We start from the raw sequence: 272,137 nt of genomic DNA, 5'->3' as shown, positions 1-272,137 counted from the left end.
CTTCCCTCCCAGCAAGTCTAGCAGAGGCAATCAGGAGAAAGCTGGCCCCCTTCTTGCCTGGGAAGGTGGCAGATTACTTGAAGAAATGTGAAAGGGAGACTGACAACTCTGCAGAAAAACAGGAGATTTAAACAGTGAAGGAGAGGATGAATGTGAAAAGATCAAACAAATCAATACTATTTAATCCACATTTGTGTCTTAAAGCAGTAGCTTATCTGAAGGGCCTATGTGGTTTTAAAGGATAGAAAGACAAAGGCGAAGGAACTGGGTAATAAGAGACTATCTTATTCCAAAACAGCTTTTTTAAAAAAGTATTGAAGCAGTCTCTCTTCCTTCAGATAGAGATAAATGTCGATGGTGACTACTCCTGGGACACTGCATGCCTTGCTGACCTTTCCTCTGGGAGATTTAAGGAGACATAAAGGAAGCTGATGTGCTGGTGGCTACTAAGTCTTTTGGACTACAAAACAGATACTCAGACATGGGCACAGTTTCAGTATTTAATTATTCATAAAATCACTTCCTGAAAGCAGGCATAGCTTGAACCAACTGCAAATAGAGTTAATAAATTTCAGAGCTGCAGTGGCTCCAGCTGCTCCAGATGTTTGAGGACCTTTGTAAGGTTCATTCCCTGTCAGCTGTGGCAGCCTTGCCAGGTAACACTGCTGAGGATGCATGCGTGGCTTAACTTCTGTGTCATCCAGCAATAACAAAAACCTGATCCCACAAGTACAGATAATTTCCAGTAAACATTGTTTCTATGTTTCCATGGTTACTGGAAAAAGAAAAATATTTGCTTCATGAAACTATACAGAAATGGAACATTTTCCAATCTTTGCAAGGTTAAAATTAAATTGTGAGCAGACAATATACCCATTTTCACTTCATGTGTGCCATCTCTTCACTCTCTTTCTACCCTTTCCATCACTTCTGACCTGCACAAATCCCACCAGCTCCACACCAAAGCTGCTCCTTAGAAATAATCCCAAAGTGGGCAGAGATCAAACTCTTTCCTATGGGGTCCTGGAGACACTTCAGGCATTGTTCATTCAAAAAGAAAAAAAGAAAAAGGAATATTGATCCCAAGGTCTGAAAAGTTTGTTATTTATATAAAAGCAGCTAGAGCAGATGCAGCAGAAGTCGACAGTAACCTCCTGCTCCATTTTCACAAGTCTGTCTACAAGGCACAAATATAATTATTTGTTGAACCTATCAACTATGGGTAGGCTTAGTGTGTAGTATTTAAGGAAACGTCCATTGAAATGTATGTTGTTGCACCTAAAAGGGGGGGGGGGTGGGGGGGGCGGGGAGGGGAGGCAGGGGGTCACTAGTGTGTGCATCAGTTTTCAAGCCCAGGCAATACCTATATCATGTAGGAGAATACAATGATGGGTCCTCAGTTAGCAACCACCCTGTGCTAACATGTTCTTGAAATTCATGCACAGCCATCCAAAGGTACAAGCTCAGGTCTGTGTGGGCTATATGGCCACTTTAGGTGAGTGCACCTGAACACTTAGCCCTGTTGCTCTAAGGAGCGTTACAAAGATACAGTGTAATACTGCTCTGACTATACTTCAAAGGCATCTTGTTCTTTTGGATCTCTTTTAGCGCCTTGCAAAAGCCATATGAAGGAACAAAAACAGATAGCACAACTGTCCCTCCTGGTGCTTTGATGGCTTCAACTTTACATGACAAAAATATCCACCACTTCTTTGGAAAAGTGAACCAGGCAGCTGCCAAGACCTTTCATAGAGACCTTTCTGCTCCACGCTCCATCTTCTGTGGTCTGCTGGAAAAATGTACTTTACTCAAACTACCCACTCATCATATTGCTCTTGTTACTATTTATACAACAGTAGCATGTAAGTGCCTTAGATAATACTATAAAGATTGGAAAGGAACTGCTTGAAGAATTTGAAATACTAAAAACATGCAAAGGTAGAAAGGAAAATTAAAATGCTAAGACATGAAATCACTCGCCTAAGTTCTCAGAAGTCAGGTATCCCACTGCTTGTCTATTTTGTTAGGGCTTTGGTCTTTCTAGTTTGTTTCTGTCAAACATTTTCTTTGCTTCATGAGATTCACACACACACACACAGAGGCACGGCATGAAACACCCCAGGAACAGGATTAGGCATATTTCACCCTGGCATATAGTCCATTGGGAGAAATTAAGATCTTGAAATCAGAAGGCAGTTTTGCCAACATCAGATATACTTTGTCTCCTGCCATGAAAATGCCTGCAGGGTGACCGTAATGAGAAGTGGAAATACCTCACTTCCTCAGCTGCCTTCCAGAGTTTGCTGATCTCAGTCTGGGTTCAGACATTGTGAGTCTGGAAAACAGACTTCAACAGTGCTGCAAATCACAGCAAGTAACATGTAAAGAAGTTACAGAGTTGCTCTTTTATGCCCCCAAATATTGACGTTGTATTGTTTCTTTGCAAATGGTATTTTGCAAAAAGGAAGTTGTTAAATTTCATAATAAATGCAAGGACTGCCAGTGTTTATGTGATGGCAGCTTCAGAATTTATGCCAGGTTGTGGTTTTCCTTCAGCTGTATGAAGTGTCACTGAGCAGCAATGCTGTAAGTTTGAAAGACAAGCAAGTGAAAAATATTCTTCTAACATGTTCCTGTCATGTTCATGGTGGGTGCATTAATTTTTGCTGGAATGAAGAAATACGGAGACCTGTAAAACAACAATATATTTGTAATGGGATTCTGCACATAGCGTCCTGACATACAGTCTCATCTGAGATGTGAAAGGGCCCCACCAGTGTCAGTGTGATAAATACTGTTTTTAGGGACAAGATGAGGGGAAACATTAGCCCACTGAGAGTGCATGTGAGCGTCAAAACATGACAAGCCAGGCTGGAGTGTTTTGCCAGTCAAGGTCAATCTGTGCACACAGGGAATGGTGAAAGGCAGCAGGTGGGAGAAGGGCTGCGCTCCCTCAATGTGTCATGCCACACAGCACTGGTGATGTGCCTGGGCAGCTATGGAGATAGCTGCGGACATGCAACACCCTGTGCTGTGGCTTCCTGGGAATCTGCTGCTGAAAGCATACGGGAAGTTGCCGCTAACAGACCTGCTGCTGCTGTAAATTAAAGTTGGTCAGTGTAATCTCATTTCTAAGCAGTCTCCATGGGTGGGAGAAGAAAGCTGGGGCTCTCTGCAAGCAGGGGTCTGACTGCAGAGCAGAGAGATGCCTCTCCCAACACTGAGTGCCTGGCACCAGGAGAGGTGGCATCCCCATGCCTCTGCCCTGGTCTGCTGATGGGGCAAGAAGGTGAAAAAGGGCCACACCCTGCATCTTCTATCCGGTTACTTTATGAGGCACAGAGAGAAGAGTTTCTTTTGCCTGTGCATTTCATCTGTGAAACTTCTGCCTCATGCTGGTGTTAATGTACATCACTAGAGCAGTTAGTGAGCATCTAACTCACTAACACGCAGCATCCCCCAGCATGGGGCCTTCAGCGCTGCAGGGGCAGGATCTTGGCATGGATCCATTGCTCCCAGTCTGTCTGGTGATGGCTATTTTGGTTGGAAACCAGAAAAGGCTTTTGGGTTTTGCCAAAAATGGCATGTCAGAAGGCAATATTGCAAAAGCACAGCAAGTGGGCCAGAGCCGGTAGAGGGAGGGTGCTGAGATGCACACATGTTTAGTGGTGCCAAGCCACAGGGATGATTTGTTCAATTAACAACACCTAACTAATGAGCAATCAGTGGACTATACATTCAAGTTTGATACCAGCAATCCAGCAGAAAAACCACATTGCTAGACACTTAGCAAATGATAATAAACACCAATAAAATCCTAAACAACCTTCTAACCCCAAAACCTTCTGGTCATCCACACTGACACACATGTGCATGTGGTTGCAGCATGGGCTACATGCACATCATGTCCCCAGAACCAGCTGCTTCTCCAGCGTGCCATGATTCCTCTGCATGGCAGGATGATCACCTGCTGACTCAGCCTCCCTCCCAGCACTACACCACCCACCAGCTCACTGAGGGTGCGCTCTGTGTGGAGCTATTTTCCCAAGGACAGGAGCGTGGCCTTCCTCTGCTGCAAACTGTCCCCTCTCTGCCTAGGTCACTGCTGAGTCTTCTGCTCTTCCTTACCCAGTTTTCAGGAGTCAGTTTAACAGAATAACAGGCTTCCCTTATGTGCCTTCCTGATCTTGGACTTTGGCTAGCTTTATGCCTCTTGGTTTGGGAATCACTGGTGCATTGCTGCAAAAGCAGCCTCCTCCTGTGAAAGCATACAGTTGGTATGCATAGATTTTGCAAAAAATAATCTTTTATTTCCTGGATCTGCTGGCAACTGCTCCTGGGTCAGTCTCAGAAATGCCTCTGTGAAGGCTCACCTCCTTTGAAATGTAACCTTCATTTTCTTGCAGAGTCATGGTGTTCTGCTCCACAGAGAAATGTTCCAGTGTGGCTGCTATGGTGGTGGGCACCCTGCCTATGATGGTGGATGTGGTGCAAGGAAGGTCAGAGGTGCCTACCAACTAGTACCTGAATGCCATTTTACTTGCGATGAGAATGCTGGTGACAGTCATGGCTTTCAGCAGAACCAGTGAACTGGTAACTCTCATGGCCTCAAAGTGAGCCGTGTCTGTCTGGGACTCCAACTTCATCACTTCACTTTGGTCTTTCAAGAAGCATTGTTCTCCCTTGCTGCTAAAGCCACTGTACAAGACAATGCAGTGTACAGCAAAAATGACTTTTCTAACATACTTGCATGGTGATAGCTGTCATGAAGACAATGGTTCCTCTGAGGCAAAACACACTTTCCTCCAGGGACATCCAAAGGATCACAGAGACATGACTGAAGCAGCAGAAATAAACTGCATCCTTCCTAGCTTCCATCACCAATAAGGCCTGCATGGAGAGGGTGAGCAGAAAGGCAAAGCATGGTGAGTTCTTGTTGCTGGATATGGGGTGATACCCAAACACCACATGCACAAACTCCTAATGCAACAGCTGAGGCTGCTCAACACTCCCCACAGGCCCCACCATTAACCCAGAGGACAGTCTTCCTCACTGCACTGAGTGTGACGTGGCTGATTTTTCACAGTCCTCCTGAGCATCTGTGCAAAGAATTAATGTGTGCACATGTAAACAATGTCACCTTTAGCTGTCCATACCCAAACTCAGAGGGAGGCCACAAAATTATTAGAATCATCCTTCTTTACCCAGTCTAGGTACATTTTGGTAAAAAAGACACCTCATCTTTGGTGACGCTTGCTCAAGGCTTAGACTTCAAAGCAAGAGAATAACCTCCCTTTTCCCTCATCCTGGATCTCAAAGAGCTCCCTACCTGTTACTCTCGAAGTCTTACAATGCACCTTATATGCTAAAAAAGAAACATCTTGGTCCAAGCCCTAGGACAAAGATGGCAGAAGATATTGAAGTGTTATTTGAATGCTAAAAGGAGGAAGCTCAGAGCTAAAAGTTCATGGACACTCAATAGTAAGCATTTACAGGTCTGTGTGTCTCCAACTCAGATAGCTTCATTCTCTTACTTTGTCTTTCACGTCTTCTGTGGTCACCTGCAGTTCCTTGCATCAGTAAACGTCTCTCCTCTTTAGCCAAGACAAATTGGTGGCTTCAGCAAGTGCCTTGAACAAAGTAGGAGGTGCAGCCAATTTTGCTGGTGAACGTGGAGGGAATTCTTGGAGGAAAGCTGAAGTGGAAGTCAGAGGTGTGGACCCTAGAACCCAGCCAGCCATCTGAAAGCCAAACAACATGCTGCTATCAGAGACCTTTTAAACATTTATGGTGTTTGTACCTTATGGAAAGCTTGATATTTCTCCCAGAATTCAAGGTGTCCTTACTATCTGGTATTGTACCCAAAGGGCCATAAAGGCATGGTATGGGGTGGACTGTGCATTGCCTCTGCAGGTCAGCTGCTGGATATATGGACCCTTACCAGTCAGTGGACTTGAGAACTACTAATCTGTTTCATTTTAACACAAGGTCGGCAAACCTGCAACTCCTTGCAAACTAGGATTTTCACTTACCAAAATGCAGTGGCACAGACTTTTAACTTTGCAAATAAGCATGAAAAGGCTTTTAGGGAGTAAAGCAGTGTAATAACTCTCATTTCTCTTTTATCATTGTCTATAATACCTGTGCATATGATCTGAAACGTTTGTTTCATCTGTGCAAGAGACCCTACTCACAATATTTGACAATTTCTATGCACAACTGCAAGACAGGAAAATTATGTGGGGTTCCTTCTTATGTCTTTGCTTCTGTGCCACTTCCTCTTAATTGAATTTGGTTTTGTCTGGGTGAGGTTCCACTAACTGTAATGAAAAACTGTCCCACCTATGCAAGGATAAGTATGGCCCCTTCTGGCCAGATATGACCAGCTCTTGCCTCTTTTCTTCATCCAAGACATATGTCTTTTAAACACATTTATCTACTGGCAGCTTTATCATCCAGACTTAAGCTTTCCTTACCCCTAGTAGCTTGTGCCAAAACTTCACTTTGAACAGCAATATTAGGGGATGTGAGACTGCTAGAACTTAGTCCTGTCAACTGCATCCTTTTGCAGATGGATTCAACAATGCCTCGAGTTTTAATAATCTAAGCTGCATATTCTCGTTGGCAGAAGAGTCTGGATATTGTTTCCTCACAGCATGGGGTGATTTACCAGATGACTTAACAGCACTCTCAATCAGAGTTGTACCTCTGAAGAAAAAAAAATATGCCTAAAACAATCTGAAAGGGAGGAAAGTAAAATTCGTCAGCCTCTTAGATAACTGCAATATCACAAAGTCATGTTCTCTATTATGACATTTTGTAGAAATCTGATACTCCCAGGGCCTTATCTCACACAATTTTGTCTTTAAGTTATTTTGGCAATGTTCTTGTTTTGGTAGAAGGAAGGACTTTGAACTGTGAGCAGATCTGCAATTTAATCTCGAAAGAGATTGGTGTTCCCTTCCAGGAATGATCTGCAGCTGGACCCTGATGTGAGCAGCCTGTTCTGCAGCCCTGGTGTGGTGTGCAGTTTACTGCGAGAGGTCGGGTTTCTGGGTCCCTGACGCAGGTATGGCCTGAAAGCCTGGCCTTGTGTGCAGGCTTGATGTAGGTCCTGTGCTGCCAAAAGGCTTGCAGACACTTATTTCAGTCTATGTACAACTTTAATCCTACTTTCTCTGGTTTGTTTTGCATCACTTCTACAGAGACTTCTTTGAGTTGTGCCTGCTTGCCCAAGCTGTGCTTAGCTTTCCACACGGGCCCTCAGACCCAAAGGGACAGTGGCCTTAAACATTGTCCCTGAATCCACCCTGGAAGCGAGGGAGCACTTGCTTTCCCTGGCTCTCTGTGGCTGCTGGATGTGAGGCTCATTGCACAGGAATTCCCGCCCTCTGCGTTGCCTCTGAAAATGTTATTCCCCTGAAATCATACAACAGGCTTAATTCCACTGTAGAAAGTTCCCCAGGACCCTCAGGGGTTGGGAGGGTGCTCCCAAGAGTGAGCTTCCCAGAGGCACCCGGGGACACCATGCACTTAGTGTTTAGCAGAACGTGGGAACTTCAGTCACACCAGAAAATTTAAGTCGATTCCACATAATTTATTGTGTTACATAATTCAAAAAGTGTCCCATCTTATATTCCCCAGCAAGGGAGACGATGGCTGCAGCTGTGGGGAAAGCGCAAAGAGGATGCTGGTAGGAGTGACTTGAGGGGTGACCTTTCCATGAAGGGCACAAGGGGATTCCTGGGGTGTCACTGAGGGTGCGCAGCAGTGCTTGAAGGGTTTCAAACCGCCCACAGTGCTGTGAGCTCCTGCCTCTGGTTTGCTGTGACTTGGGGGGATTCTGCTGGTGATGAGGGTGGTTATGCCTGGTAGCACTGAAACTCATCTTTTTCTTTTCTGGATCTAATTATGCTAGAGCTTTTACTAGTCATATCTGATGACTGTCAGGAGTCGGTTCCTCCAGCAGTCTTTATCCCACAGAGAAACAATGCTGGGTTTCTTGTACAGTGACAGGGCTTAACAGGGTTAAAAAGAAATATGTCAGCAGGCATCTGGATCCATGTATATACACTTCTTACAGAGGCATCAGATGTGACCCAAGTAGGGCATGTGGTAAGATCAAATACCAGATAGTAACATGCTATCAAAAGCATATTAGCAGCTGAGTGTCAAAAGCTGACACAGGCAGCAGTCTGTTCAAACAGTCGTGGGGGGCAGAGACTATTCGGGGTAAGAAGGGTCAGGTCTGTATCTTCTTTCATGTTTTAAAATGCCTTTCTTGGACTTGTTAGAGCACTTCTACAGAGATGCAATCAATGCTGGAAAAGAAGGAAAAAGACCCAGTAACAGCAGTAAAAATCTGTATTAAACTGTACTGTATTGGCAAGTCTTGATGGATGTGGGTGCTCAACTTTTCTGAAAACAGGAATGTATGTGGAGGTGGCAGAATACAGATTCAGGTGTGTCTTTAAGCAACACCAATTTGAACTTTAGCTGAAAAGATCCAGAACTGAGGTGCTTTACAGGTACTTACTTGTTCTTATAATGGCAAAAATATTTTTTCCAACATTCAGCCTTTCTTCCTCTTTTCTGTTAGGGCTGTAACATCTGGTAGCCTACAGGAAGCATCAGCATGCTGCAGTACATCAAGGCTGAGATTCTAATGCATGTGTAAGGGGAAAATGACCTTTGAGTGAGGTAAAGCCTTCAAGTCTGAGAGGAAATGAAGCCTGACCACTGCAGGCTGTAGCTCAAAAGGGCAGTTTCCACACGTTGGCACAGCCTAATTTTAGTACTAAACTAGGGCAATGACCACCTACAATCTGTAAGACTAAATTTTCAGGTTTCCCAAATGACCCTAAGGAAAACAAGCTGAGGAAAGGTAGTGTACCTCCTAGGAAACTTCCATTTGCTTTAAGCATTCCCTGGAATAATCCCGTCTTGGTTGGACATTACATCCCACTGACTTTACTCTTTTTAATGAATCATTTTAACAGTTATGTGCGTGCATGTTGGGGTGTATAATAGCTGAAGGGAAGGTGCAAAGAAGATAGAGCCAGGCTCTTTTCAGACAAGAGGCAGCAGGCACAAAATAAAACACAGGAGGTTCCCTCCGAACATCAGAAAACACTTTCTCACTGTGAAACAGGTTGCCCAGGGAGGTTGTGGAATCTCCTCTGAGAAACCAAAAAGCCATCTGAACACACTCCTGGGCAAGTGGCTGTAGGTGGCCTTGCCTGAGCAGAGGCGTTAGCCTAGATGACCTCCAGATTTCCTTTCCAACCTCAACCATTCTGCGAGTATGTGATTCAGTGAAATAATCACACTTTTGCAGGCGTTTACTGTGTATGTCTCACATTTTTGTTGTCTCTCGGTAAAGATAGAGCAGTAACTCTAATAATGCCTGTACAATAGTCGCAAAATCTGTATACCCAGTGGATACTTGCTGACATCTAAGTCAAGAAGAACACTGAAGGCAAGCATTTTAGATGACCAAACAATGCTTCAGTGATGTGCTTGTGACTAAAAACTTCCTACCTGCTGCTAGACAGGTTGTAATAGATTTTTGTGCAACTAATGTTGACTTCACAGATACAGCCACCAACTCATCAGGGACTGCTCACACTCTCGCATACTGCTTTCTGCACAACACTACTGATCAATACGAAGCTCTGGTTGCCATATGATGTAGTGAAAATCATTGGATAGAAACAGGGCACATGGGCACTGGCAAAAGAATGACTTCCTCTCCACTGGAAAAGGTCTGACCCAATCTTTCCTAGCCCAATGCTAAGATGCTGTTCAGTTAGCCAGTGCCTTGTTCCAGTGTTTTACCCTCTATGTGGAAATTTCTAGCTTTGGAGATTTAGACAGCCTGGCTGGTGCAAGCCATACTCTTGTTATAGTCCAGTTCAGGATTATCCTCCTCAAGACATCTCAGGAATCCTCTTCCCTTGAGCTCCACCTTCACAACAGGGTCCACCAGGGTACTCCTGAGATTCAGAACCAGTTGGCCATCTATGCTGGAGCTGGCCAAATGCACCTCATTCTCAGGCAGCACCAGGTTAATTGCTTTCACTGTTGACACTAAGGAAGATCAGGAGCTAGGTGCCGCTGGGGTCTGAAAGCTGGATTGCAAGGTCAACTTCACCAACTCCACCCCATGACTCCAGGGTTTGTGAGGTTACAGCATGAGGGACAGGTACAGGGTACCCCACAGGGAGAGAGCTCAATGTCCAAGCTATGCCAGAGGGGATAGGAGACATTTATTTGATTGTTAGAAGCACCTAACTAACTGGCAAGCATTCAACTAAACAGTTAGGAATGGTATGGGCAACACAGCAGATAAACCGAGACACTTAGAAAACATTGATAACCACCTAAGTGCCCTTCTACAGCTGATCTCCAAATCTTCTAAGTATGCACACACAAACATACATGGTTACGTGACCCCCTTCCTCTGGGGTGCTGGTTCCCCACCTCATGCAGCTCTCCTTGGGGAGACATGGGCACTCTATGTGCACCATACCCACCAATCCATCCACCGGTGAGAACACACCCCACAAGCCCCGCCCCCCCCGGCCCCTGCAGCACTGCACCCCATTAACATCAGCGTGCAGGCTGCAGGCAGGCTGCTCACACCATCCAGGATCAGTGGGCTGCTGCTGTCACACCAGCCCTGGCTTTGGTGGCTGTTTTTTCGTTTTTCCACTCCCAGGTCTCATCCTCAGTCACAACTTCTCACACTTCCTTGTGATTTCCCTCCAGGCTGATTCTTTCTACTCTCATAATACTCCTGGTAATACCATGTCTACTGTTTAATTCAGCTGGTGGTTGTCTCAAGTAAACTTCACCATCTCTACTTTCCTCATGGTGTTACCAGTATTGGGCAGCCACCTTTCCAGAACGCAGTTTCATGCATTGTGTTTGTGTTCACACTTGCTGTCTACATTCACCTCACCACCACTTTAGCCATTGTTATCTACTACTGTTGGGCATGCTACCAAAAGGGAGCTGTTCGAACTCCCCCACAACAAACTACCTGTGGTCGGTAGTAGATGTGGCTGATATTGCCAGCATAAGCAGTAGTGAGAAGACCACAGCAAGTGCCAGTGAGATCTGAGGACAGCAGGGTCAGGCGAGTGGCCACCACACCACCCTTCTGGGCAGCAAGATCCGGCAGGTCTGGCTGAAGCCAGCAGGGTTTCATTCACCAATGCAGGATGATTGGTAAGATATTATTGTAATGTAGTGTAGTGGAACGATGCTGGGTTAATTAGCATTGATAATATACAACTGTGGGCTGGCTTCAGGGGCGGAGGGTTGGTCAATGTAGATAAGGCACAGGTGTGGCTGGTTAAGTTAAGTGGTTGGGCAGCCAACGAAGAGAGAGCAGCCAAGGAAAAAGCAGAAAGAGGAAGAAGCAAGAGGAGAGAGAAGCAAGAGGAGAGAGAAGCAAGAGGAGAGAGAAGCAAGAGGAGAGAGAATACGTGCCCTGGATGAGGTGAGGAGAAGGTAGGAGAGGGACTGTGTGGAGAATATGCTGGTATAAGATGGTAAAAGACCTTGTTGCAGCCAGCTAGTTTGGAGAGTGCTGCCATGATGTAGGATGCTTTGGTAAACATGGGTGAAGTCAGAGGACTGAGTATGCTCATCCCTTTTTGTCTCCTGAGCTCCTCTTTGTCATATCAGACAGTACTAGGCTAATGGTGGGACTTGATGATGTCAAAGGTCTTTTCCAACCTAAACAATTCTATGATGCTGTGAGCTGAGGTAGACCTCAAATACTGTTGGGCACTTGGACTGAATGGGTGTGCCATGCTCTGACTCACATAGGTGTAGGAAAGGAAGAAAAAGGATGCGGTGTGGGAGAACAAAAAGACATTCTCAGCCAGGGAAGCAGGATGAAGACAGCTATGAGGGCTGCAGTAAGGATCATGTCTCTGGCTGATGCCAGTAGGCATCTGTGCACCACTGATGAGTTGTGAGCCCAGGGTGAAAGCACTGGCACCTGCTCTGCAGAACCTGATTCCAGAGCCAATGTTCTCAGCTGCATATTGAAGAAGAGGGCACATGCTGAGAAATGCTGAAAATTAACTGATCAAGACAGCCAACAGTTTAGGAAACAAGTCACAGCAGCCCATTGAACTTTAAGCCTTTCCTCCTCCATACTAATTAGTCACTTGTTCCAAGGCTGTCAAGATTCTCTTTCACAGCCGCTGCACCCCAACCTTGCTTACAGTGTTTTCAGGTTTTCCTTTTTTAAGGGGAAAAAAAAAAAAGCACATTGAATTAACAGGCTGGCTGCAAACTGTCACTCAGTCTCGATTCTTGGCTGCTGCATCTAGTTCTCTGTGCTTGCCTTGCCATGTTACAAAATAAACTCTTTGGTAAAATAACCATTCAGTGTCCTGGGTTGTAGTAAGAAGGAACAGATTCTCAACTGGGCATAGAATTACCAATAACAAAAATATGATTTTTTTCTTATTTATGTTTGGCTGTTTTCAGCAGCCATTGCCTTGTGCACAAGTTGTGTGGTTATGGTAGGGAAAAATAGCTTATAGCTACTTGCATGAGTGATGATATATCGTCAAGTAAAAAATTATAATTAGAGATAGTATATGAATTGAATGCTAGACTCCCATGGTTTGGTGCTCAGGCACTGTTTTATGCTTTACAAAAATAGCTTACAGCTATGATCTCCATGCTGTCATTACATAAAACCAATATTTCAACTCAATCTGTACATCCACTGAGAATTTTAAGTGCAATCTGAGAATGCAATCATCCAGAAAAGGAGCAAGCATTGGGTTTATGTCAGGTTTGTGCTCCTTCTTTAACTCCAGTTTCTGTCTTTAAGTTAGACCAGCTAAAAATGAGTTGTGCAAATGCTGTTTCTTTGCATTTTGCAATGTATCGGACAAAATGATCTTGGAATGCCATTTCCTGAAGAACAGTATAGTATATTTTTAACAAAGTAAGCTTCAAAAAGTACCAAAGGGAACATGATTATTTTTTCTTGGCCTATGTTGATGTGTGATGTCATTGATTTTGAGCTTTCAATTGATATCAGCCAGAACAGAACCTTTGCCTGAATCATCTACACTTCAGAAGTTACAAATGGAAGGAAAATGGATCCATGCCTCACTGTATTTAATTCTGCAAACAAAAACTTTGCTTCCACAATTTCTTCTCAGTCATTTAAGAAGCTTTATGCAGTCCCACTATGCACTGCCCACATAGTTTTGTACAGGCAGCAGGGAAGACTGTGTCACTGTTTGCTCCTGGTTTCATTTTCTGAGACTCACATGAACACTGGCTTGGATTTGAGCCTCCTCATTCCAGTTTAAAATTTTGAACCTGAAAACTCAAGGGGAAATGAAGGGCCAAGCACTTGAGCTTACAGAGTTGAACTGTGATAAAATGCATTGGTGTGGGGCTCTGTCAACCAGGCCCCAAAGTAGTCAACTTCAGCTGTTGTCACTCTGGTCTGCACAAGGACTGGCTTCCCCAGGGACCTCGATGTTGGAAGGAACCAGAACTGGCAAAGCAGAGGCAAGACCCAGGCTGAGCTTTTGGTTCATCATAGAACTTGGACTGGTCTGCACTTCAAGAAGTATTAATATAAAAGTCATGCACAGATCTTATTTGTATTCTGCTGTTTTCTACCAGTATATGAAAGACCTGCATTTGTACACAAATTCCCTTTGCAAGTTGAGCTGCCTCTGTAGCTCTCCTGATGGTGACATGTGGAAAATGGAGTACCTGCATTTGAATTTTAAATTTCTTGTATTACAGGGGAATTAGGCCATACTGCTTGTGCTTTAAATGCACTAAATGCTAGCACTAGCTTTCTTGAAGTGACACAGCTATGAAGAAACTGTCATGGAAGACTCTTCATACACTCAGCCCCTGTTAATACAGAGGTTTTTACAAAAAACCCTGAATCAGTTTCTTTTTGCCAAGCAGCATCTCTCCATGGAAGAAATAATGTGTAATAAGCACTGTGAGTGGGATGGCCAACCAAAGCTAAATCAATAATTCTTGTTTGGCATTCCCATACAATGAGTGATTCACTTGGCAATCACGAGGTCCAATTATCTTTTAATACTCTTTCTTGGATGTGATGATGATATATTGTGCATACAAGTAGAAAATCAATGCCTTCACTAATAATGTTTTTAATTTTATTAGTGAGTGCATTGCAAAATATAACTTTTTTTCAGCTCTCTGCTAACTTTGAAGATTTTTTTTTTTAATGCCAATATTAGTATTCTCCCTAATCCTGGTATTAAAATTTACCTGTTATTTTAATGTGCTCCATGACATCCACACAGCAGAAAAATACACTGTTCCTACTGCCAGTTGGCTCTCCACCAACTTGTTCTGCAACAGATATCAAGAGCTGTGCCATACAGCCAGACAGGGAAACCAATTTTGTTAGAAGGCACGGAAGTGTAGTTGCCAGGTTTTCATAAGCTAAAATCTCATGACACCTTTTTTTTTGTGAGGCTCAGCATAAGTCAGGCTGACCGTAAATTCAGAACATCCTTTATTCCTTGGCTAATCTCAGCATTTAGTGAGCACATGCAAAAGTAAGAACCAGTTCAAGAATTTATAACTGTACTTGGCAATTGAGGAGGGGTAGGAAATACAGCAGAGCTGGCAAGACTTTAAAGCTCTACCATGATAGATCTTACCTGGAGAAAGTACTGCAAAGCTGTCAATAGCTGCTTGTAAACAGTAGAGCTTGAAATAGGGAAAACATGTTTTTTCTCTGTCAGAATGGCACAAAGCCTTGGCTGAAGCCCTTGCCTGGCCTATCCATCTGGCTGATGTGAGAAATGAGGTATCGATTTTTCTTATACCATACAATCAGAAACTTAGAGGAGCCACAAAGCTAGCAAACAAGACACAGTTTATTACCCTCTAAGTGAGATGTTGGAAAACTTGCAACACGCATCTTTCTATTTACCAAATGCACTTAGTTCACTTTATTAACATTCACATTATTAACCAACACATACTGCTAGATTTGTTTCTGGTGAGAACTGATAGAGTTAGGAACTGGCTGGCATGCTGCAGCTTTCCATGTTACAAATTCTTTGTTCACTAAAAGGAAATAATTCCTTTGTTAAAAATAAGCTGTAAGTCTGCGATTTTTCAGAATCACTCCATTAAATTAGAAACACAGTTGCTACTCATCTCAAGGAAATGTATGCATCTAAATCTATTCTGTATCCTTGAAATTCTCAATCTAAGCACACAGAAAGACCTCTAGTGTACAAGATGAGATAAGAATGGAAAACTTCATATATTATCTATTATGTAATATTTATATTTTAAGAAATTACAAGGTAAAGTCTTACAAGAAATTAAGATCTTAATATACAACAACATAAGATACTTCATTCTTCCCACTCAAAGGCACTTACCTACATGACCCAAAATAGAGAAACATTAATGGGAATGAGAAAGACGTGCTGCTGGCTACAACATTTGGCATCAATAGCAAGTTTGCATTATTTTATCCCTGCTGGAGAGTCACCAAAACTTTCAACTTTCTTAATAAGCAAAAAAGTCCCAGAGGGCTGTGGTTTCCCATAGGTCTTTTGATGACAGACCAGCACTCATGTCCTAAGCATCTGTTCTTCTGACTGCCATTACTTTAAATAGCCACTGTGTTAGCCTGACTGCATTTGAATAAGCAAGGGGATAAATAGGCCTATTTCAATATCAGAAAATGTTACCAGCAAGATGGACAAAACAACAGCAGGACAGCCACAGCAAAAGGCATGGACCCAGGCAGAGCTGCATACCCCAGGCCCACAAACCTTGTCCATCTCATGGGCTGCAGGCTATGAGCTTTGTGACTTTGTGAGGAGTACAAAGGAGAATGTGGTGTTGTCAATGGTGAGCAGCTTTCTGGTGTTTGTTTCAAAGCACACCAGTTCAGAAGTGGCAACGTTCCTCAACATTGCTCCAAAAAAGTGAACAGAAATGCAACATGAACCTGACTCTGCAATCATAATTAAAAGAGATAAAACAAGCAAAACCCAAGCCCAGAAATTAACATAAATAACCCTCATAAACAAGCCTGACCATCTATAGAGTATCTAATGCGAGGAAAATGTAAAAGACAGAGTCCAGCTCTTGACTAGCACTAAGCCGAGCCTGTGGGGGGTGTGAAACCCTCTTCTCCATGCCCCAGAGGTCTTCGGTCAGGCCCATCCTGGGGCCTACGCTGCCTAGTCACGTTCTGTGGGTACCTCTTGGGCACATCCTGCAAAGAGCTTCCCTCCCCTGCAAGGTCATCAGAAAGTCCACCATCCCTTCAAACCCTGTGCCTTTTTGTGTCAGACCCTACAGGTCCAGACTTGATCTGTGCCCTGTGAAGGCAGGTGGGGACTCCCCATGTACTGCCCTGGGAATATCCACTCATCTCCACAGCAGCTCACAGGCATGCATGGAGGCTGAGGTACCTGTTTTTAGCTGAATTGCACAGATGGGTTTTCTTTTTTGGATGTAGGTCCTCCTGTCAAAGCCAAGAACAAGTGGGGGTTTTCCCAGGGAAAGAGAAATAGAGCTGCTCCGGTTTTTATCTGAAATACTATGTCCGAAACACTTGCTGCCTTGATGAACAGCCCTTCTACTCTGTATGGAGAGTATGACTGTTTAGCTATAACCTGTTCTGCCCTGGAAAGCTTCACAGGGCGTGACACTCTTCCTCCTACTGAAGCATTTCCATTCTGCTTTAAACATTCATTACATCAAGGACAGGTACATAAGAACGTCTTCTCTGGCTAATTTTCAGTGCCATTCCTTGTCAATACAGAGTTTATTACAACTGACCTTCAATGAGAGCTCTTTCCTCCAGTATCCCCTACAGCATATAGCCACAATAACTGTGTGAGATCCAGTTGGAAGTCCCTCTGAGACAACAGTCATCTAGTGTGCTCTTCGACAGGGGAGGGTGGGGGGTGTTGGGTTACATGATAAAAGATGCACACACATCCTCAAAGAACACCACAGCTGGGTGAACCCCAACACCCTCCTTACCAGCTCCTCCCGGGACCTCAAAGGGGCCACCACCAGCTCTGCTCTGCCCCCAAGGCTGTCCAAGGGCAGCCCCAGCCCCATGGGCTGGGGGAGACCACGCACCAAGAGTCAGTGGGGAAGCTCTCTGGGTGTCCTCACAGGCTAGGGGCACTGCCCAGGGGTATATAGCTTGTTGTGGGGTGCAGGGAAAAGCATTTTGGGACTGCACAGGCCTTACTGTAGGATGTTTAGGAGGGTAAGGGAAGGGAGAGATCACAATGGGGAGGAGCAAGCATGGGAAAACGGAGGGAGGAGGGGAGAAAAGGAGCGGGTCCTGTGCAAAGAGGCACTGGCCAGGATGCAGTCAGTCCTGACTTCTGTGTAAACTCCCTGTCTAGTGACTTTCCTGTATGCGGGGCTTTCTGGGCTCTGTGCATTTGTATAGGGAGGGCATGAGTGCCAGGAGCGGACCAGGGGGGTGAGCCCATGGTGCCGACACAGGGCACGATGAGGGTGCTCTGTCAGTGCATGGCCCTGGCTAGCACCAAGCTAGACCAGCTGGCAAGTGGGGCACGTGGCCTGGGGGCCAAGGGCAGACATCTCTGGGAGTGGGGCACCTGTATACATGGTCTGGAGCAGGGAGCTGTGGCAGGCTCCCTGCTCCAGGGCTGCCAGATTCAGCATTCCCTAACAGGGAAGACTGACTCCAGCCCTTGCTTCTGAGAGCTGTGCAAAGACGTTTTCCAGCATATAGATCAGGTCAGATATAACTGATGAGATGTTTGTTTTGGCTCCCACCAAGGCTTCAGCAGGAGTTAGATGCTGAGCTGTCTAGCACTTCTAGTCTGACACAAGTTAAATCCAGCTTATTTGTTTGGGAAGTAAGCATGTGTTTGTGTGTCTCAGCTGTACATCCAAAGAGCATACTAAAAAATACATCAGGATGGTGCAGTTTCAAAGGAACACCTCAAACAATGTAAAGAAAGTCAAATGCCTTACATCCCCCATGACCTGTGGTCCAGTGAAGGCATGCCAGGAAGATTTCTTGCTATTTAAGGGAGCCTGTACTCCCCAGTCTGGTGTTGCCCACTTCTGTTGATCTGTGATGACATTTTTTTCTTCTAGCTTTCAGATTCAGGCATTGAAGTGTATTTGTTCAGCTAGGTTTGGGGTCATAAATAATTTAAATGCACTAGGAAGTGGTAGTTTTGGTTGGCTGATTTATATAGTGAGGAGAGTAAAGTGGCTGTGACCTTCTGACTCTATCTTTGACAAGCATGTAATTGGGAGACAAGAAAGAGGCTCAAAAGCATGCCACTACATGGGAAACGAGCCATTCTGGCTTATGAAAACATGAGGTTGCTCTTCCTAACTGCCTCTCATTCATTCATGCAAGGCACAGTCTATATATTCATCTTTTAACAGCCCTGTTGGCTTTTCTAGACATGCTGGATAGTCCTCAGTGTCTTGTTTGGTTAGGTTTGGTTTTAGTAGTCAGAGAATATGAAAGCAATGCAAGCTCAATGAGTGAAGTCATTGTGCATATAGTACCAGGAACCTCAGGAGACAAACCCCAGGAACACAGAAAAGCAAAAGCAGGAAAAGGAAAAGGGAGGAGGAAAAATGCCCAAGCTGAGCCTTTGGTTTGTTTTTCTGTCCCGCTGATGGCCTCAAAGGAAGGTGAGTAGTCCTTCACACAGAAGTGAAGGGAATAAATTCCTTTGGCTTAAACATGGTGCAGAATGAGCTTCTTTCTTGGTCATTTGTGCTGCCTGTGTGATTCAGGCCCTCTTCAGGGTTCACTGGCTTTAATTCTTCCATGTCAACGTAAATCATTGGTGATCAGAACGGGAGGACCAGGTTCCTTACCTGTCTGTTAGTACTTAAACATGGGAGGAACTTTACTTGTAATACAAGCCACTACGATGGCACTATTTCTGCTTATCTGCACTGATCTAATGCTTTCAAATGGTTTATTATTTATGAAGACAATTTTAGGTCTAATGTAAAATATGTTGTTCTTTTTGAAAAATCAAACTACAGTATATTAAGCATGAATTGTATGGAATTTTTTATATTGTTAGTTCTTGATGCATACGAGGAAATGTACTTTGCAGTCTTTGCAGCCTTTAGTTTCCACTCTTTATTAATGCTTCCATTGTAATTCTTTGTTTGTTTCTAGTGTAGATGGGAATAAAATTCAGCTCTCCAGTGACTAATATGACACTTTTGAATTTTCATGGATATTAACAAAAGACTGTGTGGTCCAGTGAGTAAAAGCTATTTAGTAAGTTAGAAATGACACTGAGATTATATCCCATGCAGATAATTTATTAAATTAAAAATCTTTCATTAAAAGCTTGTTATTTTCCTGTAAGACAATATCTCCAAAAAGATTTAGCAGTCCATAAATGAAATGGGTACGTTCATGATCAACTGTCACTGCTATTTGATTAGCTCTAAACGTGTGTGGGTTGTGAGTGCTCACAACCTGTTGTCACTGGGCCCTTGCCTGTAGCTTTCAGCTTTCTGTCTCCTAAGAGGCACTCACTAAAGGACATTTGAAAGTCCCAGCCACAGGGCTTGGGAGGCACATTGGTGGTGGATCCTTCCTCTCACCCACCAAATGCCTTTTAATAAATGGACATCCAGGAATGCAAGTGTCCTGGCCAAAAAAGAGACTGAGCTAAAGACAGCATGGCTAGGCTCAAGGCTACGGCACCCAGCTAGGAGATACGTGGCTTTTTCAATTGGATTAAAAAAGAAACATAGGGAAAAGGTGTGGATGGAACCACAAGGGTCCAAGGAATAATGGCTGGGCACTGGCTTCTTGGGCAAGTGAAGAAGGGAGCAGAGAAGGGCTTTACACTCCAGCCTCCTCAATCCCAGAAGAGTACTGAGACGTGCCACTGCAATACAGCTCCACTGAGTACAACTTTTCTTTAGGTGGTTAATTCTAGCTTGTCCCAACAAGCCCTTGAAATCAAGCATTCACCTGATTCATTACCGCTTTCTGAAGATTTTCAGTGTCAAAGCAAACATTTCAGCAAAAAAAAAATTCTCAACTCCTATTCATTTCTTCAGGCTAAACATTTTCTGATATATACCTTAAAAATTCAGGCCGTGATAAATGGTGTTCTTTCAAACAAGCTTCAGTCTGACATACTATGTCTTTGTCCACATCAAGAACATTGCCAGTTCTAACAATACACATTATTCAGTAAGTTTCTGTATCTTTTTTCGTTAAGGACATTGAAAAAGTGTTTGTTGCTTTAATGGGGTACATATGCAAAACTATGGTATAGGCCAAGTATGAAAGAAATACAGATTTGAGGAACTGCTACTGTGCAGAACTAAAGGCAAAAGTAGTTAAGAAGAAGAAATTGTATTCAGAGTTAAATGGCAGGTTTGACCCAGTATAAATATAAATTACTTTTCTGCTGCTTTAGGTTATTTGTATTTTTTCTGGGTTTGCATCTATTATTCTGACCATAAAGGAGGGAGAGAAATTATACGCAGTCATACAAATAGGATCAAAAAATTGTTCCATTTGAACTTTAGCCTATGAACTAAATAGGACGTGGATTAGCTCAGGCTGCAAATCTGAGCAGAGTTAGGAAATGTCAGCTATGCTAATGAGCAAGCAGACATTTATCAGGGTACTACTTCAAAAGTAATCTTGCCAAGCCATTGAAGATATGCCAACAGGTTGCATCAGTAACTGGGGGCACCAAGGTGCACAGCTGGACAGACCAGACCCCTCTTCACAGCCGTGGTGTTTCAGTCACATGTCTGCAAGTCTTTCTTGTTCTCTATGTCTATAATTTTTTGCATCGCTGCCCCTACTTGTGCACTCTCTGAAAAGCTGCCCTGTATCAAATGGATCCTTTCCTTTCTGATGCCTCAAGGGGCACAGCCAGGGCCTTACTGATGTTACCAACCCAAGCTCCCTCTCAGAAACCAGAGCAGCTTTAAAACAGATTTGGCTATTTTGGGTTTCCCTTGGTCAAATTAAATAGACTAACTTTATTTCTAGTCAACATAATTTTCAAGTTTATATGTATTTATAGCCTCTTTGAACTTCATCCCTGCGGAGAAACTGATGGAAGAGCATGTCTGCGCCATGCCAGATATGATGTATGAGCACTCCAACCTTGCCAAAAACCATGGGTTAACAGCACTCTTTCATTTAGCATGTGCATAATTATTTTATGGCCAGGGTCCTAAGATGAGGGAAAATCTCTGCTGACTTGCCTAGGCCTTGGACCCACACCTTGATGTCTGTTTGGTGTCTCCTTGGCTGAGGTCCTCTCTCCTCAAGACAACGAACGAACAGTTGACAGCCTCTGCCAGCTCTTCCATCGCTGCGAGGTCTACATGAGTTCTTTCAAAACGAGGTTAAGTTAACCTGAACCCGTACTAAGGATATGGCTAGGCAGGCACAAGCAGTGACAATAATACAGATTGACCACCTCCTCAAGACCTTCAGCCACTGTGTGGTAGCTGTTGTTTGCCTGCTCCTAATCCAACATAAGGAGAGCTACAGAGGAGTCAGCAGAGAAGAGATGACACAGCATCCCTAAACTGTTCTTCCATCATCGTCTAACCATGTGGTCAGGTGCCTTTAGTCAGTTGTGCAATGTGTCTAAAGCTCAGCACCAGAAGTTTTTCAGTCCAGGACACTTCTTCATCCTGATGAAGTTTGTTAATAGCTGACCAATGTCTGCACTATTCAGTTGGTGCTGCATCAGGATTTTATGGTATAGAGCAGTACAGTACTCAGTAAATGCACTATAAATACACATCTAAGCTTTCCTCTGATCTCGCTCTCACTAAACCTGGAAAAAAATTTATTACCTAATTCACTTGAAACCATTCTGTATATTTATTTTTGTACATGAAAAGCATTTTGGTTACAGTGAAATCTCTGCTTCTCTATATTGTTACAGATGTCTATGTGTCTTAAGTTTTGATTCACACCATGTAGGCAATGGCTGCAGTTGACCTTGTACTGATTGATTGTTCAGAAATCCAGGTTTATACTTATAAACTAGATTAATGCAAAACTGCAGGAACACAGCTGAAGAACACAATAAAACACAGAAGCTATTCCAAATACTAAATCAAACACAAGTTTGCCTTCACTATTATGTGTACTGGGCCAGATTCATCTCTCTGTAGGATTTGCTTCTGCTGACCAGCTGTACACAAGGATATATTTCATATATGAACTTTTAAGTTCTAATAGCTCAAAAAAGTCAAATGCAACAGCTAGGAAGCTTTATGTGCAAATGGATATTACCCGGAAGAAGCAATTCAAATACATGAAGCATGCAAAAATCATTTGAAAGCTACACAAATGACAAAAAATTGCTACATAAGAAATAAAAAGACCACTTAAATGGACTGTATAAATGTCTGAATATCTATAGCTTTGCTGGAAATTGATGAAGCATTTTAAATTTTGGTGTAAGGTGATTCAAGAATTTAGACCTGTGAGCATAAGGGTGCAAACTGGCCTTCTGGTCTGCAGATTTTGGAAACTGCTTCTACTAAAAAACAAAACAAAAAAACAAACGAAAAAAAAAACCCCAAAAACCAAAAAACCAAAACATCTGGATGCTTAGTTTGCTTTAATCCTCATTCAGAAGAAAACCAAAGATAATTAGGATTTCAGGGACCACTTTCTCAGTCTGGTTCAAGTCCCAGAGCACCAGGAAATAGAGATGAGTCTGAACCGTGAAAATTCAGGCTAAAGTAAGAATCTGACTCCAAATTTATGCAAATTCAGTGGCATTAATTGTACAGCTTCTTAGGAACTTATAAAATGCACAGTGGGAATGTACATATTTTGTTTTTTTAAAAAGGATGTTTAACACTGGTTGAAACCTCTAAAGCAACATGAGTGATCTCTAGCCCAAGGAGTGATAAATTCCACATAAGAAACTTTGAAGACATGGCAGAATAAAATGGTCTCTTCTGGGAACCGTCAGTGCCGTGCTGAGGTAGGCCAGCGCCGAAAGTTATCTGCCTGTTACTGATACAGGTGCCCATAGAGGAGATGGAGGTGGAAGCAGCACATCATTTTCTGAATAAAATAGTAAGCAGAGAGTAATGTAGTTGCCAAACCCAGTATGCTGCCCTTTCCTCAATCTATTTCCAGCCAGAGGAAACTAACCCAATAGCTTTGTGTTGAAGGAGTTAATTTGTTGTGACAAGGATGTTAAAAGCAAGTGCTTTTGCTGCTGAGGCTGCAGGGCACTGGTCTAGGTGTGATGTGTGTTTCTGTGTGAGTGGTGCTGGGGTCGGTGGGACCACAGGTCTGTGGGTTGCATCTCTCCTTCCTTTGAAGGCAGCAGTAGCTGAGCAGCCTCTTAAGTTTACCAAGTGAGGAAAGAATTATTTCTTCCTTGCCTGCTGTACTCTTCACAGGAGTATCAGGGCCCATCAAATGTAATTATTACCCAATGGAAAATTAAAATGGCAAACTACAGTAATTAAAAAAAGATCATTTAAGCAGTATTAATATTACCCACTCACCTTGCCACTGGCAATGTCTGCAAGGCCAAATTTTCACATGATCTGCATTAGCTGGGTTTTGACATCCATTTGTCACCAGCCTGACTTGGCTGGGCAGGGGAAGAGGGGCTACCCTGTCCAGGCTATGCAGGCACTGGCTGCAAAGCGGCATCCACGGGCATCTCCCCAAAAACATCCTGCAGGGGGAAAACTGGCAGCGGGAGGGGGCTTGCTCTCAGCTGACGGGGGTAACTTCTGCAGAGACATATGACCACAGAACACCAAAGCAGTGAGGGGACTGAACTTTTAGGGGTATTTGTGAACATTTTGTCTATGGCCAGTGTGAATGACTCAAACACAGGTTTTTTGCCTTAGAAAGCAAATAAAAGGCCTGGCTTCTTGTCTCTTCCCAGTGAAAATATTTTTCAGACAATAAGAACTTTTTGCTTCGGACAAAGGCAGACCTTACCTTTCCTGGGCTGTGGGCTGCATGTGTTGGGGTGATAGGGGAGCTCCAGGGACAGTCCCACTCCTACCCCTGCATGCCTCTGCACTGTCAAACCACTTGACTTGCAAAATCCATGTACAGCAGCTAAAAGGGGACGTTTTGCCTTGGAAGGCTGCAAGAGGAACCAGTTTGAGTTGGGGCATCCTGGTCACAGCTTAGGGAGGACCCCCAACACATAGCTAATGAAACAGCAGAACTGCACAGACAACTTTAGCCAGGGTGCTGCACTAGCACCCTCTGGACTGGTGCCTGCAGCCTGCCTGGGGGCAGGGAGCTCCAGCTGCGGTGCAGTGCCTGGCTTTGAAGCAGGCCAGTCCCAGCCTTGGGGAAAAACTGCATTGTGATGGTCCTAAGCACTTTCTACATTTTTACCAAAGACACTAAGAAAATAGAGTAAAGGGCTGTGGGCCTCTCAGTCAAATGAAATATCCAAACCCAGCATCAGCCAAGGAGCATCTTCTAAGAACTAATGTAGCCAAGCAAAAGGCTGCATCCCTCTTTTTGTTCAGATCAGCAGTCATTAAAAGAGGGAAAGAACTGAGTTAGCATCTGTGGGATTGTTGGTTGGTTTTCTGTTTTGTTCCCCTCTCCCCTCAATGAAATTGCCCTCCCTCCCCGCCACAAAATTGCACTTGAGTCAGTACTTTGTTTCTGCTGTTCTGTTTAGATGGATGCTCTGCCTGTGGTGACGCATTTCTAGTCATTTTGGTTTTCAAATACAACTCAGTCCTAAAGTAAGCCCTTAAACAATTATATTTTATGGTTCCAACCAATATTGCTGATACATAAATGACATGCTGGGAGCTACATTTGGTCATGGTAAAATGGTAAAATGAGATTACTGATAAAAACAGATTTCAAGATGAAGCATAGTTATTGAGTTTGGCTTTCTTATGGATGAAATACTATATGATCAATAGATTATTATGATTTGTAGTAGTTTAAGTTTCACATTATAGAAATCATCTATGGGCAGATTAGTAGTATATAGGTTTGTAAACCTCCTGTTATATTTGGCACATATATATATGGCATATATCTGGCATTTTACGGACTGTGTAAACTCTGGCAATAAGAAAATAGTGATTAGTGCAGACCTAGATGAGTAATTGATTTTAACAATTGATTTTTTTTTATTTTTATCTTTTTGCGTTAGCAAGCACTGTACTGACAAAAGAAAAAAAGTGAAATACACTGACATGCTAGTGGCCATTCACATGGCTGATGAGCAGCCAGAGAGATCTGAGAAACAGGGTTTTTAACACCATCTTTTTCTTTCCAAGCCCTCTCTAAAGCACTTCTTAAAAATACAGTGGTATGCTTTGCCTTTTCTCCCAGGACACAGATTAGGCCACCATGCTAAAGCAACGAGAAGTTTTACAGTTTTAATTAGAAATTAAAATAGCAACAGAAGAGCTGGCCAGGATTTTGATTTGGAGAAAACAGCTGTGACCCGGACAGAAGACACGACTGCAGGGGCCTTTACCAGTGCACTGAAGAAGAGATGCTTCTCCACAGATCACCCACTCAGGGCATGCCAGAGATGCTCTAGTGTTCTTACTCATATCACTCTGAAACATTTTCTTTATATAGTTGGCAAAAGCTATCACGTGATTTTTCACTGAAATTTTTAACTGGTTTGGGGACAAGTTAAACTGCATTTGCCTGTAAGTAAGTTTCACTATTAAAAAATAATTACCTGAGTCCTACTTTACAGCTACTGCTATTTTTATCTGAGAAATCAAGGGAGTCCCCACCTGTTGAGAGGCACTGTGAGCTAAGCACCGTCACTGGGCTGCACTGGGAGTCTCCCCCACTTTGGAGGAGACCCACAAGTGCTGTCTGGACCACGCAACCTACCCCACCGCTAAGCACTTCCCCACAGCAGGGAACCAGGCAATTCATTCACGGTGAGAGTCACCGTATCCATGGAGGAGGACATGCCCTGCCATACACACCCTACGTTTGCAGTCAGCAGGATCCGAGATCCGGGCTCTGTGGCTCATGCGGCTGTGCTTCTCCAAGGTGTCCCACGGTGCACCTGCCACAGCCCAGAGCAGTTAATGGGAAGATCCTATGCTGGCACTGAAGGAGGGCAGCTTCACAGCACTTCCTGCATAAATATCCACTTTTAGGCATCCTAGAAAAAAGCAATGGCTAGTACTTCAGCTATGACTTAATGACCGTATTTCACCAGCTGCACTGTTAAAGGCAGAGCTCTCCCAGAAGGCAAAGACCTCCTTAGCCATAAGGGGTACTGAGAGAGCCAGCCCCCTGGGCTTGCCCTTGGTGAATCTGTGAGCATCAGAAATTTGCAGCTGCACAGGCAGATCCCTTTTCAACAGTTTACAAGACTGCTGCTTTTTGTCAACTTGATTCACCATAGCATTGTATTGAGCATTGTAACTGAAGACATCTCTGCCTTTATATCTGTAGGTCTATTAACTTAGGGCAATTACTTAGCAGAGAGATGACAATTCCTTTATGGAAGTTATTGAATTCTGGTACCACAAACACTGCAAACAGTGCATCAATAATGAAAGGCCAGTAAGAGAGCACAATGTACCTGCATCATTTAGCAATATAATTTTTTTCATGGACTATATTGTCTGACATAATTCAGCACTGGAAATTAGACATCAATTTTTAATAATATTTAAATTTACTTTTCAAGGAAAATTAAAACATGAGGTGCTAATTACTGGCTTGACTGAACAGGAGGGAGATGGGGAGGAGGGGGTGAAAGGGAATGAAAACAAGGTTCACCAAGATATCTCATTGGACTTTGTTGACCTTTAGAAGAACTCCCAACTGATTAGTAACCTTAAACATTGATAGATTAGATAATATTAATTCAACCCATTCTCATTTTTTATTTAGCAGAGACTTCCAGCTTTGTTCAGCAGTATGACTTTTGCCCTTTACATACATGTAACACTGACTGTCCCTCCAAGGATTTGATTGAATTTTTAGTTATTGCATCATGTCTCAATTCTTGGCTTTTTAGCCTGTATCTTAGTGTATTGCACTGTGTTTCACAAACCTACAATAGCAGAAAGATCCTACAAGACTCAAGTCAGGGCACGTACCAAAAGAAAGAGATGTTTGTCTTCCATCTATACACTGTTATAGATTTGATTAAAAGATGGGATTAAACACCAGTATTACTCTGCCTTTGAGAAAGGATTAAGTAAAAATTTGGAGCTTGTTTTCTTTCCAGCTTTTGTATTTGTTATAGCTCTAAAAGCAGTGTTAGTGGGTGCACTGAACCAAATTGCAGGCAGGGACACTTGCTGCACCTGTAATTTATCTATCCATGGACCCAAAATAGGGATGCTTACAACTGTTCTGTGGATATTCTCTGGGCTCTGGGCTGTGTCAGTTGCACCCCGGGACACCTCGGAGAAGCACAACCGCATGAGCCACAGAGCCTGGATCTTGGATCCTGCTGACTGCAAACGTAGGGTGTGTATGGCAGGGCATGCCCTTCTCCCTACCAGCTCATGGCCTTCCTTCAGAGCTTTCTACAGGCCTTGGCAGAGCCCAAGGATTCTGCCCTTGACAACGTTCGCTCTTTTGAAAAAAAGAAGTCTGGTCTTCATGCGTTTCCTATGTCTGTCTTATACCTATTCTTGAATGAAATTGAAGTGCAATTCTTAAAACAGTTACACCTTCTGCTAAACCTTCTCTCAGAAATAGGTATGCAGCTGCCACTGAAATTCACTGGAGATGTGCCTCTGACTCTGAGAGGAAAACATGAACTCCTGACAATTACTAGCAGGCAAGAAAACACTGTACAGAGAAAGCGGCATCTTTTTCAAGGAGCTAACACTCTTCCTTAAAAGCTTTGACTGCAGCTTGCCAGGAAGTGGACAACACGGTAAAACCCATGAGTACCTGTTATTTATAGACTAGGTGAGGAAAAGGGTTTATTTGGTCTGAAAATCTTCATAACTTCAATGGTTTTATGTAAAATATCAATTTGGGGATCTTTTGCAATTTTTTTTTTCATATTTTTAGTTTCTTGAGTTTGTTTGTATTATTTGCATTCAGTGGGCTAGCATCTCTTCCACTCCCTGCTCCAAAAACATTCAGTACTCAGTAGACGCTAGGGCTCAAGGGAATACCTACCAGATACATGCAATTGCAGGGCATTCCTTTGATTTCCTGCTGAACATGAAACACCATGAAATAACATCTCTTTGAAGGAAAATAATTCTGTTTTGTAAAAAAACATATACATGGACTTCCCTTATAACTTAATAATACACAGGGGTAGTATTCATGGAACTTTTGCCTGTCCAGGTTGCATGACAATGTACTGAACTGGTAAGAGAGATGCTGAATAGCAGCAAGGCACTTTGAATAGAACATGACTACTAAAGCAGTATTTAAAGGGTGATGTCATCTTGGGCAGTTTCCTCCTCTCCTCTTTTGCCTCCACTGCTCGTGATGCATTCCTGACAAATTCGGTCTTTTCAGCCCATAATTTGTGAGCACTGCTTTATTCTGTATTTCTTTTCCAGAATAACATAGCTTTGGTCATGTAGCCTCTTTTATTTATTGTCCCCACAGTACAGTAGTGAAAATAGGGTTTGCGTATTAGAGTGATCTCCATGCATTAAGATACTTTACACAAACAACTAAAACAGCTGTGGAGCTCACAGAAAGACAAACCAACCCATGGTAGCTGGAAAGAGGAGGAGTCTGGAGGCGATCCCCTGTAAATCTGAACAGATTGAAGACACACAGAAATGGTCTGTACCCACCCTGGGTGACAGCATCCCGCTGGGATGTAGAGTCTGATCTTCAGGCACATGAATTTTCTGTTCAATCCACTATAATGACTCACATGCATTAAGATACTTATGTGTTCTCAAAATAACTAAGATAAGACATGATAGGCATAAAGTTGTGCTAGGCAGAAGCTTCCATACGTAGAGGAGCTGAGCAGGCAACACTCCACCTGTATTGCCCACCTGTCTAGGCACGCTGGCAAAGAAGAAGCAAAAATAAAAAGAAACGTGAAAATTACATCCTTGAAAAGGAAAGACATCACAAAGAGAAACTTAAGGTAAGAGAAATATTTATTTAAATTTGCACAATAACGAGCTTATACTGAACAAATTCAATCAAGAAATAATAGTAAGTGCAGTAAAACAAGGAAATATTGATGATTTTTCCCATCAGAAAACATTAAGAAGCCATGCCTGTGCATCACGGTTTTTCTTTTTTGGTTTTTTTTGTTGTTTTTTTGGTTTTTTTGTTTTTACAATAACTTCTACCTTATTTTTTCAGCGCACATACTGTACATATCACATCTTAGCTGCTAGGTTCTTTATTCCTGAAGGCTTCATCCTTTTACTCAAACGCCTGCTGAATTCTGCAGTGAGCAATCAAACACATTTGTGCAGTTCCGAATATGATTAGGTAAAAATTTCTGCATCTGGTCGTGTTGGACTCTCAAAGCTTCGGAAGATCCTGTAAGAGCTCCTAGTTGATTTTGGATCTTGACATCGTTATGTACAGCACTACAATGTGTCACTTTACACTAACCTAAGTATTCTGCACAATGATGTCAGACAGACAAATAGCCAGAAGATTGGGGCCTAACTCATACAAAGGTTTAGACATCTGAGCTTGTCTTCAGTACCATAAATTTCAGTCTGATTCAGATAATTGAGTTCATCACATATCTGCACTTTAGATGGACAAAACCAATATAATTTTAGTTTTAATTTTGAACAAGTTTTGGTCTAAAGGTCTTCTTTTGTGAAGGAAAATTCTTTAACCAGAAACTGCTTGTGAGAGATGGTTGTTGGTGTCACAGTTCCTGAAGGCACTGTGGGTCCACTGAGCAACAGATGTGGCCATTCTAAAGGAAGGAAAAAAAGAAAGGAGAATTGAAACAATGAGTTCCAAGTAAATTTAACAAGCTCAGCCATTTGTCAGCACCCATCCGATTTGAATGTACAGATTTGTAAAACACCAGACATGTAGTTTTCGATCAGATTCATGACATTGTCATCACGTCCTCCCCTTGCCCAAGGAAATGGGCTATTATGATTCCTCTAATTGCTTGGTTTGCTGTGGTCTGTATCCCACAACTACAACAGTCAAACTGAAAGAAGCTGGGATCAGTGGAAAGGAATGCTCCTGACATAAAGGTAACGGGCAGATGCTCAAGTACACAAAGCTGTTGAACAAGACAGGGCACTTGGGAGTTTTATTTAGATCAGGCAGAAGGGACTCTGGGTTTTATTTAGCCCTGAATACTTTAAGTTAATACATCCTGGCTGTAACACCAGCAAACATTAATCCATAAAGCCTTTCCTGATAGTCCAGACATTCTTCTGAGAATATTAGCAATTAAGGGAACAGATTGCCTATGGACGTCATTAAAGTACTGAAGAAATTGTTTTCTGCATCTACTACTACTTACTAAGAGTAAAGAATCTTAAGTCTGATTCTTAAAATGCAAATAAAATGTGTGTATTATTTATAAAGTACTCAAAATACATTCAGCTGACTGAACTGCCAGGATTGATTAAAGACCAATGTCGGAATCATTCAAACATTTTCTTTCACTCCATCTGTTACATGAGGTTAGATTGTCCTACTGTCCACCTTCTTTACTTCTGATTTGAAATGGTTTTGTGGCTAAGACAGCTTTAGCTGATACCCAGGTTTCTGAATTCTTAAAGGATTTGTGTAAACCTATTTTGCTATAGCTTGCTTATAGAGGCTTAGACTGGAGCTTTGACCTTCCATGTGATGCTCTGCAAAAAAAAGAGAAAAGACACAGCACGAATGAGACCGAGAACTATACAAATTGGGCACACCATTAATCTGATCTGGAGGGAGTGAGCTGCTTGCATGCAGAACTACGATATTAAAATGCTGCCAATATGTGCAGATAGTGTATTTCAAAAAGAAAACTGCTCTGTAAATAAAATTGAATAAGATTTGGCTTGCTGAGGGAAAAAATGGTACATCTTCACTGCTATGCAGATTCATATGTAAGCCATAATAAAACTATGGGATTTGGCAGAGTACATGTTTTGATCTTATATAAGTTCACAATGTAGCAATGGATTTTATTAGCCCATTATTTATGTGTATGTGTTTAAACTGGATACAAATTAATTCACACTTAAGGTACATTCTTTGCTGAAGAGAAAAGGGTGGGTGGGAGCAGCACACAGGTGGCCATCAGCCGAACTGATATATGGCTTCTACATTGCCATTGATTAGCAGCAAAACAACGAGAACACGTTTCCCACCACCAAATCTCAAAAGTACTTTAGAGAAGAATCACACATAACTATTTGTTTTACAGATAGGGAAACGGATGCACATAAACCTCAGCAACCTGCCCAAGCAAAAAGTGACTTCTAGCATTGGAGTCGGTGTATGCCACCAAAAGTGTGGGTTTCTGCGTGTAAGCCTGTTTCAATATCCTTTTTTAGGCAGCAGCTGGCTTTCTAACCATGAGCCACTCTGTCAGATCACAGCATTTTCTTCTAACCACCGAGCCGCTCTGACATCAAGACAAATGCCTATGCTTACTTGGTGCGTATCGCTTCCCTTGTGAAAGGACTATGCCTCAACAGCAGCAACTGCTGTGGCACACAGTATTGCGACAGGCAAAGTGCAGGAAGAAGGTGGTGCGAGACAGTTTCTGCTACATGATCAGTTACTCCCCAACTGTCCCAGAAGGAAGTGTTGAAGTTAGATTATTTTTATGAGCACCTTTTCGAAGTAGTTAATTGTACCATGTACTGGAGTTTGGGAAGTATCTTGCTTGGGAAGGACACAGAATAAAGACCAAAATCAACTGTGAATTTCAATAATAATTAAAGATCTATGGATGAATCCTACTGTCTCCCTCTCCTTGACTACTGTGGAAATGCTCATTTTCATTCTTCAGTATTGGATGGTAGAAAACACAATTCACCTCACAGGCTTATTTTCAATGGGAAAATGTATTTTAACCTCCTTTGCTTTTGCATCTTTAAAAAGAGACACCAGAATTTACAGAAGTCCATAGCCATTATTTTTTCTCCTCAGACAATGAATTCCTTTGACCACAGAAACTATAAAATGTTCTAAACTTTATGTTGATTACAGTATTAACTGTAAAGCAAGAAAGCTATGTAACTATATAATGTCATTATCAAAAAGCAATTCAGTCCATTCTGGTAACGCTATAGTATCACACAGAACAGATTCCTTGTGCGAAGTCCAGTCTTACATACGTATTTGTTACTGCATATGTTTTTCCAAGATCGCATGGAGCTATACAGTAAGAACTGTGATCAAACAACTGAGCTGTCCTGGTGGAAAAGCAAAGCCCACTATGTCCACAGCACACTACATCGTGGGCTGTTGTCCTGCTTCTGACACGCTAGCACATTAAAACCATCCTTCTAGCACATGCAAGAGTAAAGTTAACTAAGCTGAACACTTTTACTGTTATGTCCACTGCTTTAAAACAAGTGTAGACTCCAACTACCCACTGACCAGACTCAGTGTATTAATAATTATATGCCACAATAACAAGCTGGGAAAGAAGCATCTCAGCTTAATGGTTATATTCTTTACCTTGCACTGGCAGAGGGTGCACTCTGTGCCGTGCTTAATCCAAGAAGATCCAGTGAAGCGAACGACATTGGTTTCATCCAGACAGGTTTTAGTGATGTCATTGCGAATGGTGTCTGCTTGGCAGGGGTCAGTGACACAGTGTGGGCAGCATTCATTCTCGGGGAGGACACTGAATTCACAATCCACCTCCGGGCATGGCAAGGGCCAGCAGTCAACTTCGCCTTGCTGTTTACAAATATTATGAGAACAAGAGAAGATTATTAGCTCTTATTTTGTTTCATTACCCATTCCTCTGAATCAGCATTATGTTTCTTAGCTGGCTAATTTTATCCATATGGTCCTATTCAGAAGTCAGTGCAGAGCACACAGATATTCACTGCCTGTGGGAAACACAGCAAGCTGGGTGCTTTTTTCTGCATGCTATTCAGAAATTACATTAGATTTAGCCTACTTCAATATACTCTGCATCAAGCTGCAGCTGAAAATTCTCCATAAATGCCACACAATACAGAATACGGATCTGTTCTTGTGAAGTCCTACTTCTGCAAGTGACAGAAGCCGTAACAGGACTGCACTGCAAAAGTGCTTCGAAATCTCCAGTTTTGCCTAGTTCTTACTTCTATTTGGACTGTTCATTTGCCACAGAAAGCCCTCAAATTCAGCTCTGGATGGGCTGCAGTTTATCTTTGCTACAGTTACAAATGCACCAGCAACCCAAGGTAACAGGGAACACCAGCCACTTTCAGTGGAGGACCTCCACCCACTCACCATCCATTCAAGATGTTATGATTAGAATACCTGAACTTCCAAAGTTAATCACACTTTCTGCATGATGGGTTTAGTACAGTTAGGATATGAAAAAGTCAAAGCAGAGACTTGTGTTGGGCTAGAATATTCTCAATGGAAGTTACTGTATGACTGTACACAAAAGATGTCACATCAGTTACCAGAAGTTGGGGTCAGCTTCCCTTCAACTCTGGACAAGGGCCAAGGTTTCAGATCTATTTGTTAAAGACAGACTTCACAGAAGTCATTAATGCATATTTCTTTTGGAGCAGGTCCATCGCTGACCTCCCACTTACTCAACTCATTTGAGCACAGATTGAGTGTGGATTTAAGGGAGGCAAAAAGAAGAGCATTTGGCCCTAGGAAAGAAGTTTATTCACAAAAACTGTATCTAAGGCTTTGAGAATAAGGAGTTCAGTATCTCCAGAGCAAAAGCAGAAAAAAATTCACAGGGATTTGCCATAGCTCCAAATTTACTCCTCTTGTTGCAGAAAGTATTGTGAAGTTATTCTTTTACAAAACTCTCATCTGGGTCAATTTTCCTCTTTTTGAATCACGTGATGTTAAGAATGAAAGCAATCTTTAAAACCAGTCACTGATCTTGATATTTCAATTTGGTGATGGACAGTAGAAGGGGCAGACAAAATTTGTCACCCCACAAAATCCCTGACAACTGAAAGCAAGCAGGCTTTAGTTATAGAAGTAACATCTTGGAAAAAAAAAGACACATCTGTTGAGATCTCTAACTGTAGGTTGTTTTCTTTTTAAGAATTTAATGAAGTATGTATCTGGGAATCTATTTCATTGGATTTTAGCAGTGGCAACACTGAAAGCACAGTGTCTACAGAAATTGGTTTCTGGCTGTTATTCATGAAACCCTGACAAGGCAAAGCTGCTAGATGGACTAGGCTTTACATTTGGAGATAACCTATGATAAAAGCTAGTTGTTTTTATCTTGGGATTTTTTCTGTTATAGAAAATTTCTGAGCAGCATTATGCAGAATAGCTTTTGCTCACAGTCTGAAATACATGCCTAGGAAAAAGTCTACAAAATTTAACAGATTTTTTTCTTCAAACCTAGTTTTACTATTTCAAAAAACGCATCAAGTCTTATTATTTTTTCTGTTACCAAAAATGTCTGAATGAATAAACAAATTTTAGTCTATCAGCATCCTTGACATTATCTACCATGATAATAAACACATATTTAGAATTTCCTTATACAGCTTCATTGAATGAGTAAACACACGAGTGTGTCTGTGTAGGTGCCATATCCAAATGACCTCCATTCTTTGCTAAAACAATCTTCATGATTAAATAATTTCTATTATGTCTATTGTGTCAAAATACATTTTTGACAGGAACCTGACAATATTGAAAAAAATCCATGAAAACCAGATTTTGTTTATACACATACTCCAGGGGAAATGAAATGGATGATAACACATGAAAATTAACTATTTACAGATCAGAATATTTCATATCCTTTTCTCTTCTGTCTCTTCTGCAATGAGGAGCCTTACCAAACATCGACACTGCTGACAGTTCTGTATCCAGGAGTCACCACTGTTATATGAAAGCTCCCCGCTCTGATGTAAACATTGACTGCTGAGCCTTGGGTCACATTCAGGACAGCAAAAGAGGTCAACGGTGGGATTTTCACAGTCACAGACCATTCGCCGGCACATCACATACCCACTCTGTTGTTGGAAGACAGACATGGAGTGATGGCAGAAAACGGCACAACTCCAGCAGTACTTGTACCAAAATCTGAGTTTTTGGCATGATTCTAAGCCACTGGCGGCTAACAAGTTTTTCCACTATACAGTATCTTTGCCAAAACACAATTCGAACAGAGGCAGAAACCACAATACATACTCAGTAACTACCATAAAGTTCCCCTGTTGTCTTATATATGTCCTTCATACAACCAGTCTGCAGGCAGCTCTCTCCTAAGGTGATGAAACCCAAGGGTGTCTTTCTCAAGAGTCAAATTTTAATGGATTGCACTGTTTATGTCATTCTCATATGAATGCTAGTCAAGTCTTGCTTAAAACTTCCAGATTAATCCCTCTCTTCTGTAATTATTCACATAAGGAAGATGATAGGTAATCTGATATTAAATTCATGCTTATGAAATCTGAGCTGTGAAATGCTCAGGACTTTCTCAGTGGTGAACTGGGCCTTCATTTTCTAACAGTATTTAGCTTGAGATCAAGCTTCCCACAGCAAACCCTTGAGAAAGTGAAGCTGAATTACTCTACAGATACAGAACCTACTTCTATTTATAGCCATCTGCTTGATACTGGCGTCAGTCACCAACCCCAATATGCGTCTAGACAGACAGTTTCTTTGCATGAAAATGCTGTTACTCCCACCCAGAAAACACAGGTGGCATCTCTGCTAACAAAATAGTACCACCATCCTTCTCCCAGTACCATATAACAAACCTCCCATGGAAGTTCTGCTTCTGCAGGTTGGAGAGAGCAGCTTTCCCCGAAACCCCATATAAGATATAATCCTGTTTTTTTCTGTAGCACCACACACACACATAAGACAGCAGCTAAACCAGGGATTTCATTTGAATCACGACGCTCTTCCCTTCATCCCTACCACCACCTTGCAGAAGCAGCTACTTCTGTTTCTACTGACCTGGCATGAGCAGACAGAGCATCTGTCATGCTCCAGCACCCATATCTGACCATTGTGCTTGATTTTGTCTTCATGGATACAGTCTCCTGTGCAGTTCTTGCCATGGGGACATCGGCAGTCGTACCCACCATCCAAGTTAAAGCAAACAGTGTCATTGGCACAGCTATGCCTTCCAGTTCCACATTCATCAATGTCTGCAAAAAACATGCCGTGTAATGCTCTTAGACCACATTCAATTAACAAAAATGTTCTTGTGGCAGTCAATATAAATGATTCTTAGCCATTAAAGCCTTCAGCTGCAAATTAATTTGCACTTCTCCAGAATGGGGAGAAATAATTTAGAAATTCACAAAAAATGTTTTGCAAGTCACATAAACTTTTAAAACATGATACTTTGAGTTTTCCTATACATCATTCAAAGTGAATGCTATTACATAAAGTAGTCAAAATGAAGAAAACACAAGAAACACAAGAATAAAAATAGTTCTCAACTCCCTGAAAAGCATTAGTTTGTGGCAACTGTTCATGAGACACGTTCAGTGAAACAAGAAAAGCTGCAGAATCTTGTTTTCAAAACCTTTCACTGGCTCTGTCTAAGCACATTTGAGTTCACTTGCTGAGAAATTAATGTGAAAGGTGACGTCTGACCTGTAACATTTAAGCAAGCACACCATGTTTTCAAGTCACATTGTTAGGGTGTGCAAACTAGAATATTTTAATTATTCAAGTTGCAGTGGCATCTACAGCTTTTGCGTCCAGCATAGAAAATAAAGAAAAAAAATAATTTCTCTAGTGATTAAAGGTAAATTACTTCAAAACAATCATATCCACAGAATTAAAGAGTACCCTCAAAGGCCTACTTCATCAAGGTACACACAATTATTTTGCAAGGGCAAACTAGCAGCACACACTGCCTTCTATTCGAATAGTCTTTATTTAGCTTTTTCTGCTGTCCATATGAAAAAAAGTTATCCAGGAAAAAAGCCTTGAGAAGGCATGAAGTAAACAGCTATATGTAACAAAACATGGAAAACACTAGAAAAGTAAAGACTAGATCTACGGCAATGCACTGAGTTCAACTCTAAATACAGTTTCACGACAGTCTGGCCCAAGCTTTTAATCAGAGCTCATTAAAAAGCAGCGTTGTGACATTTAACTGTCCAACAGATCAGTACAAGACAAAAGAAGCAATATGGTCATGCACGTATCTCTCACCATCAGCAGAAAAACTTAATAAAACGCTCAGCTTTGGGTTCAATAATGGAAATGAAACCTCCAATTCACCTCAAGAACATTCAGTTTAAAGCAAAATAACTCAATTATCATTTCAATTCCAAGTGTGGCTGCAGTCAAAAAAAAAAGTAAACAAGTAGCTAACATGAATATGAATTGGGATGAAGAACAGCAGGGAAATTATTAGAATTCCATTGTATAAGTAAGCAGCGTTGTGGGTTTCCTTCAAATACCGTGTGCAAAAACAGTGGCACTATCTCAGAAAAATGTATTGCAAAATTACTAGGCCTTATGGGAAGGATAAGGAAAATGTCATTTGAGAAGAACTGAAAAGAAATGGATTGTTCATCTCTAAAAGAACATCAGCAAGAAGGGATATAACCAAAAAATAATGAATACTCCAGAGAGACATGTGGAGAGCTTTTGTTCTCTGTATCACATAACACACAAGACAGGGGACAGTGAATGAAACTGAAAGACAACAAATTTAAGCCTAATAAAAGGAAATAACTTCTCATACAATGCATAAACAAAGTACGACATTCACTGCACAGAATGTTAAGAGGAGAAAAACAATTGCATAGCCAAAGCTGTATAAAGCTAGCAAGAATATTCAATTTGCAATGCTAACAGATTTTGGAAGAGAGATTATATTTCATGCATTAGGGTCTATGGTGCCCTTATTTATGTATCAGATAATCCAGAACAGGCAAACCACCTCAGATCTCTACATTTTCTGAAGCATCTGGAGTCAGCTTCTGTTGCAATAGGGCTGAAGATTACTGGGATCATGAACCTAATTCAGTGTGGTTGTTCACATGGACATGACAGCTGAAATGTCCCAGGCACATCTGAGAGGGAAAGCCACCCGAACAGTAAGGATATACAATTAGCAGAACAGACAGCCCTGCGGAGGCTGTCCGGTCTCCAGCCTTGAAGGTTTTTAGACAAATAGCTAAGGGGAATGGTTTGAGTGGTGCTGGTCTGGGCAGAGCAGAGGGATGGAAGAGATGCTCTCTCCTTCCTCTGCCTTCTCTTAAACCCACACTGAAAGTAACACAATTTGGCAATTTAAAACTGAGATCTCCATATAATCAGTCTAATTGGGTTTAAGTTATGCAACAAAGAGAACAAACACAAATCCTATTTAAATATAATGGTCCAGATTAACAGCAGGATTATCTTTCTCGCTGAAGTAATTTTTAATAAATTATTTTCTGACATTTGTGTTTATTTGTTTAAAACACACTTTTGAACAAAGCTTTCACACAGCTGGTGTCATAAACGAATAATGTCACTTCTCAACATCCTAGCCACTTAACTAAAAGCAGCCATATTTAATAAGATACTTGGACGAAGTTCAGCTGTCATGTAAATAAGAACAGTTTCCTTTAAACAACAAATGGTGACCCTATAAACACAAAGTCTACATTTGGCACTTATGTACAAGTGTATTTCACAATTTTCCCATGCAAAAAAGTCTTCTGGGGTTTGTTTTTTCAATATGGTAATGGTCAGTGCACTGTTACTGAAAATAATTGAGGTTTCACCATTGACTCTGGTATTGAGCTGAGCTTATCCAACATTGAGAACTTATGAAAAGCCCCACCTTGTTTTTTTAAGTTGTTTGTTTCATGAAAATAAATGTTATGGATACGGCAATCTAAATATCCCTGGTCAAAGCAGGAGCTATTTATGTTTTGATTCAAACATAATCAGAAACAGCAGTGTGTTTATGATGCAGCAAGAGAAACAGAAAGCTTGCATGCATGAAATTCTCATCTGCATTATTCATCCACATCAAACTTCAGGCATTATCTGCAAAGAACTTGCACACAAATCATCCATAGCAAGGAAAAGTTCCTTCAGCTTTTTTACTTTGGATTTATAATGGATGGTGAATTATGGCACTAACATTTTGTTTACAGCCATAATCAGCTCTCCAATTCCCATAACCATATAGACAGGGTACACTGGCCCCTGCATTTTTGTGTCTGAAAAAGGGAGAGGGGAGGATTACAGGTTGCATATTTCCAGTATATCCAACCACAGAAGCATGTCATTATCACTCTCATATTGTTTTGGAAAAAAACCCAAAACACACAACAAAACAAACAACAAATAATTCCTTCAGGCTATTTACAACACACTGCTGAGGAACAAGCAGCTTGAATGTTAGGACTTTAGAACACTAAGTCTCAAAAGACCTGGAGGTTTGACTCAGAAAAAAAAGTAGTAATAAAATGTAACTAGTTATCTAGTGCTAAACTACCAGTTCTTATTTATCTAACCTACACTAAAAATTGCAGCAGCTTTTGATCTATCACACTGTTAAGGATTTTCCTTTTCTTACCATCATCACTGGGTATAACTTAATGTTGCAATGACAAAGGAGTACTATGGATGAAGTAGCGATACATGTTACAGAAAGCTAGGAGTTAATTGTATCACAAGTAATTTCATGCCTACACAGGAAAAATACCGGACTAAAGCCATACAAAATAGTGATAGTACCTGGAATGACTAAACTCCATTTGTAATATCTGAGAGACTGCAAAGGCAGAAAACTTCATAAAAATGGGAATTGCAATTGCCCCACCAGGCTGTGACCCAGGGCTGTATTTAACAGATTTACTGACTTTTTCTTGGAGCAGCTGGTTTAAGAATCTCAAATGGACAAAGCATCACTCGACTTGGCCCCGAGCAGTGTGCAGGCTCTGATTCAAAATGTCTCTACTGAGCAGCTACTCTGTATTGGTGGCCAACAGCAAACACAATGTATGCACGTTCAACATGCTTCAAGACTTTTAAAAGGCTACAAAACACCTCTGTGGTAATGCTTAGTTTCAAAGAGGGAATTACGTTAAAATGATGATGTTTTAAAGGTGAATTAAAACTGGTGACCAAAAGGATAATGTGTTTTTAGGTAGAAGATTGTTTGAAGATACTGTATTACAGATTCAGAGTAAACATATACTATACTCATTTAAAAGACTTTAAAGGGGAGACACATTCACGAGCTCCCTTGCATAATGGAGCTATGTGCCATGGAATAAAAGAGGTCACTGACTCACAGATTTTAATAGCCCGTTAATTAGTAAGTAATAAAAGGCAGCAACAAATAGTCAGGCTGTCACAATGGAGAGTTTTCCCAGGGAAGTTCCCCAAGAATCTGTGCCAGAATGTGCACTGCCCAATATACCCAGTCACCTGGGGGAATGGATGAACAGTGAGATGAAAAAGACTGTTGATAAGGAAGTATTAAAACCAAAAAATTGACAGTGAAATATAGAAGTATTTTATGATATTGACCGAGTAAACAATAATATGTCAGATGAGATTCAATTGTAAGGTGCATGTGGAAATACCCATTCAAAAATCAAGTCTTTCAGAACTGTTCTGGAAAGACACTTTGGAGCTACTGCGGATAGCTTTAGAAAAAAGCTCAGTAACATTTTGGACAAAACCCCACAAGTACACTATTGATAATGACAGATGAGAAAACTTGCTTAGAAAACTAAACTTCCATGGAACATGAACAAGGCACAATTAGAAAAATACGCACCTGTGTACACCTTGCCTAGGAAGTGACAAAGGGCTGGGACCCATTCTGATATAGCCGATAGACAGTACCAACTTCCCCTCCTCTGATGAGCTACCCAGACTTGCATGTAAGGCATTCACATAAAGCTCCAAAAGGTCTCCCTCAGACACGACTTCCTACCATAATCATTCTGATACTAATTAGAGTGCCATCTAAGTAAAGAGAAGATGAACAACTGTACCACTGAGAAATACGCTGTTGGAAGAGATGGCTTGGGAGGGTAGACAGTTCTGCTCTGAAACAACTGAAGTTTCTCAGTGGTGACCTTAGCTCTATGGAGTAGCATTAGCTCAGCAAGGTGACAACATCAAGATATCTGACTACTTTTTGCTTAAGGCAAAAAAGGAAGGAGTGCATTTGACAGGGAGCCCAAGCTTGTCTGAGTAGTTTGGTTTCTGTTCTGTCCTAAGTAAATCTATTGACTGATGTAAACACTCTTCAAAGAGCAAGTGAATTGTGAATAATTTATTTGTGACTTTATGCAAGCCAGCTGTCAGAGTGCTTAGCAGATGTGGAAGATGAAGAGTTGAGACTTCAGCTACCGGTAACACCAGCTTCACAGAAATGTTGATTCCTGATACAGTAAATATGTTCAAATGACTGTCTTGTAAAATGTAGTGGTCAAGTTTCTCTTTTATTAGTCTTTTATAAAAGATGAGAAACTGCCAATTTTGTATTCTGCCCACACTCCACAATATTTAAATATTAATGTGTCTCCATATCTACCTTCTGTTTGATGATGCTTAAGTTGGGTTCCCAAACTCACAAATCAAGCCTATGTGCCTATAGCTCTGTTTGGGGTGGATGGAAAAAAGTCTCTTTATTTGGTGACCTTTTACGGTCATGAATAAAGGCAAAAGGCTTTCTGTGGAGCTTTGTGAGTGCTAGTAAGATTTCCTGCTGAAGAACAGTGATTCCTTATTTCCTGTCTTCTTAAGTGCTATCAGTAACAAAGCTTCTGTTAAACATTACCAGCACTGCGGAAAAATCTAAGTGTAGGACTCCAAACTGACAGCAGTTTTTCAACTACAAGAAATTTCATGTACTAATTAAAAAACTGGATGTACTGTGAGACAAATTCAGACATCTTGACAGTCAGCAATTCCTCTGCCTTCTGGATCCAGAGACATGGATGCTGAAGGGACCATTTCGGACTTTGTTCATTCATTAAGGCTGGAGAGCATCCTGAGGCTTGTAATATGCCTCCATCCCGCATTATCCTGGATTATGGAAAATATTGTTGAAGTAGAGCCCCAGCCCTCTGTGTTGCCAGGCAGCCTGCTCAATCACATAGAGAAGGAAGTGATTCTACTCCTGGAAGTAGGATGGCAGAAGAAAAACATAACAAGATGTTTCAGAACAGAAATCCTAAACTGTGAGTTCACACACAGACAAACCCTTACAACCAAAAAAGATCCTTTTTAATTGGGCATTATGGATTGATGCTTTCCAGTCCTTTCATTCATACCTGTCTCATCTAAAGAATGTCGTACCTGCTGAGAGTGAAGGTATGTTGAGCTCATATTCTGTATCAACAACAGCTGGTACCTGCCATATAGTCTTGGTAAGTCCTAAGGGGCCGCATTAATTATATGAGGACACAGAAGTATGCAAATTGTCTAACAACAGATGAGGTATAACCTGCACTTTTCTGGTACAAACCAATACAGTTTCTCTCTTCAACTGATTTTTGAAGCTTTTAGACATTGCAGGGGACAAACTCAAAGGAATCTGGATCTTACACAGAACTGCAGAGCAAATATTAACTGGGCCTGAACATTCTTATTCCAGGATTTTGCCCTCAATGGTTCCAGTTTCGAATGCAATGAAGCTTGAGGCTACAATACCTAGTACCTTAGCCAAGCTCTCTTTTACAAAACAGTACATGACAAACAACCTTCAGAGCACCAGTAAGACTGCGTAAAGAAACTACAAAGAAAACTTGGAGGGGGGCAAAGAGGAAAGTACCAGGTAATATAACATGCTGAATGTTCTATCTACATGCATAAAATTTAAGACTTTCTAAAGCCATGCAGTTCTCAAAGACTAAGCAGCTGATCTTTCACCACTTTTCTGGAAATACAAGGATGTATAACATAATTCTATTTCCAACGGAAAAGCAACAAGTGGTGGTAAGAGGTTGAAGCCCTACAGCTGCATTTCCCATAATTTCGGTAATAGTTATAGAGACCACAGGTCTACCCAGGAGTATAATGTGAAGCAAAACTAACAGCAAAGGAATCTCTAAGCCTTCCATTGCCTGTAGGTACAATAAAATGGGATTATGAATTCCTGTGTTCACGTACATTAGTCAAAATACTCAATATTCTCAGTTGTGCCAAAGAAGCAGCAATAGCCAAGGTCAATAAATGGATAAAAAGGCAATTCAGCAACTATTATTTCATTACCAAGCGCTGACAAAGTCTAATGCTACCAAGGAGACCAGCTTAAGCTAGAAATATTTAGTACAATATCCTAATGGGACAATTTCATGCAAAAGGGGCAGGTGAAGTTTTGGTATTGAGTTGAAATCAGATTTTTAACAAAATGCTGCTGCGCCTCTGTGATCTTAGCAGAGGTGTTTCCACCTGAATGTGTATAACTGGAGGCTTTGCTCAAGGAAACAAGTTGCTGATTAACATTGATCACAGAAGTGCTCTCAGTAGTACTATCAGCACACGTCCAGGGGACACAAACAGACCCAGATTTGAAACAAACCATACCGAACAATCCAGAAACAAAATATTTGAACCCACATTTCCTTGGCTTTTAGAGGTTTTCTCCACCAAAGGAGGGAACTTTCCTCAAAGCAACGAAAACTTACAAAAGATGAGTCAAACACAAGCCTATTATGCCCTCTATTAAAACATTACTTTGAAGTAGCCCTCTTAGACAGCAAAATGATCAAGCCCTCAAAGAACATTTCCTAATCCCCCTGAGGTTTAAATTCTTTTTTCCATCATGAAATCAAGGCAGGACCAGTTTCTCTTCTATGCAGTTCTGCACTATTCTTTCTACAGCTCTGGAAGCTGTAGCACTTGCACGAGCCAGAAAGCTGCAGAGGACACTGGTCCTGGATACAGCAAGAAGCTCATACAGTTGAAAGTGAGAAGTGGAGAACTGAGATTTGAAATCTGAGACAGAATAGCCTAGAAGCTCCTCCCTCATTACAGTGAGGATCTAAAAGACCATCTACCAACAGCTCAATGTAATCACATCTAACTAGGGAATACTGAAGAAGTGACAAAAGAAATCCATTTTCTTATGTCTTGAAACCCAGTAGGGGAATCTGTCCCAGTGGAAAGATCTGACAGCAGAGAAGCAAATTGCTTTTGCGCTACTGTGCTTTGCTCCTGGAATTTCAGTTTTCCATACTGCAATGGAATTTAGGCTGTCTTTTCATATCTTGTCAGGTTTTATTTTGTGTTTGAGACACAATGTCACAGACTTTAATCCAATAAAAAGTGATGTAGTAAGACTAATAAAATACCTAACCTTCCTCCCCATCTCAAGTTGCTATGTATTCCAAAATTTGGAGCTGCAATCAATCAAACTGAAAGTGTTCCACTGTTAGCAACCAGAGTTATCAGCAATGAAGATGGTTTCCTGGCATCTGTGATTTAATTCTAATTACTTGTTATCCTCTGTGTATGTTTAATAAAGAGCTGCTAGAGCTTCGTAGAAAAGGTCAAAACATTCTAATAATTCCCACTTCTGCATACTCGTAGCAACCCTTGTATTTCTTTTATCTTGGCTTTTCACTTGCTTAGAAATTGCTGCTTAATTGTTGCTTGTTTGCACACATCTTAACAGAATCACTTTGTATCACATAAATCTCTGGAGATAGCATGTGCCAAACCACTATCTTCAACCCATGAGACAACTGTTATCTTGACATTGAAGATAAAACTTGGGGTATTGAGAATATTTCCATAAATGCTTGGGTACAGTATCACCTGTGCCACGAGGGACAGAAGGGCAACGTTATAATTAGAGGGATCACAACTTCTTCTTTGCACCTTCCTGTCCTAACACCTGGCCAGCTAACTGACATTTAGTTAGTTCCTGACGAAGAAAGCTCAACTTACGAAAGCAGTGGCTGACTCAAATCGCTGATTCCTCCTGGGAATACTGGCTTTCAGCTGTGGTGAAAATGTGTTGAAATAAAGTATTGATGATGAGGATACTGAAAAGGTCATTCTCACTCCTGGAGAACTGTCTGCGTGTCTGCCTTAGTGAAATTAATTCAATTGCTTCCCTTTGGGACCAGCGCAGCCCACCAATGTGAGTTTAAACAGCAAAGAGGCAAGTTCACACGGTGAGCACTATTTCAGCACTCAGAGGCCGAAGGGAGAAAGGGTCCTAATTTTGCCCTAAGTAGTCCATGACAAAACAGCCTGATTTGTTCTCTTATTTAAGAGCAGCAGCATGCAATTTCTTAAATGCTGAATAACTTTTCATGTTAAGAGATCTGCATTTGAAAATTACTGTTCTTTCTAACCTGCTGTTCTCTTTAACATCATTCATAAACAAAGAAAACCTTCCCATCTCCTTGTCCTTCCTGTCACCTTCTCCCCTGCACCTTGCTCCAGCCCTAAGGCCACTGAGCTTCCCAGTTTGTAAGGTTGTTCTTCAAATTGCAGCTTTCTGCAAGCAGTTAGCCTATGCACAGGAGAAGCACCACAGTATTAATCCAGGTATGGGTAAGGGTGTCAGGGCTGCATAATCATTCTTTGCAAGGGGAATTATTTTCATCACAAACTACTTCAGTGTATGAGGAATGAAGTGGAGGAACTGAGGTCTGGATTGAGGCCCATTTCTACATATAAAGAACCTGACATATAAACAGATCACTGTGGAGTGACAGATTACAGTGCATGCTATCAGCCCATGGGAAATCACTTATGCAAGGACGATGCACAGAAGCAGATGTAGGGCTAGGGAAACTGCATTTTAAGCACCATGCCTGACTTCACATATTATCTTAGCAAATTATAGAAATAGCCACTAACGCTCCACCTATATGTTAGGCATATTCATACTTTATCTTCTTTTACTTTTTGTTTATGATACTTACTTAGACAACAATTGCTTTGGGTCAAGGTTTAACTTTCAATGATACAGTGTCCAAGACAATACTTGACCAGTACAGAGTTACTAGAGATTACTGTAATGCGAGGCATAACACCACCCCACATTTTTTAGATACTGACCTTCACAGGACTCTCCACTTGGTGAAAACATCCCATTGTCATGGTAGCCGTCTCCGCATTCACAGTGGTACCAACCAGGCAGGTTAATGCAGTTTGCACGGCTGTCACACTGAACAAAGCCATCCGAGCATTCATCAATATCTGTTTAGTAAGAACAAGAAAGGAGAAAATTCATACAGAGGAACTTGATATATTCATCTGATGGGAGAACAATGTCTCTGGTACCTTTAGGTTTCAGAGAAGGTTTTTTTCATTACTGACACTTGAATTTCCAGAATTATTTGCAGTAAAGTTTTGAATAGTTTCCTTAAAAGTATTTGGTAATGGTGTTGGCCCTGCCAACAATGGAGGTTCTGGTAATCCCAATTTTGTGTCTACATATTTGCAAGTCATTTTGTCACAATACACGGTAGGTAAACTGACATCGGTGTAAATTGCCCACAGTATGAAGAAAGGAATCAGATCCCAGTTCAAATAACCCTCCGAGTTAGTGCAGGCTCCTGATAAACAAAGATTGTTTCTAGGGGCACATCAAAAGATTAAATACTCACTCTCATCCATGCTTATGCTCTTGGTGACAATATGGTGACAGCAAATCTAGGTTAGTAGGGCTTCCATATCTTGTGGAGTTCCTGTTGAATTACACCAGTGCCTCTGACTCTCAACAAAACTGACTGCAGACTCCTCTCTCATCATCAAAGAGAACAGCTGGGATTCCAAACAAATGCTTAGACCCTGAAGTAGAAATCACATTTTCCTCCTCCTGATGATTCCTTTAGGGTGTGTTTCTCACAAGATCAGCTTCCGCTGACTAAACTTTACATAGTAACTCACCACAGAATGGATTTCTGGACACACTTGCTACATCTTAAATCCACCAAAGCATGTCCTGCAGACACCTGAACTCATGGACTTAGAAAAGATGCAGAGAACTTTGTGAGATGTTCTTTTCCAGTGCCTTCAGTTATGCAGTAAGCCGTACTAAAGAACAGGTCCAGAGCCATGAGTGTTGTTAACAGATAGGGAATACCAGGAGTATGGAGTCAAACAGGGATAAAAATGTGTCCTTCCTTATCAGATGCATCGCGTTCATTGTGTTTTATACCAGAGGTAGCGTACCTACCTAAGCAGCAAGCTGACCGAGAGATGCCTTCAGAAACAAAAAGCTCTAAACCCATCTCACCATGAGTTTGAGTAATGAATAAAATGACAATGTACTGGCCATTCTGGCCAAAGTACATTTTCAACCTTTCTTTAAAAGGTTGAATCTTTAAAACTAGGAACTAAAATAACAAATTAAGACTCAAACTCTGAAAAGTACCTCAGCGGTTGATCTACAAACCTCTGGGATGCAGTTATGAAGGAGAGGTGTGATGGGACCACTGAGATATATGTAAAATATGTCAAAATTCTGCTCACAGTCCCCATTAGCTCCCATTTATGTCATCTGTTATTTTCATAGGAGAAAGTGTAAACTAGCTAACAAGATCAATTGTGAGCTGCAATAAAGTAACAAATCTCTTTTCTGAGAATACTAATGTGAGCATAGATGAAGATATACTCACTCCAGTCTCTCATGAAATCTATTTAAACACAAACTACAAAAAACCAGGGCTTCCTTATCCATTCAGAATGCTTTGTTCCACATCTGAGGTTAAGAAAATTATTAGAGTACATGGGGGACGCCTGCATAAACTATGAAGTATCATTCAGTCACATACATTTGGTTTTGAGTTCCATTTTTCATATACATGCCAGGGGGTAGGGGGATGTGTTCTGGGTATTTTATTTACATGCCAAAAAAACCATCTCTTTGGAATGTCTTTGGAATAACCATACAACCATATCATGAATGCATAGGTTTTTAAAAGCTTTACAGATAACCAAAAAAATTTCATAAGAAATTTTCATTATTATGTATGTCTCAGACTGATTTTCTATCAACAGCCTCTCTAACCAGACATGCCTAGTGTACATTACCAGTATTTATGATGATGAAAATTACTAGTACTCCTGCTGGAGTATTACACCAAGCATGTATTTTGCCACTTTGTGTACCACACATTAAGTCATAAGACTCTATGGGTTTAAAAAAAACGTTTTCAACTCCACTATGAATTCCAGGATAATCATCTAAGTAGTCCTGCTGCAGGACTGAGAAATACCAAACCTTTACAATCTTCCACTGTTCAGTGTGTTTCTCTCTAAATCAGTATAAAGTCTGGCCTTTTTCTTGTGAGCAGCCAGGAGCCAGTGGGACCTCAGAGGTGTTTGAGAGATCAGAGGAGATCAATGAAAATTATGTTACTGTAGTGAGAAAAGGTTGGCTTCCAGTCTGTGCCTTATCTACTGCTATTCGCTCACATACCTGAAGATTACTTAAGAAAAAGAAAAGGAAAAGAAGAAAGGACTACAATCTAGAAGTTCCCTCACCACTGGGGAATATGCTGCCTAGACAGCTTGCCTGGCGGAAGAAAATCTAAGTGACCGTACTAAATGCTTGAGATCACCTGGTCAGTACAAGCTAACTTTCCAAGGTTGGCCAAAGCCACAAGCCCCAGAGAATCAATGAAGCATGTAAACTCAGAGGCTGAAAAACAAGAGCTGTTGTTTAGACTCTTTGTTAGCTGTTGTTATGAATCTTCATACTGGCTACTTAATAACGTGCATTAAGACACTGGATGGCATGCATTTTTCTTTGGGAAAGTCAAACGTATTCATTGGTGATGGGGTGGATAAAAGAGTGTTATTTAGGTCAAAGTAACAAATGTGAATTAAAAAAGCCTGTGATCCTCTCTTCAGAACAATTTCTTTGTGAATCTGTAAGCCTTATAATTATAAGCGCAGTATTGCAGGCACAGGCTGAATGCATTCTGATGAACTCACTAATTATTCAGAAAAAAACAAGCCTTGAATGTCACATCAGTATTGGTAAACTGACAACAAAAGCAGTTCTTCTGTATTTATTTGCAAACTAGCTGACAAACCTATATCACAAGAAATATTACTTGGGATGAAGTGCTTTTACAGATGCCAATAAACAAAGAAATACATCCTTCTGATTTTGTTATGGCTGCATGCAAATTTGAGTGGAGCTATGTAAGAAAGCCTACCATAACAAGCATGGATGGAAGCACACTGCTGGTCTTTAAGAAATGTCCTATTCTTGACAGATTGTTAGCCTGAAACCATTGCATTGGAACCATTGCTGCATTGATGCTCAGTAACCCATTACTCCTTACATGATGTTGCAGCAAACAAAAGAAATCCAAAACAGTTCTCCTCACCACTAACTTTTTAGGCGAATGACATATTATGGCATGTGCCAGTGGGTTTCAGAATATATATGATCCTTATGCACAGAATTTTGTTCTAAAACTCCCAGCTAATGCTGATCATTAATTCTAGTAGAGACTTGCTCTGTAATAGGACAAAATACAACTGTCACAATTCTGTTAACCAAGAAAACACAGCAGAAATGTGTCTTGTAGAGCCAAAGCACTGATTTCATGGAAAATTTTCTTGACATTTGGATGAAAGTGTTTCTATTTTCAAATGGGCATAGCATGGCTCAGGAAGTGAAGTATCTACAACTGAAATGATCTTATTAGTATGGGGAAAGCAGCCAGAAATAATTTTTCTCTGTCCTATGGTGAAACCTTCTCCGATGAATCATCTGCAGCTGCTCAGTCAGAGGTGTGAGCTGACAAGAGAAGAAAAATTGATTGAAGTTTTGCTTGGCCAGTGGCTATGGTATAACAGTGGGCTATATGGAACATTAGCAGCATTAATGAAGTCCTGTTTGATGCTGTACTAAAAAGGCATGAAAAAATTAAGTATTACTCTATAGAAGAAAGTTACTGAAAGACTTCCCATTTTCACTTATGAAAAAAAATTTAAAATGTTCAAATAGAAGGAGGGATGCGTATTTTTCAATAGCAAGTGACATTTTTAAGCAAATAGACAAAACAGACATCTTAGGCATCTTTTGAGTATGCAAGTTCCAGTCTTTAACTGGCTATAAGAAGTTGTAGCAAAGTGGGGGAGAAGAAGAAAGGAAAAAAAAAAAAAAAAGAAAAGAAAGCATCCCCATCCCGGAAGTAAAATAGAGTCTCATATGTTTGACAGGCCAGAGAAAATGGTCTCATCCTGGTCCTGCTCCAGTTTATGGCAGAACTCTCACTATTAGCAACATGGCATTTTCTCTATTTTTCTCTTTCCTTTTCAAATAAAGAGCACAACTGCACATAGCAAATCTGCCACCCCACTGATGCAAGTGGCCACTTTTGGAACTGAAAGTAATACCGAAACAGTCACTGGCAGTAACCTTCACCCCAAGCTGGAGAGCAGATACACAGCTGTACCACAGCACGTCAGCACCACCTGCTCTGGCTGTGCTTCCACACTATGGCATTTGCATGGCAGAAGATTTGTGATTTTGGCTCTTGAAGCACTGTGGGTGGAGAATACACACACACACCTGTGAGACTGGTGAGCCCACAAAACAACAGGAATGCAGGGATTCTCTTTATCTTATGTAATCACGGATGCACTCATGGCAATACTGTACATACCCTATTGCCACAAAACAGGGTAACTGATTATTACACACTTACATCACACATGATTTGGTTTTCAAATATTCAGGTTTCCTCCTGTGCATTTCTCTTAAACTGAAATCAGTCAGCCTGCTTATTTCCATATGTTACCATTTTTCAGCTGGAAAAAAAGATACTATTTTTTTTAATTGCTAACTGAAGCCCCACTCCAATAAAAGTAGACACACAGTCACAGACATTTTGAAAGTAAGTACTGTATACACCTAGATCCCCTTAACACGAAAAAAGCCTGTTCTTCCAAATCACCTTCTTTATACTCAGAATCACTCATTTCCTGAACAGTGGCAACAGTTTTAGCTATTACACCCCTTGCTTGTGGGGAGACTAAGAAAACTCGGCTCCCTGAAGAGTAAAATAAGATCATTAGCAAATTATCCACTGGTACAGTAAGAAAAAAGGAAAGCTAGCTGTCTGATTAATATTATTAGAGAATTTCTGTATAATAAGAGCTTTTGAAGATTGGAAGTGGTATAAAATTGGCAATTTGAAAGATAGCAGTGTTCTTTCATCCAGCAATAGGACCAAGCTCTCTAATGTGGTCGAGCTGCACTCAACAAAGAATCATGGCATGGGGGAAGGGGGCGGGGGGAATTCTACCATTTTACATTACTCACTTCAAGACTGAAATATTAATCATCAAATCCTCCTCTCAGAAAAGCCTGTATGCCACCATCAAGCATAAAGTTACAGAGACACAGAGAACAACTTAGTCTGAAAAGTCTTTCTTTCATAAACTAGTTTATCCAGGTCTATACAAACCAAAGCCCCAGTATCCCTCTCCTGTCAAGAAGGCAACACCACAGATTGGCAGCTGTGAATACTTTGAATTTACTTATTTCCATCCTGGAAGTTTTTCTGGGACAGTATAGTACATGACACTCAGCTAAGACTGCCAATTAACAGAGACTCCCAATTGCAATAATCTGTCCCAGTGCTAATTGGGTTATTACCACTGGATATATTTATAGATTAATGAGCAGCCAGTAACTTCCATGATGTTCAGTCACTACTGACTCAGGCTAGATTTGAGATCTCATTTCAAAGGCACAAAAGCTTTTCCAGCGTAATGCTAACCTCCAGAGCCACCCACATCCCAGCCCCATATGCAGTATAAATAAAGTGCAAACACTGAAAGAAAAATACCTTCAGAAACAGATCATGGAAGAAGTGGTTTAGAAAACTATGAAGCTGTTTAAAATGATAAATCTTCCATGGTTGGTTTTTTTCATGGGTACATTTGGAACAGTCAGACTCTGATATGTCTTTGCATATGTCCATACGTTTTCAAAGATGTTATGTCTGCCTTGGACATAAAAGACCATGTCCCAACTATTCAGACATAAGCTCAGATAACAGAATGCCCAGTAGGATTAAGATGATATCTGGGTTATCTGATTTTAGTAAATATGTAAGCAAGGGGGAAAGGCCTTATTCAGTAGGACAAAATGAAAGTTCACTGTACTGCATAACATATCTGCTGTCAAAACTCAATTTTCTGGAGTGGCTTTGAAAAGGGTTCATTATCTCTACTTCAAGGTCTAGAGTCTCATCTCTCACATTTAAGAAGAGAAAAGTGTTTGTGTTGGTTTTCATGTGACAGCAGATTTCTAATATGATGATACTTGAGAAGACCCTGCTGTTCAATCAGACCTTTTGTTCGAGATCTTATGCAAAAACCAGGTCCCAGTGGAGAAATATAAGAGCCTGAAACTGGTTCAATATACAGGAGCTGTCTTGTTGTTAAAATATCAGCTTTTGGGATTTCCATCCTACTACATACCCACATACCACATGCATATAAATGTCATACAGAGGAATAAAAATCCCAAGAATTCCAAAGTTGATACTGCTGAAGGAATCCAGAAAGATATCAGCTATGCCAGAAAACCAAAGTTGTCTGGAATGCCTTTCAAATCTGTTTTGTAAAGTCTGATCAGCTCCTTTTTTCTAACACTGATGCCAATTCCCAAAGGAACTTTCTTCCATGGTCAATAAATGTCCTAGAGCTTGATTTTGTTTACAATCTCACCCCGATTTGTTCAGCCTCCAGTAACTCTCTGAAGATATGATATCCCATCATGAATGCTAGGACGCGCTCTTCACTGTATGGGTTCTCACATCGAAGTCCCTATTAAACCATAGAATATTCTTGGGTTTAATTGCATTTGCATCCCAATATTTCATTCAGTTACAAATTTAAATCATGAAGGGCCAGATTACAGCTGGCCTGTGGGGCACAGCAAAGGGAAGAGTCACCCACAATTTCATCCTAGGATAACATAGTTCCATGAGCAAAAGGACTTTCCCTACACAGCATTAGAAACATCACTTTTCTCAGATACAGACTTCAGAGAAGAGTGAAGACCATGGCTTATCCTCTCCCTGCTCCCCTGGATAATGAATTAGGCCCATGTTGGAAAAAGTGCATTTTGAATGCCTTTGGAGTTGTCGCTTCTATCTCTGCACCTCCCAGATCCACTAGGAATTCTGGCTGTGTTACCTTAAAACCATAATCTGGCTCAAATGGCAGGAAACTAGAGCTGTGGCTATAAATGTGATGTTAGAAATTGCTTCGACAGGTTGAGTCAGTGCTGCAGATATGTTCTTCACTAGAAATTTCCAACTGTCATGTTGTGTGAAAAAATAACTATTGTTAAAACAAGTCTTTTTTTTTCTTCTTTTTTAATCCTAGCAAAAGCATGATTGCATTTCTTAAAGTACCCTGTCCATAGAAAACTAATTTAGTTCCATTAATGAAAAGGAAGCAAAATGTGATTGAGGATGTAATATGGAATTATAGTTCATTAATTCTTCAAGTATGTAATTTTCCAGACTCCTGATCCCCCATTGATTTCTGCACACCCCCATAGGTCCCGCTAAATGCCAGCAAAAAGAAATTCAATCGTGTTATTTCATGTGTGGCAGTGGCAGTGCTCCAAAATGAGATAGAAACGTTATGAAAGAGAATTTTCCACTGACTGCTTTACCATGCAGCTCTGTTAACAACTGTCATCAAAAATCGATCAATCACAGACCCCACCAATAACTGAAACTATGACAGTCTCTCATTACACACCCAGTATCACCAAAGGATGTGGTATTTGTGACAATTGAAGACAGTAATTCCAAACATCTAATTAGCCTTGATGAACTAGGTGCATCGATGAGTAACATTAAAAAAAAAACAATGGTATATTTTTCGGCATGATTCTATGAAACCAATTGTGCCAATTCACATGAGAAAGACTAATGGGTATCGGGCCTCTATTTCTAGTCATTGACAAAGGTGTAGTTTTGCTTTCACTTTGTCCATCACTCTCAGTACAGCACCTCATCTTATCTGTAACACATGCCCCCGTTTCCTCATTAGCCCTGTCTTGAAAAGGAAAATTATTTTCTTCAAAATAGCAAAAGCACTTCTATACCTTGAAATACACTGACAAACCCACTTTAGATACCTGCTAGTGTTTGAAAGTTATGTAGCTCCATTTGCATGTTAGAAATAGGACTAATGCCTTAGTGCTACTCACTAAAGGTGTCAGTTGCTGGTATCTAAGTCCTAAACAAAAGAAAACTAATTTGTCTAAAAAGAGAAGAGCTAGTTTGGCCATCTGTTATCTCTTTTCTAATGGGTGGGAAGGTAGGCTTTACTTGCACAGTGTACTGACCAAAAGATCTTGAGTTTCCTCAAGTGACAAGTCAAGTCAGTCGTCAGTTAAGACTTTTGATATATACATACCAACGATGCAACCAGCACATTCTTAGCTAAGTTTGGGTTCAGCTTTGCAAAAAAAAGTTGTTTCAAATCAGTTCTGGTATGAGCTACAGTAAATTTCCAAGTATTTAGTTCAAAGGCCATCTAAGGAAAGCAAACAAAAGAACCCACAAAGGAACTCAAAAGTTTCGGCTAGCAATTCATTTGACACACTGATTTGAACTTGGCCTTCTGCTGTGATCTTCTAAACTTTGGTCAGGGTATCATGCATATTATACATGTTCTTAAGTTTAAACATTCCTACCTATGTTTTCTTATCAGTGACTTGTTACCATGACTCTCAGTCCATAGACCAGTAACCATTAATTTACGTTGCTGCTCCTGAAGTGTAAAATCATGTAGAGACTGCACAAAATCACTGAAGCACAGAAAAGGACAAAACCAAGCTACTCCTTTGCTTGGACTACAAATATATCATTGGCATATATCTGCAGAGACTGCAGACTCCCTCGTGTTGACAGCAAGAGGAAGGGCTCCATAGGGATACAGGGCAATGATTGGCAGTGTTATAGATTTTAATTCCACTAATAATTGAATGGCTCATAATTCATAAAAGAGAGAACTTACAGTGAGTGATGAAGGTCATCCCTATCTCCCTTATATAACAGAAGGAAATTTTATTATAATGCTGCCCAGCTGCACTATTCACATTCTATTTATAGCCCACTGTATTTTAAGAACCTAACTGAAATTTTAGTTTTTTATGTTTCACAAAGGAGTTTCTTTCCCATAGCAAGTAATAGCTAAGGAGTGGATGCATTTTGATGTTGTTAACAAATAAAAGAAAAATCCTGTCTCCTCAAAGCTCTTTTGTAGCACTCTCTCCTCCCTGGTTTCTCTCTCTTTTTTTTTTTTTTTAAGCTGCTCTATGTAGGCTCATAGTGTTGCAACAAGCTAAACAAAATATAAAGGGAAAAAGGTAAGTATGTGGCTCTTCAGCAAAGAAAAAAATCTTTTGTTATTTAAAACTGACAAGGACTCTGAGCGAGGAAAGAAATAATATGCACCCAAGAAACTGTATCAGGCAAGGAAAATGAAGTGAGAAAAAGACACAGAGGATGAAGCAGCAACATATCTTAAGCTATAAAACTGAAAGTATGAAGCAAGCAGGGTTTGCCTAAATCCAGAATGCTTACTGAACTCTATATGGGCATTTTTTGCTTAATTTCTGTCAAAGACTTACTTTATGAACAAATATAAGTAAAAATGTAAAGCAAAGTGTTTGTTTACTCTCATAGACAACTTTTAGACCTTTTTCTGCAATTTAGTAAGCTAGCCATTTTAGAATATGTCTGCTTTGAATGTCAAAGGAAAAGTATGTTTTTAGGCTTTTTGAATTGGCTGCACTTCCCACTCAGAAAAAATATGATATAAACCCCACCATGCCTTCTCTCCACCACCAACATATTTGAACACAGGAGCAAAGGGAGCAGAAATTAGATGACCTAGATCTTATCTGGACTTTTGCCACTGCCTTCTTATGCAAACCTTGTCACCTACTCAACTTCCCCATGTGTCTTGATTTCCATCCACATCTGTAAAATGGAGAGAAAGTGCTTCTACATGTACTTTTTTGTACATAAACAACTCTGGGTGAAAAAATGTAACAGTGCTGATTTAGTAAATACCCCATGTGATGATGCCAAGGTGTGGTTTGGGGAATAGCAACACAGTGGGAAACAGGAACGACAGAACAGGCCAACATGTTTTGGGGAGAGGTGAGAGGAAGAGCATTGAGCTGTAGAGACGGATGCTGCAGCACTTGTCCTTTCTCCCCCACCTGCTTTATTTGGTAGCACAGACAGATCATAGAAGTCACAAGGACATTCACTGATATTAGTTTAAGTCTTGCATTATTTGTTTCAAACAGATCTCACAATGTAGACCACAAGTGCTGCTTTTTGTAAAACTATAACAGTCTCCTGTACAGTTCTCCTGCACTCTAAGGACCTTAAATTTTTAGGGATCTTTGAAAGACTGGTTGGATATAGCACCAGTACCTGTAATTAACTTCATATTATTATATGAGTTCAGGGAAAACATTCGGAGAACGGGAGGAGCAGGAAGCTATTTTGTACACTAGCACACTGAATTTCAGAATCTCACTTACAGCTTACCTATATCATATAAGTCATGTTTGCAACCCATCTGCTGGCTGCATATGTCTATTTTTTCTGTAGCCTCAATTAGCACTTGAAGCATTGTTAAAATACAGCATTCCTTGCAGGAAAGGCTTGTTCTCCAGGGGTTAGCTGAACACCTCTCTATTGCTGTTTCTGAGACTGCCAATGGTGTTCTTTTTCTGTTTTGAACGTCTTGTAATAGTAAATATGAAGATTTGGCTTTTACTGGCATATAGTTAACTTAATTTTGCTGGAATTATTAATTGTAATAATTCAAATGACTCATTTTTTGCTAGATTTTTATTGGTATTTTGGAAAATGCAGTAATATTTCTCTTCTCAGCAACAGTCCTTTCTGAATCTAAAGTTACTCTTGGACAGTAAACATCACACACTGTAGTTTCCTAAGCTTATTTATGACTAAAATGCTTCCAATCCATTAATGCTTTTCCTGAGGAAAAATCCTCACGCAGAGATTCTTGGAGAAGAGTTTCAGCAGAACCTCTCTGCTAGTTTCTTATTCTCTCTGAAAAGAATCTTCCAAATTCTTTTGGACTTTGGGAGGACGACTAAACTTTAGCCACTTCATAACCTTTATACAAATAAAAAGACAAGACAAAGGGGACAGAGATGTTGTATTGGGTTGGCATGGCAAGGTTTTCATAGCAGGGGGGGCTACAGGAGGAGCTTCTATGAGAAGATGCCAGAAGCTTCCTCCATGTCCAACAGAACTAATGCCAGCTGGCTCCAAGATGGACCCACCACTGGCCAAGGGCAAGCCCATCAGTGACAGTGGTAGCACTGCTGGGATAACGTATTTAAGAAGAGGGGGAAAAACCTGTGCAACTGCAGCAGGCGAGAGGCGTGAGGCTGTGTGAGCGGAGCACCCCTGCAGCCCCCCAGGCCGGTGCAGGCGGAGGGGCAGGGGGGGCTCCAGGCCCGGAGCAGAGGTTCCCCGGCAGCCCCTGGGGAAGCCCCTGGTGAGGCAGGCTGTGCCCCTCAGCCCATGGAGGGTAACGGTGGGGCAGATCCCCACCTGCAGCCCCTGGGGACCCCCCGCCGCAGCAGGGGGTGCCCGAAGGGGGCTGTGACCCCGTGGGCAGCCCGTGCTGGGGCAGGGTCCTGGCAGGGCCTGTGTCCCCGTGGGGAGAGGAGCCCGGGCTGGGGCAGGTTTGCTGGCCGGGCTGGTGACCCCGCGGGGGACCCAGGCTGGAGCCGTCTGTGCCTGAAGGGCTGCGCCCCGTGGGGGGGACCCCGGGCTGGAGCCGGGCAGAGTGTGAGGAGCCTCCCCCTGAGGGGGAAGGGGCGGCAGGGACAGGTGTGAGGGGCTGGGCGCAGCCCCCAGGCCCCGTCCCTGCTGCTGGCGGGGGGAGGGACAGAAATCAGGAGTGAAGTTAAGCTGAGGAAGAAGAGAGGGGAGGAAGGAAGCTGTTCTAAGATTTAGTTATTATTTCTCGTTATCTGAGGATCAGATCACTTACTCTGACTTGAATGGTGATAAATTAAACTAATTTCCCCAAGTCAAGTCTGTTTTGCCCATGACAGTAAATGCTGAGTGATCTCCCTGTCCTTATCTCAACCCATAAGATTTTAATTGTATTTTCTCTCCCCTGCCCAGCTGAGAAGGGGAGAGACAAAGCAGCTTTGCTGGGCACCTGGCGTCTAGCCAGGGTCAACCCACCACAGATGTGATGGCAGCCTAGACAACCTGCATTTGTAACCTAATTCCTACCACAGTATTGCTTAGACTCTTTGTAAAGTTTGTAGTTTACCAGCTTCCCAACTGATTAAGATCCCTATCAAATCTAGGTTTCTCCTGCAGAATGTAATCATTCATGAGCTTTCATCTCACATCTGGATGAATTGTCCCCTTCCTTCAATCTTCAAGTCTTCACTTGGGCATATTTGTTTTAGATGGAGCGAGGGACACGCCCTTTGCCACCTGCAGTACCTGGGAGCAAATCTGCCACTGCATTATGCATGCCACACACTGCTTTCCCCCCTGCCTCCACAGGACTTCAGCATTGAAGGAGATGCCACTTAAAATAGAGCTACAGTCAGGAGAGAGTTAAGACCTTTGCCTCTACTTAGCCTCCTTGTCTGTCTGCCTATGTTCATAAGGGCAACTGAAGCCCAATTAAAAAAGTGGAGATTGCAGTATTTGCCTCTTCAGTGCTCAGTGTTTCTCAAGATGTAACATATCAAATGCTTTGCAGTGACTTTAGACTTAGACAAAGTCAACATATTTTTCATGAACTCATTTAAATAGCTTAGAAATATGCATCACACTTGAGATCCTTCGGGGGGTAAAGCATCTTTTGAAATAAACCCTATCTTGACCTTTTTCAAACTATGGTATGCTGGTATGCCTATTACTTCTAAAGGTACAAGCATTAATAGCAACTTGTTTTATTTTTATGCATGTTGGACCGGGCAGCTATTCACTTAGAATACTAATTTGTTGTAGGGGAGGCAGACGATTTATGAATAAAACTATGAACACATTACATGTTATAGTTCTGTATGCTAGACTCTAACTTAACAGGATTCCTACTCACCAAAGCTTTGACTTCAGAAATATATTAAAAAGTGAGCATTATAACAGACTTCATGGTCCTTATTTTCCTTAGCGTTGGTCAAAGATACCAAAATAGTCTTGACCATCAATGGAAAAGAGTAATTTTTGCATCGGCACAAAGGGACATTTTAGAGTGACTAATTACAACTTACTATTGTTCATTAATAGACATAAACAAGAGGAACTGAATCATATGCAAAGGCAGTTCATTAAAAGCACATAGATGTGCATGCCAGGAGAACTGTATAAATTTTTATCATTTGAATATAAGGCCCAGTTTTGGTAAAATAAAAGCATGAGAAGAAGATCAGCTAGGAAAACAGTTGGGTTTTTATCAGGTTTGTCTAGAAACCAAAACAGATGCAGAGTATGGAAAAAAAAAAAAAAATCTAAAAAATCACTAATTTTGAACTGCTGGAAGATGGTTTAAAAAGATAATACTCTATGTTTTGGCTGACTACAGAGGACCATAACAAAGGAAAATAAACCATTTCATAAGCAGAACTCTACAGAACTTTCAGTACCAGCTGTTCAGTGATACCCATACAGATTCAAGTTGTGAGGTACACAAAAAAATCCCCCCTTGCCCCAGTCAGTCTTGGGGAGCTGAAAATGCATAAATGTCAAGGCCATAATTTGCTTCTTTCTTTTCTTCCTCTGTTTCACTAGATCTATCATACAAACAAAACTTCTGACCAGAACAGAAGCTGTGGAAATGATAGCTCTGCACCTCATGATTTCATGTAAAGTATGTCAACAGGAGTGCAGGAACAAAAATACAGGAACCAAAAGTTACTTTGGATTTTCTGCCCTAAAGCAGCCAAACAAGATTTTTCAGACTTCCTAGGAATTTCAGATTTGACAGTACACATTAGGCCTGTCTACTTGGCACCCTCTATTACTGAGGATATTTCTCCCTACTAATCACCAGTCAAAAGTAGAATACAATATATTAATCCCTAAGCAGTACATCAGAAAACTGTATTTAACTAAACAAAACAATTCAGAAGCATGTAAGCAGTGCAGAGGTTCATGTTCCTAGAATTACTGTTCTCAAAAACTATTTATTTGAAATCAAGGCAAGCCAAAATTAAAAATAAATAAATAAATACTTTCCAAGTACTGAAAGGACTTGGGAACACCACCCAAGGCACTGGTTTAGATGTTTCACTGTGGCACAGTTCAGTATTTGAATCATTGCTCTTAGGCACTATTTGCGTACAGTATCTCAGAAGGTAAAAGTTAATAGCTTTCACCCTGGGCAACAAGAAAATTACATTAAGATGGTCATGCAAATTACTGTGTCAATTTTAGCCTTGTGCTTCCCAGTGCTTGTTCAAATCTCAAAAGTCACCTTGTATTTTGAAAAGATTACAAAATTTTTCAACCACAAGAGCTGAAATGTTGTCGATCGGATGACTCGATATACTGGTATGGCTTTGTAATGATTCATATAGTCATATCCTGCTAACTTCTCCTCAAGTCACTAAAAAAAATTTATGTGAAGGTGTTTGTTTCACATTGCATAATTGTTGTCCAGTGATATCACTGCATAACACAATTTATGTATTTAAAAATTCATTATTAGGTTTCTGTATCATTTTACCAAAACATTATCATAGTGACATATTAGTCTTTTTAAGTAGAATGAACTGTTATGTTTAAAGAAGACAAAGAAGGTGATGCTGTAGGATGCTTCCTGAAAGTTTGCCCATGATTCTACTATTTGATTTTCTACAAGAAGACAGCATTTAAAATGGATAATACAGAGTAAGATGTGGTATTGCTAAACACACTAGTTATATGCATTACCTCAATAAACCAAGCCTAGCTCAAACAACACTGTCCTTGCCTCAGAAATCAGTAGCTGACATGCAAAACGGCCATCTCTGAGAAGGAAGGCAGTAATGCAGACCGCTCATTACCCAGCCTGTGCAAGCCGCATAGTAACTTTATATAGCAGAGATGCAAGTTATAAAGCAGGATGTTGCAGCATCCTCAGCAAAACTGTCACATTATTTTTAGAAGCTGGGTCCTGTCTTTTTCTGCTGAGATGGGAACCACAGAAAGATACTAATTAAATGCAGGTGCGTGAAGTGTTTTTGTTTCAGAGATTCAGCTCCTGAGTATAAAAAGTACAGTTAGCTATTTACTGTTTAAGTTTAAACGGGGTACTGAGAACTCTGTGTCTCCATCTACATCTGAACTATGCCTGGAAAGGCCAAACTTACCAACCCAACATGTCACATACCCAAATTTCCATAGGGCAGGGAGCCGGGACACTTGCCAGGGAAATGGAAAGCACTTGGAAGGACTCAAGAAGGAGAAATGGCAGTGGTTCCCCAAGCCTAGGGCAGCTAAGTTCAGTGACTAGCTGGGCATGTTAGGTCCAGCATTTCTCCTTGCTTGTATTCTCCCACAGCTGAGGCTTTGAGTTACATGGGGACCCCACACCACAGCCTCAGCACTGCTGCACAGCTATAGCATGCAGTCCAGCATGCAAGCTGGATTTCAACTGCTTGCCAGCCACCACAATTCAGCTTCTTTGGGTTTTGTCCTGGGTGATATTTTTTTTCTTTTGCTTGTACCTACAAACTTTGAAAGTTACCGACATTGAAATGCCAGGCTTGAGTGGCTCCAAAAGGTCTGACTTTCATAATATGATGAATTCTTGCTGTACGCTGGGATCTATTAAAATATTTTACACTGCAAATCATGCTCGAGTACTGTTTGTTTGTAAAAATTTTATCCAGGCTCCATAGGTTAATCCAACATTTTCTTATTGCTGTGAATTGAAGCCAGCCCTTTAACATAATTAAAACATTTCCTGCCAAAAGTATCCTGTAACTTAAGTCTCAAACCCAGAAGCCTCCCCAAAAACAGGAGAGTGATTCTCAGGACACCAGGATCCAAGCAAGCCAGATGGGCTATGAAAACTAATCAGCTATGGGAGGCATCCCTTCCTCCTACAGCTATTGATCTGGACAGTTGGTGCCTGCGCTGCCTTCCATGTTTGTTCCACTTTCCTTTTGCTCCCTTCTTTTGTTTCCTCCTTTGTTAAAAAGCCCAGCAATGCCTTAAGAATTTCAGAGGATTAAATGATGAACCCTTATGTGCTTTCTGCCCAAGAAGTTTGTATGTTATTCTCATTTATTCCGGCACACAACTGGCTTCCCTGGTTAGACTATGAACTGTTGAATGGTACTCCTCTTACTCCAGGTTTGTGCAGGACCTTGCATACTTGTACCACAAATTTGAGCCTTTTGGTATTATTGTTGCAAATCCCAATCCAACTATCTGTAATTTAAATCTTCATTGTAAAAATAAAACTGAGAAAATGGCAGATTCGTGAGTTGTTGGGAAAGTTTTGACTGTGATTCTTTCATAGCTTACAGAGATTTTGCATTAGACCGCAGCCAAGAATTTTTAAGAATTCTGCCGAAAGAAATCCCAGTTCTAACAGAACTGGTTCAATGCTCTGTGGGCTTCAAATGCCATTTGTGTCACAGCTTTAGCTTCAGAGCCTACCTGGCCACAAGCTGATTGTGGTTGTTTCAGCTGAACACAAGGGATCAAGAGCTTAAATGGAAGTAGTTCTCTCCTGATGCTAAAAGGACTGAAATATCTCATTTTTACAAAATCAGCAATGTTAACAAGCTTTCTGGTTACTTTGACAAAGCTTTCTATTCCAATATCAGTAAGTTTATTTTCATAATAACTTCGGTATCAGAATTAAAATATTTTCACAAGCTTCCTTTGGAACAGCAGTAATAATAGTCTTCAATAATCTGGAGAGTGCTATTATTATGGTCCGTGTACATGAACAAATTAATTTGGATTTGCTGAAAAAAGCAACAGACATACATGTTAATGATTTAGTTTATATAGAAGAGTGGCACAAACTCTAAGAGATCTGGTCCATAACAATTATTTCCCAAATCACTTGTCTAGATTGTATTTCAGTATTTTGAACCACCAATGTTAAGTAAAAATTTATAAAAATCTGTCTTACTGACATCAAGATTTTTTTCCTACTCCATGAAATACTCGCAACATGTACATTATTTTTGTTTGAGCTTTCCATATATGGAAAAAAAGATAAAAAATACAGAGAAAAGCCAAATAATATATTTTCCTTGGATTTGACTATTTCTGAGAAAGCTCAAATAAGAGATGGTGATCTCACATACCTGATGCTCACCATCTTTTTCATAAATTCAGTTACACATTTAATTAAGCCAACTGTTAGTAATAATGTATAGCTGAATGCATGTAGAATCTGTAAGTTAAACTTTTTCTCAACAGTTCCTTTGAAAGGTAACAGCTTTGTGTGCCAGTTTATTTTCAGCAGTTTGCCATGGATTGTTTAGTAACAGGTGGACATGACTCCCGTGAAATCCAAGGAAAGTTCATTATCAGGAAATGCAAGTTACAGCCAATCATCCATCAAAAAAGCCATACATTTCCAGCCAACCTGTTAAAAAAACTACATCAAAACACTACCAGTAGCAAAACTCTGTTATTTGATCTTATGCATAATTAAAAGTGGTCCAGGGGAATACTCAAAGCACAAAACAAGTGTGGGAACTCAAAAAAGCAGCTGACAAGCAGCAAAAACGCATTAATCTTGTACACATGCACTAGCAGATATGCATATATAGGAGAACAAACCTACTCTTAGAGCTCTTTCATCAGATTAAAGGGGAGTTACAGTAACATCAAGCAGATCTAACAAAGTCAACCTGTGCTGGGTTCTAAACTAAAATACTTTTCTAACACAGTTTAAGACAGCATTTAAAAATGCCCATTGAAGAATTCATAATTTTCCAATCAAAGACAGTATTAAATCAGTTATTTTGACAAAGTTTAACAGGCACAAATATTTTTAGATTTCCTTGGTCGTCTCAGCTTTCTACACTGCGGAAAGCTGCTCTACTATGTTAACTACTACTGTGCCTTGTAAGACCTGAAAATCTTTTAACACAGGGGTCCTCAAACTACGGCGCATGGGCCAGATATGGCCCCCCAGGGTCATCAAACCGGCCCCCAGTATTTACAGAACCCCCCCGCCAGGGGTTGGGGGTGAACCAAGCAGCCGCAGATGACTGCCTGCCACTGCATCCATGCACCAGCCCCCTGGTTAAAAAGTTTGAGGACCCCTGTTTTAACACATAAACCTCACCTCCCTAAGCCAATGAATGCATCCCCGACATTAATGATGTCTCAACCCACATCCTTTAGCAAGAGAAACAGGAATTGTCCCACGTGTAATTTTTATGTTCTATTATCAATAAAAAAATAAAAAAAAGGTGCTGCAGGTTGATATATCTGCACGTTTCTTACATCTGCTTCCTCATTCCACTGATCCATTTCCATAGGACATAGGCCATGATTAATCTAAAAGGCTTCCAGCAGATCATGCTAAGGTATTGCCATAGCTTTGTTAACTGCAAGGCACTCCACAGTGAATGTTTCTTCTCATGGAAACACCTGACTAGCAATAGTAGTTGATTCTCCTTCTCCCATTTCTGAGCACGCCACAGCTCCTACCCCAGAAGCACGCATTTGGAAGAAAAAAAAAAAAAAAAGAAAGAAACCCATTATCATGTTTAATTACACACGGCTTCACTTCTCTTTGCAAAAGCTTCACTGAGTTTAGGAATCTCATATATAGCCTTTCCATGGCAGCTGACAGGTGAAAACAGTTACAGTTGTGCCAATAAACACAAGCAAGTTTCTGGTGCTAATCCACCAAACTGGGAAAGCCACTTTGAGCAGTGAGTGAACAGGTTTGCCCTGAAACCACGTTTCAACCTCAGGATAATTTTACCAGAAGACTTCTGACCTCTCGCATCGGAAGCAGGCTATCTGCTTCCAACTCATCGGTGCCCACTGCCTCCACTCCTCTCTGCTCCATTGGAAGGCTTGGAGAAGCTGTTAGTCCCATCACACGGAACAGTACATCTCCCCAGCCAATGCTGGCACAAAGGAAACAGGCCAGGTCTTTGCCACACAGTAGACAGCCTCATCAAAAATTTAGGGGGATGCTCTGGACACCAATAATCCCAGCTATTTCAGATCTGATTTATTCTTGTTCTTGGTCAATGACCTGTTCTACAACGTGAGCTTGGCTCTATAGGCAGGACCTAAGCATGGAAAGCATCATTTCTCTCAGGCTTTGGGAGGAATACAGACACTGATCAAGTGTGCAAGGATGGGTTTTGGAAAGCATAAGGAAAATGGTGAGGTACTCAATGCCTTCCTCACCCTGGTCTTTACTGGTAAGATTTGCCTTCAGGAGTCCCAGGTTGCCAAGACCAGTGGGAAAGACTGTAAGAAGAAAAATCTGCCCTTGGTGGAGTGAGGATCAATATCTAAATAACCTGGAAAAAACACAGGTCGATCAAAACTGATGGGATACACCCAAGAGTGCTGAGGGAGCTGGCTGGCACCATTGCAAGGCCAACCTCAGTTACCTCAGTTCTCTTCGAAAGGTCATGGTGACTGAGAAGCTCCTGAAAACTGGAAGAAGCATATGTGTTTGAGAACCGCAAGGATCCAGGGAACTACAGATCAGCCTCACATCCATCCCTGGGAAGCTGATGGTATCCTCCTGGACATTTCCAAACATATTAAGGACATGAAGGTGCTTTGGAATAGTAAGCATTGATTTATGAAGAGGAAGTCATACCTCTGAATGATAACAGACTGTTCTTTATTTAGAAAGATGAAATTCTTTATCACAAGTTCTTTTAAAAAGAGTAAAATTATCTTGTCAGAGGTATATTCGTTATTTTTAAGCTTAAGCACCCATCACTAGAAATTAATCTGACCAGTTTCTCCATAACATTTTTGATGTCATACGCTGACCTTTTGGGGTCTCCATTAAGAGTACCTGTTGTGGTTTTCTAACAGTGGCTACTATATTATTATAAATAATTTTTTTTTAGAGCCTTTTGAAATCAGATGACTAGGTTGGTGAATGGGAGGAGAGCAGTGGATGTTGTTTACTTTGACTTCAATAAAGCTTTTGATGCTCTTCTAACATCCTCAAACAAGCTAAGAAAGTGCAGGCTAAATAAATGGACAGTGAGGTGGTTTGAAAACTGGGCTCAGAGGGCTGTGAGCTGGAGGCTTGTCACTTAGCGGTGTACACCTGGGTAAACACTGGGTACTGGGCCAGTACTGTTTAACATTTGGACAATAAGGTAGCGTGCACCCTCAGCACGTTCACAGATGATACAAAATTTGGAGTAGGGGTTGCCACACCAGGTAGTTGTGCTGCCATTTAGAGGGACCTCAGCAGGCTAGAGAAATGGGCCAACAGGAGTGTCATCACATTCAGAGGGAAATGCCAAGTCCTACAGTTATTAAGGAACAATCCCAGGCACCAGTACGGGTTGGGGACTGGCCAGTGGGAAAGCAGCTTTGTAGAAAAAAGATATGGAGGTCCTGGTGGACACCAAGTTGAACATGAGCCAGCCATGTGCCCTTGCAGCAAAAGAAGGCCAACAGCCTTGTGGGCTGATTAGGAAAAGCACTGCCAGTGGGTCAAGGGAGGTGATCTTTCACCTTTATTTCATGCTGTTGAGATCACATATGGGGTGTTGGATCCAGGCTGGGCCCCCCATTACAAGAGAGACATGGAGCAAATCCAGCACAGTGCTGTGAAGATGATTAAGAGACCAGAGCATCTGTCTTACAAGGAGAGGCTAACAGAGCTGAGATGTTCAGCCTGGAAATTAAAAGGCTGATTGGGATCTTATCAATGTGTATAAACACTTGACAGTGTCGGGGGAAGCTGGACACCTCTCAGTCATGTTCAGGAAAGGCACCAGGGGGATAGGAAATGGCATTTGAACATCACAAAAATAATAATTATTTTTTTTTACTCTGAGGGTGATTGAACACTGGAATTGGTTGCCCAGAGCTTTATAGAGTTCTCCAATCCTGAAAATACTCCAAATCCAACCGGGTGCAGTCCTGAGAAACCAGCTCTATTTGAGCCTTCTCTGAGCCGAGGGATTAGACAAGATGATCTCCAGAGGTCCCTTCCAATATCATCCTTTCTGTGATTCTGAGAAATTATTTAAATGGTGCTATTACAGAGCTATTACCTTTTACAGAAGGAAACAGTAAGAACTGGTGTGCATTTTCCAGGTTATTGCTGGAATATGGGTTCAATCTTCTGTTAATTAATTCGTAGGTTCAGCAGCTGCTGACAATTACTATATAACTATACATTTTATTTCAAGTTAAAAATGCCAGGATTCTTCAATAAGCAGTTTTAAAATATATATAGCATAAACAGAAATAACTAACATGTAATTCAAAAATAGATTTGGCATCTTTATATCAATCCTCCTCCTTCCTTGTATGTGACTGCATCTAAAGATGTCTGCCTAGAAAAGATTAAATTACCTTTGTAGATAAAGTGACTGTTCAAAAAGAGAAGCTTCCAGCATAAATTATTTGTAGTATGAATGTCTTAAATCACTTCAAGCCTAACAAAAAGTACCTTCAGGAAACTGCTGCTTTCACTGGGAGTCAGTATGTATTGTCTGAGGCTCAGGTTTTCTTTTATAGCTGTATACAGCACCATCTTTCTGACAATGCAGCCTCAGAACAAACTAGCTTTTGCTCTTTATCGACAGGATAGCTCTTCCATTTGCCCCTCTCACAGTATTTCAGACTGTATGTTTCAAAGCCACGTGCAAGTATATTACAATCGTACTCTTGCACATCAATATCCAAATGAGGTCATGAGACTTGCAGCCCTGCGGCTGATCTCTAGTGTTACTTACTTCAACAGTAAGAAAAAAAATTATTTCCAGTGGAGGTCCACCAGGACAGAGGGGCTTTTCCTTGCAAGGCTGACCTATGAAACTGGTTTGGGGCTGACAAACTGGCTCCAAATCATAACAGTATCACCAGCTATGTGATATTAGGTCACTACCATACTAGCCTCATGTTAAATATTGAGATCAGACATTCACAAAGGCTTCATACCTGGTCCAAGTCTTTGCCTGCCCTCCAATATGTTTCCTGAAGGGCAGGAAGGATGGGCAACTAGGCCAGCAGTCCAGCTGCTTTCAAAGCACGTTTGGGGCTGAACACAGTTAAGTTAAACATGTCTGAACTTTCTCAGTTGGGAACAGAGTGTCCCTGGGATCCCCTCTAAAGAAGGGATCAGAGACAGGACTTCCAGGGGCAATTCAGAAAAGCCAGTAAGATCTCTCTTTGATTGTGCCTATTAGTATTGACTATACAAGTAGAATAAAGCAAATATGCTTCTCATCTACACACTTCAGACCAGAGTATAAAGCTGGAAAAGATGAATGTGGGCCTTGAAACTATACATGCGATATTTAGTTGATAACAGCAGAATGCTGCAAGGAGCATATAAGACAAATATTTCTAAAACAAAGTAACTGTTTTAATACTTGAGCATTATCTTAGCATACAATTTATTCTAAACAAAAACACAACAGTGTTACATTGAAGACACCTTGCTACCCTGTACCATGTTATTTGCAGCCTGTGAAACAGTGAGGAACACTTGAAAATTTGCTCTTGACATTTTTCTAGAAACAGAGGAACAATCAGGATAGTGCTTTTCACACAGCTTCCCTCTAGTGTACTGTGGTAATATGCGCTCAAATACAGAACAATGAAAACAATCACACTTCTCACGTCTCAAATGGACCAGGTAACACAAAATTCAGATCAGCCTGTGTTTTTCATTAAACTGGACAGGTTTACAAGTCAGATGAAAGCAATACTTGCTCAAATGACCTCCTTTCCTCTGTTTGGAAGATTTATTGAAGGCAATATAGAACAGCAACAATAGTCAATCATAGATGGCAGACTGCCCTTTTATTAGGCGTACTGAAGCCAATTAATCTAAGTGAGCTTTCTCCCTTTATCTCCTGGAGGCATGTACGGTTATAATGCATTTAAACACTCTACATCAATAAATAAAGGTGCTGAAACTATTTATTTTAACTTTGAAAAATTATTTACAAGTACTTGAGATGCTAAATATTAACATTCTACATACTCTGCTGGGCCATATAATTTGACTAGATCCAAGACAAAAAATAAAGTTCTAAAACAAGAATTTGTGGTACTGCCATCCTCAGGGGTAGGAGGAAGAGAAAGAAATGCCTACAAAAGGAGGTAAAACCAGTAGGAACACTGAAGCCTACCTTAACACTGAGTAAAAAAAGGTAAGTTGATCAGAAGTCTTCAAATAATGTTGCAGGGAAAAGTGGGCTACTGAACCACTCAGACATTTACAGCACAGAAGCAACCAGTTACTGGAATTTATTTCCAGATGTCAGATTATCTGCAATGTATAGGAGATTGTAAAGGCCATTTGAGGTGAAAAGCAATACTCTTATTAATTATGGAACATCAAAACCCAAGATGTCTTAATTCATGTTCTCATTTTTGCGGTCCATGTGCTTCTAATTAGAACTGCTGTAATATATTCTCTTGGGAGGCACATAAGAAAAGTGAGTAACTTTTTAGTAGCAACTTCCTCTTTCAGGGCACACACTTAAACAATCCTTTATTCTTGGATTACCTCAAACATCCTCCTTGGATTACCTTCATTGTAAATTCAGTTATAAGCTTACCAGTTTCACAGCTGGGCCCAGTGAAGCCTTGTGGGCAGGCACACACATTGGAAGCGATACAGGCTCCTCCGTTCCTGCACCCGTTTTTGCAAAATGCTGCAAAATGCAAAATCACAATATATCGGTAACAGAACTGCACTCAGCAACCACGCAGGTGGCCATGGGCTGCTGGCAGGCTGACACAAACACAGTCCCTGCAGCACTCAGTGCAGGGACTGCCTTCTCCTAAGGACAGAGGTCACAAAGAGATGGTTTATGGCCACCCTGCCTCACTGGCCAGATGGGCTGACAAGCTACAGAAGGAGATTAGAGTAAATCATCTGAAGACAAAAGCTCACATATGTGCTCCTTTGCATGCACCAGGCAGTAGTGAAAGGCAGCATCTTCCCTAGGAACAGACTCTTCCTAGAGCAGTGCTGGTCTTCTCTGCTGCCCAAATAAAGGCCTGGGCACAACAGGCACATCTGAACACTAAATTGTCTGGCTACCTCATTCCTTGACTAATCAATTAGATTGAAACAATCTAAAAAGTCACTTTGTCTCAGGAACTTAGAAACTTTTACCATTTACATCTTGAAGTCAATCCCTGGATTTGTTCTTTGGCATGTTGCAATCTAAGAAGCTGGTGCTTACATATTTTGGTGCAGCATTCTCCAAAGACGGTTCTGAATATGTCTATGCTTTAAAGAGCCCCTTCTGCAGACAAGAGTGCAACCAGCTCTGATAGAAAACATAGCAGCTGTTAACTGCTCCAGTTGAATTTGCAATATGCAACCAGAAATGCTCTGGTCACAAGAAACCGCAGGTGAAACTAAGCAGATGGAGGTTATCTCTGACATAAAAGCATTGATGTGGGGCACTGATCTAGCCCTGCACTTGTAACCAGCCATCAGAGATGCCAGGCTTTGGTTTGCAGCTGCTCTGTGTAACAGCACCACTGATGAGGTCTTAAGGCTCATCTGGAGAGAACACAAGTGTTATCAATTTGAGCTTTCCAGCTCTCAGTTTCCAGACACCAGCCTTGTGGCATGAGGCCCCGGGCACCGAGTGAGACATCCAAGATTCCCAGAGCAGGATGACACAGCACACAGCACAGCTGATAGCACAGTGCATGAAAAGCTGCCAAAGGCATGGGGACAAGAGGTGCATCCAGGTCTCTCTGAAGAGCACTGGCATCCAAGCCAGGGCTCCAGAAAAGTACATTTTTCAGATTGCAATACGCAGGCTCAGAGCCTTCTCCTGCACACTGTCTTTTCAGTATTGAAAAGAGAGGGAGGAAGGGATACACTTTTCTTTCACAGTGGGACCAGGCGCCCTCTGAAATGTCAGACCTGCAGTCAAAGCTCTTATTCAGAGAAGGAGGAGCTGAGCGCGGTGCACTAGGGTTATGCAGCTTCTCTTTAACACAAAGAAATCTCAATTACCTTTTTGTAAGCCGACACACCTCCAGCAGAAGGACTGGTGAATACTCCCAAGCACAGCACAGGAGTGAGCTGCACAGACAGAGCTCTCTTCTGACAGGAGTGGCTCTGGGTTTGAACCTCCTAAGACTAAGACTTTTACCCCATTACCCAGAGGAGGGAGCCCAGCATAAAAGGGAGGATTTGCCAAGGTCTCTCCCCATGTGCTTGACTGGAAGCAGACCAGGCTGCCATCTGAACCAGTTCCCCTACAGTTACACTACTTTTATTTTCAAGCACCCTCTAGGATCCTATGGTCAGAGCCCGAGGACTTCCAAGGACTTGGGCCCAAGTACCAAGTATCATCTTCTTTGATGTGAAATGCAATGGAAACAAAAGCAGCATTGTATCTCTGGGAAAGCATCTTTCTAAGGCTAGAAGTGTAACTTCTGACGTTCACCAGTGAATGAGAATGTTAGGAATCAAGGCACCACCTCACGTGCACCAAAGGTTTTGTGCATTCGTATCAACTGCTTTTCTCATTTAGAGTAAAAAGACACAGCATACCAAACAACTTTTCAGTTCATGCAAGCAAAATAGCAAGCGATTGACCATCGGCAATGTAGATCTGACAATGTTTCCACAGCTGTAACTTTGTTGGTAACTGTGGGCTTCCTTCAGTGGTGTAGCACATATAGAAACTGTTACCTTGACCCAGAAATGAAACATTGTTACTTCACATTTTAGAGCACATCCCATCACTGTGAACTCTGCCAAATGCAAAGTCAGTGTGTATCTGTCTATAAAGATCATCTTATAGGTGCAGGACCTAAGTGCCTAGCCTAGCATTTTGCCTGTCTTCTTCAAGGCACATGACCAGATTTGCATCAGCTATGACAAAGCCCCTCATCCAGCTCCAAGACTGCCGGCCCCCAGGGTTTTCAGCGGCTTACCTTTGCAGATGGTACCATTTCCCGTGTAACCTGGCTTGCAGACACAGTTGTGCCCACCCACAGTGTTGAAGCAGAGCGCATTTTCATCACAGTTGTGCTGGTTTGTTATACATTCATCATGCTCTGAAAAAGGAAACAAGAATGGGATGGTCCTGAATTTTTAAGATACAACAAAATAAAAGCTTTGCAGAGGTTTCCACATTAATAAGAGATAAACACAGTACTGACAACAGGGCTATGTGAACAGGTAACCATGGGATAGCCAGGGTATGTATTTTTAGCACATACTAGTATGTGACAACTGCTGCAGCACAATTCCACTTTCATTAACGGGGAGCCACCAACATTACATTTTCTATGTGGGCTACACTTTTCTTGTAAACACTTGCCAAAGAGCCAGCTAGCATACTGAAAATCCATATGTTAGTTCCACTGTATAATTTATTCATGGAGGTTTATCTTATGCGGGATTCATAGGGTTTCCTTCAGAAAGCTGACTAATGGTGTGAGACACGCTCCAAGCTGCAAAAGATACGGATAGCAGAAGGCAGGACTTCACAACGTAGCCCGTGTTTTCCCTCCCTTCAGTGCATACACAGCGCTTTATTTAGACAAAATAAATAACCCAAAACCAAAGGTCTGCCAGATTTTCAAGGGACTTTTGGTATGGCATGCTCTAGCACCAGAGTGTGATGGATGACACTCGTCAGTCTGTTGGGAATAAATCTGGACAATAAGACTGTGTGTTAATCTGCAATGCCCTGTTTAATCTGAAACAAAAAAGTATAAGTGTTCAGGTTTCTGAACATTTTAATGTCTTAAGTTTGTGGTTTTTAAGAAATGGAAAATGCAATTTCAAAATAAGATGCTTTGAAGTGTCATTTCAAAATGCTACATGAAATGCTCTACTATTTTCAAAATGCACTATCTCAGTCTGTAGGCATCAAAATGAAATGTTCCATCTTCTGCAAATATTCCTTGGATTTTCTTTACATCAACGGTATTCATCTATCCATAAATAATTTCAGACTCCTGAAATTTTAATTTCAGGAAAACCAACTCTTTGGGGACCATAAAGACACCCAGTTTCAATCAGTACACACGGGCTAACCTGCATGTGAGGTTTTCATAGCCATCACTCCACCCAGCTTTTAGCAAATTTTATTAGTGTAACTTATGCCAGTTCTGGCTATTTGGCACAAGTCTTAAATCTGGAATTGGATGCTCTTTCTTCCCCAGTTTTGAGTATGTCACTGTGCTGAATCTTTCCCTCTATAAATAAAGAACTAACGCCTGCACATACCCCACAGAGTTGTCAGGAAAATTAATTTCTTAGCATTTGCAAATCACTATGGAAATGTTCAACTTGTTATTTAAATACTGGCCATAAACTGTAGGAATATAAAGCTGGCAGAACAGCACATCTCTAATCCATCAGTAGATGTAAATTGTCTTCTAGGAACGGCAAATACCTGTTGTTCAAAAAAGGGTAGGGGGGAAAATCACCACAATGTAACTAATCAATTTTAAACACTACAGAGGCTTAGAAATTTATTTGTGGGGGGTTTGTTCTTGTTGAATGAATATTTGTTTGGGTTTTAATAACACTAACCTAATACACCTCCTTCTAAACAAGGACTTACATACCTCTCATATCACCAGTGGTCTCAACCCTCCACACTTACGGAGCTGAATCCCTGGCAGGCTGCAGCAGAGCACAGGCTGCAGGCCTCTGCCCTGAAGCATGAGATTTAATTACTTTGCTCTCAGCATGAATATCTAAAATTGTTGTTGTTCACTGAATGATCTAGCCCCTCTAAAATTCAGTTACAATATTTGACCCTGACCTCCTAACACAGTGAAATCTCTCATGCTGGCTGAAACAGTATTTATGTTAGATCAGTCCACAAAAGAAAAAGTGACCAGGCAAATTAGGTAAAGTGTTATCTGTGGTATAATAGTAACTTGGTTTTCTTGGTTTGCATTAATATTATGATATTATTTAAATACAGTATGTTATTTAAATAGATATATAATATTTTCTCATTTTTAAATGTTCTGTATAACAAACAACAGGAAAATAACTGTGGAAATGTGCACAAAATGCACTCAGCAAGCCAAAATATTTTGCAAAGCCGTTATCTTGGTACATCGGGAGGTAGGGTAAACTCAGCTATGACATCATTGAATTTGACAGATTAAGTATCATGCTCAACAAGGAAGTATAGCCATACACCCTGTGCCTTAGGAATGCAAAAGCATTGCTGGCACATATGGCAGCTCTTTATTAGCAATAAGAGTATATTAGAGGGAAGTGGGTAATCACAGATTGTCACACTAGGAGCAACAGGTCTATGCACGTGGCTGGAGCAGCTCTGAAAGCCCATCAAGGCACCCACAGACAGGACAAGTGCCCTGGCATCTATGCCAAGCAAATTTGCTATCGATAATCCAGTACAACATATTTATAACACCTTGCAGTACCAGGGCCTTGAAAACCATTTGCACAGATCTAAGTCCTTCATATAAAAAGACAACTGTCACACTTGAGTGTGCCTTTGTAACATTTACTCTGGGCTAACTACTGAGTCTTTTAAGGTGGATTCTTCTTACAGTGTACAGTATCCGTAAAATTAACTTTCCATCAGCTAAGCAATGGGGCTTGGATTCAAAGGTAGTATGCCTGGTTTCCTACTCTATGTAAGAAACTTCAGTATTTCTTATCCTCCTGTAAGAAAGTTCATGGAGGATGCTTGCTAAGATTTCAGGAAGAGGATCCAGCACATAGCCCGAACTCTATCAAAACAGCCAGCACTTCTACTTCTGTAGTTATGTGCTCAAACTTCAGGTCTATTTTTATTTAAATCAAATATTAGCAACTCATGAAAATTTCATGGGTCTGATAAATGATTCTTGGATTGAAGTTTACATGTCATATTTAGGAAGAAAATGTCTCAGAGTAGGAGGAAATTCTGTGATTCAATTAAAGGAGTAGCAATTTTAAAACGATTGGAATGGAGAAAAAAAAATCAGGAAAAAAAAGAATCAGGATGTTTTACAATCCATCTAGATTTGTTGCTCTTTATCATCTGAGCTTAGCTTCAATAGCACACTTTAAATCATTTAAACATAGTACTTCTCCATATTCCTTCTTAAAGTGGCACCTAACAGTGTGGTCAGCCTACACTTCAGAACTAGATCTATTGTAGACTGATTACAAATGGTTAAACTAAGCCCAAAAAATTCAAGTACATAAAGCATCTTACTACGTTCACTCTTCTAGCACATGGCACACTATCCACACCAATTTAAAGAGACCATCAGAAACAGCTCCTTCCAGAATTCTCTGTTAATAACAAGGTAGATTGTCCAGTTTTACTAAAGATAGAAATACTTATTTGTAACAAAAAGGGTGGTGGTCTGTCGATAATTCTTCATTAATTCATGCTTATCACTTTAGTTTCTTTTTGGAAAGTCACCTTTAATGAGGAGGACATTGCAGAGACTGAGTTAATCAATCTTAAACATCAAACCAGCAACTGTAGAAGCAGATAGAGCAGTGCAGCGCATTAAAAAGAAACACGCGGTTTATAGAAGAGTCTTCTAAAGAGAACCTTTTTCAAAGTTCAAGAACAAGTATAGAAACATTATTTGCATTACTTAGAAATGTCAGTACTGCCCAAATATATTTCTGATGCTGCAAGAAGCAACACTGAGGCCATTCATTTCAAGCATCTTTAGAAATCACGTGACACACATTTTAAAAAGTTGTATACTTATTTCACTGCACACCATAATGAAGATGGGGACAGGCCAGGTACAACAGTATTACAGAGGCAAAGAAATAATTACTTTTGCAGAGAGACTTTAACGATTAGCAAACCTGAATTTACAGAACACAAACATCTTCTATAAAGACCAAATGCACTGGTTTCAATGTTTGCTGCTAAAAATTTATTATCTAATATATCTAAATTCCATTTTGCACTGTTCAGGACTCTATGCTCAACAGTGTCAAAATTCATAAAATCTCCATTCTGGGCACCAACCAAAGTTTTAAATATAGTATTTATATTGGCTAAATTATCTCTAGAATAAGGTCTTTCTAGATAGAAAAAAAAATAACTCCAAAATTTGCTATTGCTCCGTTTTAATAATAATAGTAACAGTAAGTTCCATTAAATAGTTCTTAGGACACAGATGACTTAGAGATGCAAAAAGTTATGTGACAGTGCAGTTAATTCACTTATGTACATTTGGGTGTGCAGCAAATAGATTATATACACAATTACATATACATATATGTGCATATATAAATGCACATACAGTAAGGGTGATGTACTTTTTTTAATTTTCGTTCATTTTGAAATACTACTCTAGAATATTCCATATGGTTTGCTTGACAAAAATGTTTTTACTTCAGAAGCATATCTAGGGTGAAGTACTGCATCTAAGGAGACAGACTGCTGGCATAAAATAATCAAGACTCACTAGATCCTGTGATGTATGTCAATGCAATGACAGATGGGGATCTGTCTTATGAAGTTCATTATCTGTGCAGTGATTCTTCCAGAATTTAGTAAAATTTAACATGCTGTCCACAAGGTGTGTCACCTGCCTCCTCATTATCCTAGCACTATACATTAGTCCCTATCCTTCCTACTGTGTATTTCATGATTAAAAATAAATAAAAGTCCTTATAGCAATTCTTACTTGCATACTGCAAGCCTTCCCAGTATTTGCCTTGCGCATCCAAATTCTGTAAATGTCTAAGAAAAAAAATAAACAACAGACAGAATCCAATCCAACAGCAAAAAGGAATGATGACTGAGTTGCATCACTTACTTATGGGTACAGAATGTTATGCTGGCGGTTTTCCTCAACCACCCATTACCAACATTGGAAATTAAGAGCTAAGATCACACTTAAGACACAGAAATTCATTAAAGTTCCCAAAAACATAAATTAAATGCATCCCCCCAATTGTAATCTTGTAACACAATGCAACAGATACTACTATCTGAGTGAGCAACTTGTGGACCAGGATTAAATTAAAACAATTTAAATGCAGGTAATATATTAGATATTTTCTCCTTTTAATGCCTCTGCATTCTTGAACTTAAATTACTTTCAGCCTCCTGTCTCCCTCCCATGACTTGGTATAGATCTATAAAACCGTGCCACCAGCTGTCATCTGACATGGCAGTGACAACAGATAAGAGTTACTTGAATTATCAATAGCTGACAAACTTAAATAGCCACCTACAGTTTATCTTAATTACAAGCTTTTTTGCCCTATACAGTTCACATACAAGAAAAAAACTAGTAGTAATTATAAGGATAGTTTGGAAGACTTACTCCATTAAGATCATTTGGGAAATGACAGATGGTTAATTTCTTTAAGACTTCATATTAACTTGTTTAAACTCTAATTGGCAGGGTTACTTAAAGTCTCAGTACAGGCACACTATTTTCAAAAGAGTAAATGCTGTAAATTTATTGAATTATGCTATTTGCTGGAGCATGGCCACAGAAGGGCAACAAAGCTGGTGAAGGGTCTGAGCACAAGTCCTGTGAGGAGCAGCTGAGGGAACTGGGGTGTTTTAGCCTGGAGAAAAGGAGGCTCAGGGCAGACCTTACTGCTCTCTGCAACTACCTGAAAGGAGGCTGTGAGCAGGTGGGGGTCGGTCTCTTCTCCCAGGTAACAAGCAACAGGACAAGTGGAAAGGGCCTCAAGTTGCACCAGGGGAGGTTTATATCGGATATTAGGAAAAATGTCTTCATCAAAAGGATTGTCAAGCATTGGCACAGGCTGCCCAGGGAAGTGGCTGAGTCACCATTCCTGGAGGTATTTAAAAGCTGGGTAGATGTGGGCTTAGGGACATGGTTTAGTGGTGGACTTGGCAGTGCTAGGTTAATGGTTGAAATCAATAATCTTAAAGGTCTTTTCCAAACTCTGATTCTACGTCTCCCATATATTTATGTTAAATTTGGGGATTTATATTGCCCAATTTAAGTATTAATTTTTCTATAGACACTCCTTAATTGAAATGCAAAATGGAATCTGTGCTTTAATTACTCATAGAGTTAACATCACAGTTTACCCTTCGTTAACGCCAAAGTCATTAATCATTAAATAATGACCAACAGCAGCTGTCCTCAGCTGAAAGCTAGGGATATGAAAAGCTAGGTCTCCCAACAACAATCTCTTCACTGTTAATCCTGTTACTTTCACCTTCATTCACTCCCGTATATCTATGGTGCTCTTGGCCCTCATTTTCTAATCCTTTCTTCAGTGCAGCCATAAACAATGATTTCTGTAGATCTATGTCCAGAATTTTCCTACTTTTTCCTCTTAATTATGTTGATAATAAAAATAGCTCTGGCATGTGCACGTTCTATTTTCAAGGTCTGTTTAGAGACCATCCTATTTTCTGAAATGCTGCTTCTGTCTGTAATTACTTAGTCCATTGTTGTTCTTCAGGGAGAACAGCTGCCATCATCTCACCCAGATGTCTACTTCTCTCGTTTATCTATTAGCTTATTTACTTATTCTATATTTAGTGTTAATATGATAAAAAAAGAAAAACCAGATAACTGTATTGAAAACTGAGGAAGAAAATCCACTTGGGAAAACGGCCACAATCCAGTGTTCCTTTTCATATCCATTATGAGAAAGCTCCAGGGATGCGTCTTAGTTATACTAGTAGGAAGATATAACAGGGAATCTATATTACTGGCAGTTATTGATGTGGGATTAAAAGTAGCTGAAAAAAACAGTTAATCAAGAGAAGGAACAAGCACTCACTCTCCTTGCAGCTGCCTGTGAGGCTAAGAGGGCTTTGGAGAAAGCTCTGAGGTGGCTGTAGCTCTGACAAGACTTGAGACAGGCACAGACTGAGCTGCACATTTGGAACTGGTACAGTTTGTTTCACAAAAAGACAAATCCTGACACTAAATATGATCATGAAATCCATCCCTAAAACACTTCCCATTTCCAGTCAAGAAGTTCTTTTCTCTCTAGAACCAAAACTTTTAATGTGTGCACTGTTCTTTACCAATGTGGAGAACACAAGGGAGATCCTGGGATGAAAAATCCCTGGAGAAATACTGCATATTTATGTGCAAATATAAGTTCAAAAAATATGGGACATTCTAATCCTAGTAAATACTAGTTTCTTTGAAAGCTTACTCTAAGAAGATTTTTAATTTTATGTTCTATTTCACAACTGACTTTCACCTAAAGAAAACTATTTCACACACCAAAGCCTGCAAGACGCATATACTTTTCTTCCTACCCTTCTACTTTGACTTTAAGACTGTTTTCTTTGCACAAAATCTCTTTTATTTATTTTTTGGTTATTCCTGTTCCAGGTTTTCCTCCTAGACTGAAGGAATACATAACTCTTACCTGTAAGTCCCTTTGAATTGTCCACTAGGAATTCCACATTCTGTAGCTCTAACAATGGATTTTATGGCTCTAAGCTGAGTATACTCTCCCCTAGGACTCAACTTGAAAAGCCTAACACACGACTTGAATGTTGATCTGTCCACCTTTCCTGTGGTATTTGCACACCAATAGTCCGTGCCAAGGTCTTCTGGCACTCAGAGAAGACAAAGATATTCTCGCTCTCGGCTACAAGAGACAAGTTGATGGGTAAAATATATATTTCAAGGCAGGCCTACCATTACTCCCTTCATCTTCCTCCATAGCTCTTTGGCAAATCATTTTAAGTGTTTTAAACCCACCTAAGTTTCATCATCTTCAAAATGTGTGTTGTAATTCTGATTTCCATTTTCAAGGAACAAGACATATTTTTGCAAAATATTCACATGCCTCTCGTGGAGGCTTCTATTGTAATATTAATCAGCGTTACTTCATGTAACATCCTGTGAATTTTTACACTTTTCAACCAGTTAGGCAGAGGAAACATGTTGAAGAATATTTAGTATGACAGCTAAAGTTTAAAAAGGTTGGAAAAAACCCTCCTTTATGTCTGCCATTTTTTACATTCCTTCTTGAACAGAAAAATTTAAGGGAAGGATTTTCTAAGGCACTTAGCATAGGCCTAGCTGTTTCCCCTAAAGGAAAATCCGTAACTCCCACTGATTTCAATGGCAGGACTGTAATGCAAATGTAAAATTATTTTGAAAATCCCACCTTAAGAGATTTCAGTGTAGACATAAGGTCTGTGACCTTGTCACCAACTTCTTTCTTGCCTTAATTCAAACTGATCTCTTAATATCTTGTCTCTTCTACTACTGACATTTTGAAATAAGTTTTCTATCTTTTAAAAGGCATTTCATCATGTAGACTTTCTCCATAATTTCATCTTATTATTTTATATTTTTATTATCTAGCCAGACACATTATTTGTTCCTAGGTAAATCTTTTTAAATTCCAACTTGTGTTGTACATGAAAACTCCCAGGCACTTATGATGAACTGATGCTTTCAAAATCTTCTATTACATTGTCAAAAGTGACAATGATAGCAAATTCTACATTTATAGTAGTGCTCCCTACTTTATTGCTGGTAGAATAGCCAGACTAGAGCTGTAAATATGCTACTCCAATTTCCTAAGCCAACTGAAGAATGTTTATTTCTTCTCCTAATGCCCAACCCTTTTAATTTACTGTTTCCTTACTAAAAGGCTCCGTAACAAGTCTGCCACCAGCAGCAGATACATGTTGGATATTTGGCCTCCATCCTACACATATTTTGGTTATACAAAGAAAGCAGGAAAGTGGCTCAATAACTGCTGCTGAGGCTCCTGACTTGCTGCCTGCTCTCGTATTTCACTAGTAACAACTTACAGACCATCTACATAACCAGAGGGCTCCACAAAAACACCTCTGAACACTTTTTCAGCACAGTTAACAGAAGGATGGATATACAATGGAACAGGAGAAAGATGTCTCAGCAATCAAGTACTAGCCAAAGTTGGTTTGATAAAATATAGTACTCAAAGCTCTCTAGAGCCAGCTGATAATCCCTCTTCTACTCTTTTTGGGATAGATCATGACCAGTTTTTGCCAATTCATCATTCCAGGGGCTCCTGGGAAAATCACAGTTACATCATAACAGCAGCATTATCAAGGGCAGTGCTTGTCAGGTGAAGAAACTGAGAGGCACCACAGTGGTGGATGAAATGCTGCTGTTGCTTTGATCCTGCTTTTGTCTGCAGGAATCTGGCGCAACGCATCTAAACATAAATATTAGAAAAAAAATGGTTTTTCTGCCTTCTTATGCAGCAGGGAGGTTTCTTAATGCATGACATGGCTCCTCTTATTTCCCTGGCAGTACTGTGACACAGGCACTCAGATGACTCACTGTATATCAAGTAGGACAGTACTATTTTTGGTAAGACAACAGTAGTGCTTCAGCTGTATGGAGAGAGGAGGTCTTTCGTCAGTGTTGCTCACTTGATTTTGAAAAGGGTTCTCTACTTGAAAACTGGAAGAAAGGTATGTTTAAGTGATGCTAAAGCAGAACAGTACTGATGCTTTGCCCTTAGGTCAGCCTTGATACCATCTCTAGCGATGCTCCGTATTTTCCCTAGGGTGCACCCTCCCCAACAGTTTACAGAGATGCACCAAAACAGCACAGCAAATATATCCTTCACAAACACTGCACCTAACCTGCCCTCCCTGGAAACAAAAGCACTTGGGGAGAATGGTGCAGCCAGTTCTCACTACAGCATAGTGTCAGGGAAGAGCTAACACACATAGCCAGCCTTGGAAGCCAGGAATTGCTCATGGCTTCTGCAGTTCAGGCATAGCCCTTGATGCCAGGAGATAACCCACAGAGCTGCCTGCACTGCTTCTGACAAAAAACAGCACAGCATAGTAATGGAGATGCAATGAAACAAGCTTTCACCTTCCTTTTTCCTCCTGCAATGGTGTGAAAGTACTGGATAACTTACTTGTTTCATGGGTAGATTTTCTAGCCCACGCCATCCTTTGGTTGCCACAGTTCAACTGCTAGTACCAATCAAGCTTACAAATAATTATTTCTGTAGTTACATATATGGATACTTATATGCATTTTATAATGATAAATAAATATTTGCATAAGAACATCCTAGCAAACTTTACGTATCTGAAAAATTCTGCATTCAAATTTGTTGTCCTCTTTAAGAACACCATGAATTGCTCTCATAAGCAGAACCACAGATGACATTAATTCTTCAGTATTGTTCAGGTCCCAAATACTCAAAATGCGAATTTCCAATTAAACCACAGAGTTAAGGAAAAAAGCAAACCCTGACCAGATATTCCATTTTTCTAATACTACTGTCATCCTAGGATGACTTCACCTCTGCAGTTCTACTTCCTTTACATGTTTCCTCTTTGGAGAAGTTAGGATTTAAGCTGAGATGCTGTGAACAACTTTGGAGGACTTCAAACTATGATAAAGCCTACTCCATGGAAGGCATACTAAGTGATTAACATAGAGTATTCAAAGCAGATTGGAATATCCATTCAGGCTACTACCAACCAAAATCTCTATTTACCTCCCAAACATTAAAATTATGGAGACAGAAGTTAAGTTGAATTCTACATCCATTTCCACCTTCAGGAGAGCTAGGAACAAGGTAATAAATTCTTCTTACCAAGCACGTGTACACTCCAAACTTATTAAAAACACAGGAAAAAATTAAAACAGATTACTCCTGATAGACCTCCACCTTTCCAGAAATCAATCCTCTTATCTTGAGAAGAACTGGCTATTTATGCCCACTTTGAACAGTGTGAAACCTTTATCTTCTTGTTTTCTAAATGCACCATCACTAAAAGATTCTGCTACAGGTTTCCAAACCCTGAACATCAAAGTTAACACTGTGTGACAGCTGGTATGTTCCAAACTCATCACATTTACTGGTCTGTAACAGGGTAAATGACACAATTACCTGCTGTAATTACTGTTGCTGACAATATATTTTCCCTGGTGATTGGTCTTGTGTGACTCAGAGCTGCTTATCTTTGTCAGTCCAGTCCAAATCTCCATTTCCCTGTGACTTGAACATTAACTTAGGAAGTATTTACAAATTAGTTCCAATATCTGCCAAGACAGATATTTGGGGTAGTATAAATTCATCTTTTATTGCACGATTAAACAGTCTATCACTCTAATATTATTTTGCATTAGAAAATAAATATTCACAATGAAATCCTGTTCCCCATTTAAATCGAATGCACGTTTTTTTTCTTAATATATTGGAAAACACACTGAAATAGGTAAATAAAATAATGACAAGCAAAAAAAAAAATCAACATTTTCATAAAAAGCTCATTCCCAAAGCAAGAAGTAAGGTAAAAAAATTAAGTGATAAAACATTAAGATACTTAATCCTCATTGCCTTTTTATGACAAAGAATACCTACAGAAGACAACAGTGACTTTTGATTTAGAGCAGTGTAAGTGACAGGCTAATCAAGCTAGCTGACTGCAAGCATTTCCCTAGAATACCTTTTACTTTTGAGATATAAAATAGATACAACTCCTTGCATCATTTCTCCTAAGAATATACTTAAGATGATGTGAAAAGACTGCAGCATATAACAGAAGTAGGAAACAGATAGATGTTTCCTTTTAAGATGATATGGAGGCTTGTCAGAAAGAAAAATACTCCTACAAGCCATTTAGGTAGAGCAGCCTCCTATTTTATTGCCGAGTTTGTTGACAGAGTTCTTGGGTCTCAAACATCAAGATTTTCATTTTTTATCATCTGATGGGGAGGCCCTCAATTTTTGAACATCTGACTACATAAATTGTAAAGGGGATTAATTTCAAGAAAGTAAATTGATTGCCATTTCTGAAATAATTTCTGGTTTAAGTTTTCTACTTCAGTCTTGAAGATGCCTCAAAACCTCTAGTGTTTTCATTTAAAAAAAAAACCAACAAAAAAACAAAAAACCACAAGACAGAACAGTTCTGTATCTTGAGAATGTCCTCAGGAAAAATATCAAGTATCTTTTATAGACACAGTACTTTCAGAAACATCGCCTCACAATATGTAACTTCACTAACAAAAGTGAAAATTCACCCAAGAACTTTAGGATTATGTTGTACAGGAGCACAGAACAGACAGCAATGCCTCCCTTTGTATCAACGTATCTTTTCAAATTAATAACAATGATTTGGCCAGTCTTTCTTGGGGCATCAGCAGAACAAAACCCTAAGGATGGGTTCCAATATATTTTCTCAGTGGGTGGTATTTGTTCTTTCCTATTGGCCCACTCTTTCTGACTGATGTAGAGAGGTCCTGCCAACCACTCTTGTCTTCTTTATTCATTTAAATGAGCTGGAAAACACAGACAGAGCAAATTCAGGAACTGAAACTAGTTTTAGACAAAATTAGAAGGGCAGAAAAAGCGTGAGTTTAGCTTCCATGCTATGCATTCCTGCAGGTCCAGCCACAGCCTAGCTGCAGAAGCATCAGCACATTTCAGTATGAATCAGAAGTTACATGCAGAACTAAAAATATAAGCCTTTCTTTGGGATTACAACAGCAACCACAGACACTGGATGAGTCAGTGAAGTGGATAAACCCAGTATGTTTACTCTGCATACCAACGCATTTCAGTGTGGATTTCAGCATAATTCTGTGTGCAAAGAAGGACTAGCAAGGATGCAACTCCTGCTGTGGTCAAGGGGTCTGTACCATAAGTAAGGCCACTACTCAAGCACATGGCTGGAAGAGAGGATTATAGCCCAAAAGGCTACTTCTGAATTATTCTGGCTGTAGAAATGAAATTCTAATTTGAAGAAGTAGTTTGATGCAGCAAAGTTCATCTGGTTTTCTGAGAATCATCAGTCCAAAAAAGAATAATATTGGTAAAGATTTATTGCAGAGACAAACCTAGGAAGGATTTGTCAAAGATGACGAATACTAAATTACAATGACTGACATGAGTTAAAGAAACAGTCTGCCATTTAGCATCAAGCAGATTAATCTCTTATAAACATTTCTTGAAAAACAAATGACACTTCTAAGTTGTTCCAGGAGTCAATGATTACCAGGCAGTGGCATGCAGTGGGAATCCAACTACAAAGAATTAGAAGCTTCCATGCTTACAGACTGTCTGAGCAGAAATAATTCAGGGATTCTTTCCTGTCCAAACAGGAAACTTCCATATTCATTCAAAGAAAAAACTTGCAGCTATAATATTAGAAGGCCTCTGAAGCCCTGCACAAAATTAAAAAATGTTACACCTCCTCTTAACAGTCTTCACAGGCAGTTATCTTTCTTACACTTGCCTTGTCTTACAACTGTGTTATCTTAAGATTGGAACTGTTTTTCAACAGTAGAATGCTAACCAATAGACAGACATTATACCCATATACTGCCAGCTGTATCCACTACACTTAAAACCTGGCTAATTTGTATCATGGCTATAGTCACCTTGATTTTACTGTGAATGTGTAGAAAACTGCTGACTTCACTATAACGTGACTACATAACCTTAAGTAACTCCACTGTTCCTTTTTTGAAAACTGTCTTGCTTCATACAGCAGTTCCAGACGCTCACTGACCTTGGCTGGAGTCCCTCTGAGAGTGGGCTGCACGCTCCCAGCACGAGGCAGTCACCAGCTGGCTCAGACATGATGGATGTGAGCTATCCAACTTCCCTCACTTCTGGCTCGCTCATTCCGACAGCAGCAGATTCCCATCCCCTGAGCCAGAAAGATCCTTACAACTTCAAAGAAACTGTCCTCAAGGCTACCTACTGTGTTTCCTGATCTTTGCAGTCTGTTTTTCACAGTCTCTGATCATCCACAGAAGGATGGGCTAGGGGAAGTCCAGCTGTGAAAGGATGTCATGCTGAGGTTAATTAATACCAGCCATCCTCCTGCTACCATCACCCTAATTCCCATGGCGCACAACCACCATCCAGCACTGGGATGAACAGATGAAGAAGTTTCAGCCAGACAATACCCCATGTACCCTTCAGTCTCCTGTACTTAAACTTTTATAAAGAAAAACTGCAGCTGTTTGGTTGCTGGTAGTTCTGGGTGCAATTCAGCTTCAGATTAAGGTACCTAAATTCAGGTGTCTACATGTGCACCACTGGGCAGGATTTCACTGCATAAACACAAGCCTAGCTAGTAAGTCACATCTAGCCTGGCACCTCACAGATATCCAAGACATCAGTAAAAGTTGTAACACCAGGCTCTATAGGAAGACTGTTACCTCAGTCGGAGAGCAAGCAGGACACACCACAGCATCTAAAAAGACACCAGACCTGTAACTGGGCAACCAGATCTTGCTATAGACATGTAAGCTCCCATTTCAGACAGCGCAACCTACAGAACTCAGTAAATGTAAAATAGATACCTAACATGGGATTGAATGACCCACAGATAAGGGGCTCAAACCCACAGGAAGAGGTAACTTACTCTGCTCGCATCCAGCAGAATTTGAAAAGCACAAGACCGACAAGGTAGCTCTCACGTCAGGTCTGCTAATCCTGCGATGTCAACTGCCTGGAACCTCTAAATAGACAACTGGTTTGGGTCCAGCTGCATCCTTGACCTCTGTTGATTACAATGTGAGCTTAGATGAAGACATCTGCATTGGGTGTCTTAACTGCAAACTGAATATAACTCCTCTGTCAACTTCAGTAAAATTCTAACATTAAGAGTAAATGTAATTAGTTATGGAAATGAATAATTCATTCAGTCCTGTATGGTTTATTAGATCATCTATTTTTACAATATACTCTGTTAATTTTGTTATACTCCTACAACTGCAATTTCCCATCATATTGTACTGACACAGCACGTAACTGCATTGTAGAAGCTCTCAGGGGATGCTGGATGCTTAAAAGCTGCAGAGGTCTTCAGAACACTGGGAAATGGGAGGTACACTGCATGTTTGTCATAATACCATGAGATAAATATTCAGCAATGTTAATGTCTGAAAATATTGCGATTTCAGAATTTTTGCATGAAAGAAAGATCTTAGATTTTTTTTTCTGAGTAACTGGTTCAAAATGTTGAAAAGTTCACAATGATGTGAAAAGATTGCAGCATATAACAAAAGTAGGAAACAGATAGATGTTTCCTTTTAAGATGATATGGAGGCTTGTCAGAAAGAAAAATACTCCTACAAGCCATTTAGGTAGAGCAGCCTCCTATTTTATTGCCGAGTTTGTTGACAGGGTTCTTGGGTATCAATCCTCGTTGATACCTCTACCTCCTTTTACATACTGGAAAATTGCTCATCATACTAAGAATGCAAAATATATTCCTTGTAAAACAAAATAATCAATTCTGATGTCTGCTTCTGCAGAAAACCAGATTTTGAACAGTATACAGAAGCTGGAGAAATGCCAAGTATTTACTTGCTTTTGATATAATACCTTTTACCATCCTCTATTCCTAAGGCAAACATGGGATCCAGCTCTATAATACATTGATATAGACACACACACACATATATATAATTGGTACATTTGGTATATTTGGTAAAAGAATGTATTCCGTAAAAGAATTGAGCATCCAACACTGAATACCATACATTTGTGTCTTTGTCAAGGGAATACATTTTCTGTTTAACAACTCAAATCATATTCTACCAAGGACTCCTTAAAAACGTGTTGGATTCTGATCAGCTGAGAAATCAATCCTGCTGTAACTGCATAGCCAGATGAACAGTTGTTATGAACTGGGTCAGCAGTCAAGGAGGAAATGGGACCTAGAAAGTATCCTCTAGAAAAAAGAAAAAAAGAAAGATCTCACTCCAAGTTGAAACAGCTTCCAGACTGAGTTGTCAACAATAACCTGATTCAATCCAATAAAAGTATGAATTCCATTGTATAAGATATAGCAGATATATAAAAAAGACTTCTGTTGTTATCTTAGTAATGTGGTCGCATAGCAACAAGCTCAGTCTGAATGATCATTCCTTTATTAGCTTTGTGAATTATCTTACAGCTAGAAAGTGGATATTGGAGAGAATTTATCCAGAAAGAGGACTGAGACCTTCATGTATGCTGACATACTATAAAGCAGAAGAGAAACTGGGACAAATAACAAAACTCGGAATCAAACAGGCTTTGAGTTAAAAAGGCTTGGTGCATACAAGCTCACTTCTGCAGTGTTAATTACTACCAGCAACCCTGGAAGTACAGCTGGACACCATCACCTTGGTAGAGTTTGGATTACACTGTGTGACAATGCATGTGCACGCATGCTACTTCTAATATAATTGGGAGCATTGGGGGGGATGGATCACCAAAATCAGAGATGGAAAAGACAGATGGTTCATCTTCCCCACATCATTATAAATCCAGAACGGCACAGTTCTCTAGTGGTTTGCTGACTAAAACATTTCCTTACTGAAGCTGTAGTATGTCACTCCAGTGATGTTACAAGCCCCTGTCAGTATGCTTGGTTATTGCTCTGTCCCTTACTGCACAATTATTCTGTCTTTACTTAAGCACAGTCAATGAGTTCAGCTGTTGTACAAGCTGCAGAACTTGAGAAAAGCTTGAAATATTGTTGAATTCATCAAAATAAGACAAGGGAAATAACCAGGAAGAAATGAGCTTTTTTATTGTCATCATGTCTCATGTTACTTTAAATTACAGTAACAAAGCTGGTATACTATAAGCACATGACTAGTCTGAGGTCACAGGGTTTTTTAACTTCTTTGCAGCAGTGAAGAGTAAAGAAAAGGTATACAGCAGTGCTGAATAAAGTTGCATCTTGTGGCCATATTAGGTCACTTATTAAAATGTGGTCTCACCAATGTACTAAGCACTATCAGCTCTTATTATCTTCAGGGTGACTTGTGGATGCTCTTGGGTGTCTGAAAAAGCAGACCAATTTTATACTGTTAATTAACTGAGGACAAGCACGCAGCTTTAAACACAGAAGCTGGGTGACTTCATTCAAATTCTGGATTGCATCAGTCTTATGGTAGCTTTCCTTCATGGAAAGCCAGACAACTATACCACTCTTAGAAGAGGTTGGTGTAGGTGCTAAAACATAGCCTGCATTTCTCACCTGTAAACTAGATTCTATTTTTCATTTCGAATACTGACAGGCACTCCCTCTCAGTTCTCAGAACTCATCTATACAACTGAAATGTACAGTTGAAACAAAAATAACTGGTAATACATGATACTGTAAAATACCCAGCCTTCACAGCTAGCTGGAATCCTACCTATGCACATTGGTGCATACCCATCTCATACCCCGCATCAGAACCTGTCAATGAATTTTTCCTGAATATCTGAAAGGAATGTATTGCAAGTCTGCATTTTTACCTGGCCTGTGCCCTAGGGACTAAAGATGGATTTTACCTTCACCATCCTCACAAGCAATTTAACAGAAATTTTTATCAAGTATCCCTGACATTAAACATCATTTCTGCTGCACAGTATAGGAAAAAGAGACTTCCCAGACTGTTGATGTCCCAAACAACTGATGGATTTAGAAATCAAAAATAAACCAGTGACATCTGCACAGAAGCCCACAGGCAGATGCACTTTTATGAACCTGAGTTTCTAGATGCCAAGAGGAATCATTCATCCAAAGTGCGTTGGAGTACTATGATAATAAAAAAAATAAAAAAAAACCCAAACAAAAAAAACCCACACACACCACAGACGTGACAGGGAGTGTATTCCTCCCTTAAAAGTAGCTGTATCTTGCAAGAAGCAGACAGTAACAATGGAATCATAAACAGTATACATGCTGTGTTATTTCAACAAAATCGCAGGTCCCTGTTACGGCATTTCAAGTCCATCTAGATACCTGTGGTGCTTCCCACAGTGGGGGCATCTGCACTCTGGGGATAAAGATGGGCTGCATTAGTATTGCAAAGACACTGCCTCTGTTTCCTCAAAAGCATCCTCTGAAGACTTACATTGTAAACAACGCATTAACGAAGGAAAAGGAGGCAAGATCCAACCTTTGGCTATACACTATACCAAAAAAAAAAAAAAAACAGATGAGAGTTTATTTCCTGGCTGATAGGATAGCAAAAACTGGGCACTGGCACATAGAAAGCAGATTTTTTTATCAGATGTACACAACTAATATTGACACTTCCAAAGATGGGGAGAGAAGAGAAAGGAGCCTCTAAAGGTAACTTCAATGTCTACAGAAGAATATAACTATACTTTTAACACTTCATGTTCAAAAGCAGTGGAGACAGTTTGGCAGTTCTAAAAGAAAAGAGTCTCCCACTCTCTGGAGAACATCATTAGTCTGACATCTGACCCAGCACCAGCATGGAGATAGAAGTATTCTAGGGATGTTTCTTTAAAATCCTTCTTCATACACACACACAAACACACACTCAAAAACCCCACTATCCATCAGTGCTTAGCAAAATACCAAAGCAACAGGTATCTTTCTAACTAGGGACATCACCAGTGGCATTAGTTGAAATCCAAGTAGATGTCTAGGCTGTTTATAGGCCACAGCTATCTACAAGAATGGAACCAAACAGGAGGGCTTAGGAAGGACAAAAGTTTGATTGCTGTAGGCAAAGCAAATGCAAAATAAATCACAATGATGTGGCCTGTCGGAAACTGAAATGAGGAAGCATTAATGGCTGCATGGGGGAAAAAAAGCACAAGGATAGGTGAGAGAGTATCAGATGCACATGTGCTGAACAGGCTAAATGAGACAATCTGTTCTTTACACATTATTTCAAGGTAAATTTGCTTCAGTCATCCCACAGTATCATTAAAGAGCTAAGAACATGGGTCAGATCTGAGAAATTAATGTCAAAAAGTACTGGCTACTTATCTGCAGTGGTGCAGGCCTTTCCCCTACATTTTCCTATTTACTACTGAAACCCCACACATAATTATTGTTTAGTAAAATTGTTATAATAATTCCTACTTTTTGCACATTCACCATCACTATGCTGCTAAATGTGTAGTTTTCTCCTTTAAATCTTTCCCATATGTCAAGTCAATCTCCTCAGACCCTTAATTATTTTAATGTTGATCTTGGAATTCCTTCCAATTTGAAACAGATTTGTGATTTGATTTAATTTCACTTGAAAAATACACAAAGCTGTCAGTATTCTAAAGAATTAACATTTCAGGTGTCACTCAACTTGCCACTGCCAGGCTTCTTGGTATTTTATGTGGAAAAAATTATTAGACTTCAGTTTACTGTGAGAGGATATTGCAGAAAAAAAATTAAATGCTGCTGAATGTACTGACACCGTTTTGGAAAAATGTTGTCAGAAAAAATCACCGAGACTCATAAAGACTTAAATAGGCTGGGGCAGAGGAGGAAGAAGACTTAGCAACGTCCAGCTGGAGACACCTAGTTAAAGTCCAGCGAGTTCGACACATCTTTCACTGCTTTGAGTAAGCCTTCCATATGGCCAAGTCAAAAAGCCCAAAGACCAAAACCATCCATATATTCTACTCAGTCTTTTATTTCTACAGAAGTACTTCATCCCTTCTATCTATTCAGACTCCGAAGAACCAACCCTGCAAATGTTCCGACCACAGTCACGGTATGTAATATTAAAATCTTTCACAATTTTCTTTGGAAGTCAGAAAACAAACAACAAACCCAGGAGCAGAAACGTGATGGTACCAGACTGTAATGTACAATAACAGCCTCACAGACTTAGAATCTCCACCAATTTTGCCATCTCCTTTGGCTTCTAAGCTATTTCTTTCTAAAAGCAAGCAGCAGCAAAAAATCAGCATGACTTGGCTTAAGTGAAAATGAAACTGAAAGACAAAATCATCTGGAATGGATTCAGCAAAATGGTTATGAAAAAACGTTACAAGGTCTGCACGCATGTAAAACCTGTACATGAGCACCTACCGCTGCGCACGGCAGCAGTCCCACACAGCTCAGTGTTGCTGTGGGGATGGACACAGCTGTTCACGTGGCTGGACCATGCCTGGTAGAAGTAGGCCACAATTTGCTACATGCCTGATGAGCTTTTAATAATTATTCGGTTAAGAATTCATATATATTTCCTGCCAAAGTACAGCACAATTTTAAAACCTCACTGGTGTCAGGGTATGAAGTTGTAGCTCACACACTTCTCTGTCTCAAAAAAAGAAAAAGAAAAAACAAAACATGTAATAGACAATTTACTAAACCCCATAGATAACAGCATGTACAAACATTAATTCAACCTGGTTTATACACTGACACAGTTTATACGTCGTATGTCTACCTTTCATTCAGTCATTTACCATCTTACCCACACACACGTACAGGGAGAGTCAGCTGAAGATACTGTCCTAGAGTACTCATGGAGAAGCCTCAGCGCCTCCCTCTCCAGCACCACTAAGCATGTAACACAAAACATCCAGGGAGGAATTCACTGGGAGGGTAACATCAGCTGCGTTACCTTCCCCACATCACCACAGGGACTCCCACCCATGGGAGAGGCCAAGCAAACCACCAGCACTTCTACCAGGGTCACTCCCCCCCTTTTAAGCTGGCTGGAAAGCAAAAAAAATTATAAGAGAAGGTTGCTCATGAGACTGCATGGAAACACAGCCTTAAAAATCATCTGGAGCTCAGAAATACCATGGCTTCTCCAGGCCACAGCATTCATCTTCCTCTTAATACAGTCTAGGGAAGATGCACTAAATCTCACAGGGTCTTCTTTCTTCTCTTCCATTTTTGATGGGTTACTTAGATAGGTAAGCAGTCCCAAGGAAGGGAACTAAAGACATCTGTTCAGACTAAATGGGATTAAACGTCCACTGTGGCTAGTTAGAACTTCTCCTTGTTAGAGCCATGTGTGACAACGGGAGAATAATCATCTCATTTCCTAACTTATCCCTTTTCCATTTAAAAAAAAAAGAAAAAGAAAAAGAACACAGGAAAGGATATGTATTGTGCTCTTCAGAGCACTCCTACCAGCTGCAGATTACACAGCAGCCTGAAAGACGAGGTGACATCGGCCACATCCTTGCTTCTAGAAGGAAAACTTCCTTTTTTCCAGCCAAGAAAACAGCCTGTGCCTTTCTGTAATCCAGGTAAAGATGTGAGTGTTACTATTCCAGAAAAATAATAAAGGTATTCAGATTTAATCATATCTAACAGTGACGCTGCAGTGTACTGCTACACATACTGAACTACCCCAGCAGAGACTTGTGCCATTTTCCGCCTCCCTTCCCCCCACACAACACCATTGCATTTCAGATTCTGTGAAACAAAGCGGAAAGGGAATGAGATGATACCAGTGTAGGAAAAGCACGGTAGCCCTGGGCATATTTTTTATGCCTTTAATTTGCAGTTTGTTCACCCGTTTGGCATATGGGTGCAGCTTAGGACTCATCTCCCCTTCTCATAGCTATGATTGATTTCTGAACATGAAATCAGTCACTAACAACAGATTTCTGTGTAAATATGGTTGTGACTAACTCAATCTAACCCTGCAAATCTTGCTTCCAAGATGAATACAAATAACAAAAACTGAAATTGATGTCTTCATTACATCTTTTGTTGTGAAAATCAAAATGTAATTCAGATCTATTGTAAAACTTGCAATAAACATGCCAGGAAGGAAGAGACTGGAGCTGTTTTGGAAGCAGCTATATGCTGTCTAAATCAGTCTTTTGTGCCCAGGACTCTGACAGAGATAGATAGCACAGATTTCTTTTCAAATGTCTCATACAGGAGGAAAAACCCTTCAATGTCACTGATTTTATGTCTCTTTTCTATTTTGATCAATGACTTCTAAATTATATATGTGTGCATAGAATAGAACAATAAGCCATTTTACATTAGTCTGCTGGCAGGCTATGTGGACATCACTCACATCATAACCCGTCTAACCAAGGTTCAGGTATGATTTTTCCTTCCCGTGCTTCAGCTATCCTGTGCAAACAATGGCATATTCACACCAATCCACAGAATATTTTCTTCCTGATTAGTAACGTTCCCAAGGACATGCTACCAGAGCTTCTGGTCGAGCTTACAATAAGTTGACTATTTTATGCACAGCTACAGTTCCATGACTAGATTTGAATACACACCGTTACAAGGAACAGTCTGACCTGAAATATATTTTAAAATTTTAACATTTAGTAACACACGGGGTCAGTTGTCACTTTTTTACCCTATTCTTATTATTCCTGAACTAGATGAAAAATCTGCCTCTTCTTCAGTTTCATTGATATTTCAGCTGGCAAGTTAAACACAGAATTGCCAATGAGGCAATCTGCCAAGAACTTTAAATTCTGCAGAAGGCAAAAGAGGGTTGAATGATTAAATTTAGTCGCAAACACTGGCAGAAACAAAGTGCATCAGACTCTCTGCACATGAGTACTAAGAGATTTGAGCAGAATTGTATACTATAAAACCACACCAACGTAAGTCCTGAAGCTTGCTAGTTTTTGTGGTATGCTTGCCATACCAAGGTGCCCTAAAATACTCGGGATTGCCTTTGTGCACAAGAGGTGTCTGTGTGAGGCTTCTGCAGGATGGCTCTCACAAGTAGTTGGCAAGAGGCATCTTTATAATATCCTTCTGCAGCAGCTGAGAACTGATGCAATTAAAGCTGATATTCCAGCTATCTTGAGGAAAATACAAAAGAGCAATGCAGAAGTTCTGTCCTACAGTATCCACTTTTTGCCTGAGTTACATAAAACAGACTAAACAATGGTATGAATGTAAACATATTTTGCATATTAATGTTTGAACTGGTCTTAAAATACCATTTCTTTTACAGACATCTTTCCTACTTCTCATTTTTTCCAGATGTGAACACCAGGTTTTTGTGTGGACTATGGAATCCATCAACTATTCTGTGCAGCTTCTACAATAAATCTGATTATTGGAACACAAAAGAAAAATGGAAAACCCAGAAAATTCTGTTAAGGATAGTGCACAGCCTTACTTTCATAGATATGCCAAGTTAAACAGGGCACTCTTCAGAAAACCTTTCAAAGATATCTCTTTAATTTGCAGTGCTCTCTCTTTGGTATATCATGATTGCTTTTCTCCTTACTGTCCTGCTTTTCTGCCAGATAAAAAGGCTTGGTTTATGCCCTTAACTTCAAGAACTAGCACCATCATGACAAGAAAATTGAGCTTAACCAAAATAATTCCCAGCTGTAATGAATGGGCCATGAGCTCATGATGCACAGTGACATATGCTGGGCATGGACAAGTTGGTACCTGGATTCTCAAAAGTGCAAAGATTTCTACTTTCTGCTTTCTACCATCACAAAAGGCAGATTAGATTGATGGATTTAAATAGAGCAAAAGCAAGGTTGGCTGAGATGGGCTGAGATCCCACACTTTACTGCCTTGAGTCTCTAAACAAAATGGATTTGGAAAATACTTTTCTGTCTCAAGTCCTAAATGTTATTTGTTTAGCTGAATGTCATTACGGGTCCACTTAAATGAAAACCAAACAAACCAAAAAAAATATGATAAAGGTGAGTATAGTGAGTTTTTATTGTAAACTACTTGCTTTAAAATACAACGGTATGTTGTAAGAGAAAATCACACTTATGAGGAGTCAGCTATACCTAAGCATAACAGCCTAGACTAAACCTGTTGGTCTGCCTGCAGGACAGCAAAGTGCTGTCACTAGCATCATAAACTCATTCCCACTGTTATTTTGCACCGATTTATTAACATAGACATCTTTCAACAAAGTCCTGCAAACATGGTTAGTGTTTCTACTACACAGAGCTTATGCTGGTTCTCAGAACAGAGCAACTTTCTTCGGGAGAGACAATGCTAAGCAATCTAGTAGATTAAAACTTCCATAGGCTCCATGTTAAAGCTACAGCAATATACCCTCCCCACTTGTGTGCACTTTACCTCTTAGATTTGTATCTGGGCAAATGGGTGCACATGAAAGTCTCTGAAATCAGGAGCCTTAATACATGGCAAAACCTGCAAAGAACAAATAATATGCCGAGGGGTGGAAAACCTACAGCAGTCTCATGTACAGATATATACACTTGCCACCTGCTTTAGTACAGTCCTATAATGTAAATGGTCTCAGTGCCACTCATATAGACTAAAACAAGCACAACATGCCATTTACTGATCAAAGCACATGACTTTAAATGTATCCCATGTTTCCTTCAATTTTTAAAACACAATTAACCTTTCACTCACTAGTTGTTTGGTGGTGGAAATGTCATGCAAGAGTCTCCTAAGTCTACATACTTCAGTAAGTGACCAGTGCCTCCAGTGGAGGTGCTCACACTGGTCATGGAACCAGAAAAAAACCTGCAGTTATGTTGTGACACATACACTTAATGATGTTAGGTTGCCATTCATGGAAATTCCGCCACCCAACAGGCACTGAAGCCTCGTTGTTGCCTCTCTTTTAGTTTGCCAGTATCCAAAATTCACTACAATTTAATTCCAGAAAAACTCCAGGTCACAAATGACAGTAAGTGGCATTGCTCAGACATACAGAGTCACTGCATGACTTACAGTTCATCTGGCCTAGCAAGACTTTAGATTAGAAATCTTACAAAACTATTTCATCTGCTTTGCTTCTTTTTGCATTAACCTTTCCCAGCTTGATCAAGGGACAGGTGGAAAAGAAATCATTCAGTTTGTCACCCATTTTGTTGATTTCACAGAAAACTATAATTTACAAATGTGGAGCCAAATGCAGTTTAGAATGTGAGATCCATAATGGATTTCCAGCAGTTTTTACACCAGTTTGACTGTTCACAGCTCTTTAACTACACTGAACTTCAAAACAGTACGTTTCAGCAAATATGAGGAATGCAATGTGCGGAGTACCGAGAAATAACTTTATTATATTTTATAGGCACTGAATGCCCCTGTGAAGTTGTTTGCAATGGTTTACTGTCTGCAGAGTTCAATCAGAAGAGCAAGTTAAGGGAAACAAAGTGGAAAAAGTATCACAGTGATTTAGATAAAGTCAGTCCTAAAATAATCCCGACATTCACACTCGGTAGGTAGTGAAACAATTGCTTTACTCAACTGAGAGTGTGGGGAGACATGAGAGAGTGATCAGAAACACACTGATTGCTTCAGAAGGACCTGCTGCAAGCAGGCTATAACCTGGTCCTTCAAGAACTGGGCTCACTGCAGTAAAATACTGCTTGCCAGTGTCTGTGAGAGGAATATCAAGTGCAGGTAAGACAGTACGCACAAAAAAATCACACATACGTCATTTCAGATCCATGTCCCTGTGTGCTGTGCATGTTTGGGCAAGCAAATTATGCCAGTTTACGAAGAAGCTGTTTCTGTACCAAGACGTATCATTGATGCTCAAAAACACCAAGACATAATGGACAGAATTAAACTGATTTCGAAATTTACTTCACAGTGGTGTCTCCACATTCCAAATACGCTCATCCATTTATAGCCAGCTTTACTGTTAGATAATGTGGACTCCAAGGAAGTTTTACTGAACAAACATATCCTCTTATAGAAAGAGGTAATGCTTTCCCCTGTGCACATGAAATAGTGGTATTATTTTGTTCACACACATTTTTCTTCACTGAGAAAATGTGCCACAGCTTTGAATAATACTTGCTTTATCTGTCTAGTAGGAAAAAACACATTCCTCCCTGGAACACTTACAGTCAACCTGGCTCTGATATGGAAGGCTGTTCTAAATGTTCAGTGTTCATTCCATAACGCTAAAATATCCTGCAATAAAAGAAGACTATAAGACAAGAAGACAGAAAATCAGCATGAATCCAGCACCTCCTCTAGAGCATCCACTGGCAGTAGAGCAAAAAGGGAAGATGCAGAGATTAGACCAACCATGTTGTCCAGTGGCTCAAGGCAGAGAGAGCTCCTGCCCTCTGAACTCAGGATTCAGCTGGGGAACCTCCCCAGTGCAGGCGAAATCAAAATGAGGAAACAGTCACTTCTAATATGCAGAAAATTTAACTCCATCAAAAGTCTGCAGAAAAGTCATTTTAATTCAAGTGAACTCCAGATTGCCTTATAATTTCAGGCAAATGATACAGCATACACACATTCTGTAACATGCATTAGCTTTTCTGCACTGTAACCTTGTAATTATTTTGAGTTTCATTCTGTTTAATGTTTCATGTAGACATTCTATGACTCTAACAAATACTAACTTCAGAAGAATCACACCAGTGCTCCTAAATACCACCATTCTGTTATTTTCTTTTGCAAATACACAGCTCTTACCTGTACAGGAATAATCATCAATGCGTATATATCCTGTTTTGCAGATGCACATGAAGGATCCTGGTGTATTTACACACATGGTATTCTCACGACAGTAGTGCCGTCCTTCAGCACACTCATCAATATCTGTGAATAAGGCAGAGAAACATGAGTCAATGTCAGTGGCGTTCTTTGCAATCTCTCAATACACTGCTGCTCACTTCCACCAGTAGTGGGTTAGACTAAAAAGTTACTTGAACAGCAATGCATTTTGGTACGTTTTGTTGGCTTTCTCCTTTAAAAAAAACTGCTTGAAGTGTTCAAACAAGAGAAGCAGCATGAGCTTTCTGTGAATAGCTGTTAGCGGAGTTACAAAGAAGATTACATTGGCTTACATCTTTCCTTTTGAAGTGCCTATGATGTTATTCCTGTGATTTAAAAAAGAACAAAAAATATAACTGGGGTCCCAAAGAGCAGACCAACTGCCTCAGCACTGCAATGCCATCCATCACTGTACCTGTAGTCATTGCAGCCATCAGTATACAAACACTACTATATGCATACTATATGCCTTTGATCTAAGAGGTATTGTTGTTTGGGAAGAAACTGTAAGGAACATGGTAAGACCTGAAAAGACACCAGAACTTACTGTAAGTTTATCTTAGAACTATAAAGTAGCCAATCGGTAATTTTAATATATAAGAACACATATAACTATACATATCTACATACATATGTACATAGATACATACATACACACTGTATCTGAAAGGAACCAGAAATAATCTCATTTATATAAAGACTTGTTCTGACAGAAAAAATTGCTCTTGGTCGGGGTGAAATACCTGCTGCAGTATAAACTCCAGACATAAATCACTGTACGTATGGACTTCTAGATCTGATTGGTTTTGATACTCCCTTGGGCTGCAGAATTAAGATACATTTCTTGTACCAAGTTATATTTCAATGGCAAGAAGAGAAAGAACCACAAATAAAAAATAAAAAAATTCTGCACACTATTATTATGCCACAAAAAAGAAAAGCTATATTAATTTGGAAGTGCTTAGTAGCATGCTGTTCCTGTAATACTAATGATAAAGAAAGCATTACTGAGATGCTCTGTACATCTGGTTATATTGTCATGCAATGTGCCACTGAACCTTGCTACAAAAGTATGTTAAAAATCAGAAGGGTGGATTGTTGACTTGGGTTTTTCCTGCTCATCAGTTTTGATTTCCTCCTTGTTTTCAATGATGTTTACAGCTTTCAGAGTTGCAAACAAAATCTCTGGATGGAAAACAGTGTTGTGTTCCAGAGTGATGATAGTTCAAAACAACAGACTGGATATAAAAACTCAAATCAGGGTTGACTTCTTAATGCTGCAATGCTAAAAGTCAATAGTTTTAACTCCTGTACTTTACTCCTGTTTAGGTCGTATGCTTATCTTCCAGTTCTTCCCCTCTTCCCAGTGCCTTTAGATCAATAGCTACTTACCAGCTGCATTCCTCGCCTGCTTTTTGTTCCCGTTTACATTCCCAGAAGATTTTACTTCCAGTACAAAACAATGCAACACACTATTAGCAATTCCATACTAATTTCCTAATTTCATTAAGTTTTGAAAAAAACTTCTATTGTCCCCAGTTTCTCTGCCCAGTGCAACTGTTCTGCTGGAGAGCTGTGGACAGTTGGCTGCAAACTACAAAGGTCTTCACTACAAATGCTCAGGGTGATGAGCTCAGCCTGCTTTGTACAAATTCAGTTCTTAAGAGTTTCGACAGCCAATATACTTCAGCTGGTTTTCTTCCCTTCCTTTCACTGTAAGCTCTGCAGGCATGGAAGAATCATTGCTCTATTAGGGTGTTGGTTTGAAAAACCTGACTTTCTAATTTTCATGTACATACACAAAGGTGTATTTAACAAATTTAATAAATTGAAATAAGTGTATTGCATTTACAGTGAGCACAGTGAGCATACTAAAGCTCAAAATACATTTTGTGAAAGTAATCTAAGAAAGCAAAAAACAAGTGAATCTATCATAAGGCTATCACAGAGGCAGCTGGGTTTGCATGGGAAGTGGAACGTGGGACAGGTCTCCCGACATGCAGATGTTCTGCAGAAGCATAAACGCACAGATCACAAAAGCAGCCAGCAGTTAAAACATACAAATGCTACCACCACAAATAATGCAACTTGTGTCTTTCATAATTTCAGTTCACAACTCTATATTAAATTAATGGTGTTGATTTGTATTTAAGTAACAACATCAGTCTTCAAGAAATCAGAGGCCTTAGGTTCCTGGCATCAACAGACGGCCTAGGAGCTGGCTTTGGCACCCTCAGTAAATTCTAAAGATTCAAAGCCTCAAAATCATTAAACAGAACTATCTCAAAAACTATATTAATGATTGCTTTGGCAGGTAAATAGCCACAGGAGACCCAAAAACTCTAATGGTTTTCTTTTTGCAGTGAAAAACTTAAAGCTAATGCTACTTTGATTCAAACCTCCTAATTTAAAAATGTTCTAAATAAAAGCTTTCATTTTGCCAACATACCACACATCGAGCTTTTGCAAAACATTTATAATTGCCTTTATTTCAAAACCTTGTTTGTACAATTGTTACCAAAAAAACCCCCCACAAACCAAACACAACAAACACACAGCTGATCAAGTTACCTTTGAAATGTTTCATTTGAACAAATCTAACACTTTTTTTTCAAGCTCATTTCCGAAGATATTGTCCACACTTTTTAAACGCTCACTGGAAAACAAAACTCTTTCCCACCCAGTTCTCTAGAAAACCTGTACAGAATGCACAGCAAATAAAGTGATTATTATTGCTACTATCATATTATTATATTACATTGGCACCTAAAGACCCTAATCAAGTGTCAAAACTATTGATAAGAAGCTGCTTTTACAGTTTGCAACGGTAAAACAATGCCACTGGACATGAAAGATAATTAATATAAAAAGGGTAAAGTGGCAGTCAAATGACAACTAGTCACGCAGAGACTGACCACACTAAACCCATGCGATTCCATTCCCCCTGTGGCACTCCAAATGCAAGCTTCCTGTACATTAGGTTAAGGTATTACAGATCAAGGAAGACTGAACTGGGGCAGGGAAGAGCCCATCTGTTCTCTTTCAAAGCTACCAAAGTAAAAGCCTTTCCATCCTGCTTACTGGTTGAAACACTGCTATAGCCTTTTATTCACCTTTAGATACAAATGCACTAAGTACAACAGAAAACCTGATGCATTTCAATATCTAAGAAAGCCTACAACATTCATCTTAATTTTCCCCTGCCAAAAGCCTAGTTAGCATGTTAATGCACATTAATGTCTTACTGTTTAGCCAGTAAGATGCTGAAGTCAGTTCAATAGGATGAATGCACCTCTCCAATGGCTGTACACATTCAACAATAAAGACTTGTGTGCTTGGAGTCTGTGATGTGATACTGAGCCACCGGCTGTGATGTACTGACAACAACGTAGTCATGGAGATCATCAACCTGCTCTGTTCCCAGTGGAACAGATAAAAGAGGCATCTCTGGGAAAATTGTTTAATGCAAAAGTGTTTGGAATATGCACTTCAATGATTTATTTATACTTGCAAAAACATCAAAACTGAAAAAAAAAAAAAAGCCTTTCCTCATCCCCCCCAAGCACTCAAACAAAATTTATGCAAAATATATAACCCAGGAAAAGCTTCCCTGTATCCCTTCCTCCTGCACCCTAATGAGTTTGCTTCCCTAGAGTGAAATTCCCAGTTATGTTTTACAATCCCATTAATAAGAGAATTTGACCTGCAATCTATAAATCATTGTTGACCAAAGCCTCACACTAACAAACAAAGCTTCTCCTTAGGCCTCACTATCCATCATTGCCTTTATCCATGACAAAAGCCTGCCAGAACAAATGAGTCTGGTACTAAGTCAGTAAATCTGGGCTGTAAAGACAGAAGCCTATTTCCAGAACTGAGGATCCTTTATCAATAGTGTCCTGCCTCCAACCATTTCTTTTAAAACTCAATGGCACCTAGCACCAGCGTAAGTCACACTTACAGAGGCATATGGTGGGGCAGGGAGATGCTCTTGCAGGACTTTTGCAACAAATATTAACTACCTAGGAAGAGAGCAAACGGGAGCATAAAGAGATTTATTTATAAAAATTTGTTTTGTAAGTGTATCAAAAATTATCCCAAACACAGGAGCAAAGTAGATTAGACCTACAATTTTAAAACAAAACAAACAAAAAAACTACTGTTCTGTGTTAACATCCACATTTCCAGGTTTTCCACCTGTCCCACACAACCTCATCAGCAAACCCCCATCCTGACCTGAGGGCTCCACTGCCAAGAGCAAAGGCATCATTTACCCACCATTCCTGCGAATCTTGGGCCTCTCTGCTGAGAATCCCAAGGATGGATGCCAGTAATGATGGTCATCATAAAGAGTCTTCAGGCCCTTATTTTTATCATTACTGGCTGACTCATAGAGAAATGGATAAGCTGGGAAAGGTTGAGACTTCCTGGTGTGGTCCCTGACCCAGAAAAAGGGCATCACAAGATCAACAGATACTACTGAACAGTTAAGGGACTATGAAAGAGGAGAATGAACAGCAACCAATACCATTGAAAAAAGTAAACATGGATTTAAAACCAACACAACCTTTCCTACATCCTAGACAGAGTCACAAAGGAAAACAAATTCTGTCCTTTTTGTTTCTCTTTGTCTTCCCTCCACCAACAGCAGCCCTACCTTTCTCACCTTCTACCTCTAACACTTCTCTGCGGTTTTCCTCCCTCACCCACTTTCTACCTGAGTAAGTTTGGTCCTGTCTCCAGATATTGCTCACCTCACATCTCCTCCTGTCTTCAAACCATCCCCTCACCAGCTCCTCCTCCTTAAAAGACAAAGGATAGATCATAACTTCCATAACTCTGAAGCAAGCTCTCACCAGCTTACCCATCTGTGGAAATATGGGTTTTTTTCCTTTCACCACTAAACTCACTATCTCACCCTCAAACTCTTCTTCACAACTGCTCGAGTGTTCAGTACATTAAAACTTCCCAGTCCACTGCTCCAATAAAAATGTTCTTAGTAGGGTGTCTCCCACTTCCCCAACTGTATTTCCCAGCTCCTATTCTCTTCAGGCTCCCTTGAGCTACAGCCTGGTTTCAGTAACTCGTGGCTTCCACAACATTGTCCACCTATGTGTCTCTTCCTGCATATACCCCTTCTCACCTGCTGTCTAACTCTGGCACAGCCCTTGCTCCTCCGCCTCCTCCCGTTACTATTTCTAGGTTCTCCATCACCAGGCAAGTCTATGGTTTAACTACTACTGTTACTCCAAACAGCCACAAACCAATCACTGCGCTTTTGTTTTGCTTTGCTCTATCAAATCCAGTGTAGCAGTTTTTCCAACTGACATATTCCACAAAGGATAACTCAACTTCAATCAAAATTGTGCACTTTCTCACAATCTCCCACATTATTTATTCCAGCTGACTGCACCACCACAGTTGTCATTACTCATACCCTCTGCAGATAATCTGTGACTTTTTCTTCTCCTTATATATATAGCCCTGTACCTTTGATGTTTCCAACAGCCAGTAAGAGGCCTGGCTCCAGCAGCAAAATTACCAAGTGGTCATGCATACACAATCTGCCTCTGAAACTGGGGGGGGGTTGTTGTTGGATTTTTTTATTGTTTTTATTTTTGCCTACCTCTCTGCAGCTATGTGTCTCTCCTCCCTTGAAAGAGAAAAGCACTAAAAGCTAAGGAATCACAATATAACTAACCTTGTGAACCAACTACAAGAACATACCCCATGTATTGAGTTAAAACATACAAAAATAACCTCAAGCATACACAAAGACCAACGAGAAAAAATAAAATAACCTTCCACCATCCCCACCATGCTGCTCCTGGCAAAGAACTTGGGCTACTATCAACTCACTGTAGCAGTGCATAGAGAGGGTAAGAGGAAATGGGCAGCTACTTGTATCTACGGTTATTGAATTATTAATGGACCTTAGAAGAAACTGAGTGAGTTGGATTAGAAGTGTTAGCACTGTTGTAACTGAATTAATAAGAGATTGTTGTATCTTGACTAGACTGCTAAAGCATCAGTTAGGCTAAAAATAAATTCAAATTACTGGATCTTCACACAAGGTGTATTCTTTCCTCGCCCATAACTAAACTGCACAGATAACACATACACACATTGTACACATCTTGGTGCTTTTCCCTTCACATTATTTTTCAACCTCTGTCTTTGCTATAAGTTCATGATTTCTTTGTCCATCTCCTGCAGCCTGAGAGGGGGCTATTAGGGACTGAAAATACTCTTAAAATAAAAGCAAAGTCACTCAAGGTCTATATTCCCTGACAGAAGCTCTATATAGCTTTGAAAGGACACAATACAACATTACAGCATCTTAGAAATATCATTTTTAACAGTACAAAGAGTTGTTTCTATTTCAACTTGCCCCAGTTTTTGGATAGGAAGACAGACAGTTGAGATAAAACTGTCCTTGTTAAACATGCAGTAGGAGATACTGTTCAACAGCTACCTGTGCAAGTGAGACACTTGGAAGAAAATGAAATCTTCATCTCAGTCTCATGAAAACATCACTGGACTTCACATACATTATACAGTTTAAAAAATATATATATCAGACAGGAAATTTTTGAAAACAAATATTGTCTGCTATCATGTAATGTTTTACTTGGCAAACTGCATCTTCTTACTATTTAATATCTTATAATTAATTCATATGATAGTGTATACATGATAAAACAAGTAATTATATATAGTTATCTGTCAGATATGAAAGCACCCCAGGGGGGCTTTTCCTTAGGCACCAAATAACTAGTCTGATGTAGCTGCACACTGAGAATAAAAAGGATGCTGTATATAATTAATTAGTGAATTCCAAAAATCAGAACAACTTACTGAGACTCCAGTTCATGATCCATCCCCCTCCAGCACAGCACTCAGAAATAGGTCTTTAGATTTGAATTGCAAAACAATCTTGTTTTTTTTTTGAAGTATGACAGCTTCTCATCATTTTGAACTGTGAATGTCACGAATTTAGATATAATTGCCACCGTTAGTCTATTTGTTTCCCCCTGTTTTAAAAGGGGACTAAGCAGCATTAATATTTTTATATAGAAACTACAAATATATATCAGATTCTTCTCAGGAAGAGACAGCACAGATTGTACTGCATGTGTGTATTTTAAAAGTCCTCACCAGAAGACAGATGCGTGTGTAACAGAATAGTACCTGTAAGCTGTGGTGAGACCCCTGTGGGTGGGTTAGACTGTATTTGGGGTTTGCGTCGGGTCTAAAGCATGCAGCACATTCTTGCAATCTATCCAGTAGATTACTGCTTGTTCTACAGAAACAAGTGGTGGTATCACAACTCAGTAGTCTCTCAAATGATGCCACACTAGTGAGAGTACCACAACTTATACAATCGCTGTGGCTGCTATTACTCTGCACTCTTCATGAAAGAATATTTATTTTAAATTCAGTTTGGTTTAATGCCAGGCATTTCTGTGTCTTTATTACAGCTCTTGGGGATCCAGCCTCTACATATTGTTAAGCCATGCCACACTTCTAGACTGCGATTTTAAAAGTTTCAAAAGAAAACCAAGTAGCTGGCTGTGGGTACTTTTAGCACAGTGACAGCATATAATTCTTTCAGTAGTCACCTCCCAGCTACTAGTGAAAACTGGAGAGAAAGGAAAACACAAACAAAATTAAGGCTTTAGTATATTTTCTCTTTTGCTTTGAGGTTGCAGATTTAAGCAATTTGTATGAAAACTTTCACCTTAATTTCTCATTTAAAGACAAAATGCAACATATGTTTTTATTGTTGGTGGTAAAGGGCTGCTCTCAGTACAGTAAAGCATCTCCTTACCAGGCACTGGTAGCACAGAAGAGTTTACAAGAGTTTCCAAGAGGCTCCTTTTATATGATTAGTTTCAGCTTTTTTTTTTTTTTTTTTAATCATAGTAACATCACTGTCAGTCCTGCCTATGGGTGGATGATAGAATCAGTCTGAACATATTTCTGTAGAAGTAATTAAAAATCGAATAACACTGAATCACATCCTGTAATTTGTATACATACAAACTATCTATGCCACTATTACAGGCAGTGGTACTATTTGTACCCCAGTATGCATCACACTTTATGAACTGGTGTCAGGATACTGCTTGCACACTTTAAGTTAGGAATGTGCTTTATTAACCTGCTGAATAAGAGCCATGGGCAACCAAGAAGGATTTGACGCACTCTGACACACTGACACATTAGAATTGGCCTGATAATTCTTCATATTTATTTTCTTATTAACATAATGATGGAAATAAGATGACAATTACTGCCTTCGCTGAGAAAAAAATTATAATCTATTAATACTGTTTAATATTAATGTTTAATTTAATATTAATAATGTTTAATTACTTTTTAATAGAGATTTGGAAACAACACTCTGCCCTCCTGGAGCGAAAGTTTTTCTTTCTGCTTGATTAGTTTTCAACCCAACTGAAAATGACAAAGTAATGACTCAAACACTGCCAACTGATGGAGATGGAAATCTATTTCTTAGCTATATATGATGCTATTTCCACATCTCACTTACAAATAAGAATTCATGTATGAAGACAGAAGCTCAGGTAACCTTCCCAGTTTATCAAAACTGACAGTACTGCATAGCTCCTAAGCAGGACTCTCATCCAAAAATATTGTGCATACCATGAAGACAGCAAAGCTAGCAAACATGCCAGTAATGGTTATTAAAAACCCAGAGGACTTAATAAAATATATTTTAATACTCTGGGGTTTATCTCCATTACAGAGGTCTCCATCCTACTTATGCTCTTCCCAATGTTACACTTGCTTAAAGAAAAAAATGTGTTGATTACTGTACTTGGCCAATATGATGCTATTGCAATTTGATTATTACTTTTCATCTTTTGTAAGATTTCTTCACTGAAATCTGTAGAAATCAGGCTTATTCTGAAAGTGTAGTTTACTTTGTAATCCATAGTTAAAAACAACAAGATTAACAGTAAGATTAACAACAGATTGTACTAATTATGTAAGTGAAGAAGTGTCATGCTTTTGCTGTTGGGGAAGAGGCTTGAATAATGCATTGGTATTTTTACCCAAACATAGGGATAAATTAATAAATCTTTCCAAGCAGAATAAGAAGATACAACCCTGAGCTAAAGGAAACCTGACGAGGACCAACCAAGTGGCGCTTCCAACGTCTACTCCGGAAAGAGACGACTGCTTACTTCCCTCCACCAATGATGAGTCAAGTCAAGCCAGCTTATTCAAAAGCAGATTTCTAAACTGAAGACCTTCTCCCCTCAAGGGAGAATCATTAGTGAAGCTGATGCAATTCTCAAATGCAGACAGTCACTTGGTCTTTGGTCTCAGTTCAGCTGCTACACTTGAAACTGGGACAAACATGGCAACAGCAAAGAAACTAGAGGAGTTACGGAGGGAAAAGGATACATTAGAATAAAAATAGAAAATGGTTTCACAAAGATTTGTTTAATAATATTAAATGATCCCCCAAAACGATACCAAAAAAGATAAGGTAGCTAGGTTGTGTACTGTGCAACTAGTACAACTAAATTCCCATATATCAGAAAATAAACATTATGGTCCACAGATAACCATAAGGTAAATTTGTGAAGTGTGAAGGGTTGACCTTTGTGAGCAATTCAGCATCTGCCAGCTGCTTGCTCACTGCCCCCTCCAGTGGGATGGGGAGAGAACCAAAAGAGCAAAAGTGAGAAAAAACTCATGGGTTGTGGTAAAGACCATTTAATAAGTAAAGGGGAAAAAAAGGGAGAAAAAAAATGATTCAAAGGCAATCACTCTCCAGCTCCCACCAGCAGACTGATGCTCAGACAGCCCTCCCAGTAATCACCACCTTAGAAAAGGGTACCCCCATTTTTACTGCTGAGCATGTCGTATGGTCTGGGATATCCCTTTGGTCAGCTGGGCTCAGCTGTCCTGGCTGTGTCCCCTCTCAATCTCTTGCCCACTCCCAGCCTATTCACTGCAGGGGGAGAGAGAAACAGAGATGGCCTTAACACTGTGCAAGGCTATTCAGCAATAGCTAAAATATTCCCATATTATCAACACTGTTCTAGTCACAAATGTAAACCACATCACCATACAAGCTGCTATGAAGAAAATTAACTCCATCTCAGCCAAAATCAGTACCTGATGTAAAACGGCCTCTGCATCAGGCAAAATCCTCTGTGATAAAGAAGCAAATAATCTGGTTTTCTAAGATCATGTTCAGTCCTGGTGCTTACAAAAGATTACTGAATTCTCCTGTCTTCTTTCTTGAGCCTACTCTCCTCTCTATTTAATCAGCAATCCTTGGCAACGCTTCTGGAGTGAAATCAGATTTTGCACAAAGATAGCTGAGTGCTATTATTAAATCAGAAAATTGGATTTCAAGCAATCCTTCCAAGTTCAGTCTCCAAAGAGTACAAGTAACACCTCCTCCCCAAACACATCTTTTAAGGACCGCCAAAAGTGCATGACATGGTACATGAAAACAGCTTAGGTTCGAGGATCTGAGAAGAACACCTAAAGCTGCCACCAGCAGACTATTTGCAAACCCATCTTATTTGAAGTATGGATATATTTCACTCTTCTAGATGCATGAGAATATCTTGACAGCCAAGAGTCAAAAACTTTATCCTTAAAAATATTTTCAGCATAACCACCACCACAAATGTAGCAGGGACTGAATACTATTTGAAATATCAGAGGTCAATCATCAGTTTGAGGGCACTGCAGGTGTTGCCTTGGAAAAGACTAATTGCACTTCATCAGAACATCTGTTTTTGTAAAGCATTGATATCAGGTAGGCTATACACCAAGGATGCTATATTTAAAAGCACCTACACTCAGGCAGCACAGCATAATTCATACCCAACCTGCCCACGAGGTATCTCAAACTGCATAATAACCTGAGGCAGAAAACACACTTCAGAGTACTTGGAATAAGGCTTACAGCAGATGAATGAAGAAATCCCAACTCATTAAGTATTGCTTTAAACAGTCCTCCAAGGGAAAGATAAATGTGACATAAATATTAACAAATATAATTATTATTATAATAAAACAGAAAGGTATCCACCATAACAGTATCTAAAGACATTACACAGCTTTGGAAAAGCACCATTTCTTTCTAGGATAGAAGCCAAACTCTTCCATAATTCAGATGAAATTCATGCAGCTTTTCCAGACTCGCACCGAAACCAGCTTTGAATATTTTTTTTTCCTTCTACCTTAAGGAGAAATTCTGCCAATGGAAGCATCATTATTGCTGTTTATTCTTTGAATTTTGACAGTGCTGAGGCACAAATCAGGATCATATTTAGCAAGGTTTGGCTCTAACACAGAATCAATGACATCCAGTTTTGCAGTCTATCTGAAGTTTGTTAAGTGCGAGCACAGAAGCAGCTATCACACCCACGGGCTTCAGCCACTACAAAAAGCATTCTCTGAAAGGCTTTTGTGTTAACGCAGCATTTCTACAGCTTGGCTTTGCTCATAATTAAAACCACAATAACAGCACAGTGAAGAAAGGCTATGTGCTGAGAAAGGGAGGTTGGGACCATTTCAGCCTTTCAAGATGAGGGACAGGACTCTGAAAAGATTTGGTGTTACGCTATTGCTGTTATGCCCTTTGCTATTACATTGTTCAATATTGAGGTAAGGAGTCTCTTTCCAGAAATAAGAAAACTCAGCACTCAAAGAGACATTTGGGTTGGAAAAGGGATACAATACTAAAAGCACAACTCTGAAAAAGCAGGGGTAGTTCAGTTCCCTGCCCTTTCTCTTCCACAAAATCAATCCTAAAGTTTCAGTCTGCCACCTTATTTCCCCTCCTTCCAGCGTCTGACCTGCACACTGTCAGGGTGGCCAGTCGAGGCCAGGTACACGCCTGTGTACCAAGTGTGCACAGTTCAAGTGTGGTGCTTACATTGCAGCTACCGTACACAGCGAGCAGTGAAATCAGTCTGTTTTGCCTGCTGAGTTAGGTTTGACCCTGACTGGGAGAACCTCATCTGACAGGGACCCAACATCGTGAGTTTTGCTTATGTGGGCGCAACTTCCTAATGGGACTTACTCCCACTATCTTCAACATAAGCAAGTATTCCTGGACCAGGCCCTAAATCGTCAACTTTTTAAGGGATAATTTAATGCATCCAAACATAGTGGTACATAAAATTATTTTAATGTAAATAATGTGTCCCAACCTTTTATTTGCTTATGCAAGCTTTTCGAAAGCAATTAAGCAAGTATCATTTGCCTATTCAGAAGCAATTGAGCCCAGCAATCTTCTCAAAAAATCATCATGCTGAATTCAGGTCCTGCACAAACTGGTAAATCCACTTATACTACAAATGCATCAGTCTCACATACGATAATCTACTGTGTCTTCATCTAAATATTTCACCACCAACGCTGATCAAAAAGCTTTTTTTTTTTTTTTTTTTTTTTTGCTTATGCCTGGCAAGTTCCACACTCTAATTTGAGTGGCATTGAGATCACTAAGAGAGCGTAACTTGTTTTTCTGCTTTCATTCAGCAGAGTAACAATAGAGCTGCAGAAAAAAAAACCTTCTTAAAGCACTGATTTCACCATAACCTCATCACTCCAGTGACCCCCTTGAATAGGAAATGACTGATGACTTCCCAGAAATGCAGATCTGCAGCCTAAGCCTCAGCATAGTCTCCAGGGACTATGGGATAAGAAGTGGGTAATGCTGCAACACAGAACAAGCTATACAGCAGGTCTTGATGTCAGATGCCTGCCGCAACATGATGAGGGGCAAAGGATTTGTTTCTGCATGATTTTTAGTTGAACTTCTCAAAACACGCCTCCATCTAAAGGCTTATCATAAACGTTAAGTAGAGACGTATGTGAAGCAGAATCAATTATTCATTCCTTTCCTGAAAATACTCATGAATTCTCAAATCTAGATCTACAGATGAGCATTCCTACTGATGTTACTGCAGGTACTAACTCAAGTAAGTGGCAGGCATTAACTTTTGCAAAGTTCAGCCAAAGGAACAGTCTTAAAAGGCCTTGATTCATCCCATTTAATTGGGCATCACCAAAGAACAATCCAGCTATGAGATGGGACTGCAGAGCACCTTAGACTCCACTCACAGATGCTCTACTTACAATTTAGCAGGCTAGATCTGAACCAAACTGCTTATTGGTCAAAGGCCATCCTGCTGCCAACACTTAAGCTTTATGGTAAGGATGGCCTGACAGTACACTAGCATTATATTGCAGAATCAGAGTTTTCACGAGTAAGAGCAACAGTCAGCACAAAAGCTAAGAGACTGTGCACAGGACTTTGGCTCTTGCTGCTGGAGTGGGGATGCTTTTTTTTTCCACAGGATTCCGCTAGATTGTAAAGACACAAGTTATAGAGGCTTCTCTTCTGATTAAGTAGCTTGCTGCTCTTTGAAAGTGAAAGAGTAGCTCAAATAATAAATCATTACTGAGCATGACGAACAATACTAGAATCTAGTCTACGGCATCTACTTACTCCCTGGGGTGAGAGGTTGGGAACAGGCAGCAGTAAAAAGAGACTATAAATGTTATACTAACATGTTATTCAAATGGTTGACTTTCAGGTTCCCTGAATATCTGAACACCATGAAGAAAAAAAGGAAAACCTTCCCATGGAGGCATCCTGAGCTAACGGTCGGACTTGATGATCAAGGTCATTGACTTGGGTCTTTTCTAACCTAAGTGATTCTATGATTCTAATTCAAGATCTCAGCCATAGTAACTTGCCACTTCAACACTGATCAGATTTTTTTTATTATTTTTTTTTAACAAACTTAATTGAAGACATAATTAGTTTATTAATATACTGCATATCTAATTCATTGCATTTAACAGACTTAGAACTTAAGAATCAATACATTCATCCCACAGCAATTCATACAGCAAAGCTAAGCATCTACAGAAGGCATTACCTTCACAGTAGGCATTGTCCTCTCGAAGGGCTCGGAAGCCATCTCGGCAGCTACAGACAGCTCTGTCATCTAGGTTCCGGCAGACAGAATGCTCCATGCAGTTATGTCCTTCGGTGCAAAAGTCATGGCCTGTACAGAAACAAATATGATTGAGGGTTAAAAAGAATTCAGGGATTATAAAACGTCCTTGTCAAAGACAGTCCTATCTTTTTCTCACTTAGGTCAAAGAATACCTTTCTATTAGCCATGAGATACAGAAAAATAAATTGTACCAAGAATGAAACAGATAAAAGGAGAAGTAAAAGCCACAAGAACAGACTGTCTCTAGGTCTTCGATTCAATTTCAGGTTATGGCATTGATCTAAGGCAGCTGGATAGGAGGCTTGTTTAAACCGCCTTACTGTCTCCTTGTCATTGTTAAGTAATTTAAGTAATTTTACAGGAGACTTCTTAATTATATATTTATCTTAATCTTTTTGTTTGTTTGTTTTGTTTTGTTCGGACATTTATAAAAGGGCTCAATAGCTTAGATACTCAGTAGCTCATTTACTAGTGATACCACTTTTTTCTCTAGCACTTTTTGTTCCCAGATGTATTTATAAAATCTTTCCACATTTAACTGAAAGTCTCTGATTAACACTGACTTGTTTTGCTTTCCTCTTCCCCTTATCTCTTCCTTTCATGCTCCACTGACTGAATACTCTTTGCTGATTGCATCATCCTTTCCATTTCAGAGACATTTATTTTTAAAATCTCACCTTTCAGCCATCCTTATTTCCTATTTTTTCCCTTTTATTCTTCCTGAGCGTAACTGTTTTCCATTGCACCTTAATTACAAATTTTTAAGATTCTGAAGTTTTTTTCCAGGCTGGAAAATTTAGATTGAACCTTTCAACTCAGTATGTTTTTTCTAATTCCTTCTGTTTGCTCTCATGAAATCTAATGCTGCTATGTTGCTGAACACCATTAAATTGTCCTTTACTATACTGAATTCAAACTGGTTCTAGTAACTGACTTGAAGCTTCCACAATTTCCACATCTGTCTATAAAGGTGTGGAGCTTGTCTCCTTCATTGTTTTCTCAATAACTTTATTTGTTCAAAAAGTTTCCTTCTTTAACTAAGGCATTAGAATTGATCAAGCAGCAGTACTTCACTGTTGTTTTCCAGTAACTATTTTCTTCTCTTCAAAACCTCCCACAGGAAAACTAAGGAACGTGGGTCAGGCTCAGGGGACCAGGACTGTTCTAACAGCAACAGCTCCAGAATGCAAGCTGGAATCAGGCTGCAACATAGACTTCCTACAAAATAACAAATGAGTCAGAAGAAAAGATTATTATTCTTATCACTCCACCTGGCTTCTGCTTCGTATTTTGCTATGAAAGAGCTTCTACCCCTAACTTCACACAAGCTGTTAAATGAGCACTTCAAGCTGGACAACAGCAGAATATGCTTGGAGGTCTGGTCATAGAGGTGATTTGCACTCAGGCAGTTCATCAACAGTGTGAACCAACACAAGCCAAGCAAGACAAGAGAAACAGAAGAGCCCGTTAAAGGCAGAATGTTTTAGTACCGAGACTGAGTGACATGGTCATGCTGCAAACATCACAGACCTACCAGGATATGAGGCTGACATCTTACTTTCTCTCTTTCTTTCCTGCTGTGGATTGCCTCACTGCAACCTAGAGATACGCTTAAGTAATGTTACTTAAACATTATAACTCACCTTAGCTACCATGGTGGTGTTATCTGACATGGGACATTAAGAAGCAAAAAGTTCTATATGCTTTCACTAGCATTAGAGGGTCTTCAATACACATCGATGACAGCAGAAGTGTGTGTATCAAGAGCAACCTCTGGCCATGGCAACACCGACTCTTTGTCTTTTTGTTGTCTTTCTCATGAAAGCCTCAGTTAATGACAAAGCAATAGTCTCATTTTTGGATTTCCTGGCCTGGATTGGTTTGTATCAGATTTTGGCATTAAGTAACTAAGAACATATATGTCATCCAGAAAAGGTGATGGCTTTTTTACTGACTTTTTGTTATTCTTACGATTCTCAACACTTATGTATCAGCTACGTTAATAAACAAAATACATGCTGCTGAATAATAGTGTAAAACAGCTTCTTGTTTAACGAATAAGCTCCAGAGCTCATGAGATGCCAAGCTAGTATGATTCAGGGAGAATTGAAAACGTTCAGAAAGCACTCATCTGACATATATTAAAATTTTCTAGCTATACCAGGCACAAGAAATACATAATTGTTTTCTCTGAGCCACTGAAGACGTTACAGAAAATTATTTAAAAAAATCTTTTTGACTGTGATAGACTTCAAGACCTATCAACTTCCCTTAAGTTCCTTTCTTCTACTTTCTTATATCTCTGCTTGATGTTATTAATCATATCCTTCGTGTTTGTGCTAAGTAGCACAAAAACAACTATAGCTGCACCCTTCTTTTCACTGAATTATACCTAAAATCAGCCCAAGAGTCTAACATCTTCTTTGATGCCAGGTATCAATATATCATATTTAGCTATAGAAGAAACAGACGTAGCCACTTGAAGATGTAATTGCTCATAGCTTTGAAGATACTGGTATTAGTCCAGATCAAAAGAGTGCACTCAAGACACAGAGTACTTCCTGCAGCTTTCTCCTTCGGTAAAGATCAGACTGGGTGTAACATACAAAGGTTCTTTGCATACAAAAATATTCACTAAATCTTCTGCCTCTACATGCAGACTACAACCCCAAACAGGTAAAGAAGTTATTCCAGTCTTCAAACAACTGTATAGCACCAAGAGTTCTCAGAAAGAGACATCTCAAAGCATCTCAGAAAGATGGTGGTGAACATGGACATTTCCCCAGTCTCATTTTGTTTGGACACTGGAGTGGGCGAATGGTAGAAGGTCTCTAATTATGGATACGATTTCTTTGACTTTTCACCCATTTTTGGCTAGAATGAAACATACACATTTCACAGAATTTACACTATTAGGCATTTCACAATTTTCAGATGTCACAATGCAGATGTTACCTTTTCAGCTTCCCAAGTTCTACAGTGATTGTCATGTGTAGGAGTGTCCTATTCAAAATGATCAGAAAAATGTCTATATAACCTACAAGAATGGAAAATTACACTGAGCTTATAGAGATATGTATATCTGCTGTTACCTTACCTTTACAGATTTTGCAGCAACTGTGAGATAAGGGGATCTGTTGAGATTCTGGACAGTTCAAAGCTGTACAACTGTCTTTTGGAATACGCTGCATTTTGTGGTCCTGTTGAGGTAATTGATTAATCTTGTGAGATAAGAAATAAAGACAAACAATAACTTCAGTAGACTTTTAGCATTATAATGTACAAGCAAAAAACTGCCTATGCTAAACTCCAGGTACCTTTGAAAACCATTTGGAAGGGCAACATAGCACCATAAAAGCATCAGGAGCTACCCTACACTCACATGTTTTCAGGGAAGCAGAAGTGGGGCAACAGCTCTCATTCTTCTCTTACCTTAGCTATCAACTTGCCTCAGAAGTTTCTTTTAAAGCTATGCCTGAAAGAATAACCATTATTTCTCAAAAACTGGGACAGCAGATTCGAGAATCAAGGGTCCTCATAATGAATACTCTAAAGCAGCTTGTTATTTAGACAGTAAGTAAAATCAAACTTGAGTATCTGTGACCTCAACGCTGCAGTAGTAACACTGAAGGAAAGTGGCCCTGCTTCCCTATTTAGAAAGAGTTTCTCAGCTGTTTGGACCAGGCGTCTGGAAATGTCCAATGCCACATGATGGTATCTGAATATCTTCAGGCATTTAGTGCAGGTCACACGCAATCACTGCAGTATGACCACACAAAATGCCTGCCTCAGCAACCCAGCTACCACAGAGGTACCACCTGCAGGCTCCCCCAGGCCCTAATTAACGTGTCTTGCAGTGCTCTAGTCAAGATATGACAAAGATAGAAAATAAGGCAAACAACATGTTCCTCAGAGACATCTGCCTTAAAATCAGCAATCTGGTTAAAACATGAGCTCACTGAACTCAGGACCCTGTATTTCTGCATGCAAGAAAAGAATCTAAAATCATGCATATGCCATTGCATGTAGTATTATTATTATGGGTCCAGCATTTAATTTTAAATCCTCTTTAAGCATTAAATGTAAAGACGAAATGTGAACACAATGGCCAACACCAAAAAAACTGCTCAAACTTTACCTTAAACAATCTTGACAGAGAAACCAACCCTAACCTTATAAAACAGTAAAGCAAGCCAGCCACAGACGTGGTGTACACCAGGACGGGCAAAACCCCTCAATTCCACAAAAGAAAAAGAAAAAAAAAAAATTGCCTTTGATAGAAATAATATCAATTAGAGTAGTCTGGATTGCATTTAACTCTTTTACAACTTTTAATTTGGAAGATAATTTTTCATTCACATGTCTTACAATATTCAAACAGAAAAGTGCATGCCTATAGCAGGCACAACTGCAGCAGCCAAACAAAACAAAAAATCATGTTTAGAATTACATGCAGACAAAAAGAAGAACTTCCCCACATTTCCTTGATAACATCATTATAAGACTTTAAGCATGAAATCAGCCCTTGTGCCATTCCTAGTCTCTCTTGAGCTGGAGTCATTAATCATACTCTTTTATGAGAACTCTGGTAGTAATAAAATAGCGCCCACCTATGACTTCCTATCTGACCAACACAGTATACAGCATGTGGATTTTCTGCTCTCAATTATCATCCACAAGGCTGTTCAGCAGAAACTGCATGTAATTCAGTCCTTGAAAAAACAGCACTTGAATCAGCCAAAGCTGCTGCTTAATATTTCTACCAGGACAGTCAGGCAGCCCACCAGCAAACAAGTGTCATCAACAAAATACAGACTAGCAGAGCCAACAGAGGCATTTTGTTCATACAGCATTGCACTTGCCAGCTGCAAGAAACACAAGGCAACATCACGTAACTTTTGATGGTTGTTAATTATATCCATGGACTAATCACAGAATTCATGTCCCAGGTGTCATGTTGAAAATACAAGCTCAGAGTCCTGAAAAGAGTACAACTGAATCCAAAATTATTTCTCGTCAGCTTCTTTCCTTTCTCAAAACATTTTCAAAGCCCCTACTCCAGGAATTAAGCTCACAAAGATTAAAACTAAAACTGACAGCAGTAAGACAACAGTCCCCAGTTCTACTTTGTAAAACACAATTTTTCACAAATGAAAATGTTTTGAGATTTCCAGAAACTGGTGTGATAGCTGCAGCATGGCCCGAGGAGCTGCTCCCCTCTCTCTGCCCTAGAAAAAAGCGCTCAGGTTTTCAACTCCACTCCACAGCACACAGCTCTCTATCCAGATGGAATTCCTCCCCATCCCTCCCTCAGAGAGGTGACGTGGGACTCACTGCAGCAGCTTGTGCAATTCTCAACCCACAGCCAACCCGGGGGTATTTTTCCCTTAAAGTGTATTTGTGCCCTGAAGAGCAGCTCTGTTCATGCAGCAGGACAAGACCACCTCAGCATCAGGTGTGTGCTGTTTACAAATAAAACAATGACCCTACCTCCCATTTCCATCACTAGAAATACCAGACACCTGCTATGCCAGCAATTTTCCTTCTTTTTCATCTAACTTTTTCTCTAAGAATTACCCTTAATTCCAGATTATGCCTCCATTGTGTTCATGCATCTCTCACACCTGAGCACATAATTTTGAGCAATAGCATCACACAGGTGTCAATGGAAACATAGAAGTAGTCTGCTAGAGTTTTTATTACTGATGATGGAGACAATACCTACAGAAGAAAGCATGCAGCTTGATTGTCAAGTTGCATAATCAAAGCTTGCAGCTATGCAAAGTAAATTTATTTGCAAAACTTGACGTGGAAGTCAGTAAGACAAAATAAACACAGGACCCCTTAGATACCTTTACTGTTGCCACTTCCTAAGGTAGACCTGTCTGTATTTCACAGTTGCCTTCAGTGGGACTTTGATATTTCTAACATGCAAGAATTCTTTTTTACATCAACAGTATTCTTACCTTGCACTCAAATAGAACACAGTCCCCTGAGCTTGAATACACAGTTTCTCTTTGTCCTTCAAAGTAGGTTCTGCCTTCAAATACGCAGACCGCTTTAGGAGAAAATAAAAAAACCCACAATGATTCTGTAAAAAAGCGTTAGTACTCTGCTTATAGAACTGATACAATTTCTTAAAGATAACTGCATTTCAAAATGTAAAGATTGAATCATCTGGAATAATATTCTAAACCCACCTGTAGGACTCTGGATATCACAAGAAAGAAAAAAAAAAATCAGAGGAGGAAAAAAACCATGAAAGAACCAGAAAAGCACACATAAGTAGAAAGTGAAGGTTGTTAAGCAATATGGAGAACAGACAGCTACTGAGAGGACAGAAGAGCTGTGCCTCAGGTCACACCAAGGAAGCTATGGCTGCCTGCAACACAGTTCACGGGCCAAAAGGAAAATGGAGCTGTGAGAACAGTGAGAGTGACATTAATAGATAATTAGTTTCTTGAAGAGGAATGTGCATGATGGAGGGTGATCACTGAAGTCAGATATTTATTGGGCATCACAGCCCTTTGATGTTTCATCACCCCACACAGTTATTTAAATCTTGCATATTTGTATGTTGATTATCCCAGTTATTTACAGTATATAAATTTTATTGTACAGGAACTGACCTTCAGTGACTGTCTTTTTTTTTTTTTTTTTTTTCTTTCCCCCTCCCCAACAGAAGTAGGATCAAGTCTCCAATGATCAAATGACAGACTGTCCCCCCTCGGATCGGTGTTCATTATTCCATGACCTGGCCTGATGTCATGATTCCTGTGCCCTGGCAGTACCAGGTTTTACAGCAGCTGCTGGCATGGCTCATACCGGATCATTTTCTAAAGTTCCTATTCAGTATTGAACACTGTTCAGGGTTACACAAAATATCTTCACGGCACACTGTCTTACTGTTGGTTTTTTTTCAAAATGGGCCCATTACTGCAATTACATTATGTAAAGTATAAAGGCTAAGTAATGTAACTGCTAGGTATAGAAGAAAATCAGACGTCTGTCTCTGTTGCTTAGGTCACAGTCAAGGCTCATCAGTAAGCATAATCATGAAATAACAGGAGTAGGTTGCCACTTTCAAGTTCTGGATTACATGTTAGAGATCTAATTTGCTAAACATTGATTTGGAGATGTAAATCAATTCTACTAAAATTCATTCACAGAGAGATTTATCTATTATCTAATCTGTTTAAATAGACTACAATTTGTAGACAATTTTAAAATATCTAAAAGTACAGGAGCTTTTATTCCATGATCTATATTAATTACCATTACTGCTGTTATTTTTCAACTCTCCTTTACTTTTCTTCTTGAACTTGCAGCTCCTTGGTTTTACAAACTCACTTTGTTAGCACGTAAAAAGTCAGCTCTTGGAACTGATGCTGAAAAGACGTGATGGGCATAGTGACAAAAAAGTTTTTCTTCAAATTCCAAAATATAACTTAAAATATCTTATAAGATACAAAGTATCTTGTGTGATACAAGCCTGCACAGCACTTTCAAGAAGTAATATCACAGCACACTGCAACACTCCAAATCCCATGGAATGGCAGAGTTTGCAATCAGACTTAATAAAGAAAGTATAGAAAAGAGCCACAGGAGAGAGTCCAAAGAAGAGTCCTAGGGCTAGCAGAAGGAGAAAGTTTGTACAACATCCACAAAGAAAGGTCACATAGAGTCAAAAAAGCTCAATACAATGCCTCTTTCCCAGAAAACAAGCTCTTCTAGAAGGAGGGAGGGGGGGGGGGGGGAGGGGAGGAAATCTATATAAATCTTTACTGTGGAGTAGCAGATCTTGAATCCAGACAGGATAAGGCAATCATCCAGTCACATGTATCACCTCCTATGTATTAGAGGCCATGACACTAAACTGAAATACTCATATATTAAGCCCTTTCCCTTGCCCCACACATTTCAAATTTCTAAGGACAACTACATGTGGCACAAAAAAAAAAAAAAACAACAAAAAAAAAAACACCATGCAATGGCAACGGATTGATAACACATCCTCATGTTCCCAACAGGCAGTCTATGCCTGTTCACAGGAAAGGCAAAAGACATCAAGATCAGTGTCATTCTGTCTTGGATGAAAACACTCTCCTGAAGCCAAAATACTCTTAACATATGAATAAGGCCACCCAGGCAACATCAATACAAAATAAAAGAAAATTAAAAAAACCCCATACTACCGCAAAGCATAGTCCACTGAATCCAGTTTCCTTATCAATGGCAATAAACCTCTGATTCTTCAGAGAAATTTAGGAAAAAAGTACACAGAAAAACCATCACAAGAACACATCCAGGCTAGTGTTAAATCGTGAATTATTTCTTGATTCCACCAACAGCCTTCAGAAGTCTTGGCATATGAAATAATTGTAATGCAGTGATGCAGCATTGCCAACACTTTCAGCAAGAAAATCAGCTTTTCTCCTCAAAGCCTTGGAAAAAAAACCTTAGAAATCCTGGGCCTGCGAGAGATGGCTTTGCCCAAACAGGCACTGCTCCTTTCTCATGTGTCTTCATACACTTGAAGATTGTTTTTCAAGGGCTAGCAAGTGGCAGCAGAGTGTGTGTTTCAAGACACTTGCCTTTGAGGGTCTCAGAAATTTCAAGAAGTGCTTACATCCCCATCTCCACAACCACAACACCCAGCCATCACAGAGCTGAGAAATTATATCACATTCATTGAATTCCCCTAACAAAGCATTTTCAACTACTGGATTTTTTGTGGCTTTGTCAGTAAGGTTATAAAGCCCCTGGGTAGCAGGGATCTTCCCATACAGAGCAACCAAATTATGTTTAAGAAAAGAGAGAAAAACCCAACAAACAATAAATGCCCAAGAGAAAAACTAAACTGAAACTAAACTGAAGATGTTTTAACTTGAATAATCTGAACACAAGCCCAAGCATGTCTTCTTATGGACTGCTGCTCTCACTGAGTTCAAAAGGGTTATTTCTTAAAATCACCAAAATCAACATTACCTGGACTATATCTTTCCTACTAGTGTTCTCTAAAACATGAAAGATTCCACCATATTTAGGCAGTTCTTCCATTAAATAGCAACAAGAACTAAGGTACACCCTGAAGCTCTAATTTAGAGCACTATCACTTGGTCACTCTTCTCACCTATGCTCATCTAGCCAAATCACTTACAAAAAAAAAAGGGCACTTCAACTACACCAGTTCCACTGGCTCTTGTTCACTTAACAAGACAGATACCAGTGGGTTTAGCAATGGTCTAAGTTAGCAGTGCACACTGTCTCCTCTTCTCCAGTACCCCCACAAATGCCTCTGTCTCTTTCCTGTTTCTTGTCAGCCCACTTTCTTCCACTGCCGCCACAGGAGGCATCCTGCTAGACAGCAAAGAACAGATTTACATCAAGCTGCCTGAAAGCTCGTAAAAACTTTAAGGTTGTCTGGTTAGGTGAGCACTGAGCACACTTGGAAAGATTCCTAGAAAGACAAAGCTACTAACTTCGGCCCCAATTTCCTCCTAAGACAGCAGGATACACATCCCAGGCAATGTGGAAAAGAATGTTTCTCTTGCCTCCTGACAGCAACTGTCACAGCCAGTACACATCCCATGATGGTGGTGTTTCATGTCTTTATTTTCCTTTGGAAATAAAGATATTTCAACAACATGAACATCTGGACTAGAACTGTGTAATTGGAAAGTCCAGTGAAGATTTAATTTCTGCTTGGCTAGACACTTCCCAGGATACTTTGATTAGTTTGTGATTGGTATCTCTCTGGGGAAACATACCATCTTTCATCTTCCCAAGTCCTTTCATTCAACAGACTGAGTCACAGTCAAGAAATTACCTGATGATTAGTTGTTCCAGAACTTGATAGTTATTGCCTATGTAGGATTTTATCTACAGCCGAATTACATCAAGCATTTCCTCTTGCCATCAAAATTCCACATTCCCCCCCGTACCTAAAACAACATTCATTATTCAAAGCATGGGTTTCTAACAGGATGAAACAGGAAGTCTAGAAAACCTGCTAGGAAGTCCAACTACTCTTAATCTATTTGTATACAGAAGGTGATCAAATATTACCTTGATAGACATCAGTACAGGGTCTAAAAAATTATTAGCAAGGTGTGCTTATATTTTCACAAGTGTAGTGATAATACAGCTATTCCCTGTAGTATTATTTAACACATTGTGATGACATCGCATCTTCTCTAAATTCATCCAGCGAAAAGAATCTTTCAGGAGCCTGCTGGCTGTTGTGCCCACTCAATGAATTATCAACAGTCTGCCAAACTATTACGTCTCTTCCACAACCCTTTCTTCTTCCCACTGGCCTCCAAATGACACTTTCCTTCTGCATTTCTTAAAATGTCCATGCCAAATCGATGATCTAGCTAACTCCTGCCTTCCGATTGCTAAGTTCACAGGGTAGTAGTACATTTTCTCATTTCTGTATTTATCACTCCTGCTACCTAGATTGCATATGCCTTCCTCTGAGGAATGCATGTACTCTTCCCTGTGGTATCTAAGCTGGTTTTGATTCAGACTTATCACCAAGGGAAAGCAGAAAGTTTAGCACACTGGTGAACTCCTCAATCCACTTTACCTTCTTGTATTCATCATTGCCCACTGAGTGGCAGATGTGACTTGAAGTTTTGTGAAATTTGTCAGTAATTGTAAATGTACAATCTAAATCTGGTAAGGTACAATTTAAATCTGTAGGAACATAAGTCTATGTTCCTACATCCTTTGTTCACATATGCTGGGGGGGGGGCAGGGGCACCACCTAAATTTAGCATCTAAAAAAAAAATCCTATCTCATTCATTTCATTTTCCAACCTCCTCCTTGGAATCTCCTTGATTAAATTTTCCACTATTCAGAGACCAAGGCTTGGGCATTGTGTAAGACCCATTCATCCTACATTGCAAGCTTACATAGTGCAGAACGACTGTGGACTGTGTGGTTTTACCCTTAGAAATACACACAGAGATAAGCGTCACCATTCCTGAATATTTCTGTCTCTCGGCTGCCACACCATTACTAGGCACTGCTCTCACCCCTTTCTCATTTATCTTTGCAGGGATTCGGGCATTATTTCTTCTTTGCATATTCTCTGGAGAGCACAAGCTCCTCTGCTACTGCAGTCAGTGAGGCTGGAGACTTGCTTCATTTCACGCCATCTCCCTCAACAATTCAAAATTGTTCCAGATTTCAAGCTGGAAAATACATTGCTGATTTTTCCAGTCAATCATTGCTGAAAAGCTGCATATATCTGCTTCTGCTTCCTCAGGTGAAAAAAGAAAATCCAATTTGAAATCTCATAATGATAAGGAATCAATTAATATTTTATCTTACTTCTTGTTAGCCCAAAAAAGCTAAATGTCTCTATTACAATTGAAACACAAAGTCATTGCTCTGCAGTACTGCTATGATCATTTAAGAGCATCTGTGTCGTGAGCCACCTCCAACAACACTAACAGGCTCTTTAGACACATTGGCAAGGAGTCAATCTAAAATTATGTATTCTTTCACCTACCTCTCACATTTCCTTTATTTCCCATCAACAACTATGGGGAAATGACATAATTCATCTATCCCCTGCGTTCTTGCTGGGTAGTCTGTAGAATTCATCTGAGCCCCAGATCGAGGGCTCAGCAATGCCTCCTTAAAGACTAAAAAAGCAATCTGAACATTGAAAAAGCACATAAAAACACAACTAAAAACTCTGTTCACATCAGTTCAGCTGAGGCAAACACTCATGACAGATGAAGTAAAACTTTTACAGTAGGCTGCTGGACAGGGAGCCTGGGAAAGAGACTGCAACCAACCAAAGCCAGCGGACATCACACTGCACAAAGGGAGCTGTCTCCAATTAAGCAAAGATCCAATCTGGACAATGTGTTTGATGTCAGCTTCCCTTAAAAATGGCTTTATTGCTACCCACACTGCAACTTCAGCTTGGTTAAATACGGCCGCCAAAATATTTCCACTGACAGACATGCACGACTTTGGCTTTAGAGCAGTGGACCATATTCTGCTTGTTAAACAGAATTGGAATATTTTTGGACTCTAAACATAGGATTTTGAAAACTTGGGCATGACTAATGTAATCAAAATGCCCACCCATTTTATGCCAAATTAACTATGGTGGCCATCCAATACTCAAACAACTTTCACAGCAAAATGTCAAACAATAAAATCAAATGCCAAGACAAAACTCTTAGAGAGTCAAGAGAAGAAAAGTAATTAAGGTTAATAGTAATTATATGACCACTGTACTACAATTCCATTAAAGGTTTATAAATAGCACAACAGTCTGCCAGACCAAGAGAACTTCAATACAAACATTACATGCCCCCTTAATCCTCATAAAAGTGGGATTAGATGTTGTCTGATGGACTCCTTATGTCATCTAACCACAATAGTAGTGACATAATTGTATTTAGTGAAGGTGCAAATAGATATTGTATCAAATGCTGACAGCTACTAATGATGGGGAAATTTCTGCTTCAGTTCCACCTTCTCTCAGCTGGACTGCTGGGCTAGCTGTAAAAGGTGCTTTTCTGAAAACTTTGTTCAAAGAGAAAAATGGCAACGTGTAGAAAACTAAATGGACATCTCTGTAGAACACCTTATACTTCATGACACAAATTCACAGATACAGCTATCAAAAAGCCTCAGGTCACAGGGTTTCATATGCAGGATGACATCCAACTAATTGATTAGGGCTGAGTGTTGAAAGCAATGAAGATCTGCTAAAGTCCTACACACTTTTGAGTCACTATTTTAAACCTATGAGAGCTAAATAGTTATCACCCATCAGCATTTATTTACTACATAAAAAGAAGGTTGTGTTCTCTATTGTCACATTGTAAGTTAAGACTGCCCATGGACATGACAAGGCAGGACAGCTACTCCGGCAACAGAGCTCACACAGGGTAACTTTCTCTGCTCCACAGAGACTTCAAACAGTGTGGGGGGTGGGAAATAAAGCATCTTATTCATCAGGATATTCTGCCCAGATTTGCCATGAAAACATAGAGTGCACCAATTATGCATCATTTTTAGAGACAAGTTTCTGCATGCGACTAGTGAGATGGTTGCTTCTGCAGCCCTGTGAACACAGATCATGGTAAGCATGTTTAGTAGAAGGCAAGTACCTCTGAATGGCAGAACCTTCAGAGATTTTGCCAGTCTTTCATTTGACAGCATTAAAAAACATCCTATGCAAACAGCAAAAATACTCCGTTCACTGCAAAATAGTAAATTTGGCATTTTACTTGGGTGAAAAGAACTTGGAAGCAACATCTTCATGCTCCCAAGCCACAGAGGTTCCAAACAGCTTCTGCTCCAAAAATTTACAGCTACTTCCAACAGTTGTGAGGGGTTTTGACCAAAAGCTTGTCATGTTATTTAAGCACCCACAGACTACATCCATAGGGAAGTGACTATCAGGCACCCTACAGACATTCCCATTCTCAACCAGACTCTCCTTGGCCCAGAACAATTTCCACAGACCTTTTAGCTACAGATTCTGCACCATGACTTTGCTGCACATTCCTCCCTGGTGACAGCACAACATCCTGTGACCTGGCATCATGTAGCTCCATTTCACTGTATCTGCTCTGCTCTCAAATCCAAGTGCTTTCACTTCCCCTACAGACGGCAGCCCCATGTTAATTTGCATGTTACAGTAACAACCATGTATGCCTTATCTGCATAATGGCACTGGCCAGTTTAACGCATTTAGACATTCCCAGGAACGGATTAGTGCACAGGCAGAACACCGTATCTACTGTTGTTGCTAGATCTCCGTTCTTTCGAAGCACCTGCACCCAGCTGTGCACGGGAACTGAACAGGGTTTCACACTCCCAACTCTTCCTCCACCCATTTTTGTTCCTGCATAAGGAATCGACCTATCCTCCCATCCCTCTTCTGAGACCCATCATCTCCCTCCCTCACTTCATGCAGAATGACAGGATTAGTTGGCATAATCACAAATGCTCCAGAGAACTCTACTTAATGTTCTTAAGCTAAGTCCTCAGCATTAGTTCAGCCAAAGTTTTTTTAAAGACAGACAGCATGGTAAATGCATTTTTTGAAATCTTGATTAAAGTCAGCTATGCAAATTGGCTTTCCAAATTTGTTATATACTTACTCTCAACATTGATTATCAGACAGCATTTAATCAAAAACTAATCTAAAAAAAATCAGGTGCTACCAATAGTGCTGGAAATTTTCAAAAGACAACTCTAAATAGAAACCTACTGTACATCTAACATCATGCCCCTGTTTCTCAAGGCTACTAGAAGTTACTGTTATCCATTGTGCATTCCCAAACAATACAATACTTCATATCTAAAGTCAGTTCAGGATTTGAAATAATTAAAAATGTAAAAATATTAGCAGGAGCAGATGTTCACAGAGTCTGCTTTGTCATAGCTCATTTCTCCAGAGTGTAGCCACTGATGCCCGAAACCAGCCACAGAAAAAGTAAGCTGGAGTTCATAGCAACTGTTAATGTGATTATTCCTTTGCTGTTTGGGAACTACATCAATGAAAGAAAGCCTTAGAGTCACTGATAATTTAAAAAAGAAAACAAACCACACAAACGTAACACAACTCATCTATGTAAACACTCTATTGTCCTCAGGGAGACCTCTCCAGACATAAGACTCAGACTTCATATGCTTGTGCAACCTGGTGTGTTTGTCTCTATGGGGCTGTAGTGTATGCCAATCTCTAGGGCAGATGCAATACTTCCATTTTACTGATACATCAGCCAACTTGTTTTCTTGCTTTTATTTTGTCTACCACTACCTTTATACAGAAACCAAGAATCAGAAAATACAGATAAAACAAAGATTTCATTTTTGATTATTGCCTGTTAGCATCAAACCTGCATAAGGCAAAGAAGAATTCTGCAATTTCAATGGCACAGAAAAGAAAAAGGTACATCTTTAAATGGAATTAATTTCATTTCCAAGAAACTCAGAAATTACTGGAATGAGTTAAATAGCATTAAGACAAAATACTCAATGAATTTTATGAAGCCCGTTCTCAAAGGTTTTAATTTTTTTCAAACTCAAAAACACGAGTTAAAAACAGCAGTTTACATTGATAAACATTTCCATTTGTTATCAGTATATTATGAGTAAACACCTTGTTTTCATTAATTGCAGAGACCTAGTATGGATATTTGGTAGCATTATAAAGGAACAGAGGAGTTACGATGATCAAACTTGACAGATAAGACATTTGGGGTGTTACTCCGCCAAGAACAAGTACTATCTTTCCCATGGAATAATCTGGTTTTGTTAGAGGGAACTTTATTGGGATTGAGAAAATGAATCCATCACCCTTTGCTTGTGATCACATCACCTCAATACATGGGGAATACTTCAGTATCTCCATGAGAAATGTGAGGAGCAAATAACCATAATGCTAGCAATGTGCTCTGAAGACACAAAATAACCTTATCACAATGTTGAATTAAATTGAAAAGTCAAATTAGCTTCTCCTTCCCCCTCCCTGTAAATTCTATCATTCTAAGAGCTAGAACAATGGGAGTAAAATATCTTGGGAAAAAAGAAACATTTTTCCCTCAAGTCTTCAATAAATATCAGCAACGCAGTGCATCCATTTCCTGGAGGACACAATTCTGAATATGAAACCAAGACTTAGCCCACACTGCCAACAGCTCCAAGCCAGAGCTCATGAACACCTAGCCAGAAGTGTACAGTCACACCTGAGAGAGATGCCTGACAGGACAATGACTCATTATTTTAGTTTTCCCTCACTCCCCCCATATTTTTGGCTCCATATTTAGCATCTTATCTCTTCTCTCACACTCTAAACTGCCAAATCCTGCAGGACAGAGGACTGCCTTTCATGTGTACAGTAGCTAGACCGATAGGTCTTCATAACAGCAGGTTTTAAAGCTACCTTAATATAAGCAATTACTAGAAATAAAAGTACAGGTCCTTAAATAAATTTGCTTACTGTATCTCCCTCCTTGCAAGTCAACCATGGTCTGCTAAGAACCGCAGTCCAAAACACAGCATCCCATTTATTTCACAGTACGACCTTCACAATTTGGGGGGCAAAAAAATGCAAAGGCTATCATTCTCCAAGGGAAGAGTTTCTTCTGTAATGCAAAACATTTTGTTTCAACAGCTACCTTAGGATTTCATTTAACAGACCTTGATATCTGTCCACATATGTTTAGATGATGTTAGACTTCAAAATATGGAACTTTATTGGAAAGAATGAAGGACAGGGCGCTCTTGCTGTCTGTCATCAATTGTCAGCAAGAAAGAAGAATGATTGGGACTTGCTGTAAACAGTACTGGTAAATAGCTTCCCAGATGACTAAAGACCGTTGTTGCAAGGTACACACAGACTAGCTTTCAGAGTACAGAAAGATGAGGATTTTTAATCTGTTTGCTCACACTATAAGAATCAATCCATTACTTCCACTGAGTTTTCATGGGGCTCAAGATGTCACATTGGAAACAGGAGCAAAGGTGCAAATGTGTGAATCAAGACGGCTGAACTGATGCATAAAAATAAGGATGTGAATCCTTTATTTATTTATATGTTTATTTTAATTTTCTATTTTTAAAATGCATTCATTTATTCCTACATTTATTTACAGCACCTCTGCAATAAAATATTGCAAAATTATAAAATGAAAAAATTGTCATTAGATGCTTACATCATACCACCAACCCTACACACACAGAGCCACAGACAACCAAGGAAAAGATTTAAGCATTTTTGAAGTCATATGCTACTACTATTAAGAACCTTGTCTGAGAAATTCCCAACAGTCGTATGCAAGATTGTTATCTCTTCTATGCTATACTCAGATTTAATTTCTCATTTATGTGCCCTGAGGATCTAAAAAGTTTCTGGATATAGCATGATGAAAACATCTACGAAACAAGCAGATGAGGACAGTATGAGAAAGGACTGTTAGACCATATCTGCTGAGATTTCAGTTCTAAAGTTGTATCTCACATGGGACAAAGTGGCCAATATTGGAAGGCAAATATATTTTATGAGCTGACAAATGTAGAAACAGTGATCAATAACAGCCTGGAGGTCTATACATCACACTTCAGATATCTGCAAGTGATGGCTAAGAGAAGTAAACCAAGCAGTAAAACATTTAAACCACTACATGTTTCCACTAAAAAATTTCAAGCTTCTGCAGTCCAAAAGACTGAAAGCCACTGGTTTAGAAGTCATTATGTTTACAAAAAGACAAATAAAGGGGAACAGTTTACATCATTTTATATTAATCTCCCTGAATCAACTTCACTCATATTTTACCATTCCTTCCTTAAACTGCCAGGGAAATAAGATCATATTATTGACAGTTTTGTGGTGGGAGTTTTTCGGTATCTTATTTATTAAGTTTCAGCCTTCACAACCTTCCCATTTTTTCACTTCACATGAACAGGCACAGTCAGAAAACTGTATGTGTGCCTTCTTTTACACTCCCACTGGCCCCTACCAGTGTCTCCCCCAGGCCAGCTTTTCATCCAGGTGACCCTTTTCAACATGGCAATCCTGTTATGATTAAGACTATGTTGGGTGCAAACTGGCCTTTCAGTCAGGTCACAACAAGCCATGAATCTTGTTTGCTTGGCTGGGTTTTGGTATTTTGTTCTATCCAGCTCCATGAAGCTCCACTTCCAACTTCCTATCTATGACCTTGCCCAAAAAGTGCAGTTTGGGGTTTTCAGCTAAAGTCAAGTTCTGCTCTTTTCAGCACACATGCCCATTAAAGATCATTGTTATCGGTACTACAAAAATTTGCAAGACCTACAGACGAAAAGCTCCAGGCAGAAACTAGAACATCAGCTACAAGCTGCTGATTTGGCAATCTGCTCTTGGTTATGGGACAAAAAAAGAACAACAAAACAACAACAACAACAACAACAACAAAACCTAATTAAACAAAACAAACAAGAAAAACCCAAACCACAAACCCACATTCCAATGATGCAGGTGCAGAGTGACATTAGCACACCACTGGTGAGAACAAACATATTGAAATCAATGCACAGCCATGTGATGTGAACACCCACATATCCTAGGTGATTTTCAGAATTATAAATAGAACTAGAAAATTTTTATTATTTCATAGCCACCTGACTATGCAAATTCTGGTGAATCAGAATAACTAATGTCAGGGTAGTAACTTATTAGAGACTGGAACTGCCAATCTGTCCGCTCCCAGTTGTCTGAAAGCCACAATATTCATCTCTAACATATATTAATGTTTTATTTGCACTGGAAATAAACTAAAATAATAATAACAATAATACGCTGCAGGTATTTCATATTTTGTGAACTCCCTGGTAAGAACATAATAATAAAAGAATGGAAAAAATAGGTTCTTTTCCCAGACAGTCTTGACAAAATAGGTTATAAGAAGAGCAGGGGAGAGCAGAGCATGGCCTACAGCAAAATTTCCCATGTAAAAAAAATATTTTTAATTCACTACCAATAAAATTACCAATATTATGTTTTCAATTTCTTCTTTAGTGCAGATTGCTACATATTCAGTGTAATGTATTTTAATGAATAAGGATTTTCTTAAGCATACTTCATTTTAGAATTCATTCCTCAGGCATACAGTAAGATTAAAACTAGATGACTTTACCATTAACTGGAATTCTCCTCATATACTGATACATTGCCTCCAGTTCTAGAATCTTTCAGTGGAATTCCACAATGCATGGGGTCCAGAACAGCTAAAAAGCCACTTGCCTAGGAGGAAGCCACACTCTGATGCATGAAAAGTCTGACTGAGGCACAGTGCACCGACTCCCCCAGTCCTCCTCTGCTAACATGGAACAACAGAATTTAAAGGACATGGGGAAGGAGGAAAGGAAACATAAGGAGCAAAATATTCTGAGAAGTCCAATTACTATAAGCGGAATTTCAATTTACTGTAAGCTATATTTTAATTTACACAGAACCACAGATATACAAGAAATGAGTTTCCTGCTCAGAAGGGAACCATAAATGAAAGACTCAGGATTTCCCTTCTGACGGCATTACACTGCCCAGCTTTCAAAGAACAAAGGTCATTGGAGACTACAAGCTCTGCACTAAAAATCCCCTGATAACTCTGCCATCAGATATATCACATATATACATCAAACATATTTCTATGGTATGAGTAGTTTGAAAACTTCTATAGCTTCACCATAGAAAAACATAGGAGAGACCAAGCATCTAGGGTCAAGGGTGAGATTGCCTACCAAAGCCAAGGGGAGTCTTCCCACTGTCTTCAGCTGGCTTTGAGTTCAGCACAGGAAAGGCCCCAAAACATCCTTAAAAGTGTCCCAATCCTCAGCTTCCTGAGAAGCCTATACTTTCTAGAGAAGAGAAGGGTCTCGGATCTTCCCAACATGTGCAAACTCCTGATGGAAGGGAACAAAGAAGAGAGAGCCAGACTGTTCTCAGTGGCGCCCAGTGACAGGACAAGATGCAATGGGCAGGAATTTAAACAAGAAAATCCATTTGGACACAAGAAAGCACTTTTTTACTGTGAGGGTGACCGAACGCTGGCACAGGTTGCCCAGAGAGGTTGTGGAGTCTCCATCTGTGTAGATATTCAAAAGCTGTCTGGATAGGGTCTTGGACAGCCTGCTCTAGGTGACCCTGCTGGGGGGCTGGACCAGGTGACCTCCAGAGACCCCTTTCCACCTCAACCCTTCTGTGAGACTCAGAGTGTAGGAGCTATGCGGGATTCACAAATGATACGTACATCAATTATGCTTTTTCACTACAGCTTTGTAAATCTAAAATAGCTCTACTGATTTTATTGACCTACATGAGTTCAAGGATACTTTTCCCTTCAGAAATACTTCTTTAGATAAATTATTTGTGTCCTATTTCTAAATGAATATAAATACTGTCTTTCTTTTGAAGACACAGAGTTGCTGAAATAATAAAATGGTATAAACGGGCAGTAAAGTACAGTGTAATTCATCTCAGTAGTACAAGTGTGTATATAGTGCTTTTTATGTGTCATTACAGTGTGATACTATCATTGTGTGTGATTCAAAGTCCTAAGAAGTAAGATTGATGCAAATCACTTCAGCATAGAAGATCCAGAAAGGAGAGGCCGAATGGACACTATTCTGCTAAATGCTAAATCATCTTCAGAAGTTCTGCATCCTGACTGCAGGAAGCTATAATAAATAACATGGCTCTAGGAAATAATACAGTGCTGGCTATATTCCAGGCATCTTATAGTACTATTCTGAAGTAGGCTAATTTATCTGATTTTTCCTATTTAAAAAAATCTTAAAATAACAGAAATTATGCTCTATTTGCACTTGTATCTTTAAAAAGCCACACATAAATATTTTTTTATTTTTAAAAATATTTATAATATTTTGCATTAGCCAGAATGTTGCTTCTCCTTTATGTAGTGTGCATTTCTTAAAAAAAACTATGATTAAATGACTAACCATTGCTTCACTGATAAAAACTGCCTCATCTTCCTCCAGTACTGCCCGCTCTGTCTCCCTGAGCCTGCTGAATGTCCTGCAGCCCTCAGATTCGTGCCGTGTCCCAGCCAGCCTGCTGCAGCAGCATTTTGGTTTCCAGGCTGGCCCTTCTTCTGATTTACTGCAAGGATAACACGGCATGTTCAGTCAGTGCTCACTAATCCTGTCATTCAATCAGTTCTCTGAGCTGCAGCCTCTCCTCTGTGCCACACTGAACGCAGGAGAAGCTCCTCCAGCACCTGGATGAACAAGGCAGGGGCTGGCATGCCACCCTGCTACTGATGGACATCACCTGAGGTAAGATGGTGTCACTCCTTCAGCCCAGAAAAAAGGTGGCAATTTTGCAAAAGATGAAATTTAGTGAGCAGCACAGGCTTAAGTCCATAATACTTCAATCCACCTGGATAAATGATGGATTTCAGAGGAAGCTTAATCAATATCCCTTAAGTTTCTAAATAAAATTTTTACACTCTTGATGATGGTCCGTTGCTGTGCAAATGAGTAACAGACGGGCTTTCACAGCTTCTCTCTGTGATCTGGAGCTTGCAGAAGAGTGTGTTTACTCTGGGGGAAAAAACAGTGCTTCATGAAGAGCAAGAAGGGAAATCCCCTTGATTTTAATTATAAAATTAAAAGTTTCTGTAAACTAGCAATACAGATCACTGTATCTGAAACCCATGCATATTATAAGAGCTACCACATCCATATTTGTGTTTAATTTTGTTCAAAAATCCTTTCCGGGTTATATAACCCCTTTACACACTCACTCTCCACACCTGCTAGCGACAGCAGTGTGAGCTGATCCAGTACAGTCCTATGCTTCACACTGTTGCTTAAAATATTTGTGTTAGAGTGCAGATTTGGTTACAATGAACCAGCAAACCATCAAACGTCCTGTTTCACAAAAAAAGCAAGTGCATGGAAAAATCACAGCCCGCAGATTTGAGCAGAATGGCTCAGACTTTAACCTCCATTGTAATCTTTTAGGATAGACTTAAATATTTTGGAATTAGGTCTGTAAGTATCTTCAGTGTCACTGCAAGGAGGACAGTGACGCGAAGAGAGCAGTTTCTTCCTGGAGATCAGTCTTTGGTAATGGGAACTATTACTGCACCAGGTACTGGTACAAATATCACTTCTGGCCTTAAAGAAAATGAAAATCAGCTAGTTTGTTAAAAATACACTGGCTCCATTTAAAAAAAAAAAAAAGCATATATCACATAGCTATTGGAAGTGATGCCTTAGTGTTATCACACTGACTAATAAAAATGTTACCATAAAAAGATTTGCTGACCAAGTACCAATTGCCTCAGCTACTAAGACATTGGCAGTCCTTCCACAATTCACTTAAAATAAATGAACTCGTCCTTGTACTTCTTAAGCCAAGTCCGTGGTCTAAAGCAATACTTTATAGGGTCAGTAGGGGAGCTTAATCTCTCCCTGATTCGTATCAGTGCCTATCACCACATAATGCATTTGTCTCTGCAAAGGAGAAAAGAGTTTAATGATCTCTTGCACATACCTTCTCAGATAGGTTCAAAATTGCATTGGGAATCAAAAAGAAAGTAGTCTCTGCCTTCCAGCTCCAAACAATTCTACACAGAAAGCTCCCATTGATCTAAAATGTATGCTCTGGTAGCTGGACTGAATTTTGTGTTGAATAGCTTGTCTGCAGTTGAAGCATATATCCAACATGCTGGCCAATTTATGTGCCTTGGAAGACTGTTGGTTCTTTTAGCCCATTACAGCTAATAGAAACACAATGATAATTTGCATGCATTGCCATTCCTTATGCTACCAGCATCGACCTTCACACTAGACAATACAGAACAAGTTGTCTGAAAGTCCTCAAACAAAGGTACAGAGTCAGGGGAGAAGGTCAGGGTTTGAGTTGTCAGGTTTTTTTTCTTTGGGCTCAAAGAAGAACCGAAGTCAAAAGCAATAACGGTTAAAAAAGAAATCTACAATGTTCCTTACTAAGTGTTCTTCCCTGAACTTAAACATTTAAGAAAAACATGAAGTGTCAGTTGTGGTGAAATTTCTAAAACATTGAAAATGTCATCAAATGAGATACAACAAAGCTGCACTGTCCAGTATGTAAAGCTGAAGTTCAATTCCTAGAGCCTGGCAGTGTGGTAGGCGCCCACAAGTCTCCTAGCATAACTGCTTGATGCCAGAATCAGGCTTAAAAATCCGGCACTTTCCATTCTTATCTGACATACTGATATGCATTACAGTAACTGATGGAAAGATTAACCTCACAGCTTTAGCTGTCTGAAAGTTTGGTATCTAGTCTCATCGCCTGGGCTCCCTATACAGTGCACGGAAACAGGCATCCACCCCCAGAAGGCAATTCATCCCATCCCTTCTAGCCCCTCTCAGCACCAAGCGCCCTCTGGAGATGCCAGTCTCCTTCACTGGCTATCAAGAGAGCCTAACTGGTGGCGTCTGTAACTAGTAAATGAAACGCAACAGGTAAATGAAACAATACATGACAACAGCCTTCAGAGCACTTGATGACAGTCTGTACTCCTCCATGCAGTTTAAGCATTAGCACACATCATGGCCCCATTTTGACCTGTACCAGCCAACGTGCTCTGAAGCAATGCCAGGCACGGCTGGGGGGACAGCGCTGATCAGAGCCCATACCTACTCAGCCATATGGATGCAGATACTCTGTTCAGGGGGAAGGGGAAAAAAGTTCAGCCATGTAGATAAGAGCCAGAAGTGCCACCTAGCCCTCAGGGCCACAGGACTGTGCCTGTCCTATTTTATTTACTACTGTAATTGAAGCCACTTCAGATTATATTCCCAAATTCTACATGTCTAAAGACATGCAGAATGAACCCATCCTCAATCACTCGGAGGGTGGGGGGAAGAAAAAAAGAAGAAAAAAATAAAACCGAAACCCTGGGAAGTCTGCTTGCTGGTCACTTAAGCGCTATACACTTCTATTCATCTATGCCAGTTGTCATTAAATCAGACACGCCCCCTGCTCTTTTGATGACCGGTGGCTTTGTTCAAACACCAGCAGAAGAAAGCAAGCAGCATGGAGGGAAGCACTCAGCACTGGGTGAGATGCAGCCACAGGGCCGACACAGCTACCACTGCCTGGGCAGTTCTACTCACACAACAGTTTGGCAGAAACAGCCCATCACCTGGTATAAGGTACCACAAATACCAGGAAGGACACAGAGATATCCATACAAGTTTTGTCTTGAAGCAAGCACTAAACCCAGCTAAAGAACAGTGTGTTAGGCAGCACCTTCTCTCAGCATTTATGACCAAATGTCCAATACTAAGGTTAGTGGTTCTGTGAGCAAACAACCCTAATTAGATCTTTTCCCAATTATAAGCCATCTGTGTTCACTCTGCATTATTTAGTCAGATGCTACACCCTCTGATACTGTTCTAAGAATTGAAAATGAAAAAGTTATTCTCAGAATCTATCCAAATGGAGGAAATCTGCTTTGACCCCTCCAGCAAGAACTGTGGTCATCAAGCATACTGACCTCAATCAGCTCAGACCTGGAGCTGAAGACACCAAGAAGACAGGATACAGCTAGCATATACATATATATATATATATATATATATATATATGAACTCAGTGACAACTCAGCATTTCCACCAAACCGGCCTGGAGAATAAGTAAGGGTCCTGCAGTCTCCATTGCCTCTAACTTCCACTCTTTAATCTCTTTCACTGGAATTTAACTATCTTGTCAATGGGACTCCAATTTACACTCTCCATCCTTTCATTCCAGGGATTTGGCCACTTTAAAAGTTGTGTGGTTTTTTTTATTTAAAAAAAAAAAAAAGCATTTTAAATAACCTACATGAAATTAGGAATAAGTTTTCAAAAGCAATTTTTATATATATTTTTTGATCTAATCATTTTTGGGGAGTTTTTCACAAGAGTTACATGTGTGCATGTTAGGTATAATTTGAATCACATACTGCCATCAAATTAACAACACTGGAAGCTAAAAGACTTTTGATAGTATTAAGAATATCAAAAAGACAATATCAGAGTAAACTTCACAGTGTGCTGCACCAGAACTGCATCTTAATTGGAGTAAGCAGCAATGCCTTATGACAAGGTCAATGTCCATAAGTTCATTCACATTTCTTGACCTTTGTCAAGACTCCCAATAAAAAACAACTTCATAAGAATTCATATGATGTGACCACTTTCCCGCTAACATCTGGATGGAGAATTCCCAACTCTTACAGGTAGCGCATTCCATAAACATACTTCAGAGGATCAGGTTTTCAAACTCTGCCAACATGGTCAAAGATTCAAACAGAGGCTTGAACTCCACACATCTCACATCCCTGAGCCATCTAATATGCATTGAAATTCTGTGTAGCTGGATAAAAAAAAAGTATTTGAATTCTCATTTCCTCTCAATTAGAATTAATCTACTTGAGTAAGTTAATAAGGTTTCATAAAATGGGATGGTTTGTGTAACTTTAACACAATTAAATATTAATAAACTCCTGTGGGAGCAAGATCAATGGAGTACAAAACGTCTTCCTGAATTTTATCTTACAACATGTCATTTCAACCAGTTATATATTTCTCTATACTCTGTAAGGAGTTTTACACAGCAGCAGAAGACTGATGAAACCACACAGAAAAATCTCAATATTTACAGAATAAAGAAGCATGTGCATCTCATGCTTAATTTCAAGAATGGATTCCACCATAGCCTAAAATAAATAACCATCACATATGTAATACACATCCATAATCAACCTGAAATATTACGTAAAGTCCATCTAGATAGTGATTAACCTAAAATTCCCCTTCTCTGGCCCTATCTGCAACAAAATCAAAATGCTATAAAACCAAAAAGTAATCACCTGTCTTAAATGACAATATTGAATTACCTCTATCCAGTTTCCTGCATAATTCTGTCTGACCTTTTGCGAAAGAACATTTCTAGGTGCCTGGGTTTTGCTGGTCTCTTGGGTCTAGTATGAGTTTTCTCTTCCCTTAATTACAGAAGAAGAATCATAAATCTGAACATCCATTTCTAGCACTATAGCATAAGGTTGAAAGTACATCCTTCTTGTGGTAGAGGTGTTAGAAACACTGGTCAAAACAAACACCAGGCAATCATTTTTGAATTTCTAGCAATTTGGTCTGAAAGATAGACTATGGAAGTCTGCAAAAAGATTCTTAAATAACTTCTTTTCTTTTTAAACACTGATAAAATGTCTATGCATTAAAAAAAAAATATCACTAAAATAAAACAAAATATCCACACCTGAAAAACTGAAAACTTCTGACTATCAATTTCCCAAAATATTTCAGAGAAGTCTAAGTTCCCCAATTCCTCAACTCAATTATTTCATTCCCTGACCAATTCTTTCCCTGATACGTTTACAGAAAGCTTCAGTTGCTTTACAGATTTCAAAATACTCATTAGAAGGAAGCACCACAGTAAAACTTACATTGACATTCTTTGCAGCATTTGCCATCCACATACGCCAGGGCAGAGTTAAGCGGGCAGTCAGAGAGGGGGCAAATCAAAGCCTCGCACTGCACAGTACCATTCTAGAAGAACAAAAGGTGTTTAACTGGTACTTATATTTAGCAAGAGCAGAGATGTTCTCAAACACAGGAACTTAAAGACCTATTTTTAACTGCAATGAACTCTCTAACTACACCCAAAAAGACATTTTAACATATTTATTTTAATAACAAGAACAGAAACTATACCTTTAGAATATCATGCATACAATCTTCTAGACATGTATGATGTGTTCTTTGAAATGGTAATGAATAAATATTTAATTTTTTTAGAGGCAAACCTATTTGGAGGTAAAACATTCTGTCAATCAGCAGCAAATTGACAGATCACCGTGAAATAACAACCTCACAGAACAATACTCTGCTTTCTGATTTTTACATAAGAGACAATACACTTTTAAAAGGTAATAATATCATAGCTGCAAGAAAAATCTAAGACAAAAATACGTAATGCATTTAACACTAAATTTTAAATAGCTATCAAGGAGATTTGATACCATGGACTAAGTCTTCTTCTCATCAACCACAGAACATTAAAAAGAAAATTAATATCTCTCCAGAAATATAAAGATCAAAATCATATTAAGTTAGAGGAGAACCATTCAGCAAATTATAGATAGCAAATCAATCTAAGGTACAGTACAGACAACAGCAGCTTTTCCACTAATTTCTAATGGCTTTTGGTTTAGGCATTTAATGAGTTAAAATGGAATTAATGAGTTTTACGTGTATGGACAGTAACAAAGATGCCATAGTCTGGTACCTGAAAGGATACTTGCAATCAGTTCTGGAATTGTGATACCTTTGGGAATCTTCCATCCACGCAACAAATCTTTTTCATTTGCGATATAACAGAGCATGCATATGACCCTGACATTTTCCTCTTTATTGCTTACTGAGATGTAACCAAAGGCAACCAAAGGGAATCAGACACAAGGAATCTATTAAATCATTTGCTAAGAGAATGTCTGTGTTTATAGTGATGAAAAGCAGGGAATTAATTACCCAGAGAATGCAACCCAGTGCATGGGAATAATATGACACCTAAGTATACTGCATAACATCTGTGTATGGTGACATGAAATATAGTAGAGCTACACATGTTGGCACTACTGAAACAATAGGAAAATGTATTTATTAATAATATCCCTTAGATTTAGAACAGGTTTTCTAACACTTTGTTTTTACTGCCTAGCATACACTTGGAAGTTTTCTCATTATTTGCCTCAATAAAACTGTAATCAGAGGAAACACTAGAGTTCCTGAGTCACCACTCAAATAGTAGCCATACCATGCAAGTGCAGTTCTTACAGCCATCCGTCCAGGATTCAAACTCTCTATAAGTCATGCCTTTCATTGTGCAGGTCCTTTCACAGTAGCACTGATCCAACTTGTTCATTCTCTGCTCAGCTTGGGACAACTGTATATAAAATTCACAAAAAAAAGTTTTGAATTTATAAGTGGTTGTCACATTAATATAAACATGATTGAAATTGTCCCCCTTATTATCAAGCATGTGGATGAGAGAATACATGATGGGAAATGCAGTCAAAGATAATAAAACAATTATTGTCAAATACAATACGATTAAACCATCAGCCATTCAGAGATGGAAATTAAGAAGCAAGGCATGATGCACTTCATCTTTCTCTAACATCAGGAACATCATGAAACAAACAGAGTAGGTTAAGATGGGTATGGCCCCTGGTTTCTCAATTTTGTATGTGTGAACTGACCAAGAATCTTGCTTTACATAAACTACTCGCAGATATTAGGTTATGCACAAAAGACCTGAATCTGAGTAGAGTGGCAAAATTGGAGGTAAAGCTCAAAATCAACCTGTTATCAATTTTTTTTCTCCACTTCAACCAAGGCATCTTTAACATTTGTGTATCAAATCAGCCAGGTAACAGCATTCCATCAGACATCTAAAGAACTGACATTTAAAACCACAAGACCAGTCTATGTTCACTGGCCAGCATGAATGCCTTTGGTGTGATATTCTAGGGGGAAAAAAAAGAAGAAAATTCTGCTTTGGATTTCTAATTCATTGTCTTGCATGTATTTTGTCTGAACATGCCTTTGGCAGCTCAAATCTAGAAAAGTCTTGAACCAGTAAGTCTTGCTGCAATAAGCACTAAGCACAGTAATTTAGTTTGTTCTAGGTTTATTGACTTGTTAGCCTAACAGACAGAGCTTGAACATCTATGAGCCCTTTCCTAACTCAGGGATTTGGATTCTGTTTACTACTAAAAGCTATGATTCTATAAAAATATTAAAACATAAGAAAGCTCTCTAAACTGGGAATTTTTATGTATAGACACTAGGCACAGATATAGAAATACAAACGTATAAATATACCATGCAGGGACGTTCCACATACACCCACATACACATACCCATATATGCACAAATAATCTAAAAAGAGCAATTAAAACCTAAGTCCTCATTTTTCCCATGCTATGACTCTCAGTAAACACTACCTTAGCTGATGTTTTGGCTAAAATGTCTTGCAGTTCCATAATTTTCTGCACAAGTCCATGGAAGTCATTACAAGTCGGGCACGCTAGAGTAACAAAATATGTATATTAATTTTTTTAAAAGTATTAACAATAGGTTCAATCATGTCAAAGCTGAAAACCAGTACATGGAAACTCATGGTTTTAAGAAACCTTGTAGGACAGAAAGTAGGTACAGAGCACACCTTTCATTTTATAGTATAAGAATTAATAGACTTACTGCGATTAAGATCTGGGCATTGAGAAATAAATCCTTGAGGCATGACAAGCAATTGCACATCTTGCATTATGCCCTATATATAAGTGGAGAAAAAAAAAAAAGGGGTTACATTATTTTTACCTGTCAAAATTGTGTTTTCCATTCACCATGTAAAACACTAAAGCCCACACAGAAAAACTGCCAGATAAAAACAATACTTAGAATACACAGCCTCTTCTCCAGACCCAATGCAATGATTGAAGAATAAACAGAAAATAAAATAGATAGATGTACAAATACAGACATACTGAATCATTTTTAAAGACACAGGATTAAATGTCAAGATGTAATTATTGGTAAGAGTTCGGTTGTTTTGAATTCACCGTTATTTTTAGTTAGCCATTGCAGAAAAGCTTGAAAATGACCTTTAAAAGTAATTTGAAAACCAGCTGCAGTTTCAGTTACTTTGAAACACTCTTTTAAATAAAATGCAAATTTTTTGCTAAGCTCTGTCAAATAGAAGTGAAGATTAAAGAAACTTGAGTCAGGAAAAACACATTCATGCAAACCCTTTACGATCTCGAAGGGGATCTTTCCATAAAGCATGCAGAAAGCTGAGAAACTACATGTTTGCTACACAATTGCAGAGCTGCACCTTAGCAAGAACTTGGGGGAAGTTTAGCATGAAATTCAACTATGCCACCTGCAAAGGGCCAGTTTCACCCAGAAGAATAGATCCCATGCTTGCAGGCAGAATTTATATGCATCTTTAGTCATTAAGGTATAATTAGTAGCCACTTTGCTGCTCTCTAAAAGCAAAGGCCAAAGCGCAATTTCAAAGTGAGCCATCCTATCATATTCACTCCAGATGCTCCTTTCACCCATGACTCCCTCCCTGCATCTCCAAAACTCCTTCTTATGAGGAAAAGCAAAATAATTACAACATGCTTCAGCATGCATATATACATAATGTTTCGCGACACTAAGAGCACAATGCAAGCTAAATGCATAAGTCCGTATTTCATCCACATGCACAGGGCATTCAGTACAGATGTTGCAAAGTCAAAGAACCAGAATTTTGATCTCAAGTGAACGACTGGGGGTAACTTGACAACCTAAGTGACTTACAGGAGAAGAGCAGGTGTCACTGGAGGGTAACTAAGAGGGTACTTCAGTACCATGCCTACCTTTCTCCCTTAACAACAAAGCTACAATCCAGGACAACTGGATGTTCCCCCACACTGCACAAGGAGCCACAGTGATTAGCTAACAGTGAATAAAACAGGTGTGCCTGAGGCAGGGCTCCATGTCAGGACCTCCCACTGCACGTGTTCTGGAAGTCAGGAGCAAAGACCTCTTTAAAGAGCACACCAAAAAGCTCACTGTATTAATTTCATCTCCCTTCCTTCCTTGGTGTCATCAGGTTCAAACTCATGGCAACCCAAGCTACAGCATTTTCATGAAAAGGAGGTATGGCAGGGTCCAACCCATTCAATGTTAAAACACTTTACTGAACACACAGACAAATATGCAAATGATTTAGCTATTAACCAAGTATTTGAGGAGCTTTATTCATCCTTGATCATCTGTGATGTGAGCTGGACTCTGCCACTCACCAGGAATCCAGGTTTCTTCTCATTCTCCCAAAGTAAAAACAGGGAGCTGTGGCAGCTAGCCTACCTGGTCTCCTGAATCAGGATCTCCTGACAGCACATGAGAGGCTTTGCACAGGCTCCTAAAGAACCTAGTTGTTCAATTAACACACCACTGGATGCTAGCTAATAAGAGAAGTTACACAGTACAGAAATCAGACAGCCAGAATCACGCTCTCGAGAATTCAGACATTAAAGTGAAACAGGTACAAATATATCCCAGTGTGAATATGCCTGCTGACACACTGGTTTAGTGCAGCAGTATTAGGCTCAAAATCAAATACGGCCAAATAACAGAGTGACTAATGATTTTGAGTACCTTGACCCCTCTGGACAATGCATTTAATCCACTCAAAGCAGCCTGATTTTCAGAAATAGCTATGCACCTGGACCTCTCAAAAACAGATCAGTAGGAGCTGTCACACAGTGAGTGTCTAAAAATACAAGCTCTCCAAAACACTAAGAAGCGTTAAAAGTCTTCATCTTCTAAACTGATGAATGTCCTATACAACAGTGTCAAGTTTTCAGATGCAGTTTTACCATTGGTACTATATTATGCTGGAGAAATCACTTAGCACAGTATATTTTGGCTATATTGATGCTCTTTTAACAGCTAACCATTTCTGTATTTCTATTAAGCTGGTTTATACTTGTAACTGAGGCAAAATTCTCCATCTAGCTTGTTTAATTTTATCTTTCTTGAAAAGAAACAAAAACTAAAAAAAAAAATACAGTCCACTACTGGAGTATTTGTTTTTCTGCATCTAATGAACTTCTTTGCAGTAACTATGATTTGGCAAAATGAAGAATATAATCCAGTCAAAAACTGAGAAGGCACAAAAAATTAAAAGAAATATTTTTAAAAGTATTAATTATAAGTGGAATAAATGAAATGTATCTGAGATTAGTTTAAGCAATGAATCAATCCAATTTTATTCCGGTAGTCAACTGTTTATTTAAGCCAGAAATATAATTTTGCAGCTTGTTTAGGCTTTTGGAGGAAACGGAAACACGTATTGAATTGAAAAATAAAGACAAATATCACGCTTCAGTTTTCAAATCCGAGTGCCCCACTGGACCTCTGTACTTCATACACAACAAGGATATAAATTAGCATTTAAGTATAGCAAGCAGTATTTCAAAACGCAAAAAATTACTTTAGCACAAAAGCCCAAAACTTGCTCTGAAAACCATGGTCAAAGTGTTTTATGCTGAAAAAAGGATTTAGCAGGCCATATTTTAAAAAGTGATTGGGTCTGTGATCAACATCAATTCTGTTTTGCAGCTCAAATAAAAAGATGCCTACTGGGAGGAAAATGGGACTGCAGTGTGGAATGCATCCACAGGGATGCCATCATTTGTTAAAGTAGTTCCAAAGACTGAGGCCAAACCACAGAGAGCGACTGTGACCAATGATGCTACCTAATGGACTCATAGTAATCAAAATTTACACTCCAGTTTGACACAGCATTCACTTCTTCAATCTTGCTATAGACCAGGTGCTTGCCATATATACATGTTAAAGCAGAAGCAGTAAGCAAAAAAGCATGTACAAATATTCTTCCTCTGGGGGGAAAAGCACTCTCTTCGTTGATGCTAGTCATCTCAGTCATTTCTGAGCTGAGGAGATATTATGATGAAATCTTAATCCCACAGAGGCAATGAAATTGGAGTTCCCTAAACTGTAGTGTTCTGTGACACACAAAAAGCATCTAGCTATGAAACAGACAATCTGACCATACTGTTCCTGGAACTCTGCTGCACTCAGACATTTACCTTTCCCTGTCTTAGGCTGCTGTTGTCATTTGGTGACACTGAACTCTATGCATCTAGCTCTACAACTTTATTTAGTGAAGTCCAGTTTGATGGAAACACAGCTCACTGCATCAGATACACAACACACCACAGCCCCAAGAACTGTGTTGTGATCACAGAAGCACAGACTGGTTGAGGCTGGGAGTCACCTCCTGAGATCATCAAGTCTCTTGCTCAAGCAGGATCAGTCACAGCAGGTTACCCAGGATTATGTCCAAATGGCTTTGAGTATCTCCATAGCAGACTTACTCTGACCAACCTCACAGTAGAACTGTTTTCTTATGTTCAGATGGAATTTCAGGTGTTTCAGTTTTTGCCCATTGCTTCTTGGCCTGTCAGCAGGCACTACTGAAAAGAGTCTGGATCCCTCATCCTCATTGCCCCCACACATTCAGGTATTTATAGACATTGATGAAATCCCCCCTGAGACTTCTCTTCCCCAGGCTGAACAATCCCAGCTCTCTCAGCCTCTCCTCATATAAAAGATATTCCAGTCCCTTAATCATTTTTATTTAAGTTCGCACTTTCCCTTTCAGGGAATGCATACCTTAAAATAACCATGTGCATTATTCCTCTGTCCCAGCCAAAAGGCTGTACCCAAGGGTAAGTCCATGAAGGGCTTCTCCACAACTCTTTCATAAATTCTGAAAAGGAAGGACAAAATATAGTCCCAAGTTGTTATCATTTAATTTAGTCAAAGCTGGAATGTTCCAAATGTGACATCATCTTATATAACAATACTCTTTACTTACTTATTGCAGTCCACATGTAGAATCAAGTGAGAGGCACTGATTGCTAAGGAAAGCCTGTGCCATTTATCATCTGCCAAAATGTATGGGAATACTTCTGTGTGGGAGCGATGACTGCCTGAACGATAATGCAACCTGATTTCATTTCGATGACCGCTGCTTTCCAGCTCCAGGTACCTGTACCATAAATGCATCATCATGTCATGAACCATTCTTATCAGCACAGCAACATTTTACATAACAACTTCTCATTATCATGCAGGATCTATTTAAAAGTGCGGGGAAAGACAAGTAAGGAGGTACAAAGATGAAAGCAGACACTTTTCAGATTTGCACTGCATCCTTCTTCTCAATAACACATAATAGCAGGCCCCAACTTTCACATAAGTGCACAAGATCCTGAGACAAATATTTTTTTCTTCTAGCAAAACTATTTTCCATAACATGACCTGGTTGGAAATACAATTAACCTATTATGAACAATTGCCTCATATCCTGAAAGCAGAGCAAAGATATTCTGAAGGCATGAATGCACAAAACACACCAGCTTTTGCAATAGGGACATTGCTGGCCATTACCAACCAGGGAAGTAAGCGAGAACTCAAGACCTTTCCTTTCTTTTCACTTTTCATAATGAAATTTCTCCTAAGAAACACAAAAGTTTCTTTCAAGTGCTAGCTTTTCAGAACAATGTATGCATGTGTACTTATTTGCTTTGTTAAACAAGTATGTGTATTTCTGGTGGGTGTGTGTATATGTATACACATGTATGGAAATGTATGCACATGTATGGATATGCATATATACATAGTAAAAAACAGCACTGCAGCTGTACCAAGCTAAGCGCACTATACACCAGATTTGCAGATTGTAAACACAACCTTTGCTGATGAAATTCCACAGATCAATTTTAAAAGCACCCCATAACCAAACTGCACTTAGTCAGACAGGCCTGTCTCTTGCAATTGAACCTCTTCTGGGAACAAGCTTGACAAAGCATTTGTCTTCTAAGTTTCTCATTGTAAAGTGTCCTCCTAAAACTCTTAAAAAAAGGAAAGAAAAACAGAAATGGAGATTCTCTACAAATCACATGCAACCTACAGCTAAAGAGCAAGGGAAATAACATAGTGTGTGGCAAGATGCACAACTGGGAGAATGGACAATTCATTTTTGTCTATTTTTGCTGCCACATCTGCAGTCAGGCATGACAGTAGTTTGTAATCTGAGTGCACATGTGCCTTATGGTGATGTTGTTTACTTTAACAGGCTATCTATATCAAAGAACAGACAAGACAATGATTGCAGTTTTAAAGAGTAAAGGAAAAAATCAAAACCACCTTGTACAATCATTATCCCTAGGAGGAGGATTGGGCTCACTGCACATATCTCCTTCCTTCAGGGTGTTTCACAGGAGAACAGGCCTAGCAACAGCACCAAAACAACTGTCCTTCTGCAAAACTGGCAAAGGGCAATTTCTTCTTCCTTCCCAGTATTAACAAAGCATTTGACTAAAGTCAGCAATAAATTTTATAATCTCAGATAATTTACCTCCTCATGGCCTGAAAATAATTTTTGCATTGGCAAGAATTGTAAACTAATTGAAGGCCTGGCTGGAAAAAAATTGGGCAATAGTGGCAGGACATCAGTCAGCTTAATAACCTCCTTCATAACTCAGGCTTCAAGGATAAAAATAAGGTCACTCTCAGCCTAACAGAGAAGGGGAATGTTACAGAACTGGACTTCTCCAGCAATTTTTAAGTGCCTCCACCCAGCTGCAGATACAATCTGAAAAAAGAAAGTCAAGGATATGTTGAAACGTTATCCCCTGGTAGAACCAACAGCTAGCTCCTACTCTTTCAAAAAAGTCAATAGCAGAACTGATGCCAGCACACAGAAATGCTGGCAGGCTGGGAACAAACTATACCAGTAGACAGTCACTACAGAAGGCATAAAGTGAACACTCACGTTGCCCCTTATGCAGATCAAAGAATGAAATCTGAGAATGAAACACGGATCTCCCAATAAAAAGAAGACATCACTATAAAAATTTCAGGAATTAAGAACTGCTGAAAGAGGACGGTGACATTCAATGATGCTGCAATAAGCAAGGAAATCTTCCTACACAAAGAGGTACAAAACCTGTGGACACTCAGAGTTTTCTTTTAACTGTGATTAACGCACTGTTTTGAGATCCACAGGCAATCTCTTTTGTTCTTCCATTTTGTAAACTAACAAATTACTGTTACAGAAAACATGCATCAAAATGAAAAAGAAAATAATAGACATTAGGAGAATTATTAGGAGAGTAATTTATGGTTTACTAATAATCTGTAGAGGCAACAGCAAAACACAAATAGAAAAGCAAGTGGAATGACAGCCAGAACAATATTGCCTTCAGCTTGAACTAACGCCATGACACTGAAACACAGGGAAATGAAGTGGATAATTTCCACTTCATTTTTCACAAAATACTCTGCTTGCTAGTCCACTTTTGTATATTTGTTTAACTGCCTGGACTTAAACAGCTCTGGCTTAGTCTCGTGAATTTCAGGAGATGGGACAAGCTTCAGCACTGACAAACATGCAGGTGGCAATGCAAAGTCTACCCACAGTGAGGCTTCTCGTGCTATCTGTGAGGCTGTAACACTTGGGTACATGCTTTCCAAAGGTTTGGAAGAGTCTTTGAGAAAGTAAGCTAAGCATTAACAAATACTTTTTTTAAAAAATACTCATTTATAGTGACAAAAATACTCTACACTTCCCTGTACACTCAGGTTTACTTATCTTTTGAAAGAGAGAAGAGGGTGATCCTGGTTCCTGAAAGACTTACTCCCAAAGGAAACAGCAACTGTATTGTACTGCAGTCTTCTCCTAACCAAGAATCTCATTACTGAAGTTTCAGGGGAACCTCGTCAGCTGAATCACTGGTTTCTTGTCCATATCAGCCCAGCCCACCCCTCACAGGGAGAGCAGCAGTCAAAAAAGTCCCACTGCTAAAGTCACTGCTGCTTCTCCTAACAGCTCCAAGGTGCTCTTCTATATTGCAAAAGGCAAACAGCTCTTGGAACGAAAAATAAACCGCAGAGAGAAACACAGTACAACAGCAGAACCTGCTTCCCCTTTTACTAATATCCATGATCTCTGTGGCTGTTTAATCAATACCAGCCTACTTGATTTTAACCCCAAAAAAACCACACACACTTCAGGTCAAATGGATTTAACTTGGCAGGGAGATGATACGTGCTTTGGTTTACTACGTTTGACATTTGGAGAAGAAAATGCCAACCTGGAAAAAAAAGGTTGTTGCATCTCCATAGATCACTCTGTGCATGCACAATCATTGCAAAGACAACAGCCAAGGCCACTGTAAGATCAGCCGCTCTGCTTGGAAACCAACCAGACAGTGATCCCTTTTGTAGACTAAGGCTGAACCTCTCTTCATAAGAGGAAGAAATTTGTTTCAAATGCCCCAGAGGAATCTGAGAGATAAAACAGCGATGTTTTCTCTGCTGCCCAGCACTGATCTATTGCAACTGCTGGATAAGAGTTGAGAGTCAGCAGATCTGCCCAGCTGCGGAGCTGCTACTGATCATCCCTGGTGAAGGGCACGTGGTCTACGCAAGCCTGCACAGGACCCGCTCTTCAGGCTGGCCTCTTCAGTGCAGGGGAGACTGTTAAGTCAGGGTGTACAGCAAAAAGCTGGAGATTTAGGTGAAGCATCAGGTGGTCCTGGTGTATGTAGTAGCAGTCTTTGAGAAGAGGGAAGTACGGTCCTTCCAGCTGACAGCCATCATTGGTAACACCAAGGGTTTGATTGCTCACTTGTTCATTTGGCATCCCTGCTCACACAGCAAACTCATGCCATAGCTGTCCACTCTTACTCCAGGCAATAATAATTTCAACTTCCATTTACAGCATGTAGACAAATATTTTAGAAGCTAAAGGCAACATACCATCTCTGCTGCATATGAATTTATTATAGGCTGGGGCTTTTTTTAAACTTCTACCACTCCTGTTTATAGGTATAGTGTTAAAAAGAGTTCCTCATGGCTCTTTGAGCTACACTAAGAAAAGGAAAACCAATAAAATTAAACAGGAGTATGTACTTAAGAAAAAAAATTAAAATCCTTATCTCCATTACTTGTAAAGATTTTTATCTGAAGATTTTTGATACAGAAGTTCTTGCTTTTTTGTTAGGTATAATTACATAAAACATAAAAAAAAAAGAGATCCTACTCAGTAGACCTTATTCATTGCAAATTATGGCTACAGCAGCAGTAAGCAATTCTGCTCGGTGTAGATTATGAAGATGTAAAAGCAATTCATGCCGCACAGCCACCACATTCAGTGATGCGTTATTTGCTATTTTCCATTGTATGACGACTGGGCAGTCAGGAGCGTAAGCCTTATTTTTCTATTTGGAAGTAACACTTAAAGTGTTCTGAAACATTAACTAGGCATTTTTACTGCTTGGTTCATCCCCTAGAACAATATGGTATCAAAATATCCCCAGATGGATCCTAAATGCCAAGTGGCAACTGCACTATACCTGTAAAAACCTAGTCCCCCCTCTCTCACTTGACGCTACTGCTTGGCCTTACTGGCTTTGCCCTTTTCCCTGACTATAGCTCTACCTAGGCAAGAGGTGACTGGCGGTTTTGCCAGGGAGAGACAAATTAAAAAAATGGTCCTAACTTTCCTGGGTAAGTTAGTAGCACTTAGTGCAAGTGCACAGTGAGCAGGAAAGCCATCAACTTAGTTTCTGTCCCTTTCTTTTGCTGAATGTAGTTTTACAGCCAGACAAGAATTTTCAGATGTAAGATATTTTTGTCCAAAAATCCTGATTCAATCATTAAAACCAAAACTTTTGATAGAAACACATTCTCACAGCAAGGCTTGCGGGGTCCAAGATTAAAAGCTTGTTAAAATGAGACACAAACAGAGCAAATCTGAAACTCTCTGACAGACTTTCTCAAATATTCTGTAATGCAGCAGTTATTACCTACTTGAAAGCAAAGACCCCAAGTGAAGAGAGGTCAAAATCAGAAGAGGGTATCTCCCATACCAAAACAGAGTGCACAAACAATGGGACAGTAAAAACAGTCTCTCAGGTTGACCTGAGGAGGCTCTGCCATTATATAGAGTTCATCAATCAAAAAGTCAGGTACAAGAGCAACCTAAACTCAGTAAGCTGATCTCAAGTTCTATGCCTATCCTAATAAATAAAGCCAACAAGGCTCATTCCCTGGTCCTGAAGACAAATATTAACAGTGGTGCTCCACTGCAACTCATACCCAGATGGGTGCTCTCTCACACTTCTTCCTTAAAACAGGTGGCTTTTTCCACACTGCTTGTTGGGAACAGTCCCTGGCCAATCATACTCCACAAACTGTGCCCCGACATCATCTGCAAGGGTGCTAATAGCAGGGGACAAAAGCATGCCAAGGAAGATGCTAACAATTATGCAGAATGAAGAACAGCAGGCCAGTGCTCCAGCCCAGGCCTGGGCACTGTGTGGTTTCCTAGCATAGCCCTGGCCAGGCACTGCCAACAAAGCTTTTTAGTACATTGAGGGGTGGGGGGAAGAGATAGATAATTACACTCCTCAGGACACTTGTCTCAGATGGAAAAGAACAAAGTTCAAGTCCCTGTTAGAAATCAGGCAGAGCAGAGATTAACAGTGCAAGGAAAATGCTTCTGAAGCACCCCAGCCAGCAAGCTACTGATCATTCTGGCATTTACATCTCTTCTGCAGTTTATTTTCTTCCACCACAAAAAAGGTCAACCACCTCAGCTTTGTTCCAGCACAACACTGTTCATTGCACTGGATAGCTACGGAGGACAGCTGGGGACGAGGAAGGTGCATTCCTGATGTGCACAGGAGATAGAGCCCCATGCTGGGACACCCATCAAGGAACACCCTCCACACTGCGATGTCCACAGAAGAGAACAGCCAGGCAACAGCTAACTGGAAGGGTAGAGAGACACCATCCACACACATTCACCTGCACAGACTACTACTGCGCAGCTACTACACTCTAACCAGAAAGAAGCCACAGCACAAGGTAGCAGCTAGGACAGCGAGGCTGCAATGCCCTGATGTGGACAAGGAGGCTAGGAAACAAGTGCAAGTGAGGCTGTTCAGATCCTTTTCATCCCTGTTCCCCTCAGTGTCTGTACCCAATTCAAACTAATGAAGCATGTGAGTCAAAAATAGAAGCCAATAAGATAGTTTCTATCACCATCTTGCAGCACTCATCTGACTTCAGTGGGGATACTGTGATCTGAAAGCCTTTGCTAGCTTTGAAGGCAAGAACTTGCTTCTCACCTGAGAGATCTCTCTGCTTACCTCCCAAAATATGAGGTCAGTTAACTATGCCCCTAAATCAGAGAGGCAAAATCTTGCCTTCCCCACCTGCAGAGTCTGCATAGCTTCTGCTACTTCAGTGCTACAATCCAAGAGCCCTGGTCCATCGCAAGAGCAAGATATCCCAGACACCTAATGTTACCACTGATGACAAGGCAAGGCTCCCAGCCAGCCTTCCTGCAGCACTTGCAGAAGGTCAGCAGGAGCCAGAAGCAGGACCCAAGGTCCCACCGACCTCCCTGAAGCACTTCATGAAGAGTTATTCTCCCAAAAGGTGCTAGCTTGGTCTGGGAAAAATTCAAACCTGGTATCACAGCATATTGTCTATGTTGTCCACGTTCAAGCTGTGAATATGAAATCAAATTCCCGAACTAGGAAATATTTTCTGAAACATAATACTTGCCTTTGAGCAATCGCTCTCATTCCTCCCATCTCCCTCAGTAACCCCGGTTATCAATGTATTTATTTCCATTTTATTCTATCACACAGAGCCCCACTAATGTCAATCTTGCCTATCTGAAGCTTCCTCTTCTACTAAAAATCAAGGAGGGAAGAACTTTCTCAGATCAAGCAAGCACTGTAAAAACCCACTCCCTTTCTCGCAAAGTTTCTCCATGGAGAGCAAGAGGACTGCAACTACAATAAACAACCTTTCAATATATACATATTAGTAAAAGCAAAATCCAGTTTCAACCCAACTTCTCCCATCTCCTACCCTCAACAAAACACAGATTTGTAATTTACTTGTTAATAGAAACCCTTTCAAACAACAGTAGAAGAAAAATGACATCTGTCAAAATTCATATTTAAACTATTTCAGTGGTGTTTTTCAGTATCATAGGCAGGGACAAATTTTTGTCTCTTACTCAAGTAGGTCTGTCACTAGTCGCAATTCAAACTACAGGATTCAGGCTCATACAAGCATTTTGTAACAAGTTCCCAACCAAATCACCCTGGATTAGTTGGTGCTGCGATGATTTACATCAGCACACAGGCCAGCCTCTCTCGATTCAATAAAGTTATAGGAAGGTGTTTTAAGGTGAGTGCATTACAAGAATTTACATCCTATTGGCAATTATTTTTTTTTTTCGGTCACGAAGCATAAACTAAACCGAAGCAAAACAACAGAGGCAATAGTGAAAAGGCATCAATCAATTTAATAACATCCCTTATAACCAACACTTAAAGAAACAGGTCTTTCCCAACATTATAAAGACATTAAACTGAGTACAAGACAAAATTGCTGCTTTACAAACATTTCCATCCAACCACACACTCAGGGATAGAATTTAATCTCCCAAACCAACAGAAACAAAGAACTTTTCTCTTTTGGGATAAAGGAAAGAGCCCAGACAAGCTGTCAGGCTCTACATAGAGAATCCTTTGTCCCACAGAATCTTCTCACACATTAGAAAAGCGGTGAATGAATGAAAGAAAGAAAATATCTTCTTTTTTTTTTTTTTGACACCTTTGATGAAACATGCAAAATTCATCAAAAGAAAAGAAGGCTGACACCAGGGGAGTTTTACATCACTAGAGGAAGTAAATTCAAAAGCAATTGATTGTTATGAACAAATTTAAGAGGGTTCATATTTAGACCAGTAAGAAAGAGCAACTAAGATTTACTACCAAAAAAACAAAATATAGGACATCACAACCCTTCATTTTTCCAGCAAAGAACACCACAGAATGGTTTAAACAGCAGAAATAAGCTACCTCTTCTTTTGGCACAGCCAACAACCACGTGCAGCTTTAATGTTTGAAAATTAATCCCACGTTATTCTTACCTAATGTCTGCTCTGCAAGTTAGTGATGAGGAGGGGGAGAGCACCCCTCAGACAAAACCAATGTAACTACAGTATTGGCTTAAGTGGTAAATACTGGAAGTTTTTCACAGTGTAATGTGTTTGCAGCAGATTTTTGGTGTCAGAGAGGAGACTTCACACTGCAGTCCAGAAATGCAGACACTCATATATCAAAAGCAGGGAACATACAGTTCCACCTCTATTTTAATACAATGGTCAAACAACAGAATACAATTCATGTGTCGGGAGTTTGCCTTTGGCAACTTCTCTCCTTGTACACTTAAATTACTAACAAAGAAACTGTCACAGATATTTTCCTCCTAGATACTGGAAGAGGTCTGAAAGTGCTGTACAGTACAGCCTGTTTGACAGCAGATAATCACAAGACACCAACAGCTGTTAAAACAAATGTTAAGTAAGGCAAAAATTAAATAAATTAATAGAGATACATAATTAAGTGCAAGGAATGCCTGATCACAATATTCTATTGATTTCAGTGCTTTGTTTCAGGATATGAAAAGCACTAACTGAAAGAAAGAATGGTTAAACTACAATACAGTGATTTCATCCTTTACAGGCCCTAATATGCAGTATCTCAAGAGATATGAATATAACATCAGTTGCATAGAGCCATCTAACCATGAAGGGAGGAAAAAGCTTTAATACATCTCTCCACTGTTGCCAATTAAATGAAAATATATGATGGAATAGTGAGACCTAACATATATTACAAACCCCATCACAGATTAGAATCATCTCTCTGCTGATTCTTCCATCGAGACAGCAGCGAGACAAATTCAGAAGTGAAATGAGGAGGATAATACAGCTTAAACTGAAGGCTGATAGCAAGCACACAGCAATCAGTGTTTAACAGTGCTTGCATTTGGACTTAAGGCATCACGTCATTCAAAATATTTACCTTGTTATTTTAAAGTACAATGCATTTTAGGCAGGGCACTATGTGGTCAAGGTGATGCTCTCAAGTTAAGAAAACATTTGTAACAGATATTGTTTCAGATCCTTTCAGTTTAAGATTAATGTTTAATATATTAAAATCTTTTAAAACTGAAGAAAAGCATAATCTTTATAAAAGGGGAAGACAGTTTTAATACTCCATTAGGAAAAGAAAAATAAAGGCATTTAACAGAGTAGGAAAATATGACTGTATCTGCAGAAAATCCGTTCAGGAGCTACTTTTTGTGGTGACAGCCATATCCTAGCCTCAGATAATGCCCAAGCCCTAGAATTACATGGAGAACTTCTGCATCTATCTGATAGCCCGAGGACAGCATTTACCACATGATGTTAGATGGGAAACTTTGGGAGAGCAGTCCTGTCAACTTCTTGAGACTCAAAGCTATAAGTAGTTGCCTGACTGTGTCTCAGTGGAAGCATTCATTTTTGATGTTCTTCAAAAGGGAATTGGCAAAAAAGAACAAAACAAACCCAAAACATAAAACTAGACAACACATACTGAAGCAGTAAATTCTGAATCATGTAAACTATATTAAGGACATACACTGAAGCAGTAAACTCTGAATTATGTAAACTACTTTAAGTACATAGTTTTAAAGAAAATTATAAAATTTTTAAAGTAACTTCAATTTAGGACATGTCCTCAATTTGCTGTAAATTAGCATGTTTGCAACAAAGTCCCTAGACTTATGCAAAGAAAGGATGAGTTTTTACTCTGATTTATTTTCAAAAACACACATTCCCCAAGCCACTGAATAAACGAACATACCTTTTTCCACTTTTTGAATAAACATTTTGATTTTCTTGTACCCTAGAAATTATTTTACTCTAGAACCATTAGTTGTTATGAAAACTCTGTAAAATAAAACATAAGAAAAGTTACTTGTGTGATAACTGATATATCCTTCAGTTCCTGCCACCTCCAGCCTTCCTCACCACCATTCCATTCCTCACTGCAGAAAAGCAAGAGCTAGTATTGACTTCTATAAATTAAGAATATAGCCAGGTGTGATTCTGTCCCACAAGGCAGCAGTTCAATACTAGCACAACTTTTTTGACATCAGAGAAGCTATATAAGGCTAAAGTTGGTGCGACGGAGTACAGTCAGGTCTGCCATTGCTAATTCTCCTACCAACTGTGATGACTGCTTTGACAGAGATCACAAGAAGTTGTTTGAGCACTAAAGGACTGTTACAGACAAGTCCCTGGTCAGAAGTGGGCAAGGTCACAGAGATGGAAATCCAGCACTGAAGAAGCAGTTATTTAATGTAACCCATCCAAATGCTCCCTTTTGATTTCTACACTCTTGTCTTTATTGTCAGTAATCACCAAAGAAAATTAAACCCGTAAGAGGTATTATAGGAGACTCAGAGATGCTAGCCTAATTCCAGTATTATCCACATCTAAGTCAGCCCTGATTTTAGTGCAATTAAATTGAACGAACTACTATAGCACACAGACATCTTTCTGTACGCCCTACCTCAGAACAGGCAAGCACATGCTTACTAAAATCTTAAAGACACATCTAACTTAATAGCTACAAGTTCTTTCTGGCCATACTTTTGCTGAGACTCATTTTATACCTACTGAAGATAAAGATTTTCCCTGACTGTAAGTGGATCAGATTAGGCATTTTTAAAACAAATTCTTCTGAGTTCCTTTTCAAGTAGATAACCTAATATTCTCCCAAAGAAAGCAATGAAATATTCAGAAGTAGATTGTTCTTTAGCTGCCTCATCCAAAGCTGACCCAATGTGTGACCTGCCTAAATAATCTAGAAGGCTTTTTTTCTTCCTCTTTGATTATCCAAAGGCTTACAAGGAAACCCCAAAAACAAACATGAAGCATACGTCCCTATAGAAAAATTGTAAACTCTATGCAGCGCTTAAGAGGGCATAGTAAGATGAAGAGGTCACACTGGATAAAATGGTGGTAGGAGTTTTTTGCAGCAAGGCGTGAACTGGGTATTATCTTCATCTTTCATACCTCTAACATAACTTTAGAGTAAGAGTACTAGAAGTTTCCACAGTTAAGAGAAAAAGGGCCTCAGAAACACTCAGTAGTGCCACTAAGTTATACATCCACAGTTAAAATCCCAACACACATAATGCAGACCTGATTTCAGCTAGAAACCTTGACAAATGTTTTCCATTGCAGTTAGTTCAGGTTCCAATATGCAGATAAACAGAAGTTGGTGAAAATGTAACAACAAAACCTGCAAATATTTAAGGTATGACAGAAATTTCTTTAAAAAGCATAAATGTTGTCAATGTAGCATTAAAAATCTAATCATCCATCCCTAGAAGTATACCAATATAAAATAATAGGATTTTCAGAGTCCTATTTGTCACCCTTTTACTACCATATTCTATATGGGCATAGACAGACAACATGGATGAACCAGATTCAAATGAGATAAGCAGCACTGCGTTTGTACGGCCACACAACCTGGTCACCAGGCACTGCTCTAACTTTTCCTTTTCTTTGATATGGCTGAATAGAATCCATATAATGCATTCTTGTTCACATAAGATCAATGGCAGCCCTACCTGCCAGCTTTACTCACCTGAGAATTAATTACTTTCCCAAGCAGTATCTCAAACTCTTCTGCAACTCTTAAAGGAAAGTTCTTTGCATGTTATTTTTGTACTTCTATCACCCTTTGTGCTCACTAAGTGGCAGTGTTTTCTCCCAGTTGGCCACTCTCCAAGTTACTGTTTCTTGAGTTTTGCTCAGTTATACACTACACATTTTTTTGATCTCCTATGGCATGTCCTCATGCCATTCCTGAGGCCAGGACAGGTCTTCCAGCAAACATTGCCTCCTTTCAGAAAGGCTACAGTGGTTCTCTTTTCCAGAGCCTTAAGAGTTTCACATTGGTGACCTCTTTGCCCATCTCTACAGCTATTTTGGCATATGAAGGTTTCATCTTTAACTTTGAAATTTCACATACAGTTGCATTAGCCCTATCAGTAGTGCAGCAAATCCATGTTCCTCCTACAAATGTGAAAACGACCTTTGTCAGGGCACAGCTGGCTCTGCATACCTACTCTCTCATTTGAGAGAGAATAAACTTTTCCATCTGGGATGATCTGCACATATGGTGGTATAGTTTGAGTTCAAAACTCAGTAATGACAGCTGCCCAGTTCTGTCCCTTGCAAACTGCTCGCTACTGCAGATGAGAAGCAGGTAACAGTTAAGAGAAAAGCCCCTCAGCTCCTCTGTGACATAACATCTGTAAACATCATCCAGAAGGCATCCAACCACCCCCTTGCAGAGTTTAAAGATGCTTTTATAAATTTGGCACAATGATCCTTGGGAAGGTTTTTCCTTTCTTTTTTAAATAGAAGAATTGCAGATAAGGCCTCTGGGAAATAGAATAAAAGCAAAACTGGAGCATCTTCCAGCACAAAATAATTGTTGCCGTGCCTGCTAATGAAAACTTGTACAGTCATGTAGAAAAAACAGACATTTTGCTTTGTTTGAACATCTGCCTTTACCTTTTTTTATTTTTTTCTATTTTGTAGTGAGACCCTCAAGAAAGGATTATGGGATTGTGCACATGAAAATAAAAAGGACTATGAATCTAAAGCAGAGATCATCTGTTGCTTGTGCTAATGACTGCTCAGTAAGTGCACATTTTAAAACTCCTTTTTATTCTGTCACAGAATCATAGGGCAGTTATCTTTAATAGCTATTACTCAGATATATAAAGAATATCTTATTTCTCTAGCAGTCGTTATCCTATCAAAGGGATAATCCTTAAATGCTCTGTGTCATTCACTTTAGTTTTTTAAGGTTGACAACATTTTGAGTAAAGTGCTCTACCATTCATGCGAGGTGTAAGCCCATAACTGGAGGAATTTATTTAATTTTTTAAACTGCTTGCAGTGTTAAAAACCAACGGGTGAATAGGTGGACGTACAGGTCCACACTTTTGAATCAGTGTAGCTATACTGATGTGACAGTTTTACACCAGCTGAGCATCTGGTCCTTATGGTTATGAACAAGAGAGAACTGGCTTTTCATGCCTTTGGTGGCAAGAGACACTTAAAGAGTAACAGCTGTTCCGCTTTCCCTTGGCTAATTTGGACTTGTGGATTTTTATGAATCTGCACAATATGCCTACCCAAACGCTGTACATATTTGGTAATGACCTGTTACATAATTTGCCCTAATTTAGGTTCAATTTTTAACTGCATAAATACATATACTTTCATGAACTAGTATACAGGTAGCAGTACTCACCTGTGATCTAAATGATGAATAGAGAAAATAACCCCTGAATTCAAATGGGCTTGTTTTAAGGTCACCAGGATTGTGAATTCGTATTTATTTCTTAACTTCTGAAAAAAGATTTCAGCTGTTTCTGGAGATGCCTTGACACTTCTTGAAGTATCTAAAAAACAAAACAAAACAAAACAAAAAACAACCGTAACAGAAAAAACACTTGGTATAAAACCTTATTTTACTTTACATCCTCCACTCAAAGAGCTTACAAAATAACAAGCTACTTCTGAGGAGCACAATTGAACAGACAGGCAAAAGCAAGGACCAAAGTATTTTAAACACCAGCTTTCACGTTCAATGGGAGCCATTTCAATGAAAGGGAACACATTTTCTAGGACACCTATTGTATTCAGGGGCGGGGGGGGCGGTGTTTTGTTTTTAACACAGGGTCATAACTCTTTTACTTTCTTCATGGATGGCCAGATGGCACCTTTAATATCTCATCCAAAATATGGCCTTACTAGCAGCAAAGCACAGAATGACAACACTGGATATGAGCCTAAGCTGTGAAGCGCAACCTGAGCAACTTTTTAATGACTTCTACAAAAATGTTATGCTTAATAGCTATGCACAATTAATTTAAAGGGGGGGGGGGGGGGGGGGAGGGAAGACAGTGGCATCTCTTTAGGGACAATTTACTCAGAATTAAGGAACAGTTATAAACAGGTAAAAACCCACCATCTTTCAAAATATATTATTGCTAATTAATCATTATATACTGCATTTCTACAGTATGTTGTGCTGCTTCTTGCACATGATGTCATGAACATTTTTGTTAGAGTAACTGCACACACACAACAAAGATTTTGCCTTTAAAAACCCACACACAACCAAGACTGAAGCAATGTTTCTGCTGAATTTGCATGGAACATGCACAGAAAATAAAAAGGCCCAACCTTAAGCCCTCTAGAGAGATAATTTACTAAACAAGATGTCAAATGTTGGAAAAACAATTTTTCAAGGTCTTCCACAATACATTATATTAGAACAAAAATAATATACATTTTTAATGCACAAAATCAATTCATTAGCATGTGTAATCAACTGTGTAAGAACTAAATCAATTCACAAGCTTCTTGTCATTGTAATTTGACCATCCTGCTCTAACTCAGGGACACTGGCAGCGACAGCAGCAAAGAGCTAACTGATTTTCTTTGGGCAGCACTGCAGCTGAGCTCTCAGGTAAGCTTACACCACTGTTCTTAAAAAAAGGTTTATTCTTTAAGCTGTAGCTATGAAGATGCTACTCTGCATTAACAGCAGTTTATTGTGGTTTATGGACCAGGAATAGTTTTTTAACATGTGTTTAAGAAATGCAACAACCTGTACAACCCTTAAGACCTAACCAAGCTCCCGCACAATGTCACACCAGGCTGGATTTGACTAATGTTTTACAACGGGGAATCCAAAAGACAATTAAAAAAATCTATTCATTTCTACCAAACTCCTATGATATTCTCATTAGCAACCAATGAAAGTATATGCATAACACCCCTTACCATTATATAAGGCCAGTTCTAATCGCACAGAAATAATTATGTCCCCCTCCTATACACGCTTTTACTCTAACTGGAGCTATTAGGATGCAAACACTGTGCTACAGATGGCCTGTGCTTTAGCAAGGAAACAAACCCTTGCCATCATGTGGAGCTCTCCAGAGCCCTCCCAGCTGCACTGAGAGAGGTGGGGGAAACACAGGGCTGCCTCTACGGCTGCAAGACAGGAATCTTTTTTGAGGTGTCCTCCTGCCACCCCTGTGAATCATTACCCGATCACTAGGCTGGACAAGAGTTTTCCATCCTTCTATCTATAAAATCTTATCTGGGTTCCCTGTAAACATTCATCATGGCCTTAAACTACCTTCTTGTATACAGACAAAAGTACCATGACCTGATTAGATCATGCTGGAAGTCTATATATTAAGTTTATCATCATATTGACTGCCAGAGTACTAAATTGCCAAAACACATGGTCATTCAGTTATGGTCCTGCAAATAGGTCAGCTTATACTTGCTGTACCAAAATGCTGCACAGCCTTTTGAGTTATTACTACTCAGATGAAGCACAACACCCTTTGTTCAGGGCAGGCACCAGGTGGATTTCTTAAAGACAGATGACTGTAAGGTCCTTGATCCATTAGATCCATTCTTTTTACACTAACACAACAGTGCAAATCCCTCATTCCAATTGCCTTTGAATACTAGCTGTAGGTTCTTGATAGATCACCAGCTGCACTCAATAAGTACTGATTCAGGCTTGTTCTTGACATTTGGCTTCTAGTAATCATTTTAAGACCCAAGGAAAATACTTTACTGAACTAGACTTCTTCTATAATACCTTGGAAAATCAGACTGGTATATCTCAGATAATAATTTGTAGTTTCTCAACAGTTACACAAAAAACTCATACTGTGAATATTTCTAATACACTAAAACAAAGGCATGAATCTTTTCATATTAGAGTGCAAAAATAAAGAGAGAACTATTAGTCTGAAAGAGAAATTTGTCTCTAGCCATGCTATGTATATATGTGGTTTACTTTCCTAGAATATTGCATGTGTTTGGTTTGACCACAGTGTCAACACTCCATCTTTAATTTATAGAAGAATGAAGTTCAAAGTGACAATCAAAGAAACAAAAATCCAAATTCAAAGCATGTCATACTCTGTTCAATTCAAAGGTCTTATGGTAACACGTGTGGCTGGTTTGAGACGTGCAAATTAGCAAAAGTATTGAAAACAATTCAACAGATTGAGGAAAGGAGGGAAGGGGAGGTTGGGGAAGGGAGAATTAACTCATACTGTGGCTGGCAATGATAATGGTTTACCAGGACACAGACAAACAGTAGGTGATGGCCAACCTTCAACTGTAATATCTAGTTATGAGATGACCAGCTGGCCACAGGAGCAACAAACCAAGTCTTTTAAGATCTAACCTTGCAAAGCAATCTGAAGACCCAGTGAAGAAAACCACCAACCATAAGACCTGCAGGAACTCATCCCTTCAGAGGACAGGCTTTGTGGCCGCCTCTAGCCTGAGCTTGCAATAGCCTTCACAACTAAGTCACATTTTTCCCCTCTCGGAGACAATCTGCAGTCACAGTTTTGTAGTAAACACCAAAGCCACGCAAGTGTTTCCTGGAGGTGTCAAGGGCAGACATTGTCATTTCAGTCACGATCATGAGATGGCAATTACTGCACTATAACCAAGGCAGTAAAGTCTAACTTCCAACAGGACGCACTCACAGGGCAAAGGCACTTCCACCAGTCTAAACTGGTGCTGCAGAACGAGGCAGCTCTATCCTCTTTAATTTCTTCTCATCCCAGTGCTGAAAACTGCATTCATGCAAAACATGAGGAACCATATCAGGCAAGTGATCCAGCTTTAACTAGCCCAGCCCCCCACCCCCAGAAAAAATAGTGTTGGAAGCAGCCATGAACAAGTTCCTGAAGGTAAGCAGGAAAATTTCCATACACAGCACCCTCAGCGTACTGAGTTGCACAGTGGAAAGACTACATGCAAATACGGTTCAGGATAAGCCATTCATTACAGATGTGTTCCAGTCCACAACAAAAACAAACAGTTATTAAATAGAATGGATAACTGTCTTAGCAAAGGGTGTGCTCTTGAGTTTCTGAAGTGCATCTAAAGCTAAACATACAGTATGAACTGAATTATAAAACAAACTCCTGCAGAAGAGTCTTTGAAAGAGGCATCCTAATTAATTGAGCTCCACAGTTTGTTTCGTGTGCACATAATCAGCTTTTAATAGCAGCATCTATAAATCAATTCTGCATCTGACTAGGTTTGCTGAACTATCCAAATAAAATTCTAGTGGTTTGTGAGAAAAAGGAGAAGGGCTGCAGGCTAAAAAGAGTCTGAAAAATATAATAAGGCTAGCTCAGTTTTGTTTCATTTTCCCACACTAGCTGGGATCAGTGTGACAAGGATATTTTCACACTGTGTCACTTCCCCATATTAAAATTTTTGGCTAATCTTTTTCTTAACTATGGATTTCACATAGCCAACAAAGGGCAACAATATCTGAGACTGTTTACTTTATACTGTTCTTTTATGTAAGTAACCAACATGGGCTAAGCCACTTCCAGCCAATGGGGCAGCATGCAAAGCCAATCCAAAAGCAGAATCTTTACAAAGTTGAAAGGGTACAGCGGGTTTTTAACTGGAACACGGTGCATTCACATTCAGGAGTTGCATTCCTGTAATGGAAACTCAAGACAGAAAGTAAAACAACCTTTATTAGACCAAAACCCTGCTAGATGTGTTATGCTTTAGATATCTCAGTGTGAAGGTTGATTGGTTTGTCTTTGTTTTTGTTTGTTTTTTTTTTTTAAATACACCTAACTCTTTATTTGAACAGACATATAAGATACTGGTTGACAAAACATTTTGAGCTACTTTTCCTATACATTTGTTTGTTCGTTCTCTTCTGATAGATTCCCAGTTGTTTCACATAGAATAGCAAAACAGAAGCAGTTTTCCAAACCCACATGCGCCTGACTTGGTTTCTCCAAGGCTGTAGGAAGGAGCTTTGCAGAAGTGTGGGGGAAGGTGTTGCAGTTCCACCTCAAGTTTAAAAGACTACAAAACATGGGGTAAACACTGACCCTGTGTTTACTCCCACTCCCAAAGGGTGTGCATAAGCTGCTGGGCCCAGGAGCTCTGCCCAGCTCCCAAGTCTGGGAGAACACTGGGACTACAATCTATTTGTAAGTCAGGAACTAACTGGGTCCCATCTAGACTTTTATGCACCCAAGTGCTCCTTCTAAACTGGGTACAACCTTGTCTCACCAGAGCAAAAGCTCACAAATGCCAGGAGCAAGGACTCTTAGCGAATCTCCCAAGTTGAATGATCAGACCTTAGGATACCCTACAGACTGTTTAGCAGGGGATACCCCACAAACTGCCCTTGTAGTTTAGACACCACCACAGTGGCCACCAATTCCATGTGCCTCCTTTATTTCCATTAAAGAAATGCCTCAGCAAGGATGTATGCAGAAAAAACTGCAATGGATAAGAAGGAGGAAAGGAAGAGGGCAAAATGCACTTCAGCTGAAACTAAACAATCGAACAAAAACTGACTTGAAGCCAAATCATTAAATCAAATAAAAACAAGGGGGAAAATGTCACAGTTTGTTCTTGCAGCACTTGGGAAGGTTCCAATTGCCTTTGCTTCATAGCTTTCTCTATTCTGAATGTCAGCTACAGCTTTGGTGTCATCCAGCAAGGGCTTTCCTCTACCTCAAACCATATGCAAAGTCCCACAAGTCACAACAGACTGACACAGGAGACTAGAAGAAGGACCTGTCTGAACACACACTTTTTTTCCCCCTGATGATATTGACTGTTCTTACTTACACCTTCAAAAAATATTAAACATATCACTTGGGGCCAAAACTCTGGCTCCCCTACAAGGTACATACTCATGCATTTAAAGTCATTTGGGCACAGCTGAGAACACAAATCCACTGTGGGACAAGAGGGGGGAAAAGTACTCAGAGTCTGGATGCTTCAATGCTTCAATGTCTCTGATCTGAAATAAGCAAAATATTATTAAGAACCTAACTTGTTTGTGTAATCAGAAGTGGTTTGTGCATTTGCATAAGTAATCATGATTTCATTCAAAGTGCTTTGTTTGTAATGTTTTCTTCCCTGTGGTCAAAGTCCCCATAGAATTTTTGCTTGGTTTGTTAAGCTTGCTTGCTTTTGTAACTTTTTTTTTTTTAAGCTAAAGTAACACTAAAGATTGTTAACTATGCAAATTAAATTAAAATAGAACGTATTTAATAGGGGGCACACCTTCTACCTGCTACGGCAGAATAAGATAAGTGAGCAGTAGCAAGCCCTCAACCATTTCTACCAGCTCCTGGCACTGACCTGGATGACATTTTAGGAAAGAGTTTGAAAATCCAAGATTGTCTGGGGCAAACTACAGCTGTAATATATTATGTATTCACTGTAAATTGACAATAATGCCACTGAAATCTGTCTAGAAGCATTCCACAAAACAGACGATACAATGCTAGTTTGAGAGTGATTATACTAGTGGCTGGGTTAAGCCTCTGAGCTTATGTACCGGCTGCTTCTAGAAACCAACGAAAGTCACATCAAGCTGAATCTTTCTGTAATACTACAGCCCAGCTACTGACCTCCCCTGCTCTAACAGCCTCCTTTGCATCCCTGTGAGGCTACAAAGCAATTGCTCAGGTGCTAGCCACTGAAATACAATCAAGCTCTGTCAAAACATGGCCAAAGCCCTGAGATGATCTTGGGACTGGGGCTATGAAATCATTCCTTGCAGCACACATACCTAACTAGACCACACTGTGTGGAATGGGGAAGGTGGATATTTCTTCCCAGCCACCTACTACACAAGCAGAATCCAACTGTTTCAGTGACGCTGTCAAATGAACGGTGCTCAGCACAATTCCCCACCTGGATTACAGATCAGGGAAATCTCCTTTCAATGGTGTTGTGTCTCAGTGTGTCAGCAGCACAACACAGCCATAGATAGCACCTTTGCTTGGTTTTTAGATCCATACAACACAGGGAAATAGATGCAGAGAGAACAAGTGGCAGATTTACACTACTATAAACGCCCATTTGAGCATCAGGACTAGGTAGGTATCGTGCCTCTCTCAATCTCAGGCTTCATTTGCCAGAGCACAATGCTACAACACTTAGACATCTCCTGTGATCCCGTTAACCAAGAACGAATTTGCACCAGGATCACAAGTGGGAACAACTTACTGTAAGGTAAAGCAGCCTGGCAGCACTGCAACAATTCAGGTGCACCCTTCCAAAAATATGTAGGGTCCATGATCAAGGGACCTTGCATGACTCTTGGACTCAGTAGGTAAAAACTAAGTAAAGAGGTAAATCAATACAGTACAGGTTCTAGTGACCATATGTACAATAGCATATTTCAAACCTTTTGCAAATGAAAGGACAAGAAACCTAACTGTAGATAAAACTAAACTTTAAATGGGTGGAATTCCACATTAGAAGTCTGTATTCTTAGCACAGGACACTGAAGCAGCTGTTAATAAGCAATACAGATCCTACAGCGCTAGATTGTTAGTAAAACAACTCCCCCCCAGACTGCCAAAGAAAACATGAATGTGCGCTCTGGAACATTTCTGAAAGGAATATAAAGAATGTGCATGTCAACACAAGTGGAAGCAGCATACGAAAGTACTATCAGGAATTGTTAAAGGTATACAAGATACAGAAAACCACTGTTCCTTGCTCACGAGAAACACTATCCCTTTCACTGTAACTGTTACCATGGTAGATACTATCACCAGGAGAAAGCGTGCTACTCAGTGGGAAGCTATAAAAGATGACTTCCGTATTTGTTACAGAAATTCCATTCCTAGGAAATTAAAATGTGTGCTGTATGGTATGCTCTGCCCCAGGTATTTATTATTGTAATCTTTCTGGTGATTTATAGGTTCCACATTATCAATTGTATGATGCAATAGCTTTTTTGATGACCAGTTTTCCCTAGTCTATATTCCATCGCTATTCTCAATTCCTCTTTAAATTCTGAAGACGCTTTGAACGCGCTCCCTTGTAGTATCGAGTACTACTGCTTATGATGTTGTTTAGGTTTTTCATGGCCAGTATCACTATAAAACCTATTGTGTTTGAACAAGGACACAGAGGTAGCACAGAGCAGGATTTCTGTCCACTTCTTCATTTCAAGACAGGTTCCAGCTATACTTAAAAGGTTGCAGCTACTGTAGCTTAATAAATAAATATGTGTATATATACACGCACACACTCACACCCCTTTAAGCACAAAGCAGTTTTCTAGAAGCTGATTTGAGAATACCTTGAAACCTGTGGAGAAAAATCAAGCCTGTCTTGTTTTCCTTGCTGCTGCCATCGGTGGCATATGCACCTAGTTATGCTTGGCTGCATACTGTCATACGATCACTTTGTGTCAAACTGACCTAACAACAAACAAAAATACCACACCAAGAAATGCTGTTAACACTGGGACACAGACTGAAGACCACAAGAAAAATAATGCATTGCCTTCCAGCCTTACTGGTACTGTAATAAGGGCATGACACACATCAGAACTGCTAAAAGACTGAATTTATTTCCAGTCCCTAGTTGTATAGCACCGTTCAGGACTTTAAAAGTTATGCAAGTCACATGGAGGGGGAGGACAGGAGGAGGAAGCGAGGAGGAAGCAGTGCTGTCAGCCTTTTCCAAATGAAAAAGCTGGCTACCGAAGGTGAACAAAGCCTAATCAATTAAAAAAATAATGTACAAACTTAACAGCAATAACAAACAACATGAGCAGATTATGCTAGGTGTAGATCAAGCTGAATTACGTGAACTACTCTTCTCCCAAAAGATAGGACACAATTCAAGCTCCTCAAATATATCATATTCCAGTGGTGAACTGTGTCATACAGTGACAGACCACAGAAGATCAGCACCCACCACGGCACCTCTGGATTAGGATCATACTTGGTGTAGATACTCCTATACCCTCTAAGCAACACACCAGAGCTCTCCTTCACCTGGTTCTCACTGTGCAAGTGTCAGTAAGATGTACTCCTGGTCTCTGCTTGGTCAGTTTCTCTCAAAACCTGCATTCCCTGTGTGTGACCAGTATGCTGCTCCTGAGGACCTGCCACCTGCAGCCTGTGTTTCACAGAACCATTTAGGCTGGAAGGGACCTTTTGAGATCATCTATCCCAACCCCAATCATTCTTTGATGCCCTGGAGGTTTTAGCTTTTTTTCCCATCAAGAATCTGTTTCTCCCTCTTTGCAATGGTTTGGATCTCTCATCCTAGTTTTCCTTCATCTCCGGCTTTCTGGAGTATAACTGTTTTTTACCCACATTAGAGTTAATTGCCTTTGGCTCACCAAACTTCTCAGTGTTAAGGCTGATTTACTTTCATACAATACAACGGTGAGCTTAAGAAAGCATTAATGAGATCCATCCTAATTTCCCAGATGACCACAACGATGTGGTCTGCATGCAAGATTAACTTCTGACACGAGAATGGTCAACAGTCGTCAATTTAGAGAGCTCTAGAAAACCCAAACCTTCAACCCAACAGCAAAAACAGCACAACAAGGCAGGGGGAGGAAGGCCACCACTGAAAAAAAATTACATCTGGAGCATGCCAGACACATCGAGCAACTCTGTTGCTAGCCAGAGGTCTCTGGCACCGGATGGAGCAAACAGCAGCAGATGGGAGGAGAAGGCAGGACACTGAAATGTAAAGAGAATTCAGGTCCCTGGACAAATGAGGGGGAAGTGGCAGAGACCACACCTGAGGGGACAGGAAGGACACCCAGGCACCAGCTGTACTGGCATTCTTGGAAAAATCTCTACTCACCTGATACCTGTTTTGATGCCAAGAAAAGGAAAGGTTAGAACGATTTTGAATCAGGAATATCCAACAGCAGGGATACCATACACACAGCTCAGCTATGAGCAGGGCAGACAGACAGAAAGTACATGGGGGACAAACTACTGTTGCCAGAGGTACTAAGGAAGCTGGGGAGGACCAGAATTCAGGTTCTCCTGCAAGAAGTTTTCTTTTAAATCAGGTATTAATGAACTCCATGCTTCTATGAATGTGTCTGCTAGCCCTGTGAATCAACTACAGGTTTTAAACACACGACCAATTTATAAGCTTCTATGAGTTAAAATTAGAAATGCTTCCAAACCTAGATTTCTTTGCTCTTGCAAGCCTGTTTTAACCAAGTACCATTAAAATATACTTAATATGCATCAAAGAATGGTTTTAGGGAGAATGCAAAGGCAGCAGTTTGATTACTGATTATCAGGTATTCAATGTCCCTGTGTGTCTTTGAAAATCCCTCTCCCTATGCTAGAACAATTCCACTAACACCTCAGATCTCCAGAGTATACAAAGACTTACAGGGTCATCCACCCTATCCTCAGCATATTAACTGAATGTCACACAATGACTACAACATAGCTAATGTTTCCTAGATTGTTTATTTCATGCTGTCTTCTACAAAATGTAAAGTCTGAAGATTTCCATCACCTCCTTTTGGAAGCTGTTCCACAGTCTAAACCAGTTCACTGTGAAAGTCTCTTTATCTTAAATCCTCTCCATTTACAATATCATTACATTACCCTTACCTATAGCTCTTTGAATGCTAAATAATTCCTTCGTTTTAAACCTCTGAGAATCTTCTAATACTAGGCACTTATCATGCAACACTTTTGTCATTGCTTGGACAGGCTGTACATACCCAAGTTCTTTCAAAAGTTTTCTTAGTAAGTCAGTCCTTTTTACTGTATAATCAGGTTTGCTGTTGTTCTCTTCACTCCCTGCAACCCACTGAAATTTGTCTTAAATGGAGAAACCCAGAGCGAATGCAATGATCCAGACGCAATCTTAGTTTTAAAAAAATTCAACCTCCCAGATCTCTTACTACCATATGCTTTCCTTATGCTTCAACGCTAGTGGGGATTCTTAAAAAGAACATCACTGAACAGGGTACACACAAGGTTTTCCTCAAGTCTACCCCCCTTCTTGAATGGGCTTGCTGAGCAAATCTGTGGACTGTTTCAAGTTCAAAGGACGTTAGCCAATGTTACAGGAAATCTGAAGAGTGCCTTTGGAACAGCCGTGGCCAAATACGGAAATGCATGCTTAGGGAGTTATTAAAACACAAATTATTGCCCTCAAAACCACAAAAGCTCCTTTGGAACCCTTCTGGATCATTACACAGCTGTATTTAGAGACTGGTAGACATCCAGCCATGGAGTCAAGGCTGGCACATGGTGTCTTCTCTTGACAGAATAAACAGTATGGATGTTGCCACTATCTAATTATACTTAAATAAGCATTTATGCTGGGGAAACCGTACAAATGTTGCTCTGTCTAACAGAGAGCAACTCTACAACTGGAAGTCTTTTTCTTATTATACTCCCTCTATGTTTTCAGAGAGGGAAATTGCCACTCAAATTCCACTAAAAAGAGTTCTCAGTTATGGATCGCTAGCAATATTGATTGTAATGGCTCCTTTGGAAACATTACAGTCTATCGCAGCAATGTTGTCGCTGCTACAAATACGTTAATCTGCTAAAATCCTTTTGAACACTGTCTTCAGAAGTGTTAGTCTACTCGTCCTTTTAGACCATGCCCATTGCTTTAGCACCTTGCAACAGCATAGAGTTGTGAGTAGCCTCCCAAGATGGCTCAACACAAAAGTCATTTTTCTAAGCTTGCATTTCTCTCTGAAGTCATCAGGATCGCACACCCCCAAAAAAGTGTGCAACAACAACAAAAAAAAGGCAAACAATCACATAACAAATTGTTTAACATAACAAGATTTTTTTGCTGTAAAATTCTTCCACGTTGAAAATGACTACAACATTTTTTTCCACCCAAACATTTAAAGAAAAGGGGGGGAGGGGAGAAAAAAAATTACAAACCAAGAAATTTACTCCCTAAATGGGGGCCATGGCTTGAGTAATATATTTGCTACAAGTTTGTAACTAAGTTTTTAAAGTTCAGTAACAGCTATCTGAAACATCTGAGTGAACACTCATAATGAGTATTTATCATGGAAAACATGACCAGGCAAAAAAATGAAAAGTCCCCTTTCTTATTATATTTCTTCTCAGCTTTTCTTGAGGAAAAAAAAAACACTTTTGGACAACAATAAGAGGGAAAAAATAGCATTTCTTAACTATTCAGATAAAATATAAAGGAAATTAGCCAAAATAGATGGACAGCAAAAATTCAATGAAAAATCATTTTTCACCGTGTCTTCAGTTGTACCTCAGCAGTGCAGGTAGGAGAATACAGCTGCTCTGTGAATCTGCACCTTGGCACACTACCAAATGGGACAAAATCTAGGGAACTGAAGAGTCACTACATGGAAGTACAGTTTCCCATGACAGCTATATAAAACTCCAGCTCTTATCCACTGGTTTTAAATAACTTTAAGAGCTCGGTTCCGTACCTCCCTTAAGACTCAGTGGAAGCAGTGAAGTTAACCATTCTTGGAGTTATTTTTCCAAGCCAGCACCCATACGCCCTGGAGGACACAGACTAGAAGAATGAAGAACGTAAGCAAGGCGGGGATAGGGGAAACTTATTCCCCACACCTTAACAGCAGACAGTAGGGGAAAAACAGTCATTACAACTGGTCTGGATGAAGGGATGTGTAGGAAACGCTGCTGTCTGTGAAACCTCACTGGAGCATGAACCACGCTGCAGTGGGGGGAAAAACCATAAAAAAACCATTAAGCTAGCTAGTCTCAGCCATGCTTCGTGACTACAGAACTATGTTACAGCAAAAGCAATTATATAAGGCTAGCAAGACCTCGTTTTCCCACGTCACTACCCCTTGCTAATGCAATCCTCCCCCAGCAATATGGAAAGACGTGCTTGACAGCTACCCAGAAGAGTCACTGTTCCCCCTCTCAGGGCACACATGCTGCAGGTGCTGGATTCTCCCTGGCACGCAGGACAGATGCTGTCTTGCTGTCAAAATCCCATCTTTAACTTCAGCTGAGACCACTGCCCCCTGCTACGCTGCCAGGAGAGGCTGCCCGGTGAGCAGCCATCTGCACTTGACAGCTCCTGATGGGAATGTTGACATGGAGAGAGACCTTCTTGGCATCCACTCCTCTGACCATCCTGTCCCTTCTCACAGCACCAACCAGGGCCCTGCCCCAGGTCACCATCCTGACACTGTCTTCAGGGATTTTACTTCCATACATGCCCCAGAGCTGCACATCATACTCATCTTCAGCTTTCCAACAAATACACCAGGTTGAGCCCCGAGATATTACTAGCCTCACCCAAGGTTTTGTCCTTGCAGTATTTTAGAAGAGGCCTCATTGTAAATGTAGGAACAAGCAAATGCAATTCTGTTATTACTCAGTACAAAATCATAAAATCATTTAGGTTGGAAAGGACCTTTAAGATCATCAAGTCCAACCATTAACCCAGGACAGCCAAGTCCATCACTAAACCATGTCCCTAAGCACCACATCTATGTGTTTTTTTAAACACTTCCAGGGATGGTGATACGAATTTTGGGGGCAATACTGAACATATAAACAGAACATGGTTATTTGAATTAACCTGAACAACCAAACACTCATTTAAAAAAGAAGTTTTAGAGAATCAGCATTGTCCCAGTAGAAAACAGACACCCAGGGACTTCAATTTGTTGCAGATATTATAGATGCAACCTGGCTGTGAAAAGCACTGGGCCAAGCCCACAAGAACACAATAAAACACGACATTCCTCTAAATGGTGTCACACCCTCACTGCTTAACAAGTGCAGGTACTAATTCACTCCAAAGGCTGAAGTATCAGAGGCTGCAGACATAAGCTGTCCCAACAAGCTCAGGCAAAGCCAATGGAAGCCATGCTGCTTGGCACCATCTCCCAAGGAGATCTGGACAGGTAAGGTACAGCACCTACACCAGTAAGCAGCTATCATTTCTCTCCCCACACTGTAGATTCTTCCAGAATCCATGCTTTTAAGAATTTAACAGACTGAAAAGTGACAAGAGCCCATATCAAGACACATGGCAATTGATGTGAGTACAAAAAAAAAAAATAAAAATCAAACCCCGAAGGCAGTGGAGGGAATACTTAATTTCCTTTCCGTCCCCAGAAAAGCCCACTATAGGAAGGGGGGGGGGGGGGGGGGGGGGAGAGGAAAAAAAAAGAAAATTATTTTGTGTAAAACACCTTTTCTTGTGATGAACAATAACATAATTTTTAGAGATGTATGACAAACAACTTTATTGCTCTACACTTACACCTTTGTGATGCTTTATATGCCTACTACACACTACGAGCAACATTATTTGAAACTTTCAGCATTAAGACAGCTGCAATCCCCAAAAGCAATTGCAAGCCAAGGCTTCTATCATTCTTTAACATTATTTATATTATTAACACCAACCTTGCACTAATGACTACACACAGGGATTAGAAGTTTTTCCTCTCTGGAAACCTGAGAACCTTGGTACTTGCCACATATTAGGTCTCTTTCCATCTCTCACTCCTACCCTCTGCTGTGCTATTACAAGCATCAATCACAAGTCTGCAATATTTAAGTTTTTTCTTCCCATAACTTTTTCCCCTTCTATTTTGCAGACAAACTAGCATGGCAGTAGTTCGCAAGCTACCCAATCTCCAGCACTAGGTGTATACATGATTATTCAGGAGTGTATGGTTATGTAGCGGGTAAGCGTGTCCTAGTTCTCCATGCATGGTAACTCTGCACAGTCTGGGATGGGAACCGGCTGCAGGACTCTCACATACTACCTTCTCCTTTCTTGGGCAGGCTCTTCAAGCAGCAGAAACTTCCCAAACACCTCCTCTCGCTACCACTGCTAAGAGGAGGAGGAGGATACTGAATATTCTGCTCTTCTGGAGCGAGGAGAATGCCTTGCAGCCCCAGTCCCTGCTCTGCAGGCCCTGGCAGAAACAGCCCAGCTCTTTGGGGCTCTCCTTTAACATCCATCCTGGCTCCCCAGCAGCATCAATCACAACCTTGGCAGTGCCATACCACACAGTTACTGTTTGCGTGGCCACAGAGGTGACTTTGGAACGTGCCAGAGGTGGAAGGGATGAGGGCAGCAGGCAAAAGCACAGGCTGCTGTTCCAGGTACACGAAGAATGTGGATCTCTCTGGCCACCATGCTTCAGAGAATAATTGGCTTTTCACTAGGCTTTTCTAACATTGAAAAACACTTCAGTACTTACTGAAATTAAACTCAGTTATTTCAGTCTTTCTGAAAACTAAGGATTGAGGGGGTTTGCTTTGTCTCTCTGAAAAATCCTGGCAATTTTTATTATCTACAGATGATCTCTATGCTGGAGGTCCCACATTTTGAGGATTCAGTGAGTCTGAGAGAAACCAGCTTGCTTCCAAGACAAAAAAAGCTGCAGATAGGTATTCACCCTGCAGTCAGCCATGCCAGTTGGCAACATTAGTATCCTCTCCCTAGCTGTTACTGCTCCTCTGGGAAACAAGAGCAGCTGGAGAAAGGGGATTTTACAGGACTCTAATCCATGTCACTGCAGTCAGCAAGGTTCACTCCTGAAGCTGGCAAACTTCAGCATCAGCAGGCACGGGAACACTCGTATGATCTCTTGCTTTGGAAAAGTTGTGGGGACAGTAACCTCTAGCTCCCAGGCAGTGACAAGCAGCTGGGAACAGTAATATTTTCAGCAGGCTCAGCAGGAACCTGGAGAAAGCATCTGTCCATAGTTTCAATGACAGGTGGCAAGGAAAAAAGTGCATGTGAAGTGCATAGCCAATGTAAATCCTATTTCTAGGAGAGAAAGTTTACTCTCACCCCGTTTTAGAGGTTTATTTTTAGCTCCTTTATTTAGTAATGTCCAGAGATGATACCATGGGCCAAAACCAATGATCTTTCCAAAGGTATGTAAAATATATAAGACCTATCTAGTAATACTGTCTTGCTAGCATTTTAAAATAATGGACTAATGAACCAGTCATGCAGCAATAGGTAATAAATCATTTACACCAAGGGGCCTGTTTTAGGGTTGGGTTTTTTCTACCAGCAGTTTATGCCAGCAAGCCCCAATTCAAAGAACAGTAGTGATGAGCCCTTTCATGGATTCCACTGACAAATTAGGTAATTTCTTTGGTGTTTTATACTATATCTTGTTCACTATCAAAATATATATCTTGCCACTAGAACTGTCCCTCCTCATCAGAAATATCTAAATATTATTTATAACCATATTAAGGGTTACATATCCTAACTGGCAGAGAAAAAGCTTATCCTCTGAATGAGTTCCAAGCTCTGCATTCAGATACACAAGCTCCCAAATTCTCATGACTGTCATGTCCTTTTTATCTTTTCCTTAAACCCATGTTCCTGTGCTTGTAACCGTCTGACTGCACTCTTCTGCCTACCCTTTAGTCTCCTCTTTGAGGAGTATATACACCTTTTGATGGCCATATATTTTCCTTACATATCACTTGGCTTTCATTTTTGGTGCCTCTTCTCACTTGGTTTACAGTGTACCTTCCACCACTCTGCTGCTGGACATGGTTGGAAGGTGTCTCCATTACTGCACGTATACTCTTTGGACAAAGATAGTCTGATATGTAGTATTTGCTCTCAACAGCAAGTGAGATCCCAGTCCAGAGGGAGGAGGGAGGGGACAAAAAAATGACTGCCTAGAGGAGTGCCAGAGGAGACCAAGTTAATCTTGCAGCCATTATTTAGATTCTCACACCTCAGAAGACCATTTCCCATTGCAAGTTGAAATACCTAGCTTCACCGGAACCTTGCATGTGCTAAACATTAAGTCTCCTGAGCACAGACTTAAGCTGGATGTGTACCCATCCAAAACCTTCAGCCTCTTTTGTTGTGATTCTGCCTTTTCAAGTTTCCCTGCCTATGCAATAAGTGGTCTTGCAGCAATAAGATTTTCATATTTTCACAGGAAAATGGCTACATTGACTTCCATCTCCACCAACCTCCTTGAATTGTATTAACGCAGTGTATTTACAAAGAAAGAATTATACAAATAACAACCGGTGTTTTTCCAAAAGCCTCCTTTGGCTACATTAATTACACTTCAATCCACCCACCTGATTTGGGCTTTACCTTTAGTGTCATCTCTGTTTTGCAAAGGGAAAACAAAGGTATTGAAAATTTCACTGACTTATGTAAAGTCACCAACAGAGGGAAGTTTGTAGGGTAGGTATTCTGACTTCTGCTCTGCTGCTCTGACCAGAAGAGGAATAATTTTCCTCTCAACATATTTTGACATAATATCTGCTGTTGGCTAGGAAGTGCTGCCAGATGTTCACATGTAGCAACACTAACATTTTGAAAGACTTCCTCCTGTTTTCTATTCATAATTGTATCTTCCCACAAGCTACACTGGAACATTTTACAATTACTTTGCAAATCACATTTCCAGAAAGAGAAGTCCCTACAGCTAACTACAACCAGACTACAGTGGCATTCAGGTGCTACCACCCACTAACAAAGGAGCATCAGGCACCTAAAAGCTTCTGGATTCAAGACCGCAGCACCTAATCCTACTGCTGCCAGTGGGAAGAGTTCTGTTTACCAGGTCTAATACTTTTTAAGACTGGTACAGTGAGAAAGCACACAGGTACAAAAAAAAAGTCCAAGCGACTGCAAATTTTAAATGGCTATAATTATTTCCAAATCAGGACCTGTATAAGGAGCAATCTAAATGCTCTTGAATGGACTTTAACAGACTAAAACTACCTTCAGAGTCTAACTGCTTAGTGTGTTATATGGCCTAGAAATATAAAACCTTTGAAAAATCAATTATGCAAAAAAAGAATTTGTCAGAACACCCAATTAGATGCTAAAAACCTGTATTGACAATTGACGCTACCTCTAATTAAGCAGTCAAAACTGACTTTTCACCTAAAAACAGAAAGAAAGAGACTATTCTTCTTTAGCTGTATGTACAATTTTCCCATCATATGTCTTTAATTGTCTGTTACCTGCTGGCAGTTCAACCTGCCACTTCCATAATTTCTTTCTAAAATAAAGAACAGCTTTTAGGCTTTCCGTATGTTTTAAGCATATGTGAAGTAAGGCTTTACACCAGTTGAGAATGTGGTCTATCAAAAAGAGGCAACATACTAAAATGTCATAAATATGTATATGGTATAAGAAAAGATTCAATATCTGAAGAAATCAAAAGGTAAAAGACCACAAGTTAAAGCTTCCAGAGTAAGTTCACAGATCATTTAAAATCATTTGTGTCCTTTTCACAAAGTCATTTATGTCTAAGACTAAGGCTTTAGCTGGAACAAGGGAAAAACATAAGCAAAAACCAAATTTAAAGTCAGCACATACATATATTTGAAAGTCACACACTGCAAATACATAGAGGCATACATTGCAGCAATGTTCCTATGGTGTGAGCTCTAAGAGCAGAACAAAAATGACTAAGTGTTTCTTATGGGCTCTGAGTAAGGAAGGAAATTTCTCCATTTCTAAATGCAAGTTCGAAAATGAAAATGTCTGAAATTTTTTTGTCCCAACACTGGGAAAATAAACAATAAAAGGTCTTGCTCTTACAAACCTTAATCCGTTTACCACTGAAGTCAAAAGGGAGTTTTGACTTCCCCCTCACTCCAACCCATTATAGCACAATAGGACCTCAACTCAGAACCATACTTTTAAAATTACAGCTGTTTTAGGACACAGATCCCACCCCTGCTGCCACACAAACGTGTTGCCATTTTAAGCTGGCACCCCCTCCACAGAGGTCTCTGCTCTGCAGCCACAAGCCCATCACTGATACTTAAAACCGCATGTGTCAGTGTTCCTGAACGCATAAGCCCATGTGCCTCCACATTACTGTCCATAGTGACACATGCTGGCTGTACCTGGGAAGAACACCGCTAGAAAGGTCACCTTAAAAAAAAAAAACCAAAACGCCTTTGGCAACTATTAGCTTCTGATAAATTATCTCATTCATACAAACATGAAAAAGAAATTCCCTTTCCAGATCTTATCTCACTTGAATTACAACTCTTCTGTATGGGAAACAGCCTCTTGCCTGTTGCACTAGAAATGCTCTCAGATCAGAGCTGAAACTCCTAGCACGCCAAGGAGCCAGCAATCAGGTCCCCCTATTTTAAAACTACAGGCTGATGCGGAGATTTGCTCTTGCCTCACCAGATGTTAAGCCATATTCCTTGCTCTTGGTTAGTCACGCTTCTAAGGAGCATTTCATCATCTCTCAAAGAACAGATTTGCTCCTAAAGGCCGTTTTTGGGCTTTTCATTTTTTTTTAATTGATAGTTTTTTTCCTGAAAATGTTCTTGACTTGAAGTGTAACTCAAAAATACACTGATAATGAGCGAGTGTAGGCAATGTAACCCATGACAATAAATTTAGCTAGCCATTAAGAGTTATCTTACAGTCCTTTATGAACTGCAATATAACGACATTTAATTATTTTTAATAAACCTCCTAAATGTATTTTTGAAAGACAGAACAAGACTAGTATTTTATTTCTATTCCCAATACGAACAAAATAACCAATCCCAAGCACTAAAAAGACTTAAACTCATTCTTTGTTTCTCATGAGCATTACGACAGAGAAGCTCACATGGATCACTTTCCCATAGTGGGGAAAAAAAAAAAAAAGGGGGGGGGGGGCATTCTTATTTCCAGCCATCCACCTCGCTCCTCCGAGGCACTACATTTCAGCATTTTGCTGGATTCACATGAAACTTTCAGCAAGCGTTTCCTTAGCTGGAACGGGGGTATGTTTAGCGTTTCCCCAAGTAAAGCTGAGGAGTGGGTGGTGCTATTATTCATCACCGCACCCCACGACTCACAAAACAAGCCATCTGCCATCCCCGTTCCTGCTGTACTTTAATTAAGCGTCTACCAGTCAAAGGGGGGGGGGGGGGGGGGAAGAAAGAAAAAAAAAATCACAACAGAAAAGGGGGTGAGAGAGAAAAAAAAGCGGGGGGGGGCGAGGAAGAGCGGCCAGGAAGGGAAGGGGAAGGACGCCGGGCGCTCCGGGAGCAGGCAGCCCCGCCGCTGCGGGGAGCGCGGCGCGGGGGCCCGGCGCGGCGGCCGGAGCTGCGCGGGGCCGGGCGGGCGGGGCGGCCGTACCTGCGAAGAGGAAGGCTTTGCTCCCGTTGTGCAGCCCCGGCACCTGGCGCACGCCCTCCGCGGAGCCTCCCAGCTGTAGCTCGGACAGCACGTCGATCTGCAGCGAGGGGTCCACGCCAAAGCCTGCAACTGACCCAGAAAGTGCCGTTACCCCACCCGCCGACGCCGCAACTTTGTGAGACCAGCCCCCCCGGCCCCCCCCAACCCAGTCCCCGCCGCCGCCGCTCCCTGCACCTGCGGCCGCCCGGGGGCCGGGGCATCGCCGCCGCGAAGCTCCCCCGGCGGGTCCGGCATCCGCCTACCTGGCCCCAGGCAGAGGAAAAGGCAGAGCGTGCTCAAACGGATGCCCGACTCCATGGCACACCGATGCGCTCAGTCCATAGTCCCCCTCCTCCGGCTGCTGCGGGTGAAAAACCTCCGGGGCAGAGGCTGGGTCCCTCCCCGCCTCTCACCGGGAGGAGCGGACCCCCTGCCGCCCCGCAGCGCGCATCACGGCGGGCGCCGCGCCGCCCCGCCGCCGTCCGGAGCACACAAAGGCGAGGGCGGGGGGCGGGCGGGCAGCGCAGCCCTGCGCCCGCGGGCAGACAATGGGGGCAGCCCGCCGGAGCCGCCGCCGCCGTGCGAGCGAGGCCGCGGCAGCCGGGAGGCGGAGGCGGCGCGCCCGTGCCCCGCAGCTCCCCACCCCGCCGCCGCCAGGCGCAACCCCTCGGCCCGAGAGCCGCCGCAGCCTCCGCCCCGCTCCCGCGGGAGCGCCCGTCTCCTCCCCGCCGTCCAGCGGGGACAGCGGGGCGGGCGGGAGGGGCCGCCGGTTTATGCCGCGGCCGCAGGAGCCGCCCACCGCCTCCGCCGGGCCGGGCAGGGCCGGGCCGGGTGAAGGCACCGCCTCGCCGCCCCGTCCGTCGGAGGAGCGTCGGCCGCGGGGGACCCATCGTCGGGGGGCTCCGGGCGGGCCCGGCTCGCACAGCCGGGGGCGCCGCTGGGAAGTTCGAGGGGGCCGGGGGGTGGGGGGCGCCGGGCCGGGCCGCCCCGCGGGAGGCAGCGGCTGGCAGGGCCGGGCGGCGCTTGCGGCGAACCCTCGGGGCGAACCCTCGGGGCGAACCCTCGGGGCGAACCCTCGGGGCGAACCCTCGGGGCGCTCCCGCCGCCGGGCCGGGCAGGGCCGCCTCAGCGCTTTGTTGTCCGCCCGCGTCGAAGTCGCCGCTTGAATTGCTGTCCCGGGGTGACGCCGTCCGGGCGCGGGCGAAACCTCAGCCTGAGCTCGGGGCACGGATAAAAATCATTCGGGGCGGGAAAGAGAAGCCAGGACGGTTCCCGCAGTTGACCAAGACGGGAGCGCGCGGAGCCAGCGCAGGGCTGTCACCGCAGGCTCCCGCTTGCCCGCTTGTGAAGGGCGATTTTCCGCAGCGGTCCTGTCCGCGGCCGCTTGACAAACCCTGGACATTTCTGTGCCTTACTTTGTGTGCCTATAAAGGGGGCTAAGAATAGCCTTACTCTTCCCGTCCCTTTCATGGACTCCCAGCGTGCAAGGCAGAAATGTCTCGTTGCTGGTATGTCAAGTTCTGTGGAATAAAGGCTTGGGTTTGTAATATTTTTTTTCTAGTTTCACATGCACGCCAGTAAGAAGACCCTGTTGTCAGCTGGTGATTGTTTATTTGCCTGCCCCAAATTCATCCTCTATGATCTTCACAAATAAAATCTTTACAAGTAACCTTTACAAATCTTTCCCAATTATTATTCAAAAGGCTACAAGGAAAAGATTCTTTTTCCTTTTTTTCTTTTCTTTCTTTTGAAGATGGTCATGGCAGTCAACAGTGAATCTCCTTTCCAGGCCAGATTAACCAACTGAGATCCTAAGCAACGTCCAAAGCAAACACCTTTCCCATAAGAAAAAAAGGAGAGAGGACTGTCTAAAGACAAAAGCAGGAAAATGCAATCCATCCCTCAGCCCAAATCCACAGTGCGGGTGTTAGAACGCAGTTCCAGTGTGCCACACCACCCTTGGAAGAGCCACAGGCTTCTTCTCCAGGTGGTGGAGCCAGTACAGCCCCATGAGTGGTGTTTCTATAGCCGCTTTGCATTGCAATCGGTCTGTAAACCAAAAAAATGAATCCTGCTGCTTGTACCCCCTGTGCAACTAACCGACCACACAGTGTTCCTGATGTTACATCTTGAATAGCCAGAGGGGACAGTGACATCCCACCCCCATCCCAATCAGCCTAGCACTTCTTCTGCACCAAAGCTCTGTCTCCAGCCTGTTGGTGACACAGAACCGTGCTTCCAAACTCGTGAAGTCCGCTGGCTGCCAGAGCACTTTAACAAATGATGTGTTTCCTTGGGGGAGTTAATGGACAGCAGCCACGTCAGTGATCATTTTCATGCTATTTCAATCACATCGGTTACAGATAACTGAACCAGAAGCAATTAATTTGAGAAGAAATAGGTTCCAAATCTAGAGCAATAATGGCGCGTAACAAGCCCCACCGCCAGTTGAGTCAGGCACTCAAGTGAACAAACCAAAAGAGGGAAGCTTCTGCCTTGAATTCTTTGCATCTGCCAGCAGCCACTGACATTTTCCATTAGCTGGGGCTGCCAGAGTAGAGTAAGCGTGTAAATCAAGTGGAGTCCACCCCTCTGATAATCCATTTCTCTCTCAATAGATCTCCGGGGAGTCGCCACTCATCTTCATGTCGCATACATGAAAAGTCACTCAAAACACCATTCAACCTGCTTTATCTATTCCCTCTTATCTATATGGAGCCCAGGGCTGACATTATACACATTACACAGAGTTGTGTTTCTGCTATGTGAGATGTCAATAGTGACATAATTCAGCTAACCAAGAACTAACTGAACAGCAAAATGAGAATTTCTACCAATACAAGGCATATGATATCGAAGATCATATCTTTCAAACAGTCAGCTAAACCCAATACATATTTCTACCCATGGTATCACTTTCTGATCAGTCTAGAAACGCAGTTTCACAGTCTTCCTGAGCATGTCCTTTCTTAAATCTGGATGTTATGGAAATACCTAAAAGAAAATGTCTTTTATGCCTTCAGCTGTCTGAATGCTCTTCCCTTTGGTGGTGCTCTTCCCTTGTCTTGTCTTTCAGCCAAAAGATCTACACATACTTCACACTGAGGCTCACCATAATCTGCTCCATATGTGGCAAAGGGTGAGAGACCTAAGAACATGGTACTGCACATACATATCCACGATAACTATGCATCAGTGAAAGCACAATATTCCAGTGTTCCAGTGCTTTCTATATTAAGCAAGGTTTCTGTCTGTAGAAGTTCATTTCAGATATTAACCTCTACATCTCTCCACAATTTTCAAGGCTCTCCAGAGTCTAGATGTCCCAAAGATAAGTTGTTTTGTTGGGGAGGGGAGGGTTGAGCTAAGATAGTTCTGATCCCTACAAACACTAGAGATGGGGTTACTCAAGGAAACATCTGTAGAAGACAAGGGTAATCTTTTACATTGGCTATGGGACTATCCCTGTGACTTTGTTTGGAATACCACCTGGTCATAGATATTACCACATCTACAGTGAAATAACCTTCTCTTTAAGAAACCTCTAGGCTGCAATGACATCTTGTAATTCCACAGCAATGGACATGTTAACAGCACGACACATACAGTTTGTCCAAGTATGCGTGAAAAGGCTTTCTAAGGAGCTGACCTTGGATGAGACCACCAGCTCTCCTGGCAAGGGGAATGGCCCTGGCAGTGATGTCCCTGCCTGATGGGCTTTGATCACATTAGCAGCAGCATACTGTGCAACACAACTTTGATGTTCTGTAATACAACTGACTTATAAACAAACAGTCTTCTGGTCATCAATGTTCAATTTCAATGAGATTTTTGCATTAAATAAATATGATATCAACATCCTCCCATCAACAAAACCCCTGTTAGATCCTAAAAAATAAGTAGGTCTGGTCTTCTGAATAACAACTAATATTCACAACAATTTTCATGCCAAATGAAGAGTTAAGGGATGTGTTACAAGCTCCAAATTCATGAATGATTTCATTGCAAAGGGAATCTCATATTAATTACACTCATATTAATTATATGCTAATAAACTGAACAGAGTAAAGCCCTTAAAGCATGCAGATGACAATCCTGCACTGAGAAAGCACTACCTCTCTTACTGCAGCTTATCTGGGTCTATTTATTTTTAAAGAAAAACATGAATATTTTATTCACAGTAGTTTAATCCACGTATTCCTACGCCTTAACCTGGAGAGTCCATGTGAATTTAAGAAACACATAAGGAATTGTCACTGACCTACTTATAAAACACTGATGCAACTTTTTTTGTCTGGGAGTATAGAAAACAGTCTTCCTTATATTGCAGTACATACATAGTTGTTTAATCAACATTATAGTGCTTTAATGCAGTATTTATACAGAGAAATATTTGTAAAACATAATGTTACATAATTAATAATTTTTGGAGTGAAACAAGGAGAATAGTCTGTTGTCATAGAGAAGCAGCTTTTTAATTGGAGTAAATTTGATAATGCTGAGGATGAGGGCCCTTATTAGTTACAGTCAGGGAAAATGCAGGTAAATTATGCTATAGCGGTTTATGTTAATATGCTTCAATGTGGACTTCTGTCTGCACCATTGGACCATTATGATCCAGGTTTTCCATCTATGAAAACAGTTGTGTGTAAAAATCGTACAATTATTGTATGATGTGTAAAATGCCTTGTGGGACTAAGGTGAGATGTTGTATCGTGTAAAATGCCATGTGGGACTAAGGTGAGACCACCAAACTCATTTTCACTTGTTTTCTAAATGTTGGCTTCAACAGCAAGGAACAAAGCTCAGATGTTGTTCTTGAATAAACTTCAGGTGTTTGTTAGATAGCTTTTCCTTGCCAGCTTCCTGACCAGATCTGGGAACTTCTTTTGCAGCACCCTCTCCCTCCAGCACGTACACACCTCTGTCTGTTTCTGTAAAGCAGGTGATTTACCTTTGCTGCTTCATTAGCCTCCTCACCACTCCCTGCTTGAGCAGCCTTCTCTTTCTGATTCCCCAAATGCTGTCTGCCCCTTAGCAGCTTTCTCTCACGCAGGTGCTTTCTCTTTCCCCCTTTCTCACACACAAAGGTGCATGCACACCTGCTCCTTTGCTCATCTTCTTTTTGCAATTTGTCAGTCTTGCAGCCTCCCCTAGGTGGGAGCTGCTATCTGTATTGGCATCTTGCACGTTGCAGGTTTCCCCTCTCAGAAATGCACTCAGCCTTCCTGACCAGGAAAGCCTCGGAGAACTAACTTGGGATTTAGATACAGCACTTGGCAAAGACCCAGCAGAGACTGTCAAACTGACTAAGCTACACACCCAACCATGACAGTACCAGCGCTGTTAAAAAGTCCTGGCATCAAAGGCACTCCTCTCTAGCACACATCAGCTGAGGAGACGTCACCCATTTTAGTTACAGTTATAAATGTTTCATACAGATTTGATATCGCCCCACTTGTAATTGCAAAAATTACTTACCATCAGAAAACAGTGCTGTGAAACAAAGGCTGTAGCTATTTACGGAACACACTTTATATCTTTTAAAGTTTCATGTCTTCCTGGGTTTTTATACCATCTTCACTTGGGGATACTTCACATCTTGTGCCCGAGGTTGCAGCTTTGGCAAGTGGAGGGGTGCAGCCAGCAGTGGAGAAGCTGCACCAGGAGCGGTGAAAATCACAATGCTGTTGTTATGGCCACATTCTTCTGAGCACAGCAAGAGACATGGACCCAATTACATCAATGAGAGGTAGAGACTAAGGTATTTTTCAGAAGTTTTCCCAAAGATTCTTGTTTGATTCAAGAGCAAGGAGGAAAGGCTGGAACTGGAGGCTGTGCTCTCTTTTTCCCAAATTTGAACTTAGAATCTTTGGAGTTGCAAGGTGCCCACATTAACCTCCCTTGTGTTTTTTTATACTAGCTTTATTTTCTTCCACCAAGAGGGTGCACGTCCCTTTGATGTAAGGTAGAAGTGATAGACTGCCCCGCTGGCAGTCTTCACACATTATGATGCCTGAAAATGTCTTTTCACATAAAATGTCAGCTAGCAGTGTTGCCATTGTGTTTGGCGCATGGAACCATATGAAGTAGGAAGAGGATAGTTCATGATCAGGATTTAATTATCTCAGTTCTGTCAGTCCAGACAGCAATATCAATTAGGCAAGATTAGAGTTAAATTACCTTGACCTAAGTGCGCTCTGTTTTGATCATTTTGCCATCTGAAGTATTATCCCCTATTAAAAAATGGATCAGCATATCCATCACAAATATTTATGATAACAAAGCTGGCATGACAAGACTTTAATCTGTTTTACTCTTGCAATAATGAAAAAAATCTACGCAGCCCTCACTGGAGCCAGACCCTGGCTGGAGTATGAGTCCCTGAAGGAAGGTGGGTACAATTATTTTCTACTGCCTGATGTAACATGGTAATTCCATCTGCAAGTACAACAGTGGAGAGAGGACTTCTGGTAGTGGAAGACTTTTTACTGTAGAAAACACAGGCTAACCAAAATGTAGTAGCTGAGAATCAAATCAGAATAAACGCATACTTGACAGCAGAATTTGTTAATGTTTGCAAGAGACTCTATGAATTCCTCAGGCTTTTTCATTAAAAGCAGATGCCATTTTAGAGAATATGCTGTTCTTACAGGTTTGACACAGACGTTAGGGGGTGACATTTACTGCTTGCTGTGGTGGTTGGAGTCAGTGGAGGGTTTCCAGGCAACTTTGGATCAGGGACCAGATCCAGACCCTGTCCCCAGACCTTGCTCACTTGGGAAGAACAACAGATGCTTGTAGTACTGGGCGCCACCTTCCTTCTCATGTGCACAAGCTGCCATACCAACAAACTTCCCAAATCCAGCACAGATAATTTCAAAGAAATCCAGTCTGCCTGGTGTGTCATGAGTGGGACTGCAGTGGAACAGAATATTAATACCTGTCATGCATCCACTTAGTTTTCTGTTGAGCAAAGACAGATTTTGGCTTTTGCATTGTAGAGAGGGAAGGGAAAATAATTTAAAACATGCTTGTAACCTCAAAGGTACATTTTACAATTAAACAGTTCCTAGTATAGTCTAATTACTTCTGTAATATCAGGAGAGAAAGTATCACGGGATCTCTTACGTTGCCTGACAAATAATAGGCTTTTCAAACTTGCTTTGTACCATTTTCATACCCAAAGGCATATTTATTAGGCAAACTGGAATAGTGTCTATGATTCTATCAGTCCATCAGTTAATTAAGAAGGTCTTCAAGTAGTGTAGCATTGGGTAGTAGCATTAACATGTCATCAAAGTCTGAATCTTAAAGGACCTTGGATTTCTACTGCTTAGAGAGAAAAATGTAGAAGGGAACAACCTGGGTGGTGAGAGACCTGTCTACACTTTCGTGCACACACCTAAGCCGTGTCAGCCTCATCTGCTGGGAGATCTGTAAAGGCTTGTTAGCCCAGCTGCTGTGGTGTTGGGACAGGGTGGGTGGCTTCTGGACCCAAGGAAGCAAGTTGGAACAGTGCTGCGCTCTGGCATGGCAACGTCTGGGCATTTCTGAACCCTGCTCCACTGCAAAGACTAAACATGTCCAGTGCCAGTCTCATCAAACCTTCCTGCAGTTGAAGGGAGACCTGACTTGCATCACCAAGAAGAAGGAATGCATGCTGCACGTTGGCCCATGCTCCATTGGGTTGGTCCTACAGACGCAACAAAAGAAACCCCAATTCCAAAGAGCTAGAACCAACAGTCTGGTAATAAATTAGATCAGCAATTCAAGAGTGTAAATATATGACATGTATTTTATATCTTGTATCATTTAGGTATTGCTTTTTAAGCCACAAAATTTAAACTTTCCATTAATTAATATAGCAACATCATTACTGAACATGATACTAACTAATTCCATTATTTGCTTTTTCAAATACACAGAAGGAAGAGAAAGATTTTGGCCCATATTTACTTAAAAATTTGCATCTATAGACAAATTCTAACACACATTTTAGATCCCACTCCTTGTCCCCTTAATAGCAAAAATGCACACAGGGCTAGGAGGATCAAGTTCAAGTACCTGCTTTATCTGATTAAAACACTTGCTTCATTCTGTCTTATCTCTATTGCTAGTGAGCACCCAACTCTTGAGTTATTTCTAGCAGAAAATTATTTCACCATAGAATGCTTGATTATTCCTAATCCAAGTGGTCTGTTTTTCAAAAGTCTGAGTACTAGACATTTCTCATGAACACCACTTGCAGTTTTACTCATTACTTGTTCAAGCACATGTAAAGCTAGAGATCCTGTATTTTAACACACCTGCTTGGTGATGGGAGTTAATGGGGACAGATGGCATTCAATAGCTTCAGTACATAACCACTGATGGAAAAACCATTTTGGAAGCTGGGAGATCCTTGTATTCTTGGTTTTGAATTCAAAAAACAGTGTAATCTTGAGAAATAAATTAAACACCTAAAATAAGATCAGCGGTTTCTTCTTGGATGAGGAGGAGGATTCAGGAGCTGGGCATGCTAAATCACAGGTGTGTAAATAACAGAAATGTACAGAGATACATGAGGGGACGGTTACTCATGGTTGAGAAACCCGGATCGAGTTGGGAAGAAATGAAGCGACTGTGAATAAGTAATTTCTATTAGAAGGGAAAATCAAAAGACATTCAATGATGATCAGGGTTTTTTTTAGAGGAGGATAACAATAGGAGTTAAAGTATGCCACCTAAACCACTGAGGGGAACTCAGGGTGTGTAGCAGAAACTGACTGTTAGCACACAAATTCTAGATCCTAGAAAAACAAATCCAGTGCTGTAAATCCACCACCTACCTGTGGACCAAAATGATTAATAAGAAATACTATGTGTAATGGAGTTCATTAGCTTAGTAACAACAGGGTTTGGTTCAGAGAGTATGGTCCCAAGTACAGTAATTACAATGAGAATAATTACTATAACCCTATTTACATGAGCATTTCCCTTGAAGCGGACAGAATTACAAGTATAAGTGAATGGAAACATAATCAGGCTAAATAATTTAAGCAAAATATCAGCACTTTTAAAAATAAAATATCAGCATTTAAAACAGGGCTTTTTCTTCCAGAGAAATAATTATTTTAAAAAAATGTGATTCATAACTTTAGAGTGGAAGCTATTTATAACCTGTGCTTTAGCAGATCTTCACAGTTCAGAACAAAGAAACAAGGGAAGGCACAGGATAATTAAATGGTAAAATTCAAAGATTAATTTTGAGCCCCAAAGCATCTTTCAGGAATGGATACCCAGTTAAAGTAATGCAAATAAAATGGAAGCTTTTACAGGCAAGATACAATTCATACAGTAAGACAAAGCTCAGAAAGTACTCAAAAACAAACGTGTGATGACAAACAAGTGATGCAAGTAAATCACATATGGAAAGCTGACTATTATACAGAGGCTTACTAGACTACTAAGTGTAAAGGAAGAAAGCACATGGTGAAGAAAAGATTGCAGTGAAGGTAGATGATTTATTTGCGTGTCAGAAAAGAAGGGCTGGGGTTGAATCCTTACCCTGAAGTTACATGTAATGATGTGAAAGTGCTGTTGGATAAAAGATATTAAAAAAATCAGTGGTGTAACAACTCCAGAAATGTATGTTCTAATAATTCATGGTACCAAATGGAATTCATCTGAGATTCTGTGGAAATCCTAAGAATGAAGCACAATTTCAGCCTACCATAATTTATCATTGAAGATGTGTAATTCATCATTAAAACAACCACTCTGCTGGATAACTGGAAAATGGCCAACACCATAGCAATCTTTAAAACAGCTCTTAAGACTGACCCTCAGAACTGAAATCTAGAGACTTTTAATGCATTAACAGGGAAAATAGTCGAGAAAATCATTTAAAATTGTTATAAAACACCTACAGGTGATGTGTAGGAGAGAGAGAAAAAATCAGGATGAATAAATTGCAAGTCAGCACAGATCAGCAGAGATAAATTGATATACTTATCAGTGAGGGTAAATTGTGCTTTCCTAACCTGTTCAAATGTTATAAAGAGTTAGCAAAATATTGACTAAAAGAATCACAGGATATGCATTTACAGAGACATTTGATAATATCATTCACATGAGGCTTTTAAGGAAACTCAGTAACCCTTGGGCAGGAGATAAGGTCTTTGTTACAGGTTAAAGAGAGAGAAAAGGATGAGGGTGAATGGCAGATGATTGAGATGAAAAGGTGGCAAGAGTGTGATGCCACAGGGACTGTACCAGAGGATCACTGCTGGGATTAATTCCAGTCTTTCTCCGGCCCCATCTATTTATTAATGACCAAGAAGAGAGGAAATACAATGAGATGGCAAAACTGCTGACAACACAAAGCTGTTAAATTAGATAAAACTAAGGTGCCTGTAAATAACTCTTGGGACTTGTTGCAAAGCTAGCAACAGGGAAGGAAATGATGTTCAGCATAAGCAACTGCAGAGGTATGGCCATAAAACAAACTGCTTAACCTGCTTATATTCATTAATGGGGCCTGAACGAATTACGGGAGAGCCTTGCTGATTTGCATTTGGAAGAGCAGAACTACTACATTTTGTTGCTTATTTACAACTAGAGGGATTATTTTAAAATAGCAGATAGTACAAAGTGTCTTCTGTTCATCTGTTTGAATTGTTTGAGTTTCATTTTACCTGAACCCTTCCTAATCTCTGAGTAGTGCTCAATACATACAGTGACATACCACCGCTGAGAAGGGCAGTGTCTGCTTCTCTCTTCATAGCTGAGAAATCTTGGCAAGCAGATGGCTCTGAACGGTGGGGCCAGCTAAGCAGTCTGTCATAGCCTTATTCCTTCACCCAGTCTTAGAGCCAGAGGACTCCTGCTGCGGGAGCTTTTATATCTCTTCATAAAAAAGACCGACGACATGCTAAAGATAGCCTCTGCTTACATGGGGCGAGCCAAACTGTGCACAGAGGAAAATGAACAGCCTGTCCTTATTGCAAGATATTTTTTCACAGATTACAGTACTGATGGGAGGGCGGTTGCTGACAGCTCCCATCGGCCAATGCACTGAAGAATTTCCTTCCCTTCATCTGCCCCCATATGGGTCCAGAAAACATGAAAGGCAAAAGGAAGAGGAGGAAAATGCCAGGGTTGCACTGAAAACCTTACATGGGGCTCAAGCCCCTTTTTTTGCTTGCAGTGATGTAAACGTGGAGTAGGTCATCAAGTCCAGCAAAGAGATGCTTCAGCAATAGGGCTACGGGAGACAGAAACATCTGGATGGACCAGCACTTGGGTACTGACCTGTCGTTGCCAGTGACCCACAAAGTGGATGCTGCTGGCATCTCCACCACTCCTGCTCAGCCCAGTGGGTCAATTCATCACTGAGCACATGAAGAGGATCAGCTGAGAGGGACAGGCCGATTTCCCAGGGCTGTGAGAAGATTCTGCATGCTTGCCTTAATATCCTACTGTAGCCAATCTCTAATGAACGAAAGGAAGCAAACGTTTCCCCTTCCCCCATAATGAAGTTATACATCAGCAGAAAGGGGAACTCACTTCTTCACCTCTTCAGGTGACTGGAATATCCCTTAGAGGATGGGAATAACTCGATAAGGACAGCATAAATGCAGAACAGCAAATCTTGTGTGAAAGCTTGGGGGGAGGGAGGAGAATAAAGGGCACACGACAGAGAAATGGTAATCACTGCTACCCCGTCCAACCTTTCCTATTTTTACATACCTGCCTTTCTCTGCATTTGTTTCAGTTTAAAGCATTTTTTTAATACAAGTGAGCAGAAACACAGATGGCCTTCTGAGCCAAGTATGTTTTACCCTGCTACTAATTCCTTCCCAACTCTGCTGCAAATTCTCGCCAGGTACATTTTGGAGCATCATTAGCTGTTTTCACAGCCATATAGCTCAGAGGGGTTCGTGGCCATCCTGTGGTCAATCAGTTTGTTCATCTCCCCTTCCTCCAGTTCATGAACCCCTTTCCTACAGCAAAAGCTCTGGTGATTAGTCTTCAAGGACATGATTTTGCACTTTGGATTATTAAATTTCATGCTGTTTCTATTCTGCTGTTCCACAAGGTCATCTAATTTTCCTGCATAATAATCAAGTCTTCCACCAGTCTGTATTAGCTAGCTGTACGTACCGGCTTTGTGTCATCTGCAGATTTTGTAAGCGCACATCTAGTGCTTGCACCAAGGTCACAAAGGAAAACATCAAACCAGACTGGGCCCAAGGCTGCCCTCACAAGACACGTGACTATTGCTCTCTAGTCCCGTAATACAGCAGCCTCCTCTGTTCTACAATGTCAGAATTAATCCTCTGTTGTCTCTTACTCAAATATTAGTTCCTTTGAGGCACACCCTGTCTCAAGTCTTTCTTATATCTAGATAGATTCAGTTCACTTTTTATTTGCTTTTTCATCCATATTTATTCCCTAAAAACTTTTCTGGGGTTCATACAGGACAAAATCCAACTGAGCTGTGATTATCTCCCTCCTCCACTCCTTTTTTTTTTTTTTCTTTCTTTTGCTCAAACCATGAAGCAGCATGTTTCTCTCTAGAGATGGCAGGAGGAAAGGTGCCAGCAAAGAACAAGTACTCTGCCAGCATCTCCTGGGGAGCAAAGGAGCTGCTGAGCAGGTGAAGTATCAAGATAGAGAGAAGTAATGTCTGGGACATCACCCAGTCCTAGCTACTGTGTTGGGGGTTTTTTTCCACTAAATCTGTAATAGGTTTAACAAACATGCAGGTACAATAGTACTGAGAACATTTCTTTCAAAGAGCCTGAGAGACTCTTAATGAAGGGAAAGAGTGTTCAGAAAAATCTCCCTGTACTGGCAAGGACTCCATATAGATCCTAGCTGTCCTTGCAGCTTTTCCAAAATGAATGCTGGGGCATGGAGGGGAGGGTTCTTGGGAAGGGCAGGGCTGAAGGCCAGGCCAGGCCAGAGGCAGGGTAAAACAGCAGCCTGAGAATGGACTTAGGGAGCAGAGAGGGCAGAATGGCTGAGCCTTGGCAACAGATATGTTCATCCATCAAAAAATGAGCAGGAGCAGCTCAAAGGGACCAGCTCCTGCATCCATCGACTCAACCACTGGATGAGGGAGTCAACTGGGTTGCCTCTCGTATACATGTGCAGGGCTCTGCCAGTGCAGGATTGGTGTAGTTTTAAACATATATGCAGCTGCCTTAGTTTCTATAGAGCAGGAAATCATTAGCTCTCCGGGCCCCTCGCTACCCCATTATATGTGCCAGCCTGGCAGTCAGCAAACACTCCTCACCTCTCCCAACGCAGCGGTGGAGGGGAAGCTGTGGTCGGGATTACTGCCAGTAAATCATTTGAAGTGTTTGCCCCGCTCGTGGCAGATTGCTCAGGTTTCCCCTCTCAATATGTTTAAGCCTTACAATAAAACTTCTGTTTGCTTAAGGCCATCTGCCCAACTCGCAGTTTGGGAGTGGGGAAGTGGCGCTCCTTGCCCAGACTGGAACCGCGTTTCCCACATTTCAGAGTAGGCGATGAAACCAGCCTTACTTCAGGTTTTTACTAAAGACAGCTCATAACTGGATGAGGCTTTCAAGCTGCCAGTCAGTGCTGGGTGGAAGGGCTGCATGAGTTCTATGTTTGCTTTTCCACAGTCATACGCCTTGGCAGTGGGGTGGGTTAGCTCGCTGCCAGCACTGCACTGGTGCAGCTCAGCAGTGCCTGCTCCAGAGCTGGCTCCCACCCAGTCAGGCAGAGCTGCTTCACACCTGACCGCAACATACTGTGCAAACGCCCCTGCTGTTTTGCGTTTGCCTCGGGAAAGGATGACTTCCATCACCCTGACATCCTCATTCACATCCCAGTGCCATCCCCTACCCAGATCCTGGGAATGGGATTCATTTACTGTTTGGCCATACCTGGATTAACCTTTCATTTCTATCTGTCAGTCAGCAGTTCCTGCACTTCTTGCCTTCTTGTTCTCTTTTCATTTCAGAGGATATAGTATCTCCTACTATTTGTTTTAATTTTCTTCATGAGGTGCAGCTCAGCAAGGCTTTTGAATGTTTTTGGATTATCTCTGCATTTTCTGACCTTTGAGACCTAGCTCTCTTAACTGTCAGCTCCTTTTCCGCTAGAGGCAGGTTTCTTCTCACTCTTAAACACTTTCTGTGTGGGTGCTTATTTTTGCCAGGCGGGTCAAGTTTGCTTTCCTACCATTTTCCCCTTATGCCTGCAATACACAAGAAAACTCTTAAATAATACACACTTCTGACTCAAATTAACTCCAAGTCTCCATCACATTAAAATTCTTGAGCTCCTCCACTGAGCCTTATTTCACACACACACACACACAAATTGCTATTCGGCATCCAAGACCTTAGTTACAGACTCGCTTTAACTGGTTTATAATCACCTGATCATAGATTATTTTTGACAGCCAGTTTTGACCCTTTGTAACTCTGTAAGGATTTGAGTTTAAAGCAGGATCATCTCTGGTTGATATCGTAACCCTGTAGCAGAACATGCAGACCTTCTCATCCAAGAATACCAGCACTTTACAATTACTGGTAGTATAACTTTTCAATCTATATATACAAGTTAAAAACTCCTACAGACATAATTCTTCCATCATCTTACAGAGATCTCCACCCGTATCCACAGCTGAGCCTGGGGAGATCCACAACAGATGGCTCTGACAGAAACATATTTTCTACTCTGTGCCTTCTGTTCATCAGAAAGCTTCTGTTCCTGTACCTCTTATTCCCACCATAAAGCCTGCACAACTTACTAACACCTTTTCTTGCCCTTCATGATTATGCAGTTCCCCATAAAAAGCCTAAAAAAACAGAGAAGTTTTGATGGCTATCTCAGCAGCGCTGATATTTTACTTTGACTCTTGGGAGGTTTGCTGTTTTTCTGAAGGCTGCAGCTAGCAGCAAGCAATTGCGTGAGACCATTGGCTTTCATTAAAGGAAAAGAAAAGCATTTGTCACTCATCCATAGACAAAAGCTTGAAAATATGACTCAGATGCACCTAAATACTCTGAAGCAAAAAAGGAAATTAGGAGATACTTGAAATTATTTTTTTTTTTAAACCCCAATGTAATCAACATCAACAGTTTTGGAATCTGAACCACAGGTTTTGAGCATTGAACTTGGTGGCAAGGCTGTGCTAAATGGAGGGAGAGCCAACTGGAGCCAGCTCAATGCCTGTGTGTGCTGCAGAAAGGGAAAGGGGAACCCACGCACGGAACGGACTTGCAGTATCACAATTCCTGTATTAAAATTGCAAATGTCCTTCTATCATTGCCACCAGGAACTGAGGTAAAGCAGATTTCACAACTTGAAAGTCTTCTCAAGCAGTCAGGGGAAGTGGTACAGAACATAGTTTCATATGTAATAGACTTTAAAATATTTTATTACAGATGCAATGATGTAGAAAATGGTTTAATCAACTACTATACGCTCCTTATCTAGGGAATGCTTACTATACTGTTCAGATACTTTGAATAAGCAACATGGACCTCGTCATCCTAACAGTGAAAGCAAATATATAGTAGAAGGAAAACCGTTCTTCCCTTGATCTCAAAGCTCTCTGTGATACATTGCATTTGGAGGCAGTAAAGGCAATACAAAAGTTGCACTGTTCACTTTTGTGTGCATTAAATAACTCTGAATAAAATCCATTAGAAAAAGAGACATTAGCATATAGTGGGTGTTGCAAGAGAAGCGTGTGAACTTCTGACAATTAAATGAATTACACAAACAGATTTTTAAAACCCTGGCAACTATGGAAGAGCTTATCCAAACACATAGCAGTAACAGTCTTCCTCTAATTTCTGACCTGATTTTGAAAATGTACTTTCTGTCTTTTGTTTCCTGCTTTTTTATTGTTTTTCCCATCCTTGGATGTTAATAATACACTTGTGTCGTTTTTCAGCTGGATGTAGAGACCATGTGGATGCCATCTCATCTTACTGTTCACAAGGTTATCGTAAATAAAACAACACAGAACATTAATAAGGAGCAGAATAACACGTAATGCAATTTTGAAGAATTCATACCACTGTTATTCATCTTCTGTGACCATTTAATAGAGGAGGTGTCTGAAAGGACAGATGGGAATTGAAAGCAATGCACTTGGAAGAAAATGGAGATTACAACTATCCCTCCAATAATTTGAAACTGATTCTCAGGCTTCTTCAAAACTAAATGCAGAGCTCAAGGTCAGAAAATACATTACTTAGAATATACCATTAGGATGCAGAACAGCCCCATAGCAGATTTTGCTGTCTGCAGCTATCCTGCATTTGTCTTCATCAGTAGCGGAGTATTCAGGTTACTGCAAGTGTCTTGGAGTACAGGGCTCAAGTAGTTTATTGATTGCAATGTACAAGTAGCTATGCAATGGTAACAAAACTGCAAATGCCTTGTCCACCACACACTCGGTCGCATGTACCGTTGCTGATGGATTCTGTAGGTCTGCCCTGCTGTTTGGTAAGACACATCTGTAAATACTGGCCAACAATACAGTGGGGAAATGTTTCCATGACAATAAGCATCACTCCTTTCTCTCCCCCACCCCGCTCCTGCTTCTTCCTATCTCCTCCTGGCTTGCATTCATGATAGATTGCTCTGCAACAGATCAGTAGCACACTGAAGATGCTTTTGGATACTCGTTTATGAGACATGATAACTCTGCTCTCTGGCTGACATGCTGTGGGGGAGGTAAGCGACCATAGGGGATGTCTAGTCCTCTTGGAGAAAGTAGCCAAGATAAAACCACTGTAATGGTTGAACACAGAAAAGTGGGAAGTGAACTTCTAGCTCTCCAACTTGTAATTATCCCATACTTCAGTATCATTCAGAATACCATTTTTTAACAGCTTACTACGCAGCCTTGCTTTCTCCAGAATCATTACTGCGTTCTGGTTTTAGGAGAGAAACTTGTCTTCTTTTGGATTGCTCAGCACATTTCTGTCTTCTGCTGATCTGTCATCTGTGTTTTTGACCAGCAGTAGTCTCTTTCTTACAGCTCTGCACAAGCAGATGGCAGATCTAAAGTTTCAGCTGCCCCCGAATTGCATCATCTCCTGTGGGAGAGGGATAGACTGGGAGAGAATTTGCATTCCCACTGCTGTTGCTTGTACGAAGCGAGCAGCGGCTTCCTTGGCAGAGGATCTCTGCTAGCAGTGAGACACCCTGACACTGAACGTAGAAAAGGGGATAGGCAGCTGCAGCTGCAGCAGCTTTTCTAGGTCTACTCTTCCCTTTTTAACGAGATGCAGCACTGCATATTGACCAGAAGCATAAGGGAAAGGCAAGTCAGGGATGCATTTTGCTCAGTGTAAGTCTCCTCACACACTGGACCAGCGGCGCTGCCTCCCCACCTCCCCTCCCCCCTGCTGTGTCACTGCCTTGCAGCCCCGGGCCCAGTTGCTCCACTCCTCCTTGCGAGGGAGGTACAGAGAGACGTACCTGGGAGACCGTACTGGGAGCCTTGTCACGGCAGCTCCAGGGGGGTGCAAAGGGGAGGGAGGGAGAGCGCAGGCAGACTGAAGGTGCCCTGTGTCCCTTTCAGCAAGCAGAAGGTGGCAGACCCCATCTGGGCTGTTTGAAGAAACCAGAGGAGCGCTGCTCTGGGATTAAGCAAAGCAGCCAGATGGGATGCCAGGGCTCTCTGCTACTGCTTGACCCAGAATAACTTTTTGCCACATTTCAACCTCCCCTCATGCCCTGGGAAGTAGCTGCCTGTATTGTTTAGACTTGGGTTTTTTAAAGGCGGAAAGTGAAAGATGGCCAGATGCACTGCCAGCCACATCAATCACTTCTTTCAATGCTGCTGCTCACAATCGCATGTCTTGACCACAGTAGCCTGTTGGGCCACCTAGGTGCAGGTGGACTTCTGGATTAGTAGAGTATTCATACAATTTAGGGTCCAGAAAAGTGTTGATTTCCAGTAAAAAGACCCCAAAATGTGAGGTCTTGAGTATCCCGAGCTGTTACAGGGGCATGTAAATTATTTTGTGCCTCTAATCCCAGTTTTCTCCTAAGTAACTCCAGGACTCATTTCTGGCACTCAGGTGGGATGAGCACCAAAGGATGCAGCTGAGCTCCAGCTGGTTTATGAGTCTCTGATATTAGCTGGTGTGCAGCAGCTTCTCTGAATATGAAGGATTATTCTTATTTTTCCTCTTCCTCTCCTTCTTCTTGTTCTTCTTCTCCTTCTCCTTATCCTTACCCTTATTATTATTATTATTATTATTATTATCATCATCCTGCTCCTCCTCCTCCTCCTCCTTCTTCTTCTTCTTCTTCTTCCTTCTCCTCTTCTTCTTCATATGTAAGATCATATTCATACACATTCTTGGTGAGCTTTAAAATTTCAGCCTTGATGCCCCAGTACTTCATCAGACTAGCTTTATCAATCATGTTTCTTTCCAAATATGGCCCACTAAAAGAGCTCTAGAAAGGAGCCAAACCCAGAACAGGCATATAAAAGTCAAAAAAGAGAGAGACTCGAGAGGTACTGAGCAGAATAGCAGCAGACCATAATGCCAAGGAAAACAAAAATACTCAAAAATCAGTTGAGTTTGGAGGACATGCCTAACTTACCCATTTCTTGCAACTTTACTGAATAGCTCACTCTGTAAAAAAAGCAAAAATCAAGTCATGCTCCTAGAAACTAGTGGGTGTGAAGAGCAGAGCCCTACTGTCAATCTGTATAGCAGTTACAGTGAAGAAAGCTGTTACTGAAATAAATATGGGGCCGTATCCTGCTGGTCTTATTTATTTTGGCAGTCTCATGAAAGCTGATGGTTCATGTGAATAAATGAGAAGGATTTAGCTGGAGGTGACAGCAGGTAAGCCCTCAAGCAATGGGAGAATGGAAGTGAGACTGCCCAAGATTAGAAATCTAATGCTCTCCATAGATTAATCTAAATAGGGAAGACTGAAGATGTGTGTTCAGCCTACTGTACAGCAATCCATCATTAAAAATAGAAGAGGCAGAGTAGAAAAATACGATGAGAAAAAAGTAAGATTTCTCTGCAGGTAGGTTTCTAAAAGGTATATTTCTCTAAAAAAAAAAAGGCTGCAAGGATTGCATTTGCATATTTAATCATTGGTTTTTAAAGATCTTTCCAGTTCTTTGAAATTTCAAAGCATAAGGAATTTATTAGTAAAATGACATTTTGTATTGAATTTGAATATATTATAGCTTTGATGATAACCTTTATAAAACAAGAAAGTTGTTCTTTTTTTATGTACTCTCATTTAAAATTAATAGATATACATTCTGTGCAGCCAAATGTTTAATTTGCTACAAGTACTGCTACCATTTTTATTTCATGTAGAGAGTCTTTAGAACTATGCATTCACAGCATGGTCACCTTTGTTAATCTTTTCATAAATAAGTAGTCTTGTTTCATGTAAATTTTTAGAGGAAATTTTGTCTTGCACTATGAAAGTTTGGGGGAAGAGATGGAATCTCACAAAGACTTCAATTCACTGCTACACATCAATACTTTCAAAATACATGTGAAAATCTGTAAAGGGACCTGTGATTTTCCTGTAATCAGTTCACCACATTACAAGTATAATGTTTAGGGATGTTGTTTTATAAAGGGCACGGGAACTAGTTTTAGATAGCTTATGGTACCTTTACACAGAACAACTGAGCCACCTTGTAGACTGTCAGGTTCATTTCAAGTATGCATAGTGTAAATTATACTTTTCCTTTTTGCCACGTATTCCCTTATAGTCATGGCAGGAACAGCTTGCACCAAAACTGTCAGTTTTATAGCAAAAATCTGTCAACATGCAACACATATTCTGTGCAAAAATGTCAGGGTGCATTTTCCTGATGTGCATGTCATGCATCGTTTCCATCAATCTTTTATTTTTAGTAGAGCGGGAAAAAGCTTTTTTTTTTCTTTGCAGAAGAGAAAAAAAGGAAGCAAGAACAATTTAGTTAACATTCCACATGACTTCTATTTTCTTCAGGAAGGCAGAGCTTAGTTTCATCTTCTAGTATGTATTCTACACTCTGTACACTTGTTTCTAAAAATATTAAGAAAACCGCATCACAGCATCAACTGAATGTCCAGAGTTTTGCATCTTAGATCTTCTCTCTGACAGCTAAGTGTCTCTGCAATTATCCATTGTTTGTGCCAGCTTTCTACCTGCTTAGACTTCTGTGTCATACAAATGCTGCTTGTGAGAAAAAAAGAGTAAGTATTTACCTTGAAAAATGACACAGAACTGATTAAAAACCTGAGGGTAAAGTTAGTATTTTTGTGGAAGATTATAATGTTTCATATCAGATTATAATCAATGCATGCAATGCGGTGATAGGTACCGGAGTGCCACAGTGGAGGCTGAAACAGATAGGCTGACACTTTGTTTGTATGAATACAGGGTGAATAGGTTACATATAAAGACAAGTGGATGACAGACATTATTCCTTCCCCGAGAGGAGTATTTCACCCACTGCGGTTGATGAATAGCACACTGTATTTTGATACTGGCTTTCATTCAGATTGACTTCCCATTGATGAGAGTAAAGCAGGCATGGATTTATTGGATGGAGAGAAGGAAAAGTTCAGAGGGGCTGTAACCACCCTACTTCACCATCAGTATGGACTACTACAGGACATATGAGCCTCATCCCAGGACATAGAGTCTTGTGACATAACCCAACCTTCCTGCTTGCACTTGATTGGATTGTGGCTTTATCTTCCTATGGATTTTTCTTCAGTACTTCTCTTGTCATAGAATTGCTGATAAAGTAAATAATTTTTTCTTCATATGGACCACCACAAACAATTCAACAAGCTGTCATTCAAGATAAACTGTATCATGCTCCTCGCAGAAAATAATTCAAGGTATCTGAGATTTGAGCACTCTAGAGAATTAAGACCTTATTGTTTTGACAATGAATGATCTCAAACAGACAGTCCAGGAAACATGGCCCAATAGAACTAAAGAAATTGGAAAGTAGGGCTTGAAATCTTCCTGAGAAAGTTTCTCAGTTTTCTACAGGACAATCCAGGAAAAAAAGGTGGATAGGTAGATTCATTTCACCTCACTTGAGACATTTGCAATACAAACGCTTCCATCTGAACTTATCACACTGAATTCCCTTCATCTGAAGGAGACGCTTCTAGGTGTTGATTCATCTGACCGATTTTAGATGTCAGATCCAGGATGAGCCAATAATAGCATAGAAGACCCCATTTCTCTCTATAAAGGAAGTCTAGATGATCAACTCACACCTGGATGCGTACAAATAAATCATCAGGCAGAGCAAGGTTTTCATAGCATAAAGCAAGTTAGAAAACTGATCCAAGTTCTGCCACCAGCTTTGCTTATGCAATGAGACATCTGTACTTGCCAGAGGTGTATGGGTCTGCTCTGGAAGACTTCATCTTTTAAACGACTTATATGGAGCTTTTATCGAGCACACTGAATTGCCTTAAGAAATAGTATTTCCTTCAACTGAAGTCAATGAGCAGTATAGTACTAAGTTTCATTTCCAAGTATCAACTGTTCTCTCTCTGGAGTTTGGGTAGCAACTGATAGTTCAGTTTTGCCCCATGATCTGGACAGTTGCTTCTGCAGCCCAGTTACCCCTGTGAAACCATTCTCTCTGTCTTTCTTACCATGAAACCTCCAACGCTTTCCAGGCAAACTAAAGGATTAAAGTCCCTGAAGCCCTAAAGAAGATAAAGTGAAGCTAGATTTCTTTTACTAGACACTGATGAATCTGCTCAACTTTCCAAAAGAAGTCCTCTTAGAAATCAGCAAGAAATCATAGCTGCCAAAGGGTACATCCATGATGTGTTTGGGGTGAAATGGCAGGACTTTCAGTTGAACCCAAGGCAACATTAACCTGGCTGCACGGAGCACCAGTAGCATCAAGGCTCAGAAAAGAAGGTGAGAAATTCAAATCCTGAGTAAACTCCAGCAGCTACACACAGCACATTTTAAAGATCGGTGGGTTGGAGACCTCACTCTCCCCTAGCCCAGCCTGCTAAAGCCTCAGCCAGAGCCTGCAGCTTCCCTCAGCCCTGGGTGCTGATTCACTGAGGAGCTTCGTGGGCCAGTGACCAGCAGGGAGGTTGTGCACTACACTGCTGATGGGGAAGGTTTGCTAAACCTTCCTTAAATCTGACTTACAAATCACCTCCCACAAGCTGTTTGCTTTTCTGGGGGCTGCACAGCATATGTTCACCTTGGAAGGAGGTTGCTGCAGCAGAGAGAGAAGCTTCTCCCCCAGTCCTTCAGGCTTACACCCACAAGTCCCTGCTTTTTGCCACTCTCTGTGATCCCTTCCCCCACACCAGCAGCTATTTTTATGCCACTGAAAATATCAGCTGTGAACTAACCAGGCCCATTTTCAGAAGATCTCCTTTCCCATAGAAATGGTAACAGATACTGTACCCAAACTCATAATACATTCAGTGAAGGACTTTCAGCTGCAATGGTGAAATGCCCCAAATGATAAATCATGTGTCAGCTGAATTCATGGCATAATTTCTAATATGCTCTTTGAATTCTTTTCCTTCTGGTGCATTTACTTTGACTGATTTGTGCTCTTGCAGCTGCCTTTTCTTTCTATACTTGTGCTCATTTCAGTCATTTTGGCCTTTGTGCTTTTCCCAGTGTATCCCAAATGGAGATGGGGGAAGAGAGTAGTTGAAGAAAAGAAATAGTTAAGAAGCACAGAAAAAGAAAAAAGTGGTCAGGTGTGTTTTCCCCAGCCTTTGTCTTAAACCATTCCAATGGGTAACCATGAGCCTAGTTTTGTTCTGCTGCCCGGATGCAAGGGGAGGGCTTGTAGATTTGGGGTTTGCTTTTTTAAACTAACTTCAGCAAAAGCAAAGCAGAAGTCAGTATGTATTTCTCCATTATGCTGGTGAACACACTCTTCTTTCAACTCCCTCCTATTAAAAAAAAAACCAACATGTGTGTATACACTCCTGGATTCCTATGTATTGTATAATCAACAGGGATTTTGTGGTTGTGTTTTCCAGGCTTTTATTAGCAAGAGTGACCACAGCCAGTGCTGCAGTGCTGTAATTACTCTGGTTCAGGGAGGAAAGATGCAATCCCTCAGAATTTAATTGACCAAGCTGAATTAATGACCTTCCTGCACCTAATCAGAAACAATGCAAAGAAAAATTAAAGCAAAAATTATCCATTTCCTGTAAAATCTGTCCAAGTGATGCAAACACAGCCATTAATTGCTGAATCCATTTTATGACTGGATGCACAATAAAACACTTGTAGTTTTAGAAACATTTACTCACTGTCTATGCATGTTTATATCATAGTACCAGAAGCTACTGGTAAAAAGTTCACCTGCTAGCACAGAAGGTGCTCACAGGTGAGAGAACCAATAATAGCTTGACTCGGGTCACTGAATTTTCAGCTTGCAGTCATAATAACCTTGTTTAATGTAGGTTTAGGGCTATAGGAACTACGTGGGTTTAAGCAGAGATTGACAAAAAAAATGGAACGAGAGCTTTTCAGGTGCTTCTTAATCTGTGTGGCTCCGTGGCACAGAGCCTTGCTGAAAGAGGATGGTGTTCGATGGTTGGCATCACAGCTTACAACCTGGGCTGGTGGGTAATGGAGGAGAAGACAAAAGGCCAGTAGCTAGTAAGGATCATCGTGCCACATGCATGGGGGTGCTCTGGGCCCTGGTGAATTTACCATTATTGCTTGGTAAATATTTAGTAGAAGCATAAGGGGAGAAAAGTCATTAGTGAAAACAAATGCACATTATTTAAATCCAATGCTCTTCTCTCTGGGTGTTTTCATGCACAATAAACAGATATATTCAAAGCTCAGTAAGTTTCTGAATATGACAGTTCTTTACACCTGCTTAGATTCAATCCTCTGCATATAATGTGTATACACGGGGGATTTTTGAGAAAAACAGAGCAATCTGAAGAGAGATATATTTGGGATGCCTGGATGTTTATTCAAGTGCCTGACAAGGAACTTTGGGTTGGTTAAGGGGGTCTGAGGTGCTGCCAAGCATCCATGGGCAGTTCATACGCAGCATGCACTGCCCTGTGCATCAACAAATCCTGCAGAAGTAAATATCAGAAAGAGGGAACAAGTTTCAGAAAACACAGGTAACACCATCTTGCAGTGATCTGTAGCAACTAATACTTCAGGAAAAGTCAGAGCACCTGCAGAGAGTGAGAAAATCATGGAGAGCGTTACAAAGATGAGGGGAGGAAACAACATGAACAACATCATACCTTTGGGCCAGACTTCCGGAGCCTGGATCCAAATTTTTCCTTTTCTGTCAGGAATGACTATGTAGGCTCACCAAACAGCAAGGTTACTAGTTCTGGTAGGGGCAGGACTGTGTTTTGTGAAGTAAGCTGGATAAAAATTTGGATCATTGGGGAACTTCCTGATGCCCCAGCCAAAACATAAGGCAGATTCTGGAATGGAAACTGCCAAGCAGAGTGCTATGAAAAGAGCTTGTGTCCTGAAAATCAGTTCCTAAACTTCTCAGAACCAGTGCATAGCTTTGTCTTTAAGCTTTCAGGCTTAAAGTCTTCATCTGAGGGAAAAAGATCCTGATTAGTCCACATACACACATCTCATGGGACTTTTATGAAAATCACTTTGCATATATGGGATATTCTCATGTGATAACAAAAAACAAGATTGAAATGAATAATTCTTCTCCAAGAAGGCTTCAAAGAGGGCAGGAAATCAAAGCATTAGACCTCAACAGTATGGATGTATTTCTGCCTCCCTGATTAATAATGCCTTCCCTAATCTGAGATACCTCTTTTGGGGAGTGTAGTATGTATGTTCTTGTTTTAAAAAAAAAGCAAAAGAGGAAAGTAATATTTTGTAACAAAATTCTGTACATTATAAAACCGGTAACAAGTTTCAGGTGACATATACACATAGCCTAAAGATGTTTGCTGTTGATCTTAGGGTTCCCTTTCCAGCACAGAGAGATATGTGACCTTCCCTGACCATTTCCTCCAAACTTGCTTCTAAGCAGTTGCTTTCTTGTCCTTATCCTTAGACTGTTTCTTCTCCAGCTCTTCAATAACAAGTGCAAATGCTTTTGCTATTTCTGTAGCTCTTTCTAATTTGCTCTCAAGATTCTTTGTTAGTCTTTCCTCTCCATTCAGTACAATTGTGTTTTCTTTCATATAAAATCTGTATTTCCACATTCCAGAAGAGTCCTTTCCTCCTTTCAATTTCTCTCCACTCTGCCTCTTCCTGCCAGGTAATACCCAGTCTCAGCCTTCACATGAGAGCCATCCACACTTTTTATCATGTCCTTGCTTCCTCCTCAGTCTCTGGCTCCTTCCCTAGGCTGCTGGACAAAGCAATCTTTCTCAATGAATGGCCAGGTTGCTTTAGCCAAAACTGTTAAAATAATTTTGGCGAGAGGCTATAACCTTAGTGTGGAGAATTTCAAACAAAAACAGACTTTAGCTCGATCATAAAAATTGATTAAAATGGTCTTTTATAATCAGGCAGGCTTAGTGGTACATAGTGCTACAGGCCCCAGATACAGAGTCAGTTCTCTAAGATTACTGAAGCAAAGTAATCTATTAAAAGTGATACACTGCACTGGATACACTTGTTCCAATTTATAAAACAGAAAGTTTCATGGCCAAAATTAATTTTCTTTTGCTACAATACACAGTTTTATTTCATGCTTCATTAACAAGTGTAGGTGTTCTTGACACTAACTCAGCTTTTTCCATCTAGGTCTCATGCATTCATGCTCTTCCTCATACAGTGTAAAACTTGGGGGACAAGGTGACTGTTAAGAAAAAAAGGGACATTATTTATTACTTGTAAGCCTGAGAATTTTTAGTTTCTATTTACAAACTACTCCCAGTTTGGCAGTTTCCTTAAGGCAGAGGTGGTCAGCCTGCAATGAACCAACCAACCGACCAACTTGGCATATCTAATGCCCACATCCCTCCTCCTTCCAGACCCTCCCGGCATGCTCCCCAGCATCTGTCCCAGAGAATACACATCGTTGTGGAGGCAGCGCTGGGTCACTGCCTCTCCTGAGGCTTGGCTGCCCTATGTCCTGTTCAGCTCCTGTTGTGGCATGAGGTCACCAGGAAGGCACAGCTGAACCACTTTGTCCAGCCTACAGCCTCCAACCAGTGGACTGGAGAAAGCTGGGAAGGAACCCTGCGATTATTCTGCCACTAACAGGTCACTGCTGTCTGCATCCTTTGCCAGGGCTGCTCTCGTGGCAGCAGCTAGGCTTTGCCTGCACATACCCATAGTGGATCCAGAGGTAGCGCATGCTGCACCAGGCACCTCCTACGTAGAGGAGATGGAGGCAGACTGTGAGGCAGGGACTGCAGCATCTGGCCCTTGCCAGCCACTTAAAGGAAGCTTTGTGGCCTGCTTGCCTGGAAAGGTTTAAACTAGAAAAAAACATGGTGCTCATGCATCAACAGTATGTTATTTTTATGAACAAAGATAAACTTTATGAAAGCAATTCCACGAAAGCTGAACTGTTTTATCAATTATAGAGCATGTAGTAGACTGCAGTGCTCCATGCACATCACCAGAGTTCCTGTTAACCTCACTTACACCTGTCCTGATTGTTGATAGTAATTCAGCTAAATAAAAAGCCTATTTGTAACATTTTATACTGCCAGAGAAATGTGGTGGTGTTAGAGCAAAATGGTGAGCTGAAGTATTCTGAGAGGAAAAAAAAAATCCCCCTATTGGCAAGCACCTAAATAGGGGCAGTGTATAACACTGAACTGGTATAATAAATCCATGAGAAAACGTCTTATCTAACTCAAGATTGCCAAGTCACACCCAAGTTTAATTCTTACAATGACAGTGCATTTAGTTAGTGTTAGCAGTATCACAGTAGTAGCTGGAAGATACCATTTAGTCAAATAAATTTTGCAGATGTAAGAAACAGAAGCATTTAAAGCACTTATGTTCAAAATAGATGGGCTATCCAGATGGAAAAGTAGGGATGAATAGTAATTCTCCTTTCAGAGATGAGGACTAAGACACTGAGAGAAAAACTACTCTCCCTGTTCTCCGCATCTCCTTGACTCCAAGGTCATGCAGAAGCATGGCAGTGAGCAGAATTGCACTCAGCTGTTCCTGAGTGCCAAGCCCAGACTTTAACCATGTCCTACCTAAAGCGCCTTTTGACAAGCTTTTGCAAGGCTGCAAGTCTTTTTGCAAGACTGCAAAACTTGACAGCTTTGCAAGTCAATGCAACAATGAAAATGAGACATTTTGGCATACCTTATTAGACAAATTTGTGTCTTCTTAACTGCCTTTATTATATGCTGATTATATACTTACAGCAGGCGTTGCGTTTTAAATCCCCAACAGCAAAGCAGGTTTTGAAGTTAGCCTTTTCAAACGATCTTTGAGTGCCTTTGGCTGTACAGAAAAAGAATGGAAAATTCCTTCAAGGAACCTCACAAATCATACAGCTTACCACAGCTCTATGAAGGAAACTTTTGGAGGAGTGAACCATGGTCCTTGGCTCATCTTTCTTATCTTTCCTCCTCTGATCCATTCTCTGAGCTGGGATTCTTCATTTCTTCACAGAATTTACCCCAGCTGGTACCTAGATGGAAACTTCGGGGCCACTGACAAAAGAATATTAAAACCCAACAATGCTCTTGCAGTTATTTTTTACACTGCGGCAGGGAGGTTGGGGAAGCTAAGGAAGTGCCAGACGTCAGGCTAGAAAGTGGTCTAGGATCTTGTTTCCACAAAGCACTTAGGCACACTCCGTGATCCAGCTTTCTTCCAGGCAGCAGGAGATTGCATTTAGGTACACGCAAAAGAAATGTACTATAATAAGCCATCCATATCTTGCAGCCATCTGGGCTGCATGTAAGTGTATTACCACAAAATGCCCCACTTGCTGTAAAATCTATTTAATGGAACTGTTTTATACGCCCAATAACTAAACAGCAGTTGTGCATGTTCAGGCTAAATTATTTTAGCCGTAGCTGTGAATAATAACGGTTAAAACAACTATCATGCCCTTTTTCTTTAAACTCTAAAAGCTGTTGGGAACAGTTTCTCCAAAGCATTTTTTTGTGTGGATGCCCTGAAAGTTTGTGTCTAGGAAAATCGTTTGCACCGTCCCTCGTCGCTATCTGAAGGGCTGCAGTGCCATCGTGTGGCAGAAAAATCCATTTAAAATTGCCTTGGGGTACCTTTTGTAGCTAAGAGGGAAGTGAAATCGAAAGCCTTAAAAATGAACCTGAGGACCCGATTAAAGGAATAACTGTCCTATGCTAGAGGTTTTCTTAAAAGGGGTAGAAGGTAGTAATCCTCTTCACTCTTCATCACATTTCCACCAAGGGTTTCCCAGCTGCTTAGAGGCGGTCTCTGCCTGCAAGAGCTTCTTCCATCAAGTTGTGATGTCAAACCCACCAATAAAAGAACGTCAATATTTTAAGCAGTGGAAACACAGAAACTTCTTGACAGTATCAGTAGCTTGGGGTACCATCCTCTAAACCAACACTCCCAACTTCACATCTTCAGGGTGCTTTTGGCATCCATGGCACCCTCAGAAAGCCTGGCTGCTTTCAGAGCCCCATAAGCAACCCCATATGTGTCCAACACCTGATACCTGTCCCCAACATCAGCCTAGAAACTTCTCAGCATCTTTTTGTTTGTGATGATCCTGACACCAGCCTGTCTTCACACCTTAGCCCCAGCATTTCCACATCTGTTTCTCTCACACAGATGCAGATACATGCATTGGTTTACGTACGTTATGCTGATAATATGCTTAAATTCCATGATATTTCCATAATGTACATCTCATAGAATTGCTTGCACAGAATATGTGAAGAACCATGAAAAAAAGGGCACTATTATATTGTGGTTGCATTGAGAGATTTCCTGCTAGTAAGAATTTTTAGTTGTGCTGAATAAGCCTATCGTCTGTTTCAGAAATACTGCTACAACAGCTGCCACTTGAATCTAGCCTGCCATTAGGAAGAAATCTGGAAACCTTTCTCTACAAATCTTTAGTTTAGAGGCCCTCCCATCTCTCTCCCCATATCCCCATAGAGTCAGGCTCTGGAAATCGCTGCTGAGCTCCCCTAGCCTGTGTTTCCATACCTAATCACAACAGGCTGGAAAATCTCATATATAGTGGTGTGTTGTATCAGTGCTTCGGTAAAGTAGTCATCGTTCTGCAGATATTCTCAGTGAGAGTCAGTCCCAACAAGAGAGAAAGAAAACATAATTCATTTATTTGTTTGCAGACTATTAGTTCTGATGCATAAAGTGTAAAAATGATTAAATTGTTGAATCCTTTGTTTTAAAGGATCATGAATCTTCCTTACATATTCAGTGGCTATTATTTAGTGAGCTGGAGACATCCTGCTTTTTTTTGAGTGTTCGAACCAGCGAGAACAGCCCAGCCAGTTAGTCAATAACAATCAATTTTCAAAGGCAGAGACAAAGTACACAGAGCACAGCAGGTTCAACTCACACATGTGATATAATCTGAGAATATTTAATTGCTGTCTCATCTAATTCCAGCATGCTCACTACCAAATAAAAAGCATTACACAACATGTTAGTTGTTTAGATCAGTCTTAGTTCCTCTTACAGGTATTTAATGAAAGAGAACAGCATGTGTGATGACTAGAGGCAGAGAAACTTGCAGTAACTGATAATGAAAAGGAAAAAAAAAGGAAAAGAAAAGAAAGAAAACAGAGGTAAAAAATATGCAAAATGCGAAAAGTAAGTGTATCATTGCAGAACTAGACTAACACAGACTGGACAAGAGAATAAAACTGCTGATACTTTACAACAGTTACAATCATTGACTTGGGAGATCATCGACTTGGGAGATGTAGGGTATTTCAGCTGGTCATGGAATTGAAGTATATATGTATTCATGAAAGCCTTGAGTAGACCATAAGTAAAAGATCAGCAATCCAGAAAGCCTGATAATGGCAAAACCTTTTTTTTTTCTTTCTGGGGGCGGGGCGGGGGGAACAAAACACAAAAAACCAAAACCAATTAAAAAACACTGCAAAGAACCAACTGAGTAAAACTGGAATTTAGGAAAAGAACAGGTGGATAAACAAGATAATAATAAAGTTGAGAGTCTTTCCTGAGAAGCTTTCTTTCAGTATAAATTTTCTCATAACCAACAGTGATCTAAAGACTCATACTCTGGTATCCAGGTAGTCCAACAGAAACCAAAGACAGCGAGTAAAGCTCCAGCCCTTCATATATTTATGTATAACTCTAACACTTTGCAAGATTCAAGGAGAAAGCTCTCAGACCAAATAAAACTGGATGTCTTCATGGAAATACAGCTTTTTGTTCAGAAAAAAAGTTCTGCTCTAAAGTTTCTGAAGAGTTTTTTTCCAAATGAAACACTAACCTGTCTCATTTTCCTCTTCAATTTTTTTTAGAGGAAGAAGGGAAGAAAAAAGGAATTAAATGCAATACTCCTTGGTGTTCACAGAGGCAAGGAAAAAAGCCTTAACATTGAAGAAAAAAAGGCTCTGCTTGTTTGGGAAGTTGTTGGTTTTTTTCTTTACTCTGGGATATATTGTACTCTTACCAGTCTTCTGTTAACTATCTACATATGTCTTTAAAGGCAGGAGGCATAAATTTCCAGTGAAGCAGCTCCTGAAGCCATGACCCTTTTCCCAGCTGCCATTTTGCTTTAACTGCTACAGCTAGGTTTGAATCTCAATTTCTCCTTTAACTTTCTGTCTTAAAAAATGTATTATCAGTAACATGCTAGACATGTAGGTCACATCTCTGAAGAGCCCTCGCCAGGACCTCTGTGCCCATATCTGAATAAAAAGCAGAGCACTGACATTTAGCTGCTTGATTGAAAACACAAGTGTTGCCTGTGACCACAATGCAGAGTTAGATATCAAAACACTGTTTCTTTTGCCATTCAGCTGAAGAGAAACAAGAACACTGAACTGTTTAAGAATTTTTTTTTATTTAGAAAAATTTCACACAATTTACAGCTTGTAATTATAATGCCTACAAATGTTTTAATGTATTTCATGTTATTTTCCCTATTACACAGGCTGCTAGAAAAGCTTCCCCCCAAAACCTGACAATTTCCAGTGAACGACAGATTATGGAATTGATAAGGGAAGAAAGTGTGGGTTTGTGAAGTTTTTGGAAAGCTGCAAAGTATTTTCTTCAGTAACTGCCTTATGACTGCAAATATCATTTAAAATGTTTTCCTAATTGAATAAATGCTAAACACTTTGAACAATAAAAGTATTTATTTTGCAGTAATTCTTCACCTCCGTACCTTTTACATTTCTATGGGAAAAAAGGGAATATATATATATATATACACACACACTAAACTAAAACATCTCCAAATATCACAGAGGCTTGGCATGTTTATGTTCAATTAAGGGGTCATTGTTTGAATAGCTTTTTGCTTTGGCCAGATGGGTCTTTAGATGTTTAGAAATCATACTGACATATTCTTTCCTTTGCATCAGGAAACTGCCACATTTATTCGGGTTTGATTTATTCCTCCCAGAAGGACTGAAAAAATATTTTGCTTTCAGCTGCTGAATTCCGTGTAATTTCAGTTGGCTTTTCACTTGTATTAAAATGTCATGCAACTTTCATCAAAGTGGATGGCCTACTGACTTCAGCAAGCCAAAACAAACATTATCTGTCCATCTCCAGTAATTCTGCCACCCCCAGTGACCCACTCTGCTCATAAGTGAGCTAGCCCTGCACTTTTCTTCTCCCTTTGCTCTCTCTTAATAGTGTTCTTCTGTCCAACCTGGTCCACAAATGTCTTCACAAATTGTCTGAATGGCCACAATCTTTCCCTTTTGGGCTTCCATTGAAGCATGTCCCTTCTATCCACTTCCCAGAGACCACGCTGAGGAGATCTGCCTGAACTCCTGTCCTGTGTCAGGGCAACCTGATTGCTAAATAGTGCCACAGGGCAGACAGTCACACTGTTCCTCAGGCTAGTTATACTTTGTCACCCTCCCTTCCCATGCACACTACTTTTTTTGCATCTTTCCTATTGTTCTTCCTGATGCTGCCTTTCATCAGCTTCAGTGTCACTGTATCTATTAAGTACTTCAGTACAGTACTAACACCAGATTCATCAGAGACATTTGTTCACCACCTTCAGCCTTGCCATCCTGGTCCTTGGTCTTCCTTACGCTGCTCAAGCTGAGCGCAAAATGGTACACCACCACTTTTTGCCCCCACACGCAAGGACTAACTAGGCTGTGGATAATGGCAGGCTGTTGTTTAACTGCTATCAATTACCGAGCCATGGCTCTGTGGAACTACTGCTTCTGCTGTCCAGCCCTCACTTCTGCTCAGCTCACTGATCTCCACTGTAGAAGAATGAAGCTGAGTTAATTAGCATTGATAATATACAGCTGTGGGTTGGCTTCAGGGGCGGAGGGTTGGTCAATGTAGATAAGGAGCAGCTGTGGCTGGTTAAATTAAGATGTTGGGCAGCCAATGAAGAGAGAGCAGCCAAGGAAGAAGCAAGAGGAGAGGGAACACATGCCTTGGATGAGGTGAGGAGAAGGCAGCAGAGGGAGTGGAATGAAGAGTGTGTTGGTATGAGATGGTAAAAAAACTTCGTTGCAGCTTGATAGTTTGGAGAGTGCTGTGACGCTCTACCTTGATTTTCTCTTTTCAGAAGTGTTAATGGAATATTTATCTTCAGAAAAAAGCAAGAAATTCCTGTCTGCAAGGCAGAAGTATCAAACTGTCCTGTTAGAGTTGGAATATTGGCTGCTATAAGCAAACACAGTCCCATGGAGGTCAGTGATGCTGTGTCAAGTGACTATGACAAAAATCTGCGCTAGCAGTAAAGGCAACACATATCATTTGCAATAAATTTGAAGCATGTTTTCTTTTGGAGAGAGAAAAAAAATTAGTTACAACAAGATAAACCTCTAATATTATACCATCTTTAGATTTATTGCTTATACTTGACTTGAGTTTGGTGGCCTTTGATAGCCTTTAACTCAAATGATCTTCACTTTGTCACATAACTGACAAATACCACAATTATAACAAAAGCAGTAAGGCCAACATCCAATGGCAAACATTGCCCAAAAATTAATTAGTATAAAACTAAAATTCCCTATTGCCTAACCAGAGGGTACTGCTACAGGTCAAAATCAGGTGAATGTACAGAGCAAGGGAGAAAAACCCGTGTTGCGACCTCCTCCCCTTCAAGACAGAATAAACCCTAGTAAAGATCATCCTTATTTAACCTTGCATTATGAAGTGACTCACTCAATGCCTGCTAATCATTGAAAATCTACCACATGATAAGGACACCAGTCAAAAATTAGTTCCACATGTGTTCATGCTTGAAGCACACTTTTAATGATTTGAATACAAGTCAAATATTTGCTAATGGGCAAAGACAAAATATTAACTTGTTAAACAATAGACTGAACTTCTCAGACAATATTTACACATTACCTAAAAAGCAATTAAACAGAACATTTTCAAAGATCCTGATTAGAGCTCCCGCTGACCTCTCCTGTCTTTGCTCTTCTGTTTTTCTGTCCCTTTGAAAAATTGTCTGATAAATGTCAGGCTACTTAGGCAACTATGTGACTTCAAAACACAGCTCTCTCCCATTGAAGGATATGTAATGCACACTACAGAGAAAACAGCAAGTCAGCCTATTCACTGACACTGTAGACTTCAGTAATTCTCATTCTAGTTAATATTATTTGTCACATCACTGGTATTACAAATAGTCATTACTTCAAATGAACAACTTTAAAATCTTGCCTGGAGTTAGTTTTATGGACGTCAATAAGAATCTCAAGTATAAAGGAATATCTCAGCCGTGAGTATGTAATTTCAGCTGCCATCTCCTAAATTATCAGAGGTGGTTCTGAAGGGCTTCCTTGCTGTCGTCAGTCCTTCATACCACCGTATAGGGCCTGGATTCCCCACAGCTGAAGATCTTAGCTGGATCTAACCCTTAAGATTTCAGGCTTCAATTCCAAAAGGTATTCGAGTGTAACTTTGAGTAATGCTGCAGCTGTCAGAGTGATCAGTCCAACTAGCATGCATTCATAGTCACATATATTTCCATATTCTGGAGAGTCAATGTCTTCATATTGGTTTTCTTTGACAGTTTTTCCCTTCTAAAGACATACTCCGCCACTGACAAAGGCAACAGAGAGAAACAGACAACTACACCATTTTAATTACATCATTTCAGGCTTACCTATAATGCTATTCAAGCAAATAGTTACTATAATTCAGTATGGCTACTTAATCTCACACTAAGTGCCTTGTACATTTACGTATACTTACAGGACAGACCTGACAGTGGGAGATAGAGAGGAAAATATTACTGCCACATTAGGAGAGAAGAATGATGAAATAGCTATAGTTCAAAATCTATACAACATCTTAAAAAAACAGAACTGTTCTTGCTAAGCTTTGGATTTGTAGTATGATGATTAATGGCCCCATTTAAATAAGAAAGATGGTGTGACAACGTACTTCCCTGTAAAAGTCTCCCAGTATTTGGTTCAGTAATTCTAAACTAAATACATTCTTGGCAATTAAGTTTCACTGTCAACATATTCTGTCTGTAGTTTAAAGAAATGAGCATTTGCTAACGAGTTTGCCTGTAATGGTCCCTTCAGGGTTCACATGTTCCACTACAAAGTCTAAGACAATTCTTCACTGATAGGAATTGTCAGCTCCTAAAGACCACTGATAGCTGGTGGCACACAAGTATAACTTTTTTCTTAACGCCACATACAGTTTTCCACGTGATCATGTGATGGTTCATTCATTTTTGTACAAACATCAACTAAAATACCTGCATACCTAAGAACAACTGAAAACTCCAACAGCACATCCATTAAATGGTAACACTAAGAAAAGCATAGTCTTGGGTTTTCTTGTCTTTTTTCTTCTTACAGACTTCTTTTCAGCTGACATTTAAAAGAAAAAAATCAACACTACTAACAGTCTACTTGTCAAGTAAATGGGAAACATAAATCAGAAGGGATAGGAACACAAAGCTTCCTCTGACCTATCACAGAGCTGAGGAAAACTTTGCTCATTCTTCTTACTTGCTGAGTGACAGACCAGACTGTGCAGTGATCTTGAAATGATGAACATTTTGGCCCCCCTGGGATCCTCTTCCTTTCACCAGCATAGCTAGCCCTCAGTATTGCTTCCCTTCCTATTTCTCCCGTTCCTTCCAGGCTTCACATTTTTCTTTGTCATTGCAGGGAAAAGCAATTAGAGCCATTTTCACAGGAAAGTTCATTAGTTCCTTCCAGCTGGGCTTACGTTTTTTGTAACACTGTTTACTTTTTCCTTCTCAGATTTTCTCTTTAGCCCAAGCCAATATTTTACAGACCATTTTTTCCACTCTTTTCCTTCTTTCGAACCATATACTTTACCATGTTGGGCACCCATTAAGTAAAGAGTTGGATGTTACTCAGATATGCCTTAAGGATACTGAACAGCCGGTTACCTGCACCTTTAGACAGACTTACGAACCCCTTAGGAAGGGATGCGGCTGAACAGGGTGGTCAGACCACATGCCACACAACACAACAAGACCGGTTAGGCTTGGAGTCTTATAACACCAGAGAGTTAATCACAGCCACAAACCATTACGCTCCACAGCAGGCCTTTCCTTGGTCACTTTGTCACTGCTCACATCATTCTTCCTTCTATTCTGTCTTGTGGTCAGGAAGATCAGAGAGGAGTCAGGAGGAGGGAAAGTCTTCTCCGTGCCAGTGTTGCACTTGGCTGTGGACTGCTTAAAGCTGCAATTCCCCTTTCTTCTGACAGTCCTTACTCTGCCTCCTTGCAGCTGGAACCACTTGTGCCTGGTGACAGATATGGACTAAGAGGTGAGAGGGTGTCTGGTATATAAATCAGGGTCGTCGGTGGGCATTTTCAGAAACATTTTCTGGGTAAGAACTATTCCCATTACTTGTGATTTAAACTCTGTCATTCAAATAGCACTGGCTCCTGACCCACCCGGGCACATCAATATGCACAGGGACATAGTGCTGATGAAGCATGAGGAGCACCAGGTGAGGACCAGTGCACAAGAAAGAGCAGTGCTTGGCCTCCTGCTCCTGTTGCATCCTGAGCTTGGGTGGAGCAAGAAGGGCTGCTCCCAAGAGCTGTGGAGATCTTGGCAAGTGACACACCAGTCCCCACAGCGCAGTCCAGAAAAACCCTGCAGTTGCACAGATCCTGTGGTTCCGGTATGGAGTGTAGTAAAGGTCATGACTTATCAGAAATATGAGATGAGGAGAGCAGGCTGGAAGGACCTTGTACTCCTGCCTGGTTATGCTTGGTTCAGGGTAGGAGGATTTTTTCCCTGCACTATTTTCACACAACGGTCAGTTACAGCAGATCTGCAGGGGAAAGCAAATTTTAATTTGCATGACTGCTTTTCCCTTTTGGAAGGATATTTTGGCCACCCGTTTTAAAAACTCCTGTCCTGGGAACGCAAAGGATTATTAGGAAACACTGAAATGAAGCCTTAAGTTACATTACAGTAATTTGGTATTTAATGATTTCCTTTGGCATGAGTTAGACGTAAACATATGAGCATGACAATTATCTATATCTACAAAATTACTCATTTTAATTTGTTTTATTATGAGCATGTCATTTTTCATCTTTGTCAACTACAATGCACAACAGGACTGGTGGGTTCTTAACATTTGGTGGTAGGTTTATTTTTTCCAAGGAGTTTTGACAGAGACATGTGAAAGACAGACACACATTCCATGTGACAGTAAACAAATTTAGAGACAGCAGCTTCTATAAATAATCTATGTTCATCATCTTACATAAGGAAGTGGAAGGTTAGTCACTTATTCCAATCTACTAAATGGGTTGCAGCAGTTTGGTAAGAAAACCTGCAGGCTTTCTCACTATCGTTATGCTGTCATGTGGCTACAGTCAGGGAATGACAGAAGAATAAAGCCCATAAGCATGTGAATATAAATGCAAGCACAAGTCAGTGGTTTGGAAACACACCAAAAAAAAAACTCTAGAAAAATAACATTAAGAGAACAAGAGGGAGAAATTTTTCTTTTCTGATTCTGAATAATTTGTCACTTTATACAATATTTATTAAAAAGCTACAAGCGTACAGTTTGGAACTTTACCTACAGATCCCAGAACATAAATGTCAGAAGCAGATGCACCAGTCCTGCCTCAGCAAGGAGCACCCAGCCTGTGCAGGGAAGGATTCCTGAGGTTAGAGCACAGGAACCAAAAGGCAGGGGCTTTATTCCTAGCCAGGAAAACTCCTTGCACCACCCTGGATAACTCACTTTTCCACTCAGTGTGTCTTCCACCTTTAACTAATGAAAAAACACCTCCTAACCCCTAAGTGGGGTTGTGCGTATGGTTAGTACTTCCTAGGAGAAAGAGGTCTGATTCTTTGCACCACCCACCACCCCCAGCCCCTGAGTACTACTGGGGTGGTGAGCAGGGACTGGAAAAACCTTTGAGCTAAGGGAACATCATTTGTGCAGCAGAAGTCACGTACAGGACAGCTATAGGCTATAAGCTGTCCTACACAGGTGTCCTGTAAGCTTCAGGGCAGGGAATCTTAGCAGTAGGGCAAATCCAGGAAAAACATTTGTCAAGGAAAACAAGGAAAAACTGTTTCAGTCACATATGGAGGTATGAACTCCTGGCTAGTCTACCCACATTGAGGACAAGTATAAAAAAAAAAATAAATAAAAACCAATTTTCTCCTCATTGTTCATTTTCCAGGTATAATGGGCCAGCTGCCTGCTAGCTTGCTTGCATTCCTCCTTGGAATGAAAGAGTTGGAGAACTGGAGAGAGGAAATAGTTTCTGTACCTTGTTTTCACTCCACCCACACTCACTGGCCCGCATATTGGTATTTTAGTGGGGCTAAATAAGAAAATACAGCTCATGGAAGCAGTTCAGCAAATCCTCGGCCACCCTCCCTTAAACAAAGGAAAAGCAGGGAAGGTGTCATGCCTGAAGAGCGTCTTAGATACACAGCCTTCAAAGATGATTAGGGAACTGCATATTAAAAATAACTTCTCATCTTTTTCTGTTATTTTTTATTGTAATCCAGGCAGATAACAATGCCTATCACAAAGGAGGTTGTGTGCTTTCCTGGTTCCTGATTCCTTATAATTTCCCAAGCTTTGCCTTTTTTAGATTGAAACAACCACATATTCAGGATCTAGTGAAGGTTTATTGATTTTCTGAAAGACTTCAGCCTGAATCATTGGTGCTATTTCCAAATAAAGGGCGGGGGGGGGGGGGGGGGGGGGAGGTTGTTTATATTCCAAAAAGATTAGGCAACATTTGCTTTATAAAATTCCAGTACTCTCCTTTCACCCACCTTTTCCAGAGTAGAGATTGGACACATGGAATCAGAAGTCATTTTCATATCTGGGATAGGTATTTTTTATTTTTGTACAACTCCATCCTCATATGGTCAAATTGTAACCCTTTGGAAAAGGAAAACACTCCCTACACATACAATATAACCTCCTTAGTATTAGCTGCAAACTTTCCAAGCAATCCTACCTTCGCTCAGCATCCTCCATCACAGAGATGACGCAGCTCTAAGCTACTACAGGACTGAAGATCTTGGCCATTACCCTTGAATTCAGAGTGTGCAACATCTCACCTGCACTGTCTCTGCTTCCATGCTGTGCTCTGAAACCCTGGAAGAGGAATTTGCCCGATTCAAATAGAGAGAGGACATGGACCGGTCCCATGTAGAGCAGTTTGGGAAGCACAGGTGGAGGAAAGCAGGACCTGAACTTGTCCTGCCAAGCTTCAGGTATGTCCTATCAAGCTTCAGGCCTCACTAGTAAGAAGGCAAATAGAATGGGGCAAACAGTTTGGGGCAAGGAAAGGGATGACGATTAGGGATTAATGAAGACAGGTTATGAGGCAGACAGGATAATTAGAAGCTGAATTTGAGGAGAAAGACTGCTACAGGAGGTAGGAAGAAGGGATGCAACAGGTTGAACAGGTATCTCACAACAAGAAGGCAGGGGAGAACTGGGGAAAATATCCAGATGCTAAGCACATTTGGCGATGAGAATACTTAGCATGTATCAGTGCCTCAATACCAGAGACAAGACTGAAATGGGTATCAGCTGTATCCAGCTACAGCACAGCCCCTTTACAAATTGAGATGGAACCAATGTTCCCAGGCCTCACTTGGTGTCACCTTAGTGTCATCAAACATCTTTACCCTTTCCCCACAAATGAATGACAACTTATTACTGCTATGTATTTCTTACCTTAAAAGAAAAAAGTCTGAAAACAGACCTCAGGGTTCCAAGCAGAGCTGGGTGAAACTACCTATTTTTTTCCCCTATGGCAGAGCAGGGGGAAAAGTATCTTCAGAACTGAAGAGCTGGGACCTAAACAGAAGATTTTTATGTCTGAATTCAGTAAGGTAGTACTTATGTAAGAAGTTTTTCATAATCTGGTGTGAGGCTTTTCCTCAAGTACTATTCATACCCTTTGCACTGCAAATTGACTATTCAAATGAGTATGTCATTTCCTGTGCCCCTCCACTTATCTGTAAGTTCGCTGTGCCTCTTCATTTATCTTTAGCATAGGTATGACAGCATCCCCTCACCTCAGGAATATTCTGGGATAATAAATTAATTAATGCGTCTGAACAGACAGATATTCAAGAGCAATAGAGGGAATTCAGAAGGAAGATGATTATGTATTCAGAATGGGTTTGAACAGTGTGCAGTAAATAAGGCATGGGAGCACACAGTGAACAGCAGAAAAACAAAACTCAGTAGCTGTTTATTCAACTGAATACAGTACACTAAACCAAGGAGAAACCATGTGAAAAAAACACCATTCAGTCATGTCATTAAAGGCTATTATGCCTGTATGCACAAGGAGTGTGAAGGAAGATTCCATAACATACTTAGTATTTTCAGCTGCAGTGAGGAGCATTTTGTAACAAATTTCTTTACAATATTTGAGAATATTAAAAGAACATAGCGGAAATTATAAAGTATTTGACAAAATGGAGGATTCATATATTTATGTCATTTTGCCCATGAATCCTGCTCTAAAAAAAAAAGCTTGAGGTCTTGCCAACTACTCTATGCTGTAAAATATTATTATGCCAGTGGGGAAGACAGCTTGGCAACATCTGACACTAGCCAGATGTTAAATGAACTGCAGTTAACTTATGTCCATACTACACTCATAAAAATCTTTGACCTTTGGTACCTCTGACATGCTTCTCTTCTACAATGACGATTTCAATATGGTGGCAGATGGGAATTCACAATTTAAATTAAGCATCACTTCAAACCTGTGGACAGTCCTGAAAAAAAAATGTGCATAGGGTAATGCTAATGCCTTCTCCCTACTTCGCTAGATGCTCTAAATAATTTGATTTCCTAAATAGAAGATATACCATGTATTTTTTCCAGATGGGTATTACAAAACTAACCCCAGGGGTTACGGTTCATTTTCAACTGTGCGTGCTTATTAATAATACAGGCTCAGGACCTGAACCCCACCTCTGTGGCACCAGTGTGAACCAAAAGTAAATTCATCAAAATCAGCGGAGCTATACCAGCATGATGGTCTAACCCAGTGCTCATTAAAGTCAGGCAAAGCCAATTAGAGATTTCAGCGGGCACTAGGGCAACGCCTTGAGATTGCCTCCAGTGTGAGAGGGAGATATCTCCATTTCCTCAAAATTCTCAGAACCGGGGTAATGACTTTGCCTGAAATTTATCTCCAAATAATTTCTGATCATGAGTTAAATGCACTTGCAAACATTGAATGTAAATTTTTTTCTACAAAAAAGGTTGCTCCAAATGCAAGTCCAGCTCCTTTAATATTTAACGCATCACTTTACTGTGCTACTACTGATCTTGCTGGCACAGTAGTGATACTTTTCACATCAGGAGAAACATGGCTAAGCTTGAAATATTTAGTATTATTACAGCATATCAGAGGTACTATACAGACTATCCTATATAGACACTAAGGAGTAGAAAGGATGGTGACTCACCTTTATTGTAAGAGTGCAGCTTCTTTTGAGAAGACTGACTTCTTTTATAGCAGTTTAGAGGAAAATGGAGTTCCACTGAAACATTTCACAAAATCTATAGCTGGTAAAAGTGACACTTCATCTTTCTCTGTCTTTTTTAGGCAATAAGATGATTTATAAATATTCAAATAGTAGGATTCAATCATACCTTTCTCTTTTTTTAATCCATTTTTATAGCATTTTATTTTTATATTTGAGAATTACTTTACATTTAAAAGTAAGTGCATTCTTCAATGGAATTGTACATCCTAGAGTGCAAAGCTCATTTTCTCCTAAAGTTACATTGTCTAATATTAATATTATTAATTAATAATATTAAACATTTTAATTATAGATTCTGTCATTCCTGTTCAAATTCAGTGGTTTGTTTCTCCAGGCCTCATTCAAGTGTTGTAACATTGAAATATACAAAATCTAATATAAAATATATAATCCAAATTTGAAATAATTACATTTCACAAACAAAAATTTGTGTAGAAAAAGTTTTAAATTCAAAGTCAAGATCTCATAAGTCGTATTATCCTTTCAAGTTTCAGTGAAGATCAGAGTTTTCATAGAACATACCTTTCCCTGCAACTGGATCAGCCCCTCCAAATCATTATTAAGCATTAAAATCTTCTATCAGGTAGAACTAAATTCACACATACAAGCAGTCCCACTGAAGTCAACAGAGATGAGAATAGAAATGCTCTCCTCTTGAAAAATAAATTGAAACAATATCCAAAAGAAACGTCACTTCATAAATACAACAGAAACATTGATTTTTCCCACTTGACTTGTGTGATGCTTAGTGTGGTGGAAATCATTGATTTACAGTAATATCTCTTTAACATGGCAATTTTTTGATCGGACACTCCACATTGACCTTACACCATTTATTCTATCTTTTTAGCAGGATGCATAATGAAGGGCTCCAAAACCTAAAGTACCTGAATTTGTAACTGTTTTTTTATCTTCAGTTTTACTTAATCTTCATGTACATACAGGTCTTCCCTGAAATAGCAGAGCAGTTCATTCTGATGGTTAGTCAGCAGATCAGCTATGGAATTAATCTCCGGAGGGCTGGAATAGAGTAGATGTTTCAAAAACATGCCTCTCTTTGCCTGTGTGCTACCATCACTGTCACAAACAGTGAGGAAGGTATTTTCCTGGCTGCTAAGGACAATCGTTGTAGTCCCAGAGGAGGCAAACATGCAACATCTGTAACAGGCTGTCCAGAAGAGGAGTAGCACGAGAAGCAGCACCGCTGCTCCACTCGATGTGTCAAACACATGCTTCACCAGCTCCTGGACTACATTTGCAAATAAAAAATTAGATTCCTCTGCCTTAACTTCGTCTGTGCTCATCACCCTATTTTTGCCTGATTTGACAATCAACAAGCAAAACCAGGCACCAACAGAGATCAGTGATGGGTACCTATCTTCAAATGAACCTCAGAAGGTGCCCATTTCTGAATTCCAGATGCCTAAAACTGGAGGAGAGAAATTCTGTCTTGAATGACTGGAAAAGAATTGTGTTGCGTGCTCTGAACATCCATTTCGCTTCAGTATTTTGAAAATGAAGGATGACAAGATCCTTCCCTTTAGAAATTTGTCCCATAAAGACCTAGCACTCCTCAGGAAATATTCTTATTTCTATATCTTGTTTTCCAGAGTGCTGAAAAGAGGATCGGATCTCTTATGGATGTTATTCTTTGGGTCAGAGTAAGGGCATAAGCTGGAGGATGCAGAAGAGAACAAGGCAGGGCTGTGGAAGGAGAGCTGGCGGCACTATCCTTCATTCTGTTGAACCATCTTAGCCAAGTTAACAGGACAAATGGAGAAAGAAGCTCCAGCAGCCTCTGATGTCTTCAGCCAAACTTCTTTTCTGGAATGCCATGGATCTAAGGCAAACACCAGCATACATACCAAACACATACACATCTCCAGTTCAAGCACTCTGAAGTGCACAGAAAATCAAAATAAAATGCTTTCGGCAGGAGAGCGGGGGGCGGGGAGGGGGGGGATGGGACAGAAGAGGAGCTGTGATTTCCTTTAGGTCTTTTACATTTGAGCTGAGAGCCAAGCACCCAAAAGCACATGCTGAAGAGGCAATCTGAGATTTCTATTTGGGCATAAGAGACCAATATGGAGCAGGAGGGCAGGCCTTCAAGTGGCAGTAAGAAGCAGTAGCTGAATTTTTGCTTTTGCTGATGAGATTGTAAAATGTGAGACAGACTCCTGTAAAGCCTTCACATAAAACTGGAGAAGACACGGGGAGAGCTCTCTGTGTAAGAAATTAAAGAAGCAGCAGAAGACACAGTAAAGGGTATAGCTGTAAAGCCAAGAGAGGACAAGGAAAGCAGGAGGCTTTACAGGAGATGACAATGGAGAGCTTTGATTATGAAAAGTCCTTATAGGTTTAAATAAAAGCAGATTCAGTGAGGATTGAAACAGAGAAACATGACTGAAAAGAGCATAAAAGGGAGATAAATCTGATAAATGCACAAAAATTCAGTGAGTGTACAGTTATTAAAAGAGATGGAGAATGAGGAAGGATTTTGCCCAGAGAGACAAATGGAGTCAAGGACTGTTGTTTTAAGATGAGGGGACTAAAGGATGTTTATACTGTGAAGAGCGAGAGGAAGGAGGAGAAGAAAGATACAAAGGAAAGAAATATGCAACCAAGAGCAACACAAGATCTGCAAACAATTAATTTTTAAAAAATGGATAGTTGGGCAAACAGACAAGTTTCCAGATCCACTCTGGAAAAGTTCATGTTTGCCCAAAAGCTTCTTTTCATTTTTTCCAGCTATACCAATTGATCCAATGAAAAATACTACCTGTTCTTACTTATGTTGTATGGTCTAAGTCTTTGGATTTTCTAGACTGCAACAATCCAAACCAATCCAAATCAAAACAAAACCAGGAAGTTTAGTGATTTAGTATGAACGCAGGGTGGGAGATAATGATTTGGACATCTTTTCATAAGAGGAGAAAGAGAAAAGCAGAGAAGTTAGTAGTGAGAAAAGCCAAACACTTCTACATGAAGCGGTAAAAGCAGAAGTATGCCTTTTTGTTTACAGATTTAAGAAAAAACATAGATCTGAGATGCAGCCTTCAGAAAAAGGCTGACTCCTTTAGTGAGTAGACAGCTCTTTTTTCACTTCACTTCTAAGATCCAGGTTACATCATTTCCATATTGTTTTATTCGAGAACCCATGTTATCAGCTTGCAGAGAAAGTGTGTGACTTGTCCCTTCTTGAGCTGTAAAATGTGCCTGTTTCTATGTTATATGAAAAAGGCAAATCAATAGTGGATAATATTTGTTGAAACAAACCATTTCAGCTTTTACACCTTCATTTAGGTGCAAACTTAGGAGTGATTTTGAACACATAATGAACTCCAGTTGGTCTTGCACTATAAAGCTTTAGCAAGCTGGAAGGGGGAGAGGTCTGATTTTGCCCACTCACCCATCCACCCACAGCAGGATGAACACCACTGCTGACTGTCTGAAAACTGCTTGAAAGTTTGTAAGAAAAGTTAGATAATGATGGAGTAGATACTGATGGAGCTTTCATGGTGTCCTTGAGCAAACTGTTCCAGTCCTTAATTCTCCTAGCCATAAAGAACTTCTTTCTAATCTCTCATTTAAATCGCCCTTATTGCAGTTTGATCCCATTATATCTTGTATCCATAATAAACGTGGTCGGTAATTGCTTCCCTTCATCTTTGCAGCTACCTTCTGCACATCTGAAAACTGTATCCTTGCCCCATCTTTCCCTGTTAGAGAGGAAACAAACCCGCTTCCTTCAGTCTTTCCTTGTGGGCCATGGGGGTCTTTAACCTGTGATCATACTTGCTTTTCTCATCTAGGCTCTTTCCACCTGGCTCGTATCTCTCTTGAAACGGGATATCCAACAGTGAACACAGTATTCTGGCAGAGGCCTTACAAATGCAAGGTATGGCAGAAGAACTCTTTTGCATCTCTCACAGACAGCATTTCAAAGAACATTCCCCAGATTGCAAAACAAATGAATAAACAACGCAAAGCAACAGTAAGATACTACTGACTTAGGTTTAGCTTGTTATTTAGTACAAGCCATGATCCCCTTCTGTTTGACTGCTGTCTCGTTCCGTACTTGGGCAGTCTAAGCTCTTGTCTAAGCTTAGTGCTTCGCATTTTTCTTCACTGAACTGCACCCTGCTTTCTTTAGGCTCTGATTTTCAAGATCTTGTTGAATTCTAAAATGCAAGTGATTTCTTCCAGTCTGGTGTCATCTACAAATTTAAAATATCAGTGAAGAGCCGGGAAAAATAATTCTTAAACATTTATATATCTTTTGTTAAGAAAACATCATTCCTTTTAGAAACTAGAACCTTAAAAAAGAAACTTAATAATTTACCGTGTATTCTTTTCTCCAAGCTGTACTGCAATTTCTGCTGTGCAAGTCATTTACATTTTCCAGAGCGCAAGTTCACAGCTCCTTTGAAACTCAAAAATTTGCTTAACATTTTAAGTAACCTTTTCTAGGGTAAGATTTGATGTCAGGTTTTCTCCAAGACACATGAAAACCAAAAGAAAATGGCTATTAGCCAGTAAAAATAAGTCATTGATCCACATGCTTCCTATATACACACTACCAGTGTTTTTCAGATCCTGTCATGTGCACGATTGCTCATTTTCTGATAGGTATCAGGAATGATACTAATATTCCAATCCTTCAGTTGTACCACAAGCCAGAAGTATTTTACCAGCTATGAAAGAGCTCAGAACTATTGCCAAGGCTTCCTGTATGATCCCCATTAAGAACTGTCTCAGTACCTCTAACCACTGAAATTAACAGCGTTGTTTTACTTATTATAGATAAAGCAGAGGTAAGAGATGAGAACAACCTCTGCTGAATAGTGTAGATCATTAAGCACAACTCAATGAACTGCCTTTAATACTAATTTTAGGAGTTCAAAAAACATGAGGGATAAAAAGTATCTTATGGACCCATTGCACTATTGACGTTTAGAAGTGACTTTGGGGAATTTTAGAGAAGTGAGCTTGGTCTGTTGAGTTCAGAGATGCATCAGTTTGATGCATTGCTGGTAGAGGCTAAGCAGCATGTAGACTAGTCCAGTAGAAAGATTTCTAGTATTTGCTTATATTGATCCAACTCTGTCAAGAAAAAAATAAATTCTTTTTGGAGATTGCAGTCACTTAAATCAAATCTAGCTAGCTCAGTGCACATCATAGCCAGACAAATTCCCTGGAAGGACATGTGATTTCTGGGTAGCTCTCAGAGAGAAATAACCTCCCTTTGAGATTTCTGAATGAATGAAGGCAATGTAGATTGTGTGAGAAAGACATCTGAATACTCTTTCTCATGTGCTATCTTTTCAACCTTCCTTTGGGCAAAAGGAAATAAAAATCTCTTTTTTCCTACTTAAAAATCTGTCTTGTTAACAAAGAGCCAAATTCTTAAACAGATGCAAAAAAAGAAAACAAAACCTAGGCAGACAGCACAAGCATGCAAATGAGGGACTCACTTAGCAGTGACTTCTGCTGACATTCTTGGCACTAAAGGTCTTCACCTCTCTATGCCTTGAATCTGTGCGCATCCTAAAATGTGTCAGCTTTGACAGGCTTTGGAGTTCAGTGGATATCCATGCAGACACCTACTCAGAGCCCAGAAACTGACACCTAACTCCTTGGAGGAGCTCTTATTTTCAAAATGTGAATCCTTTGGAAAGGCCACTTCATGCAGAATGCAGTGGCAGGTGGCAATTACTTTTAAGATTTGGCTAGAAAAGTAGCTGCTTCTGCTTGTTTTCTAACAATTAGTTAGCATCCACACAGAGTATAGGTGACTGAGGGCATTCCCTCCTTGGCCGAGAGCTAGTCAAACTCATGTCTTCCACCTCCCGAAGGGGTCCTAGTCACCCAGCTGTCCCTAAATGGTGGGGGAGAGAGATATTCATTGTTCTGCTGGAGGTACGGTCCTTCCATTTTCCATACAGGCAATTGGGATTCAGGGGTTACAAAACAGATGCATGACTCTAGCATAGTGGCTGGGGTAGTCACAGAGGAAAAATTACAATTTCATGTCAGCTGTATCCTCATTACTAAGTGGACTGCTTCCTTGGCAGTGAAAAACTTCAACAAGATGGGCAGAGCTGTCTCACTCTCCATGTCGTAGGAGCCACCAGTTACGGCAGTCCCCTGGCCAGCCTCAGCTTGAACACCCACAGGCAGAGAAGGTGCCTGATTCCACTCTACCAGACCCTGAGCTGTTCCCGTTGGATTTTAAAGTGGTAGGGTGCCGAAAACCAGAAAACAGAGCAGTAAGACCCTGTGCTCAGGTTTCCTTGCTGGTCAGCTTGAAGCAGCTCCTGGTTTGACATGTCAGCAGTCACCAGCCTCATGACAAACATCTCACCTTTCCGTGTATGCCTTTCAGGGTTCCTCAGGATCTCACACCCAGCAGCTGGGGACAGCAACCAAATCCACAGGACTTGTGCCCCTTTGGGGATCCCAGTCTGAGTGCTTTGCTGTTATTCCCCTCACCTTTTAGCCGTACGGGGGACATCACCAACCACTTCAGGCACACGTGCACCACCAAGCGTGCAGTCACCAGTTTTCACACCTTTGGTGCTCTTGCTCTGACCACTTGCAAGAGAGCAGGGAAAACAGATCTGATCCTAACCATGGGATGAGAAGAAATGGTTGGGAGATGAACCTCATCAGGCCAGGCTCTGCCCCTACCCCTCATGCTGCCCATCGCTGTGCTTGTGTAAACCCCCCGTTACCCCTGACAAGAGCGGGTTTTTTTCGCCTGGTCTGTTCTCACACCTCACCCCCTCCCACGGCAGCGGGCATGCTGGCGCTGGACCTGGCAAGCCACTGCTGTGGGGCCGCAGGAGCCGCCCCCCCGACCTCGGCGGGGCGCGGGGGTCGGAAGCCAGCAGCATCCCCCCCCCCCAGAGGCCGGGAGCCCCATTTCTGCTGGGTCCTGGGGGTCGCCCGGGGCTGGGGGCTGGCCCCGGCGGTGCGAGGGGCGCGCCCGCCCGGCCGCCGAGCCGGGAGCCCCGCTGCGGGCGGCTTGCTCACGGTGGCCGCGGGCTGCGCACGTCAGGGACGGGCCCGTCATGACCGGGAGAACCCCCCCACGCCACGCACGTCCCCACCCGGCATATATAGCGGACGCGGGGGCAAGGGCAGCCGATCCGCACCGGGCAGCGGGCTCCGCGGCACCATGGCCCCCGCCCGCGCGGCGGGGCGAGCAGGTGAGGGCGGCGAGCGGGGGGAGCGGGCCGGGCCGGGAGGGGGGAGCGGGCCGGGCCGGGAGGGGGGAGCGGGCCGGGCCGGGAGGGGGAGCGGAGCGGGCCCGGCCGCCCCCCGCGCCCCCCGACGCCGCCGCGCTCTGCGCAGGTGCCGCCGCGGCGCTGGCGCTGCTCTGGCTGCTGGTTTGCGCCCCGCGGGACGCCGGCAGCCGCCTGCTGACCGTGGCCGATCTCTTCGACCGGGTGATCCGGCACTCGGGCCGGATCCACAGCCTCTCCACGGCGCTCTACGCCGAGCTGGTGAGTGCCGGGCCGGCCCCGCCGACGCGGACCGGGCTCCCGCCGCCCTGCCAGCGGCCGCTGCCGGCGGGGCGCGGGGTACTCCGGTTGTTTCTTTAGGTTTTCTTCCCCCATAGGAAAAACACTTTCCTCCCCGTGACAACGAGCTGGGGAAGCCCGCTCGGAAGTGCCACACGTCGGGGATGCTCACCCCCAACGGCAAGGAATACGCCCAAAAAATCCCGGTAAGGCGGGACGGCGGCGGGCGAGGGGCACGGCGGCGCTGGGAGGTGGCTCCGCGGGTCGCACCGCCTCCTTTCTCCCCGCTGAAGAAAGAGGAAAATACCCGCCGGCCCGTCAGAGCCCCTAAACGCCTCCCCCCTCACGCTGCCGTGGGCCCCCCGCCCCTCGGGCTGGAGGCAGGCAGGGAGGTTTTGACGCCTCCGGTGCTTCAGGCCGAAGCAGCCGGTCTGTTCTGACCCCAAGCGGGTGCGCATCGCAGAGGTGCTGCACGCAAATCAGTCGTTTGTCGTGCTTTACAAGCTGCATGTGGTTACATCTGCTCAGGTCGTATTTATTAGTTATAATAAGGGTATTGCAGTAGTACTTTGTCCAAATGACTGGCAGACGGACATCCCTTTGGTCTTGTGGCAATGTCTGCAGCACAGACACTTAGAAACCTGTGCACGTGACAGGTAAGTTAAATGAATCGGTGTCCCTGCAAAGTACAAAAAGCAATCGGGAGAAAGAAATAACAGTCATTATCTCTGAATCGGTAGTTAGGTAAGGGGAAAAGCACTGCAAATTGTTTTAGACAAATGTAATGCCAAAGAGAAAAAAAAAATCACTACTAGTTTAGAGATGAGCAGGAAGACTTTCTTCAGGCAGAGAAAAAAGCAAATTGTAAAGTCGAGGATACAGGAGTGGGAGAAACTTTTGCCTCTGGGAGGAGACAGAGGGAGATGTATGTCAGCGTTTTGCTCTTTGGTTGTGATGGCATGAGGAGCTTCCCCCGAGGTGTTTAGAAGCTCCCCTGGAAGGGCGATGGAGGCCCTGCCTGCTTTAGGAAGCTTTAACCGATCAACCTGATTTCTGAACTTCTGTTGCAAGAGAAGTCTTACGGCCATTGAGCTTCTCTTAGAGAGGCAACCGCCCTGACCACCATGCACTTTCTGGGAAGTGTATCTGCAGCAAACCTCTAACCAACAGAGCTATAACCACCGCAGGTATGAGGAAACACCTGCACTTCCATACCAGCCCACAGAGATGTCTATATGAGGCTTATTGGGCTCTTGAATTATCTAGGAATTCCTGAAAGCTTTTTCAGTACCAAGTACATTTGACAGGAGCACCACCGTTTTGCTAATGCTGTATTCACAGTTTTAGGTATTACAGAGCTTGGGTCCAAGAAAGCCGAAAACAAGAGAAATGCAACTTTTGGGTGTTGCTTATATATAAGCAAATAACCAGGGGTAGAGTGGCCCTTAAATTCTGAATACCTGAAAACTACTGAATTGCAGATGTAAATCGCAATCCCACTGAGATTTCACAGTGAGACTGTCTAACAGTTTCATATGACCTGCTGCAAACTAACAGAGAAATTCTTTACTGTTTTAATTTATAAGAGAGAAGAACTGACTCACTTGATACTGAAACTTCTCCAAGCCTGGAAAGAACCTCTTTCCCACTTCAACCAGCATATTGAGCACCATCAAGAGCTACCTGATGACAGCCTTAGCAAAGCTAAGCAAATCAGCAATATGGTACATGAACTGAAGACTGGAGTTGAGAAAGTAACAGAAAAGGCAAGATTTTCAACGTAGCTTTTATTCATACTAGTCACATGGTGTGAGCGACTTCGGGTGGGGGAGGGGGGGGAGGGCAACGTCTGCTCTCACTTGAGCTATAGCCTTAGTGCCAACAGAGGCTCTGATCCAGCAGCACTGGGCTTCGTTACAGATACAGGTATTTTTCAGTCAGAGGATGTGACTTAGTTTATGAATTGGCAGATAAACACAGATGCCATTAGATATGTCCGTATGTGTAGAGCAGTATTTTATTTATATGAAAGAAAGAAGTACAAAGACTAGGGCCATTTACAGCTTTATATGTGACCCAGTAATGACTTGACTTTTCTAGGGTAGTAAAGATGTGTTACTTAATTACTGTTTTCAGTTTTATTTGGATTTCCATTATAAGTAATTCAAGTATCATTGCAGAATTGTATGCTGGGATAAATTCTTCAAGACAACAGTGGCATTGATGAAGTCAGATGCCAGTCATAAAACAAACTAAAAACACCATTCCAGATTCTGGCAGATCACACATAAATTATTGGATGCAATTTTTTGTTGTTTCCTTTTCTGTCTTCTCATTACTAGCTAGAAGTCCTGATCTTTGTATTACTTGTTTCACCAAAACTATAAATAACTGTAGATATGAGTGCACAAATGGGGGCTGTATGTCCATTCTCTGAAATGGCTACACTGCCAGGTGTCTGTTTCACTAAGAAGTGAATAATAAACTAGTATCTTACAGTAGTAGATCACCTTTCAGCTTTATGAACACGGGTGGGGAATACAAGTTTTTAAATGGTAAGCAGCTCATCACTAGAATAAGTGGAACTGTACCCCGCTCTAAAATGCAGCCCTGCTTAGGGTGACCAGAGTTACAGATGAAAAGTCCATCTTCCAAGTGCAGCCATGGTTCTGGGTTAAAATGGACTTGCAAGTTCAGATGTATTCAGCCTTAAAGCTTGACCTTGGCTTGCTTCATTCTGTAACTGAAGCAAGCCGTCCAGCTCTAAATTAGCTACACGCTTCTGGTATATTTATCTGATTTTATTTTTCTAAAACACTTCTGAAGGGATTACTGAGAAGGAAAGCTTTGAAGTTTTGACCTCTCTGTACTATAAATGTACCACAACGTAGAAATACAGTTAAAAAACTGAAGCAAACAATGCAAATACATTCCAATACTTTGCAGCTGTGTTTTTCCATAAGACACTAATTCTAAGCTTGGTTCTATTGTGAAGCTCCTCCTCTGAGAGGTGATAATGGTCTGCAGCGTTCACCAGGTGAAACAGAATGCTCGCATTAGATGCTTCCCTTCACAAAAATCATTAAAATAAATGGCCAAAAAAATCTCAAGACTGATTTGCTTTATTACTTTGAAAGATAATAATTATTACCGAACAGGGTTCCTCTACTTAAACTCAGATGAAGTTATAGCCTGGTATTCTTGCATTACTAGTGTATCAGATCATTTCTGGGTAATCTAAAGGTTGTATAGATACTGTTAAGGTAAAAAGACAATGTTATTCTCTGTAAGGAGCTTTATATGTAGCTTCAATAAGTATGTGAAAGGTCTGGAGTCGAACAGCCCCACATAGTGATGCCTCGGTTGACTTCTGCACTAGTATTTCAAATATCTGTTGTATGTGTAATTACAAGTTGTACTTCTTTCCTTGTTTTCAATACAGATGCAGTCAATGGGAATCATCAGCAATTCATTAAATGGAATGGCATCATCTGAAGCCACTGGTTTATCAATTAGCAATGAAGCAAACATGATGAGTGACTCTGATTTTATTCACTGTTTCAGGAGAGACTCCAATAAAGTACAAAGCTACTTAAAAATTCTTAAATGTAGGATTATGCCAGAAAATAGTTGTTGAGTTGTAATCTCTTGACAAGTAGTCTTCAGCATGTTGTTTATAAAGATGAAAAAATAGGATTTATAAATTATCACATTTGCAGTCATTTTAATAAGAAAGTGGTTTTGAAATTCTTTGGCAGCTACTTGACACTGTTGACCTATGCAGCTGAAATATTAAATAAAGCACCATGTGTGTATGTGGGTTAATGCACCAGATAAAAAGGAGCACTCTAGCAGTAGATAAATAAATGTCCTTGCACATTAACACTGTGACAGACAATGTTATGGCTAATTCACACAGTGTAGGTATATACATAGTTGAAAGTGAAATTCAGTTTGTTAAACATCGGTACAAATACATCTGTACACTATGAATAAAGTCTATTTTTATGGGGAAAAAAAAAGGTTTCCTCTATTTTTACATAAATACATGCCTGCAGAATCTTGCTTCACACTAAAGAGTGGTATTGCTATCTATCAGTTTGTACGACTGCAGGGCCCATGGCAGACTTTTATGTTCACATCATACTTCTTACTAATTTCTATGTGTCGTGGTTTAACCCCGGCCAGCAACTAAGCCCCACGCAGCCTCTCTCACTCACTCCCCCACAGTGGGATGGGGGAGAGAATCAGAAGAGTAAAAGTGAGAAAACTCGTGGGCTGAGGTAAAGACAGTTTAACAGGTAAAGCAAAAGCCGCACATGCAAGCAGAGCAAAAGAAGAAATTTATTCACTGCTTCCCATGGGCAGGCAGGTGTTCAGCCATCCCCAGGGATCATGGCTCCATCATGCGTAATGGTTACTTGGGAAGACAAACGCATGTCAGACATCCCTTCTTCCTTCCTCTTCCCCCAGCTTATATACTCGGTATGATGTTCTATGGTATGGACTATCCTTCTGGCCAGTTTGGGTCAGCTGCCCTGGCTGTGTCCCCTCCCAGTTTCCCTGTGCCCCCCCAGCCCTCTGGCTGGCAAGGCCTGAGAAACTGAAAAGTCCTTGACTTAGGATAAATGTTACCCAGCAACAGCCAAAACGTCAGTGTGCTGTCAACATTGTTCTCACACAAATCCAGAACACAGCTCTGCACCAGGTACTAAGAAAATCAACTCTACCCCAGCTGAAACCAGGACACTATGGGCCTTCCCATGTGCACCACAAGATCTAGTTCCTAGCACTTCTGTTCATTTCAAATGCTCTTTTATACCTGTAATGGCTTCACTGATTTCAGTGGAAACTCCTGAAGACAAAGTTTCTATGTGAAAGGTAAGTCAGACTTCTGCTCCAAATACACTTTGGGCTGAGGGCTGAGCCTGGCTGACGTAGTGGTGAGTCTCTTTCCCAGAACACATGCTGACACAAGGCTTGGGTTTTACAGTAGCAATGTCAAACTTCATAGCAAATAAAAACCTGAATGCTGTCAAGTATTTTATAGCAATCACATTTTCCCAGCAGCGGGGTGGTGCTGATGGCTGTTTATGGAATAAAACATCTTTGCATTCAGATCTTAAATGAGCCGTTTGAACAGGCATTTATAATCCACGTGGATTTACCTGTAATATTCCTGACCATTTCATCGCTGAATGCTCTTTTCTGGCCTCCCCTGGTCATGGTGGTTGTTGACAGTAGCTGGAGCTCAGACTGCCAAGAATGGAGAGTAAAATGCTGATGATTATTGAATAATGATACTGGATTTGGGCTTGAGAAATTCAGCAGGAAAACATTTCAAAGAAATAATTGTTGAGAACAGAAGAACAACCTTTTCAGTTACATCTCGTTAACTGCCAGTATCCTCAGATACCTACTATCTAGTAGGCAGCTGATGTACTTCCCCAGCTAGAAGCTGTGCATGTTCACAGCTCACATCTGGTCCCTGCTGTGCCACGTATGGTAGAAACGTGAGGGGTTATACAGTGCCAGCCCTGAAGAAGTTACTAGCAGCAATTCCTTAAGCGGTAAGATACTACAAACACATAATGCAATAGCAGCATTCGTGTGCAAATTTTGAAGAAATTGCACGAAACCCACCTCCAAAGAGAGCAAAGGAAGGCTCTTCTAGGCAAACAGAACCAGAGAGCGATGCCCACCCTGCCTGCATCTATCCACAATCATGGAAGACGTAGTACCAATTGATAATTACAGCATTTACACCAGGTGTAGCCCCAGCCCGGAGTACAGCAGCGTGCTGGAGTTGTGTGTCCGCGGCGCCAGCCAGGGATGCCTGTCTCTGAAACGCTGAAACCGGGCACGCCTGCACTCCTCAAGGAGAAAACCGGTGTTGGGGTGCGATCCCTCTGCACCTCCGCAGAGGCGGCGCTGCGCTACCCCAGCTCGGAAGCGGGAGGTGACCGGCACCGTCCCGCCGCGCCCCGTCCCGCCCCGGGCGCCCGCAGTCGGGGATGACGCGCTGCGCCCCGCACGGCCACAGGGGGGCGCCACGGGGGCGGCGGGCGGGAGCTGCTCGTGTCCCCGCGGGCCGGAGGTGCCCGTGTCCCCGTGGGCAGGGAGCTTGGTGACTCTCAGAGTGAGTTGCAAGGTGGCTTGGAGATCAGCCGTAATGGCTACTAGGGACTTGGGCAGCTGGGAAGACACCCCAGCGGTTGCAGCTGAGGGTCAGGTGGAAAACACGTTACAAATGAAGTAGATCATAAAAACAATTGTCACCTCCCTCAGAGAGCAAAACCCTGGGAACATTCTGCTGCAGAGAAATGCAAAAGCAGAGGAAACGAGGAAGCAGGTGCCACAGGAGGAACAATGCACTGAAGTATTATCCGTAGTCGTTCGTGCTCATTCGCGTTGTATTTCAAGATTTGCCTTTGGCCGAAGCCAGGCGTGTTGGTAAAACAAAAGCCTTCCTATGCGGCCGACCTCGCCTTGCTTCCTCTTCTGATTGAGAAAACAACTGAGCAATGGGCTGAACAGAGCATGTTTTTCTCTGTGGCCACCAATGCTTCAAACAGAAATCCCAGCGATGGTTGCTTTTTACATGGGAATACCTCATCTCCTGCATGATTTCTCTCCAAGACAGCAGCAAAACTAGTCGGGAATATTTGAAAATGTAAAATTGTGTGCTACAACCAAATTCTTTGGAGAATGCATCATTTGCATCTGAGACTATCAATTTAGGAGAAAGAACTTTGCAGATTAATGGAAAAGCAGAAAATTAGGATTGGCTTCCAGTTAAGTGCTGGGCTTATGCAACAACCTGTAACAATGCAAGTTACAGGTAAGTCACGGCGTAATTTCCATTAGTGGAACAACCTGTTTCCATTAATTTTCCTTGTCAGCAAATTAAATTTAAGAATTAAAAATATCTCCATTTTTCTTCACCATCGACCTTATTCCATGAAACACTGCAAGATAAACCCAGAATATTGGCAATTTTGTAGTTTTTAGAAGTTGCTTTTGTGTGTTGAAGATTTCCTCATCTTAACTTTTCCATGTTTTCAGAACGATGCAGAAGGGTATGACAGACACTCTCAGTGACTGAAAATTCTTTTTGTTCCTTTCATAATATGCTAAATGGTTTTGATAGTGTTACAGATAAATTTTGACTGAGTCTGATATGTGCTGATGTTTGGATGATAGATTTAAGTGATAGATGTCACTTGTAGTTTAACTTTTATCTGAAACCATACGATAGCAAAGAAGAAACAAATGGAAACAGTCTCCTTTGAATGGCATGCATTAACATTCAGCTAACTCATATTACATTCAAATGTTGACATGCAAAGAAAAAGTTTACTTGGAAAAACTTAAGACTTCCTCAAAGGCTGGATGTTTACAGAAGGTGAGACTTTTGTGTTTGGCCGAGTACTGGAGGATCACTGTTGAGATGTTGCCTTATGGCACCTTCATCCACCACACCCAGCTTCATTGCTCAGAGTTACTGCCAGTAGCTGCAGGAAACCAATGAGTGGGAACTGCCGGTTTTTTCTGGACATTAATTTAGGTGCAAGCCTGCATGGGGAGCATCTCAGATGCAGGTTTACATACCCCAGTTCATCCTATCCAGCGGCAGTTGTCAGGCACATAAATTACAAGCACGGTCAATAAAGGCTTCTACAGTCAATGGCAATTCCATCCACTGTGAACCTTTCTCCACGGGGGCTTTTTTGGTCTCCCCATGGTCCAAAGCTAAGTCTCAAGTTAACTGGACCCTAATTCCTCTCCGGTCCTTTCTGAAGGCACTGAATTTACAGCTAACTTGCTTGAAGTTGGTTTGTCTTTCCTTCTGGTTTGTGAGAATCAGTAATGGTCTTGTTGGTAGAGGGTGCTGAAGCATGTGAATGTACTTGATTTATGACAGTCTTTTGACTGTGGAACATATATTCGTCAGAGGAGCCATGTGGCTACAGTGATGCCAGCTGGTATTTAAAACCCAGTACTAGTAAATCACAGCAGATAAAACAAAACTGATGTATCACTGCGGCTCAGGAGTGACATTTGACCATTGCACTGTTGTTCTGACACTGAAGTTAGTAATGCAGTTTTGTGCCTTAAAGCAGTCTTGTTCTCCTCAGCGGATCACAGCAATTAATTCCTGTTTGGCAAAGAATCAATACAAACAAGAGAACTTTCAGAAAATTATTTCATACTATAAATCTATACAACCCAAGTGTAAGTGCTGACACACATGTGGCCAGCAAATCCAGCTTTAGCCATGTTATATGAGGCGTATGGAGGAGCTAGCCGGCCTCTCACGTTCACAGCCTCACAGCTTCCACACGCAGTAAAACGTGACTCTGGCTGCGCCCGATACCGACTGGCATAATCTGCATCACTTGTGATACCTGTTGAAGGACGCCGAGCCAGACCTAGAAAAGGAAATCTGCAGCTTCTTGTTAGGTATCAGAGAAGCTCCTTCGAGTGCCTGACCTTAAGAATAGACTTTCAGGATGCATATTCAGACCCATCTGGAGGATCTCCAATAGGTGGGACGAGAAAAGCCTCTCCTGTTCCTGTTCCTGAGGCTGCTGGCTTGGGCAGCAAGATCCCTAGTCAGCAGACAGCCTGAGGGCACAGGACTCTGCAGCTCTGGTAACAAAGCCAGTACTGAGCCTCAGCCCTTTCCCCCTTTCCCTGTTGTATTCTGTATTACATCAGCATCGGTAAGTTGCCAGACTAAACAGAGAGGTGCCCAGAGAATACAAGTATCTGCTTTGTTTGCAGCCTCTGAAGCGTTAGCTTTTTTACCTGCGGTTCGTAACCCGAGGTACCTGAACTCTTCCCAGCCCCAGGATCCCAACAAAGGCCCTTGGTAATACTCTACAGCCTGGAACTATAGCCTCAAAATGCCGCACATAGGAAATACCTCAGCCACCCTACAACCATACTGCAAGGCGATCCACTGGGTCCTGTCTTTGGAGTCAAAGTAGTATGTTGCTGGTTTTAACTGCGAGGTGCCATCGGTATCTGACGTCACTCCATAATACCAGATACATTCTATGCCCTACACCTCTGCAATGCCCCTGTTACAAAGCACTTCAAAATTTCCTGGGGATTTTGTATATCATTTGCGCTCTCTTTGTTCTTTCATAACTAATGCATACATTATTTGAAGAAAACAAATACTACTTGATCCTTCACACAGAAAACACCAACACTGTAAATATATTTTTGTATTCATAGAGGATACTGTTTCTCATTTACCAAGTTTTCACAGTAAGGACTGAAGGGAAACTTCTCCTCTAAATAGCTTAAAATAAAAAGAATCAAGGTTGTATGTGTCATGGGCCTAAATCCATCTTGACTAACTGAATCAGTTTATGTTAGGTGTATTTCAAAATTCACATGTATACTTTTAGGGTTTTTAAGAAAGCTTGATCAGCATTTTCAAATAAAGAATGTTTCATCTGGCATACTGGAACTTTATTCTAGCTATGGAATATGAACACTGGTAGGAGGTGTTAAGAGATTTGGAGGGCTGTAAAATGGTCTAAGTTTTAATAGGCTATAGTGAAACCAGAACTTGCTCAATTTAAAACACATCTAACTGTGAAATCAGTTTTGCACAAGCCTTGCTTGATCTTTGCCTCAGTGAGACGTCCTTCAGATGTATTCTGTTTAGCACATCAGCTCAGGTTTGACAGCAGTTCACATTCACAGCTTGCAACGCCATCAACTGAATTTCCCAGAAAGCACTCTGAATCCCATCTACCCTCTCCAGAAGCATTGCTTCTAATGCTGATGCTTGATTGACTTGCAGCAAGAGTATGAGCACCTGTGAAAATCCCATGAAAGGTGAGATGGGAAAACCCCAGTCACCCCCACCACACACTGATGTCCTCCGAAATGGGAAGCACTGATGAATACCCCCCCACACAGGTACCTCCACTTATCATTTGATGGTAATTTGGCAATATCTGCATGCCTCTCATTGTAGGCGGACACTAGCAAATTCCATTTCAGAAGAATCTGGGCCACCAACACTGGCTGGTCCTTCAGGTATGACCTAGTCAAACAGGGCAGAACTACGACTTCAACAGGACAATTGGACAGTAAATTCAGCCCATGTGTGCACAATCTGTCTGTCCATCCCTAAAGGTTTTAGGCAGAATATTAGTTTGTTTTGAGATTTCCGTTGCAAAATAGGAATAAACTTCCCACGTTACTGAACAGTGTATTACACATGGCATACTAAATGTGTTCAAGTGCCTTCTGAGGGTAGGTATCTAAGGCAGCTTACACTAATGAGGGTTTGTAACAACAGGAAGAAATGACTTCTTCATTTTTCTGATTTTTTTTTTTTAAAACAAGTGTAGGAAACCACATGCAAAGAATGACACATAATGCAAGACTAGAACTGCACAACTGACCACTTAGAAGGCAGGACACACAAAAGGTGGGATACAAAAGTCACCTGATCATGCATAAAATTTATGATACAAGCTTTGTCACTGCAATCTCAAGTTTTTTAGCTGCAAATGCATCTAAACTTCACCTCCCAGATAATGCAATGTAACAAGGGGAATAACAGATTATCCACCAAAAGGTAAAAATTAAGTAACAACTGTATGGATTTTGAAAGATGTACAATATAGTTCAAAAAGCTTTAGAGCTCAAGGCAAGAATAATTAGAAATAATCACAGCATGTATGATGGGGAAAGCCAGACTAGATTATCATAATCATATCTTTTGACTAGAAAATACATGAATCTGCCAGAAATTAAGTAGTCCCTATAAAACCATAACGCTTTCCAAAAGGTTTTGCCCGTAGCATAAAATACCTTTATCTTTCCAACAAATGCATTCATAAATGTATGATAAAGAAAAAAAACCTGTTCTGCTCCCATTTTGAGCTATAAAGCCTTGCAAATAAATGAAAAATTATACTTAAATTCATAGAGTGATTTCCTTAAAGTGGATGAAGCAAGCAAATCATTTTAAGTAAAGCAGTTTTGATAATATTATTTGAGGCTACTTGTATTGCGTAGAATACTGTCCTGTCCTTGATACACACATATGCGAATGCGTACTTACTGGCACCAGTTTAAAAAGGAGTAAGTCAGGAATAAGGCAGCTACGGTACGCCATCTCCTTAAGCACTTCTCTGAGATGACTGTAGTGACAGTTTTTCCAATTATAGTTCTATTGCTTAGAGTATTTGGGCTACAATTCTGCATATTGTCATTACAGTTTTGAAATACAGAAGAGATTACAAGAGATTGCACTAGCAGTCTGACAAAAGCCACTGAAATTCAGAGTTAAGAATGTTGGGGAACGTTCATCCACAGAAGAAAAGACAGGAATTGGTGAGTGGCGTTTCCCAGTATGCATTCACATCAAAGTGATTTAAACACATTTTTGTTATGTTATGTAAAAATATTTTTTAGGGTTGGTTGGTTCTCTTTTAGTATTGCATCTTCACCAGGGTTATCAGCTGACCTGTGACCATGTTATTTGAAACTAATTGAAAAATGATATAGGTGAGGACAGATGGAGAAAACATACTAAAAACGCTTGTTTGTCTAAAATGAACCTACCGTTTATTGTTGTTGCGTTCATTTAATGAATTTCAAAAAGAACCCAAAGCAACTTACTATCTTGAGAAAAACAGAATTATTCTTATCTTGTGCACGACTGAAATGAATGGAAACAGAAATGAATTGGTCTGACTGCAATGAGAGGTAAATGATTCTCTATTACTGTGTTTTTAATGAGTATCGTACACAGCACAGATGTATAAATCAGAGCAAAAATTCAGCTTCATGCTCTTTATTTCATTTTACTTACCATCAGTTCCTATTTCACTTTTAAGGTCAGTACAAGACTGGGAAAGACACAAGAAAAGACTGAATATGGAAGAACACTTCTTAAATCATTAGTTTTTTGTCATTTTAATGGTGTTAGACTTTAGCAAATTTATGATGCATAAACTAGTTAGCTTTACAATGTCCAAATATTGTTAGTCTTAGACGACTGCTCATTTGAAGCCTGTGCTCTCCACTCAGTTTACAAACTGCCCCTACTTCTTTAGGCTGATGATGTAACTGCCTTATTTGCAGTGTCTTGGTCAGGATACAAATACAGCGGGCTCTGCGATGGATTTGCTCTTAGAGGTGGTTGTGTACTAGTCAGTCTTTCAGAATTTCCTGGAGAACTCTCCCTCCACCTTGGACTTGCTTGCTCCTGAGATACTTCCCACACAGATGGGCATGGGGAGGTAAAATTCATGGTTGGTCGTGAGAGGTAGTTCTCCTGAAGACCTTCTTCCTGGAGGCACCTGTTTGAAAGCACTTCTTTTTCTTTGGAGTTTCGCCATTTCATCCTTCGATTCTGAAACCAAATTTTCACCTGTTTGCAAGTTAATTAGAGTTTATTATCATTCTTTTCTTTAACCAACTTTGCCCTAACCAGGTGTTTTTTTCTTTCCATCTCCTCAGTTTCATGTTCCTTCCTTATTCATTGTTAGAGCACATCCAGTGAAGCTGACTGATTGACATTATCTGCAGATGTTCCCATTACAATTTGCTACAGCCAGATAAAATAGTCTCCTTGACTTTCACTACCTCAGACAGGTGATTATTTGGCTTAGCATGGAAAAAGGACAGCCCAGTATCTAGGGATAGAACAATTCCCTATAGCAACATCCTTCTAGGCAGAAAAGGATTCTCCAAGTAAATTAACACTGTCATTAACAAAACTAAGAGGTATTACTGGCGATGTCAAGCCCTCCATTTAAAAGAGGCTCTAAGAACCATGACTGTCCCATGCACAAGCATAGCTAAAACCAGCTTGGCCATGCAGCTTCAAAATGTGTGTTATGGCATATGACACGGCAGTGAGGATTTAACGACATTTTGCCTGACTGACTATAGTTTTTCAGGAGTTGCCTACAATCCATGTGCTTTTGCAATAAAATTAATTTTCCAAAAGCTTTTTTGATCATGAGCATTTAAAGGCATTTATGAAATGCTAGGAAAAGCTTGGGGAAATACACATCTAGGAACTGGTTTTACCTAAAGAGAAGAAATGGTTGGGGAGATCAATCAAATTATTCAGATTGTGTTCTATTTTCCCTTAAATATTTTGCATTTAGTTCTAGTATTCAGATACTTGGTATGAAGACAAAGGGGCTGTGCTTTCAAAGGTTTGAGAAACATTGCTTTAGATGGCAGGTACTGTTCCTCCAGCCCAACTGGTCAGAAAATCAAAGAAGAAACCTTCAAGGCAACTGCTCTTCCTTTCATGAGGAAGGAAAAATAAAACCCAACCCCACCCGCCACCCCCCCGACATAGATATCATCTGGTCTATCATCACAGAATTATTTTCTTGTAGCAGTAGTTGTTATCTATGTGTCATTCCATTATTTTTTATTCCCCCAGACTCTCTTGAATATCAAGAACACAGAAGAAAAATTTAAGGAAATAACTGTAATAGTAGGAGTTTGACTACATCTTAGGAAAATTTTAGGCAGTGCACTGGTAAGTGCAATTGCACTTTTTCATTGAAATAGTTTATCCTGCAGAGATTACAGCTCTGTTCATCACACTGAGAAACACCACACTCTGCTTTGTGTTTTTGTTTATAGTTACACTGCTTGCGATGGAGTCAGATTCATCCAGCTTAAGAGGAACCACTCCAGACCACAAGATCTGACCTCCTGCACAAGTGCAGCCAACTGCAAAGTTAGATCAAATTGTTGAGGGCTTTGTCAATTTCTGAAAATCTGCAAGATAAAGATGGTGAGAGCTCCCATTGCCATTCCCAGGGTTTTCTGCTCCCCAGGCAGCTTCTGCTGTATGTATCTTAAGCACTTTCACTCCTGCTGCATGCAAAGAAATAAAATTGCACTGTCACTCTCTCACTTTCAGCTGTACTCCTGAGATCTGCATCTACTCCGGCACCTTCAGAATCTCACCTTCCAGTGGCTACCATGTTAATTTTCTGCTGTTACCTGCCCTGACAAACCTCTTCCAGGTTTTGTGCTCTTCAAGCCAGGCACTCTTCCTTTGTTTTTGTCTGCAGCTAGGCCAGACCCCTGAGATTATACATTGGGCTGCTGCCGCTCAGCACCACCATTAACGGACTCGTTCAGTTAGAACAGCTCACTGGAGGCATTAGATCCTCAGCTAAACTCTAAAGTCCTGCAATAAGCCAACACAGACTCATGAAAAATCCCATGAAACGTGAATTGATAAGTAAAGTGGGAGCACTTTAGGTCACCCTGCAAAATGTTTTCTTCTACAGTCTCTCTCAGCCCTGAGGATCTTTTTCCTTGCACAGCTAAGCTTCTTCCTGTAGGGATAGTTGCCTGTCTTTTGGGGCAGAATGGTTTCAGAGCAAGTGCTGTTGACTGCATTGTCTCGAGCTGTTCACCTATGAGTGCAAGTGTTCTCAGAGAATGTAGGAGCTCTATGCTCTGCTGTTTTCTGCCTGGATCGCTGCCTATCAAGCAGTGGGGTGGAGCACAGTTCTCCACCCCAAAGCTCCTGAGGGGGCTCTGTCAGATAGCAAAAAGAGAGTTGGAATTGAAATGCAGAAGTCATGTTTCTTCCACTTTGTGTGAAAATGGAGCCAACAATTTTTGAACATACACATTTAGGAAATAAACCAGGAAAGTGTTCAAGCACTCCTTGGTTAAAATTGACATCGATTTACTGAGGCCTTTGCTCAGTGAAGGAGCTCAGGGCTGCCCCTGTGCTGTTCAATTTTCCTCTTTCAAAGCCATTTTAAAGATTTTTCCTCAAAAAGACAGAAAGTCACAGATGTTCTGTCATTCCTTACCTGAGACTCCTTTAGACCCAGGTTAATGGCCAGTTTCTTCCTGTCTGTTTTACTAATATACTTCTGCTTCTGAAACATTTTCTCCAAAGCTTTCCTCTGGTCTTCAGAAAAGACAGCTCTTCTTAATATACCTCTCCGGGATTTGGAGTTAGACTCCTGGGTCAGAAGAGGCAGCACACTTTCCTCTCCTAGTGGAAATGGATGAGAGTTTTACATAATATCTAACACATATTAGAGAAATACTAATGCTGTTCATTATAATGCTAGCAGACTACTGTCCCACTTTTGATTTGTTGGTGTTATAAGTGTGTCGTAATGCTTCAGTCATGTTTGTTAAGGACTAAATCCTCACTTGGATCTAGAGGTGTTGTCAGTGGTCAAGTGTCTCCCCTTGACATGGTAAAAAGTAAATCAGATGAGTTCATAGAGGAACATTAACACAGGGCCCATGCTGCTGCAAAATTCAAATACAGTCAGGGAAAATCTTCACTTTCCTCTGCCCATCATCATCGCTGAGTAAACCGCAGTAAGTTTTCCTATGAGTTTATTTTCTCCTTGTGTGAAATGTAGAACTAGATAAAAGTGGTCTGTAATACTAATTCAAAGAAACTAGACAGGCTTTCTTTAGTTTTGTTTACTAACTAAAGGCTTTCAGGGTGAACTATTTCCCAGAAAATCCCTGGCCATTCACTTACTTATTCTGGAAACTGCAGCAATTTCTTTATTAGAGGATTTGGGGAGTACTTGTACTTACTCCTTTCAACCTGGTTTCTAATCCTTTGACATCTCATAACAAGTCCTGGGAGGACAGTTTTCAATGACTCCAATGACATTCCCTTGATCCATGCCTAGATGGAACTCTGTGCTGGAAAACAGCCCCAAAGTTGGGGGACAGAGCTGCAGTGGAGAAGTAGAAGTGTTTGAATTTCCCTTCACTGGCCTCACAAAGAGCACAGACAACCCAAATCCAGATAAATCTCTCGCCTTCCTCACACCCAATAAAGCCTAAAGCTGGAGTGCTTTCCCATGCTCCCTCTCCCCTAGAAGGATATGCTATACGAGGAGCAGTCCCTGGTGAGGTCTGGTATGCCTCCAGCACTACCAGCTTCCCCAAACGCTCACCCAGGGAGCGGTACCAGAGGCCAGTTGAAAAGGGCCTGTCACCAAGCATTGGATGTGATAATTGCATGGGCAGTTGCAAGCAGGCCAAGAAAGAGCTGCATCTTGATTCAGAAACCTGTGCCATGGGTATATAGCCATTGACACCTATGATTTTTCTGTAGGAGGGAAGCCAAGAAGGTGGCTTTAGTGTGTATTGTGCACAATTCAGACCCTAAAGGTGCAAGCAGTCCTCCTGTTGTCCACCTTCCCATGCACATGGGTCAAGATTGCCATCTCAATTTATAGTTAACAGCAGTTACAAAGGTGTGCTGCTGTTCAATTTCTGTTGAGGAACTGGTTATTTTCATGCTGAAGTGAATGGCAAATTTCCCACGTAAAGCAGATTCTCTAAAAGACTGCACAGTTTTTTGTGAAAAAGTCCATCTATTCTGGTCAGATGTAATGGTGGGGAGCCTTAAATACATTTGTTCAATATATATAGTGCTCTTGAAAATACTAATGAAATCCAGATGCACCTTCCACAAACTCTTCCTTGGGGCTACACACATTTCAACTTCTGTATACTATACAGGTATACACATGGGTACATGTATCTTTAAACACTTGCAGAGAAACAAGCACAAATATACAGAGGATATTGCAGAATGATGAAAAACTAGTGTATATATGTAGGTCTTGCAAAGTTGACTAAGTACTTTTGTGGTGCATGTGCAGCTGATTTGATATTACATGCATCACCATGTATCCTGCCTCCAGCTGCAACCAGTAGAGGAAGAGTATCAGAAGCTGAACAATTGTACAATGATCCTTCCCTAAAATTTACTGCCACTGTTAAACATTACTGATTTAGGGACCATTGCATTCCGCTAGACATGCGTTTCTTGAATTTTTCTACACTTTTAGAACCCATCTTTACATTTGTCCCTTGTAACAGCCTTTAGCAAAAATTATCGTGATTTTAAATGTTAGAGTATAAGGCTAAATTTAGAGAGATGTATTTCAATTTTCAAAACTAGATCTGAGACTAGATACAAAAAAACACAATCTAGTGGTTACTGTCCTGATATTTATTACATAGTGAGACACAGTCAGACTTCAACCAAACCAGAATAAACTATCTGCCAAACAGAAGTCAAAATGCCACAATGGACATTTCTGCAGAGGGCAAGCCAGGTTCGTATCTCTCTGAGGAGTGCATAGCCCCTCCTGACCCCCACCCCAAGCTCCCATCCTGCTCATGAAGCTGGGGGCAAACAATGGCCCTTCTTTCCCAAGCATGTTTTCTCTCCTTCTTCCTCAAATTTGGTGAATTTAGGTATTGTTTTCCAGGTAGCCTCTGAGTAGTTTCTGATGATTCATCAGCCATTCTCAAGTTTACTGGAAGGTACAGTCTGACAGCAGAACAGCTGGTACCTTCTCTCATCCCCACCGCGGCACGAGACACCAGCAAGGGAAGAGGCACAACAGGGCTAGTCCTTGCCTCCTGGCCTCCATTCCACAATGGAGTTGTCAGCCAAGGACAGAGGATGCCGGATTATGTGACCCCTTAAAATTTGTCTTGCCTGGCTGGTTGTTAACAGTCAATCAACAAAGAAACAACCTCCTGCTGGAGCCCTGAGGCACCAATTAATTCCCATACAGTCAGTATGTAAGGTACAGCTTAACACCTGTATTAGACTAACTTAGTAGTGAAGAATCTACACATTCTAAGGCACAGTATGTGACTGATTTTAAATTATTAACTAAACAAAATTTAACGATGAGCAGAATGCTCACAAGCAAACAGCCACTGGATCCAAAAGTTTGAAACTCATGCTTGGGATAACGAAAACTCACCATCCGTTGACTAGCCTAGAGAATTTTTGTAAGAATACCCCACATTCCAAAATGCATTCTGACTGCTCACACAAAAACTAAATTTCAGTTTGCGGATTAAAGGATGTTTCAGTATGACAGCATAGGCAGTCATTCACCCATTTTAACAATTCCATCAAAATGAAGTAAGCCAGTTTGCAGCCTGTTGCTCTGAACATGTATCAAAAGGTTTAGTGTTCTGCTGACATAAATGTGAATGTTACCCACTATTTCCTGTGTTGCTGATCTGATTTTTGTTTTGCTTCAGGTTTTTTTAAGTCTTTCCTTTGTATCCTAATATATAGTGATAAATGTCCTCTTAATCTGTGGAACAATCTTCATTTGCCTTCATGGCAGAGACCACCTTGAAGGAGCAAGTAAAAGCTTTAGTCATGGTTTCCATTTTTTCATTTGAATTCAATACATTCTAGTTAAATGGACAATTAATAGGTCACTTCCAAAATAGTAGTGTATCAGTCCTGGTTAATAAACAATCCCCACAGTTGATAATGGGCCTATGTATTCAGCAAGTCCCTGTATACACTCAGCTCATCCACTAAATCCCTTTTCAGGTAGACAGGGTTATATGGGAAGATGAGCTAGAATGAGTCTATAAAAGTCAGTTTCATTCACTGCTTTATTTTTCAGTCAAGTGCTTTAAATGGTGTCCAGAAAATCTCTTGGAATGTGAGACAGGAGAAAAGACTGGCACATAGAGTATTGCTTTATGGCCATACAAAAGGGCAACTGACCCTTGCCCAGGCCTTTTCAATGTGAAATGGTTCCTAAAGTTCATCTGCACAGTGAAAAATTGTGGTGAGGTCGCGTGTGGATGAGTAAAGTGAAAGTGGTGATTGGTCATGGTGCTGTCAGCCATTGTGGGAGAGCCGGGGCCATGTAAAACGCTCTGTGGGAAAGTGTCAGCCCCCTAAAGAGGTGCTCAGAAACTTGCAGCTCATTAAACTGCCAGCATTTGCTGCCTCACTTGTCAAGAATCATTCAACTTAGCAACTGCCCTTCTGAAACATTCATAAAACGCATGCACATAGTCAGGAAGGGTTTGAATGCAACCGTGATATAAAAGTGTATGCTAGAGCACACATAAGCTCCAATTTTCATTTAGATCTGATATGCGATTTCTGCTTTTTCTCTGTTTTGAATGACAAGGAAATGTTCCTTCTGTTTGTACTCCTGAGCCATAAACACATGAAATCAGGAATATCCATTCTTATGCTATGGCACACAAAATTCCCAATCAACACTGAATTTAGATTTGAGTTAAATGGAAGTGTGTTCCAGGTCGTAATCCTGAACGTATAATGTATACTTGTCAAAATTCTCTTCAATTTACTTCTTCAATTTTTTACATTAAAAAACAAAACCAAATTAAAAATGTCCATGCATTTGACTGCTACAAGAAGAATTATTGTTTTATTTAAATAATTCTAGGGCTTCCTGAATCATAATTTATCTCTAACAGATACTAAAATGCATCATCCCTTTTAAGATCTTTCAGCTCTTTTCTTCTCTTATTTGCAAATGTTTATTGACACAGATTTTTTAAAGAGTTACTGATTTTAAAGACTCTTTTCTAGCAAACTGAAAACAAGGAGCTTTCCTAGGTTAGCTCTGTCTGGGTGTCTCAATCCATTAGAAACCTCTCACAATTGCTCAGTGTACTTAAGTTTGATAAATCTTTGGAAACCCTCTGAATAGAATTGCTGTGATTTTACTAAGGAATTAGCTGCTGCCATTGCATCACCAATTAGTTTTCCAGAACACATTAAATCCTGCTGCTCTGGTTTACAGAATAACTCAAGCATTACTGATGAAGCATAAAAACTTACTTGGAAAAGCAGTGGGGGATGCAGGGTGCTGACAGGACCCACCGCAGAATGCTGAGTAGAATGGCGGGGCTCGGAGAAAAAAGTGTTTGGAAAGAGCTGCAAAGAAAGCACAGATCTAATTGATTATCCATTGAGCTTAGGTGATATTCATAACAACAGTCCTCCAAAAAGTCAGTGTGTAAAGTCCTGCCCCACAAATTCTTTTTCCTTTTTTCAAGATGGTGATATTTTTAAGGCAAACAATGATAAACCAAGTAATTGCTCTTTAATTTAGCAAAGTTATTTTATATGCGTAGCTTAACTACAATATGCAAAACTCTCAATATATTTATCAGAAGAACGAAACTGCAGATTTGAAATTTACTTCAGTAATTGCTGTAATTATGGGGTTTTTTCCCTAAATATTGGGATTGAATGCATTATTTCAATAATACATTGTTGAAACAATGAGTATAATGCATCTGAAAAAGTTATTATAAATAACTCCAGTAAGCACGATATCCTAGAAAAACAGAATGTAAAAATTAATCCTGTGTCTTCTGCTTGTACTCCAATGCTGTTATTAGTACCCATATCAATAAAGTCTTCAATAAGTAAGAAACCTTAATGAATAAATGCTATAAAATGCAATGAAATGATTCAGCTGAGCTCTACAGGCACAAACCACAGGGCCAGACCCTGCTATCCTGACGGTAAATGTGTTCTTGCTGGCAAAGTGCTCTAAATTAAATAACCTAATTTCTGAAGAAGTCTCTGCTTAATACAATAAAAAAATTGCAAAATTAACCCACTGAATTAGGTAATATTTGGTAAAAATTCTACATAATTTTTTGAACCAATGAATCAAAAGTCTCTGTTATGTCTAAAAAGTGCTTCCAAATCTTGGACAGGTCTTCATTATCTAATAGTCCCTTCATTTTTTTCTATAAAGTTCATGGGCTCTTCCATTAATCTTAATTACCTTTTAATTTCTGCTCATACTAGTCACCCATGAAACCTGGAATGTTTTTTCTTTTGAAAACAGATACATACTTTTAGAACTGTAGGCTTTTAAAATGTGATCAGCATCAAAACATTTATGTCACTTTCCTGTTTTGGTTTAGGCAGAAAATACGTGGCTCTAGACCCTGTACTGTAGTTTGTCCAATCTCTAGAAATAACCTGATTTTTTTTAAAAAAAAAAGGAAGTAACTGCACACTTAGATAAAAAAATTAAGAAATTAATAATCAGGACAAATAGATAAATGTATCTAAGCCATGTTGTTAATTTTTGAAGGTTTTCAACAGGATTTAAAAACAAAGTTCACTCAAATTTGGGTTCCCAAGTACATATTAGGGTATCATAGTAAGTTTTCTGACCATCAAATCTGCTGATCTTCCAAAGCAATAAACAATTGCTGTAGAAGCCTAACTCTAAATATTTTTAAAATATTTACCTCTATTTTTTATCTGAATAAAAACAAGCATAGGTGAAAATTTCTTCAACTGTAATTACAAGTTGATAAGCATTTTACTGCTAGAGCTTTTCATTGACACTTTGCTGTTTCTAATGAAATGTAAATACACTCCAAGTGGAACTAGTTGCCTATATTTGAAGTGTATGCTTGCAAAAAATTTACAAAAAGGAATAATTTACATCAGGCATCAGTATTCTAAAGCTTCTTTTCCATACAAGAACATCATATGTGGAACTGTGTCCTAAGGAGCTTAAACCAGTCAAGAACATGCAGCCAAATATTACATATCCAAGGGGCTTCAATGGAACTGCTGGGGTGTATAAATTGGAAAGGATTTGACTGACCAAAGCAGCACAGGAGACAGCAAAGGTAAAGACCTGCCAAATAACCTCAGCCATTCTCCTGAACATGAGAACACATTCTTGACAATATGTTTTATCTGCTGCAGTTCCCAAATGCCCAGGTGAAGAGCTTTTCCTCCCTTGCTTGGAAGCCACATTCCTCATGCCATTATCAAGTTTCCCTTGCAGCCAGATAAAACTTTCAACTTCTAAAAATACAACTTAGTATACAGAAGGTGCCACACTCAATTCCTTTGCTTCCTTTTCAAAAACCCCAAATATTCCTACGCTGCCATAATGCCCTATTCCCTTTAATCATTGCTCCAGCACCTTATTCATTCTGATTTTTGGTCAGACTTAGATCATATGAACATGTTGGCCTGTCCTTGATATTCCTTGTTATGGTTTCTCAACTCTCTTCAATTCCTTGCTCTTTTTTTGATAATGTGGTGCTTATAATGACATGTGATACAGCCAGAAGACATCTGGATAAATCAGAATTAAATAAGTTATTGTTTTGGATAGATAGCATGCTCCTTCAAATAAAGATGGAGGAAAAGGAAAAGATAAGTTTTCTCCGTTCACTAAATCTCTCAACAAGCAAGCTGCAAGCATAAAGGTCAGGAGATGGATCAGGGTCAAAACCTGAGACATTTTGGTTAAGGCAACTCCAAACAAGCCACATAATTCCATGGATGTGGCTGGCAATGATTTAATGCACTAGCACAGCACCGTAACACAAGCAGTAGAGATTCTGGCACTATTCTACTCAAGTCAATGGAAATCATGTTTCTGGCTTTCTTGAGCCTTTTTTTTAATTCTTCTGCCAACTGCTGTCTTTTCTGCCTGCATGGTGCATATCCCTTTAAGGCAGAACATCTGCTTAAGAAGTAAGATGCAGGCGATAGCCCCATATAATTCTGAACCTGAGCCCATTACTTGAGACTGATTTATTCTAGATCCTGCGGAACAAACAATGGCATTATGTCTCCCTAATAGACAACTGTATGTCTAGTTTACAAACTTATTTAATGTGATCCAACTACACTGATGCATAAATGAATTCTACATTAAGTATATCAAATCACATCTCCAGGTCACATCTACTGAAGCCACTGCACTCAAACAAATGTGTAGCAGTTACAGTTATATCAGTAAAAAGCATGTGGCATAATACAGGGATACTCAAATCTACCTTGGAAGCTCTGTGTAGAGGAAAACATTAATGCTTCAACCTAACACATCCAAGTGTATTTTTTATCTTTTACAGAAACAACAGAGAATATTCATCACATTAAATGGCTTCCACTGTATGCATGAAATGGCATTAACGGAACAAAAACTGCTCAGAGAAAAATTATATATTTAATGTATATGTATTTCAGAATTATACTGTGATTGTACCTGTAGGAATTACACAATATATATCAGCACCGAGGACAATATACAGAAGGCATTGCTTATGCTTTTGTTTTCTGTTCACATGTATCATGGCCACTCTACCAATATTTGTTGGTCAAGCAACGCGAAGCAAACATTGTTTGCTGTTCACATAAAGCTGAAAACTGCTGAATTCTCAGAATATTACTTCTGTATTTATTGGCCAAAATGAAGTACACAGTAACCAAAAAGCTGTTGCTTCCAGCCATGCAAAGCACACATCAATCGGAGGCCAAATCCTAGTAATTTGTATACAGGATACTTAATGCTTTTTCTGCTTTGCATTCCCACTTCATAAAAACAGAGATTGTGTGGAACTAAGCATTTCATAAGAGTCAGATTTTACAGGTTTAGCTTCACAGATGCATGAAAATGGGTATCAGAGTATGGCAGCATAAGTGGCTTTTGGCACTCAAAGAATTGTACTATATGCTTTGAAAGAAAATGTATTGGGTCATAAACAGAAGGATGAAACATCTAAAATTAAATATTATCTTTTTTTCACAAAAGATAAATTCTTTTGACACTTGCTGCATGCAAAATTTTAGTAATAATGCTTGTTTACATTTAGCTTTGTGAATAAAAAACATTTTACAGACAGACAACAAAATTATACTAAACATGCAAATGGATCTCAAGCTCATCTAGTGCTAAAACTCAGAGATCAGTTCAAATGTTTTAAAATATGTCAGCTTTGAAGATATTCCAAATTCAAAAGCCCTCCCATACTAAAAAGTCATGCTGACAGTGGTACCAAGAGTTTACCTTCCAAATATCCACCATTTGAGAGTAAGGTTCCCAAGTACAATTCAGTTCAAATGAATATGTAATTTTAAAATGGCTTATTATTAAAGACACTGTTTGCTTTTCCTAATCCTCATGTTGTGAAGCAGCTCACAACATAGTATAGGGCATTAGCTAGCAGGAAAGGGGGAAGGGGTGAAGAAAAAATGGCTATTGAGGAAAAGTGAACTGATGATACACTTCTGGTATTGCCCATATAGGGCTCCCTCACTGCACATGCTGTTATAGTTTCTTGGGTTTTTCGTAAAGCTAATTGATAAAAATGTAGTATAAACCTGTGAAGAGAGCTGAAACACCTCCAAAGAACGATTGAGAAAGCTGACTAGAGCCAGCTAACAAGAAATGGTAAGCACAGGAACAGACAGACCTCAAGCTGCACAAACTCTTTAATTCTCCAAGTATTACTAAGCCCACGTGAACTGCTTTCCACAGTGATTGATGCCCAGGTTCTCACCCTGGCAGGTAAATTACAAATACTATCAGTAAAATTATCCTGTTTGATCTGAGAACTTTGGAAGCCCATGAAGTGGGCACAAGTAAACTGTAATTTCCTACCTACATCCGTTCTTGGCAATGATTAAAGCAGGCTTTTGCAAAGCTGCAGGAGTTTCATGTCATGAAGAGCTCCCTGGCAAACAGTCCAGCAGCAGCTCTGCCAGGTTAGTGGTCCAGCTGAGCCACATGGCACCATTTCTGCTCCTGAACCACAAGCCATGGGCCTCACAATAAACCATGGGCTCTGTCCCCAGCAGTTACTGTGTTTAGAGTGCAATGTTCCAGCAGCAGTCGTGCACCTCCAAAGCATTTGAGCCAGCTGAAGGGGAGCCCCTGACCATGAGAAGGAAGCAACAGACGCTGCAATATCCCACCAGAGGTAGTCAGCACCACATGAACCTGGCAAACCTTACTGCAAGAGCCTGTAGTACAGCATCCCTCAGAGCTGGCTCTCCTGTACTCCCAGTTACTGTCTATTTGCTTCCCATTCATTCCTGTAAAACATGACCACATGAATGCTCAAAAGAAGCCAAGCCAAAAGGGTAGCATTCACGGATCAGTTTTAAAATACTGGCAAACGTTCATAGATTCAAAAACCACAGAAAGGGTTTTGAAGTTCTAAACATATTTTGAAACCCTACACAAAAGATGGATGCAAGAAGTGGCCTTGCATTTTTATGTTGGGTCTTGGTGGGGCTTTCAAAAATTAGCGGAGTAGTTAGACCAAATAGGGCTTGAAGTGTGCTAGCAGCATGATCACCATTTCCTTACACGTACAGCAATGTAGTGGCTGACAGTCATGCTGCAGATTAGCTGAGATCATGCAAATCACTGTCAATTTTCAGAGGCATCATTCAAATGCCTTATTATTAGGACATAATTTGCTGTACATGTTCTTCTCTGCCTGAGGAAGCACAGGTGCCTCAGGCTGGTGACAATGCATAGTCAGATTTCACCTCTGTGACAACCCAAAGCAACAACCAAATCCCACACCATTTGTCAAAGACTCAATGGTCTCCAGGTTATCAGCAGTAAAGGTGGCCTCTCCATGCCTTGTACCCAGCCTTGCTACTGAGAAGATAGATGGGGAACTGGAAAGCTGTGGATTTACCAGCTTTGTCCTTCTTCAAGACACTCAAGTGCTACTGCACTCCAGCACTTTCTGCTTACCAGTTCTTGTCAAAAGGGGCAATACTGTCACTTCTCTGTCTAAAAGGTCAATGAATTGTCTAAGCTCCTTGTTTGGGCCTCTTACACAGTCAATGAGAAGAGGTAAGTAGTTCTATATAATGATCCATCACCTTAAAACAGACATCTAAGAAGGTAAGTTGTGTCATCCTCTGGAGGCATCTCTCTGTATTGGCTATGGATTAGACAAGATATTTAGACAGCTAGATTAGACAAGACACCTATTTTTTATTAAACAGCTGAATTACTAAGACATTCTTAACTTTCATAGCTAACATCAGAAGAGTACAATCACCTGTACAGCCATAAAGACTCTAAAAAAATCATAAAATTCAGCCATAAAGACACTAAAATTATTTTATTTGATTTTCAATGCTTTGTTTAAAAATAATTTTCTCAAGCAAGGCCAAATTAGGGCCACTTGCTGCAAGAAGACAACTCACTGTTTTTTGACTGTTGCAGCCCTAATACAAAATCCTACAATAGGCCAAAAAGCACCATTTATTCCAGTGGTATGCAGTGATTAGCTAAATTTTCCAACCTGGACCAGTCTCTACTTGCTGCACTATTGCCAGCTCCAACCAGACAAAAGTCTCAAGATAGCCTAAACATTGTTAGAATGAAAAAATAAATGGTGAATTCTTTTTCCTTTTTCCTTTAACATGAGCTTTCTAGTCTTTTTACATTTGTAAAAGGAAATACCTTTTCAAGTTGAAATTCAAGATATTCACATAATCATAAGATTCCAGAGGTGAGCACTTTAACAAACAACACCAAATTGTCCAAAAGGAGGAGGTAACATCCTCAACATACGTACAAAATATCTCCAGAGAATTGAGTGCTGTAACTTCAGAAAAAGGCAGCCTTTCAAGGGAAATTTTCATAAGCTTTTCAGCACAAAGTAAAGGCCATTTCTCCAACATGACAACTCACCTCAAAGAAACACAGCTGAGGTTACTTAAAATATTTAGGTGCCTAACTCTATAAGAATCAGGTTCTACATATATGACATTTGGAACAACCTCCTACTGCTTTATATACCCACACTTGTTTCCATTTTAAAAAAAAAAAAATACCTTCCCAATTCTGCTATGGGTCATGATTGACCACAAAGATACCATTTAGAAAAATCAGAGTAAAGTTATCTTGCAGAGCTGCATTATACAAGAATGCATAATACTTTCGGTCGGCAATGGAGTCAGAGAACTTGCCTCCCAAAATTCGGGGGAATTTGTTAACGCAAAAAAATCACAGTACAACGAAACTTGAAATCTCAAGTAGAGAATTTCCCTGATGAGATTAATCCTTATCACATTCATATGTTTTCTAAAAACATGAAGAACATACTACAAGATTTCAGAAGGCCAGCTCATTCTGCAATACAAAATACATTTTACAGAAGTTAACTACAGACATGATTAATTCCATGTTTTCCCCTTGGTGAATTGCTTTTCTACAACCCCCACCACTTGTCTTCCTAGTTCGGCTTTGAGATCTTCTGGTAATGCTTAAATCTTAAAAAGAACCAGACTCGGGATCTTCTTCCTTTCTCAGAGACAGCACAGCAAGAATTGCCAGAGGAAAGAGCACTGTCCAGCCAATGCTCATACTCCCTACTGAGCCAGACTGCCAGACCGGTGGCTGGGTTGGAAAGAAGCTGGCAATATAGTCTAGCTCTGACAATCTTACAATGAGGACAAAGATCTGTCCTTTAAAAGCCATTCTGCAGCTACTCTTAAGGTATGCTGGGCACCCCAAACAGACTCCATTAAACAGCTCACAAAGTTAACTGCAAGTAGGAAAAGATGCTGCATGGTGTCCGTGATTTCTGATACTTAGATAAACTTCTCTGTCTCCCAAGATGAACTTCTAAACAATGAAGGTGTCTCAGTGCTCCCGCAATCAGGACATAAAATGCCAAATAGATCTCCCCACCCTAAAGAAAGTTTCTATCACCAGAAAACAGCAACAAAACAGGAAAATCCTAAGACTTGTTAGCTAGCATTTTGCTTGAGGGAGTGTAGCACTATAGAGAGGCTTGTGCAAGCCTAGAGGGAGCCGAGCTAAAACACTTGGATCTTTCCTGCCGTTTAGTTAGTGTTACGTGTTTCTTGACAACACACCCCGGCTCCCAGACGGTTTGAAATCAATAATTAATAATCATTTATTCACTAAGAGGGGGTCCAAAATGAAGGGGGAAAAAATTACTTAGTTTCAGTAATTGAAGTATCTCCTGGTTGTCATAAAGAAACACAAGAGATTTTACTATAAATAGGCAATAAGGTATATTGATTCAACTAAGTATTGCAGGATAGAATTACTGTCATCACCTGAGGGGAGAAAAAACAACATTGGTCCAAAGAGTTAGCCTGCAGAGTTTTATTTCCCTGCAATGCTACCAGTTTTCTGGATTACCTTAGGCAAGTCACCTCATTTCTTTTTGCTCTAGTTCTCCTCTACGCAGTAGAAATCTCTTATCTCACTGGCACTTGGTGATGATAAATGCATTAAAATGTAAAGTATGCAAAAAAAAGGTTACAGAAAGCTACACCTGTATCACAGAAGGGATGTTTATTATTATAAGTCAAACTTATGTTTATGATATACTTGTTCTAATTGCTTTCTTTTGTGGTGTATGTACTGTACTTTATTCTGCTCTGTTGTATTCTGATGTTTTATGCAAAAATCCCCTAAGTTAAATTTTTCAGCACATTTTGCAATGGAACTATCTTGCTGTTATGTTTGTTTCATTGCGCTTTTCATCTGTTTCCCTTCTCTATTAATCTATCAAAATGCCAAGATTAAAGTAGAAAGCCATATTCTTGCCACATATGACCATACTCATGGTCACAACGCTCATGACCACATTCAGGTTGTAAAGCACTTACTGTCATCTTTCTCCAGGGCAAATGACTTGAGAAGAGCAGAGATTTTCAGAAAATAAGTTCAAGTAGCAGAGTAACTTTGCATTCCTCAGGTAGGTCACTCTGATCTGGTGTCAGCCAATACTTCTGGAAACCAAGTCATCATGAAAGATGTGGAGTGGACCTCTTTAAGGCACCCGTGCTACAGACTCCATCTCAGCATCCTCCAGATAATTTTCCTATGTCAGAAAACACTGAGAAAAACTGTCCAATATTCTAATTTATCCAGAAGATGATAGGACTGGAGTACAAGGAGAGGAACCAAATTTGAGAGTAGCAAGCAGAAACTGAGGGCTTACTTGCACTTAAGAGTCTATTAGTTTGCTCTGAACTTTTATCTGGAGCTTCCCTCATCCTTTAACAGGCAGTGCAAGTACAAGCAGCACAGCTGTAATATGTTTCACTGGGAAACGCTGCTTTACAACAACATTTTAAAAGTCTTTAGCCAGACAGAACACAGTCTGAGCATCTGGTGTTTAAAAAGCAGAAGCAGATTCTGCATTGATTTACCTCATCAGGGCTACATATACACACTGTATGCAAAGTTCTCATAAAGCAGAAGACAGCATTAGGCATATATTTTATCAAGGCAAAAGGCCTTAAAAGAGAAGAATCCTGCTCACAGTGCACAGGCTAGAAGAAATTCAGCTCAGCTAGACAGAAACACAGTGCTTAACATGCCTGTTGAAGGTGGTGGGCCCAGTCCAGCGTTCCATTGTCAGCACTGGGGCTTCAGAGCAAGGTACAAGAAAGCCTATAGGAATCCCAAGCTGGTAAAAACTGGCATACCATTGCAGAAGGCAAGTGAGTTTATCATACAGCAACAACACTCCTTCTGCTTTTCCTTCTTAAGTTTTATGTAACATGCTGCTTGTTCATATGGTTGTACTCTTAAGTACAAATAAACTAAACTAATTTTAAAAACCTGTGATTTGATTATATTTCAGTTTTAAATATCAGTGTAGTGTTGGAAAGTGATGAATTTAAAATCTGATAGACAACATAAAGATATTTATTTCAAGCCCACTCATTAGATGATATATCTAGGATGTAACACTGTCTGAGTACTTTTTCAGTTTTTCGTTTAGGATAATTTTGGAGAATTCAAAATATACATGCAGATAAGCACTTGAAATAGTCAAACTAAATTCTGTGAAACCTGTAAATTATTGAAATGGAAACATGCTGATAAAACTTTGCTGCTGAGGAGTTACAAAGGAAAAAGCTACCATGATCAGATGGACCAAATCAAGAGTGCCATCCCACCCAGTCTCCTTTGCCACCATGGAGAAGTTTTCCACTTTACACAAAGAACACAGGATTTTCATTCTTTAGCACTTTTATGTTAAAAGTGTTAAAAGGTACCCTAAAATGGAGTGCTTTCTTCATGTCTCTCCTTGGTAGGTTCTGTAGATACATGTTGGGTTTGGAACTGTAAAAAGGTTCAGCTTATTCAGTTCAGTCTCTAGTGTTACTTTATATTCCTGCCTTTCTGAGAACTTCAGGTGACCTCACCAGAATCTGGGACTACATGAGCAATACAGATTACTAACTCCAAAAGTCTGATAGTTTTTCAATTCTCTTTTTTATTTTAAAACCCTTGGATTATGTAAGATCATTTGTTAGAGCACTTTTAGTCCCTGCATGATCTATAAAGCACTCCCTAGTTCAGAAAGATTCAAAAAACATTTTGCTTTATCATGTTCAATAGTCTTATTAAAGACTTAGACCAAGATTTTCCAAAATGACATGTGATTTGGGGTCTCCAAATAGAAAAGAGTTTATTCCTCAAAAAACTCACAAACTCACTGAATACTCACAAAAATCAGTAAATTAAAGCTCCCTACCTAGTACCAATTCCTTAGTTAAAATACCTTCATTAGCCCCTGAAAGCTAAAACTCTTATGCTGACAAAACACTTTTGCCCCATCACTGCACACACAAGAAACATAACACGCTGGCTCACCACCCCAGCCTTACTCACAAATGCAAGTGTTCAGTCTGAACAGTTTTGCCAGCGTACAGAGAAGAGACACCTTAGAAATCACAAAATCTGGCTTAACAGGACAGTTCCGATATAATTTACATCTATGAAAGTTCAGACACCTAAGAGCCTTCGTCACTTCAAGACATGTAAGTCAGATCAGAATCAACAGATCCCTGTTAGAATATGTGCATCTTCTACCTTCCCAGGAGACCTTTTTCCTGAGTGCATAAGGAAACCTAGTATTTCTCACTGCTCAAATTAAGAGCCTGGTGCTTTTGCCCAAAGCTCCCTCTGAAATCCCTGGGAGCTGTGGGATCAGAAGAAATGTAGGATTGAACTCCAAATCACTAGGCACACCTGCCACACTTCGCTAAATTCATGAGGACTACTGTAGGCTGATCAAAGAAAGAACTAGTCCTGGATGCAAGCATTTGAGAAACGGCATTCAGGAACTTTTGTAATACTTAGAAAGTTTGCCTATAGTGATGAGTGCTGGGGCATCTGCTACCTCCCCTTTTACATTTGCTCTGTACACAAAAATGTAGGATTTTCTCTAGAGCTTTTTTTTTTTTTTTTTTTAAGGGTGGGGTGGAGCAGGGAAGGGGAGAATATGCACCTAATGCCAGAAAGATAGCACTTGTCCTGTTTGCTGGCCTGGCCGGTAGTTGGTTAAAATAAACATGCTTGAATAACTGATATGCTTAAGATAACACTTATGGCAGCTGAGGTCTGGAATATTCAGAAATGTTAATATAGTTTTTTGACTCTCTCCTGCCCGCCTTTACAGTACATCATGCTAAAGGATCAAGAACTGTTTTGGATTTTGCAGAACACTTTGTAGGATTTAAGTGAAGTCAAATAACGCCTGAAAAGAAAATAACTGTTATTAATTCTGTTTCTAAAACGAGTCTTTTGGTTTCACACCTTAAAAGCCTTACTTCAATAAATGTAGCTCTCCTTGTCTGATTTTAAGTAATTTAAAACTGCGTGACCATAAATAAAAATTCTGAAAACACCACACAAGACTGAAATAAATTAATATATTATAACGGAGAGGCAAAATACAATATAAATGGAGAGTCTAATACCAAACCTTATGAATTAACTTTGAATTCAACTTCCACCAGCTCCGTGACTGACAGAAGCACACATTTCTAAAAAGACTTTAAAATGTTGTTCATGCCCAGGCAAAATATATTTACATGAGAACCGGCACATCCCAGAACGGGCACAGTGTTTGGTACAGCTGTCGGCCCCCAGCCCTGCGGCCCGGCTCAGGCGGGCGGGCCCGGCAGCGGCGGCAGCCACCCCCGCGGCAGCACGGCGGGCGGCCGGCCCGGCCCGCGCACTGACACCCAGGCAGGCGCTGGTTTGACACCGGGCCGAATGGCTAACTGCAGGCCTTTTACACAGCTTTAAAGCTTTTCAGGGTTTTTTCCTGCCCCGGGTTTTTGTCAAAATTGCTAAAAAATTCCCTGCTTTCCTTGAATTAATTTTCCTTGTGGTAGCAAGAGCCCGGTCCTTCGCCTCTCGCTGTCCCCTCTGGGACGCGGCTCTTGGGGATGGGGCTGCTGCCTCCCGCCTCCCGCGCTATCCCTACCGAGCGGGACGGGACCGCTCGACTTTCTCCCAAAATTAAGAATTTCAGACCTTTTCGGAGCGCCGGTTGGCGGTCAAACTCTTTTACCAACCCTTCAGGCTGTGAGGAACTACTAGACCTGAAGAACTACACCTGCCAGACCTGCGATTAAGGGCAGTTAAAAGCCCTCGTCGCTACCAGCACGCAGCTTCCCCGCACTCACTGCATCCACAGGTGCCCCGCGGTTTAAAGCCGCCACCCGGCTGCCTTCGCGACCGGCCCCTCACCCGCCCCTCGGGGTCCCGTCACCAACGGCGGGGCAAGACCCTCGGCCGGAGCCCCGCCGGCAGCACCCCGCCGCGGGGAGGGCGGCTCGGCACAAGCGGGGCACGGCGTCCGGCCGCGCCGGGGCTCGTCGGAGCGACTGCGGGGGAAGGAGCGACCGCGTCTCTGCCCGCCGCCGCCTGGGCCGTGCGAGGCGCGGGGACGAGCCCTCGCGAAGCCCCTTCTGTCCCGTCTCCCCGGTGGCGGGACGCGGGAAGGGGCCGGCGCTCACCTGTGGCTGCCGGCGGGAAGACGCCGCCTCTCTCCGCCGCCGGAGCCCGAGCTGGCAGGCGGCTGCCGTCCGCCGCGGAGGGGTTAAGCACTTGAAAAGCCCATCTTGTCGCGTAGGGACCCCCTGAGGGGCTGATTTGTTCCGCCGCGGGGCACAGCTTGAGGGGGACTGGGCTGGCGGGGAGGGGACGGAGCTGGGCAGGGCTCGGCGGCGCCCCGGCCCGCAGCAAGTTCTCGATGAGAAAACTTTTGCCCAGGTTGCCAAAGCCCGGCGCCGCCGGCAGGTTGAGGAGAGCCGAGGAGCCCACCAGGTCCCAGTACAGAGCGCTGGGCAGCATAGCGAGGGCTTTTACCCGCCCTCGCCCTGCCCGGCCCGGCCCACCCCAGCCCGGCCGCCGCGGCCCCTCACTGGGCTGGGACGGGGCGCCGGGCTACGGGGCCGGGCGGGCTTGCGGGGCGCCTCCCCGAGGGCTGAGGAGAACGGAGCGGAGAGCTCGGCGGGCTGTCCGTGGAGACGCGGCGCGCCTCTTCGCCGGGGTGGAAGGTGTGTCCAAGCGCATTCATTATGTCAGCCAGGGACGGCGAGTGATGGACGCAGCCAACAATGCCGCCTTGCCCGGCAGCCCCCCGGGGGAAGGGGGGTAGGGCGGGCAGCTAAGGGATCGTGGCGCGGGGGTGGCTGTCCCGCTTTACCCGCCCGTCCCCCTCAGGGCTCGCCGCCATGTCGGGCACCCCCCGGCCTCCCGACATGGCGGCGGTCCCGCGCCTCCCGCTGCGGGGGTGCACCTGTTGGGAGGGGAAGGGAAAGGCCTCTGGCCTCCGTCCCGGCGGGGAGGTGGCTCCGGTGCTGGCCGCGGCGAGATCATGTCGACCTAATGATCCCATGAGGTAATGGGAAGATAGTTATTAGCTCACTCCCTGTGGGCATTTTTATCTGGCCTTTTTTGTTGTTGTTAGTTACACCCCTCACCCCCCCGCACACACGGGATTTTCAGCATTTGTCTTAATAAATCTGATTAAGATCATCATGGTGCTATTAATCATGTTTTCCTCAAGATGTGGGATGATGCTTTTCTGTGGGCATAAACATCCCTTGGCAGGGGTGGCTCTGTCCGTTTCTACTTCCCTGCATGTATTCTTACTTACTTTCTTAGAAACCATGTAATGTGGCAGAGATGTCTCATTTTCCAGTTCAACAACACATGCATTAAAATTGGAAGCTGTTCCCAAAGACCTGATCACATCTGCTTGTTTTGCAGACAAGTCCTTTTATTTCAGAGCAGCTGTTCACCAGTCAAATCTCAAGGGATATTCACTGGAAAACCCTCTGGAGCGGGTGTGTCCCTTGTTTTTGCATAGCAGTAGAGGCATAACCCCACAGACATCAGGGTAGTTCATAGCTAAAACTAGCTGGAGGAGTAGAATCATCTGTGTCCTCAGACAGCCAACGGGAAGGATGGTTTAACTGCAGTGGTGCCAAGTAATACCTTGGGAGATGTGAATTAAGGATGTCCCAAACATTCCTTCATGTCTTGAGGAGATTGGTCCTGCCAGAGTTTGGGCGCTTACTCCGTTGGCACCAAGATGTTCCCTGTGGTGAACAGGAACCTAAGAGCTGATAAGGATGCTTCATGCCAGGGGTCCCTGTAGCCTGACCTTCTGTCTTCACCAGTGGCTGTACATACGAGGAAGAATGAGACCAAGACAAGTGTGTTTGATAGTTTTGCCCTGATACACTCCTATTCCCTAACTGTTCTTAGCTTAAAGGATTTACACATCTTAAGCACTTGTATTTACAGATGTGAAGGCCTTCGCATTTGTAAACTCAAGATATTAATGCAAGTATTTTACCTGTGAGCATTTTGAGACTGGAGTGCCTCTTGCCGTAGAAAAGGACAGAATCTAGCCTGGTGGATCCCAGAGTACATCTGAAAGTATTATGCATCATTGTGATATTGAGATGCAGAAATATATATTTATCATGTTTCTAAGGGAAAGAAACGAGTCTTCCCAGGAAGGCATCTGCTTTTGAGCATTGCAAGTTGCTGCCTTTCCAATTACCCCTCGTAAATTTATTCACACTTAAGGATTTAGTCTTGTCTTTCACTGACCAAGTTCTGACCAAGTCAGAGTTCCCAAGGGCCTGAGACACTGAAAACCATAGTTCAGCACTTGGGAAAGTGCAGTTGGTCCATCCAGCTGTGCTGCATGAATAAAAAGTATTCACCAAGGAAAAGATGGTTGTCAAAGACAGTAGCCTTCAAAGGCTTGGGGTTTGGTTTCCTCCAAAGCCATTTCTCATGCCAAAGTGGCTACAGTTGTGTTAATCTCAGCTGTGTATTTGTTAAAGTATGATTAGCAAGTTGCACATTTTTGAAATATAAGCGTCAACACATGTAGAATTTGAGATTGCTCTGCTCCATGGAAAAGCATGATCAGTTGTCACGTGATGGGCTGACAATTCATGTCAGGTTTCATCTGTAGTTCCAGGGTTCAACCCATTCATTGCAATTAGGGTTTAAGCAGTTGTCTTCCTCTCCAACTTTCATCTGTCAGTGGTTTCTCACTTGTATTCTGGCTCTGCGCTCATAGCTGTATTAACAACGCGCTGTGAACCAGATCAAAGAACTCATCCAAGTTTTAAATAAGACAGTCAGAAAATAGTATTTTTCAAGGGATTCCCAGCACAGACGTAAACCCAGTTGATCTTAAGTAAGGGTGGTAGAATAGCTGAATGAACTCATTAAACTAGGGAAGCTTCTGAGTGCTTGGTCTCTGGGACACATGTCCATAGCCCTGCTGAGCAGTAGCTAGCAAATTCTGTTTATCCTCTGGCATGTGATAATTGGGTACAGTCAGGTCCAAGAGATGCTACCTGTCAAAAGCTGGAGAGCACAGTACAAGAAAGTATAGGCTCCTCGTTCAGATCTGGAGTATGAAGTGATTTGAGCGTGAAAACAAGGGTTATCTCTAAACCCAGATCTTGTCTGGTGAATGCAGCCTGGAAATGTGTGACCAACAGATCCTTAGTCAAGGACCTGGAAAGTCATGGCAAGTGTATTACCCAAATACATAGGGTAAGTGGAGGTGGTGTTTGCGTGGTGAATAGCTCTCATTTGTTTCATTCTGTTCTGCAAACATGGAAAGTACTTACTTCATATTTTGATTTTGCCAATTTATAAATTTACCTTAACCAGACTAAAGGAGAAAAAAGTTTGCTTTAACTGGATATCTTGGCTTGCATCAGGTGACTGGAAAACATGAAGATACACTTCTTGGGTTGCAGAGCTTAGAAAATGAGGTGCATGAAACAGATGAAATACTCAGCACTTTGTGCTATGTCTTCCCCACTGGGAGTCCCGGGTACAGTCTTACTGCCAAGACAATTTATTTAATATACCAAGCACAAGATCTGTGCAACTAAATCGAAGTCTCCCTAATGATCCCTCTTCTACATAAGCTTTGCCCTTTCTCAGATGGCATTTCCATCCTTGAGCTGGGGTATCTCTCCCTTGCAACTCCTTCGCTGTAGCGGGTGAATGCTGCCATTAGTTCAGACTTTTCTTACAAACCTTTCCATTGTTTAACAAGAAGCATGCATATTAGCTGTCAGCTGTTTCTCTTAACTTCCTTTCCAGTAATTTCTCACTAACTTGTTGACATTTTACTTAATTGCTTCTAAAGCTGCCACATATATGATTATTCATGAGCTGCAGCAACCACAAAACCCAAATAAAAAATTCTTTATTAACTTCCTTATTTTACACTCTACGAGATTCAGTCAACGTCTAAATTACTTGCCAGATTTACGGACATGTAATTTTTCTGTGAGCTCTTTTTGACAAGGGGAACCTCCCTGGCTAAGACGGTTGCTTAAGGTTTAAGCAGCTAAGGTTTAGGCCTGCACTCCAGTAAATCCCCATTGCTAGCCCTTCTCATGACCAGATGTCTTCTGGAAATACAATAGATCAGGGAGGAAACCATCTAGGAGGTTCCTGGACTGTGTGGAAGGCAACTGCCTGACACCGCTGCTGAGGGAGCCAGCTAGGGAAGGGCCCCACTGGACCTGTTGTTTGCAAACAGAGAATGACTTGTGGGTGATGTGATAGCTGGGGCCATCTGGGTCACAGTGATCACAAAATGATAGTTTTTTTGATTCTTCAAAAGAATAGAAGTAAGGAGTGGGGTCAGCAGAATGACCTCCTTGTACTTCTGGAGGGCAGACTTTGTCCTGTTCAGGAGACTGGTTGACAGAGTCCCTTGGGAGGCAGTCCTGAAGGGCAAAGGAGTCCAGGAAGGCTGGACATTCTTCAGGAAGGAAATCTTAGAGACGTAGGAACAGGCTGTCTGCATGTGCTGAAAGGTGAGCCGGTGGGGAAGAAGACCGGCCTGGCTGACCATAAAGCTTTGCCTGGAACTCGGGGAAAAAACAGAGAGTTTATGGAAGAAGGCAGACCACTCAGGAGAGCTACAAGGATGTCATGAGGTTATGCAGAGAGAAAATTAGAAGGGTCAAAGCCCAATTAGAATTTAATTTGGCTACTGTTGTAAAAGACAATTAAAAATGTGTCTGTAAATACATGAGCAACAAAAGGAGGGCTAAGGAGAATGTCCATCCTTTTGGGGATGTGAGGGGAAACATAGTGACAAAAAAATGAGGAAAAGGCTGTGCTACTTAATGCCTTCTTTGTCTCAGTCTTTAATAATATGATCATTCTCTAGGTGCCCAGCCTCCTCAGCTGGAGGACAGGGACCGGGACCAGAATGAAGCTCCCATAATCCAAGGGGAGATGGTCAGCAACCTGCCACACCACTTAGACACACACAGGTCTATGAGGCCAGATGGGATCCACCCCAGGGTACTGAGGGAGCTGGCAGAAGTGCTCACTGAGCCACTTTCCATCATTTATCAGCAGTCCTGGCTAACCGGGGAGGTCCCGGTTGATCGTAAGTTAGCAAATGTGATGCCCATCTACAAAAAAAAAACAGACGGGGGATCTGGCCTGTCAATCTGACCTCAGCGCTAGGGAAGGTTATGGAGCAGATCATCTTGAGTGCCATCATGCAGCATGTACAGGACAACCAGGTGACCAGGCCCAGTCAGCATGGGTTTGTGAAAGGCAGGTCCTGCTTGACTAACCTGATCTCCTTCTAAGACAAGGTGACCTGCTTAGCTAATGAAGAAAAGGCTGTGCATGTTGTCTACCTAGACTTTTAGTAAGGCTTTTAACACCATTTCCCCACAGCATTCTCCTGGAGAAACTGGCTGCTCATGGCTGGGATGGGCGTACTCTTTGCTGGATAAAAAACTGGCTGGATGGCCAAGCCCAAAGAGTGGTGATCAGTAGCGTTGGCAGCCAGTCACGATGTTCCCCAGGGCTCAGTACTGGGGCCAGTTCTGTTTAAAATCTTTATCATTATCTGGATGAGGGCATCAAGTACCCCTCAGCAAGTTTGCACACAAAACCAAGTTGGGGGGGGAGTGCTCATCTGCTTGGGGAGAGGAAGGCTCTGTAGAGGGATCGGGACAGGACAGGCTGAAGCCAATTGTAGGAGGTTCATAGAATCATAGACTGTTTTGGGTTGGAAGGGACCTTAAAGACCATCTAGTTCCAACCCCCTGCCATGGGCAGGGACACCTTCCACTAAACCAGGTTACTCAAAGCCCCATCCAGCCTGGCCTTGAACACTTCCAGAGATGGGGCATCCACAGCTTCTCCGGGCAACCTGTTCCAGTGCCTCACCACCCTCACAGTAAAGAATTTCTTCCTAGTATCTAACCTAAATCTTCCCTCTTTTAGTTTAAAACCATTAGCAAGGAGAAATGCCAGGTGCTGCACTTGGATCTCAACAACCCCATGAAATGCTAGAGGCTTGGGGCAGAGTGGCTGGAAAACTGCCCTGCAGAAAAGAACCTGGGGGTGTGGGTTGACAGCTGCCTTAGTATAAGCCGGCAGTGTGACTGTTGCAGCACTCTCCAATCTAACCAGCTGCAAAACAGTCTTTTACCATCTCATACCAGCATACCCTTCATACCAGTCCCTCTGCTGCCTTCTCCTGGTCTCTCCTCACCCCAGGTGCTTGTTCTCCCTGCTTCTTCCTCGGCCACTCTCTCTTCATTGGCTCTCAACCACTTAACAGAACCAGCCACACCTGTACCTTATCGACATCGGCCAACCTGACACCCCTGAAGCCAGCCCAGAGCTGTATGTTATCAATGCTAATTAACCCAGCTTCATTCCTCTACAGTGTGCCCAGGTGGCCAAGAAGGCCAATAACATCCTGGCTTGTATCAGAAACTGTACTTAGCAGGACTAGGAAAGTGATCGTCCCCCTTTACATGCCACTGGTGAGTCCACACCTCCAATACTGGTTTCAGTTTTGGGCCCCTCACTACAAGAAAGACACTGAGGTGCTGGAGCGTGTCCAGAGACAGGCAACGAAGCTGGTCAAGGGTCTGGAGCACAAGACTCTTGAGGAGCAGCTGAGGGAACTGGGGTTGTTTAGCTTGGAGAAAGGGAGGCTCAGGGGAGACCTTACCACTCTCTACAACTACCTGACAGGAGGCTGCAGTGAGGTGGGGGTCGGTCTCTTCTCCCAGATAAGAAGCAATAGGACAAGAGGAAACAGCCTCAAGTTGCACCAGGGGAGGTTTAGGTTGGATATTAGGAGAAATGTCTTCACCAAAAGGGTTGTCAAGCATTGGCGCAGGCTGCCCAGGGAAGCGGTGGAGTCACCATCCCTGGAGGTATTTAAAAGCTGGGTAGATGTGGGCTTAGGGACATGGTTTAGTGGTGGACTTGGCAGTGCTAGGTTAATGGTTGGACTTGATGATCTTAAAGATCTTTTCTAACCTAAACAATTCTGTGATTCTATGAAATTAAGGTATCCAAAGGATAATGGGGAGGCCCCTATATTTTACGTCATAAGCTATGTTAGAAATCAGTAGCAGAGGTGTCTCAGGAGAAGATGTATTTTCCAGGACCTTGTGACAGCAGCAGATGAAAAGCTTTGTAATTCAGAAGAAGCATGTGGAGGAAGAGTCCTACCTAGCCCAGGGCAGATTCAGAGTGTGCTGTTCCTGACCATGAGTTTTCGTGAAGGCATCTCCTATCAGCATGGACAAAATGCCTAAAATTGATTTAAGAAGATAAATTAGTCATTTAAATGCTCTTTACAATTAAAATCAGATACGCAAAAACTTCAGCACACCTGCTGTTTCTGGGTGTGAAGACCTCATATGGTGTGAGCCGTCTGCCTCCATGCTCCCAAACAATGTGCCTCTGGCAGCCTGAGGTGCTCAAACTATTACTGCCATTTTATTCCATACAGCCAAGAATTAGGATCTCGATAGAGAAACAGATGCATGCTTGCAGGAGACAGAGATGAGGTAATTGAATACAGGTCTTTTCTGATGCACTTTTCGTTTAGGCGTGCTAAAGGCAGCTCTATCCAGTCATAATTTCACTGGATTCTGTGTATGACACTTTATAGAGACGTCTGTTTGAACTCACTCTAATAATTATTTCCAACTTTGTTTTCCAGCAAAATTAATTCCATGCTTTCGCCAATTTTCTGCTAGTAAGCTTTAGTGTGACATGTTTTAGCCAAAGGAATAAGACATGAATCCCACCAGAGTGTACATGCACTTCTTGAGACTGATCCTGAAGTCTCTGGCAAAAAATTCCCTGGACTGAAGCATCAAAATGCACTTCTAATGACATAATTATCTGCCATTTTCTATGTTAGATGCATTTTCCACACTCTTGGAGATAGCTGTCTTACACTGTTTCATCTAACCTGAGCATGGTAGACAACAGTCTGCAAAAGCATGTTCCTCAAAGTCATACAAGCTTGGCAAGCTCAGGCGGGGTGATGTCATTACTGCAGAGCTGCTGTAGTCTTTTAGGCAGATTTTGCTCTAAAGTTCCCCCCCTCACTCAAAAGTCACTCCCTTGACATTTCAGTGATAATCATACATGAGGAGACTCAGTGCCCTGGTCTAAGAAATTGACTCACTGTCAAGTTATGCTAACCTGGGTGCAAAGCACTCTGGTTAGCTGCAGCCCAGAGACCACAGAACAGCAGTGACAGAAGTAGCACAGGTACTCAGCAAACTAGGAACAAAGCCCCAGCTCTGCAGGAGGGATTTAAGTTTTGACTGTAAGTTTAATTCTTTGTTCTTGTACCATCCCCAGACTATTCTGGTTTATAACTGCTGCTTTGTGTAGCTTGAAGGTTAGGACATAGTTTAGATAAAAAGCACGGCACTTGCATGATGTGAGGCATGAACCTGTTATAAGCTGACTAGTTAAGTGTAGCTTACACCAAAAAATGTTGCAGTGACTTGCACTGTGCACTTGTGCTGGATGAGTGTTACCTGTATGACTTTATGATGTGATTTCCCACAGGCAGCCTGAGGAAGCTTTGGTATCTCTTTCCAGGAAAGGGCAGGGTGGAAAGAGAGGAAAATTAGATTTCTGCACTCTGGCCAGGCTGGGGTTCTATCACAGCTCAGTATGTTCTCTGTTTGGCTTGTAAATGTTTTCAGTGCATTGGGGGACATAGGCAATGTTCAGAAAACAGAGCAGGAAACTACACCGCTGTCTTGCTCTGCATGCAGCAGTAAGGGGCAGCCTGAAGGAGAGCCTGGGTGGGCTTGTGTTAGATATGGGCTTCTGCTGTAGCTGCTCACGCAAGCCACTTGCAAGCCTCCTGAACCTTGCAAGCCATAGCTGCCTTATGAGGTAGGAGCAAAACTGGCATCCAGCCTACAACGTTAGAATATTCAGGGCACCCTGTTGTTGCCATTTTAATTTCTGAGGAGGCAGTTTGCCTCAACACTTACTTCTCTTCCTACCTCCTGCTGTTTCTTTTTTTTACAGTCCTGACATCCTGAAAGCAATATAAACTTTGCCAGGTTAGTCAGGCTTTTGAGAAGTCTAGATTTAGCTAAAGCATTTCACAGCACTCCCGGCTGAACTTAACCATTCACCAGGAAACTCTGCTGTGCTTAGGAATCACCATCATTTTGAGCAAACACAGATGGAATTAGCATTCTTTCAATCCAGTTACATAAAAAGCTTCAAGAGCTCAGTTTCAAATGACTGAAGTAATTTCCGTCAAATCTGGCTTGGCATTAGATCTCAGCAAGTTGCAAAAAAACACATGCAAGTGAAATATTGAAGTGTGAAAAGAAATTGATTCCCTGACAAGTTATGTTGCAGATGTGTACAAAATCTTACTGCAGCATGCACCCTGACTTTCGTGCATGATTTTAACACATGTTGAAAGCTAGTTATGTGGATGTAACTCAAACTTTTAAAACTATGCTTCTCCCTGCAGAAACCACACATGGAAAGCTTAGGTCCTACAGGATTTTACTTGGAAATTTCATTTTCATAGTTTGGATTTTTTTTCACCTCTGTGACATATCAGGAATAAAGCGGAGCATGTGGAAGAGAGTTTATATAATAGAACTTGTAATTCACATTTAATTAGACAGTAGCAGGATCTACTGCTCCCAGTCTGATACAAAGGATTCAGAAGGCAGTATATAAAACATACAGTGATTTCTCAGAAGATGGCTTATATTCCTAAGAATAAATCATATTTACAACTCTGCTGATGTGAAATACAGATCTTATCCAATAGTCTGTCCAGCATCTGCTATACCTTGGTATGATTTACAGCAGTGTTGTTATGTCAGGTATCTGGTGATATGAAAAACAGAGCAAGGTGTTTTCTGAATGTCTTGGTTATTTCATACAACTTCTATTGTGTACCTCTGTCCTCTTCGGAAAGTGATGGTGTTAGAGACTTGTTTTAAGGATTATTTTTTTTTAATGTTGGATTAACCAGCTGAAATCCATGATCCTCTCACAGATCATAGTTTCAGGCAGTATTTTGAACAAAAGACTAAATTATAAAGTGTTCTAACAATTTATAGATCTAAGTAGTTTAAAGAAGGTGAGAGGGTAAGAGTTTTCTTTATTTCCCCAGCCTTTCCAGGAAGCTTCCTCTGTCCATTCTCTCACATGGTCCATCTTCCCCCTATTTCCTATTTTATGGCTGCTGCCAGTTTCCAAAGCTTTAATAACATCTTCAGGGTCAAAGGGTACAGCATGCTGCTGCATTGCTCCAGGACAGGTGAATCTGTCCCAAAATAACTGGGACAGATGGACAGTCTTTTTCTATTCCCTACAAATATTTCATTTATTGTACTAGCTTCCTTACTGTACCTAGAAGGGCCCTATAATAAGACACATGTACATAATGCTATTAAAAGAGAAACTGGTCACCATCATATTATCAGATGGTGCATACCCTCTTCATGCTTCCTTTGAAAAGAACTTGTTATTTTTTTAAACATTGTGCCTTAAACTTTAGAAATAGTTGTTCACAAAAAATAGCAAAGAATCAAGTGGAGATATGTGTATGAAAAGAGACTTACTCACATCATTAATTTCTTTTAAACTTTGCAAAATAATGCAGGGGAGCATGTGAGATGGGTTATTGCATTCAGAAGGATTTTACCCTCAGGAGGTGAAGGTTCAGAATTTGGTTAGGTCCCACATGGCTGACTTGGATGACTCTGGCACTTCCTGACTGAAGTGTTACATAGATTAGTGAAATTTCAAGGCAAAGAAAAACACAGATAGCTTCAGCAGTTGTGAAAGAAGCAAAATCTTGAGAGCTAGGTCTCAGCCCAACACTTAAAATACAATTACATGGTCCATTAGTCAAGCAAAAGTCCGGCTCAGGTAACACTGCATAGAAAGTACTGGACTGGTTTCCTATGGCAGCTTCTTTTCACTGCACACCATCATAACACCACGGAGATTTTATGGTTTTCACCAAAAAAAGCAAGGCTGTTACCAGAATATCAAAGAAGAAATCTAAATTCAGAACAAAGAGGACAATGTGGTCTGAGCTGGGCGTACTTTGCAAATGGTACACAAGAAGCAGAGGTTTGTCCACATTCTGCTTAATAACAATTCAGTAATACAGCATTGTTGTTGAATATAGATACTAATTTATACAAGGAAAACATCTTTTTTCTGCAGGTGGAATGACTGTAATCTATTTTCAAAGGAAAAATGGTGCAACTGCTAGTTTGGTATTAGTAGCTGACCACTTTGCCTGCACAATTCAGGGACCATCTTTTGTGTAAGTCTAGCCAAAGTGTTACTGGATTTGTAGTATTTCAGTCTGGTATTCTCAAAAGGTTCAAGCCTACCTGATCCAGCTAGCTGAAAGGTTACATGCCATACTGATCATGGTAGCTGAGCACCACTAAAGTCAAGATGACCATTTATATTAGTTAGGCTTTTGGAGAAGTGAGCCTTATAATTTCCCAAAGGAAATCTCACTATTTAGCTATCAGTGTTTTGCTATGCTGTGGCAATTTTTCCACTCACAGAGGAATCTTTCATTATCATGGTGAACAATAACAGATTGAAGCAAAACCCTGAAATATCCTGCTTTTAGGAGACAAGCATAAATACTTCACAAACGATTTGGGGGATGGGAGGAGAGAAGAAAAGGTCTGCGCAGCTGCAGCAGGGGTTATGGTCCAGCAGGAGAGTAGATGGGGAACCTTGCATGGCTGCTGACTGCCAGACAAAGCTTTTATTGCTACAAGCAACATAGGAAACAGCAGAACATAGGCAGCTTAACTGAGCACACTGACCCAAAGGAAAGCAGGATTTCTGCAAGCAGAAAGGATATAGAGCTCAAATCTACCCACCCTAGTTTATCCTAGTGGCTTCATTGGGGCAAACTGACAGACTGAGACAAGCATTCTGCTAAGTAATCTCCAAAATTATATTTTGCATTTCACTAGTGGTTTCTGGGGGAGTCTACCCTACGTGGTACAAGCCTTTTTTGTTGTGTTTTACTTTGTTTTTCCCAGACGTAACTCTTTGACATGTGTAGGGCACCATGCCATGTATGTCACATCTTTCCTGCACATGATCTATAGTCTGTAAAATTCCCATTTTTCACAGGAAGGGATAATAATCCATTAAAATACAGTAAAATCAGTATTGGAAAAATCTTCCAAGATTAAATACTCCTTAACTGAAAATTGAATAACTTCATATTGGAATTTCTTCCGATTTATGAACTAGAGCTATCACAGAAAACCATTAGCATTTATTAAAATTCCTCTGGAAACTTGTTATTCACCAGACTGTGGAAAAAAATACTGTTACAGATATGAATAACCAGAAAAGTGTATCTACCTCTGTGTACTGATTTCTTACCAACAGTGCTCTCCTCCGTTGTTTCCAGAGCCCAAGATACCTGAATGTTTAAGCGCTTATCTGTATGACTTCAGCCTTGTCTCATGTGAATGTCTGCC

At 40.9% G+C, this 272,137-nt stretch overlaps 3 protein-coding genes across 3 annotated transcripts; 1 reads left to right on the top strand and 2 right to left on the bottom strand.

Annotated features, from left to right (window-relative positions):
• Positions 1–29,136: 29,136 nt before the first annotated feature.
• Positions 29,137–179,357, bottom strand: NELL2 (neural EGFL like 2). The gene is made up of 20 exons (XM_037390221.1): positions 178,908–179,357; positions 178,606–178,734; positions 158,891–159,041; positions 145,498–145,671; positions 145,293–145,389; positions 141,300–141,372; positions 141,044–141,126; positions 139,852–139,980; positions 138,482–138,584; positions 118,462–118,553; positions 115,593–115,695; positions 112,415–112,543; positions 98,379–98,504; positions 72,247–72,369; positions 69,894–69,989; positions 46,160–46,300; positions 36,110–36,303; positions 34,981–35,157; positions 32,672–32,896; positions 29,137–29,942 (listed from the first exon to the last, which is right to left on the bottom strand). The coding sequence occupies exons 1-20, from the start codon at positions 178,960–178,962 to the stop codon at positions 29,892–29,894; spliced, it is 2,451 nt and encodes an 816-aa protein (XP_037246118.1). The 5' UTR covers positions 178,963–179,357; the 3' UTR covers positions 29,137–29,891.
• A 47,538-nt stretch (positions 179,358–226,895) lies between these two features.
• Positions 226,896–231,303, top strand: LOC119149135 (prolactin-like). The gene is made up of 5 exons (XM_037390092.1): positions 226,896–227,019; positions 227,165–227,316; positions 227,433–227,540; positions 228,921–229,100; positions 230,777–231,303. Exons 1-5 carry the CDS (start codon positions 226,989–226,991, stop codon positions 230,969–230,971), a joined length of 666 nt encoding a protein of 221 aa, XP_037245989.1. The 5' UTR covers positions 226,896–226,988; the 3' UTR covers positions 230,972–231,303.
• A 7,973-nt stretch (positions 231,304–239,276) lies between these two features.
• On the bottom strand, positions 239,277–260,532 carry DBX2 (developing brain homeobox 2). The gene is made up of 4 exons (XM_037389464.1): positions 259,775–260,532; positions 247,004–247,099; positions 242,181–242,368; positions 239,277–239,746 (listed from the first exon to the last, which is right to left on the bottom strand). Exons 1-4 carry the CDS (start codon positions 260,109–260,111, stop codon positions 239,426–239,428), a joined length of 942 nt encoding a protein of 313 aa, XP_037245361.1. The 5' UTR covers positions 260,112–260,532; the 3' UTR covers positions 239,277–239,425.
• Between the last annotated feature and the right edge of the window lie 11,605 nt (positions 260,533–272,137).

Source organism: Falco rusticolus, chromosome 5 (genome assembly GCF_015220075.1).
Source record: "Falco rusticolus isolate bFalRus1 chromosome 5, bFalRus1.pri, whole genome shotgun sequence".
NCBI lineage: Eukaryota > Metazoa > Chordata > Aves > Falconiformes > Falconidae > Falco > Falco rusticolus.
The sequence above is the reverse complement of the archived record's forward strand: the minus strand, read 5'-3'. Positions and strand labels throughout refer to the sequence as shown.

Coding starts and splice junctions, on each gene's coding strand:
- NELL2 (XM_037390221.1), bottom strand. CDS start 178,962: ATGGAGTCGGGCATCCGTTTGAGCACGCTCTGCCTTTTCCTCTGCCTG. Junction 145,390..145,497: donor CTACATGTGGACTGCAATAA/GTAAGTAAAGAG, acceptor CTTCCTTTTCAG/AATTTATGAAAGAGTTGTGG. Junction 29,943..32,671: donor GCACCCTCTGCCAGTGCAAG/GTAAAGAATATA, acceptor TCCTTCCTTTAG/AATGGCCACATCTGTTGCTC.
- DBX2 (XM_037389464.1), bottom strand. CDS start 260,111: ATGCTGCCCAGCGCTCTGTACTGGGACCTGGTGGGCTCCTCGGCTCTC. Junction 242,369..247,003: donor ATCCCCCACTGCTTTTCCAA/GTAAGTTTTTAT, acceptor CATTTCCACTAG/GAGAGGAAAGTGTGCTGCCT. Junction 239,747..242,180: donor TGGGTCTAAAGGAGTCTCAG/GTAAGGAATGAC, acceptor ACTTGCAAACAG/GTGAAAATTTGGTTTCAGAA.
- LOC119149135 (XM_037390092.1), top strand. CDS start 226,989: ATGGCCCCCGCCCGCGCGGCGGGGCGAGCAG. Junction 227,020..227,164: donor CCGCGCGGCGGGGCGAGCAG/GTGAGGGCGGCG, acceptor CGCTCTGCGCAG/GTGCCGCCGCGGCGCTGGCG. Junction 227,541..228,920: donor AATACGCCCAAAAAATCCCG/GTAAGGCGGGAC, acceptor TTAATTTATAAG/AGAGAAGAACTGACTCACTT.